At 37.6% G+C, this 288,358-nt stretch overlaps 1 protein-coding gene across 1 annotated transcript; it reads left to right on the top strand.

Moving 5' to 3' along the window:
* Window positions 1-105,443: 105,443 nt before the first annotated feature.
* PLCXD3 (phosphatidylinositol specific phospholipase C X domain containing 3) lies at window positions 105,444-268,598 on the top strand. Its single transcript, XM_063088258.1, has 3 exons — window positions 105,444-105,546; window positions 209,839-210,547; window positions 268,445-268,598. The coding sequence occupies exons 1-3, from the start codon at window positions 105,444-105,446 to the stop codon at window positions 268,596-268,598; spliced, it is 966 nt and encodes a 321-aa protein (XP_062944328.1).
* The last annotated feature ends 19,760 nt before the right edge of the window (window positions 268,599-288,358 follow it).

Raw genomic sequence — 288,358 nt, 5'->3', positions numbered from 1 at the left:
GTCTAATGTGAGGAATAACATGCTCCTCCTGCCTCCAATACTCATATCTGGTTGCATGCATTGATTTCCATGGGGGTCTAAGAAGTTTCTGGGCAGAGGATTTTGAAGAGAGATTCAGAGATGAACAGGCATGACTAATCAGTCGTGGTGGGAGTGAGACGGGTAATGAAAGCCAGCCTTCAGGACAAAAATAGAAAGAAGAGTCACCATAAAGGGGAAGAAGTCTGCCATGAGGAGAGAGTCTTAGCAACAGGACTTCAAGTCTGAGAGGCGTATTGGTTCTGGGTAGAAGATGTATAGCTGTTGCGTGACCCCATTTCAGCCAGCTATCCCATGCATGGATGTGCCCAGGGAGAAAATGGGTCAGTCCAGAGGGCCCTATTGTCACATTTCTCTCATAGAGTGCAACATAGAAGAAAACTATTCTCAGTTTCCAAGAGTTTCTGTGCCCAGAGTGAAAGGGCAGAGCTTTGGGTGAGGAAGGCAGTACCAGTCTTTCATGAAATGCTGAGTTTGGTTGGGGTGACTTGAAGAGACAGGGGTCAGTGGTCAGTGGAAGTGACATGACTTTCTTAAAGCAACACTTCTGAGGTGCTGTGGAGAATTATGGCTGTGGAGTCCTGCATGGGTTGGCTGTGAAAGTGCGACATCAGCAAATACACAGTGCTATTATCTCTATGGCAGTGGGAGCCAAGGGTTGCACTTTGACAGAGTAGGGACAGCATTTATGTCAATGGAGCAGCAGTGCCTAGGCTTGAATAACAGAAGAAGAAGGAGAATGGCAGCCGGGTGGTTTTATAGACACATGTACAATGTTTCTGCTAAGGCCGAAAACGAACACATGAGCAGCAAGGGGCTCGGAGCTAGCAAGATTTATGTAATTATGCTAATCGAGCAAAGATCACTTATTAATTCCACAAATGCATACTGAACACTTACTACATGCCTGACTGTGTTAAGCCCCAGATATAAGGACAATAACAAGGCATAGTCCCTGCCTTCAAGGAGCTTATAATCTAATAGGGTAGAGAGAAACCGCAAAAGGTAAGCTTCTCAACCCACTTAATAAGAATCGTTTTCTGTACCTGACATGATGTTGCAAACTATGCTGGTGAACATAGTACTTGCATGTGATTACAAACTAATGAGACCTGGACATTCAGCTTACACGTGCACTCTTAGGAGTTAGAACTTATTCAGTTTTTTCCCAGAGGACTTTAATACCGTAGTGCACAGTCTGCCCCTGTAGTCACCATCCTCTAGCTGGAGCTCCTAAAGCTGGGAGGGTACAGGACAGGTACCTGGGGGCAGAAACTCCTCTAATCATGACAACATGAGAAGTTGAAATCCAGATGGAAGATCCTACAAAATCCTGGGTGGAACTAGAACAAGGCACCAGGCTCATGGAGAAGCCAGTGGAAAATCATATGCATCTCTGTGAAGCAGACACATTGTGTCAACTTTGCCTCTGCCTTTCAGAACAGCTCTAAGCATCCCTTGCAGAACTGGGCAGCAGTGGCATCTGGAGCCTGGATATCCCAGAGGGAGAAGACAGTGAGAGGAATAAGTTGCTATTTCACATTTCTTGTCCAGATATCCAGTTTGATTTTTTTTTTAAGGGAGACTTCCATAGTGGATTATGGGAAACAAAGTCTTAAAACCTTAAAGAATTCATTTTTCCTATTTTTTGTATTATCATTAAGGAGAGGAATGGCCCTATGGAAACAATAAATGTCATTGAGTATCCAGATTGATTAAGAAATGAGCTGTCCACAACTGGGGACGGGGGTGTAGAACAGTGATGTGCTTCACACCTTTTGGCTCCTGCATGCAGGCTGGGATTGTGAGAGTACACAGGGAAATACTCTTATTCTGGAAATTTTAGGGTCTGGAGGAGTAAGAATTTCATCTGTGCTCTGTTAAGGGCCATTGAAAATTTTATATGCAAATGATAAATCAATTAAGATTTTTAGAAGGAATACTATTCCATGCAGAGAACTTAGGATTTGAAGTTCAAAGATGCTGGTTCATATGACCTTGGTCAAGTCCCTAACCTTTTTAGACTTCAGTTTCTATGATTATAAAACAACATTGGTCAAAATGGCAGTGCCCAGCATGCAGGGGTGCCTCTGAGGTGCAAGGCTTAAGATCGTTGCTCTTGAGAGCGAGCGAGTCTGCTGTGCTCCTGATTTTGAAACACCCTGGGTCTGGGTTTCCTGGGTCCTGGGCAAGCAGTGGCACCTGCAGAACACCACGTTAAAAGCAAAACCCTTTGTGTGACATATTGGTCTGTTGTCATGAATGTGACTCTACAGTCATAGATTATGTGTAATGAAATTCAGTATAGATTTTACTTAGGGCATCAGCAAATGAGTTGGGTCTAAGAGAAGCACATACTGCTGGTCCTCACTCTGTCATCTCGCAAAGCCTTCATTATGGAGAGAGATGACACTGGCTTTTCCAGATGCTTACCTGGTGGTCTTGACTGACTAATGGAGCCATGTTCATGTTGAATGACATCTGGTTTTAAAAGTTATTTATAAAGAAAGGATTATTGTAATCAAAACAGCCAGAGAGATTTTAAATGTCAGATGTACTGGGAATTATTCACCCAGGCTGAGGGACACTTCAAGAGGGATTAGAAATTTCTCTAAACACTTGTATGTGCTGAGCATATTTTTAATGTGTGTAAACAGTACTTTCAAATAGCATGTTATAAGCAAAACCCTTGAAACAAGCCCATTTTTTGGAAGTTATGAACATTGTAAGTGTAGAGGACTATGATACCACCAAAAACAAAACATTAATGAGCCCCAAAATTTAATGGGACAGCTTTAAGTCATGTAAAGAGCTTGGAAGTCTGAATTCCTGCCCTCTCAATAAGAAAAAAACCTGGGCTTCTGGTGAATATGGTGGAATAGATGGTCCCCAGCGTCACTCTCTTCCACAAATCAACCTATTTACAACTATTAAAAAGCAACGATTGCCAAGCTGGGGCCGCTAGAGCTCAGGGGAACGAAGGAGAAACCTGCGGAATGCATGAAGGCAGGAGAAGCCATGATGAGAGAAAGAAAGGATTGCTCCCACCGTTTCAAGCCCCGAATGCTTCAAGCCTGGAGCTGGTGAGCACATGGAAGAAGAGCTGGCAAAAGCCAGGATGAAGTTGCTTGGAGGCAGCAGGGGAGAAGAAGGCCTTGGTGGCCCTCAGGCCAGCAAGACAACTAACAGGGTTCCGATGGACCCACATAGGACTGAGGAGCCACAACAACTGAATAAAGGAGCCACTCAGAAGCCAGAGAGTCATTGCAAATGACCAGCACATGGCCTGTCCCATGGGAAGTGTTTGGAGTGCAAACAGTGGGGGTGACGGGCCCATCGAGGGAACACTGGGGCACAGCATGGACAGCTAATCTGCCCCCCAATCACCACAGGCCCACTCAGTGGAGACTGGTCAGGAATATAGAGTTGCACGGAGTGCAGTTTGCTGAAAAGACTCAGGTCCACACCAGAGTTTCCACACAAACCAGGTGCACCAGACCTCACAAGACCTGGGAATACATACAAGGTCAACAATTAAAACCTGAGCTGCACAAAAAGCCTTTCCCAGGGAATCAGCAGCAAAGCAGCAATTTAGCTCAACCACTGGGCTCAAGTGCTGGTCCCCACAGGAAGTTCCCCCATTTTAGAAGTAAGCAAAGGACAACAAATTAGTTCTAGTGCAGAGTTTAAGTGGTGGGAACAGCAAATAATCCAACACAGAACTGAAAGAAAAAAACAAAACACCCACAGATCAGAGAAGAAGTTTGATATTATCTACTAAAGGCCTCACATCACCAAACAACACCTATAAAACCTAGAAGGATTGGAAGCCCCCTGGGCTCCCAAGCCAGCGAATGGGGAAGTCCGGGAGCCTGAGCCATGCCCCCGACATCTGCAACCAACCCAGAGATGACCACTGAAATGCCACAGAAAGCACCCTGGGCTCCCAAGCTGGAGTGGTGGGGGGCCTCAGGCCTTGGTCACATCCCCCTGACACCTGCAGCTAACCCAGTGATGACCACTGAGCCTCTGCCCGAAACTTGCCAGGCTCCCGAGCCAGGGTGGTGGGGGACTGAGGGCTTCAGCCACACCCCCTGATATCTGCATCCAGCCCAGCAATGACTGAGCTGCTGCTGGAAGCCCCCTGGTTTCCCTGCAGGAATGAAGAGGGTGCCACAGGCCTCAACATTCCCCCCTCCTTCCTCCTTCTCCCACCCTATTCCCTTCCCCTTTCTCCTGTTCCTCTGCCCCCCAACTGCTCTGCAACATCTTAGAATGTAAAAAAAATTAATATTAATAAATAAATAAACTTAAACAAACAAACAACCAAAATTTAAAGACCAGTTATGATGATATCCACACTGATTAAACCACAGGGTTGCTGTGAGGATCAAATGAGATAACATCTGTGAAAATGTTTTGCAAATACAAATGCTAGTTTATTATTTTTGGGTATCTGGTGTTGCAGGGCATAGAAAATAAATGTAAAATATGGTCAGTTCCCCTAAAGAGCTTACAGTGTAGTTGAGGATAAGACTTACCCCAGAGAAAAATCAAGGCATTCAGATAACTCATTTCGGTGAGTGCCAGTATTAAGTAGGGGAGGCTTTATAAAAGTAGTGGGATAAAAGCAATGCTAAATGGGAATGCAATGAAGCCTTCATGAATTAGCAACAAACAATTGCGTGTTAATTTTAATATTTTTGTTTTGTTATTTCTTCTCTTCCTAGACCATGAACTCCTTCAGGACAGGTGTCTTATACAGCTAATTAGTTTTAACACCAATGCTTCGCATGTCTGTCACATATTAAATGTTCAGTAAGCAAATAGCAAATGACTGTCTAAATAAGAGAATGAATGAATGAATGACCTTAAGGAAAAGCCTAGTTTTCAGCAACAGCCATTGTCCTGGATCATGAGGCTTTGACAGTTTAAAAATTTGAATTATAACATAAATTCAGAAAGTGCACAAATGATTATTTTAACAGTTTGATGACTTTTACAAAGACAATCAGCACCCAGATCCAGAAACAGAAGACTGTCGGTCCCTGGAAGCACCCGTCACCTCCCTTCTGGTCAAAGGGTGTCCATTTTGACTGCTAACACCATGTCTTCTTTTTGCCTGCTTTTCACACACACACACACACACACACACACACACACACACACACACACACACACACACACACACACTTCTCTTAGTTACTCTTCTGTGTTGTGGCTTCTTTCAAATTGTGTTTATGAGCTTCATTCGTATTGCTGTGTGTAGTTGTAGTTAGTTCAGTCTCATTACTGAATGCTAGCAGTTTTCAAATGTTTTGGAGTAAGACTTCTTTTACACCCTTAAAAACTATTAAGGACCTCAAGAAACTTTTGTTTACGTGAATTATTGATATTTACTATATTAGAAACTAAAAAATAAATTTTAAGAATATTCATTAGTATATTTAAAATGACAATAATAAATTCAATTGTATATTAACTTAAATAACATTTTTACATGAACAATAGCCATGTTTCCAAAACAAAACTAATGTGAGATTAATGGCATCATTTTACATTTTTGCAAATCTCTCTAATGTCTAGTTTAATAGAAGACAGCTGAATTTTCAGACCTGCTTCTGCATTTGATGTGTTATGGTAATGCACATCACGTAGCCTCTGGAAAACTCCACTGTATGAACTCCATGTTAGAACAAGCGTGAAAAAGACGAATGAAATCATTTTAGGAGTATAGAATAGTTTGACATCATGGATCTCTGAAAGGTTCTTCAGAGGACTCCCACAGACGACTTGCCACAGGTTGAGAATCATTGTAGAATGCCACCACGGGAATATACTTATACATCCAACTGATGAAGGGCATTTGAATAGCTTCCAGTTTTGGGTTTTTATGAATTGTGCCGCTATGAACATTCTTATACATGCAACAAGTTTTTTTTTTTTTTTTTTTTTTAATGCCTCACTCTTAAATGAGAATGGACGGACAAGGACACAAGACAATTAGAAAAAGCCTCCAGCATAAAAAAGATGAAGTACAAAAAATTAAAAATAAGCTTAACTTAGAGGAAACAAATCATGCAGAGCAGAGACAAGAGAACATGAGAGAAGATGTAATGTTCATAAAAGAAGGACTGGATGCAGCATAAAGTAACATTTTGAGGATAAGTAAAAGCTCTTGGGAATTAAAACTATGACAAAAAGAATTTTTAAATGTTTCAGAAAATTGTGGGGGGCGGGGGAGAGATAGACTAGAATGTCAGTCCAGGAGGTCCAACATACGATCAGCAAGAATCCCAAAAGAGTGAAGAGAGAAAAACTGGGGAGAGGGAAATACTCAGATAAATGATCTGAGAAAAATTCTCCAAACTATTGGACACGAGTCTCCAGACTGGAGGTCTCACTGAGTGTCCAGCTCGATTTATGAGAAAAGACCCACACCAGGGCACATCAATTTAAACTTCAGATATTTGAAAGTAAAGGGAAAATTCTCAAATTCTCGTATAAAGAAAAATCAGAATAAAAACAAAGAAGCTAGAATTGAAATGGCATCAAAATTCTCAACAGCAACGTTGGATGCTTGAAGGTGATGGAGAATGCCTTCAAAATCTGAAACAAAGGTATTTTCTTTCTTTTTAAAATTTTTATTTTATTTTTTTTTTCATTGTACATGTGAGACAGCCAGATGCCAATAGCCAAGACAGTGGGGAAAAGGCCCTGAAGGCATTTCAGAAGTCTGGAAGGGCACCCCTCCCATCACAAACCTGGAGGCCTAGGAGGCCTGAGTTGTTCTGGAGGACAGAGCAGGGGCGTTGCTGCCCTCAGAAACTTGCTCCCTGCATCGCAGCTGCTCTGGCTGGAGCAGCCCTGGCTCAAGCAGCTCCCCAATGTGGCAGTGTTGGGAGCTGTTTGAGTCATGAGGACGGATCCTTGATGAATGGATTAATACTCTCCCAGGGAGGTAGGGAGTCATGAGTGAGTTCTTGCTCTATTAGTTCCTGAGAGAGAGCTCATCGTTTAAAAGGTGCCTGGAACCTCTCCCTGCCCTACTCTCTCTCTGTCTCTCTCTCTCTCTTTCTCCTGCCATGTGATCTGCTTGTACCTGCTGGCTGCCTTCCATTTTTTGCTGTGAGTGGAAGCAGCCTGAGGTCCATACCAGATGCAGCTGTCCAAGAATCATGAGCCAAATAAATCTCTTTTCTATATAAATTACCCAGTTTCAGGCATTCTGTTATAGCAACACAAAACAGACTAATGCAACATGTTTATAGGACAAAATTTGTTGATTCAATACATGCATGTATTGTATAATGATCTATTCAGAATAGTTAGCATGTCTATCTTTTATCATTTCTTTATGGTTATAACATTCAATATCCTCTTTTCTGGCTATCTCAAAATGTACAATATTATTAGTTATTGTCACCTGAGGGCACCAGAACTTATTCTTCCTACCTAACCATGACTTTGTAACTTTGTACCATCTACAACCTTTCCTTGGTCGCCTCTCCACCCTTCCTTTCCCTGCCTTTGGTAATCTCTATTCTACTCTATTTCTCTCTCTCCTCTCTTTTTGCATACATTCATACTGTGAGCAACGATTGTATTAGGGTGCTTAGTATACCCATCCCCTCAAAAGTTTGTTATTTCTTTGTGTTAGGGACATTCAACATCATCTTGACTAGCTATTCAAAGATACACAGTGCTTCGTTGTTAACTATAGTTTCCCTATATTACTATAGAACCCTAGAACCCATTCTTCTTGTCACTCTAATATTTTGTATCCACCGTCCACCCTCTCCCCCTCCCAACTTTTGCTCCCCCACACCAGTCTCTAGTAGTCACTATTCTACTTTCTACTTCTATGAGGTCAGATTTTTTAGCTTCCACGTATGAGTGAGAACATGGGGTATTTCTCTTTCTGTGCCCGGCTTATTTCACTTAACATAATTTTATCCAGGCTCATCCATGTTGCTGCAAATGGCAGAATTTCATTCTTTTTATGGCTGAGTAGTATTCCATTGTGTATACACACCACATGTTCTTTACCTGAATATTCGTGAATGGACATTTAAATTGGTTCCAACTCTGGGCTATTGTGAATAGAGCCAAAATAAATGTGGGAGTACAGGTGTCCCTTTGCCTTGTTGGTTTCTAGTCTTTTGGATATATACTCAGTAGCGGGACTGCTGGATCCTGTGGTAGTTCTATTTGCAGTTGTTTGAGGAACCTCCATACTGTTCTTCATAATGACTGTACTAATTTCCATTCCCACCAACAATGTATAAGAGTTCCCCTTTCTCTGTATCCTTGCCAACATTTGTTATTTTCTGTCTTTTTAATAATAGCCATTCTTACTGGGCTGACAAGATATCTCATTGTTTTGATTTGCATTTCTGTTATGATTAACAATGTTGAGCATTTTATCTTATGCCTGTTGGTCATTTGTATATCTTCTTTCTAAAGATGTCTATTCAGTTCCTTTGCCCATTTTAAAATTAGATTATTTGTTTTTTACTAATGAGTTGTTTGAGGTCTTTGTATATTCTGTATATTATACAAATCCTTGTTGGATGCATAGTTTGTAAATATTTTCTCCCATTTTGCAGGTTGCATTTTTGCTTTGTTGATTGTTTCTTTTGCTGTACAGAAGCTTTTTAGTTTAATATAATCCTATATGTTAATTTTTGCTTTTGTTCCCTGTGCTTCTGAAGTATTATTCATAAAGTCTTTGCCACGAAGTGTTTCCCCTATTTTTTCTTCTGGAAGTTTTATAGTTTAAGGTCTTACATTTAAGTCTTTAATCCGTTTTGAGTTGATTTTGGTATATGGTGAGAGACAGGGGTCTAGTTTTATTCTTCTGCATGTGGATCTCAAATTTCCCCAGCATATTTACTGAAGAGATTGTCCTATTCTCAATGTATGTTCTTAGTGCCTTTGTCAAAAAACAGTTGGCTATAGATAAGTGATTTATTTCTGAATTGTCTATTCCATTTCATTGGTCTTTTTGTTTGTTTTTGTGCCAGTACCATGCTGTTTTGATTACTATTGCTTTGTAGTATATTTTGAAGTCAGGAAGTGTGATACCCCCTGCTTTGTTCTTTTTACTCAGGATTGCTTTGGCTATTCAGGGTTTCTTGTGCCACATAAATTTTTGAATTGCTTTTTCTATTTCTGTGAAGTATGACATTGGTAGTTTGGTAGGGATTGCATTGGACCTGATCTGTAAATCACTTTGGGTAGTATGGCCATTTTGATGATATTGATTCTTTTGATCCATGAGCATGGGATGTCTTTCCATTCTTTTGTGTCTATAATTTCTTATTTTTTAAATTAAAAAGTAATTGATTAAACATTTGTGGGGTTCAGAGTTGAATATCAGTACCTGTGTACACTGGTGCTGATCAAATCAGGATAATTAGCATGTTCATTATTACAAAATGTAATCATTCCTTGTGTCCATTAACCAATTTCTTGCTAACCACCCCTCTTCCTCCTCTCCCACCTCTAGTACCCATAGTTCTTTTTAATGCATCTTTCTTTCTTTCTTTCAGCTCCTACTTGTGAATGGGGATATGTGGTATTTCTCTTTCTGTGCTTAGCTTGTTTCACTTAACATAATTTTCTCTAAGCTCATCCACATAGCTGTAAATGGCAGAATTTCATTTTTTTAATGGCTGAATAGTATTCCATTGTGTATATATACCACACATTCCTTATCCAGTCATTTGTTGATGGATATTTAGGTTGATTCCATGTCTTGGCTATTGTAAATAGAGCTGCTATAAACATGAGAGTGCAGATAACCCTTTAGCATGATGATTTCTATTCCTTTGGATATCTACCTAAAAGTGGGATTGCTGGATCGTATGGTAGATCTGTCTGTAGTCATTTTAGAAGCCTCCATACTATTTTCCATAATGGCTGTACTAATTAACATTCCCACCAACAGTGTGTATAGGTTCACTTTTCTTTGCATCTTCTCTAGCACTTGTTATTTTCTATCTTTCTTTAATGCTTTCAATCAGTGTTTTATAGTTTTTATTGTAGAGGTCTTTCACCTCCTTGGTTAAACTATTCCTAAGTATTTTTGTTGTTGTTGTTGCTATTGCAAATGGGATAGCTTCCTTGATTTCTTTTTCTGGGAGTTTGTTGTTGCCATGTAGAAATGCTACATGTTTTTGTTTTCCGATTTTGTATCCTGCAACTTTAGTAAATTTGTTTATCAGGAGTAGGAGATTTTTGGTAGAGTCTTTAGATTTCTCTCTATAAAAAATCACGTCACCTGCCAACAGGGACAACTTGACTTCTTCCCATCCAATTTGGATGCCCTTTATTTTTTTCTCTTGCCTAATTGCTCTGACTAGGACTACTAGTACTATGATAAATACAAGTGGTGAGAGTGGGCATACATGTCTTGTTCCAGTTCTTAGGGGAAAGCTTTCAGCTTTTCCATGTTCAGTATGATGTTGGCTATGGGCTTTTCATATATAGCTTTTATTGTATTAAGATACTTTCTATACCAACTTTGTTGAGAGTCTATGTCATGAAGCAATGTTGAATTTTATCAAATTAGTTTTCTGAATCTATCAAGATGATCATAAGTTTTTTTCCCCTTTCATTCTGTTGATGTATTGCATTCATTGATTTACATATGTTGAACCATACTTGCATTCCTGGAATAAATCACACTTAATCATGATGTATAATCTTTTTGATGTGCTGTTGGATTCATTTGCTAGTATTTTATTGAAGATTTTTGCATCTGTGTTCATAAAGGATATCAGCCTGTAGTTTTTGTTGTTGTTGTGTCCTCACCTGGATTGGGTATCAGAGCAATGCTGGCCTCATAGTATGAGTTTGGAAGAATCTATCCACTTCGACTTTCTGAAACTTATTATTGGTGTATCTAAGTTTTCTATCTATAATAGTCTCTGATGATCCTTTGTATTTCAGTGCTGTTGTGATGCCTCCATTTGCATTTCTGATTTTATTTATTTGGTTGGGTCTTTTCCCTTTTTTTCTTGGTTAGTCTGGTTAATGGCTCCTCAATAAAAGGTATTTTCTAACCTAGAATTTTACAGCCAATGAAGCATGATGATAGAGCTAGAACACTTTCAGGAATGTATGGATGCTTTTTAACAACTTTATCTGTAATGCACACTTTTTAAGGAAGTTACTAAAAAGGGGGGATGGAGATTAAGTTTAAAAAGAGACAGATATAGGATTTAGGAGATCTATCACTGAAGAATAGGAAAGGGAAATCCCACTGTGCATCATGATTTGAGAACAGCCAGTCCTGATTGGAAGAAAAGGATGGAGGACTATGGGATAGAGATCTTCAGGGAAAAAAAAATAAACTATTATCTAATACAAAGATATTGCTGAGTACTTGACAGATCTATTTGTTATTTACAGGTATGCAAAAGAATAAACCAATTAAGAAAAAAAGGAGGAAATTATTAGTTTAAGGAAAAATAAAACCTGTATGAAAGAGAAAATATAATCATAGTATTCTACCTGACTCAATAGGAAATGTATTGACATACTCAAAATAGTGTAAACATAGCATACTGATTTAACTGAAAGTTGTGATACAGTTACATTGGGAAAGCCAAAGGGGTGAGGTGGAGTTGCACTAAGATAGCATAAAATTTCTATTTACCATAACAGAAAGTAAACAGTTCCCATATAAATCTAGCAAATCAAGATATATCAGTATAAACATGTTATTTAGAAATATGAAGATAAATATGAAAATAAAGAGTTAAATAATTGAAAGAAATTGCCTGCATGGAATGAGATTATGAGATAGAGAAAGATGGAGGAGAGGGTTGCTGTATTTATTAATGTAAACCCAGTAATAATAATAGACCCTAATAGAGCACTTACCATATACCAGATAAAGTTCTGTCCTAGTTTGCTAGGGCTGCTGTGACAAATACGACAGAATGGATGGCTTAAATGACAGAAATTTATTTCTTCACAGTTGTGGAGGCTTGGAGTCCAAGATCAAAGTGTCGGCAGGATTGGTTTCTTCTGAGGGCCCCTCTCCTTGGCTTGTAGATGGCTGTCTTTGTCCAAGTCCTCACATGGTCTTTCCTGTGTATATCTGTGTCCTAATCTCCTTTTCTAATAAGGACATCAGCCATGTTGAATTAGGGTCCACCCATATAATCTCATTTTACCTTAATTACCTTAAATGCCCTATCTCCAAAAAGTAGCATTCTGAGGTACTGGGGGTTAAGATTTCAACATAAGAATTTTAGGAGACACAATTCAGCCCATATATGAAGCCTCATAAAATCTTGGGAAGTAGATGCCATCACATTTTTATTTTATAGATGGAAAGATGAAGGCATGAAGCAGTTAAAATAACTTTTGCAAGATCACAGAGCTAGAAATGGCTCAACAATGATTTAAATCAAACAGCCTAGTTCAGAGTCTGTGCTCTTCCAAAACTATACTGCCTCTACTATGTAATTTGTAAATCCTATGCATGTTACTTTAAAAAAAAATAGAAATTAATAAAAGTATAAGTAGGGTTTGTTTTAAAATTTTACTCAAGACCAGTTTTGGGACTAAAAAATTGCTCGTTAATCTCACGCTTTAAGGACAGTAGACCCTCAGCATCCTGAGGCAATTTCTTTTTTTCTCTTTTTATGTATTGTGGTAAAAAAACACATGATATGAGATCTACCCTCTTAACAAAATTTTAAGTGTACAGTACAGTATTGTTAATTCTAAACACAATGTTGTACAGGGCTGAGGCAATTTCTATCCGTGCCTTCCCCCGGTGTCAACTTTTAAAAAGATTTTTTTGGTTGTGATTTCTCTTGCAGATGGTTCTTTTGGGGCTTTTTTCTTTTTCGATAGCTGGTAGTACTGGGCTTCATGGATGATGCTTCGTTAGCGGGTCCATCCTGATTAGATTATGGGCGTCTAGTCTTCACACTGCCTTCTTTCTGCTCAGGGACAGTCCAGACAAGCGGTCACCATAGTTACCTTACATCCAAGTGGCTCTGAAGTGAGCTGTTCCGAAGGAAATTCTGAGCTGAAGCCAGAAGACTGGATTTGGGAAAGAATGGAAAGGGAAATTAAGAAAAAGAGAGGGAGTTGAGAAACTGTGGGAGGTGAAGAGGATGGGAAGTGAGCTGGGGTAAATGAAAAGAGGGGCAAAGATGGAAACTACGTGGGCCCACCTATAAGTCGAGAGAAAGTCCCCAGGAGTCTCTTAACTAAGTTCCACTCCCACTTTAGGGTTTCTGTGTTGTGTAATTTCTGTTAAATTTTAATTTACAGTTTTTTATTCCAACATTTCCATTAACTTGGGCCATTGATCATAACCTCCACCACCAACTTTTACAAAAAAATAATAATTATTGCTGCATTTTGACACATCCAGCATTTGACATGTGATTTATGTCTTATTCCTCTTGTCTAAAGAGGTAAAAAGAAGTAGAACTTGTAGCTTTTAATGACTCTGGGAATATTCTAACTTAATCCTTTAAATCTATTCCTTAGAAAATTATAGTCACAGAAGAGGAACAAAACCACTGACAGGAACTTAGAGGAACAAACACTGAACTCCAGAATGGCCTAAATACCTAAGTCTCTTCACCTCTTAGCTAACATCATCCATTAACATGCAAGGAAATTCAGAGGTTCTCTGGGTTATAGCTGCAGGTATAGAGATGCCAGATGGAACCATTTCAGCCTCTGTGGAAGCCAGGGAATAATGATTACTCCCTGTATTTTGTCGACTGAAGAGTCCTCAGGAGACATAGTTAAAATAATCAAAGCAAGATGGTTCTAGGGAGATGCTGCATGTGACCCCAATCCCCTTTGCCTGCTCCCTGCCCTCTTGCCCCAGTGTGTGGCCAACAAGCCTCAGATCCACATGGTGATTCACGGTGAATATGGATTTCAGGTATAAACAAATTTACTGCTGCATCACTGGTGCCCTAACTAGTGTGGGCTCCTCTACATCCATGACACTTTATTTTAGACACTGCCATGCATTTACATAGTCCACGGACTGAGTTTTTACTGCTGAAGTCCTCAGACACCAAAACTTTCTAGACAACATCTGCTATGCTCATAGCTGGTTCTGAATTGTTTCTCTGTCCTATGTGAGCTCTTTTCTTTAGTTACTTAATAATTCTATAGAGTGCTTGTGTAGTCTGTTTCTTATACTCTTTCTTTAGATCTTGATGACTGCCATATGCCTTCAGGTACTCTGAGCAAGCTTGTACCACCTAGGCCTTCCCAGATGAAAGCTGGCTTGTTAATTAGTGTGGCAGCACTGCCCTGCTCAGACCTTCCTGTTGTTCCTCATCGTATTGGAACAGGTTCCATAAGTGCCTTCAAATATGAGAAGACTTCTTATTTGCCTCTACTCTATCCCAATTCCGCACCAAATAAAATTATCTTAGTGGAACTCATCTAGTTGAGCAGCAAAGTGATGCTACCCTTATTCACTTACTCACGTGATCCAGACTTATTGTGTGTGTTTGTTTTTCAACTCAAAAACTTCCTGACCAGTAAGGGCTGTAGGGTAGAGAGCAGAATACAGAGAAGGTGCACTCCCAGCAGAGATGTGCTGCGGTGGATGGAACTGGCTCACAACAGTTGATTTTAAATATTCAGGAACTTTGCAAGCCAGTTGTTAAAGTTGGTGGTTAGCTTGAAATCAGCCACTGTGGGAATATTTACACCATGGAAATTGGGGAACAGTAAATCAGGACTTTTTCTTTCCCTGGAGAGATGGTTTACCAGCACACCCACTGAGTCCCAGACATAACGTGTGTCTGTTTGTGTGTGTTTATGAGAGCTTGGGTAAAAGAGGAGAAGTATGGAGGAATGTATACTCCTCTATTTCCCGGAGAATAAAGCTGTAAATAGGGCTTTCAAAAGTGCAAAATACTAGTAATGTAAACTCTGAAGCATAAGTTGCATTTTAATTGGTTCTCATAAGTTGTATACATTTCAAATTTTAATGAAATAAAAAAATTAAAAATATAACTGCTACATTCCAGTGAGCTGTGCTTTACCAAACATTATAGACAAAAATACCTAGGGTCTCCAAACCCAGTTTGCTTGGAATTGAGTTTAGATATAACAGCCATTGCTTGGTTGCTAATATGTTCTGCAAACACATTTGGCTATAATACAAATCTGCACAGGAGGACGTTGGAAGACATCTCCACTTTCTCTTGCCTAGTTAGAGACCCTATTGATGTGCTACTTTATCACACAAAAACAGGAATTTTTTCCTCAAAGGGATGGAGAAGATTTCCTGACTTCAAAGGAACATTAGTAACTAAAAACTCTCAACTCAAAAATATGTTCTCCAAAGTTTCTCTCCAGGGCCCAGTTGCAGTGGTTTGACTTAAGTGTTGATATTTTAAACGGGTTGCAATTTGAACTTCAGTCTTTCCATTGCTTTGTCATCATGGTAAAGATGCCTTTCAATTATCTTTCTCCCTGTGGCTTTTTGTACATCAGGACTCTCTAGAGATTTCGTGCTTATGCTTACAGTGTCCCACTGTGATTTCCTCAGTAACAGACAGCAGAAGACAAACTTACTCATCCAAACCATAACCTGATGCAAAATATTGCAATTAATAATCCATTGAATGCTTTAGTAACTACTTCCCGAAGTGTGAAAAAAATCTGTCCAGTTTGGTAATCTCCTAGGGACTCACAAATGCCAAGAGAAATTGCTGCTTGTCATAAACCACTCATGGACTATCAAGACAAAAGTAAAAATAAGTGTAATATCAAATGTAAATCTCGTGCACCAGTTCAAACTGTGCCCAGGACATAAATTTGAAAATAAACAAAAAGTTATTTCTGGATTTTCTAGAGGACAGCAATAAATAAATAAATAAAATGAATGTAAACATGAAGTAAGTCTTTCTACAGGACCTAAATATGTGCTTTCTCCCCCTCCTCTCTCTTTTGATTTGTTTACCTAAGATTTTACCTATTTTATTTTTTATTTCTTAAATAACTAGATCTTTCACTTATTGGTTAGTTCCATAATTTTCCTTATCCAATTCATTAATTTTTGCTGTTCCCTTTATTAATTTTTCTTTTTGCTTTATTTAGGGTTATTTTGTTTTTAAGTGCTTATTTTACCAATAGTAGTCTTTTTTCTTCATTTATATAATGATTTAGGGAAATAAATATAGCTTTAGTGGCATTCTTTGGTTCTGTTCTTGATGTTGTTATATTCTAGGTATTTTGTAATTTTAGTTTTGATTTTCTTTGACCTATAAAAAAAGCTTTAAATAACCAAATGGACAAGTTCCCATCCTTCGGTGGAAATTTTTAGCTTTAACTTGACAAAGTAATAATAACTGATGTGCATTCACTGTTTACTGTGGGCCAGGAACTATGCTCAATACTTTACATGCATTATTTCACTTAATCTTCAAGTCAAGCCTTTAAAAAAATTGCTATCATATACTTTATTATACATTTATCCTTTCTTCAGGATTAAAAATAGAGACTGAGGCTTAGAAATAAAGGACTTACTAGATCACAAACCTAGCAAGTTGCAGAGCCAAGATTGAAACCCAGCTATTCCAAGCCCAGAGCTGGGTTCTCGACCTAGTTGCAGGGTGAGAGTGTCTGTTGTCCTGATTCATTAGTTGTGGAGCTAACTAGCTTCTTAGTTGGAGGAACTCAACACTGATGCTTGGGCCAAGCATCTGCAAAATATATATGTAAGTTACATTCCAGATCAGCAGGGAGAAGGAATACTCTTTGAATCATTTTACCCAAATGATTCTCTGCTCAGATTTATTAATCACCATGAGCCTGTGATTACATGGTGCTTTGCCAAGTGCTACACAAAACTATCAACTGATATGGTCTTTATTTTGGAGCGTTGTGTCATCTGTATTTACACCTATTTGTAAATTTATTGTGGTAGTACTTAACTTGTGAAAAGGGCACTGATAAGTATTTTACAAGCATCTTATTTTGCAGTGGTGTTCAAACTTGGCCACACATCAGAATCACCCAGGGAACTTGAAAAAATCTCAATGACTAAACCTCATTCCAGACCAATTAAATCAGAAATCTTTGGATGTGGGACCTAGGCATCAGTTGGTACTTAAAAATTGTGATGTATTTTATAATAGCAGTATCTATACTTTTGTTTCTGAAAAACAAGTACTATCATTCAACTGTTCAATCAGCAAGTGTTTATTTTTAAGATAATTTTTCTCTCCTTCACCCAACATAAAATTAGTGTCCTCATTGTATAAACTTTCATAAAGACTAACAAAAAACCACAGACCATAAAAATATCAAATATCAAGTAATGGTTAAGTAAACTACAGTTATAGTCATTTTTTGAAGGTCCTCCTTATTTGGTCAATGTTGACCATATTATTACACAAGTTTACACCTATTTACCATGGCAAGTGCCAAAAGGGAAAGTATAGGAATCTATTGAAACATATAGCAGGAGAACTTCTTCCAGCCTGGCACAAAGGGTAGTTTTTCCTAAAAAATTAGTGTTTGAGTTGAAAACTGAGATTTGCAGAAAGAGGAAAGAGTAGAAATGAGTTAGGCAAAGGTATGGGAGAAAAGTTTATATATACAAAGGAAATAGCATGAGAAAAGGCCATGGGGTGGTGGAGCACAAAGTTCCTTCTACCACTAAAGACTAAGCTTTGTGAAGTGTATGGGGTGTGGGAGTCCATAGGGCCAGGCAGGGCCAATTCCTTTAGGCTTTATAAGGCATGTTAAAGATTTTGGTTTTTATCTTTTTTTGAATTAATAAAACAATATTTTATCAATCTAAAAAAAAAAAAAAAAACCCCAAAACCCACAACATAGTCCAGATAAAGATCAACCAAAGGAAATCTGTGTTAATTAATCTATATTAAATCTACATTAATGATATGTTAATATAAGACATAAATCAATTTTAAGGCAAAAAAGAATTGTTAGGATTTATTACAAAAGATTAATTCTGCCTTTTTCATTGTTTATAAATTCAAGCTTTTTTCTTTGAACCGTAATTGATTGTACATATTTGTGGGGTCCAGGGTTGAATATCAATACCTATGTGCAATACGTGATGCTCAATGGTCTTTATCTTAAGATCAATAGGAAACCACTAAAGGATTTTAGGCAAAGATGTGGAGTGATCAGAGTTGTACTTTGAGAAAATCTCTTTGCCATGTGGAGCATAGACTGGAATGGACAAAAGGAAAATGGGGAGACCAAATAAAAGAGAGTTGGTAGGTTATAGTATCTTAGACTGAGATAGGAGTTATGGAACTAGAGAGAATGGACAGAGTGGAATAGGACACATAAGATAATTAAGAGGTAGAATTGTCAGAATTTGGTGATGGAATATAAGAAGGGATTATGGAAGAGAGTGATGTTTATGACAACTCTCTGTTTTCTGACTTTTTTTTACTGGATATGAGGTGCTCTATTCCCTAACATAGGAAACAAGACTGAAGGACTGGATTACAGGAAAAAGCAGATAAATTCAGTTTTGGGTAGGTTGATTTTGAGGTGTCTTTAAGATGTTCAAATGGAAAAAAACACATAAAAAATTGGAGAGGTAAGCTAGGAGCTCATAAGAGAGGTTAGGGCTAGAGGTATAAATATGAACATCACTGGTTTATGGGTGCTAATCAGAGAAGGAAGTATAGAGTAAGAAGAGGCCAGGGCTGAGTTTTAAGGAATACTGATACTTAAAGCCAGCTCGAGGAGGCTGAGTTCACAATGGAAATGGAGGAGGCCTAGCTGAAGAGGTAGCAGGAAAGTTAGGAGGGTGTAATGTCAAGAAAGTTTAAAAAATAAAGTATGGATTTTTTTAAAAAAAGGAATGGTTGATAGTGCAACACTCTACTGGCAATCCACCTAAGATAAGGACTGAAAAGTGCCCACGTGTTTTAGCAATGTGGAAGAAGGTCAATGGCGACCTTAGTGAAAGCCGTTCTGATGGAGTGGGTATATGATCAGATTGGAGCGGTTTGAGGAGCAAGTAAGAAGAGGGGAAAGAGATGAGAGGGAAGCAAATTACTTTTAAAAGGTTGGCAGTAAGGGGGAAGAGAGAGAGTGATTATGGAAGGTTGTGTGGCTGAGGGGAGTATTATGATTTTGTTTTTTAAGGTGGGATAAACTTGAGGCTATTTGAAGATTCAGAATGAGATAGTTCTTGAGAAGGTAGGAGAAAATAGCATCTAAAAAAATGGAAAGGAACTGGCTTAGACAGGAGGAAGTACACCCTCTCTTTTACAATAAGATCAATTAGAAAAGTGTGACATTGCATATGGTAAGGTATATAAGTTTTGTAACAGAGTGTACAGGGTTTCTTGTCTGTGAATATTTATTTTCTGTAAAATAGCTGGCAAGGTTGTCTGCTGTAGGGTGTGGTTGTGGGTTGTGGGGTGTATATCAGAGTGTGTGTGTGTGTGTGTGTGTGTGTGTGTGTGAGTGCACATGTGTGTGTGTGCTTGTAGGTGTTTGTTGATGAGAGGGTCAGAGGTTTAAGGAGAGTGTAGGAATGTTGAAATATTAATTATGGAGAGTGGAAGATTGAGATGAATAGATAAAAACTGTAGAATTGCCAGGTAATATTGAGCCCAGTTGAAGTAAGTAACCATGAATTTATAAAAGTACAAATATACTTGCTTCATTTACTTATTAATTCAAAACATATTTACTGAGTGTTTAGAGAATATAGGGGAAAGCAACAAATTCTACACAAAAGTGGGAAATGCCATCAAAGATGGTAGAATAGATAGCCCCCAGCATCATTTTCCCCCACAAATGACCAATTTACAATTATTAAGAAGCAAAGATTACCAATCTGGGACTATAGGAGCACAGGGGAAGAGGAGGAGAGACCTGTAGAATTTGTGAAAGTGGGAGAAAAGCTGCAGCAAAAGGAAGAAGGAAACACTCTAATCACAAATGTTTCAAGTTCACAGTCCACCCCCAGGGAAGAATTTGGATTGTGGGAGGGAGGCTAGCCCACCAGGAAAATATTGGGATGCAGAGAGGGCAGCTGATCTGCCTTCTGATCTGTACAGTCCCACTCAGTGGAGACTAGTCAGGGTGATAGAATTGCAGGAGGCACAGTTTTCTAGAAAGACTCAGTTCTGGGCCAGAATTTCCACACACAGGTTATCTGACCTCACAAGACCTGGAAATGATTAAAGGGCCAACAATTAAAATCAAGCCCACTCAAAAAGCCTTCCCCAGGGGATCAGTAGCAAAGCAGCATTATAGCACAACCATAGAGCTCAAGTGCTGGTCCCCACAGGAAGTTCTCCCAATTTTGAAATTACCAAAGACAATAAATTAGTTCCAGTGCAGAGTTTATGTGGTGGGATTAGCTAAAAGTCCAGCACAGAACAGAGAAAACAACAACAACAACCCCCCCCCAGATCAAAGACAAAGCTCTGATATTAACCAATAAAGGTCTAACATGGCTAAAGAATACCTATAAAACCTAGCAGAGGTAGCAGTCTCCTTGTCTCCTCAAATGTACAGGCATCAATGTAAAGACACAAAGTTTGAGAAAGAACTGAGTAATATGACACCATCAAAGGAAACAAACAAAGCACCAGCAATGGACACTGTGAAACTATGGATTTATGAGATGTTTGACAGAGAACTCAGATAATCCTCTTAAGGATTTCAGGGAGTCACAAGAAAATATAGATAGAATATTAAATGATAACTGGAAAACAACCCAGGAGAAGAAAGAGAATCTTGACAAAGGAATTGAGTCAATTAAAAAAATAAGAAATAGAAACTTTAGAAATAAAGAGTACATTATCTGAACTGAAAAACCTGATAGAAAACTCCAACAGCAGACTTAATCTCACAGATGAAAGAATCAGTGAACTTGAAAACAGGACATGTGAAATTATCAAATTAGAGAAGCAAAAAGAAAAAAGAATAAGAAAAAGTGAAACAGAAATATAGCAAATATGGACTCCCTCAAGTGAAATAATCTCCGCATAATTGGCATACAGGAAGGAGAGTACAAAGGAAGAGATGTAGAGTGCATATTCAAGAAAATAATGACTGAAAATTTCCCAAGTATGGAGAAAGATGACAGCATCTAAGCACAAGAAGCTCAGAGGTTACTAGTCAGATTCAATCCAAGGAAGAACACTTGAAAGCACATCATAATCATATTACCATATACCAGAGTAAAGGAGAGAATACTGAAAGCAGCAAGAGAAAAGAAACATATAACATACAATGGAGCCCCAATATTTCTCCCACTGTATTTCCTAGTAGAAATCCTTGATGCCAGGGGAGGATGGGATGATATATTCAGAGTACTGAAGGAAAACGACTACCAGCCAAGAATTCTGTATCCAGCAAAAGCAACCTTCAAATATGAAGGGGAAATAAAATCTTTCCTGTACAAACAAAAGCTAAGGGAACTGATCAACACTAGATCTTATCACAAGAAATGCTAAAGGGAGTTCTTCGGTCTGAAAGAAGATGACATGAAGAAGTAGCAAGAAAACATTTGTAGGTACATAATTCATTATGAAAGTAAGTTCACAGACAACCTCAGAATACTCCAGTGTTGTAAAGGTGGTGAAAAAGTTGCTTACATCTTTAGTATGAAGACTGGTTGAAAAACCTAACAAGACACCAACATATACAACAACTGTGTAAGAGATAAGAAATATTAAAAGACGTAACTTGGAACAACTAATTGTCAATAAGTTGGGGGGAATGATATCAAAGCGTAGAGTTATCTTTGTTTTTTTTTCTTTTTTCTTACATATCAAAGTTAAGTTATTAGTCTAAAATAATCTGTTATAACTATAACATGTTTTTTATAAGTCTCATCATAACCATAAAACAAAAACTTAAAAGACATATTAAAAATTAGCAAGAAATCAAAATACACTGCTAGAGAGAACTACTCAACCACAAAGGAAGAGAGTAAGATTGGAAAAAAGGATCAACAAAAAAAAAAAAGAAAAAGAAAAAAGGAACAAAATGGCAATAGCAAGTCCCTATATACCAATAATAACTCTAAATGTAAATGGATTAAATGCCCCAATTAAAAGACACAGAATGGCTTAATGAATTATAAAGCAGGAACCAACAATATGCTGCCTAGCAGAAACTCACTTTACCTATAAAGATATATACCATCTGAAAGTGAAGGGAAATAAAAAGATATTTCATGCAAATGGGAACCAAAAAAGAGCAGGAGTAGCTATACATAAATCAGATAAAATAGACTTCAAGCCAAGGAAAGTAAAAAAAGATAAGGTAAGTTATTATATAATGATTATAGGAACAATTCAACAAGAGGATACAACATTCAAAGCAAACCCTATCCAAATACCAATGACATTCTTCACAAAAATGGAAAAAATGATCTTAAAATTTACATGGAATCACAAAGCACCCTGTATAGCTAAAGCAATCTTGAGCAAAAAAGAACAAAGTTGAAGGCATCACATTTCCTGACTTCAAAATATACAATAAAGTTATGGTAAACAAAACAGCATGGTACTGGCAGAAAAATAGAAAAATAGACCAATGGAATAGAATAGAGAGCCCAGAAGTAAACCCACACACTTACAGACAGCAGGTAGATATTCAAGAAAGGTGGCATGAATATACAGTGGGGAATGGATAGCCTCTTCAATAGATGATGCTGGGGAAACTAGGTATCCACATGCAGAAGATTGAAACTACACCCCTACCTCTTACCATACACAAAAATCAATAACGTGTTAACTCAAAATGGATTAAAGACCTAAATTTAAGACCTGAAACTATGAAACAATAGAAGAAAATATAGGAGAAACTCAGCACAAAATGGGAGTGGGCAGCACTTTTTTGAGCAAGACTCCAAAGGCAGAGACAATTAAAGCAAAACTATGCAAATGAGACTATATCAACCTAAAAAACTTCTGCACAGGAAGTGACACTATCAGCAAAGTAAAAAAACAACCTACAGAATGGGAGAAAGTGCTTGCAAACTACACATCAGACAAGGGGCTAATATCTAAAATATATAAGGAATTCAATCAACTCCACAGCAAAAAAAACAAACAAAGTTAAAAATGGGCAAAGGACCTGAATAGACATTTTTCAAAAGAAGACATACATATGGCCAACAAGCACATGAAAAAATTCTCCAAATCACTTATCATCAGAAAAATGCAAATTAAACCCACCACGAGACGCATCTCACCCCAGTTAGAATGGCTAGTATCAACAAGATAAAAAATAACAAGTGCCGGCAAGGGTGTAGAGAAAAGGGGACTCTCCTATATTGTTGGTGGGAATGTAAATTGATACAGCCATTGTGGAAAACAGCATGGAGGTTCCTCAGAGAACTAAAAATAGATCTACCTTAAGACCCAGCTATCCCACTACTGGTATATACATAAAGGAAATGAAATCAGTGTATCAAAAAGACATCCACACTCCCATGTTCATTGCAAAGCTATTCATAATAGCTAAGAGATGGAATCAACCTAAATGCCCATCAGTGGATGAGTGGATAAAAAACCTGTAATATATATATATATATATATATATATATATATATATATATATATATATATATATATATATACCCAATGAAATGCTAGTCAGCCATAAAAAAGAAATGATATACTATCACTTGTAGCAACCTGGATAGATAGCAGCATGGAAACCATCATGTTAAGTGAAGTATTTCAAGCACAGAGAGACAAATGCCACATGATCTCACTCATACGTGGAACCTCGGGGAAGGAATGTTTCTCATAGATGTAGCGAGTAGAATAATGGTTACCAGAGGTTGGGAGTGGGGAGAGGGTTAGGTGAGAAGAGAAGCAGTGGTCTAATAGGTACAAAACTATGCTGTCTGCCCTGAGTGAATCATTGTGCAGTATATGCATGTACTGAAACAGCAAACTGAACCCCACAAAGATAAACATAAATAATATTTTTTAAAACTCCACAAATCCTATTCATTATGAAGCCTACATTCCTATAGAGGAAGACAGGCATAGATCAAACGAATAAATGTATCCTATGTATTATGTTAGGTGGTGATAGGTGCTGTTTAAAAAATCATAGTCATGTGAAGATATCTGCTATATAGTGTAGTCAGGAAAGAAGACATTTGACCAGAGACCTGAATGAGATGAGGGAGTGAGTAGGTGTCTGGACGAAGAGTACTTCAGGTAAAGGAAACAGTAAATGCAAATACCCAGAGGCAGGAAGTTACTTGGCCTGTTGAATACTCAGCATGAGGTCACAGTGTCTGGAATGACACAAAGAAGCAATGAGGCCAGAGTAGAAACTGTGACCCAAATCGCAGAATTTTCTAGAGCATGGCGAGGCATTAACTTTTAAACAAAGTGAGATGAAAAGCCAATGGAGTTTTCTGAGCACAGAAAGGACATCACAGATCTTGCATGTTAGGACTTTTCTCTGGCAAAACTTAGCTGCTTAAGTGCATACTTGGAGAAAGAGCCGAAGTTGAGCTAGCAAGTACAAAGAAAAGACAGAAAAGTGTTGAGCATAGAGTTAATGAACTTGTTGACTCTGGAATTCAATTGGGTAAGGAAGGACATAAAGACAGGTAAAGACCAATGGATAAGGATGGGTAGAATTATCAATAAACTTGAGGCTCCATGAGGACAAAGAATGGTTGAATGAGTTAGCAAGAAGGAAAGGAGACTTTGGTCAGTGTTGGGGGGTTGGGGGTGTGTGTGTACCATTTTGTTATTTTAAAGACAGTGCAGATTCCATGCAATGCTAAGGTCCATGATGTAACCATGGAGAGCTTGGCTAAGTAAGAAGGTCAAGGAAAAGAAAGGCAAAGTGTTTGTTGAATTCAACATATTATATTTTAAAATGTAGTTATTGAATTTTTCCATGAACCGTACACTTAAAAAATGAATTCTAAGGAACACTGATAACCTTGGCAAGCATATTACTGTAAGTAGGGCAGAGCTCAGAGTCCTAGTAAGAATTGTTTAAAAAGACAGTTCTCTTAAGTTGCACTCTATTAAAGCAATGTCAATGAAGTAGATACATGTGGTGCTGGTGAAGTATGAGTGGGTGAGTAGGTAGGTGGGCTCGAGGGTTCTTGACACTGTTTAAGTGGCTCACAGCTGGAAAAGTTTGAGAATTGCTAAATTATCTTATCACACATGTTTAATAAATGAATCATTAAAACCACTTAGTGATTTGTACCTGGATGATTACTGAATCATCTACAGAACTTTTGCAAAATACAAGCATTTACTTCACACCTTGGATCTAATGTTTCATAATTTTTGAGGCATGAAGCCCATGTATGTTTGTATATTTATATAAAACTAAATGGATAATGTATAGCCAGAACTGAAAAACCGTTGGAATAGTGTTTAGTGGGCAGCTGTTGCTTTTGCCTGCTATATCCATGGCCTCTTTTTGTGGTCATGGCAACCTGACCCTGAGACATCATCCCTAATTCACACCTGGTCTAGGTGCTTTCAGTAGAACAGATGCTACTCTTGGCTCTTGAGAGAACAGGTTATCCAAGACTGGGTTATTTGAGAGAATTACTCTCTCTTCCTATATATAGACGATGGTTTAGTAATGACACAAGATGCACATCAAGGTCGTTTTTCCCAGTCAGAGTTAATTCCAGGACTCTACTCATAGAGATTGAGACATTCTTGTGTCTTCTGGATTTAGACCTGGGAGAATGTGAGCAGACCTGCTGTCAGGTGTCTCACCACCCTGAAGAAAGCCTGTGTGACAAGGAAACAACAGAGAGGAAAGCAGAGGCAGCATAAAGACAGACACTGGTCCTGCTCACAGTGCTTGCTCTGCTGGCCTCAGTCACTCCAAATGTTGGATTCCAGGACTCCATGTTCTTCATCTGCTTAAGTAATCTGAACTGAGTTTCCTGTCACTTGCAACTGAAGAGTTGATACCCACAGGGTGGAGTCCTGTCTGCAGTGGGGCTGAGGCTCTCCCTCTTTCCAGTAGTGTCCTCAGTCAGGGTCCTGTGGTTTCATCCTTTCAGGTAGTCTTTTTGCCACACTGGCTCAGGAAATTTACATTCTCAGAATCTGGCTCCCATGGCAGGGAGATGAGAAAATAGAATCAGATAAAGATGGAAAGAAAATTGATTCCATAAGACATTATGGTCTCTGGTAATACCTCAACATGCTTAGACAGCTCAGCTTCTATTTAGGCCTTGTTATCATGCCCAAAGAATTAAGGAGGAAGTGGCTTCAGTCAGAAAAAGCTATTTGGAATTGAGAATGTTAGAAGGAATTGACCAAAACACTATGTTCTGAACTCAGGTTTAAAATATGGCACAAGCTAGACGTATTAATCTAAGCAGTTTTCTGTGTTGGCATGTTTCTTAGATGGCTCTTCTTTATGTCTTTTCTCAATCGATGCCCAGTTTCATCAGGTCATTAATGGTCTCTGAAATGAAGTGCTAGGGCTTCATGTTGTCACAAGATGAGGAGTTGCTTTATTCCCTAGACCAATTTTGAAGAAATCAAGTTTTTGTTGGAATATTGAAAACTGTTATAATAGCTACCACATTGAGCTCCCTGCTTCTAGTCTTTTCTTGAGTGTTTAGCTCTGAAATATCAGAATGACCTGATTAGGAGACATGTTCAGTTTTAAGTGAGTCTCATGTATTCCAAGGGTAACTTAGTGGAAAAGTAGAATTATGCATCCTAGTTCAGCTATTGTCTTGCTATTCGTCAGGCAAATAGCTTTTCATTTCATTGGAATGTCAGCTGCTATAATTTTAGCACCTGTAGAAGAAATTGTTCTAACAATTTCTCTACCTGGACAGAACACTAACCAACATGTCATGGCACAAAGTCCAACTATGTCATAAATTGAAATGCTAGTCAGTGGATAAAATTTGAAAATGCGCTCCAGAAAAAGATTCTATATAATTAATGTCCTTTTATTTCTCTTGAAAACTGTATAATCTTATGACTTCTGGGGAGGTCATGCTTAACTGCTATTCTCAAGTGTCACAATCATTTTAAGATACTGCACAAATAGAATTTTGGCATCAGTTTTCTTCCATGAAACAATTTTCTCTAATAACCTGAAACTCCCTTTGAGCCACAATGTCTAACTTTCTTTAATATTAACATGAAACTCAATTTTAGCGAAAAGAAATAGCAAAGGACAGTTGACACTCATACAGAAAATTTGTATAACTTACATGCTTCTTTTTCTTCTTGTTCATTACCATTTGTAACCTGAAAGAAAAAAACAAGAGCTGGCCAGTTAGCTCAGTTGGTTGGAGTGTGATGCTGATAAGACCAAGGTCCAAGGTTCAATCCCTGTACTGACCAGCCAAAAATAAAGAAAAAAGTAAAAAACAGAAGCAACAATAACAAAAACAGTGAAATCTTGCTTATAGCAATACGGGAAGACTTATTCCTTTACTTGCTTAGTGCCAAATGTGCCCCAGTTAGGATGGTACTCAGCCCACTGGTGTGTGGAGACCGCTTTCATTTGTCACTGTCAATGGAGTCATACACAATAGCAGAGAATTCTGAGTATAGCTCAGCATGATGAAAACCTTCCTGGTTTATCCTTTGTCTGTGAGCAATGAGGCACTCTCAACTGAAAGCTCAAGGTTATTTCCTGCATTTAAACATTGAGTTCAGGGAAAGAATGAAGCTGTAATGCAACATTTGAAATACAAAATCCTGTCGACTATGTAATATTTTAAAATCCAGTCTCATCAACACTTACTAAGTATAATGATTCTAAACACACAAACACAAACACACACTCCCCTACAAAAGTATATCTTTAAGAAAGATAAATATCTCATGTTTAAACAAATTAGTTAGATAATTTCTCGTTTACCAGAGGCCCCATCTTGAGCCTAAACAGTGTTGTCTCTGGGCTTCAGGCATGTCTGACTTTACCTGGAGCTCTGTAGGAATGGACTTGCTAGGCATGCATTTGCGTAAAAGACGTTGGGGTCCCCTAGGAGAGTATCCATCCTAAGAAAAGGATTGGAGACTCAAAATATTATGAAAAGAACAATACATGAGGATTAGAGGGAAGGTCTGATTTGAGTACAAAACAGGGTCTCTCATCAAAATTATTATTATTTTAAAAAAAATTTTATTTTGTCTATATACATTGTGGTGGATTATTGTTGCCCCTTACCAAAACTTCCCTCCCTCCTCACTCTCCTCCCTCCCCCACAACAATGTCCTTTCTGTTTGCTTGTTGTATCAACTTCAAGTAATAGTAGTTGTTATATCTTCTCCCCCCCCGTTTTTTTTTTTTTGTGTGTGTGTGTGTGTGTGAATTTATATATTAATTTTGAGCTCCCACCAACAAGTGAGAACATGTGGTATTTCTCTTTCTGTGCCTGACTCGTTTCACTTAATATAATTCTCTCAAGGTCCATAAATGTTGTTGCAAATGGCAGTATTTCATTCGTTTTTATAGCTGAGTAGTATTCCATTTTGTAGATGTACCACATTTTCCGTATCCACTCATCCAATGATGGACATTTGGGCTGGTTCCAATTCTTGGCTATTGTAAAAAGTGCTGCAATGAACGTTGGGGAACATGTATACCTTTGACTTGATGATTTCCATTCCTCTGGGTATATTCCCAGCAGTGGGATATCTGGGTCATCTGGTAGATCTATCTGCAATTGTTTGAGGAACCTCCATACCATTTTCTATAGCGGCTGCACCATTTTGCAGTCCCACCGTCAATGTATGAGAGTTCCTTTTTCTCTGCAACCTTGCCAGCATTTATCGTTCAGAGTCTTTTGGATTTTAGCCATCCTAAGTGGGGTGAGATGGTATCTCAGTGTGGTTTTGATTTGCATTTCCCGGATGCTGAGTGATGTTGAGCATTTTTTCATATGTCTGTTGGCCATTTGTATATCTTCCTTAGAGAAATGCCTACTTAGCTCTTTTGCCCATTTTTTAATTGGGTTGTTTGTTTTTTTCTTGTAAAGTTGTTTGAGTTCCTTATATATTCGGTATATTAATCTTTTGTCAGATGTTTATTTTGCAAATATTTTCTCCCACTCTGTTGGTTGTCTTTTAACTCTGTTAATTGTTTCTTCTGCTGTGCAGAAGCTTTTTAGTTTGATATAATCCCATTTGTTTATTTTTCCTTTGGTTGCCTGTGCTTTTGGGGTCGTATTCATGAAGTCTGTGTCCAGTCCTATTTCCTGATGTGTTTTTCCTATGTTTGCTTTAAGAAGTTTTATTGTTTCAGGGTGTATATTTAAATCCTTAATCCATTTTGAGTTGATTTTAGTATACAGTGAGAGGTATGGATCTAGTTTCATTCTCCTGCATATGGATATCCAGTTATCCCAGCGCCATTTGCTGAAGAGGCAGTCCCTTCCCCAGTGAATAGGCTTGGTGCCTTTGTCAAAGATCAGATGGCAGTAAGTGTGTGGGTTGATTTCTGGATTCTCTATTCTATTCCATTGATCAGTGTGTCTGTTTTTATGCCAGTACCATACTGTTTTGGTTATTATAGCTTTGTAGTATAGCTTAAAGTCAGGTAGTGTTATGCCTCCAGCTTTATTTTTTTTTTTGCTCAGCATTGCTTTGGCTATGCATGGTCTTTTATTGTTCCATATAAATGTCTGGATAGTTTTTTCCACTTCTGAGAAAAATGTCTTTGGAATTTTGATGGGGATTGCATTGAATTTGTATATCACTTTGGGTAGTATGGACATTTTCACTATGTTGATTCTTCCAATCCAAGAGCATGGGATATCTTTCCATCTTCTTGTATCCTCTCTAATTTCTCTCAGCAGTGGTTTGTAGTTCTCATTATAGAGATTTTTCACCTCCTTGGTTAACTCAATTCCTAAGTATTTTATTTTTTTGGTGGCTATTGTAAATGGGCAGGCTTTCTGGATTTCTCTTTCTGCATGTTCACTATTGGAGAAAAGAAATGCTACTGATTTTTGTGTGTTGATTTTGTATCCTGCTACTGTGCTGAAATCATTTATCAATTCCAACAGTTTTTTTGTAGAGGTTTTAGGCTTTTCGATATATAGGATCATGTCATCTGCAAACAGGGACAGTTTGACTTCATCTTTTCCAATCTGGATGCCCTTTATTTCCTTCTCTTCTCTGATTGCTCTGGCTAGTACTTCCAACACTATGTTGAATAGGAGTGGTGAGAGTGGGCATCCTTGTCTAGTTCCTGTTCTTAAAGGAAAAGCTTACAGCTTTTCCCCATTCAGGATGATATTGGCAGTAGGTTTGACATATATGGCTTTAATTATGTTGAGATACTTTCCCTCTATACCTAGCTTATAGAGGGTCTTTGTCATGAATGAGTGCTGAACTTTATCAAATGCTTTTTCAGCATCTATAGAGATGATCATATGGTCCTTGTGTTTGAGTTTGTTAATATGGTGTATCACGTTTATTGATTTGCATATGTTGAACCAACCTTGCATCCCTGGGATGAATCCCACTTGATCGTGATGAATAATTTTACATATGTGTTGCTGTATTCTGTTTGCTAGTATTTTAGTGAGGATTTTTGCATCTATATTCATCAAGGATATTGGCCTGTAGTTTTCTTTTTTGGTTATATCTTTACCTGGTTTTGGTATCAGGATGATGTTTGCTTCATAGAATGAGTTTGGGAGATTTGCGTCCGTTTCAATCTTTTGGAATAGTTTGTAAAGAATCGGTGTCAATTCCTGTTTGAATGTTTGGTAAAATTCTGCTGTGAATCCATCTGGTCCTGGGCTTTTCTTTGTTGGGAGCCTTCTGATAACAGCTTCAATCTCCTTTATTGTTATTGGCTGTTCAAATTTTCTACGTCTTCACGGTTCAGTTTTGGGAGCTTGTGTGTTTCCAGAAATTTATCCATTTCCTCCAGATTTTCAAATTTGTTGGCGTATAGTTGTTTATAGTAGTCTCGAATGATTCCTTGTATTTCAGATGAATCAGTTGTAATATCGCCTTTTTCATTTCTAATTTTTGTTATTTGAGTCTTCTCTCTTCTTTTTTTTGTTAGCCATGCTAATGGTTTGTCAATTTTATTTATCTTTTCAAAAAACCAACTTTTTGATTCGTTGATCTTTTGAATTGCTTTTTGGTTTTCAATTTCATTCAGTTCTGCTCTGATCTTAATGATTTCTTTCCATCTGCTAACTTTAGGTTTGGATTGTTCTTGTTTTTCTAGTTCTTTAAGGTGAAGTGTTAGGTTGTTCACTTGCCATCTTTCTATTCTTCTGAAGTGAGCATTTAATGCAATAAATTTTCCCCTCAATACTGCTTTTGCAGTATCCCACAGGTTTTGGTATGATGTATCATTGTTTTCATTAGTTTCAATAAATTTTTTGATTTCCTGCTTGATTTCTTCTTGGACCCATATGTCATTAAGTAGAATGCTGTTTAATTTCCATGTGTTTGTATAGTTTCCAGAGTTTCGTTTGTTATTAATTTCTAGTTTTAATCCATTGTGGTCTGAGAAGATACATGGGATAATTCCAATTTTTTTGAATTTATTGAGATTTGATTTGTGACCTAATATGTGATCTATCCTGGAGAATGATCCATGTGTGCTGATGGGAAGAATGAATATTCTGAGGTTGTTGGATGGAATGTTCTGTAGATATCTGCCATGTTCAATTGGTCTAGAGTCTTGTTTAGATCTTGTGTTTCTCTACTGATTCTTTGCCTAGATGATCTGTCTAATATTGACAGTGGGGTGTTCAGGCCCCCTGCTATTATGGTATTAGTGTCTATTTCCTTCTTTAGGTCTAATAGAGTTTGTTTTATAAATCTGGCTGCTCCAACATTGGGTGCGTACATATTTATGATTGTTATGTCTTCTTGATGGATCAGTCCTTTTATCATTAAGTAGTGTCCCTCATTGTCTCTTTTTATGGTTTTTAGTTTAAAGTCTATTTTGTCAGATATAAGAATAGCTACTCCAGCTCGTTTTTCTTTTCTGTTTGCATGGTAAATCTTTTTCCATCCTTTCACTCTTAGTCTGTGTGAATCTTTATGGGTGAGGTGGGTCTCTTGTTGGCAGCATATAGTTGGGTCCTCCTTTTTGATCCAGTCAGCTAGTCTGTGTCTTTTGATTGGGGAATTTAAGCCTTTTACATTAAGAGTTGTTATTGAAAGGTGTTGATTTATTCCTAGCATTTTATTGGTTGCTTGGTTGTCTTAGGTGTCTTTTGTTCCTTGCTTTCTGGTTTACTGTTTGGTTTCTGTGTTTGATGGTTCCTTAGGTTGTAGATAGCATTTTTGTTTGTTTGTTTTCTCTTCATGAATGCCATTTTCATTATACTAGCGGGTTTAGATTTTTCTTGGGTTTTTATGGCAGTCGTAGTTATTTTTCAGTTTCCTTAGAATTATCGCTCGAAATTCCTTGTCAGTCATTTCAAGGGCTTCTTGTTCTATAGGATCTAGAGTTTGAGATTTATTAACTTTTGGTGGTGTACTTTCTTGATTTTTTGTATTTCTGGTATCTTTTTTTTGATGTTTATTCATTGTGGAAGGGGGTTTCACAGTCCACCAGTTTGAGACTATTGACTAACTAAGATGTTGCTGTGATTGCCAATTTCGTATGACTACCTCCGTGACTGCTCTGTTGGCCTCTAGTTCCTTGTGTGTGTGGTTGCCTCGGGTCTTGGGCCTTTCCGGGGAGCCACCTCTCTGGTTAGCTTGGACTCTGCTGGGCTGCTGGATCATGGGGCGGTACCGTAGGGTGTGTGGTCTCTGCTGAGCTTCTACTTCCCATGCAGGACTTCTCCCTGCTCCGTGCGCTCTGGCCCGGGCTGCTGGATCACGCAGTGGCGGCCCCACAGGGTGTGTGGTTTCTGGCAAATGACAACACCACTGCCTTGTACTTCCGGTGAGCTTCAGCATCCAAAATTATTCTCTCATCTGGATCTCCCATCCCCAAAGTGTTTGGACCCCAGTCTTCAAGTGAAGGACATTTTGGGTTTTGTAATCATCTCAGTGAGTTATCAAGAGATCATGAATCTAAGGGAGTATTACTTTGTAGCTTATGTTAAGAATTTAGCCCAAATGGGAGAAGACAACTTTATTTAGGATTACTGATGCTGAGTATTCAAATATAGAATAGACACAGTAATTTGAACTATTGTTTGAACCAGCTGCCTCTTGGAGTGACGTAGGACAAGGTCTCACTCCTCCAAGACATCAGTTGTATCTCAGCGGGAGTTGAAAGGAGAGGAATGGTGGATTTAATATGTATACATGAGAAACTGATCATCCAAAACACAGATACCACCAGGGTGTTCAAAATAGGTGGGGGATCCCATTGGCACAACTATGGACAGAAAAATTACTGTCTTGTGACTACAGTCGTGCACCTGCTTTCCTCCCAAGGCTGAAGCCTCCTGGGAAACATGCCTATCTTTTCACTTCAAAAAGATTCTTCACTTACAGAAAGATTCATCTCAGGATTATTTAGGACAATGAGAGTATGGTTGTCTTTACCTAAAGATTGAATTAGAAACAATTTTTCCAGGACATATCTCTTGTGAAGAATGAGGAACTTTCGTGTTTTTGATTGCCGTGGTAATCATCCATGGAAAATGAGATTGGAAACTAGTGATTTTTCCTTGAAGATTACTAAATTCAGTCAAAAGTAATTTTGCTAGAAATAAAGATGGACACACTCATGCCTCTTCTTTTCTTATATCTAAGAATGTACAGATAGCACCCTCCTGGATACCAGAGCATGAATAGAGCATCATTCCATAGTTTGTATAATGAAGATATCAATTGCAAATGGAAGAACTTTTTGTGGATAATTCAATAAAAATAGTGCACAAAAATAACTGTCCAATATTTATAATGTAAACTTCTTTATATATGTCCTTTCACAGAGATCTCAATTTCTGTTTGATATAATTTGGTAACTTTCTCACTATAAACTAAAGAGATTTTAGTGCTTCTTGTTAAACTAGAGATGATCACAAAATCTGATCAGAGTCATTTAAATTATCAATATGTTATTCTTGAAGTGGATTTTTATAGTCCTGTTTAGTACTTCCCATTTCATAAAAGTAAAAAGATAAAGATTTCAAATGGCTTAAAAGAATGAGAAAATAACTAAAAAGTGAGAAAACAGGCCTAGAAGATAGCAGAGGGTGGTATTTAGTCTTTTACTCATGTGTGTAGGGTTAAGTCTACCGTGTTGCTTATTGTTTCCCGTTTCCCTTATTTGTCCCATCCTCATTTCCTGCCTTCTTTTGGATTCATTTTACTTTATTAAGTTTATTGGATTTTTAGTTCTACCCCTTTGATTGTTTTTTATTAATTCCTCCAGAGATGACAATATACATCTTTATAATAGTTTACATTGCATGATGTCATTTAGCAAAGTAAGAATCTTAAAAAAGTATAACACGTTATCTCTCCTCCTGCACTTTGTGCTATAATGGTCACATATTTTACTTCTACAAATGTTATAAACTCCAAAATCTAAGCTGTTTTTTCCTTAAACAGTCATCTAAAAATTTGTGTGTGTATAGATATATATATTCCCAAATATTTAACTTTTTCTGTGCCTCTGAATTAATGATAATTACTTTGGGGTCCCAAAACACCAGTGTGATTCACTAGCCAAAGTGAGGGGTTACAATTCTTACTGACTTTTTTTGAATATGTGTCCTTTTATCTCTGACTAGTTTCAAGATTTTATCTTTTACCTTTTTTTTTAAACCTTTGGTTTTTCAGCACTTTAATTATGATGTTCCTTGGTGTGTTTCCTTTTTTGAATCTGTAGGTTAATATCAATCCTGGAAAATTCTCCAGCATAATCTATTCATGTATTTTGTTTGCTCCATTCTCTCTCTTTACTGTGTGTGTGTGTGTGTGTGTGTGTGTGTGCATGTGTGTGTGTGTGTGCGTGTGTGTGTGTGTGTGTGTGTGTATACAATATGTGTGTTCATCTGCTTAGATGTCTTTGACCACTTTAAATTTCTAGCTTAAAAGAATTCCCCCCTCCCTGTCCCCTGCTGGAGATCATACAGACAGAATGAATATGAGCACAGAATCTTGTGAGAGAAGTTTTGTATTTAAGGATTTTCAGAGAACATATTATCTCTATTTATTCAGCCCCAAGATAAAGATAGGCAAGTTTTTTTTTAACTCTTTTTCTGCACAGAGGGTTTATTTCTTGTTTATCTGATATAGATAATGTAAACCTTTAGCACTCCAATTTTATGTCTGTATCTCTTATTAGAATGTCCACCTCGAGTAGACCCTAGGCTTCGTTTCCTCTTCTCAGAGCTCTTATTATCCCTTAAAACAGAAGTGCAAGGTCTCCATGTCGCAGCAGATACTATCAGAGAGAAAGCTGGTTTTGACATGTGCCCACATCCCAGAGTTCCTACCTTTGGTTAATTCTTTGTCTTGCTAGCTAAATAACTTGTTTAAAACTCTTTTAAAGTACTTTCCTCAGCTTTTAAATTTGTTTTCATATATGTTTAGGACATACTGTTCAATCTCTGCCAGATGCCAGGTGAATGATGCTGAAAATCTCTGATCAAAACTGATCACAAAGCACATCATTTGCCATGAAGAATTGCATTTTGCAGAATCATTTTCTTTAGTCAAAAGATGGGCAATTTTTATTGTTCATGATATTATGGCTTAGCAGAGTAGATACTTTGAGAAAGTTTTTCCAACAGAGATTAAAAGAACCCTTTGACAAATTGTTACAGATAAGTATGTTATCTCTGTGTTTATCTGGCAAAAAAATGAACTTTTTCCTTTTTTCTCTTTAACTGATACATTTAGTCTTTACAGCAGTCCCTGTGTAAATGAGGTGGATATTTATTTTGTAAAAATGATAATTAAGAGCTGTTACCAATGTTAACACTGACCTTATTTAAGTCTTTTATATTTTGAAACTTGTTGACTACATATTTTTGTCTGTCATATTTTGGCTTTGTAACTAACTGAAGATCAGGGTTGTACAATGTAAATGTACAAATGATTATTTTATAGTTAGAGTGATGCATCTAGTAAATTCAGGCTCTTTAGTGTCCTCAATTTGTACCAGAGCATCTCAACAGTGAGCACCAGAATGAGTCTCAGAGGATCTGAATTTCAGTCTCTGATCTGCTATAGAACTAAATTACTTTACCTTTTCAGATCCCGACTGTGAAATATCAACATTGTGTTTTTCTTCTAAGAGAATATGTTTTTCATAAAAATAAAAGTTTCAATTACATTAAAATTTACATTTTCGTCTCTAACTTGAATAAGTAAAGAATTAATAGATTAAAAGAAGACAATAAACGTACCATAGAGAAAATAAAATTTTTGATATTTACTCAAGATTGTTTATCTGGAGTTTCTAATTAAAACAAATTTTTTACTGGCAAGCTGGTCTATACAGTCTTGATAGTTCTTATTTGCTGCTGAGGACAAGACAAAGGGTAATGTCTTTAAAGAAGAAAGTTTTGCAAACGGAATTTTATCAAACTAAAAAGCTTTGCATGGCAAAGGAAACATTCAACAGAGTGAAGAGACAACCTACAATATGGAAGAAAATACTTGCAAACTATGCATCTGACAAGTGGATAATATCTGGAATATACAAGGAACTCAAACAACTCAATAATAATAATAAGAAGAAGAAGAAGGAGGAGGAGGAGGAATAATCCAATTAAAAAATGAGCAAGGGAGTTGAATAGACATTTCTCAAAACAAGATATTCAAATGGTTAACAGGTATATGAAGAAATGTTCAAAATCATTAATCAACAGGGAAATGCAAATCAAAACCACACTGAGATATCATCTTACCCCAGTTAGACTGGTGATTTTTAAAAAGACAGAAAATAACAAATGCTGGTGAAGATGCAGAGAAAGGAAACCCCTTATATGTTGTTGGTGGGTCTGTAAATTAGTGCAGCCATTATGGAAAACAGTATGGATGTTCCTCAAACAACTATAGATACAACTACCACATGACCCAGCAATCTCACTACTGGGAATATACCCAAAGGAATGGAAATCATCATGTTGAAGAGATACCTGCACACCCATGTTTGTCACAGCTCTGTTCACAATAGCCAAGATATGGAACCAATGTAAATGTCCATCAACAGATGACTGGCTAAAAAAAAAGTGCTACATATTCACAATGGAATACTACTCAGCCAGAAAAAAGAATGAAATTCTGCCATTCACAGCAACATGAGCTTAGAGAAAGTTATGTTAAATGATTTAAACCAGACACAGAAAGAGAAATACTACATGTTCTCACTCATATGTGGGAGCTAAAAGAGAGAACAAAAGAAAATAAATAATAATAATAAGTTGAATTGTTAAAAGGAGAAAAAAGAACTGTGGATCTTCTAGAGGTGGGGAAGGGAAGGAGGAAAGAGAGATAGTGCAAAGCTAATCAATGGACATAAAATTACACCTAGATAGTAAAAATAAGTCCTACTGGTATACAGAAGACCCAAGAATCTATAATTAACAATGATTTACTGCATGTTACCAAATGACCAAATGACTAGAAGAGAGGAGATCAAATGTGCACATAACAAAGCAATAATTGTTTTGCAGTGATGAATTTACTAATTACCCTGAATAGATTATCACACACTGTACACATGTATTGAAATATAACTCTATACCCTGTAAATATGTACAATCAATATGTTTCAATAAAAAATTTTTTAAAAAGAAATATGGAAAAATAAAGGTAACACTTAAGATTTAAAAAAAAGAGAAGAAAGTTTTGGTTGACAATAATGGTGTTAATTCATATGGCAGAATTTTTTCAAGATCCTGCCAATTTCTAATGGCAAATGTAAAGTTGCCAAGAGAAAGGGAAATGAGTAGATACAGAAGGCATGGTTTTCAAGTATGTGGTAACACAAAGCTAAGGCAATTTGATACAGTGAATATTTAGCTCTGGATTCAAAAATATCTTTCTTGACTAATTATGAGCTAAATCCAACAACATGAAATTTATAGGCAATAAATGTAAATTACTATATTTAAGTTTTATAATTCAACCTAAGTATATTTTTTAGGAGAATTAAACCTGCAATGTTTGAGGCATAAAAAGAGGGATTTTAAGAGACAAAGTGATTTGCTTTCTAAAGACAATAATGGGACATGGTCTAATGGTCTAATAAAAGTGTGGGATTCAGATCGTGGATGTCCTGGTGTCTCTTTCCTTTGTAGAGTTGCTTTGGCTGATGTAGTCTTTTCTATTCTGCATGGTAAGTTATAAGAGGCTCATTTACTTCTCATAAGTAAAGTGAAACATGGTCCTGGGATTAGGCAAATGTGTCCCATTAAAATGATTAGAGAGTATTTAGCCTGGAAAAGCAATGAATTATATAAAAACTTATACTAATTGTCTATTATTTCTCATTTCTCTTGCATCTTATTATTGCTCAATTGTCACAGAAGTCAGTACTTTTTCCTTCCCTTTTTCCATCTATCCTAACTCCACTGGTCATTGCATCTGATCTCATGGCTTTAAATACCGTCTATATATTGGTGACTACCATATACATGTCTCCAGCCCCAGCCTCTCCCAGGTAGTCTAGAGTCTCATATTCAACTATTTACTTGACAGCTCCATGTGGATGCATAATAGATATTTCAAACATAATAGTAAAACTTTTCCGACTGTCCTAACTCTGTTCCCCCAACACCTGATTCTTATGTGTTCTTTTCCATCTAAGTCAGTGACAGCTTCATTTTTTATTTGCTTAGGTCAAAGCTATTGCAATCATGCTTGATTCCACTGCTTTCTCTGGTTATTGCAAAGGAGGCATGATGCATGACAGATGTGTGGGAGGAAGGTGGAGGACAGGCATAGACTGAGGAGGAGCTGGTCTCATCTCAGCACACCATAGGAAGCCTTAGAAAGGGTGTGTGCAGAGGAGACATTTGACAGTGAAGATTCATCATGAGGTGTGCCTTTCAAGAACAGCGTCTGTAGTTCTGGACATCTGCTGCTCTTGTCAGGTCTGTGGATGAGGAAGAGATAGGTAAGATGAAAGTTACATTCCAAAATGAGCAGCCTCTTCAGAAGAGGTTATTTTGAAATGTTTGAGAAGGTCTGACTCCATGAATGCACTCAAGTGTTGGCAACTGTGAGGCACACAGTGATGCCTGTTTTTCGTGGCACTAAGAACAAAGCTTTTAATGATGGTTTCACCCACAGTTCAAAAGGCAAAACCCAACATCCGTGACTGGTTAGCATTCTGTTATTGTGAAAGTAATTACACTATCCATGAAACACAATCATCTTCAGGATCTCTCTCTCAGAGGAAACACAATAATCGTCAGTTTCCCTATCTCAGAGGAAAAAGAACAAATTCTGCCTCTTTTGGTTCCACTTCCAGAGCAAAATTCAACATGGTTACTGTTCTGTAGGAAAAACAAAACTAAAAACAAAAACACACTGACAAGATGACCAAGATGAATACAAGGTAGCTCTGGATCTCATTGAATATAATTATTTTTAATTTTCCCTTTCACTTGCCTTTTGTATAAATACACTGTATTTTTAAAGCTGGTATTTAACCTACTATAATTATTCTTTGTTCCGTGCATAGAAAGATCATTCATTTCCCATTTACTGACAGTGCCCTTGTAAGGATATGCTATATATAATCAATGGAACAAAATTGGGGTTTTCATTTGCCCTGAGGTTTGGTATTTTGGCCTCACTGGGATACAGAATGTTCCAGAGTTTACTTGGGCCTAATATAAATGTGACTTTGGTTAAACCTCAAGCAAAGGAAGAGAGGTGCCATTTTTTTGTTACTTATTACAATAGGAGTGCTAAGCAGTTTGCATGTATTGCCTCACTAATCCTCAAGAAAAACCCTAAGTAGATATTATTGTTCCTCTTTTATAGATGAAGACAATGGGTTTCACAGAAGTTTAAATAATTTGCTTGAGGACACACAGCTAATAAGCAGCACAGTGCAGAATTTGAGCCTGTCATTTTACTTTACTTTGAAGCCCTTAGTTAAACTACACTGTGGTTCATTTTCAGTATTAATGCTTAAGAAATTACATAACAGCCTGATGAAAAGATGTAAAAAGTATAGGCCAAAATGACCTATATTTAAGTTTTGTAGTGATTAGGAATCATTTATTCAGAACTGGGAGACAGGCAGGCATTAATATTAGTTTCATGGCTATGAGACAACCAAAGCAGAGATTGGAGTGATGCATCCAGAAGGCAAGGAACACCAGGGATTGCCAACAACCACCAGAAACCAGTAGAGGTTTCCAGAGAGAGCACGGCACTGCCGACATCTTGATTTCAGAATTTTAGCCTTTAAAACAGAGGTGATAAATTTCTTTTGTTCTAAGCCACCAAGTTTGTGATAACTTGTTACATCAGCCCTAGGAAACTAATACAGTTTCCAATTTCAAAAAAAAAAAAAAAAAAAGTCATTAAAACATTTGTTTCTTTTGTGTGTGATTTCAACATATCTCTGCAAATAAGCCTCTTTATTTAATTTAAGTAACGATTTTCACTTCTACAGAAATGTCCTTGTGTTCTAATTTTCTTCTTGATATAAGGACACCCATCATTGCATGAGGGTCCCCCCTAATCCAGTATAACCTCATCTTAACATGATTCATCTGCAAAGGCCCTATTTCCATATGTCATATTCACAGATACCAGGGGTTAGGACTTGAGCATATGTCTCTGGGGAACACGATTCAACCAAGTATAGAAATTAAGTAGAAATGTTATACTATCAGTTATTTAAAAAATTCTGTGGTCTAGATCTCAAAGTATGAGTCTGCTCTTTTTTTTCTTTTCTTTTCTTTTTTTTTTTTTTGCCTATTTCCCTTAAGGCAGGTGTCCTCAACTCCCCCAGTTTTTATTACAAAACAAAAACAAAGAATCAGAGAAGCCATAGAACAAGAGCAGAGTATTAGCACTGGGAACCCAGAGTTTATTCAGGAAAACAGAAATCTCACCAGTTATTTTAACTAATTAATTAATTTTGGGGCAGCTGGCATGTACAGAGATTGAACCATGGACCTTGATGTCAGCAGCATGCTCTAACCAACTGAGCTAACCACTCAGGCCTTCACCAGTTATTTTAATACAGAGGGTTTAATATAGGGAAGTGGGAACTGAGAAGGCAAAAAAGCAGCACTGATATGACACAGATCTAGAAACTGCAGGAGGAACAAAGGCAAGTGGCCAGGACTGGTACTTGGGAAAGCGGCTTCACAGAGCGGGGGCCCAGGCTGCTGAGGTGATGGCCCTGGGCAGCCAGTGCTGTGTTTCTGAAGGGTACTGTGAGGATAGCTCTGTGAGTGTGGAAAAAATTGGAAACCAGAACCAACTGTTGAAAGGTTCAGAAAGAATTGCTACTGAGACGAGAAATCAGGCTAGAAGGAGTTTATTGGCACAGGAGGTGAGGCGGAGGCTTAGAGACAGAACATAGCCCAGCCTTCCCCCAGGGGTTGGGCTTATATTTCTTCTTATGGTGAGTTGTGTCGTTCTGACTGGCCATAGCTTATGTTAATGAGGAGTTAAATGAAATATCTAGTGGGAGTTATTGAGGCCTTAAGTTAATTAGGTGATTTTTAGGTTTACAATTATTGGTTCCCTTAGTATGTAAAGTAGGGTTTCAGAGGGGACCAGTGGCATGGAGTTCTGCTGTGGTTAGGAGTTCCTTTTTCTTATCATCTTTTGGGGAAGTCCCATAGGGTGGGAACTGCCTTTTTGAGTATTTTCGGGTGGCGCCATCTTAATTGGTCCTCCCCAAACCTAGTAACTGCCACTGCCCAGGTGAAGAGCTGTTGTTGAAGTGACACTGGCAGGACTAGCAGACACTCAGGAAGGAGCATGGCACTTTTCCCTCTGCCTGCCTTTAGTGTGCCCCCTTTGGGCAGAGCTGAGCTGGGAGCCATCTAGTAAAGGTGAGATGTGGCTGGAAGAGTCCCAGCCCCAGTATCATGAAGCAGAATGTGGAAAGTGGGGTTTGGAGCTTAAGAACCATCAGGTGCAAGTTTGCAGAGCCAGATTTTCAGATCTGAAGGATTAACACTGGAAGGTGATGGTAGTTGAGGGTGGGGAGGAGCAAATCAATGAGAACTAGAGAGAAATGTGCAGAGGAAGTGGGAAAGGGCAGAAAGACCTTCTCTTTTCAGTACCAGGAAGTATTATAGAATGGATGAAATTGGTTGATTTCATCCCACTCACATTAAATATTTTTATCAACAGTCCAGATGGGAATTTCCCCATGACTTGGGGCTGCTGCTGACCTTGTATCACTGTATAAATTCCACAAAAAGGGAACAACTAGCATCTATTATATGACACTGAGAGGAATAAAAAGTATGAACAGATGTATACTTAACTGATGTAGCAATCAATGCGTTAGGAATTCAGAGAACAAACAGACTACATCCTATATTGCAGTGTTTCTCAATCTTTTTTTTTTATTATCCCCCCAATCTAAGGAGACTTTCAGACAGTTTTTCCCCTAATTATTTCCTCCTCCCATGAAATCTTAATACCATAGATATTCTGTATATCTGTTTACACCTTGTGGCCCTTTGGAGATCCACAAATCATTGTAATATCTAAGATTTTCCCCCTCTATGCCTCCAAGGACAAATTTTCACCCCCATTGACAATTCATGCTATAGTGGTGTCTTATCCAGATCTTCTTCACTATCGGTGCACCTGTCTCCCAGCTTCTCTGAGAACTGCTTTAGGAGAATCCCTGGAGGATTGCCCTAGGCCAAAGGAAACTATCTTGAGTTTTACTCCACAGACTCCTACCAAAGCCAGTGGCCAATGACTCACTGACAGTGAAATACAAAATCCTGAGTCCCCATCCCCTCCTCAAGGAAGGGCCAACTCTGTGATGGAATTCATATTCCAGAGCTCCCTGGGGTAGCAAATGGAAGCTAATCTCTGACCAGGACTATACCTTCACTTACCTTTCCTCTCCTGTGATGTCCTGCTTCCCTAACTCCTTCTCTAGGGAGCACACACTCAATAAATCAGTTTTTCAAGAATCTCCATCTTAGGTGCCACATATGGAAACCTGACTTAAGACGCAGAGTAGTCAGTTGATGTTTCATGAAGAAGCTCCATCTTAAAGGAAGGGTGGAAGCTAGGTGAGGAAGGAGGAGTGAATGAAGTATGTTCATTTGTGGGCATCATGATGAGCAAAGATGTGGAAGGTTTTAGAGATAGTGAAAAGCCTAGCTTGGCTAAAGCAGAAGACTCAAGTCAAGGAGCAAATTCAAAAAATGGTTAAAAGGGCAGTCCAGGGCTATTTTTGAGAATGGCTATCCTATCTATTGCAGGAAGGTGAGGTAATTGGGAAGTTTTTTGAAGAAAACAAAATAATTCAATTTGCTAACTTCAGGAAATGATTTATTGCATGCCTGCTTTCTCACTTCAGTATGGGAAGGTCAGATAGACACACACATAAAGCAGTGCAAGGGCGATGCAGGGAAGTATAACAAAGTGCAAGATTGTGTGGTTCACCTGTGCTGGCCACAGCATCGTGGAGAAAGCAGTGACTGACATGGTTGGTAATTGCAGATCCCGAGTGACATAGCAGGGCAAAGTACAGTTATAACACAGCATTTAGAATTTGATACCCATTATATATAATTATAAATGACATTACCTCATTAAGGCAGCTGCACTGAAGTGGGATTAGGAGTAGATAAAAGGAGATAGCTATAGAGGACAACATTTTTAAAAGTTCTTTATCTTCAGAGAACTGACATTTCCAGAAAAGCAAGCCTGGAGTTTGTTAGTCGCGCTGCTTTTGAACAAATAAGCTTCCTGTTGAGTTTCATTCTCCTTTCTGACAGGAAAAACAAACTCTAGCATACAAATTAAGAATAAGTCAATGAGGAATCTTCGCTGAGGATCTTATGGCTAATGGCCCTAAGCATTTGAGGAAATGCGTCTGTTTAAGAGTGGTAGAGGACGAAAAGAGACTGGCGGGAATGAGGATGACCAAAGGACAGTGGATCAAGAGAAGGAGCTATAGGCTTCTTTCTATAAGGGATGAAGGGAAGGGGTGAAGGGAATACAAGATTAAAGAGGTAGAGAATCACAGTTGGTCACATGTTTTTAAATTCTCCTAGATGCAGATTCTGCAGTTCTTGTTGGTTCTACTTTCTCAGATGTGTCCCCATCTCTCCATGTTCACTGCCCTACTAGGATCACAATCTTCTTTCTCCTGGACTATTGTGACACTCTGCTACTGGCTCTCTCATTCTTGCCTTGTCACCCCCAACTCTACCCCAGTTCATTTCCCACTCTGCTGCCAGTGATCTTATTAAAATATTCATCCACTTATTTTACAAATATTTGTGAAACACCTATTATGAGCTAGGATCTCTTCTGGGTGCTGGGCAGATAATGACATGGCCTCTGCCTTCAGGTGTATAGTCTATAATGAACAGCTACAAACAACGATTAGGGCTTTGAAGGGAAAAGGAGGGAAGGTTGAGATCAGGGCTTGGTGCTGTTAGAGGGAGGGAAGGGTTGGGAGCCTAAAGGAAGGATCCTTGAGATAGCAATGTTTGCAGGTCATGTTAGAGGTTTTTGTTATTAGCTAAAAGCAATGGAAAGCCTTGTCAAGAGAAGGCTGTTGACAAGAGGAGATTTGAGTTTTGTAAAGACCACTCTGGCAGCAGAATGGAGAGAAGTTTGGAGAGTGCTAATCTGATTGAATTTCTTCCTTCTTTCCTTTCAAGAGATCCTTTCACCTTCAAGTTTAAAACTTGGTCCCTTAGCTGTGATTAAAGGCTCTTTGCAAACTGTCTCTGCCTCTCCCACCAGTTTCACCAGTCAATGCACCCTCTATCACAGTTTACACTTCTGATCCCAATCAGAATTACCTAGGGATATATAAAACATTCAGATTCCCAGGTCCCATCCCTAGAGATTTTGTTTCATTAGTCATAGTTTTGACTTGAAAATTAACAATTTAAACAGTGCTCCATGCTGACAGTCTAGAGCAGCGCTGTCCAAATAGAATTTTCTGTGACGAGGTAATCAATTGCTCCATCTGCTCTGTTCAATATGTCTGTTAGTCACAGGTAAGCTATTGAGTTCTTGAAATATGGCTAGTGAAACTGGAAAACTAAATTTTTATTGTAATTAATTTAAATAAGTTTAAATTAAATATCTACCTGTGGGTAGTGGGGACCAAATTGGACAGTTTGAGTTTAGGAACTAGTCTGAGATACTTCCTATACGATGGCTATACTCAATGTGCGGCTCCCTGCCTCGGGGTCTAGGCACAAGCTTCTCACTCCAGGGTCCAATTTCCCCTCGTCACTAGGGGAGCTTCCATGAGATTTATAGGTCTCTCCTCTGAGAGCCTCCCGTTCACACTTTCAGATCTGGATTAGACACCCCTTCTTTGATATCACAAACCTACGCCTCTTGGTATCTCCAACACCTTGAAGGCTGCCTGTATACAACACTCTGTACATGACTGTTGTGTAAATAAATAAATGAAAATTTCAAGAGGCAGACTCACTTAACTGGGTTAAGCATAAGTAAATATTGGTAATTAGAAGATGATGACTTTTATACTTAACTTTTCTGTACGAAATTCTACTTTTCTATATGAAATTTTCTATATGAAAACTGAACTCCAGAGAATTAAACTGTTCATGATCTTTAGTTGCTGATAAGGTCAATGCTAGTTCTCCAATCCATTTGTGGATCAGTTAACTTTGCAATGTTTGAGCAAGCAGCATGGTTTGAGGGTTAAGAAAACAAATTTTGGAGCCAGACTGCCTGGTTTGAAACACTGCTTCTGTCACTTACCAGATTTGTGACCTCAGGGAAGATTCTAAGTTACTTAAAATCTCTTATGCTCAGTTTCCTCATCTACAGAATGGGTTAATCATAGTACTTACCTCTCAGGGTTGCTAATGAGTTAATATTTGTAAAGGGCTAATGTGCTTAGGACAATACAGAGCACAGGTTAAAAAATTAAGTGTTTGTTAAATAAATTGAAAGCAAACTTGGCTTTTAAAAATATTTAATATCCCTAGTTAGTGATCTTTTTTCAATTTTTTTATTTAAATGTATCTATTATACATATTTATAGAGTACAGAGTTATATTTCAATACATGTATACAATGTATGATGATCAAATCAGGGTAATTAGCATATTAATCATTACAAAACTTAATCATTTCTTTGTGATGGGGACATTTGATCTCCTCCCTTCTAGCTATTTGATAACGTGCAGCAAATTATTGTTAATTATAGATGCCTAGCTCAACTAAGCACCAGCAGAACTTATTTTTCCTAACTAGCTGTATGTGTTCATTAACCAACCTCTTACTATCCCCATTCTCCTATCCCCTAGTAACCAGTCTTACTCTCTCCTTCCGAAAGTTCAACTTGTTGTTGTTTGGTTATTTTTCTTCTTTTTTCCCCCAATTTTATTTATATTTCTTTTTGTGGGGTACAGTGCGTGGTTTCAAAGCATGCATATACTGCACAATGATACACTTAGGGTAGACAGCATAGTTTTGGACACCATTAGTCCACCTATAAGTGAGAACATGTGGTATTTCTCTTCCTGTGCCGGGCTTATTTCACTTAACGTAATTTTCTCCAAGTTCATCCATGCTGCTGTGAATGCAGAATTCATTGGTTTTTATGTTAGTGATCTTGTATCTTGGTCAAAAGGGAAATTAGGAGAGAAGTGGTTGATAACATATCCCATCAATGTTCAGGCAACCACCCCTGCCTTCCAGGACCTAGTCAGGACAAAGGGGTGGCAGCAATATTAGCACCATGACAGGTTCATGAACTCCTCTCACAGTCATACAGAGGCTGGAGAGTATGAGGAACAGGGGAGAAGAACTAGTGAAAGGTAAAAATGGAACAGTCAAGATTTAAGTAAAATCTGGCGTGGTTTTGATAAAAAGGGCAAGCTTCTTGAAAAACTTATTTCAGATCTCTTACCACCTTTTCAATCTAAGCCTGAAGTGGATTTCGAAAATAGAATTTGAGCTTCTACTTCTTTCCCAAAAGACCGGTGTTAGGTATTTCTTGTTTTTTGTATACTTGAGTTATGACCCTTTCCCAATAGTACCCTGTGTTCTCCTCTGGGGAATTTCCTCCTTGCCCCTGCAGGCATTCTTGATGGGGAGAAAGTCAAGGTGCCCTGATCATCTCTGGGCATAGACCTAGATCCTACATGAAGTCATCAGACACTTTCTGCTAGGACTTTGAATTTTGAAGGAAATGGTACACAGTCTGGAAGTAACAGTTCAGCCATTCATAACCTTGATATCTGGGCTCCGTGGTTAAGAAGTTCCTGCAGATTAAGGCTCTGGGATTTGCCCTGGCTACTGACTTAGTTCTCTGTATTCTGACTTATTCATAATTTTAGCTAATAAATGCATTCCTACCAAATTCCATTTTCTGTTTACATTAGCCAAAGTTAGTTTTTAGTGTAAAGAATCTAAACTAATAGAACTCTATGTTCACTTAAGTCTTTATCTAATGAAATACATAGTGAAATTTGAAATTTTCCCTCAAAGTACTATGTTTTTGAATACTCTTAGTTGACTTCTGAAGTAGAAGAGGAATTTTCATTTTCAAGGTTGCAATATCAGGGTTTCTTGAGGCAAAGAGGAAAGTTAGGTATTTGGGGTATCAAGTAAGAAATAATGGACTCATAATAGAAATTATGTCCAAAAATTCAACCCTAGTTCAGGGATCAACAAACTTCTGAAAAGGCTGGAGGGTTAATATTTCAGGCTTTGAAGATGCTATAGTCTGAATGTTTATGTCCCTCCCCCCACCATGCACATGTTGAATCCTAAGCCCCAAGTCCATGGTATTAAGAGGTGGGGCCTTTGGGAAGTTATTATGTCATAAAAATTCTGCCCTCGTGAATGGGATTACTCCCCTTCTAAATGAGGCCCAAGGAACCTTGTTTGCCTTTTTTGCCTTGTAAGGACACAGCTAGAAGTTGCCTTCTATCAGGAGTAGGCCCTCACCAGACACTGAATTTGCTGGCATCTTGACCTTGGACTTCCCAGCTTCTAGAAGTGTGAGAAATAAATGTTTATTGTTTGCAAGCCCCCCAGTTTATGGTATTTTTGTTACAGCAGCCCAAACTGACTAAGACAGAGGGCCATACAGTATTTGTCATAACTCTTCAACTCTGCCATTGTAGTACAAAAGCAATGATAGACAATATGTAAATAAATGAACATGGCTCTTTTCCAATAAAAATCTATTTACAAATATAGGCAGCAGATAGGACTTGGCCCATAAACCACAGTTTGCTGACAACTGTCTTAGAACTGTGCTTTGTATGTATCAGGCATTCAGTAAATAATATTCATTGACTAGATAATGAAGAAGTGGTCAGTTTTTAGGTTTAGTATAGTTCCTGTCTAATGGTTTCTATTTTCTCTGAGTATTAGCAGTGTGAAGTCAACTATTCACAGTAAAATAGAGTTCATGCTTTGAGATCATTGGCAAAGTTCTGAAATAACTGAAGGTTAGGGACAATGTCTGATTCCAAACTCCAATTACCATACTTAGGAATAGTTTACTGGAAAGGAAAGAAAAGGGAATTAGCATCCATTACGAGCCTAAAGTGTTGACATATCTCAAGGTATGTGTGCTCTTTAGAACACTTGAATCAGAATTACCAGAGGTGTTTTTTAATAGATGTAGAGTCTCAGGCCCCTCCTTGACCTTTTGAATCAGAACCTCTGAAGCCATTGCTAATTTTGTCAAGCTCCTTAATTGATTCTTATGTAAATTAACATTTGAGAATCTATGGCTTAGTCATATCAGGAACTTCAAATGTGTTTTGTAGTCTTCACAACAACCTTATGAAATAGATATTAACCCCATTTTACAGATGGAGATATAGGAGCTTAGTGAGGCAAGGAGAATTGCCCTAAGTCATATAGACAATAAATGGAAGTACAAGATTTCACACCCACAATTGTCTGCATTAAAACTTACCCTTTCCCTTGATGCTATTTAGCCTCAAGCAGCAATAGCAAAAACAAAAGTATGAATTAAATTATAGTACATTATCTAATTGGCACCATCTGTGAAAAGATTTAAAATACTACTGAAGTTAAATTTGAAAATGGAAGATCTGAAGATAGACTATTTTGGACTGAGAATTAAGGAATACCATAGTGTGTAAGTTAAGGAGAAGCAGTCATATGCTACTGCTGAAGTCACCAGGATTGGAGGGTGGTGGGGATTCTTTTCGACGACCTTCCACAAAGGAGATATACTAGACATACTTTTTGGAGGCCCTTGCTGGAATCAACTTGATGCAAGCTCCTTTTTATATTTTTATTCTATTTTATTTATTTATTTTTCGGTAGCTGGCTGATAAGGGGATCCAAATCCTTGACCTTAGTGTTATCAGCACAGTATTGTAACCAACTGTGCTAACCCACTAGCTTTTTAAAAAAGTTTTGAATGTAAGCAGATAAACTTAAATTCACCCAAACTGTGAATGAGATCCAGGTTGGCTATTTATACAGTTACATTGTATCTAATTGGAATGTAATTTATTTAGTCCCACTGTGCTGGCCATTCCATTATTTTACAAGAGTGTGTATTACATAGACTGTGTTTCAGCCCAATTAAGGTTCACTTAACTACCAATTGTTTCCAGCTATGTACTACCAGCACTTTTAACTGGAAATTCTGTGCTAGCTCCTTGATACAGGCCATCCCTTGACCAGCAAGCGAGCCAGGAGCAGCACAGGCTTAGCTATGATTATTTCTCCATCCACTGAGGAGCCCTAAGACAGGGCTTGGCGAGATCCTGACCTGTGAAGGTGTAAGAAACTACTATATGGGGCCGAGCCTGTGGCGCACTCGGGAGGGTGCTGCGCTGGGAGCGCGGCAACGCTCCCAGCGGCTGCGGGTTCGGATCCTATATAGGAATGGCCGGTGCACTCACTGGCTGAGTGCCGGTCACGAAAAAAGAAAAAAAAAAAAAGAAACTACTATATGCTTCTCTTGGGGGCATATTTGGGATCCTCATGTTCTCCCAATGAACTGCCAACTTATGTGTGTCTCAAGTTGTACAAATTTGTTGCTTGGTTAATTGTATTCTAATGCCTAAAAGATTATCATTTTTGTCCACTATCTGGAAATACAAGCCAACTACGAGAATTCAAGCTCTGAAGTATGAGTAGAATAATGATCTATATTAACTCTGCAAGAAAAAGTACCTATTCTGAACTTATTAAAAGCACATTCAAAAACACACACATGCACAACAAGTAAAAATAAAAAGTACATTCATATCAAAAGTGTAAACTCAATTTTTAAAATTTAAGAAAATTTAAAAATAATTCTGATTATATGTAAATTTCGATTTATGGGATATTTTTTGAAAGTAACTTTTCTGTATGATGTAACTCTACTCTCCTGAAATGTTTGAAACATGCTGAATCAAACTTTAATTAAATATCCTTGTGTATGGCTGGATCAAAAGCACAATCAGTACTTTATAAACTGTATGTGAATTTTTCAACACAGATTTGAAAAATCATAGCCTGGCTTTTCCTTGACACCTTCTCACTCCTCATAAAACTGCTGGCAGTGGCTGTGTGCTCATTTAATACTGGTCTAGGCAAAGCATAGATGGAAAAAATCACATCTATTATTTTAAAAAAGGTCCATTATAATATGCTCCCAAATTATCCTCTACACCAAAGCTCAGCTCCTTTTAGCAGAAAATTGAGAAAGGACTAGACAGCCAAAATTATAGTGTTTACAAAGGACAACTTCATGAGCCAGAAAGAAACTGCCCTAAATTCCTGCCAATGGCAGGAAAGTATGCCTTTCTCCAAAGCCCAGCCATAAGGTTCCATCTGCCAGGTGATACTGCAGTACGAAGGAACAGATGATTCTGCGGTCTGCCCTGATTCTCTCTCTGCAGGGAGTCTAAGGTATAGAATGTAACAGGAGAAAAGGCTGAGAGCTTGAGTCCTGAAGAAAACCTGCCTGTCCAAAGATTCCGCAGCATCACTACCCTGCTGATAAATGTCCTCTGAAAGAAGTAAGAAATTTCAAAGTACCTTTATTAAGAGAACACACAAAAGAACTGCTGGAGTTCTAGGGAAGAGAAAAACTCTTGGCAGAAAACAAATCTGAGACTCCTCTTGAACTCTTATCCTCAAGAACATAGGCCCTCCTGTCTTATGAACATTCAACTTCGGATCATTCCATGTATAGGAACAGAGCCCACGGTAGGCAGAGGCAGTGGGACGGAGGGAGGTCTTTGCACTCAGTTAGAAAAAAATGAGCCAGCTCATAACAGGGGCCTGGAAACAACAGACCCCAGTCAAGTAGAGAAAGGAATATAGACCATTTTTAGCACCTTGTCAGTGATGTTTTGTAAGAAATAGCAGGAGTTAGCTAGTTAGTGTGACTGGGTACCATGCCATAAGACCTAGGGGTTAGGCCAGGACTCCAGATTCCAGGAGAATTGTGGGTAGAAAGATAAAATTCCCAGTCCTCAAAAAGCCAAAGTAGGGACCAGATTTGAGTAAACAACACAATAATCTTTCTAAGAGCAGGAAGAGTGTCATTCATTCTGGTGTCCCATTTCTAGTGCAGTGTCTGACAAATAGGGAGTGCAGTTGAAACTACTTGCTGCTCAACTTAGTCTTTCTTGCACATTGGCACCTTCTGGTTTTGTGGCATCACCCATTTCTGGTTTTACTTTAATTTCTTTTAGCCCCTTAAAAAGGTTTCTTTTGCCACACGTTGGGTATGTCTGTGTGACTATCTCACTGGAAGCTCAAGTTCAATGCGTCCCCCAAAGACTCACCCTTTTCTCCATACTTGAGCCTTCTCCTGTATTCCCTGACTCAGTGAATGGGACCATCGTCTTCCCCAAAATTTAAATCATGGACTTAGTGACAGCCTTTCCTCTTTCATCTCCCCCACCATCCACATCCAATCACCAAATCCAATTGATTTGTTGTTCTGAATAGCTTTCAAAAACACTGCCCACTTTGTTTTCTATGCTGACTGCCACTACCCTAGTCAGGTCACCATGATTTTCTACCTGTATCACTGCACAATCTGCTCAATACTCTCCTTGCTTCCAGCCTTGCTACTATCCAATGTATGCCCCTCATGGCAGCCAGGCAGATCTTTAAAAACCACAAATCTAGTCATGTATTTCCCTTCTCAAATCCTTCAATTCTCCATTATTCTTAGGTTTCCACATTCAGAATAGAGTCCTGATTTCTTGAAATGAGTTCAAGGCTGTCCTTGATTTGGCTCCTAATTAATTCTCCAGACTTCAGCTACTATCTCTTGCATACTCCACCACCTGCCAACTTTATTCTAGAGTCGGATTGACACGATGCTGCCTATGAAAATTTTAGTCCTTTGCACATGGCTCTCTTTGCCTTGAATCTTTCTCTCTGATACATGGAACTCTTGATACTTAGGTTGCTTGACCTACCTCTACTCAGAATAACATTTTGAGTTTTGGACTCTATTTTGACTTCCCCCCATCACCCCGTGCTCCATATCCCTTCCCATTTATTACCATCACCTCCCCAACCCCCAGTAAAGAGTAAAACTCCAGTTGTCTCACTTGACAGTGTGCCAAAGGCTTATGCTTGATTTTGTTCCCAGAATCCCACTCTTCGTATATTAGGATAATTTTAGTTAGAGACACACACACAACTAAATCTTGTTTAATCTAAAAGGGGAATGTATTGTTTTTTGTATCCAACAGAAGGAACGGTGGTGTTCTTTAGGGTAACTGGATGTGGGGAGTGGTCCACAGGATTATCTCCTGTTCTCTGGCATCTGCTTCTCTCATTCCTTTTTGCAACAAATGTGTCATGAAACAAAGCAACAGTGTTCAGGGCTTATATCCATTTAGGGGGGAACCAGAGAAAGAAGAAGGGTTTTCTCTCCTCTCATGATTTTCTGTGCCCCAACTGAAGCAATCATTGCAGGGTAAAGCACTGTGGTTGCTCTAGCCTGGACTCTCTGCCCAGCCCTGTGACCAGAGAGGGGTCTGTTACCAAGTAGGGGCTGTATTTGAACAAGGCCTCAGAGGCAGTGGTTATGAGGCAAGGAGATGCCCCAATTTGTATCTGCAACCCTCGCCTGATTCTGCGTCAGCTGGGGTTACCTGTCTGATGATCTGAGTAGGTGTGGGTGAGAGAGATTGTACAGTGCTGAGAAATGAACATGGGTGATAAGGAACAGAGTAATGCAGGAGCTCCCCATCTGAACTTGTGCCTGCATCTGGAGCAAATGGGGCAAAGAGGAAGAGCAGTGTATATTCTCCTCAGAGAGGCTCAGATCTTGACCACTGCAAAGGTGTGAATGTTAGTATTTCCCCCAGATTCATATGTTGAAATCCTAACTACCAAGATTGTTATGTGTTTGATTGTTGTTAGGAAGTGGGGCCTTTTGGGAGGCAGTCAGGCACTCTGAATTAGGCACTAATTTGAATTTGGCTGTAATCTGAATGGGTTAGTGCCCTTATAAAAGAGACCCCAGAGGGCTCATATGCTCCTTTCGCCATGTGAGGATGCAACAAGAAGGCACCATTTATGAACCAGGCAATGCGCCCTACCAGACATTGAATCTGCTAGAACCACGATCTTGGACTTCCCAGCTTCCAAAACTGTGAAAAATAAACTTCTATCGTTTATAAGCCACACAATTTATGGCATTTTGCTATAGCAACAGGAAAGGACTAAGACAACCCTGTGGCTATTTACAGATATTTGTTGAGAAACATCAAAAACAAGCATTTGAGGACTGGGAAAACTTGGGGTTGAGCTATTTGTTTGCTGGCACTAGCACAGTTATTTCCTACAAGTAATTCTGTTTTATTTGAATTGTGTTTGTTTACTTATGTTGTACCCAAAGGACAGGAGCTGGGCTTCGTTTTAGCTGTTAGCAGACTCAGAAAGGAGGACCCTGACCTAAAATAGAGTACAAATGAAGCTGAATGTATTTTTTTCTGCCAAAAGTAGCTAAAGAAATGAGAAGTTATTTTTAAAAAACTGTGTGAAATGATGAAGGGAAGGCAAACAGGTTAAAAAAATATTCTCTTCTTATAAGAAGGAAATGAAATATTTTGAGTGGATGGCCTAATTACCTTATTTGAGAATATCTTTTTAACTAATAAAATAAAATGAACATATTTAAGTCAATTAGGATTTGATAAGTTGCACAAAATGGTTTTAAAAACAAACACAAAGTTATTGCCACTAGCAATGAATTAGAATACTTCTATACTTTGTTGGATAATTTGCACATTGCATTACTAAATTGATTGTCTAGTATATCCTTGCCTACTCTACGGACTAAAGGTTAAGCATCTTCTCTGGTAAGATCATTGATTGTAGGAATCACCTGTTAAATCTTAAAGTAGTGCCATGTTTGCAAATGTTAAAGTAAATATTTAGATCTTGTTTCACTTACAGATTTTTCTAAACGTGAAGTAGCTTCTCTATTTCCTATCTTAATTTTGACTCTAAATCACATAAACAGAGTTTGAGGATTGAGATGGGAGAACATTCATTTTGTGAAAGCATTGCTGTATTTGCAGAAGATAAGGGTACTGTAGTTAGATGTTTCTCGCAAAACCTAGCCTGGTATTTATTGTGCACTTCTATATTTATGGCAAATTGAGTTTCCAAAGAAGTTTTCATTTTAGATATGTCATTCCAATGGGTGTGCTCATCCATATTAGACCACATGTCTGGGCTTAATGCTCAAGAAAAAGAACATGAACATTAAACTCGGGCAGCAAGAGCTGTGTAGATTTTACCAATTTTCCAATTTTCACTTGGAAAGCTTAGTTCAAATTGGCTGAAATGGGAAAGCCATCACACTGGGAAAAGTGACTTAAAGAACACCAAGAACATGTTCTAAAATGGGCACAACAGTTAGTTCCTAAGCCGCATCTAGAATTCAGCTTATTGAAATGCAGATTGGACTAGAGAAAAATCATTGCAAACAGCATTCTCAATGGGTGAGAAACTCACAAATCAGTCAGCATGAAACAGGCACAGGTTGAAAGTAATTTAAAATATCCATGAGTGTGCTGGATAATATGCCCATCTCAGAATAGACTCATGGAAACAGCTAACGAGAAGCAATAAGAAGACGAAAGGTTTGAGCTGCATATAAGGAGGCAGCCAATCTCTTGAGTTGTCCGGGGACAACTGGCGAGGTGTAAGTGCCATGATGCAAAGCCACATCATGAGATGGGTAGGTAGAAAAACTAGAAGCAGTGTCCCAAGAGGGTTCAGGGTAGCATTTGTCATCCTTTGCCCTTCCTTCTTCTCTTAGTTTAACTATAAAGGAGTATAGAAGGTTGAATAGTGTCTCATACCCCCCAAATTCATGTCCAACCAGAAACTCAGAATGTGACCTTATTTAGATTCGTGGTTTTTGCAGATGTAATTAGTTAAGGACTTTGAGATGAAATCATCCTGGATTTAGCTTGGCCCCTAAATCCAATGACTGGTATCCTTATAAAAAGAGAAGAAGATGCACATAGACATGGGGATAAAGATCATGTGGAGACAGAGGCAAAAATTGGAGTTATGCTGCCATACAGCAAGAAGCTCGAAGAGGAACAGAAGGATTCTTCCTGAGAGCCTTCAGGGAAAACGTGGCCAGGACCTCGATTTCAGACTTCTAGCCTCCAGAACTGGGATAGAATAAACTCCTGTTGCTTTAAGCCACCTCGTATGTAGTAATTTGTTACGGCATCTCTAGGAAACTAATATAAAGGGTAAGCAACTCTGTAGAACTGCCTGAGACAATGGCAAGTCCTCATTGGGCCACCGCATCCGACTGCATACAGGTAAACTTGTTCAGACTTCATTTGTCACTAGAGAGAAACCAAGAGCTGATAACCACCACATGGGCAGGGTGGACCTAGCCAAGTGAAAATCTCATTGCACTCATACGCAGACAGATTTTTAAAAATTGCATGTGGGGAGTGGTATATGGGAAGACATTAATATGCAAACTGTGTATCAATTTTGTAGCTGATAACTGGCTCCCAAGGGATCTGGCATACAGGTAAGTTTTGGTGGGAAATGTCTGATTCCCCCGAGTGTTGAGTGGGAGGATAAATTTGGCATCAGGAGTATCACTATAGCAAACCTGGTGCAGCAGAAACTGATAACAGCAGCTAGAAGCTCCCAAGTGAGGGTGGCTTTGAAAAAAGTACAGTGAAGGAACCCAATTCAGGTTTTAAGAAACATATAAAATGCTTAACAAAATGCCTCAATTATGATAAATATGACAGATACTTAATAAAAGTAAAATGCGCATTCTGGGTCCCTTCCCATATTGCCAAGGATGGATCAACATTGTAGAATTATGTTTTACGTATGAAATGCTACTGGCGCATACCTAAACAAGTCAAACTTAAACAGAAATTCTAATCTTTACTTGTCTTTCTCAGTGGAGAAGTTGCAATTACATATTTTATGGCAACTCTTTAAAAATTTCCCGTTTCTATTTCCTCTGCCTCAAAACTGAGAGTCTCTTGTTCTTGCACCCCAAAGGACTTTGTCATCCATGCTATCCAGTACCTATCATTTTAGTTCTAAGTCCAATGTTTTTTCTTTTGTCTATGTCGTCTGTGGCCCCATGACAAGATCTTGGCAATTCAAGTCACTCAATGTAATCAGGCCTCCAGGGAGTGCATTGCTTCCTTCTGTACTATTTTCTCATGAAACTACATATGGGGGAATTTCATCCTTTCTCTCCTTGAAGAAGAGGGAGAGAAGAAAATAATCAGGCAAAAACAATCAGGGAAAGACTGCAAACCTTTTCACATTAAATGTTTTTATTCAATTATATGCAATCTAATACAACTATATTTGACTTTTTAAAATTATATTTGACTTTATGGAATAGCACATTTCTCTTCTCATCTCATCTCGTTTAGATGAATATTGAACTTTCATTTGCAAACTATTAGCTAAGTTTACTTGATGCTGTATGGTAGTTGACATATGTGTGGAGCAGGAAACAAGACTAAAATGGAGAAAACTTGCTCATAGAAATATTGCCAAGAGAAAAATGGAGCTGTTGTTACATTTCCCTTTGCCCTAAAATGCTGTTGTTCTTGTACCTATTCAACTCCTTCTGATTCTTTAAGGCCCCTTTTCATATTGTACTTCTGCTGTGAACTCTTTTCTATCTCCCCCAGGGATACCTCTTTATCATTGTGACACCACAACACTTATTAAACAGTTATTTCTGCACTAATGCTTTTTAAGTTATTGATGTATCTGTCTGTGGGCTGCCATGGGCAAGGGCTTTTATTCTGAGAGTCAAGTATATACCTAGTAGGTATTCTCCAAATATTGAATACAGTTGGAGTATTTCTATATCCCAACTAGACTGAGTTTATCCATACTTTTCCATGCACTTTCAGCCATTTATAATGAAGGCAATTGGGCCTACCTAATTCCAGTAAAAATAATGACTTAAATAACTGATGATAGGTTTTGTCATTAGTGGGTTTTAACGTGTGGCCTTTGATTAAATAGTATGATTGAGGAAGTGTTCTTTGTGTGGCTGTTTAATTTTATGATCCAAATGACCAGTCCTTCATTATTTTAGTAGGGATACCTTAGTATCTGCCAGCTGTAAATAAGCAGCTTCTCCTCAGGAGACAAGAGGAGCTTAGAGGAGATGAGGAGACTGTAGAGACCATGAGAATAAACCTGAAATGCGGGACATGGAGAAAGCCACCAAACTCTGGCTTCTTTGCCCTCAGACCTCTACCTTTTCATCTCAAGGACTGCCCTCTTCCATGCTTAAAACAGTCATCTATGGACCAAGAGCTTATTTGAGTTGGCCTCCAAAGGTCTCTTTACTCCAGAGGCTCACTTTGTGTAAGGTCCATAATTAAAATTGGCTGAGATTTTTTTCCCTAGAAGACCATGAGGCACAGTAGGGCTTTACTGAAGAGGAGTGACAGAAATTGAGAAACTCCTCTTTGTGAACATGATGGAATGGACAGATACACACATTTTGAGACTAAAAACCATCCTTAGGACATATAGGAAACTGCCAAAAGGGAGAACTGTGTAGAAAATGGTTCTGCTTATTGCTGGCCAAAATGTTGGTTTGCTGTTAATGTACACAGTATGGACATGACAGTATCTTATTGGCAAACTTGTAAGTTTGCTTCGAACCATATTATCTTCTTTAACAAATACTTCCTAAGTTGCCTGCCACTCTGTTATTAGTTTGGATGAGGGCTACCCATTGGTGTGCAGGATTAAGTGGTACAATGTACTGGCCTCAGAGAGACACACCCTGACTGTCAACAGAGCAATTAACCTACAGGGGTGTGCTATGGATTGAATTGTGTCCACCCAAAGTTTAATGTGTTAGAAACTTAGCCCCCACTGTGACGGTGTTAAGAGGATGGGAAATCCTATTATGGTAATTGAAAGGTGGGGCCTTGAAAATGTGATTAGATTGTGAGGACCATGCACTAGTGAATAGATTAGTCCATTGTTGGTTTAATGGCGGGTCATGGGTACAGTTCTGAGGGCTTTAAAAGGAGAAGGACTGAGGAGTAAGCTCTCTCTGTGCTTCTGCCATCCGCCATGCAACATCTGCATCCCTGTAGAGTCACTACCAAAAGTAGACCCTCAACAGATTTGTTCTCTGGACTTTGGACTTGCCAGCCTCCAAAACTGTAAGCAATAGATATTGTTTCTTTGCAGATTACCCAGTTTCAAGTATTTCTGTTATGAGCAACAGAAATGGACTAATACAGTGTGTTTTTTCACCTAAAAAGATAATAATGGGTTGCTAAAATTTTGGTGTTCTCTGGATGACAGAGTAAAAGTGCAGCTGCTATATTACAGTCATAATGATAATAGCAATTATTGTTTCTAATAACAGCAGGAACCCCAGAAAGCTAAAAGAACTTTAAAAGTGAAATTTAGTGGAAGCTGAAATTGCTAGAAGAAAAATTAAGCACATTATCATTTGTCTCCCTTTTAATCCTCCTCTGGAGAAAGCAGGGGACAAACATTTCAGGTCAAACCTTTTTATCAACAGCAGTTGAACAGAATGTGCATCAAATGACTTCCCTACCTTCCCTATGAACTAGAAATCAGGGTGAAACTATTGTGGACATTTTATCCCTTCAGAGAACAAGGTCCTCTACCGCCTACTAAGAACTTTTGGAATCCACAGCTTTGCAGAAGAGATTAGCTTAAAAGAAAACATTGTTATCTGGCTTTACAGAGACTTTCAGCTTTGCTTTAAGTCATGTGGGTTTTTTCCTCCTAAAAAAATAAACACAAAATGCAGAAAAGCAGATACTTAGAAGGTCAGATGAGTTGCTAAAGGCAGAATATGTAGACTTTCTCAGTCTAACTTGCATATTTCCCCTAGGATCCTTTGTTAGCTTGTGGTATGGCTGGTAGGGTAGATATTGAACAGCAATTCAGCAGATGATGAATACTGTGAGTATAGGATACAATGGGACATACTGTGGAGGAAGCTATTCTATCCCAGAAGAAAACTTTCCTGATGAAATAATATGTATGAAGAAACCTGAATGATGAGTAGGAGTTAATATTCCAAGGGAGGGAACAAAGATGTGTGAAGTACAAGGCAAAGAAACTGAAAGAACACCATTTGCACAGAATGAGGGGAGAGAGGTGAGAAACAGTTTGAAGGGGTAAACAGACCTTGACAGGACTCTGAAGACATTCAAAGTATTTTGGACTTTGTTCTATGGTAATAGAAAATGACTGAAGGCTTTTGCTTAGAGAAATTATGGTGATATTTACATTTTGAAAAGATCATTGCAACTTATTGATGCAACCGATGATCATCAATGGATGCTGCAATGGTTTTATGTGGCAACTTGGCTAGGCAGGGGGGCCCAGTGGTTGGGTCAAAAACATCAGTCTAGATGTTGCTATGAAGGTACTTTTTTAAAAAAGATGTTATTAACATTTGAAATAGCAGTTTGAGAAAAGCAGATTATCCTGTATATATGGGTAGGCCTCATCCTATCAGTTAAAGGTGTTCAGAGCAAAGACTGAAGTTTCCCAAAGAAGGAATTCCCAAAGAAGGAATACCTCTCAAGGTCTTAAGAGCAAAGACTGAGGTTTCCCAGAGAAGGAATTCTTCTCAGTTTCCATCCTGCTGTCTTACAGAATTTGGATTGAGATCGCATCATCAGCTGTTACCTGAATTTCCATCCTGCTGGTCAACCCTACAGAGTTCACACTTGTCAGCACCCACAGTTGTGTGAGCCATTTCCTTAAAATCTCTCTCTCTCTCTTTCTTTATATGGATAAATCAATAGATTTAGCTATATCTGAAACTTACTTTGAAATAGTACAAATAAAAACATGAATATATAAAAAGTATATATAGGAAGAAAGAAAGAAATAACAGTCACAATAATTCGTTGAACTTCCAGAAGGAGAGAACAGAACTGTGGTTGCTAGAGGTCGGGACGGGAGGGTGTTAGCAAGAAGTTGGTTAATGGACACAAAGAATGATTATGTTTTGTAATGAGGAATATGCTAAGTATCCTGATTTAACCATCACACATTGCATACAGGTACTGATATTCAAATCTGTACCCTGCAAATATGTATAATCAATTATGTTGCAATAAAAAAAGAGTGAAATAAAACAAATATAACAAAATGTTACCAATTGTAGAAGTGGAAAGTATATGCATATTCTTTATTCATTATAAAACTTCTTTGAAGATTTTCACAATTTAAAGTTGGTAACATGTTAAGTATTTTGGAACAGAGAGAAGTAAAGAAAGCAAGAGTGGATGTGGGGCAGTCAGTAGGAGGTTATGGTAGTAGTTCAACAGAGATGTAGAGCTCAAACCAAGGAGAAGGAGAATTTGGTAAATTTGATCACTATGTAGGTAACGATGGATTAAACAGAATAGATTAGAGATGATCGTTTGGATTTGTGCCTGGCACCTGGTGAATTCACATCTTAGTGAATAAAAGAATGAATGTATGACATGGGATTAATGAAGAGGGATGAGTAAGAATGCCTTCCAGATTTTTCACTTGAGCAACTGGGTGCATAATAATACCATTAATGAACGTAAAAAAAACCCAGGAGAAATAACATGTTTTGGAAGGAAAATGATATGGACAGGTTGAGTTTGAGGTTTCTTATAGATCATCAAAGTGAAGCCATCAGGTCGGCAGTTATACAGAGCGCTCAGGAGCAAATGATGTTAAAGTGCTGGTCAATAAAGTAATTAAAGCAACTCGAGCAGAAAAAATTGCCCAGGAAGTTTATAGAGTAAGAGCTAAAGGAAAAAATGGTCCAGGATAAAGCCTTGAGGCACTCTCACATTTAAAGTATGGGTAGAGAAGGGCAGCTAGCCAAGAAGACTGAGGACGATTGACCAGAGAAGCTGGAGAAAAACTGAGAGAGCAGCAGTTAGGACGCCAAGAGAAGAATATTTTAGGAAGGAGGCAGTGGCCAACGCTGTCAAATGTTATTGGAAGATCAAGCAAGATGGGATTGAAAAGTGAATATACAGACCTGCAAGGATTTGTTGGCCTGAGAGAACGATACTGGGAGAGTGGTAAGGATAGACCAGACATTAGACTACGTAGACATTAGATAGGAGGGTTGCAAAGTTGAATGAGAAGTGAGGAAATGAAAAATGAGAATGTAAGAGAAGAGACATAGAGTAGGAGCTGGACGGAGGTATAGACAGAGGATGGAATTTATTTTTAAAGGTGGGAGACATTTGAGCATAGGTAAATGCAAATTAGAAAGAATAAGTTGTGGAGCAAAATTGCAGTTACAGAAGAGGGTGGGAATAGCTGTTAGAGCAAGGTCTCTGAGAAGACTGGAGATGCTGGGATCTGGAGCAGAGGTATGGGAGGCAGACCTCAGGTAGGAGAGGTGGATCCTCTGTTGCCACAAGAGACATGGAACAGAGTGTGGATGCAGATGCTTGTTTGTTGTATGAATTCTAGAGCAGGAAAATCAATGGCTTTTTGTCTGATGACTTTTATCTTCTCTGAAAAATAGGAAGCAAGGACATTTGCTGACAATATAAGGGGAGGCAAGAAGAAGTTTTATGACGAGTGAGAAGTTTGGGATAATCACTGCAGAAGGGAGATTGAGCTGCTCAGAGGAACAGCAGCATTTATGTGCAGTGTTAAAGGTTGAGTGAGATGGGAGACCCCAAACCTGGAGTTATATCACTATTTTTTTCTTAAATGGCTTTATTCCAGTTGTCTGGGTGAGGTACAGGAACAGCAGACGGTTGGATTCATTCACGTTTGAGGTTTCCAAGGCAGTATACAGGCAGGGTATGGGAGTTTAGGACACAGAAAAGGATGGTTGATATGTTGGTCTGAATTCTAAGCTTGAAAGGGAAGGATTTGAAGATAAGAGGAGGCTAAGGGATAGTAAGAAAATAGAGGTAACTGATGAAGTGAGTTCAATAATAAGTTGTAAAAAGAGATTTTGATCATGGATGAATTATTTTAACCACCTTGGTCTTCAAGTTTTTATTGGTGAAATGAGGGCATAGACTGAAAAACTTTCCAAGGTTCTTTCCAGCCCTAACAACTTATGTTTCTGAGTGTCTGGAAAAAGGTGAAGGACTTGGAGGGTGGATCCTATTAAGCATCAAGAGTATATAAAGGCCACAGAATATCATCAAATTGCATGGTCAGGAATGACAATCTCGGAGTGACTGTGTTCTTGAAGTGACTGCGTTCCTGTGAAAATCACCATAAATCCTGAAGTGCCCATGGGTGCTATTCCCATCTGAGCAAGAACAGGAGGAAACAGAAATCAAACTTTATTTTGCAGTTTTACCCATGGCTGGTCTTGCAACTGTCAAAGTTTTAGAGTCACTTTGAGTATATTTTTTTCAATTGACAGCTAATTTAAAATAGTTTCCTTTTAGGATTGTTCTTCTATGAAATTTTAGTAAAAGGGCTTGATGCTCCCAAATACCTTCTTGGACCTCCGTGATGACTGTGCCTGACATAAGGAGGTTGGAGAGAGCGCATACTTGGAATGGGGCAATAGCGGCCTGGGGACCAAGACATGAAGGTGGCCAGGGCTGTGGAAAGAAATGGTAGGATGGAGGTTAATAACACTGGCTACTGGTTGTGACTCCTACACAGGTTCAAGAGTCAATTTTTGTGAACGCTAATGTGAATCACAACAATAATAATGGAATCGTGGCCATTTATTGAAGACTTACTATGTCCCAGGCACCATGAAAACTCTTAATAATTTCATGTAATTCTCAAAACAATTTGATGGGGTAGTATTGTTTTTCCCATTTTTTTCAATTGTGGTTAAATATATGTAACATAAAATTTGCCATTTTTCATTTTTAAATGGCAGTAAGTACATTGACATCGCTGTGCACCCATCATCACAATCCATCTCCAGAACTTTTTCATCTTCCCAAACTGAAACTCTGTATTGATTAAACAATGACTCCCCATTACTCCTACCCCCGTTATTCCTATTTTAAAGATGGGACAGCTAAGTCTTGAAGGAAGTAAAGAATTTCTCCTAAGGACACAGAACTGGTATGTGCCCTTAAGTTTAGAGTCTGGCATTTGTGTGCTTACGTTGAAATTGGATTAGTTGGATTTCCAGGCACAATTGCTAGTCTATGCCTTAAGTTCCTGGATCTTTTGAAGAAGGATTGTGCTAAGAATATAAGTATGTCTGAGATCTGGAATACCACAGTCCCTTTTAGGACAGTTAACGTAGTACTCTCACAGTCCTGGTTATGGGTTTACTACATCACGGTCTTTCTTACTTATGATCAATGCTCTGGTTCTTTATAATTCTCTTTTACTTAAAACAAATAATGCCTTTTGATGACCACCAGGAAACTTTCTTGAATTACCTTGTGGGCTAAAATGGCTACTACAGAAGAATCTAGTAAAGTGTATTACTTAGCCCAAAACTATGAATTCCCCAGAAATTAGTAATCTATTGAACAATAATAGCCTGACCATCTTTTCTCCTACCCGTGAATGAACTGTGAAAAAAATTTAAAAAACAAACTGGAAAAATTGTACTACTTTTCCTTGTTTTTATTTTGCTTTTGCTATTTATGCCTTTCTATTTTCTCTCTCTTAATCTCTTTCTGTAAAGTGAAGCTTACCTACAGACTTTACGTACATCACGTGGCAGCACACCTTAATATGTTGCTTGGATACAGGTGTTTGGAAATATAGGAGCACAATTTATACTGAGTCTGTTGCTAAGGAAATGGGAAACTTTGGGATTTTCCTTTGGGAATAATGACTGCACACTGGAAAAATATATTAAGAGTTTTAGAAGAAGAAAAAGATGTAAGACATGGTTTAATTGTTTTTTTGTAATGGTAAGTTAAAATTTATGAGCTTCTGTAGTCTTTTTCTGTCTGTGGTATAAATATTGCTTCATGTGTCTTCTTCTGTAAGTTTGATCACATTACATGGCACGTAGGGGTGGTCAGTATATTGAGATATAAACACAAGCCATACTTGTAAAAATTTCATAAAACAGGCTATAAATAAGATCGTTGGTGCTTTTAGGGATAACACTTCAAGGATTTTAGTTCTAAAAACCTTCCTTTCATAATCAGAGCATGGGATTTGCAGGAGAAATTCTTTGTGTATGTCAACTCTACTGGAAAATCATCTCTAGGAAAAACAAACAAAAAGTTAACTTGTGGAATCTATTTTGTTTCTCCAGCTACAAAGAAACATTATGCTTGTCTAAGATTTTCTTTTTTCAATCCAAACACTGACAGGCTTCCTTAATATTATTGAGGCTGACAATGTGAGTGGTAAGTTTAGTACAGCAGGAAAAACTCTGCCTGCACAGGCTAGCTGATAGTTTCTTAATGTGTACATATCATTGTGTGCTGAAACATAGTTAGTTACTCATGAAAGTCAGAATGTTCTCTTCCAGTGTCTTTAACAAAGCTCAGCATTCTTCTTATAGCTCTTTGTCTTCTAAAAACTGCTGCACCCTGACTGTAGGAAGTACCTTGTCTCTGTACACAGAGCCCAAACAGTGCTAAAAAGGGAAGTAGAACATATGGTAATAAACTCTCTGAAGCTTTGATGCTGGGTTGTAATCAGCAACCAGGGTGAGAGAGGCACTGGCAACTGTGAGCTCCCCCCTAGGGCCTCATTAACAAGGCCAACTGTGCTGCAGTGGAGGAAAACAGTATTAAATATTTGAGGGAGAATGCAGCCTTTTAGGGCGAACCCTAGATTTTCCTTTGGTTGGAAAGTGGATAAAATGGAAGGAAAAGAAACTTCAAGAAGTTGGAAGGAAACCACTGTTCAAATGACCCTTTACCAAAATTGTCTTTGCTCATTTGGAAATAATATTGTGAGCTTTTGAAAACTTACTTTGGTTAAACTTTGCATGCAGAACACTGACCATAAAGGATGAAGATTTACTATTTGGTGACTCTTGGTTCTGACCATATGGTAATGGGAAGTCATTCTTTGCTTCAGCTTTCACATAAGTGGAATGGAGGTGAGAATGCTGGACACTGGTGGGGTCGTGCCTGGACAGAGCAGTATCAGGATCCTCCTGCCATCCCCTGAAGATCCTCCTCCATTCAAAGGCACTGATTTGCAGACATTTTTTCTGTGGGAATGAGAAGACCAAAGGGTGATTTTATGGACACTGCCAAGATAGGGTTTCTGTATTTCTTTCTTTCTTTTCTATTTTTTTTTTTTTTTTTTTGGTGACTGGCTGATACTGGTATCCAAACCCATGTCCTTCATGTTATAAGGGTACTCTCTAACCAGCTGAACTCCCTGGCCAGCCTCTGCATTCCATTTTAAATTTTAAAAGGCTACCTTGTATATAAGTTGGGCTGAGAGACACATGCATCAGTATATACTGTGTACATCTCACTACCTCCTATTCCTCCTTCTCATCTTCTTCTAACTTATTAAAATAATTTTAAAAAGTCTTGTTACCATATGCTAAATTTATTTCATCAAAATAAAGATGAAAAGATTCAATGTTATGCAATAGCCTTGGTTTTGCCAATTATTTTACTCACAGTAGCCTCTAGTTACCTATTTAGTATATTTACTCATCTATTTGTATTCAGAGTTTTTTTTATCCTTGCTGGTCATAACTGCATTTTACTTCATTGTCAACATGAGTGCCACTTCTTTTGCAGCTTTCTTTCGATAATAATAACAATAATTACTATTAACCAGAAGTTATCATTTATTCTGTTCTTGTTACACTCTTTAAATACAGCATCAGGCTGAGGGAGCCCCTTTGCCCCAAAGCAGGCAAGAGAGCACCCTCAGGGTCCTAGGAAGAAGCTAAGGGCAGCCCCCTCCACCCAGAAGCAGATGAGAGAGCATGCCCAGGGAATTAGGCAGGAGCCAAGGACAGCCCCTTCTGCCTGGAAGCAGGCAAGGAGCACACCGATAAAACCACTTCCGCATGGGTTGCCCACCACAGCAACTTCCACAACCATGGCTCCCACAAAAGTGGTGGATACCACAACAGTGGCCGCAGCCAAAATGCAGGGGGCCCACAAGAACCTCTACTGCATCCACACAAGGAGAGTCACTAGCAGAGAGTGGAAAAAGAAGAGGACATGTCTTTCCTCAAACCCCACTACAGAGTAATAGAAGAAGCAACTGCTCTATCAGATGACCAGACATCAATGGAGAGATACTAGAAACATAAAACCCAAGAAAATATGTCACCACTAAAAGAATACAGTAGTTCTCAAATACCAGACTCCATAGAGCAGGAAACCCTGAAATGACTGAAAAAGAATTCTGAGCAACAATATATACATTTTTATTTTTATTTTTTATTATTAACATATTCTTTATGCCCTTTACCCAATCTATCACTCCCCAAATGCTCTCCCTCCCGCCACCAACTCTAGTATTCTTATCTTTGTTCTTTCTTTCTGCAATGTATTGCCAAGTTCAATATATCGCCTTTCTTTCTTTCTTTCTTTTTCTTTCTTTCTTTCTTTCTTTCTTTCTTTCTTTCTTTCTTTCTTTCTTTCTTTCTTTCTTTCTTTCTTTCTTTCTTTCTTTCTTTTTCTTTCTTTCTTTTTCTTTCTTTCTTTCTTTCCTTCTTTCTTTCTCTTTCTCTCTCTCTCTCATTTATCTGTCTTTCTTTCTTTCCTTCTTTCTTAGCACCCAGTTATGAGTGAAAATATGCAGTACTTATCTTCCCTTGTCTGGCTTATTTCACTTAACATAATTTCCTCCAGACTCATCCATGTTGCTGCAAATGCAGAATTTAATTCTTTTTTATGGCTGAGTAGTATTTCATTGTGTATATACAGCACATTTTCCCTATCTAGTCATCCATCAATGGATGCTTAGGTTGGTTCCATATTTTGGCTTTTGTGAATAGAGCTATGATGAACATGAGAGTGCAGGTATCCATTTGACATGATAATTTTCATTCCTTTAGATATATACCAAGTAGTAGGATTGCTGGATCATATGGTAGTTCTATCAGTAGTTATTTGAAGACCCTCCATACTGTTTTCCATAATGGCTATGCTAACTTCAGTCCCACCAACAGTGTAGAAGAGTTTCCCTTTGTCTGCATCCTTACCAGCATTTGTCATTCCCAGTCTTTTTGATAATGGCCAGACTAACTGGAATGAGATGATATCTCAAAGTGGTTTTGATTTGCATTTCTCTGATGATTAGTAATGCTGAGCATTTTTTCATGTACCTGTTGGCCATTTGTATGTCTTCCTTTGAAAAATGTTTATTCATCTCCTTTGCCTTTTAAAAAATTGGATTATTTGTTTTTACTGTGGAGTTGTTTGAGTTCTTTATATATTCTGGATATTAATCCCTTGTCAGATGTATAGTTTGCCATTCTACCCAAAACGATCTACAGATTCAATGCAATCCCCATCCAAATACCAATGACATTCTTCACAGAAAAAGAAAAAGCAATCCTAATCATTCATATGGAACAACAAAAGACCCTAAATAGCCAAATCAATCCTGGCCAAAAAATAAAATAAATAAAGCTAGAGTCATAATGCTCCCTGACTTCAAATTATATTACAAAGCTATTGTAACCAAAAGTGCATGGTACTAGCATAAAATCAGAAACTCAGATCAATGGAACAGAATAGAAAACCCAGGAATCAACGCACATACATATAGCCAACTGATCTTTGACAAAGACAACAAGAACATACACTATGGAAAAGACCACCTCTTCAATATAGGGTGCTAGTAAAACTGGACTTTTATATTCAGAAGAATGAAATTGGACCTGTACCTCTCACCATATACCAAAATCAACTCAAAATGGATTAAAGACTTAAATATATGACCTGAAACCATAAAATTACTAAAGGAAATCATAGCAGAAACACTCCAGGAAGTAGGACTGGGAAAAAACTTTAATGAATAAGAACTTAAAAGCCCAAGCAACAAAAGAAAACATAAACAAATGGGATTATATCATACTAAAAAGCTTTGCATAGCAAAGGAAACAATCAACAGAGTGGAAAGACAACCTATGGAATGGGAGAAAATATTTGAACAATAATCTTAAGGAAACTCACTGAGTTATGGGAAGACTCAGTTAGACAACATAATGAAATGATAACAAAAATCCAAGATATGGAGAAAATTTACAAAGAGATTAATACCTTAGAAAAGAATGTAGCAGAACCCATGGAACTGAAAGATTCACTCAATGAAATAAAAACACAACTAGTGTTTAAGTACCAGGCTAGAACAAGCAGAAGAAAGTTCTGATCTTGAAGATAGTCTTTTCAAAATAAGGCAGACAAAAGAAAAAAAAAAAAAAAGGAAAAAATAATTTTATAAAATGAAGAAAATCTAAGAGAGTTAGCTGACAACCTTAAGCACACAAACATTCTAATCATGGGTGATCCAGAAGGGGAGGAGAAAGGAAAAGGCTTGGAAAGCCTATTCAACAAAATAATGATGGAAAACTTCCCAGTTATATGGAGAGTACAGACGTTCAGATCCAGGAGTCTCAAAGATCTCCAAACAGGATTCAATCCAAAAAAGATCCTCTCCAAGACACCTTATAGTCAAACTAGCAAAGCTCAAAGACAAAGAGAGAATCTTAAAAACAGCAAGAACAAAAGTAGCAGATCACCTATATGGGATCCCTTTTCAGACTAACAGCAAACTTCTCAACAGAAACTCTACAGCCAGAAGAAAACGGGTTGACATATTCAAAATGCTAAAAGCAAAACCTGCCAGCCAAGAATACTATACCTAGCAAGGTGATCCTTCAGAAATATGGGGAAAATAGTGTACTTTCCAGACAACCAAAAACTGCAGGTGTTCACCACATGACCAGCTCTACCAGATATAAACAAAATCAACTCAATATGGATTAAAGACTTAAATATAACACCTGAAACTGTAAAATTACTAGAAGAAAACATAGGAGAAAAGCTCCATGACATTGTCCTGGGCAACAATTTTTTTTTTTTTTAATATGATCCCAATAGCACAGGAAACAACCTTTTGCACAAGAAAGCAAACAATTAACAAAGTGAAGAGACAACTCACAGAACAGGAGAAAATATCTGCAAACCATACATATGGTAAGGGGTTAATATCCAAAATATACAAGTGACTCAACTAAATAGCAAAAAAACCAGCCTGATTAAAAAATGGCAAAGGACCTGAACAGACATTTCCCAAGAAAAGACATACAAATGTCCAATAGATACATAAAAACATTCTCAGCATCATTAATCATCATGGAAATACAAATTAAAACCACAATGCGATATCACCTCACACCTGTTAGAATGGCTTTTATCAAAAAGACAAAAGATAACAAGTAGTGGCAAATATGGAAAGAAAAGGTAATTCTTATAGATTGTTGGTGAAAATGTGAAGTAGTCTTTAGGGAAAATAGTATGGAACTTCCTCAAAAAACTGGAAAGAGGGCTACTATATAATTCAGTAATCCCACTACTGGATATATGAATATATCCAAAGGAATTGAAATCAGTATGTCAAGGGGATATCTGCACTCTCATGCTCATTACAGCAGCATTCACAGCAGAATTTAGGATTTTAGTTTCAAAGATGTCCTGTCAAAAATTCACTTGTCTTTATTTCTCCCTCCTAGTCAGTTTTAATAGCTTTTAACTTTTTTCACTGAACTCAAAGTATCTCAATAACAATATGTCCCAAAGGAAAATGTATTACGTTTGTAAACAATATTCTATGCCATATTGAATTCTGAAGCTACACATGTTAGAAATGCAATGCATATTGTACAGAAAATTCTTCAGAATGCTTTAGAGCATTTAGAATGACACCAAAAAGAAATGTCCAACACCCCAAAGATACCCTATATCTTGTCCCTGGTCTGTAAATCTAAATGGAAAATGTTAGGGGGAGATAAAGTGAGGGACAGAAAAAGTAAGAAAATGAGGACTCCTTGGGTAACATAGTATAATGTTGGGCGGGTAGGCTTTGGAGTTAGAACTGGATTTGAATTCTGATTCTGAGACTCAGTACCTGTGAGGATCACTAGCTACTAATCCTAAATTTCCTGGCAATAATGCCTACTTCAACATGTTGTTGTGGGCTGTAAATGAAATACACATGGAAAATAGCTTAATGCTTAGTAAATGGTACCCACTGTTGTTATGTCTCCCAACGCAATTGCTACCTGTGAGATTTATTTTAACATATTGTGAAAGAACATCTAGTGAGAGAAAGACTCAGCTCACTGCTGTAGAGCAGCTCAGAACCTCCTTTCAGGCAATAATCCGAGTATGCTTGTTGACAGTAACTATTATTGTAGGAAAGGAATCATTCACAGCTCTCCTGATTACTGTATCACTTCCCATCATCATCGTTTTCATCTTACTTGAATATAAATACATAATATAATGATCCTTTCACTGAAATAGCTTCTTTGATAATGAGATTTTTCAAAGTGCTTTTCAGTCATTCACTAATTAGGCAGATCCACCCTTTTTTCTAGAGCCTATCACTGAGAAACTTGAAGTGTTTGGGGGAATAGAAAATTTCCCCTGATTTTCTAGAAGAAACAGAGAAGCAGCCTCACAAATTTTAAAGCTTCATGTAGAGGAGGAGAAAGGTTATTCCCGGAGTTAAAATGATTACTGTGGCCTGGCTAATTTCGTTTCTTTGCAATTTCCCTTGAAAAACTCACTGAATGCCTGGATGACCAGGGCCCATGGTATGACAGTTAGTTCTCCCTGGAAACTTGCCCTCCCTACTTTAATTATCTTCCTCTTTAAGACCTGGTATCAGGAATTCTGATTCCTCAGCATTACATTCACCTCTCTTATTTCATACCATGGAAACAGTTATCCAGCTGAGCATTCAGTTTTCCCCTTAACTAGGTAGTACTGGCTATTTGATAACTGTGAATTTAAAACTACCTGGCTAAAGAAAATAACAACTTATAAATGAGACAGGAACTTGATTGTATCTGAGCTTTAGCTGGCAAAACAAAAAGGGAGATTGGCTCTCAACAATGAAGCATGTTTTAATTAAGAATTTTTGTTACATTAAACAAAATAATGCATAATGACAGCGTGAACCTGGAGATTGTACACTAGGTACTCACGCAGGCTCTCCTGCCGTGAGACTCTTATCAGAATCTGACCTTTGCCATTCTGGAAGATAAGAAAGAAAATGTGCTGTCTTTCTTGCCTTGCATAGTGGCTAAGAAACCAGGTTCTTTGAAATTGCAGAAAAAGTGTCCCTCTTCTGAAATATTTATTTTTAGAAAAGGAGTGTCAGATCATCGCTATGCCTTCTGCAGAGAATCTAAACTCCAAATTGTGGGGCATGCTCCTCACTTTGTTTAAGTCTCTACTCAATGCTTCCTCCTTTGTGGCACATATTATAAACTTCTCATTGCATTTTATGTATTTTTAGGGTATTTATTGTCTTTCTCCCCTACTGAAATGTGAATTTTATGAGAGGAGGGATGACAGATGGCTGCTGCTTCATCTCTTTGTAATGACTGTTGAGTGAAAGATGAATGACTTTGAAGGAGATGGTAGAAAAGCAGAGTTAAAGACACATGGCGTAAAATATTAAATGGACACAACTAGCTGGTCTGAGGGCAATTAGGCCCAGTTTCAAATAATTTCATGAAAATGTTACTCTTCTTGTAAGAGTCTAGTTTCTGTCACTGTGGTAATGAGAAACAGGAATTACAATCTACAAATATTCCTAAGAACCTCTTGAATGTAGCCAATAGTTTAACCTCTCTGCCAGTGACTTACCTCCTATTCTCAGCGTCCTTTTCTGTCACTCCAGGCATGAGAGAGAACAGTTGAGACAGGCGAACATCAGGGAGCAAGGGAGGCATGGGCACTGGGTGTGTTGGGGCTGGCGGGGGCTCGGGGTGAATGATAGGTGTGGAGCTTTCTCCATCCTCTTACTGTGGCTGGCAACAGCAACCTGATACTTCACCAAGCGAATCACTCTCCTGTTCTTTATGACCCCCCCCCTCCTTTCTCACTCCTAAACCTCCTTTGAAATTCCCTCCTTTACTTTTCTTCTTTTTCAGTATCTTCTTTTTCATCCTGCCTGTGTGAATGGGACAGTGGATAACTCAGGCTTCCTCTGGTAGAAGTGTAAGGTTTGGAGATTATGGAAAGGAAAATTTAACATTAGGTTCTCTTAGTTATTGGCTGAGGTGCCCAGGCTCTGTGGTTGAGGGGTTGGGTATAAATCATTCTTTTTTTCACTTTGATTTCCCAGTGAGTGTTAAGAATGAAAGGATGCATTTAAAATGCATTTTTTAAAAGTATATTTATGCTCTTCTTGTGTGTCTTCATTAAATATATATATATTGTTTTCTACTAGCTTTAGTGAAAAGTAGATGATGATGGTGGTGGTGGTGATGCTGATAGCTACCACTTTGAATATGAATGTTTGAGGCATAGTACTAAGTGATATAGATGTATTATTTATTTCACATTCTCAACAATAAAGGTAAGTATTAGTATTAGCTCCATTTTACAGAAAAGAAAAATAAAATTTAAGTTAAGGAAACTGCTTAAAATCAATAGCTAATAAAAAGCAAAGAGTGGTTCAACATATGAAAATCTACTAATGTAATACACCACATTAACAGAGTGAGGGGTAAAAAGTACATAATTATCTCAAGACATGTGGAAAAAGCATTTCACAAAATTGAACACCCTTCCATGATAAAAAAAAAACACTGAGCAAACTAGGAATAGAAGGAAACTGCTTTGAGATAACAAAGTCCATATATGAAAAACCCACAGTTAACATCATACTCAATTGTGAAAGGTTGAAAGATTTTCCTCTAAGATCAGGAACCAGACAAGGCTTTCCACTTTTACCATTTCTATTCAACATGGCACTGGATGCTGTAGCCAAAACAATTAACAAGAAAAATAAATAACAGACATCCAAATTGGAAAGAAAGAGATATAATTATCTCTGCTCACATGATCTTGTATGTAGAAAACCCTAAAGCATCTACACACACACACACACACACACACACACACACACACAAACACACACACCCTCTTAGAACTATTAAAATAATCAGCAAATTTGCAAGACACAAAATTAACACAAAACAATAAGTAGCATATCTTTGCACTAACAATGAACAATAGGAAAAGAAAATTGAGAAAACAACTTCATTTACAATAGCACCAAAAAATGAAAAAAAAAAAAATCTTAGGAGTAAAATTAGCCAAGGAGGCAAAGACTTGTACTCAAAAAGTAAAAAATGTTGCTAAAATGAAATTAAATGACATAAATAAATGGAAAATAATTCTGTTTTTGGATTAGAAGGTTTAATATTGTTAAGATGTCTATGCTACCCAAAGTGATCTATAGATTCACTGCAATCCTTATCAAAGTCCCAGTGATGTTTCTTGCAGAAGTAGAAAAATCCATTCTAAAATTTGTATGGAGTCTCCACAGACACTGCATAGACAAAACAATCTTGAAAGAGAACAAAGTTGGAGGTCTCACACTTCTGAGTTTAAACTTACTATAAAGCAACAATAATTAAAACAGTGTGGCACTGGCATAAAGACAGACATATATTCCAGTGGAATACAATAAGTAGCCAAGAAACAAACCATTGTGTATGTGGGCAAATAATTTTTGGTAAAGGTGCCAAGACCATCCAATGGGAGAAAGGACCATCTTTCAACAAACGGTGTTGGGAAAACTGGATGTCCACATACAAAAGAATAAAGGTGGACCTTTACTTTATTTCATATGCAAAAATAAACTCAAATTGGATCAAAGACCTAACTGTAAGAGATAAACTATAAAACTCTTAAAAGAAAACAGGAAAAAGCTCCACAACATTGGATTTGGCAATGATTACTTCTTGAATATGACATCAAAAGCACAGGCAACAAAAGAAAGAACAGATAAATTGGACTATATAAAAATTAAAAACTTGTGCACCAAAGGACACTATCAACTGAGTGAAAAGGCAAACCATGGTTGGAAGCAAGCCAGGGACCACAGCAGCCACAGGCAGCCTCCTTCCCAACTAGCAGATGGCAGGAAGTGTGCCCAGGGACCTCAGCAGCCATGAGCAGCTCCCACCACTGCCACAGACACCACCACCATACAAGTGGTCAGCCACAGCCACTGCCACAGCTACTTCTACCAGAAGGGCAGCTCAATGCCACAGTATCAGCCACCATCACTTTACAGGCATCCCACAGGCCACTTGATTGCATCAGCAGAAAGAAAGTTGCCAGTGGAGCCTGGGGAAAGAGGTGAGTGAGCATAGGCCCATGATGAAGTGGCTTAACCCACAGGCGGAAATATGCTGCCACATGCATTAGCACATCTGGGGGTAGGAGGTACGTGTACAGCCCACATGACTGCTATGACCTGGGGAGACACATGTGGAACTCCCCAAGAGTGCAGAAACCAGGATACCCAAATACAGTAAGAAAGAACATTTCCAATCACCACCAATTCATGCTCCAAATGGGGGAAAGAAGGACTCAGAGGAACCTCTGCTTGTAGGAAAGAGAAAAGAGAAACCCTGCCAAGGGTCACCTATTCAAACTTAGTAGATCCATTATACCTCATCACATGCAGCAGGGTCATTGGACACTAGAGAGGGTGCCAATAAGCCCAACCAGGGCCACCCATCCCAGCTGAAGGGCAACATAGCACCAAGACACTCCCAAGAACTTGAGAGCTCACCCACATCCCCAATGAACCTACACAGTATCACTAAGCTCAGCAAGAAATCTCTAAGTGCCCCAGTGCCTAGGCCATGGAGACGCTTATAATGCAACTCCAACACTGAATATGGCCAAAGTACACACATGGAGATTACACTACTGTGTTTTCCGAGAACCAATACTATAACACTCAATTGTCAATATAAAGCATATTTACAGGAAGAAGTCTCTCTCTTCAAAGCCCACTCCAGAAAAACAAAAGAAGCAACTGTTCTACTAGGTGACCAGACATCAATGTAGAGCTATTAGAAATATGAAAAACAAAACAAACAAACAAAAAACCGAAGAAAATATGACACCACCAAAGAAATATAATAATTCTCAAGTACCAGACCCTATAGAGTAAGAAACCCTTGAAATGACTGAAAAGGAATTCTGAGTAACAATATTAATAAACTCAATAAGATACAAGAAGTCTCAGCTAGACAACACAATGAAATGAGAAAAAGTATCCAGGATATGAAGGAGGAAATTTATAAAGAGATTAATACTTTAAAAAAAAGAAAGTAGCAGAACTCCTAGAAATGAAGCATTCATTCAGTGAAATAGAAAACACAACCAAAAGCTTAGCAGCAAGTTAGAGCAAGCAGAAGAAAGAATTTCTGATCTCAAGGATGGTCTTTTTGAAGTAACCCAGCTGGACCAAAGGAAAAAATAATTTAAAATACAAAGAAAATTAAAGAGAACTAGCAGACAAACTTAAATGCACAAACATACAAATCATAGGTTTTCTGGAAGGGGAGGAGAAAGGAAAAGGCATGGAAACCTATTCAATGAAATAATAGCAGAAAACTTCCCAGGTATAGGGAGAGACAAAGACCTTCAGATCCAGAACAAAATTCATGAAACTATACAAATACATGGAAATTAAACAACATGCTCCTGAACAACCTATGGATCCATGCAGAAATTAAACAGAAAATCAAAAAGTTTCTTGAAACTAATGAAAATAAAGACACATCATAACAAAACCTGTGGGATGCTGCAAAAGCAGTAGTAGGAGGGAATTTTATAGCAATAAATGCTTACCTCAAAAAAATAGAAATATTGCAACTAAACAACCTAATGCTATATACCTCGAAGAACTAGAAAAACAAGAAAAACCCAATCCCCCCAAATTAGTAGATGGACAGAAATGATTAAAATTAGAGGAGAATTAAATGAAACAGAGACCCCCAAAAATGATACGAAAGATCAGTGAAAGAAAAAGTTGTTTTGTTTTTTTTTAGAAGATAAACAAAATAAACAAACCATTAGCTAGGCTAACTATGAAAAGAAAATAGAAGGCCCAAAGGACAACAATTTGAAATGAAAAAGGGGACATTACAACAAATACTACAGAAATACAAAGAATCACTGGAGACTATTATAAACAACTATACACCAACAAATTTGACATTATTCTAGCTACCTCATATAAGGAAATGGATAAATTTCTGGACACACACAAACTACCAAGACTGAATTAAGAAGACATAGAAAACCCAAACAGATCAAAATCAAGCAACAAGATTTTTTTCATCTTCCCAAACTAAAGCTGAAACTCCATACCCATTCAACACTAAATCCCTATTCCCTGCTGCTGTAGATTTGATGCCCCACACAACCTCACTGAAGCTTAATCCCAGCTGTAACTGTTGAGGGTGGGAAATCCTATTATGGTAATTGAAAGGTGGGGCTTTGAAGAGGTGATAAGATTTTAGGACCATGCCCTAGTGAATGAATTAATAATGGTGGTCATGGGCATGGTTTGGAGGGCTTTAAAAAGAGAGTGCATGAGGAGCTATCGCTCTCTCTTCTCTGCCATTTCACAATGTGATACCTTGCCATTACCAAAGTCACCATGAAAGAAAGCCTTCACCGCATATGTTCCCAGACTTTGGACTTTCTGCCTATAAAATTGTAAGTGATAAATTTCATTTTCTTACAAATTACCCAGTTCCATGTATTTTGTTATAAGCAACAAAGACAGACGAAGATACCCTCTTCCTCCAGCCCTTAGCAACCACCATTCTCTATGATTTTAATTATTCTAGCTACCTCATATAAGTAGAACTTAAGAGTATTTGTATTTTTGTGACTAGTTTATTTCACTAAGTATAATGTCTTCAGGTTTCATTCATGGTATAGCATGTTTCTGAATTTCCTTCCTTTTTAAGGCAGAATAATATTCCGTTGTATGTATATACTGTATATACTTTATCTATTTATCCATGCATGGACACTTCCATTGCTTCCATCTTTTAACTACTGTGAATAATGCTGCTATGAAAATGAGTGTACAATGTAGCTTTATGTGGTCTAGCCCTGGTAAAGCCTGGACTTAACAGTATGAGACAATTCATAATTGGGGAATTGTAAAAGAGAAGTAAGAAAAAAAGGAGATCTCGGTGTAGTCCCTCCAGGACTGGAAGTTGTACCATCTCATACTTTCACAGGATAAGAAGATTAAAGATCTTCCTGTAGACCATTTCCAGACAGGGCTAAGACTCAGAAAAATAAATGACTATGAAGTACCAGGTAAGCTATGTCTACCAGATCAAATTTTGTTTCAGTTAAACTTAACCTCAGGTGTTGGCCCTCTGTAAACTTGTTTTGATGGTTTTGTGCTTTCTTTTTTTTTGTTAGTTATCTCTCCATCCCTTCTTTTCTTTCTTCTTTACTCCTTTTCATTCTTTTCTCCCATTCTTCCTTCCTAAGGTGTTGCACTTATTCTATATAGCTGCTCTGGTCTTTGGGGAGCCTACTCTGATATATACTCTCAAGTTGGGGGAGGCCACATCCATATCTAGCTGTCAAGATTTTCCCTACAGACAATAAAATGATAATATTAATATCATATATAACTCTATGAAAATAAGTCTGACAGATGAAATTGAAAAGTTTTTTAAAAAATCAACTTACCAAAAATAACACAGTAGAAGATCTAAACAGGCCTATATCTGCCCAATAAATTGAATCCATAATAAAAATCTCCACAAAGAAACTGCCAGACATAAATGGCTTTACTGGTTAATTTCTCCATAAATTAAGTAGAAAACAATACCATGTTTACACAGATTCTTTCAGAGAAAAAGAGAATACTTCCCACTTCACTTTGGCAGTTCAACATAACTTGATACTGAAACATGATAAGGGCATTATAGGACAAAAATGACATTTCTTTATCTCATAAACATGGACTCAAAATTTCTAAGCACATATTAGCAAATAGAATACAGAAATATGGAAATAGCATAACACCTCATGACCAAGTAATATTTATTTCAGGAATGTAATGATGGTTTAGTGTTTGAAAAGCAAGTAATCAGTATAGTTTCACAAATAGTTGTAAATTTTAAAAAGTCATATTCTCATCTCAATAGATGCAAAAAAGGCATTTGACAAAATTCAACCCCATTCATAATTTAAACAATAAAAAAAAAGCCACAGAAAGCTGCAAGGTGAACTTTCCCAATGTGATAAAAGGTAACTACAAAAACGTAGAGCCAACATCATATTTAATGGTGTAATATTTAATTCTTTCTCCTTAAGTTTGGGCGTAAGACAAGAATGTCTATTATTACCATGTATATTCAACATAATTCTTGAAGGTTTAGTCAGTAGAAAAAAAAATTATAAAAACATTAAAGAATGAAAGAAATAAAACTGCCTTTATTTACAAACAACAATTATGTACATAAAAAATTTAAAATAATTTTTAAATTTAGAAAAAATAATTTAGCAAATTTGCTGGATGGAAAGTCAATATAGATAAAGCACTTTATTTCTATATACAAGCCATAAAAAGCAAAAGAAAAGAAAATTAGAAAAATATGTTATTTAAAACAGCACCTAAATCCCATCTACCTAGGAATTAAACTTAAGAGCTATGTAAGACATCTATAATTAAAACTATAAAATGTTGCTGAAAGAAATTAAAGGAGACCTAAAGAAACAAAGTGACGTACCATGTTTGTGGATTTGAAGACTCAATATTTTTTAGATGTCATTTCCCCAAATGATCTGTAAATTTAATGCAACCTCAATCATAATTCTAGCAGGTTTTTGTGTAGAAATAGACAAGCTGATTCTGAAATTTATATGGAGATGAAAGTACCTAAAATAGCTTAGATAATATTGAAGGACAAAGCTGGAGGGCTTATACTGCCAGATTTCAATACTTACTATAAAGCTCCAGTAATCAAGACAATGTGGAACTATGCAAGGGCAGACAAATAGACCAGTGGGACAGAATTAAGACTCCAGAAACAGACTCACATATATAGAGTCTCCTGATTTAGGTAAAGGTACCACCACAGTTTAGTAGGGGAACGGGGTAGACTTTTCATTAAACTGCGCTGTAACATTAAATATTCACGTGGAGAAAAAATGAACCTTTCTCTTATGCTGCAGCATACACTAAAATTAATTTGAGACAAAGTATGGACTTATATGGGAAAGACAGAAAAATAAAACTTTAAGAAGAAAACATAGCAGTATCTTTATGACTTTAGAGAATTCATGGATTTCTTTGAAAAGGTACATAAAGCATTCACCATTAAAAAAAAAACAACCTTGATAAATTGGACAATGAAATCAGGACTTTTAATTAATCAGAAGATACCAATGGTTAGGAGAATAAAAAGATAGGCAGTATGCTGGGAGAAGATACTTATTAATTTATGTATCTGACAAAGGACTGGTATCCTGAATATATAAAGCGCTCATAATAATTAATAGGAGATAAATAAATCATGCAAATTTTTTAAAAATTTAAGCATTTTATAAATAGGATATCCAAATAACCAGTAAGCATATCAAAAGATAATTGATATTATTATTATTTATCAGGAAAATATAAATTAAAATCACAATAAAGTAACACTTTGCACTCACTAAAATGGCAAAAAGTTAAAGAGTTTACAGTATCAAGGCTTAATCTTACTCACTGCTGGTGGGAGTGTAAACTGGTACAGACATTTTAGAAAACTGACAGTGATGGTATGTACTAAACCTCTGTTCCATATAATTTAGGAATTATACTCTTAGTTATATATGGAATAGAAATGTATATGTGTATATGTTCACCCAAAGACCTCTACAAGAATGTCAATAGAATTTTTATTCATAACAGCTAAAAACAAGAAACAGACAAAGTGTTTGTCTACAGGAGAATGGATTTAAAAAGCCCTTGATGCATTTCTACAATGGAATACTAAAGGCAATAGAAAAAAATGAACTACTAATACAACAACTTGGGTAAAAATTAAAAGAATTATTCTCTAGGAAGCCAGACAAAAAGAATACTGTACATAGTTTTGATTTTATTTACATGAAGTTGAAAACAAGTAAAACTCATCTATTTATGGCAGAAGTAAGAATAATCTTTACCTTTGGGCGAGTTTTATTATTGGGGGGAAGCATGAGAGAAACTTTTTGGATACTGGTACTATTCCATGGCCTGATTCAGGTGGTGGTTAAATGGTTTATACATATTTAAAACACATCAAGCTGCACAGTCAAGAATAGTGCACTCTATGCACTTTACTGGATATACGTTTTACTTCAATTAAAAATTAAGCAAAATTAGAAATTAGATTTTAATGAAAGTAAATGGTTTCGGTTAAAAGACCATTATCAATCCGGATAAAATAATAAAAGATAAGCCAACCAGTGGACGAACACAGATTCCAAACTGTCACACCTCATGCAGATATGGGCAGACCACTAGCTTGCATCGCTTTTGCTCAAACAGTAAGCAGCATATACTGAACTCTGTGGAGGATTTAGATTCACTAGAGGTCAGCTAACCCCTGAGCAGCAGAAGCAACAGCCCTCCAGGCCTATGGAAGGCTCAGCTGATACCAAACAGACATTAATACTTCAAAGAGAGCAGAGTTGCAAGTAGCCTCAGGCAGCCCAGTTTGAACTCTGCAAGCCAGTAGCCTCTGGCAACTAGAAAGGAGCTTTCAGCATTTATCTTTTCTTTTTCCCACCAGTAGACCTCTGGAGGACTGACACAGGACATTTGACTTTTGTCCATTACCCACAAAAAAGCAGTCTCATTGTGTGCAGACCTTCTTTTTGATAATGGATTTTCAGGGAATGGTCATTAGACTACCATTAGGTAATCTGTTTAAGAATGTTGGAAAACTACTTGCAATTCATCCTGGTAGAACAATTTGTTCAAGAATTGAGAGTTGTAAACCTGATGGTTAGATTTCTTATCACACAGTCTAGTTTGGCTGTGTAAAATGAATGAAATTAACACCCAAAGAACCCTGTCTAAAACATTGCTTTCTGTCACCCTAAGTGTGTTTAGTGTGGATGCTGGCTCAGATGCTGAGCTGAACCAAGGACACCATCAGAAACTTCTAGTCTTTGGTATCATAATCTCTAATGACTAAAATAATAGCTCTGTTTGATGGTGGCTATCTCAGCCCCTATTTATCTCAAGCTATAAAAGGAGGCACATTAGTATTTGTGGTCACATATTGAACCATTGAAGCCTCATAGATTGCTTTCAAAAGCAAGTCAAAAAGTGCTTTTTAGGGACGAGGCGATTCAAAGAGCAATAGAGCATTCTAATTGTAGATCTTTACCTGGCACACATTTATATTTGTATGGGACTCCACAATTTCAACATGCATCTATACACATTGACACATTCGATTCTCAAAAATGTCTGTAAATAAGATACAGCCCATTCAATGCCACCCAGTCAGTAGAGGAGTTGTGACTAGAACTCAGATGTTTTAGTCACTACACTCCAATTCCTGTCTTTGGTGGGGCTGGATTTTCACAAGTAAAATCTGCTATTGTTGAGCTCTCAAATCTAGGAACTTGAACTAGCAAGTGTCTTTTCCCCCTTTTATGTCATACTAGCACAGAACTTTGTAACTTCCAACATCTACACAGAAAGTGTTTATTACACTAATTATGAGGTAGGTCATAGGAGGAACATGGATCAAATGGAGATCTTGTTTATTTTCCCAAATTATTAGACATCTGTGATCAAAACAGGGAGGTTGTAAAAAATATATATAAATAAAGCTTCACATTTTGACTTAGGTTTAGAGAGTGTCAGAAAAACTTTTATTAAATTATAGCTGCAATCTCAAATATGTGAGAAGTGACACTAATTTTTTTGTAAAGTGTAAAGTATAGGACCTAACTCTAAGAAAGAAAGAAATTAGGAAAAAAATAAGTTCTCTGTAAACTCAGCATCAGAGGTAATTAATAACAGATGTAATTCATGATCTATCACTATTTCCTACACTATTCATGTTATTTTTCTCCAATGCTTTTATTAGGACATAATTTACTTTCAGCCAAGTTTGTCTTTTTATTTGTCCTAAATTTACAGATTGGGAAATTGAGGCTGCTATGGTCTGAATGTTTGTGTACTCTCCAAATTCATATGTTGAAACCTAATCCCCAATGTGATGGTGTTAGGAGATAGGACTTTGGGGAAGTGATTAGGTCATGAGAGCAAAGCCGTCATAAATAGGATGAGTACCCTCATAAAAGAAGTGCCAGAGAGCCCTCCCTTCCCTTCCACCATGTGTGAACACAATGAGGAGGTGCCATGCATGAACCACAAAGCAGGCCCTAACCAGACACTGGATATGCCAGTGTCATGATCTTGGACTTCCCAGCCTCCAGATCTGTGAAAAATAAATTTCTGTTGTTTATAAGTCTGTAGTATTTCATTATAGCAGCCCAAATGGACTAAGACAGATGTAAATAATTTGGCCAAGTGGTAGAGCCATAGTTGAAAGCATGGATGTCAGACTACCCAACTTCTATCACTGCCCTGTTCACCCAGGGTATACACACTGTTGATATTTGGATATATAAATTAAAAGGATACCCTCATTTGCATAGATGGAGCTAAGAAAGGCCCTCAGTCATGAAAGTAGGACCTGCTGGAAATAGACGACAGCTCCCTGGTTATAAAACAAAGGTATTGCTCTTCTTTCTCTTTGACAACAACACAAACCCTTCCTCATCAATAATTTTATGCCTTAGCCCAGTGTGAGATTTTTCTCCCCTGTATGAATACTGTTCTGGTCTTATAGCAGAAATTTTTTTAGAGAACAGAATTTACAGAACTGTGGTGTACTTGTAGAAATGATTAATTCCACAGTTCTTTGATTCTAGCAGCAACTTGACCATAAAGTAAGGGATGCCTAGTTTTATCAATGGGCAAGCTATCCTGGATAGAAAAACCACAGAGGAAGAGGAGATAATCAATCTAACATGTAAAAATTTTCTTCATGTAGTGTCATCCAACTGTGTATATAGCAAGCATCATTATAATTTAACATGTTGGGAACACTCATATTGATTGAAAATTAGTCAATAAAAAATCTTCTTCGAAAGGATTTCTACTGTGAGGTCTGCTTTTGTTTCCTGAAGCTGCAGAGACCTGCTAAGAATTCATAGAACAGTATATTGCACAATACTTAATGAAGTGCTGTGAAGTATATATTAGTCCGTTTCCATTGCTTATAACAAAATACTTGGAACTGGGTAATTTACAAAGAAAATGAAATTTATTGTTTAGTTTCTGAGGCTGGGAAGTCCAAAGTCCATCTGGTGGTGGCGACAGAGACCCAGGGGTCTCACATTGCAAGATGGTGGAAGCAGAGAGAGCAGAGCAAGCAAGAGAGAGAGAAAGACGGACTCTCTTCTTTTAAAGTCCTTAGAACCATGCTCCTGACCACCATTTTTAATCCATTCACTGCAGCATGGTCCTACAATCCAATCACTTCTTCAAGGCTCCACCTTTCAGTTAGCGTAATAGGATTTCCCACCCTCTTAACAGTCATAGTGGAGGCTAAGTTCTAATACATAAAACTTGGGGAACACAATTCAAGCTCCAGTGAATTCTGGAGGTACATAATTCAATCCACTACAAAGTACTAAAGAGGCACAGTCCCTTGTCCATTAAAAAAATGCAGTAAATTTTTCTGAAAATTAGATTTATTTTCAGCTTTTTTTTTTTTTGGTGGCTGGCCAGAATAGGGATCTGAACCTGAGACTTTGGTGTTATAACGCTGCACTCTAACCAACTGGGCTAACTGACCAACCCTTGAAAATCAGATTTAATATCATGTATGTTTTTTTCTTAGAACCATAGATTACTTACATATTTTCATTAGGTCCTCAATAGGTTGACATGACAGAAATAATTAGATGAAAAATTATAGTTCCCAATTGGATAACAAGAGAAAAAGGAGATAGGGAGATTTATAACAAAAATAAAACTCAAAGGAATTTAAACTCATTTCATTTGCAATTAAAGTACACATTTAAGTCACTAGGTTATTCAGCCTTCACAGACTAGCTGAGCTAATTCATATGTATTTAATTAGCTCTACAGGGTGAAGTCCCCTGTTGTTGCCTTGTGAATATAATATTTATATTGATATTTATAAAACTCAAATATTGAAGGAGACTTAAGTGAATATGGTAAAGCCCATTCTCTCTTACACCCCAAATGGTCCCTATTCGGTTGCAAAATGTTGACACAACATTCAGCAAAACTTTACTTAGGGACTTCAGTGGTGGTGGGCAATGGATGGAGGGGGAGAAAAGGAAAATGAAGCAATATTCCTTCCTTTCGTTTTCTTGTTTGCGGGTGGTAGAGGGATGGGAGGGGTGAAGTGAAAGGGATGGGATCTAAAGAGTGTCCTTCTTTCATTTTGGTCATTGCTGAAAATAACATAGGAGGTACAATAGGAAATGTCATATTCTTTAAAAGGTACTGGTGATTGGCAAATCAGTCAACCCCTCAGTGATGTTTATCTAATGTATTTACTTTAATTTCTCTCATTTCCCCACTCCCTACACAGGCACTCCCTCCCCACCCCGTTGAATTTAAAGGTCATCACATGGCTTTTTATTTCTTTTCCCTTTAAGAACTGACTCAATTCTAGAGTTCTCCCAAGAATCGGCCAACACAAGCTACAGAACTCAGAGGATTAAGGGAATGTTTGTGCTCTCTCAACATCAAGGAACAACACTTTGGGTTTAGCAGCCAGACCTCTCCTGATAAAGAATTCATTAAAATCAAACTCTTTTCTCAAAAAAATTTTTCATTGAAACATGTTGATTGTATATATTTATGGGGTACAGAGTTGTATTTCAATACATGTATACATTGTGTAATGATCTATTCAGGGTAATTAGCCTATTCATCATTGTAAAACAATTTTTTTTTGTGATGAGCACATTTGATCTCTCTTCTAGTCATTTGGTTACAAGCAGTAACTATTGATTACACATTTCTCAGTTGACTGTACACCAATAAGGCTTATTTTTCCTACCTCGTAAGTTTGTGTCCATTTTTCATCCTCTCACTATTTCCCCTCCCCACTCCACCTTCCCACCTCTAGTGGTCATAGTTCTCTTTCCTTTTATCAGTTCAACTCATTATTATTATTTATTTGATTTTTGTTTGTTTATTTTGTTTTCTCCTCCTTTTTCTAGCTCCCACATATGAGTGAGAACATATGGTGTTTCTCTTTCTGTGCCTGGCTTATTTCACTTAACATAATTTTCTCCCAGCTCATCCATGTTGTTGCAAATGCCAGAATTTCATTCTTTTTTATGGCTGAGTAGTATTCCATTGTTTATATGTACCACCTTTTCTATTTTTTTATTGAAAAATAATTGAGTATACATATTTATAGGATACAGAGTTGACTGTTAGTATTTGTGTAAAATATGTGATGATCAAATCAGGATAGTTGGCACATTTGTCATTACAGAATATACTAATTCTTCATGTTCAACAACCAGTTTCTCCCAAGTCCTCTCCCCCCTCCTCCTCACTGCCCCACCATAACTACAGTTATGCTCTCTCCTTCTGAAAGTTCAAGGTATTATTATGTTTGTTGTTTCTTCTCTCTTTTTTTCTATTTCTTTATTTTTAAGCTCCAACTTATGAGTGAGGACATGGTATTTTCTCTTTTTGTGCCTGGCTTATTTCACTTAATATAATTTTCTCCAAGTTCATCCATGTTGCTGTGAATGGCAGAATTTCATTCTTTTTTACAGCACAGTATTATTCTATTGTGTATATATACCACATTTTCTTTATCCAATCTTCTGTTGATAGACATTTAGGTTGGTTCCATATCTTGGCTATTGTGAACAGAGCTGTGATAAACATGGGGTGCAGATATCCCTTTAACATGATGCTTTCCATTCCTTTGAGTATATATGTAGTAGTGGGATTGCTGGGTTATATAGGAATTCTATCTGTAGTTGTATGAGAAACCTCCACACTATTTTTCATAAAGGGTGTATTAATTTACAATCCCACCAACAGTGTACAAGTGTTCCCCTTTCTCTGCATCCTTGCCAGCATTTGTTATTTTCTGTCTTTTTAAAAATAGCCAGTCTAACTGGGGTGAGATGGTATCTCAATGAGGTTTTGGCTTGATTAGTGATGTTGAGCATTTTTTGTATATCTGTTGGCCATTTGTATGTCTTCTTTTGAGAAATGTTAATGGAGCCCCCTTGCCCATTTTTTAATTGGATTATTTGGATTTTTACTATTGAGTTTTACTTCCTTGTATGCTCTGGAAATTAGCACCTTGTTGGATGCACAGTTTGCAAATATTTTCTCCCAATCTGTAGTTTCTCTCTTCTCTCTGTTGATTGTTTACTTTGCTGTGCAGAAGATTTTCAGTTTGATAAAATCTCGTTTGTTTATTTTTGCTTTTGTTGCCTGTGCCATTGGGGTCTTATTCATAAAATCTTTGCCTAGACCTGTGTCTGGAGTGTTTCCCTTTGTGTTTTCTTCTAGAAGTTTTAGAGTCTCAGGTTTTATGTTTAAGTCTTTAACCCATTATGAGCTGTGCCAACCATCATGTTTCAGTAAATGTTAAAGAAAAAAATATTATTCTTCTCATTTTTGAGATCAATTGACCATATATTACTGGACTTATTTTGGGACTCTCTATTTTGTTCCATTGATCTATATGTTTGTTTTTAATCCAATACCATGCTGTTTTGATTGCTACAGATTTATATTGTATATTGAAATCAGATAATGTGATGCCTTCAGCTTTGTTCTTTTTGCTCAAGATTGCTTTGGCCATTCACCATTTTGATTTTATCATCAGATTTTAGTTGGCTTGTTTGCTAACTTCATTATTTAACTACTGCTGCATAAAAACAACTTCAAAACTTTCTAACCTAAAACAACTTCCTCTTAGTTCACCAAAGTGGATTAGCAATTTGATCTGGACTCATTTGTGTGGTTTTTCTTGTTTCAGCCGGACTCATTCATATGTTTGTGATCAGCAGCTAAGTCTGCAGCTCTAGACTGTCCTTGGCTCTGATGTTTCATCTCTTCTTTATATGATATCTCATTCTCCAGCAGACCATCTTGGGATTACTCACGTGGTATCTGGGTATGGTTTGAAGAGAGAGTTGGGAGTATGAATGATCTAGTCTGAGAACTAATACACCACCACCTCCACTGCATTCTGTTGACAAAATGACGTTCCAGCCCGGATTAAAAGGGGTGGATAATTGACCACCTCTTGATGGACGGTGGGAGAAAATATTGCAAAGGGCATAAATATGAAAAGGAGTTAAATGGCTATTTTTGCAATCTATTATATTTTCATAAAGGGAATCCACATTAGGTCAATTGTGAGTTTGTTCATTTTTATTGATGAGTAGTATCCCCTTGAATAAATTGTTGTAGTTTAGGTATTTTATTAGTTTCCTGGGGCTGCTGTAAAAAAGCACCACTAACTGGGTGGTTTGAAACAGCAGAATTTTTTTTTTATTTTGGGGGCTAGAATTCTGAAATCAAGGTGTTGGCAGGACGGTGCTCTCTCCATCAGCTGTAGGGGTGAATCCTTCCTTGCCTCTTCTAGCTTCTGGTGTTTGCCAACAATCTTTGGTATCCTGGGCCTTATAGGTTTATCATCATCTCAGTCACATGACTGTCTTTTATGTGTGTCTTCACATCATCTTTACTCTGGGGGTATCTGTCTTTGTGTCCAAATCTCTTCTTTTTATAAAGACACCAGTCATATTGGATTAGGGTCTATCCCTGTGACCCCATTTTAACTTGATTACCTTTGTAACAAGCCTATTTCTAAGAAAGGTCACATTCTGAGTTACCAGGGGTTAGGATTTCAACATATCTTCTTGGGAGGACGCAATTCAAACCATATTAGGGATACTATGAGTAAAGTTGCTACAAACATAGTTGTATGAGTGTTGTATGTATGAAATGTGAAATTAGAAGATAATATGAATCCTTCCATAAACACTTTGAAGACCCCTTGTATTATTTTCTTTGTGGTAATATACTTAATAATTTGGGGTTATATACCTTGGAGTGAGTGTATGAGATGTTGTATGTTTAACTTTATTGGAAGTTACCAAACAGTTTCACAAAGAGTTTGTATCATTTTGTACATTTATCAGAAATACATGAGAGTTTCAATGATTCCGCAACCTTGCTAATACTTAATATTGTCATTCTTTCTAATTTTAGCCATTTTATTAGGTGTGTACTGATATCTCATTTTGGCTTTAGTTTTCATTTATCTGATGACTAAGAATAATAAATATCTTTGCATGGTTTGACCAGTTGTATATTTTCTTTTGTGATGTATCTGCTCATTTTTTTTTTTTTTTTTAGCTTTTTTTGTTGTTGTTGGGGGGGTGTTGTTTACTTCTCTACCTTCAAATGTCATAATTCAATGCTATGCTGTATTAATTTCACATTGCTTCTGTAACAAATTACCACAAACTTACTGGCTTAAAACAACAAGAGAAGGAGACCAGAAGTCCAAAATGGGTCTTACTAATACCCAAGGTCTCGGCAGTGATGCATTCCTTCTGGAGGCTCCAGGAAGCCATCTATTTTCTTGCTTTTTCCAGCTTCTAGAGGCTGCCTGCATGCTTTGGCTCATGGCTCCTTCCTCCATCTTCAAAGTCAATGGTATAACACCTTTAAATTTCTCTCCCTTCCTCCCTCCCTCCTTTCCTTCCTCCCTTTCTTCCTCCCTCTCTTCCTATCCCTCGACTTCTGTCCTTACACCTCCTTCTCCGACTCTGAATCTCCTTCCTCCCTCTTGTAAGGACCCTTATAATTCCATTGAGTCAATGTAGGTGATTTAGGATAATCTTCCCATCTCAAGATCTTCAACTTATTTACATCTGCAAGGTCCTTTTTGTCATACAAGGTAACATACTCACAGGTTTCAAAGATTTGGATGTAGATACCTTTTGGGGACCTATTATTCTTTCTACCACACATGCCAATTACTAGGCTGTCTTTCCTTGGTGACAAATCGCTTTTCTCTGTCTCTGATATGAGATCATGGAACTCTGCAAACTACATTTCTGCTTTACTAGTTGGTTCCCTGTTAGGTTCTGCCAAATAGGGAGTACTAAAGCATACTGGAAGTCAGGAAGAGGAAGAAGGGATTTAATCCTGTCTGTTTAATTCGATGGTTGTATTGGCATTGCGCCAGCAATTGTCCTTCTCACTGGCAGAGAGGTGCAGATCCCAGCTTTTCTTTCACATTCCCAGAATGGTCACATTTCCAAGATGAGTCTCATTATTCTGAGGTACTCACACAACCTGGGCACTGCCTGCTTTTCAGAGGTTAGTAGAGGTGGATAGTTCATGGCATTAAGCACATTCACATTGTTGTGCAACCATCACCACCTACCATTTACAACACTTTTTCTTCCTGCACAACTAAAATTCTATATTCATTAAACACTAACTCCCCACCCCCACCTCTAGTCTCTGGCAACCTCCATTCAATTTACTGTCTTCATGGATTTTACTACTCTAGTCCCTCAAATGAGTAGAATCATACAGTATTTGTCCTTTGTGACTGGCTTATTTCTCTCAACTTAATGTTCTCAAAATTTCATCCATGCTGTAGGATGTCTCAGAATTTCCTTTCTTTTTTCTTTAATTTTATTTTATTAATATTATTTTTTTACATTCTGTGATTTTGTTGCAGAGCAGTTGGGAGGGAGGGGGAGAGGGGAAAGGGGAAGGAAATGGGATGGAAGAAGGAGGGAGGAGGAGGGGCGGGATTGAGGCCTGTGGTACCCCCCACAGGGATGACTGGGGGGCTTCCAGTGGTGGCTTGGTCACAGCTGGGCTGGGTGCAGATGTCAGGGGGGTGTGGTAAAAGCCCTCACCTCCCACCACCCCAGCGTGGGAACCCGGGGCCCTTCTTGCTGGGGCTTGGTGGTCATCACTGGGTTGGATGTGGGTATAGGGGGGCGTGGCCAAGGCCCTCGACCCCACACCACCCTGGCTCAAGAGAGCCCGGGGCACTTCCTGGGTGACTCAGTGGTTGTTGCTGGGGTGGTTGTGTGTGTCAGTGGGGTGTTGCTGAGGCCCTCAGCCCCCACCCTTGGGACTGGTTGTGGGTGTCAGGGGGCATGGCTGATGCCCCGGGCCCTATCCCCTTTCTGACTTGGTAGCCCAGGAGACTTCCAGTCCTTCTAGGTGTTATAGGTGTTCTTTGGTGACATGAGACCTTCACTAGTTACTATCAAACTTTGTCTCTTGTTGTGGGTACTTTGTTTTCTCTTTCAGTTCTTTGTTGGATTATTTGCTCTTCCCACCATTTAAAATCTGCCCTGGAACTAATTTGTTGTCCTTTGCTTACATCTAAAATGGGGGGACTTCCTGTGGGGACCAGTACTTGAGCTCTGTGATTGAGCTAAATTGCTGCTTTGCTGCTGATTCCCTGGAGAAGGCTTTTGGTGCAGCTCAGGTTTTAATGGTTGGCTCTATCAGTACTTCCGGATCTAGTGAAATCTGGTGCACCTGGGTTATGTAGAAACTCTGGTCTGAGCCTGAGTCTTTACATCAAGCTGTACCCCATGCAATTCTATATTCCTGACCAGTCTCCTCTGAATGGCCCTGAGCTAATTGGGGGACAGATCAACTGTCCTTGCTGTGCCCCAGTGTTCCCCCAATGGGCCCATTTCCCCCACTGCCTGTGTTCCAAACACTTCCCATGGGATGGGCCATGCTCTGGTCCCTTTCGATGACTCACTGGCTTCTGAGTGGCTCCTTTTGTTCAGTTGTTGTGGCTCCTCGCTCTTATGTGGGTCCACCAAAACCCTATTAGTGGTATTGCTGGCCTGGTGGCCACCAAGGCCCTCTTGTCCCCTGCCGCCACCAAGCAACTTCATCTGAAGGGCACAGCTGCAGGTTTTGCCAGCTCCTGCTTTGTCTGCTCAGCTGCTCCAGCCTGGAAGTGGCCAGGATTCAAAATGGTCTGAATGGTGTTTTCTTTCTCTCATCGTGGCTTCTCCCACCTTCGTGCACTTCATGCACCATAGGTCTCTCCTTCTCTTCCCCTGAGCTCTAGCATCTCCAACTTGGCTGTCTTTCCTTTTTTATAGTTGTAAATTGGTTGATTTATGGGAGAGAGTAACACTGGGGATCATCTATTTTGCCATTTTGACCACAAATTTCCTTTCTTTTTAAGGCTGGATAATATTCCATTATATGTGTAAACCACGTTTTGTTTATTCATTCATCTATTGATGGACACAGGTTACTTCCACCTTTTGACTATTGTAATACTCCTATGAACATGGATGTACAAATAGCTCTAAAAGATCTTGCTTTCAATTCTTTTGGGTATGTGCTCAGAAGTGAAATTGCTGAAATTGCTGGATCATGTGGTAAGTGTAATTTGGAATAAATGGCCATATTGTTTTTCATAGCAACTGTACAATTTTACGTTTTTGCTAGCAGTGTATGAGTTCCAATTTCCCCACATCCTCACCAATCCTTTTTTTTTTTTTGGTAGTAACCATCCTAATCCATGTGAGGTAATATCTCACTATGTTGCTGATTTACACTTTCGTAATGTCTAGTGCTGTTGGGCATCTTTTCATATGTTTGTTGGCCAATCAGTCACTCTTAAGCAGCAGGTGGCTAACTTTTTCTGTGAAGGGTGAAATTATAAATATTTTAGGCTTTGTGGGCCAGACGGCCTCTGTCATAACCACTGAACTCTGCCATTGTAGCAAATAGGCAGCCATGGACAATATTTAAATGATTGGGCACTGCTGTGTACCCAGATTCTTACTTCTCAGAGCCACTGCTCCAAACATCTGGGTTCTGATAACCCCAAATTAATGTCTTTGTTTCTTCGGCCCTAGGGCTGAAGCAGATTCTTGCAATAATTTTATATATATATATATATATATATATATATATATATTTATTTATTTATTTTAGTTCTCCAACATCTGTTTAACCATTTTCCTTTATTAAAATCTCTTGGTTGAAATACCTAGTGTACTTTTGTTTTCCTGATACATTTGCACTGTGATTAGTTATTCCACTCCCTCAATACATGGATGCAAAATTAAAGAGTGCTAATAGCCCAAGAAGAAATGGATAGGAATAGCTGTGAGTGAAGAGAAATTATATCAAGCCTGATTGGTGTTACTTTTTTGTTTTATGAAGGAAACATCATGGCATAGAAAGACAAGTTTATATTTCCAACAAAATTATTTTGCAGAAATATAAGGTAAAATTTTCTTCTTAATGTGGAGCAACCAAAATCAAAAAGATGTTCATTTTGCTTTTGATATTTTTAAAACAGAAAATCATTTAAAAGAATACAGGGGCTCACCAGTGGCTCACTTGGTAGTGTGGTGCTGATAACACCAAGGCCACAGGTTTGGATCCCTATATAGAAATGGCCGGTTAGCTCACTTGGGAGAGTGTGGTGCTGACAACACCAAGTCGAGGGTTAAGATCCCCTTACCGGTCATCTTTTAAAAAATAAATAAATAAATAAAGGGATACAATACAAGACTAGTAGAAAATGTAATCTAGCTTGAAGTTAAAACTATGACAAAACTGATTTAGTATGGCTAGGTTTAATTCAATATTTGTGTTCTTTTTAATATCAGTAGTTAGTAATCCATCCCAGTGAAGATCTTAGTAAAATTTTACATGTACACTGTGTGTGTGTGTGTGTGTGTGTGTGTGTGTGTGAGAGAGAGAGAGAGAGAGAGAGAGAGAGAGAGAGAGAGAGAGAGAGAGAGAGATTTATAAATTATACAGTTTGAAAGTCTTTAAACAAGGTGCCAGAAAAAAAAAATCCATTTGATTTCTAGATTTGTGTTATAGTGAAACAAAAGTTAAAATTTATGAACTCATAAATTATTACATGTTTGAACACCCTTTAGACTACACTCTTGCCAAACACAAATGCACTCAACATAAAATAATAATGTTTCAATCATAGAAATGTGATCTTAATCATATTTAATCTTGCTTTTTATTCTCTGACATTAATTAGCAACCCAGAGCCCCTTCTAAACCTCCATACCCAGTCTTTGAAGAAATTATACATCAGATAGGAATACTGTTTGTCTAGGAGTGCACTTCTCTTAATGGACTTAATATAATTATTTTTAAAATGTCCAGATTCTCATCCCCCTCTCCCTCCACCTGTTACCTAACTTCAATGGCATATACAGCTCTTTAAGGTCAATGGGACACTGGGAGGAGGTAAGGTAGTATAAATTTATCAGCAGTCAAAGCAATCAAGTACATACACATTAAAAACGCAACACCTTGGAGGTTGGATAGGAGAAATTGGGAAAACAGAGCCAGTCACACAGAAGGTTACCGTATATCTGCAGTTGGATTAAGATGAACAATGGTAGTTTAAAGGGAGAAATAATTCACAAAAGGAAAAGAAAATGAAGGGGGTGTGTTTGTGGTATGTGTGTGTGTATGGAATAGAAGGTAGGTAGCATTATTTTATTCCAATCTGATAAGGGACACAGAGAATGTAACAGAAATTCAGGTGAAGAGAAAGAGCTAGAGAGCTACCACACTTTTCTCACCTGCTGCTTCCTTGTGTCATTGCTTGTCCACCTATTGCACCCTCTTCCTCCAAGCATAGAGCCTCTGGGTTTTCACAGAGCTTTTCCATACCCTAGGAAAGGCTTGTTTACTAAGAACTTAATGGGGGCTTATGATGGGATTAGTTATGCTACTGTCTAATATGTTGACTGATCATAGAAATGACCTTAACAGTCTGAATTTTTGTGCAATATAAGGGATTTATAATGTGTGCTAGTTAGAAATGAACGAAGAGGTTCTGTAGGGAAAATATTAATTTAGATTTGAAGCTATAGAGGTAAACTAGACATACACAAACCTTGTCCTTAGAGTTTAAATTCTAAAGGAATAATGTCAAACTTAAAGTTATCTGGATTGGAAGGACGACTGAAAGAGGAACCAAATGTAAGAGCAAAACTCATCTGTAAATGAATTTCAGGCTTATGAACTAGATTCATGATTCAAAACTATGGGCAAAATTGTAACTGGCAACATTGGTGCTATGCCCTGCCTCCTCCATACCCTTCCGCCTGGTATCAAAGGATAATGAGCATGGGAAAAAAGTGAAATCATTGGAAAAATATATAATAAGGGATAAGAAGGGCTATGGTTGAAGCAGAAAGAATTGGGGATATTTAGTACATCAGCAAAAGAAATATCATTAGGACCTTTGCATTTCTTTGAAAACTAAACTGCAAGTTCAAGCCTAGAGAAGTATATACTAATGTCTCAATAGCTGTTACCCAATATTATTAGTGGGCCTGGTTTCTTCCCTGGTAGTGATTTTTCAGATGGCAGTGAGTTGGCTGATTAATTTCTATTTTAGTTATCATGATGAAGATATATTTTCTGATACTATTTTTAAAATATTTAAAATTATTTTTAGTATGCTATTTTCCACCCTTTTTTGGCCTGCCATATGTCCTTGTTAAAACAAAAATTTACTACTTGGGTCTGATTTCTGTTGAAATGATATATTCTGTCAAAATATCTAAATGAAAAAAGAAAAACTCAGACCTTACTGATATAGGCAAAATGACTGAATAATTGAATGAATCACCCCATTTTCATCTGCGTGTTTTGTTAGAGGGTAGCTTTAGGCAGTATCCATACAAAAGGAAGTAAAATGAAGAGAAACATGCTAATCAGTGTTATCAAATAAACAAGAGTCTAGGAGTGCCAAATTTGGTACTTTGATCCAAACTAATCAGTCAAATTTTCTACAATAATTGTATTTACTGAAAATTTTCCAAATTTCAATTATTCTGTTTTGTTGTAAAGAATGGTCAAAAAGTTCATAATTTATTTTACAGCCATTTCGTTTCACCCTTTATCATGTTTTTCCTCTAGTGTTTTTTCTCTCCTTAGCTTCCTTCTCCAGGACATTGCTTGCGGCAGAAATTACACAGGCTTGTGTATATGCTAATATTAAAATTTTTTAATATTTATCAGTGACAGATACTTAAGATTATCCTTTCTTGGTCTGAAATCATTGCATTACATGACTAATTAACTGACCTGCCAATATCTGTCTTATGCAAAATCTGTCTACACAATTTTTAAAGTGTTTATATTTTTTCCCATTACTATTAACAAATGTCCTACTGTCAAGTCACTTCATTAAAAAATTGCATATAAAAATGTGCTTTCTTCACATTAACTTATTATTCCCAACGCTATTTAGTATAATTTTTAAAAATGATTTTCGACTAGGTGAAGGTTTTCCAATCCCCTTTATAGACATTTTAATAAACTACAGTCATTTCAAGCCCACTCTTTTCTAGCATTGAATTTACCAACGCCTGTATCTCTTAGGGAAAAACCAAGAGCCACATCTCAGATTTGTTAATGTTTGTGAAAGAGAGCAACAGCAGCTTAAAAAATCAGAATAGTAGAAGTATTCTTTTTCAGTATCATTAATCAAAGTTAATAATGAGGTACATCTTTGTGGAAAATTATATGAACAATCATCATCTGTAAAGAATTCAAGTTTTATAATTACAAAAAGTGTATGATGATACTGGGTTGTAATTTCCTTACTATAAATTATTTTAAATAGAAAATAGCTTCCTTGTTACTAGCCGGTATATACCAGTATATTCTGTTGTTTGGCAGCTTGCAGGTGGCCACATTACTTAACCATAAATTTAAGTATTGCATTGTTCAATTTTCATGCAAAATCAATATTAGTCTTGTGACTTTTTGTGTCTGCAATCCAGCATTATTCACCTTGAGAAGTGTGTCAATTTTCAGTGCCCTGACCATGTGGGTTTTCTGCCAAACTCATTAATTTGGAAGTTTGATGCTTACTAATTTTTCTCTTTTAGGGATGTAACTCCATGACTTCCTCATCCCACAGTGATGTGTATGTGGAGATCTCCTCTTTGGGTGTATTTTTTCATCTGTCCTATTCTCTTCCACTGTGCTTCATAAGTTAAAATCACTCATCCAGGGAAATAAGGCATTGAGGCTTTTGCAGTATGCTTTTGGATGTGTCAGTTGCTATGTGATTTATGATAGATTTTGGCATTCATCTCTTCTGGGTCCACAATTGTCTTTGATGGGGCCAGGAGAGTTGCTCCTAAGCCATCTCTTATCAACAATAATTTGTTCTTATTTAATGTAGTGTAAATTTTGTAACATTTTCTGTAGTGTGTGCAAAGGCAAGTTTGTTTATAAGATCTTCATAGAAGCTTTCAAAGATACTTTGATTCCAAATACGGTAATTTAGCACTCAGAGCAAATATTAGATAATTATTAGATAGACTGAATTTCTATGTCTTAGAAATATGTCATTTCTCTATAACAGTAAAAAGATCTTTATATGTATTTACAAAGACATCTGCAAATGTATTCTTTGTGTATTGTCAAATGTTATTTTCAAGCTGAAGGCAGTAACTAAATTATTTTATTGCCTATATGGAAAAGGCAAACAATGTTATGTCTTATGTAAATGTGATACATGAGAAAAGAATTTAGCAGTCATATGGATTACTTGGTGTGTAGCAAGAAAAATGAGGTCTAGTTCCTAGGTTTGATTTTTAGAGATATTTGTGTTTTCTTTTGCTTTTTCTAAAAAGGGACTAACATTGTAATAAAAATATGCAAGCTTCAATCATTTTAAAAGAGAAAGGCTTTATTATTTAGAATAAATGCAATGATTACAATGGCACACATAAATACAAGAAAATTGACTATTTTTTCAACAATGTATGTGCATAGTAATTAAACAACCAGAGTGTGTAGTTTGAATTTAGGTTGGTCTATGTTTTTAAAGTTTTAATTTTACTTTTTACAACTTCCCTATGATAAAAGTTTTATTTCCTTATGTACAACTTGAGTTAAGTAAGAGAGGATTCAAAGCTTCACATTTATATTGTATCTAGGTTACCAATCTGTTGTTAGAAAAATTTCAGTCAGTTTATTCAAGCATTTAAAATCATTGGTGATTTTAAAAGTCTGAATTGACTGCTTGACTAAATTAATACATAGAAATATTATGGATTAAATGTTATTATATGTAAAATTTATTTCAAAATAGTCCAATTTGAACATGATGTCTTTGAAAAATAAATAAGAATTCCCCATGGATGATAATTATTGAGACTAAGTGATGGACACATGGAGGTTTATTGACTCTTCTCTCCACTTTGGGGTTTGAAATATTTCATGATAAAATATTTTAAAAGACTTGAAGCCAAAATCCATCCATGGCTGTGAAGCACAAAATGTTTAGTATTCATGGCCATAATAGTATAGTCACAGGCTTACAATAGCAGGACATGATAAACACATGTACAAAGCAAATTATAAATCTGTTTGTGTTCAGCACTAGAGTTGTGGACAGCTACTCAGAGCTTTTGTAGCGTAGCTTATGACTTATGTGGAAAATCCTTCACATTTCTGTGTTTACAAAAACAAATGCAGGATCTGAGCATTTTATTTTATTTTTTATGTTTTGTATTTTCATGTTTTTGAAAATGTAACTAATCTTTTTTAAAATATAATTTCCGTTATTGGATGAAGAAAAAATTAAATGCATTCTGCTTTGCTTTCTCCCACCCTGCTCTCACCCTTATAAACTCTTTGACAGGAGTAGTGTGGCCAAATATTACATTGTTAATTAACAAAAGCCAAGGCACTATAAATAACGTGGAATTAACAAATAAAGGAAATGTGGTAACATTTCTTTAATGCATGTTACATTTGAGCCATTGAGCATTAGGAGTAGATTCTATTTTTAAATTATTTGTTTATATCTTGAAAACAAACAAACAAAAAATCAGATTTAAGAATTAAGGGTTACATAAAATAGTAAAGAAAGGTTTAGTGCTGAATGAAGACGACTATCTAACGTGTAAAGTTATTCTTTTTCAGGTAAAGCTGTAGTCTTAAATGATGCTAGACTGATAGCCAGAAAAGTGAATAATCACAAATAGTCATGGTCTCTAATTATTTTTTGTTTTCCAGTGCTGAGCATTGCTCAAAGATCCCTGAACAGCCAGACACCTGTCCCGACTCTCACACAATGCTCATATTTCTGACACTCTTCCACAGGCTGATCTGCAGTTTTAGGACTAGGGCTAGACTGAGAGCTCATTATCTGACTTTTCTTCTCAATCTTTTTCTCTAAGGTGTTAGTGGTGTCCCACAGCATTACCTGTGCCTGCCAGACAGCCCTAGCTACACATGATTACCTTTGGAGTTTGCAAGAAGAGACTGGAAAGAAATGCAAATTGAGGAATTTACCCTGCAGCAGAAATTATCTTTGTTCTGTGTAGCTAAGAGACTATTGGAGAATGGTAGGAATATACAAAAGATTTTGCAGGGCATACTTGAGAAGAACACCCATGGGCTTGCACACACAGGCATATATTTTGCAATAAAGAAAAGGCAATTTACTTTATTTCATCAACTTACTCTTGCAATAATGTATAGGTAAAAAAATGTCATTGGTGGGAAAAACATTTCAAAGTTGCCAATGACATCTATCACTAGAATAAGACCCCCCCCCTCCCTTTTTTGGCAACTGGCCAGTACAGAGATCCAAACCCTTGACGTTGGTACTATAAGGCATTTCTCTAACCATGTGAGCCAACCGACCAGCCCCTAGATTAAAACTCTAGAACCTCAAGTAAATTAAACTAGGCTATGTGCTTCTACTTATTGATGAGAAAGAGCAAAATAGACCCTGGCATGTAGGAGCTCTCCTGGTTCTATCAGCTAGGCCTTGGTGTTCGCCTATTGAACTTAGGCATACTTCAAACTGTGACTTAGATGAATCAAAAAAAGAATATGAACCCTCTGTAATCATGCCTAAAGATAGTCAACACGTTGATATTGTCCATGCCAAAAATATGACCTATTATCCTCCTACTCTAATAATTAATTCTTGCTTCTTCACAAATTACATATTTAGCCCAAGTCTAGTCTTTCCTCTTCCTAGATAAGATTTATTATAATAGTCAATTATAGAATTACCCTTTCCCCACCTCCTGACAGCATCCAAATCAGAACAAAGCCCCACTTCCTTAAATCCTCCCCCAAATTATCTAACACAAGCCTAAATCCTATAAATTCTTTCTGACACTCTTTTACTGAGATGTCCCAGGCTTCCCATGATGTGCATTCTCCCTCACTGCAACAAGGAATAAAATCAATTTGTTCAGCCTCAGGTGTGCTCCTGATAGTCATTGTCTGGAGGATAAACTATTACTAAATGGTTACAATGGGAACATTATAATTGATAAAACAAGTATGGTCCTTCTATCCAACAGAGTCAATGGTCATTTGTTTTCATTGTAGTAAAATATTTATAACATAAGATTAACTATTTTTAAGTTCACAGTTGAGTGTCACTGAGTATATTCATGTTGTTGTGCAATGACCACCATTGTCTATCCATCTCCAGAAACTTCTCACGATCCTAAACTGAAACTCTATGCCCATGAAACAATAAACTCTCATTCTTCCCTGCCCAGCCCCTAATAACCACTATTCTACTTTCTGTTTTTATGAATTTGACTGTTTTTGATACCTCATATAAATGGAATCATACAATATTTATCCTTCTGTGTCTGGCTTATTTCACTTAGTATGTCTTCAAGTTTCATCTGCATTGTAGTGGGTTTAGAATTTCATTCCTCTTTAAGACTGAATAATATCCCATTGTATGTATAAACCATGTTTTGTTTATCCATTTGTCTGTGTATGGATATTTGGGTTGTTTCCTCTTTTTGGCAACCGTGAATAATGCTTCTATGAGCATTGATGTAAAATGTTTCTAAGTTTTTAGCAGTGATGAGTAGAGCAGCTCTAGGATTTTTCTGATTCTGAACCTGAAACAGTCTTCCTCTTTCTTTCCAGAATACGCTCCCCCACCTTCCCGCCCCAGTCCTTACACTCTGAGAAATCAAACATTTTGTAGTAATGATCCCTGGAAATCTAGAGGAGTATATCATGTTATTTCTGAGTGTTGCCACTGACTTTATCAAGATAGCAATAAAGATGAGAAGGATTAGGGGCAATAGTGTAAGGAGGCAAAACAATTCTGAGCCAATTTATCTTTCAAAACGTATTTTCAAAACTAGGGTGTAAATCCTTGGTGCTTTGCTACTTAGTGAAGTGCTAAAAATACGCATGCTAAGGGGGGGGGTGTTTGCCATTGAGGTGAGAAATGCAGCCAAGTCATTTATTAATTTGTACATTAAGCTATCATTTGCCACTTTATACCCGAAACATGAACTCAAAGAGTTCAGGGACTTAGTGCTCTATGTTTTCTCTCTAGGGCAGAGCATATAATAGACAATAAATATTTATGAAATAAGTGAGTAAAATAAATGATTAGAATGAACCTTTATTTTGTCTTAAGCACTGTGAGATGCATTATAGAGTATTGAATAATACCATCCCTGGCTACATAATAAGGTATGCTTTAAGACTAGCTAGGGAATTAGAAACACACTATAACGTGGCTACTAACAAACTCTAATGAGTGTGCAAAGGAAGGGAGAGTGCTTATTCTTAGGGATAGTAAGGAAAATTTCCAAAGAGGAGTTAGTTAGTATGGACAAGATTTTGACAGATGAAAGCATAAAGTACACTCCTTATGCATGAGCAAAGGCATAGCGCTAGCAAGAAGCATAAATATAAACTATAGTTTTTTGAGCTCCCATTCTGTTCAATAAACTTTAAATTCTTTATTTAAGCTTCATAGCATCTTCCCTTTCCCCACTTTCAGGAAGAAATAATAACTCTTTATACTTTAGATAAGAAAACCAACAAACACACAGTAATTAATTGAGAAAACCCGGATATGAATCCATGCCTTCAGATTTCATAGTCGGTGATTCCAGCCACTAAATTTTATTCAGTGAGTATTAATTAGCTTATTTTGGGCTGACATATAAAGTGTAGATATAGGGGAAAAGAAGAGGGGTAAAATGGAAAACTGCAGGGTTAAAATGATGGGGGAAGAAGGGGTTATCACTTTCTCTACTTTGAATTTAAGTACAAAAATCTTTTTGTACTTGAAATATGATAAAGTTCTTTGGATGGAATATCTAGGTAGGAGTTGTAAAGAATGGTAAAAAAGCATTAATTATAAATAGCTAATTTTTAAAAAATGTGCACGTTTTGTTTAAGTTTGGCTCTATAAATGTATATTTCTAAATACTGTGTTTTTTAATAATTTGGTTGAATCATTTTAAGAAGAGCTCCTCTTTCAAAGTATTATTCAACTAAAATGTGTTTAATGTGTTCTGGCCTATAAGAATTCTTGATTTTCAGAACATAGTTTAAAATCAATTTAGTTGAAAAAATAAAACATATATTTCTAACAATTGAGAAAGATTATAAACTAGTGAAAGAAAATACATAACAAAGAGCCATGCATTGTTATGGGTGGATATGTGCACCCATAAAAGGATACGAAGTAAGAAAATGTTCCAGATGAGTAGCAACATTTATGAGCTCTGCATACTGTAAATTTCATGAATAGTAGAGGATTACGTGAACAAGTTTTAATGGATGCATGAAGCCACTGCAATAACATTTTCCTCTTTCCATTTATGTTCAAAAAAGTCTGAGTCTTTTAGAAGTAGGCTACTATCAACACCACAATAAAAATCATTAGTATTTGCTCATCTGTGTTATTGAGATAAACATGTTGCTCTATACCTTGCGTTGTCTGCATAGATTAAAAATCTAAAATAAATACTTATGCTTATCCTCTTGCTATTTCCAGCATCTATATGTGTGAGAAAGAATCACAAAGGAAACAGAATTGCAGAAAAATAGAGTCAAAAGATGCCCTAGAGATTGTTAGCAACTTCTAGTTTAGTTTGCCAGTGGGTTTGATGGTTTATTTTGTGTGTCAAGTTGCCTAAGCTACAATGCCCAGTTGTTTGGTCAACTACTAGTTTAGCTATTGCCCTGAAGGTGTTTGTGGATGTGATTAACATTTACAATCATTTGACTTTGAATAAAGCAGATTACCTGCTATTATGTGGGTGAGCTACTTCCAATCAGTTGAAGGCCTTAAGAGCGAAGACTAAAGTTTCCTGGAGAAGAAACAATTCTGCCTTAAAACCGCAACATCAAAATCCTTCCTGAGTTCCTGGCCTGCTGTCCTGCCCAGAAAATTCAGAGTTGCCAGCTCTTACAATCATGTGAGCCAATTTCTTAAAATAAATCTCTTTCTCTCTATATATACAACTGTTTCTCTGAAGAACCCTGACTAATACACTGGCCAAACTGAAGCTTAGAGAAATTACATGATTTTCCTAATGTCATTTAGTAAATGGTAGCAGGGCTGGTGATAGAAAGATAGGGGAACTGGGTCATAAAATTGTCCAAAATATTGATTACAAGGCTGTGAAATAAATTCAGAACTATTGACTTTCAGCCCTGTCTTTTCTAGTGGATTGCATGCAGAGAATGATGATTTATGCTAAACCACTACATCAAAAACCTTGAAATTAAAGCAGATAAAACAGAGAAAGTACTGTTTGTTTGCTTTACCAAAAGGAAGTATATAGAACTTTACTCAACATTTAATGTGGTTTTATTTTTTAAAAAATGCTTTGTAATCTTTTAGGGACACATAAGTTCAACACATTTGAGTAGGGCATATTTTAAAGTGTATCTTGTTAAAGAACATTCCTTAAATTCAATAATTATTTTACTCTTTTGAAAAAGAATACTTTATGAGGATAGCAAAGACAAAAAGGTAAATACACATATCCTGTTATCTTAATAAACATATGTATATACTCTCTCCTGGAGGCTTTGCCATGAATCTCTGAGTTTTTATAACCATTTTAAAATGGAGACAACTAGGGCTGGCAGAGACTAGAGGATTTGCCCAATCTACTCAGAGGCAGAGCAGCTGACTTGGATCTGAACTTTTCTCGTTGCCTTGTAGTTGTGTGCTGAGAGCAACAGCATTAGTCAGAAGCGTGCTATTTGTAGGTCTATTGACCAGGAATCCTATAGTGAGATAAATTCTCATCGCAATTAAAAGAATATGTGGGTTTTATTGTATTAGCATAAATAATAAGATTCACTTCGGAAAAAAATCCCAAAAAACATCTTTCTCATCCCTAAAAATAAAACTATCATGTCCTCTTGGAGCTATAAATTGAATCTATGGGCAAATGGAAAATTTGGTAACAATGATAAGGCATTATCTCTCCTCTCTTTATCTTTCCTGTAGTGCTCTCCATTTGGTGGTGGATATTCCCTGGGCTCAGCAGCCTTGTACAAAATAAGCGAGGTTCTGGGTTTTCTTCATCTTCGTCAATGCTGTTTATCATTAAATGTGTTTACTAAACTAAAATGATTATGCTCATGTTTCACAGCTCTCTCTCCTACCTTGATTTCCTATTTCCCCAAACCAATAGCATTTCCTTTACAAAAAGAAGGATTTACACACCATTGGATGAAAGAACAGAAGTACATTTATTGAACCTGCATTCTCTGGGTTACAAAGGCCTGGCATATGTTCAGTCCATCTCTTATACATTCCTCCTTAGACCACTGCTGGTCTCATCACATTTGTTAGACTTCATCTCTCTCCTCTTTCTGATCTGAGAGCAGGTGGACCCAGTCAGTTCTTTGGAGGCTCAGTGAGTGATTTCTCTTGAGAGAGGCACATCTCTTTAGTTTGCCAAGGAATGAAAATCCAGACAATCACATAGATCACTTCCAATGGTGCCAAATACATTCCACCAAATGCTACTGTCAGTAATTACAGCATGTCACTGGGAGATGTGGTGATTTTTCTCAGGCTTCTGTTTTGCTCTGAGAGCCATGAAACTGACAGAGAGGACCTAGGCAGCTTTCTCCATAGGAATAACACAGATTTCTCATGATCTGGGAAATGATGGGACAAAGTGCTTCTTTACTTTGAAGTGTCTGGAGCAGGGTACCAAGGACAAGTAAGAACCACCTAAAACATACTGCCCTTCACTGACACCACACATATCAGTTATTCCAAAAATTAGGCCAAATGATAAGCAAAGACTACCATTTTGGTACGAGCAGGGCTGTGGCTGAAGAAAAACATGACCTCTTGTAGCTCACAAAAAGGAAAGCTCATTGGAAAGAATGGAAAGTCCTGAAAGCCAGCATGACAGTCTCCTCGTCAGGAGGTAATAACATCCCAAAGTCTACTAGGATTTTAGGTTCAACGGCAAGACTGCTTTTCACACAAACAGGACCAGGAAGTCACACCAAAGGACCAAGCAAGCCCATGGACAAGGCAGCTAATGAATCAAGTTAAAAAAAAAAATCAAAGAATAATAAGAAGAAGCCAAGGAAAGCTGCAGAATGGGGAAGAGAGGCAGAGAGATGCCTGGGAGGGCTGAGACGGAGGAGGGAGTCAGGGAGGGAGGGGGAGCGGAGGGAGCCGAGCGCGGACGTCAGGAACAAAAGCTTTGGCGGAGTCTGGCGAAGCACGAAGGGAGCATGGGGTGTTTTGAATAATTATTAAAATTAGCATGTGTCTGCGCCATCCTGTGGGTGTGGCGCAGAGCGGAGTGTAAACTCTAGCGGGGCTGGAGCAAACATTGGATTAGCAGCAGCAGCCTGCCAGCCTGCCAGCCTGCCCGGGGAGTGCTGGGACCAGCGCGCGGCACGCCGACCGGCACGATGGCCTCGTCTCAGGGGAAAAACGAGCTGAAATTCGCCGACTGGATGGCAGCTCTGCCGGAGAGCATTCACAGCATACCCCTCACCAATTTAGCCATCCCAGGTAGGCGCGCAGAGGCTGCGGGCTGGGCGCCGGGCGCCCGCTCCACCTGCCCCGCCCTGCTTTTATCTGCCACCAAGTGGTAACTTGCCACGATGCCCACGGGAGGGAAACTCGTCTTCGGGGGTGGGTCCCAGGCAAGGCGAGCATGTGCCTGGGAGCCTCGGGTTTCCCGGCATTTTCCAAACCTCTGTGGACCCTGGCGCCAGGAGTCAAGGTGACTGCTTTCCCCCCGGGCTTCTGAAGCAGGCTGTCTGCGCAGGGCTGGGGCAGGAGCAGGGGAGAAACTGGGCTCCAGGGTGGCGCCTCGTGTCCCCTTCCTCGTGCAGATTTGAGGAGTGGGGACGATTTCTAGGTTTGGGGGTGACCGTGCGCGGTGAGCGCGAGCTGGTGTCTCGGGGACTCGGCTCCGACGCGTGGACTTCAGAGTCCATCCCTGGCACGGAATTGAGAGGATTTACTAGATTCTAGGTTAGAACCTATCCGAGTCGTTAATATCCGTCCCCAGTCTCCTTTGAAGTGACAAAGCGCTGCGCGCAGGGTGATGAAAGTTCAGGACCCGCGGCCGCGTGATCGCTGCCCTTGACAGGGAGCTACAGGGGGCGAGGGCAGAGGGCACCGTTTCCCGGTCGGCGTCGGCGTGGACCGGGAGGGCCTGGTCGAGTGGCCGCCGTCCGGGGTCTGGTCCGAGTGCGTGTTAGCCACGTACAGCGCCCGGGTCAGGCAAAAAAGCCTTGCTGGCCGTGCTTTGGGGGCTCGGGACAGAAGCCAGGCAGGGGAACCTGCGTGAGCAGCGGAGGGCTGGGGTTAACAGGCAAATGGTAGGGAAAAGGTGATTGAGCCGGTGGGTGTCCAGACAGCGTGCAAGAAAGAAAGCTTTGGCAAAGCGAGGAAGAGCCTGGAGGGATCAAGAGGCTGCAGAATGGCGCGCGCGACTTGGACCAGAAGACTGGGCAGGTTTCCGGGGCGGGAGCGCACAGCGGCCCCTAGCTCAGGTATCCAGGAGAGAGGGTCGTTTCAGGACAGTTTACGACTACGGCAGCTGGGGACACGGCCATACTTCATTACCAATTTGGCTGTGGACTTGGGCTGAGGGAGCACACACCTGATTTTTCCAGGACGGGGCTGGAGGGCAAATTACTGATGTGGAGTCCGCTCCCTGCCCCAAACTGAGCTGGGTTATTAGGTTCAACCCTCTGGTCAACCTCCTCTTGATTTGCCCCATCCAGTGCCCACTCTCAGAAACTGGGGGAAAACACAATAAGGAAACAAACAAACAAACAAACCAAAAAACCCAAAAACAAAACCCCGAACCAGGAACAGAAACCAAAAAAGAAGGGTTCTCTTGAAAATCTTAAGAGGCTCCAACCAACAGTGCTGGAATTGGTCAGTAATTCAAATCAATGGTTGTTTTTCAAGTGGGTGTTTCGTAGCTAAGACAGACACAAGTTGCCCTAGGAATGCCCTTCACAGAAGGGTTGTCTCCTTTTACCCCTCAACAAATAGCTTCCCAAGAGCCCAGGGATCTCCAGGAAAAAAGACAACCCAGCTTCTCCACTCTGCACTGTCACTGCTCCCTGGGTGAACCTGGGGATTGGTCTTTTAAAGGAGACAGTAGAAGTCTACAACTTTGTTGGCAAAATTCGACTCTCACTTTCACAAGCATTCACATTCCTTCATTATGATTTAGTTTTTAGACAATTACTATCACATGATCTCACCTGTTTTTGTACAAGTAGAAGGTAAGAAGGGCAAGGACCATGAGGCCAGCCTTCTGATAGGTGACTCTAGAGATACACAGAGGTTAAAAGCCTGAGTTCACATATCTAGTTCTGAGGGACGGTTTGATACCATGTTTGAATCTACTTTAATTTCTGTAATACCTTACTTTCAAAAGCCATGTCATGAATGCCAGCTCACTTAATACTTCCAAAAACCCCATGAAGCAGGCAGCGTTGGTACTATTAACTTCATTTCACAGGTGTATAACTGAAGTTCAGTGAAGGCAAATGGCCTATCAGTTCGGTGATCTGACCCCTGAACTGGACCTTAGGGAAGATCTCCTAGGAATTTTGGAGGGAAGAGCTTTGAGATTTGTATCTGGATGATTCAGCAGCAACAAGTGCTAACCGGGGTGAAAAGAAAAGGAAGTAGGCATTATTTGGAACAGGTAGATTTTCCATTTCTCTCCCTGGAACAAAGTGAAAATCTGAGTTCAGAAACTTTGATATTCTGGTGATTTTAGAGTAGAGGCATAAAGAGGACTGCATTGGAGTGTGTATCAGTTTGTTTCTGTTGTTTATAAAAGAATACCTGGAACTGGGCAATTTATAAAGAAATATAATTTATTTATTTCTTACAGTTTTGGAGGCTGGGAAGTCTAAAGTCCAGGGAACAACTGTGGTGAGAGCCCTTTCTTGGTGGTGACTCTCTATAGCAATACAGCGTATCACATGGCAAATAGGCTGAGCAAGAGAGAGCTAAGCTTCTCATTTGCTCTCCTTATGAAGCCGTTATAGCCCATTAAGCCATCAATGGATTAATTCATTCATGAGGGTACAGTCCTCACAATCAAATCACTTCCTAAATGCCCCACCTTTCAATTATCATCATAGGATTTCCCACCTTCCTACACATGAACCTTTGGGAGGCATATTTGACCTACAACAAGACACCAAAGGATTTTCCATTGCTTTCTAACCTCTTTTAGAATTATACTCAAAATGGATCCCCTGCGAAGCCTTCCATTCTCATCTCAATACTTCTGAGCAAAAAGGAAACAAACATGACGTATTTCACTAAATCTATTCTCCTAAATATCCCCATGATTCTGTAAAGTAGGTTTGGTAGATCCATAAATAGAAAACCAGGTTTAAAATGGGTTTAGTACCTTTCTGCATTTCTCAACACTGAGAATTTTTGGAAGAAAAAAAGACATTTCAAACTTTTGATAGTCAGAGAAGACTAATTGGAGGCTATTAAACACTAATGGAATAATTGCCTTAAAATCATGCTAATAGCTTCCTGGCTGCTACGTGTTTACTTGGCCAGTTGCTACAGCTTGAATTAAGTAATTATCTCCACCATTTAAAACCACTCCTGGTGTACCGCACAAGTGTTTCTGTGGAGAACTGCTGCTCGGTCCTCCTCAAAGCTTCGGGTTTTCTTAGGTGAAGCAATTGGGGAGTAAAGAGCTGCCTAATTATGAGGTCACCTGCTTGGGGCAGCAGACCCAGATTACCAGCGGCTAGAGCAAAGAACAAGCTGCAGGTGTGTGACATTCCCCACCAGGAGCCCAGTTCTGGCGTCTCTAAATATTTCTCAAGGGTCTATGTCTTGAATGCTTTCAGAACCAAATCTCTCAGTGGCTGTTTTGCATTTAAATGGCCTAATGATTTGATCTTGACTGGACTGAGAAATTGTCAGTAATTGGTATTAATAGTTTTACTTTCAATTTATTTTTCAAAGGAATAGTACTGCTAGAGAATGTTGACAGTTACTTAAATTTCAGTCTTGTGTATCATCAGTCCTTTCTCTCTCTGATAACACCAAACTAAATTTTTATTTATACATATTCATTTTACAATGGCATTTTGGATTATGAATGATGCTTTCTCTCACCACAAGAAGTTAAGAGATTATAAACAGGGGCTATCCCACCAGCTCAGTTGATTAGATTGTAGTGTTTTAACACCAAGTTCAAGGGTTCAGATCCCTGCACCAGCCAGCCCCCGCCCCCCCAAAAAAGATAAACAGAGATAGAAATAGGAAAACAAAGTATAAAATTTAGGTAAAGGTGAGTCTGATGAATATTTGGCATCTTTGAAGCAGAGTTCTAACTCTATGATGCTGGTGGCTCCAGAACCATAGTAAAGAGATCCATTATGAGAACAAGTAAGATTAGTAATCTGGGTCTGCGACAGGGAGTCACTCTGTCCAAAATTTAAAAGATAGGAAAGTGTTTAGCTCATGGGAGGAGTCTGCTGTGCATTTCTGATTTGTGACCAAAATCTTCTTTACATAGCGTGGCAAACTGATCATGCAATAATGAAAGATTGGCCAGAATGCTGTGGGACTGCAACCTCAGAGAGAATCTGTTTTCTTAAACAGGGAACTGTTGATTGTACATCAGATAAGGAGTACAGAAATGCTTTATAAAGCAATGATTGTACCTTTGGTTTTTGTTTATTTCCTTTAGAAAATGCTAAAACCAATGTAAAAGAACAGTTTCACTTAGGGAAACAAGGTGTTAATACAGCTGATTTCCATGTTCTTGTGTCTGCTTTTATTAGTTTTGCATTTCTTCTCTCGTAGTGATCCCTTCTCGTTGTTGCCAGCGTTCCTGGAGCCAACCGTATTCTTCTTCTTCTGTAATTTACTATTTCTATTCTTAGAGAAGACAATCTATAGAATGAATCTGGGGCTAGGTCTAATTGTACAAAATTCTGAAAAATAAAATCAGATTTTTTTCTATCTTTTTAGTCAGGATAGTGATACAGAAGCTAATCTTCGAAGGCAACCAAAACACAACAAAACTGTTTAAGATGAACATTCCTCTTGTATTGTCTCTCCAATTACCAGCTTTGTTTTCGATTTAACTAAAAAGGAAAAACTGAAGAATACCTGAAACATAATTTGTTCTACTAGGACTTTTCTTGATGACTTGAATCCCCCCAAATTATTAATTAATGTAAGGTGATATAATGCTATTTAACCATTTACAAAGTGTTTTTCTGTGCACACATGTGCTTTTCACAAGTTCTATCAGTGTTCTTCTAAGGTCTTGCTACTCAGAGTTGGTCCAGGGACAGCAGCATCGGCATACCGGGGAGCTGGGTAGAAATGCAGCACCTCAGACCCCACCCCTCAGATTTATTTAATCACAATCTACATTTTAACAAAATCCCTAGGTGATTTATATACCCGTTTAAAATTTGAGAAACACTTCCGTAGTGTATCTTTCAGGGGGACCTTTATGTAAGTGGCAGAGCCAAATTTAAATATACATTTTTCTCTAAGCTCTTTCTATTGGGCCATGCAGTCATCTATGATTGTTCAAATTTACAGTCAGGCTTAAAGCTAGAACCCCATGTTTGACTTAAGGCTAATGGCCCAGGTTGGGAACATTTCTGATAACTGATGTTACAGTTCATCGGGCACCTTGAGCAATAAATGTGATTTAATTGCTATTTAAGTGTTTGAATTAAGTCACTGTGACAAATGTAAAACCTTTCCACTCATTTCCTTAATGTCCTGTTGCTCATTGATACTGGCTATCAACAGCACTTAAAATCAGTCCATTTGGTGATGCTGGTGGTCACTAATGCCAATTTAGGAAACATCCCTATATTGGTTCTTTGTGCATTTGGACTCATTCTTTGTTGGGCACAGGCTAGATACTTTCAAGTTGATTCAATTTATCTATAAGCTAGAACTTTACAATATTGCTTTTGAGTAAATGTGGCATCACCAATGCAAAATGTGGTAAGAATCGATATCAGAAAGCCATGAAAAGTAAAAGTAAACAGTAAATTGGTTTTTGATAGAAAGAAAATGATCAATCTTGTTTGTCCTTGCAAGCCACACCTTATTTATTTTAAGCATCATTTACATGGGATAGAAACATGCATAAATGTGGTTATAATTCATTTCAATCTCAGTTGTTTGACATAATAAATGATCTGAAATAGTTAAGCTACACACACAGAGAGAGAAAGCCCTCAAATTGCTAATATATGTTAAACATTCATACACTTTTCTTACATGAAAATTTCTCATACCCTTCCTTAGAGTTTATTTTCTCTTATTTAATTTGAACACCACCCAATCAAAATAGAAAATTACAAAAAGAGGAAGACTGTTGAGTGCCATATATCAGCAATAATAACAGGGAACATTTGCGAGGGAAGACTAATCAATGAAGACACACCAACACAAAAGGTAGTGTTTTCTAAACCCTACCAGCCCCAAAGCAAAATCAGAGTCATAATAATGACTGTCAGTTCCAACTCATCCCCAAATACCTACTTAATGCATTTCCAAATAGTTCTAGAAATCTCTAGATGGATTCTTAAGTACAGTCTATAAGCCAATCCTTTAGGCTGGATTGATAAGCTAGTCTTTTGGGCTACCACATGGTTTCTGTTCTTTTCCTTTTCTGTTTTGGGAAAGTTTTGGGAAGTTGTCACCTTTGCTGCTTTGATTTATGGAAGAGCTTTGCTTCCATAGTTTTATGCCCAAAACATCACTGTCCCTGCTAGTCCCACCAGAGCCTGTGCTATGTCTGCAAAGGCCCAGCACTGGGGATGTTAATGTCTAACAAGGGTCAAAGACTCCCAGAGCTGGGTCCCACATTGTGGGAGCCACTGATGTCAACTTCTACTACTGCTGACTCTGCCACCATTGCAGCTGAAGCCATGAGTGCCAGCACTGCCAAATCTCTCCATCTTTTGCCTGGTTTATGTTGATTCTTTTGTTGTTGCCCCGCTTGACCTGGATTCTTGAGGGCTGAGCAGTGTACAATATGTGGGATAGATTTTGTTTTATACTCCATACTATTCTCAGTGTTAGTTCACTCTCTCTGTGTGTGCATATGTATTGACTTTCTCTTAGCATAACTTCTTTTTCAGGAAGCTCCCTTGTTTCTCCTTTAAGTAGACCTCTGGTGGGAGTTGTCTAATTATTCCTTCTAGATAGGTCTAAAGTACGAATATAGCTGGGGTCCGTAGTTTTCCCGTTGAGCAGCCTGGGATAATGTGAGAATAGAACCAAATAATCCAGCATACCTAAAGTAATCCCTAACGGCTCCAAAGTATTAAAGCACATTAGTAGAGTAATTGGTGTTAACAAGAAAAGGTTAAAAATACACACACACACACACACACACACACACACACATTTTAATTTTTGTTGCTTAAAGGGGTAAGCACTCTTTCCTGGAAAATTTACCTATTACCTACCACCAGTGAAGATGCTTCTCACCCACAAGCATTGGTTTTTGGAAACCAGGGAACATGCCACCGTAATGGGCTGTCAAAGAACTCTTAGACAAAGTTATGGGATATAATGTCCTCAGAAACCTTAAATATCTTCTTGTCTCTTTCGATCTGGGTAGGGTTAGGACCAATCTCAGAAGACTCGGGACCTGAAAAGTATCTAAATCATATATTCTAGAAGGAAGGGAAAAGTAAGAGAAAAACTTACCATGTTTTTTAGTCAGAATTCTGCTGCTAGAAGCTTTCTACAGAACCATATGCTTTTATTGTGCTCTATTAAGAGAGGAAGATAGGTTAGGAAGAGAGGGGCAGAAGGAGATGGTTAAACATTCTTGAGAAGCAGCCAGGATTAGTCACCTCCGGAGATCAGGTACTGAAACAGATGGTCCATGGATCTGTGAGATGTGCTCTTGTTATGTTCCTATATTTCATTACACATCTTGGGAGTGGACAGCTGTGACAACACTCTGTCTTAAATACTAGCTAATATTGTGTTTTACATAGGAGATGTAAATTCTTCCTGTGAGTTAATTTTTGTGAAGCAGTCATGTTTATCCTTACTCAATTTGTTCTTCAAAGATATAACAACTGCAATTACTTGAAGTTGATATGACAAGCAAACAGAAAGGACATTGTTGGGGGGGAGGGAGGAGAAGGAGGAGGGAGGCAGGTTTTGGTAAGGGGCAATAATAATCAACCACAATGTATATCGACAAAATAAAATTAAAAAAAAAATTTGTTCTTCAATTTGCTTGGAGAATTTTTATTTCATTAAGGAAACTGGACTCCGATGAATGGTAATCTTAGTTGCCTGCTAAGCTTTCCAGGAGGTCCCCTCTGGCTTCCTGGATGGTGGAGGGGAAGACGCATTTGAAGGGGTCCTAATGGGTGAATGGGAACTTATCTCAGTGCATGTCTCAGGCCATACGACTTTGATGCCATGTGGAGGAGGAGGAAGAGAGAGGAGCAGGATGACCAGAGCTGCCTCAGTACAGAATTAGCCCTAATCACACTCCTGCCATGACCTGCCCTGGGACTTGCTCAAGAAAAAAGGTGGTCAGCAAGATGTAAAGATCCTGCCTTGAATGTTGCTAGAGAGGAAGGCTGCAGAACATGAAGTTCTGTTTAGTCTTCATTACCCCCTCATCTCATGTCCTCATTTCACGTCACATCAGGTCAAATTCCTTGGTCCAGCATTGAGTGGCACCCTTAGAGATGCCTTTAATTCTCTAGTCTCACTTGTTCCAGTTCTACTTACCTGGAAAACTCCAGCTCAGTTAAACTCAACTTTCCACCTATTCAGATCCCAGAAAACTTCGGTGGATAAACATTGTCAAAGAAAAATACAAGGGGCTGGCCCGTGGCTCACTTGGGATAGTGTGGTGCTGACAACACCAAATCAAGCGTTAAGATCCCCTTACCTGTCATCTTTCAAAAAAAAGAAAGAAAGAAAAGAAAGAGAGAAAATACACAGCCTGGGTATCTGGACTCACTAGAAATTTCTAACCATGAATTTTAAATGGGCATTCAATACTGCCAGAGAGTCTTACTGCACTTCCATAGCAAATTCATTTTCTTATTCTCTGAGATGACAATTTCAAACCTCTTGCTTCTCAAATCAGTACCTCCTTCCTACCTCATCTAAACTGATTACCTCACCTCTTATTTTACAGAGAAAATAAATGTGAACAGACAAGAACTTCCTCACTTTTCTACCACGGAACCCACCTATGTACTTGCATCTATTTCTATATACTCTGCATTTCCTTTAAATAAGAGGAAGACATGGACCTGCTCCTACCTAAGTCCAGCTTCTCCACTTGTGTTCTGGATCCCATCCACTCAAATCTCTTCAAAGTGTACTTTTGAATTTATTCGCTCTCTCTCATTCCTGCACTGTCACTTTTCTCTACCTCTACAGGATCACCTGCCTCTCTATCTACTGGACTTTTTCTCTGACACTTGTAAAAATATCCTGTCTGTCTTTGGGTTGTTATTTCTCTTTCTCTCCCTAGGCCGTGATAATCTCATTGTTCTGTCACCATTGCACTAAAATTATTCTTACTGATGATCTATATTTTGGCAAAGCTAATGGTTAATTCTCTATCATCTTATTTGACCTTTCAAAAGCATTTAATGTGGTTTCCCACACCCCCTTTATGAAACATGTTCTTTCTTTGGCTTCTTACCCCACTTTATTTACTTATTTTTTATTGTGATAAAAACACATAGCATGAGATTTACCCCATTAACAAAATTTTAAGTGTACAGTACAGTATTTTTAGCTGTAAGTACAGCAGATCCCTAGAGCATTTTCATCTAGGATAGGCTGGGTCCCTTCAGCACTCCTGTACAGGAAAGACTGTCTCTCAGGAAGCTTCCCCTCAACTCAGAACATTGACCGTACTATCTTATCTTCCTTTCCCTTCCTGGGGAGAAGCTGAGAGCTGGGAGTTTCCTCCCAATTGCATGGCTTTATGCTAGAGGGAGGGACCATGGCAAGAAGGTGCCACCAGTCTTCCTACTAGCTCTGAAGTGGCTGGTTGCACACTCACCTGGGTTGCAGGAGCCTCTCAATTGGTTTGGTTTCTGCATTTCTCATAAAGGAAATTGGTTCATGTGTTGTTGACCAGGTGTCTCCCTGGGAGAAGGAGAGTCTGGAGCTTCTTACTTAGCCATCGTGCTGACGTCACTCCTAACTGCACTTGCCTTTTTTGTCCTACTTTGCTGTCTGCTTCCTAGGTCCTCTTTGTGAGCTAGGTCTCATTTTCTTGACATCTAAAGAAATCTTGGAGTACCCAGGGCTCCAGACTTGATTTTTTTTTTTCCCCCATAACTACACTTTTACTTTAGGTCAAAATATCTAATTCAATGATTTGAAATAACATCAATATGCTGAGACTCCAAAGTTTATACTTTAGTCCAGACCTCTCTGCTGAATTCTATTTTCATATATGCCACTGCCTTCCCATCACATGCATTCAAACGCTACAGAAATCTGAAACTTAACAGGACCTAAAAAGAACTATTAATATCATCATCCATTGCCAAGTCTCATCGAGCTTTCCCCATCTCAGTACTTTTCATCACTACCCATCAGTTTCTTAAGCCTAAAACCTTATAATGATTCTTCAATTTTCTTTTTGACTCTATTCTTGAAACCACCCCATCACTACATCCTGTTGGATCTTTCTCCAAAATACAACCTAAATTCTTCTACTTCTCACTACTTCCACTGTTACAGCCTTCGTCTAGTCACTGTTATCTTCCACATGAATCTCTCTAACCATTTCCCTGCCCTCACTTTTGCCCCTCACCACAGAGTATCTTTCAGAAGTGCAGATCACGTACACCATTTGCTTATACAAAACCCTGCACAGTAACTTACTAAACTTACCGGTCTCTATCTTTCTGAACTCAGCTCTTTCCACCCTTTTCTGACTCACTAATCCCAGCCATTCTTTCTGGCCTGCATACCCTACAGGATTCTTCTTGTTTTAGAGATTTGCTTGGACTCTTCCTCCAGATCATCACCAGGCTGCCTTCTCCTCCGACTAGTCTCTAGTGTGACACCGTCTCCGCAGGAGACATTCCCTGAACACACTAGCCAATGCAGTCCTACTCCATCTTCATCATTTTTCTAACAATTACTTGATTTGTATTCTTCATAGAGCTTATAAATTATTTAGTGCTTATGCATAACTACTTTATTTATTTATATATTTGTTGTCTGCCAAATGAGTAGAATATAAGCTTCTCCAGAGCAGGACCTTGTCTGAATCTTTTCTGGTGTCCAGAATTTATCTGACCTATGTCCCTTAGTGTGCAATAAATATTTGTTGCCTATCAAATGACAAAGCCAGTACGGAGGTACTCTAACCTTGCACAAAGGCTTCTGTTCTGTTGATTTGAAAACAAGACAACCCAAAGAAATTAGTAAAATCAGATCCATTATTCAAAGTTCTTCAAGAAATCCTAACTGAAAACAAGTTAATATGAGCAAAGAGATAATCTTGTTAAACTTCCATAAAGACTATATTGGGGTGCAATATTTTTAAATGATACACGTGATAATTGAGCAAAATAAAATAAGAATTTGTTTTACACAAAATCAAATTTAGCCATTGTGACACTACATGCTCAACCAATTTTTTTATTATAATTTCTATATTTATATACTTCATGATTATTGATCATAATGAAGACTTTGAAGAAATATGAGATTGGATTTTGCCTTTAGAAGAAAAACTATGCTATCTTTAATACTGCTTTGGTTTTTAAGTTTACATTCTAATAATCTGTACATTGGTAATTCAAGTATGATCTGTACAGTGACTTATTTAACCAAAATATTGTAATAATATGCAGCCCCATAATTATTTTGAATAATGCTTTTATTATTTTATTGGCCTCTATAAAGGAAAGTGGGAGATTCTATTAAAATTTTTCTATTAAAATGTGACAAAAGTATACATGATATCCACAAAGCAAAAAACAACAACAACAACAACAACAAAAAACAAACAAACAAAAAAACCCAAACAAAAGATGATCCGTCTAAAAAACAAATATAATAGATTAAAAATGCCACATACAAAAGATGTAAAAGCTGACATATAATTCTAAAAATGTGTCAGCAGGGCTGAAGTCAAGAAAAAGCTAAGACAAACAAGACAATATCGACATCTCTTTTTGCTGTGCTTGGGATAGAAGTAGTAGAAGGAAAGGCCAAAACATTGCTTGATAGTTAGTGTAAAATTAACAGGTAATAAAGAAAAAGAAGCACTACCTAATTCAGGCAGAAGAGGCATAGTTTAAAAATGCAGACCCTGGTTTCAGATACCTGGTTTTGAAGCCCAGCTTTGCCATCTATTAGCTCTGTGACCTAGGGAAAATTACTTAGTTTCTTTGAGCCTCAGTTTCCTCAACTAAAAAGTAGGGATAAAAATGGTACTTCCTAGGCTGTTATGAGTACTACATAGAAATAGTACTTCATAGGTTGTTTAAGGATTAAATGAGGATCTATGTAAGGTGCCTAAGAGTACCTGGCATACAGGATGCTATGAACTTATTTATGATTTTCAACCAGGATGAATAATCTTCAGAAGAAAGGTGAAAAGATAGTAAGAAAAAATATTTTCAACTGTGTGCAAGTTTTATCGCCAAGGTAATATATATGCCCAGGTACTAAGAAAAAGCTGGTAAAATGTTACAGAACCAAAACAGTTATTTCTAGATAATGTGAAAACTGAGGTATAAAGATATATAAATGTCACAATTTTTAAATTGTGGGAAAATGGATCCCAGCAACTGTACATGGTAATACATGAATGGCTTGCGAATAATTAAGAAAGGAAGTGATGGTGGCCTACATCCTGCGTAAGCGGTCACCTCGTGTGTGAAAAGCGAAGCACCTCGGAGATGCAAGACCCTAGACTGCAGTCCTGGATCTGCAGCCAGCTTCTCATATTCCCGGGCAAGTCACTTAGCTCACTGGGTCTCTGGTGTTCTATCTATAAAACTGATTGGGGTTAATGTCTTGGAAAACTTGGTTTAAACCATGGCCCTAATACTTACCAGTTAGCTCAAGGGAGCTACTAAAAATCCACTCAGGTGTAATTTCCTCATCTCTAAAATGGAGAAAATAAGGCACCAACCTCATATCCTTTGTTGTGAGGGTTCAATAGGATAATACATGTAGTATACCTATTGCAGAGTATTGGTCAATAAATATAGCTCTTTTTATCATTATGTCATATCTAATTAACTTCATTTACTTTGCTAACAAGGACTCTGGTAGGGCCTGCCTGGTTCTCTGCCTCTCTAAGGTCTTTTTTTTTCCTCGTCTCCCCTCAGTTGAAGACTCTTGACTTTTCTCTCCTCCCTTTTGAGGCTCAGCTCTGCTTTAGGCCTCCAGAAGCAGTCCAACCATAGACAAGGGAATGCGAAGAGGGATGTTTCAACAGGTAACTTCTTGTATCCTGCTCTCAGCTTCTCTGCAGAAAGATTCACTGTTGTGGGAGGGGAGACATGAGTAACTCAGAGAGGGGAATGGAATCTTCCCATTGGTGGAGATGTAAGCGAGGCAGACGTAGTGACAAGTGATTGGGAGAATATCTGTATCCAAAGATACTGGACAGTGACCAGCAATAGTTTTGGTCCAGCAGAGGAAACAGGGTTTAATAAGTGGAAAGAGATTATAGAAAATCCAAAAGCAGATTTCCCAGAAATACAGGGAAACTTCAGCCAGATTGGACTTCCTGATATGATATTTACTTGTCCAAGTGTAAGCTTTGTGCAAGCTTACATGACTGGACTTTTCTCTCTCAGATTAAGTTCTTCAACCCCAGACTAGAACCATATGCCTGTGAGAAGGGTTCCATGTGATTCTTTCTACCCAGTCTCAGAGTGTCTTGTGTCTGACTGAGCTCTCTCTCACTGTGATTTATGGGAAAACTCCCAATTGTTGCAAGGCTGATTGATACCTTAAGTAAAAGACCTAAATTCTAAAAAGATTTAGAGATTTAAAGATAAATTGGAATTATTCTAATGAGCTTTAACAAAAAATTCTGAAATATCAGAAAATGAACTATTAAGAGCAAGTTGGCAGAAACATGACTTAACTATAGTTTGTGAGAAAAAGACCTAGGACATGTAGTCAGCTAGGGGCTGTGCGTAAGTTAGTAGTATGACATGGTAGTAAAAATGTGAATGCATACTGGGCTGCAATGTGTTAGCCCTGCTGACCCTGTACTGGGGGAGCCTATCTGTAACATGGTGCTCAGTTCTGGGCTTCACATTTCCACAGACACATGGAGCAGCTGCAGGGTGGTGTGGAGGGGTGGGGCTGAGGGGCTGGAGATGAAGGATTAGGATTGTGGGGGAGGACTTTACCAGGTTCTGGTAAGCCATATTGGATAAGAATATAGCCATCTCTCTTCAAGTGCATGATGGGAGGGGGTGTCTCGAGTTCTAAATTAAAGCAGCCAAAGAATAGAATTTAAAAGGATGAAGATTTTGGCAAACTGACAAGAAGAGAATAACCTTTTTCTTTATTTCCCCCCACCTTTACGATTTTTATTTATTTGTTTTCTCTCTCTCTCTCTCTCTTTTTTTAATTGATTGTACATATTTGTGGGGTACAACATTGAATATTCATACTCGTGTGCAATATGTGATGCTCAAATCAGGATAATTAGAATATTTAACATTACACAATGTAATCATTTTTTGTGGCACTTTACCAGTTTCTCATTAACCGAGAATCACCTTTTATCAATGTATCTTTAAGTTGTGAACTCATCCTCTCTAGGAGAAGCATCTAAAGGGAAGGTGGATGGCTGTCTCCCAAACTTCTGCAGTGACACAAGATTTAAGCTGATGACCTGTAAGGCCTTTTTGGCTCTAAGATATTGTGTGATTTGGGATATATTACTTAGCCCCTTTGAACATTTGTTTTCTCATCTGAAAATAGGGGTAGGAGTAGTATCTATCTTCGTAAGTTGGTTGTGTGAATTAAATGGAATAATTAGTGTTAAACATTTAGCACAGTGCCTGACACCTAATAAGTTCTCAATGAATAAGTTATGAGTATATAAAGTAACCTAGTGAATTCTTGACAGACTGAATAAATCAAATCTAACCAATCCCTGTTTCTATCTTACCTGTACTCTATCTATAGAGGACTTTCAGTCTTTACCTTCCTTCCTTTTTTTTTCTTTCTTTCACATCTCTTTCTGGTGCAATACCACAGGCAGGTTTCACTTTTATGATGACTTAATATCAAGTACCCATTGTATGTGGCAAAGCTGCTGGCCCTGGTACTTAATTTTAAACTTGGGCTGTGGAAAACGTGATCAATGAGCATGTTTGGACTAGGACGGAGTCTGGCTGTGGAGATGTGGGAACTAAAGTTTAGATAATGCCTCTTTTCTTTTCTTTCTTTCTTTCTTTTCTTTTCTTTTCCTTTTTTTTTTTTTTTTTTTTTTGCTGGCTGGTACAGGGATCTGAAGCCTTGACCTTGGTGTTATAACACAGTGCTCTAACCAACTGAGCTAAGCAGCCAGCCCCTGAGAATGCTTTTTTTCTTGATAATGACTGTGCTAGGATAGTTACAAGCAAACAACTCCCTAATCCTTAATACTTTCATTTCTTATGAGGTTTTATTTATTGTTTAATTGCCTAGAAAGATTTAGCAATTTCCTAGCAGGCAGGATATGAAGTGAAAATTGAATACAGCAGGAACAAATTTCAATTTAGGACCTGAATGTTATTTCCAAGGCTACTGGATTAAGCACAATATTTTAGCATGTCAGTAGGTAGGATTTATTTTTCTCCTTTGTCAATGTAACGACTGAGACTGACCTCCTGTGACAGAAGATACGCAGACACCAGGCTATACTCATTCTCCTACCTATCCACAGTTTGGGATCTCCTGGCCACTCCTGAAATCAATATTCTAGAATGACCCTCAGGGCCTGACTATGGGCAAAGTTCTTAAGTGAGAAAACATCAACCCTGAGATCAAAATTTTATGAACAATGTGTTTCTCCCAAAAGCCAGCTTACCCTTCAGACATTTTCTGAGGGGTCTTCAAAAGATTCATGGAAAGATTTGTATTGTCTTTTAACTTCATTTTTTTCATGAACTTTTTGAAGTACCCTCATATATTAATTAACAATTTATCCAAGGGCCATTTAAACATTTTAATAGGGCATATAATATTTGGTAACAGTATTTGCTTATTAAATGTTGATAAGGTGAAAGATAGGAAAGAGAAAAAACTGCTGGACTTGAAGCCTAGAAGTGTAAGAACAAACTCTTTGCAAAAAGTTGCTCAAAAATAAAGGTGTGTGACTCATGCAGACAATAACTTAAACACAGCTCATCTACTTTGGTCTTAATTGTCCAACAAATGTGTGTGCATATATTTTAGAATACTGTTGTGTGTGTGCGTGTGTGTGTTCTGGGATCTTACATCAAACAGTTTGTTAGCATCCAGAATCTACCAAGTCAGACTGCTTAAGCACTGAAAATCATACCTACAGAATCAACATCCCATCCCTCAACGTGCATATTAAAATGGACATTACCTTTTTGGGGTCATAACTGGCAGTCTGGACTCCTAATGTGGAGCGAGTAAGTTAATGCCTTTGTACTTCTGTTTTCCCACCTACTAGATATATCAATAATTGCATTCTCAGAAGGAGAGGATCCTATATTAATGCATTTGGAGACTTTAAAAATATGTATGATAATACAAAGATAAATAAAATTAGACCATTTAATTCTGTGGTTTTTTTTGTGGTGCTGATAGTATTTTGAATAGGAGAGGGCAAAAAATGACAATTCAAAATCTAAATACTTACACAGGGCTGTTAATATACATAGTAAAATAATGTGAATTTCTACTTCCAAAATACATCATCTGATTCAGCAATCATTTTTTAAGATTTAAATGATTTTATATATATATATATTAATTGTTTATTTTTAATAATTATAAAATATAAATAATTGTAAAATAAACATGTTAATCATGTTTAAGTATGCAATTCAGTGGAATTAAGTACATTCACATTATTGTGCGGCCATAACTACCATCTATCTACAGAACATTTTTTTCACCGTGCAAAACTGAAACTCTGTACCCATTAGAAAATAATGGGTACCTTAACACTACTTCTGAAATAATTTTATCTGTTGCCTATAAAGCACATTATATGTTACAAAGATATAGCATATATTTTCTTATTTGTGTATCAATAGTCTTTTAAGAAAGATGAGGACTCGAGGCCCAGGGACGCTCATTATCTTGCTAACTCTCAGTCCTCTAGTTAAGTGGAAACCCAGAACTTGAATTCAGGTCAAGTGTTCCTGCTGCTAAATCCTATAGGTAACACAAAACTAACTCACTGATTTGCCAAGTGACTGGGATGTTTTTTCTTTGATTGTGCTAAACTTACTGTAAACTTTATATTTGCTTTCCAGGTTCTCTTTTAATCTAAGTATTTGAGATCCGTGTTTTTATCTGAAGAGATTGTATTGGGTTCACTTTAAATGAGATTCTTAATGCTTTAAATGATATATATGTAGAAACTGATCTTAAAATGAACTTGTCCAGTGGGTGAATCTTGAGAATGTTATGCTAAGTGAAATAAACCAGTCACAAAAAGACAAATACTATATTATTTCACTCAAATGAGCTATCTAAAGTGATTAAATTCATAGAAACAGGAAGTAGAATGGTGGTTTCCAGGGGAGGGGGAGATGGGGAGTTGTTTAATGGGTACAGTTTCAGTTTTACAGGATGAAAAAATGTTGTGGAGATTGCTCATACAACAGTGTAAATATACTTCACACTACTGAACTGTGCACTTAAAAATGGTTAAAATGACAAGTTTTATGTTGTATGTGTGTGGCTTTTGTTTGTTTTGGTTTGTTTACCACAATTGAAGAAAAAAAGAAAAGAACTTTCCCAGTCAGATTGAGTTTTATAATTTTTTGACATAAACACCTGGAGATTTGCCCTGCAGGTATCTGCAGTGTTCATAATTCTTTGAGGCTCTTTAGCTTTGCTCCCTGCAACGAGGCTCATGACCTTGTTTTTTCATCTTCTTATTTCATTCATGATTTCACTGATTGAAGATGGCCAAATCACATTATGTTCTTAGGTCTCTTTTTCTTTCATGTGATATCAGACTAATGTACTTTGTCCTCTTAAGTATCCTGCTGGTAAGGGTTAATGAAATAATACATGGGAAGCAAAATCCTTAATATCGAATACACCTTCCTAAGTTTGTAAACATGTTAGGATTCACATTGCCCAGAGATATCCCCCAAGGACAATTTCTCTTCTTGGGTGGAATCAGTGGCACCGTAATACAACTTGGATTCAGGACAGGATTCATTCATTCAGAAATTATACACTAAATACTAAATATGTTCCGGGCTGTGGTAGGGGCTGGAAATGGAGGTAAACCAGATTAGGCATTTCCATTCCAGTGGCAGGAAGGAGACTGTTAATAACTACAGTGAAGAAGATCCATTGGAAGAATTCATGTAAGCCAGAAGAATCATGTTGATTCTGAAGAATCACACTGATTTTTTTCTTTTATTATTATTATTATTATTAGCATATTCATTATTATAAATCATGATTTTTATTTACTGAAATATCTGAGTTCCAGGTCAAAACAGTACTCTCAGAGGACTTTACTTTTCATTTTTACTTTAAAATTTAGAACGTGGCACAATGATTGGGAGACCATCATATGCCCTCACCCCATAAACACTCTGGTCATTATCCACATGGCTTGGGCTCTGAATATCCAATTAAATATTGAAAACTTCAGTCTTTATTTTTGATCATCTCTAACACCCAGATGAAGACCTGACCTCTTTGTATGCTCTCTCCCTGCACTTCTTGCCAGAAGGTGGGAGAAAAAAGGGAGCCTGGGCTGTGGTGCTCATCCAGAGGGCAGAGCAGGGCCCCAGAAAGTTCACTCCCTTCGTTTAACCTTGTTCCACACACGGGTTCATTTCCTCTTACAGACTTCTTCCAGGCCTGGTGACAGTTGCTTGCAATCATTTTTCTATTTACCTGCATTCCCAATTTCAGATTCTGACCTGGATAATATCAGAAAAAAGCATCTCTGCTTCTGACTGGCACTTTCAGAACTGTCAGTCTAGTTGGAGAACACTTGCTGAGTTTTAGGGTCACCCTGCACCCTAGGAGTCCAAAGGAAGTTGTTTCAGAGAGGATGAAAAGACGGGTTGTTTTTGCTCCATAGGTGTGATTCCAAAAGTATAATCTGACTCATCTTCATCAGGCTGGAAAGCTCTCACACAGGCAGAGTCCAGTTTTGGGAGAACCAGCTAAATGTATGATAGCATTATATTCATAGGAAGAGATTGTAGTAATAGCTACCATTTGTCAAGGGCTGGCCTTCTGACAGTCACTTACATATATTATCTCTAATTCTAGTAACAACTCTGTACAGTCAATGCTATTCCCATTATACAGATGTGCAAACAGAAATTAAATACTCCAGCCCAGAGAGGTATTAAGAATGATGGAGACAGACAGAAAGCTGTCAAGTTTCCAAGTCCAAGCTTTTTTTCTAAAGTTAGGTCTTCATTATTTTTTCAGAATTCCCCTCATTGACAATTATAAATTATATTTTTCCATGTTGTTTTAATTTAAGTAGTTAAGTACATAGATTTGAGCCCTTTTAGAAACTTAATATTTGTGAATTTTAATGTTTTAACTTTTCCATTTATGCCATAATTTTAAAAATGAATCTAGATATCTTTTAAATCCTTAAACAAGTAAAAGATAAATCTAGAGGTACTGAATTTCAGGAAGAGTGGGATTAAAAGTTTGCTTTGTGCCTTAAACCCTGAATTGTGTTTTTTCTCTGTACCCTACTATCCCTGGCTGCAAATGTCATCATACTATTTTCTGTTAGATGAGAAAAAAGCAAATGTTATAAATTTAAAAAGTTTGATGCAGCTACATAAGCATCACAAGTTCCTAAGTGGAACTTGAAATCCCCATGTTATATTCAAAAGGACATTGCTGTGCTATGAAGCTCAGCGAGCCTCTCAATTGGTGATGCATTGGTCCTTGACCCTGGGGGATGGCATTTTGATTTGATTGCTTTTTTATCAAGAATTTAGAACCTTTACCAGAATAGGCTTTCGGAGGATTTTTCTTGGCTAATATTTGGGCAAAAATCATTTTTATTCCTTCTGAAGGGAGTATTTTTCATCAGAATTCAGAAAAGAACATGGCAAAACTTCAGCTTACTTCCCTCTAAAATGGTTTGGTTTCTTTATAATATTTGCTAACAGTCATAGTAAATGCACTTTCCCAAACTATATGACAATGTTTTAATAGAAAATAAAATGAAAGAAATAAGTTCTGCTGATTTTTTTCTCCATTAAAAAAAAGTAGCAAATGGAACAAACATTTAACGATCACTTTCTATATTCTAGGGAGCATGTTAGGTGCTTTGACAAATATTGGCTAACATTTATATGTAATGAATCCATGGGGTCATTTTGTAAGTTAAGTTAAAGAATGTATCTGTTTAAGATGATACCATGATTGATTTCAACTATTTCGAACAAAATTTTTTTTAAAGGTTATGTTTTTTCTCTCTCTCTCTCTCTCTCTCTCTCTCTTTTTCTAAGAGAGAGAGTACTAAGAACCAATACAATTTAATCTCTTTTTATGGCACAGGATTATTATTGTTAGCCTATTGAACTATATACCATACAGAGCTATTGACATAGGTGTTTATCCACACACTAACTAGACCAGACTTCCATGTTTTAAAGTTTTTGTGTTTGACTGTTATAGCTGTTTTTTTTTTAATTGTGGTAAAATATACACAACATAAAATTTACCACTTTAAACTTTTTTAAATGTATAGTTCTGTGGGCACTAAGTACATTCACATTGTTTTACAACCATCACCATCATCCATCTCCAGAACTTTTTTATCTTCCCAAACTGAAACTCTACCAGTTAAGTATTAACTCCTCATTCCTCTCTCTCCCCAGCCCATAGCAACCACTCTTCTTTCTGTCTCTAAGAATTTGATTAGGTGCCTCATATAAGTGGAGTCACATAATAATTTGCTTTTTGTGACTGGCTTATTTCACTTAGCGTAATGTCGTAGCATGTGTCAGAATTTCTTTCCCTTTAAAGACTGAATAATATTGTATTGTAAATATATACCACATTTCATTTGCCTATTCACCTGTTGATGGACACTTGGGTTGATTTCACCTTTTGGCTATTGTGAATAATGCTGCTATGAACGCAGGTGTACATATATCTATTCAAGTCCTTGTTTTCTCTTCTTTTTGGTACATTCCTACAAGTGGAATGAGTGAATCATATACTAATTCTATCTAATTTTTAAGCAATCTGATTATTATGGTTTTGATCATCCTTTTCATGCTGTTATTTCTTTGTAGTTAGTGTGCCTGCCTTCAGCAAACTCTCCCTATCTAGTTATACCTTTTTATATTTTGTTGTTTATTTTCTTCTGGCTGGAGAGTGATTTAGCTAAGTTGATTATAATTGTGCTTAGAACAGAAGCAAATATGCTCTGAGTAAGGCTCCAAGGGATGTTTAATTAAGTAAAGTACTTCAGCTTTAGCAAATATATTTTATGACCTATTTTAATCACTGAAAGGTCTCTTTATTTTATATACTTTCAACTTATTGATGGTGTTTTAGATAATTAAGATTATAGGAATGGTGACTTCTAGAAAAGTAAGATATTACGGTTATTTCAATTAAGATTTCTTAATCTAGATGTTAACTGTGCATGATTATACGAGTATGTTCTGGTAATAGATGAAACATTTGATGATATCCATGGCAGAAACTGTTTTTGAAAACTTATGAATTATTATTATTTATAGGTGCTTATTGTTTATCTATGTCAGGCCCTAAGCACAGTTTTGGATTAGATTAGTGTGTAAATGTACTGAGTGAGTCTAAATCTCAGCCATAAAATGCAAATATAAGCCTTTATGAAGCTGCAAAAACCAAAAACAAAAGAAAACCGTAATTTAATGGTGATACAAAAGGCTTTAATGATAGCCAACAATTTTATTCAAAATAAATAAGTACCAATAAGCAACAAGATCACATGGACAGGGGATTTAACAATCAGTTTGTTATAGTTATTAAATTTCAGATCTTTAGCCATGGTATATGCAAGGCACCCCGAGATAACTTCTTGATGGTCTGGTCTTTATCCTCAGATTTTTGAAGACTTACCATCACTACTACAGCATTTCAGAAAACTGCCTCCCCGACTCTGCCTTTTCTAAGCAAGCCAAACTACCCAGACAGCATGAGGCTCCTCAAACCCCAACCTGAGATTTATATTTATCTTAGATTTTCTTCATTTCCACTTGTGCTCTAGGTCTTTGTTTCTGTACGAGGTCTATTTGACTTCTGAGCCATTTTCCTTTGTCTCTCATTTCCACCTGCTTCTTACATTTCATGACAGAAGAAAAATATAGTCCTCTGCAAAATAAAATAAGAAGATTTAACTACATTGGAAATTTCATAAAAACCAAGACTAAAATGGAAAAAGCTTTCTCCTCCTGAAATGGAAAAGCTAGTTTATTGAGGATTAGTAGTAGGAAATCAGTGTATCTTCCCTCCATCCTTCTCTCCCTTCCTTTCATTTCAATGGCTATTTACCTTATAAAATTTATTAGACACTGCTAGGTTCTATGCCTACAAAAAATGAATAAGATAGTCTCTGCCCTTAAGTAGTTCATAGTTTCCTAAAGGAAGCACATATGTTAAAAAGTAATGATCATATAACATGATAAGAACCACCAAAATAGAAATCTACCTAGCCTCTCTGTGATATATAGGCAGCAGGGGGAGTGGCAAGAAATATTTACCAGAGGAGACAATGCTGAGATAGAGCGGCAAAGAATTAATTTTCTTGGTGAAAAAGGGAGCCCAGAGCAATTCCAAACAGAAGGGTTAATATGGGCAGAAAGCATCAAGGTGCCAAATAATATGGTACATTCAAGGAATGGATAGTTGCTTGACACAAGGCAGCTGATTAGAAGATGAGACAGAACAGTGGATAAGAGCTAGAAGAGAACAAGACAGCTTCAGCTGGAGCTTGAGAAAGAAACTTCCTTGCATCTATGGTAAGGGAGCAATTCTAAGGTAATATATAAAATGTCACATGGTCAAAAGAACTGCCAAATAAGACTTCATATTAGAAGTCTAAAGAATCCTATGCTGTTGCATCCCTTGGTCTTTGGAACTGGGACCACTCGGGCCTCACCTTATGGGGTATCCTGCTCCGTGCACTACATCCCAGACTGTCTCTGGGTAATGGGGATATACATAGGTATATGAGTATCTCCAAGCTTTCCCAATGGCTCAGTTACTTAACATTAGTTTAGCTTCATTTCCCTGCTAGAGTAAAGGGACTTTGGATTAACTTCTCAGTCTAACTGATATTCTCTCTCTAACTTTTTAGACAGGGTACAATATTGTGTCCTGAGCCCAGGCTTCATGTTCAGTCATAATTTTAACGGTGGCCTAAAGATAGCACTCTGTTTCTAAATAGATAGAGATACTTTTGGAAAAAGTGGCTTATAGGCACATGGGCTTCTTAATACAGAATTTTAGAGTTAGACCAGCTTACTCTCAGGAATTCATATTGTCACCACGTGGCACAAGGGGAGCATAACACTCTGGGGTAGGGCAAAATGTCCATCAGGAAGAGGAGACTGCTAAATGTGACAAAGTCATTCCTCTACCTCTTATGGGAAGGATTGAAGAAGTAGGCAAAGAGAAGGCATGGGCGTCAGAATTGAGGAAGGAGTTTTCTCCCCTAAAACTCTCTCTGTTCATGTTTCTACAGCTCTTGGGTTTTGTGTTTCCCTGTAATCCTCCAAAGGACCCAGGTTCTGCCCTGAGTCGTAGTTCTCCTGGTTGGCCCTGCATCCAGTTAGGCAGCAGAATACTGCCTCCACATCTGCTCTTACTTCCTGCCTCCTATTTAAACTTCCCCTAATTGACTTCTGGGTTTGTCTCAGCTCCATAAACTGTCAATTGTTTATGATGGGTCTCTTCATTGAATCTTTTTAAGCTCCTACTCCTTTAGAAAGCAGCTTATACTTTGTGTGATTCATCATTGTGCAAAAATGCTTCCTTTGACTAGTTATTTAAATTTTCTGGTACTTACTTTTCTTGTCTTTAACATTTGGGTGTTGGTCTGGAAGATCCCTGGGCTCTTGGAGGCTATCTTGTCCTATGAGTCTACAGTAGAGTGAAATATTGGCCCCAGTTCTTCATCCCTTCATGTATCCATTTGATATCACTTCAACATGAGGATAGGATGTGTCCCTACCCCTTGACCCTGGAATTGGGCATGTGATTTGCTAAGAACAGGGCAGAAGACACAGTATGCCAGTTCCGAGCCTAATTCTTAAAGATGCCTCCCTGTTGCACTCTGCCATTGTTATGAGAGTAGCTTTCCTTTGGTAGCCTGCTTGTCCCAAGAGGATGAGAGATACGTGGAGCAGAGCACTCATGCCATTGCTGCCTGAAGTCCAGCCTTCCCAGCCACCTCCAATTTGTGAACAGGAAGTACACTCTTATTGTTGTGTGCCACTGAGATTTTGAAGTTGTTATGCAGCATTATTGTGGGAATACTTAACTGTTAAAGCCTCCATGAGTATAGTGTTTTGCACATGGTAGACTCAATAAATATTAGTTGAATTATTCTATTATTGGGAATTGTTTTATTATACTTATTTTTGCATGAAGTACAATGGTCAAAATGAAATGTCCCCTGAATTGTAGGTGTTATTAATCAGAAACCAGTGACTAGGGGTTCCTAAAATGATTCTGTAAGAGAGGATGGAGTTGTAGTTAGCCATTGCTATACTTCGTCATGCTTTTCATAAGTCCACTTACCCTGCAACCACCTCCCACCCCAAACCTAGTCAGTACATGTCTGTCATCAATCCTTAGAGACTCCATTCCTCTCAAGCTCCTGTCAGAATGTTCTCGAGTGACTCTGTAATTTTCCCAGCTATTTGCATTGGGCCATTCTGACCTAGATCATTTGGGGAAGGAAAGAGAGGCTGCTAAATAGATGAAGGCTTTTAATGAGCCTCTTTTCACTGGAGTCTTTACAAATTAGGTCAGTTGCAATCTGATAAAAGCAGGGGATAGTCTGCAGTGGATAAGTAGGAAATTGCACTGAGATATAGGACAGCCTCTTCAAAATGACTTCTAATGCCTAGATGAGTTGGTTCTTTTTTTTTTTTTTTTTTTTTTTTTTTTACCTTAAGCAAGCTGCAATGCCGAAAAATAGAGTTTGGAAATTACTATGTGCAGTGGATTGAATTATGTCCCCCCAAAACTCAATGAAGCTTGAATTGTGTCCCCAAGTTTTATGTAATAGCAACTTGGCCCCCAATGTGATTGTTAAGAAGGTGGGAAATTCTATTACAGTAATTGAAAGGTGGGGCTTTGAAGAGATGATTAGATTGTAGAACCATGCAACAGTGAATGGATTAAAAATGGTGGACAGGGGCATGGTTTGGAGGGCTTTAAAAGGGGAGCACGAAGAGTCTGTCTGTCTTTCTCTGCTTCCATCATCTTGCAATGTGAGACCCCTGTGTCGCTGTTGCCACCACCAGGCGGACTTTGGATTTCCCAGCATCAGAAATTGTAAGCAACAAATTTAGTTTTGTTTATAAATCACCCAGTTCCAGGCATTTTGTTATAAGCAACAGAAATAGACTGAAACACAATGGCACAAGGGGGATGGATCTTAGGGATCATGAAGGGGACAGCATGATTCTGGGTACTATTTCAGATCAAGGATCTCAGAAAATATGTACCTGATTCTTTGATGTGGCCTTCAATGAGAAGCCAGGCAAATGCCATAGGACTATTAGCACAAGGGTGCTGGCAATCAGAGAAGGTAAGAAGTTGGCTCAAGTTCTCCGAACCACTAAGTGACAGATCTAGGAATTGGATCTAAGTCTTCTGATTCCAGAATCCTGGTTACTTTCTATTAAACCATGCTAATAAAATCTGTTTTTGTTTTTAATTTTTATTGATCATCTACAATAAGCTCTGCAAATACTAAGAGATGAATGGATTACTGGATATTACAGAAACTACAATTACTACTAGTAGCAAGTAGCATTTCTTAAGCTCTTACTTTGAACTAAATTATTTCTGTTATTTCATTTAATTTTCATAATGATATCTTTAGGGTAATAATATTATTACCATTTTTCATATGAGAAAACTGAGGTTCAGACAAAAGAGGTGATTTTTTTCCAAGTTCACAAGACCACAAATATATAACATGGGCTATGGCTTTTAGGAGATTAAGGGAGTTTTCTTAGGATCACAGAGCCAGCTAGAAAAATGATATGTAGGAGGTGAAAACAGCATAAGTGGCACACGGTTGGGTAGGAAAGGAAGGCCTTGAACATGAAGGGTCGACAGGAAGGGTTTCATGTTTCTTCTGTAAAGGGCCTTGAAGGCTATGTGGTTTCTGTCGCATGAAAGCAGCCATAGAAATACGTAAACTATTGGGCGTGGATGTGTTCTGGTAAAACATTGTATTTGGACACTCAAATTTTAATTTCTCATAGTTTTAATGTGTCACAAAAAACTATTCTTCTGTGCCTTTTTACCCCCCCCCCCAAGCCATTTAAAAATATACAACCATTCTTAGCATGAAGGCTGTACAAAAACAGGTAGCAGGCTAAATTTGGCCGATGGTCTATAGTTTGCTAACTTTTGATCTAGTGTCTGACAGTACATTACATATATAATATATATTTACATGGGCTATATATTTGCAGCAGAAAATGAGAACATTGTCATTGACAATATAACAGTGAAATCCATGGAAACTATATTTTGTAATGATCTCAAAAGTAGTGGATCATTAAGGTGTTAAGTGATGTTATGTCCCGCCCCCCCCGAATCATTTTTGACCCTTACTGACAGCCTTAATAAGAACTTTGGGATTTCTTTAATCTTTCTGTCCTTCAGTTTTCTCCTCTGTGAAACATGGATAATAAGAATATTCATGGTGCAGGGGTTCCCATGATCAACCTCAGGTGCACCCATTCGCTAGGAGGAATCACAGGTCTCAGCATATGGCCAGACTCACAGCTCAAATTTACTGCAGGGAAAGGCTACAAAACAAAATTAGTAAAGGGAAAAGGCATGTGAGGCAAATTCTGGGGGATCCAGGTACAAGTTTCCAGCTGTCTTCTCCCAATCACACAGGACGTGTTTAATCCCCTATGTTGCCAACCAGGGAACATAGGGTTTTTGTTGGGAGTTAATCAGGTAGGCAATTTCTGCTTCACATGTGTCAAATTCCAGACACTCAGTGGTAAGCAGATGTTCCACATAAACCACTTTGTTTGTACAAATGGTTAAGGCACAGGAAGCTACTTTGATCAATTCTGGGAGTGGTGTGAATTCTCCTTAAATCCAAGTTCCTAGATGCCAGCCAAGGGTGAACCTTCTAAGTAGACCTTTCTAAGTATAGCACTCAGGCCTGCTGTTCACTTTTTTCTGAACATTCTCCCCAAGTGGTGAGGATTAAATGTGACAATGTACAGATGGTACCCAACTTATGATAGCTCAATGATTTTTCAGCTTTATAATGGGGCCAAAGCAATATGTATTCAGTATGCTTCTTGATGCAACCCACTCAATATGTAACCCCATAATTGTAAACTGAGGAACATCTGTATGGTACTTTCATAATGCTTGGCAGAAAATGAGCCTCCACAACTGCACATTTTACTCTCAGGAGACTAACCAGGAGGCAAGAAGTGCATAAAGAGAAATCTCACAGGGTCTCAGATATGGCACATTCTTTTGTGGATATATATGTGTATGATGAATCATTATACACATATCACCACACAGAAGATCGTCATTAATTTCACCTGTCAAGCTGTAGCAATGAAAATTATGGACTTCCCTGTTATCTCTTGAGTGTTATGACTTATTGGCCAAACAGTGAGGTCCACACACCACAGACAATGTCATCACGAGATTTAGGATTCCCCTGCGAGTGGAGGATACTCATTTTCATGGACTCCTGAGGGTTTGCAGATTTGTTTGAAATTAACAAAGAGGAATGGACTTTTTGTAAGTTTCCACTGAGGTGGGGGGGGGGTACATCCAAGTCATTGTAAAAAGTAATTGAGGAAGTTACCTCCATGGACTGCTTCACTCTATCTTTCTCTATACTAAGGAAGCCTGAATACGGAATAGCTCTACAACCAGTCACTGCATTGCTCACAGGTGGCACCAAGGAAGGATGATAAATATGCTATCAGTAGTATGGGGGAGCAAGTCATTACTTTGTTTTGTGCTGTAGAAATCCTAGCAGTTGTAAATTGATTCATTAAGGGCCCAAGATGTCAGAGTTTCTCTTTTATTCTTTTGAGATACTGTTAATCCTCAATTATCTGCCAATGGATTTTCCACTTTGTGGTTAATTTAGATGCTAATTTTTAACACTAGGCAAGGTCTCACCAGCCATCTAGAATACTTTTCTTCACATGCAGATTTTTCTAGGCATTAAAAATGCTTTAGAAGGTAAGATATTTAAAAATAAATCTTCTACATAAAATATCACATAAAATGTTAAGGATAGACAGGAGAGGCTTATAGTTTAAGTTATTATTTTGGATTATCCACAAATTTGATGTGGATATTTGAGTCAACCATGAGTTTTTTCTAAAAGCATGTGTTCTCTAGAAAAAGCAAAAGATGATTATTCTGTTATTTATATGGAGTAAAACAATTATCCTTTTATAATAGAGATGCAACTTCAGGTTTTTATCAGTATCTACGAGTGGGTTTTCTTTTGTTGGTCAGCTAATGAGTCCCCTGAGTGTTGAGTAATTGAGACCAAACCAAAGATCATCAACTCTCTAATAATCCAGCACCTTGCTGACAAATACTATAACCTCCAAATATCATCACTGTTAAAAAGCAGAGCCTTAAATCACTGCAGTGTCATCTCTGAACTAGAACAACATGGCCAGCCTATCCTGGGATGATACCTCATGTTATTTTATTATATAGAAATTATGGTCTAGTTTAATTATTTTCTTCTTAAATGCCTTCTTTAATAATTCAAGGACTTTTTAAAAATATCCACTTGGATGAAAACCCAATAACATAGCCATTTCCAATTCTATCACTTACATTTTAGTATAGTTTTATGCTTCTTCATCACTTTAAATCTCTTGCTGAGTTTGGTAGCCAGGAAATCTAAAGTTATGAGACAAAGAATATAGTAAGAGAATGAAGGAAATAAATGGTTTACCCCATTCTTAGGACATACTCTACTTAACCAATAGTCCAGAAAGCAGGCAAAGTACATGAGAATGTAGTCATTAATGTAATGCTTACAGAGTTAACTGCCTGTTCCTGAAATTTGTGGGATGGAAGAAGCATCAAAGCTTGAAAATCAAGACACAAATGCCTCAACAAAGAATCTTCTGTAATCAGATGGGGTATCCTTTATGCCATAGACCTGCTTGTACCATTCAATGTGAAACTTCAAATTGTGAACTAATTACATTTGGCAACTTACATTTTAAGTGGGAAATATATTCAGATTTAAATTTGGTGGCATTGTTCTAAAATTGAGCCAGGTGCTTGAAGTCTTGGTTGTGAAGGCTAGGACAGAAGGAGATGTGATAATCATTAAACTCGCAGCTGGATGAAGAGAACAATGAGAAGTAACCAGACACAAAGTGAAAGGGGCGGTGCCCTTGGTATGTGAGCAAACACACTACATTTTGGTTTTGCTTACAAATATTTCTAGATGTAGTAATTGGAAAGAACATCTTGGGATTGGACAATAAACCATATTGGTGTATAATGTGGGGTCTAAAATGAGAGATTAAATCCAGTGGGCAAGTAGAAGCTCAACTGCAACATCAAAACGTTGGATAGTGAAATCAGGAGTGGTTTTTATTTACCTATGAAGATAAGCGTAATGAAATGTTCTTACTTTTCATTAGACTCACCTGTAGACTCACCTGTAAAGCTGTAGCAATGAAAAATTCAATAAAATGCTTATTTTGTTACAATTTATATGGGTTTGTTTCAGGTGTTCACTTAAGTCATCCTATCAAAATGTGACATTAGGTTAGCTGTCATTCTCAACACAAACATACTTTAAGACTGACTTTTACCTAGAAAGTCCACTTTTGGAAATTTGTCCAACTGAGAAGCTTATATCTTTGCAAAGTGAATATATGTATTAAGATATTTCAGAACTGTTTGCAGTAGTAAAACAGCTGGAAACAACCTAATATCTCCCAGTAGGTGTCTGTTTAAATAATTTATGGTACAGTGAAATACTCTGCCAGCATTAGCAAAAATACTGACAGCTCTACATGTCTGTGGGGGAATGATCTTTACAGTCTTTTAAGTGAAAACTACCATGCAGAAAGCTGTATTATGTGCAACCATTTGTATGCAAATATATTTTAATGCTTGTACATAAATATACATGCTCTAAATGCATAGAACATCTTTCAAAGGATACACAGTAATTGATAATAATCTGCCTTTTATTATGTATTTATTAAGAATATTCATGAGATACAAAGCTTATTGTCCCCCATCCTGCCCATGATGTGAGGGCCAGATTCATACTGGGGACATACCCATTACCAGAAATTACTTTTGTACCCTTTGTCCCCTCCCAATTATCCCTCAACCTCCCTCCCCCTCCCCGTCTTCCTTCCATTCCAATTTGTAGCTGTAGGAATGTTCCTTCCCTCTGTTGGACCATGGCACTACTGTGGTCTTTCTTTCCTTCCTTCCTTTCTCTCTTAGGTCCCACATATGAGTGAGCACATGAGGTATTTATCCCTCTGTGCTTTGCTTGTTTCACTCAACATAAGCTTCTCCAGGTTCATCCATGTTGTTGCAAATGGGAGTATTTCATTCTTTTTTATGGCAGAGTAGTATTCCATAGTGTATATATACCACAGTTTCCTTATCCAGTCATCTATTGATGGACATTTAGGTTGGTTTCATATCTTGGCTATTGTAAACAGAGCTGCAATAAACATGGGAGTGCAGGTATCTCTTCAACATGATAATTTCCATTCCTCTGGATATGGAAGAGGGATTGCTGGATCATATGGAAGATCCATCTGTAGTTGTTTGAGAAACCTCCATAATAATCTGCCTCTTGAGAGGTGGAAAGTTTCTGGAGACCAGGGATATAAGGGAGGTTTAATTTCACCATATATACCATTTTATATCTTTTGAATTTTGTAAATATTATCTATTCAAAACCTTATTTTCAAAAATTCACCTGCTTAGAAAGAATAAATGGATTTGTCATCTGTTCTCCAGAATACTTTGTTCATCCTCCTGTAATAACATTTATCAAACTGTAATTTTCCATCCACTGACCCTCACTCTGATCCTTGACTATATATCTCCACTTTCTGTGTTATATTCAGAATTGAGCCCAGTTCTATAGTGAGGTCTCTTCTCCCGGTTGCAATAGTTCCTAAGTAAAATCTGTTTTTACCACTTTAACTATTGCTCAGCTCTGGTTTGCTTTGATAGGGGGTACTTGGGATGAAGTTATTAATTCTTGGCATTCACAGTAAGCTGATCAGGTTGCAAGTGTGTCTGTAATTGAGATAGACACCTCTCCAGGCTGTTTGGTGGAAGATTTTTGTTTTTTGGTTTTTTCCTCAGAAGCTCCTCAGGTTATCCAGAAAAGAATATTCTAGTCTTTTGCCTGTTCAGACTTCTGGCATTGGAGGAACTAGGCCAGCAAGAGAGCTGGCATTTTTACTATTTGGCGGTATTTGCTCACCTTCAGTTTCCATGGTATACATGCTCCTTGTGCATCAATTTCTCCTTAAGTTTGAGGGGAGGAATTCTTGCCTAGTTGTATGGATGGTGAAAGAGACTTGTGGATCTAAGTGCTTTGCATCATAGACTTTGACTTGTGTTCCCCTCATTTTCAGCTTGCCTCCTCATTGCATCTTTCATGATACTTGGTGCTACTATTTCCTATGCTTTTTCAAGGTTCTGTGGAATGATTGTCTTTCTTTTCATCAATATCCTTGTCTTCAGGCCTTTCAGTTTCTGCTTCTTTTGCTCTTCTAAGTCATTTATTATTATTTGTTCATCTACTTTCTGTTTTCCAGATATTCATTGACATCTCTGTTTCCTTCTACATTCATTCTCATTATTCTTACAATTTTTAAAACCTCTCTCTCTCTCTCTCTCTCTCTCTGTGTCTGGGAATGGAATAGATATAAACATCCATGTTTAATCTGCCATCCTAAACTTATTCTACATTATGTGTTTTTGTATGATACTTTAGATGGAAAAATTATTGAGCAGAGAGGCTGGTCTGGATCACACCAAAGAGGCTTTTGTTGAGTTCTTTCTAAATTAGCTCTTATCAGCCCATTCTTGCTTTTGGCCCCATCATTCTCATTCTCCATCTCACCCCAAAGAGGCAAGGTGTTTAAGAAGGTAGAGACTGTGGGTAAGCTCTGCCGGTGCCTAAGATCTTTCATTTGGGTAAAAGAATATGGTAGATGAATTTATGACTAACACCACCAAGAAAAGTAATGAAAACATCACCAGCATGTTATGATACAGAAAGAACATTCTCTTGCCAACCTGATATATAAGTATGGCATATATGGAAATACACCTTATTTTTTCTCAATCATTTCATTGATGGTTTCCTTAAAAATAATTACTGTGAAGGATCATAAAAAACTACTATGAGCAATTGTATGCCAACAAACTGGATAACCTAGAAAAAATGGAAAAATTCCTAGACACACACAACTTACCAGGCTGAATTATGAAGAAATAGAAAATCTGAATAGACCAATAATGAGTAAGGAGATTTAATCAGTAATGAAGTTTCCCGCCAAAGAAAAGCTCAGGACTAGAGGGCTTCACTGCTGAATTCTACCAAACATTTTAAGGAGAACTAATACCAATTTTTCTCAAATTCTTCCAAAATATTAAAGTAGAAGGAATACTTCCAAACCCATTCTACAAGACTGGCATTACTCTGATACCAAAGCCAGACAAGGACACTAAAAGGAAAGAAAATTATAGGCCACTATCCCTGATGAACGTAGATGCAAAAATTCTCCCCAAACTTTTAGCAAACTGAATTTAAGAACACATTAAAAGAATCATCCACCATGATCAAGTGGGATTTATCTCTGGATGGTTTGACATAAGCAAATCAATAAATATAACACCACAACATTAAAAAAATAAAAGCTAAAAATAATATGATTATCTCAAAATGCAGATAAAGCGTTTGACAAAATTCAACATCCTTTCATGATAAAAACTCTTAACAGATTAGGTATAGAGGGAATATACTGCAACACAATAAAGGAGCTATTTTGTTGTTCTCAACAAGCCTGTAGCTAACGTTGTTCTCAACAGTGAAAAGCTGAAGGCTTTTCCTCTAAGATCAGGGACAAGACAAGGATTCCCACTCTCACCACTTCTTTTCAACATAGTCCTGTAAGTCCTTGCCAGAACAATTAGGCAAGAGAAAGAAATAAAAGGCATCCTAATAGGAAAGGAAGATGTGAAATTGTCTCCATGAGCTAACAACATGATCTTATATACAGAAAACTCTAAAGACTCCACCAAAAAACTGTTAGTACTGATAAATGAATTCAATAAAGTTGTAGGACACAAACTCAACATACAAAAATCAGTAGACCACTATACACTTATAAGAAACTATCCTAAAAGGAATTAAGAAAACAAACCAGTTTACAATAGCAAGAAAATACACACACACACACACACACACACACACACACACACACACACACACACTTTGGTGTCAATTTAACCAAGGAAGTAAAAGACCTGTATACAGAAAACAATATAACACTTATGATAGAAATTGAACAAAACACAAATAAATGGAAAGATACCCTGTGTTCATGAACTGGAAGAAACAATGTTCTGAAAATGTCCATACTACCCAAAGCAATCTACAGATTCAATGCAATCGTTACCAAAATTTCACTGCTGGATATATACCCAAAGGAATGTTAATCATCATGCCAAAGGGATACCTGAACACCCACATTTATCACAGCTCTACTTAACAATAGCTGAGTTGGAACCAACCTAAATGTCCATTGACAGATGACTGGATAAGGAAAATATGGTATATATACACAATGGAATACAACTGTGCTATAAAAAAGAAAAATGAAATTTTGCTATTCACAGCAACATGGATGAACTTAGAAAAAGTTATGTTAAGTGAAATAAACCAGGCACACAAAGAGAAATACTGCATGTCCTAACTCATAAGTGGGACCTAAAAAAAATGAACAAATGAAAAAAGAAACATAGTACAATTAAAATAATTCATTGAACTTTCAAAAGGAGAGAACAGAGCTGAAGATACCAGAGGAGGTGGGGGGGCTAATGAGAAATTGGCAAAGGGCCACAAAAAATGATTGCATTGTGTAATGATAAACATAGTAATTATCTTGATTTGAGCATCACATATTGCACACAGGTGTTGATATTCAAAGCTGTACCCTGCAACTATGTACAATCAATTGTGTTTCAATAAAAAAAATTCCAATGTCATTTTTCACAGAAAGGGAAAAAAATAATTCTTAAATTTGAATGGAACCACAGAAGCCCTGAATAGCCAAAGCAATCCTGAGCAAAAAGAACAAAGCTGGAGGCATTACATTTCCCTGATTTCAAAACATATTATAAAGCAATTGTAATCAAAACAGTATGGTATTGGCATAAAAATAGACACATAGACCAATGGAACAGAATAGAGAACCCAGAAATAAATCCATGAATTTACAGCCAACTTATTTTCAACAAAGTTGCCAAGAACACACAAAGTAGAAAGGAGAGTCTCTTCAATAAGTGGTGTTGGGAAAAATGTATAACCACATGCAAAAGAAAGAAATTAGATGCTTATCTTTCACCAAATATAAAAATCAATTTCAAATTAATTAAAGACTTAAATCTAAGACCTGATATTATGAATCTACTAGAAGACAACATAGGAGAAAAGCTCCATGACATTGATCTGAGAAGTGATTTTTTTGGATATAATCCCAAAAGCATAGGCCACAAAAGCAAAAACATGCAAATAAGATGGCATCATACTAAAAAGTTTCTGCACAGAAAAGGAAACAATAAACAAAGTGAAGAGACAACCCACAGAATAGAAGAAAACGTTTGCAATCCATATGTATAGTAAGATATTAATATACAGACTATATAAAGAATTGAACTCAATAGCAACAACAGCAACAAAAAACCCCTAATTTAAAAACATGCAAAAGACCTGAAAAGACATTTCTCAGAAGAAGACATACAAATGGCCAACAGGTACACGAAAAAATGTTCAACATCACTAATCATTTGAGAAATGCAAATTAAAACTGCAATGAGATATCACCTTACACCCGTTAGAATGGCTTTTATCAAAAAGATGAAAGATAAGTGTTGGAGAGGATGCAGAGAAGAGAGACTTCTTATACATTGTCAGTGGGAATGTAAACTAATATAGCCATTATAAAAAACTGTATGGAAGCTCCTCAAAAACTAAAAATAGAACTACATATGACCTGGTAATCCCACTTCTGGGTATATATCCAAAGGAACTGACATCAATATATTGACGAGATATCTGCACTCTCATGCTTATTGCAGCTTTGTTCAGAATAGCTGCAATATGGAATCTGTGTAAGTGTCCATCAACAGATGAACTGATAAAGAAAATGTGGTATGTATTCATAATGGAATACTATTCAACCTTAAGAAAGGGGCAAATCCTGATGTTTGCACCAACATGGATAAATCTGAAGGACATTATGCTAAGTGAAATAAGCCAGGCACAGAAAGACAAGCACTGCATGATCTTACTTGCATGTGGAATCTAGTAAAGTTGATCTTATTAAAGTAGAGAATAGAGCAATGGTTACCAGAAGTTAGGGGTGGGGATCTATTTCACAGCAGGGTAACTATAGTCAATAATGATGTATTATGTATTTCAGAATAAAATGAGATTAAATTTCAGATGTCTCACCATAAAAAATGATAGGTAAGTGAGGTGACAGATATGCTAATTAGCTTGATTTAATCTTGCCACATTTGTATACATGTATCCAAAACATCACATTTTACACTATAAATGTGCACAATAATGATCTATCAATCAAAAATAATTTTAACAAAAAATTTTAAAAATAGTAAAGTAAAAGAAACTGAAAATAATTACTGCTGTGTTATAAATACTTGCTTTTAAAAAATAATACATTCGATTTTTCTTCCCATGTTGCTAGCTTCAATCCTTAACTTTATATGGATTTTTAGATTTCCTTTTCTGTCCAGTGCTCAATTTTCTACACATTCAAAAATATTTTTGATGAGATTAAAAACAATTTTTGACCCTTAAGATCTGTTTTTATTGTGCACTTATATAGTATTTTAAGATGAAATTTTTATTAGAATTTTAATCTATTTGGAGATTACAACACTTCAGGAGATTGGAAATGAGGTATGAAAAAGAGCAATGCTTTATTCGAGTGTTGGTTATTGAGATCTAGAAAGATGAAAGAAAAGGGTTTCCTTTGTGTTTGAACAGGGATGAAATGAGAAAATGAAAAAAAGACTTAATTAGGTAGTTTTTTTTTTCTTATTCAAGATCTGATTTCATGGGTTAGGAAAATTTAAGGCTTAAAAACTCAGTCAATTTCATAGTAGAGGTATATTTGCAAACTGAATTGAGAGGAAAGGTCTTTTGAGGTTAGTGAGAAGCATCAATATGGGAGCTGAGACAGCAGCTTTTACCTCAGGCTATTTCAGAAGTCAAGAGCAGAGCTAAGAATAGATGTTCATAATGGTCAGTCCAGTTTTCAGACCACAGACACATGCTCTCTGGTCTCCACGCCTGCTTAGAGCATCATCCCAGAATATGCAGGGGTTGGATATCTCTAAAGAGACTCTGAGTCACTTCCCTACTCAACCTTTTTTTTTTTTTTTTTTTTTTTTTAATCTCCCTGGTTCATTATTGGATTGAAAGCAAAGCTAAAAAGGACCAAGGAAAGACTTCTGATTTAAGAGAGTGAATTTACAATTGAGCCAAATCCTCTCCTATCTGCTCCAAACTCATGAAAAATACTGGGCAAAAATTTATAAAGATTAATGCATAATTATTTGTAAGTCTAGAAAATGTAAATCTCTGGAGACCAAGTAGAAAAACAAAACAAAACAAAAGAATAAGAACCCATGGGGAAAAGTAGGAACTAGAGTTTAGAGACAAAATGGTATTTTTTTTTTCTATTAATAACACATTATATTACCAAATTGCTTTCATCATAGGCTATTACACTGTTTTTGATACTTTTAATTTTAGGTTCCTCAGCTTTCCTTGCACAGAAGCAATACCTCACCATTATATAAACAATCCTAATTTGTACTTTAATTTTAATAAATTACATAATACAGAATCCTGAAGATTTATGTCCAAAATTTGAGTCACAAACGGCAATTGATTTTCTAACATTAGAATTCTTTTTTTTTTTTTTAATTTTATTTTGTCGATATACATTGTGGCTGATTATTGCTCCCCATCACCAAAACCTCCCTCCCTCCTCCCTCCCCCCCAACAATGTCCTTTCTGTTTGCTTGTCGTATCAACTTCAAGTAATTGTGGTTGTTATATCTTCTTCCCCACCCCCCCCGTTTTTTTTTTTTTTTGTGTGTGTGTGTGTGTGTGTGTGAATTTATATATTAATTTTTAGCTCCCACCAATAAGTGAGAACATGTGGTATTTCTCTTTCTGTGCCTGACTTGTTTCACTTAATATAATTCTCTCAAGGTCTATCCATGTTGTTGCAAATGGCAGTATTTCATTCGTTTTTATAGCTGAGTAGTATTCCATTGTGTGGATGTACCACATTTTCCGTATCCACTCATCTGATGATGGACATTTGGGCTGGTTCCAACTCTTGGCTATTGTAAAGAGTGCTGCGATGAACATTGGGGAACAGGTATATGTTCGACTTGATGATTTCCATTCCTCTGGGTATATTCCCAACAGTGGGATAGCTGGGTCGTATGGTAGATCTATCTGCAATTGTTTGAGGAACCTCCATACCATTTTCCATAGAGGCTGCACCAGACAAAATGGTATTTTTAAGCTGAATTTCTCTAACAGGGCCTGAGTGCTGGAAACGACACAGCAAATGTTGGAATCCATGAAACTACTATGGTTTTCCACAGAGGGTGACCTCACAATCCAGAAACCCGGAATCCCTGAGAAAATCAAAACAATGGATAACTCTCTAGTACTGGTCCCCTGGTAACCCGACGAAGATAAAATGTCAGCTATGTCTTTAGGCAGAATTGCTTATGATAAAATGACCCTGGATTTCTTAACTGAAGCTAGACTAGAAACAATTTTATATGCCTGATGTGGACATCATAGCTATGGGCTTTTCTGAATAGGGTGAGTATTATAACTGTGTATGCCCCTTACAGCAGTATGACAACTACTGCTTAGACTAAACATCCTGCCAGAACTAGCCTGAGTGCACATGTAACCTTGAGCTCCCTCAGGATGCTAGAAGAGGTTTCCATATAGATGGTTCTTCAAGACCATGGGTAGAATAAAGTTGTAGATTATGAGGTACCTGCTTCGTGAGTGGATGTGATACCTAAATTAGAATTGAGTCTGTCAAAGGAAAACATAAAACTATATGACTAAATTATCCCAACTTGATTTCTGAGTCATACCTGTGATAGGCGTGTGGGCTGAAGTGTTGGCATAGAATCCGATTGGGTTCTGACACGATACTGCATTGGTCTGCTCCTGTGATTTGGGAGCAGGATAAGCTGCTTCCTTCTCCCATGTCCAAGTAGTTGTGGGGACTCGTTATCTGGGGTTACCATCCTTTCTCTCTCTCTCAATTGTCTTCTCACCTTAGCATCTGAAAGATGATCTGACAGCTCTGAAATACTGTAAAAAGAAGGCTGACAGAAGAAATATCAGTGTAGGTTAACAAGTGAGGCAGTGATGATAAATGCTCCTGTAACTCAGTGCCTTAGAAAGAAAGAGATGACCATGGTTTGGCAGCACACTTTATGGAAGGAGGAAAATAAATTCCCAAGTATATGTGAAACAGATTGCAGAGACACAATGGGGAGTTATTACTTCAAAAAGTTTTTTTTATTATTCTTCCTCCCCCCTCCAAAACCAAAACAAAACAAAACAAAAAACAAAAAGAAAAAAAAAAAAGAAATTACTTCAGTCATATGTTACACTGTTCCTATAAACTTCTTTAACTCAAGATTCTCTTCCCTTCATTCCCAGTGCATAAAATGTTAATGCACCCCTTTTGGTTTTGTCCGCTGAGTCAGTTTATGGCTTATATAAAAAAGTCTGTTCTAATACCTCAGAGGAATATTTTAGATTAGTTTATTTACCAATAAACCAGTATGATACCAAAATGTATTCTATAATTTGATTATTCATTTCATTCTTTAGAACTAGTGCAGCCAACTTTTGGTCTTTTCAGAAAATAACAAATCAATTGTTACAGGACAAAGATTCAGTACTACTGAGAATATTCTAAATGTTTTTGCTGATAAAATACAAAAAATTAACTTTAGGCCAAATTTGGAAACCAGAATTTGTCATAAATTTATTTATGTAAAAACATACTTAATTTCCTGCTCACCAAGGATGCAATGACACTAAAGTTGAAGTCATATGTCAACTGATTGTTTTTTTCAGTGTGCCAAGCACTCTGCTCTAAATATTGATGAGCTGTGATAAACCCTGGAAATTTCCATGCTGGGTTTTTGACAGCTTTCACTCTAAAGTTTCTTCAACTTTAAAATAGTAAATCTGATAATGCATGTATACTTACAGAAGATAAGGAATACATTTGTATTAACTGCACACACCAAAATTAGATCATACATCTGAGCACCTCTATTCACCCATGTTTTGAATGGTTTAAGTACAGTTCAGCAGGAGCAAGGGTGAAGTACATTAAAATTTAGCCAACACTGTTGAGAATTAACAGCATGGTCACCTGTGTGGTAGGCACTGGAGAGCTAGAAATGAAAATTCTCTGCCTCTGAAAGGTTTGCAACACAAGTGGGAAGACAAAACAGACATAAAAGCACATCTTAGAGGAGAACGATTACCATTATGTTGTGTTCTGGATACACATACCTTTGTTGGAAAACATAGTTTAATGAAGTCTTCTAAACTGTAGTTCCTTTTCTCTCTGTAATGCATAGGTAAGCTCTTTGTTACATATAATCTTGACCAGGGGTTGTTTCTTGGTGCTATGTCATGAACTCTAGCATTATCTCCTTGCAGGATTTGTGTTCATCTATCTAATCATTCTTCCTTCCCTTCTCCTCCACGACATCTTAGGCCAATGATAGGCACAGAATAGATGCGCAGTAAGTACTTATCTGTTGCTTGATTATATACGTAAAGGAGGTAAGCCTTAAGTTGGGTACAAAAGAAAGTTGGCAAGAAGAAGAATGAAGCTGCAGGTAGACTGATAGTGTCAACGGAAGATATTGGCAGAGAAAGAACAGCGGTAGACTGAGAAATCACCGTAGGGAGGTGTCTCTGATGGAAATGAGTGGAATGTGTTACGAAGCAGCAAGACATAGGCCGACTACCCAGGCGGTCGTCTTGAAGCCAGGGCTCTGAAATTTTGTTATTGACCTAACAGATATGGTGTTTTAGGAATATTAACTTGACATGAATACACTAATGGGACTTAAGTAGAGTGATGCTGCTGTGACATGTCCCATACCTTTCATTTATATGAATTTACCGTTCTTTGAAAATTAGCGAGATGAGGCTGGACTTGTAATGTAGTATTTATTCACTGTGGCATTATTTTTGGTCCCAGGTTGTGTTGATTGACTTTCACTTCCATTTGCAGCAATGGAATCTAACTGAATGGCTTTTAATTAAAAAAGCTACTCTGCCACATTTTTTACATTTCCACATCCCTGAAATCCTGGAAAATATTTTTTTTTCCTTTTTTTTTTTTTAGTCTGAATGTCATTTACATGGGAAGAATCAAGACATGAAATCCTCCTACCCTGTTCAAACAGGAAAGTGGTTGCAATATATTTTTGCCATTTGTCTTCTTAAGGTATATGCACTCTACAGCCTTGAACCTGGGTAAAGAGCATCAGAAAGAGAAGGAAATGTGTAATCGATAACAACTTCTTCCATCTAGACATTTGAAAGAGTACTTAGCATTTAAGGGAATTAGTCTTCTTAGAAAAAATAAGGTAGAAAGAAAAAAAAATCAAGCCATACTCTGAATATTTAAACAAAAGATACTTTTTGTAAGGAAATAAGTTAGAGGAACATATACTTTTAAAAACATATAAGTATATGTTTTAAATTGAAAATGTACAACTGCAATATAGCATATATTGCATATGTTTGCCTAACAGCACCCAATATTTCTGTGTACATTATTTTACAAGGTCTGATAGGGACTTTTTCCTGTAGCTCCTAAAATAAATGAAAATCATTTAAAATAGGTAGTTTTGAGTGTTTTCCTTCTGAATCCTTGTTTTTTACTTCATCCCATTTCTCTTGCTTTGGCTTTCTGTGAACTTACATTGCTACGAAAACCATTCAGATTTCTAGGGAAATTCAGACTTAGTAAGAAATGGCCTGACTCTCTGCCCTTGACACTTGCCTTCAATCCACTACTTTGTCTACCACTTGATCCCAGAGCTTAGCACAGTGCCTGGCACAGGGTCGGTATTCAATTAATACTTATTATTTTATTGAATGAAAATTATTAAACTTCCTTATTTTTGCCCCAACTTCCCTTGTCACTGACAAACTTTCACTCATTGACATAAATGGCTTTTGACATCTCTTATTCGTCCTGGCCACATTTCTCCCTCTCTCATACTCCCAGAATTATATTTTTCATCACTTCTGGTTTTATTTTCAACATTTTTGTTTCCATTTCTAATCTTTCATTTCCCCTGGAGGTTCTCAGGCTGTTCCCTCTGTCCTTGATTCTTTCTATATTCAGTTCTTTAATTATTGAATCACTAAAGCTTCAGATATTTGAGTCATTTTTGAATCTATGTTTTAAAGTATTATGCTGACCAGCCCCTACCCTCTCCAGCCTAGCTCATTGTCATCACTATTGATATGATCTGTAATGGGGAGCAGGGAAAACAATGTACACATTTTGGTTCCAGTGACAACTGCCATTCAGCCTCTCTCTTTTAAATCACTGTTGCATCTCAAGCACATTCTTTATAATGATGGTTGATTCTCCCCGAAATTAAACTTGTGCTTCTCTTTTCTCTTTTCCCTCCATATCCACACAGTTTTCATTTGCATCCATCAACAAGCAGGCCTACGTTTCTGTGGTCTGTGACTGTTTTCTTTCTCAGAACTCCAGGACATCATTTTTGGGTAGAGCAAGCTGAACCACAATGCTGTACAGACGATGGAGAGACCCAGGCTTCCTGCATTTTCTCAGTACTCTTCTCCCTCCATTGTCACATTCCCATGGGTGACCTGTTCTGTTATGAGCCTTCATGTGCCTCGTTCTCAGCAGTAAGAACCTTAGTCCCATGGGAATGTTCCAAAACAAAAACAGGTAAAAGAGGTTTATGTGAAATACTTTAAAGGGCACCATTTTGAATATAGTCACACTTTTCTGGAAGCAAAGGTCACTTGAATACAACCAGCATGAGTATGAATATCATCTCTGTATTATATCTGAGGCAGTGGTCATAGGCACAAGTTCCTTGGGAGTGGGCCATGCTCCCACAGGTAGACCATGCTGGGAAGGGATGCACTCCTGGGTTCCAATCAACTGAGAGGAGACTGGAAACTCCCTTGACCTGCTGTCTGTTTCTTTGAGTCATCCGCCATTTTCAAGGTACCTGAGCTTCATGTAGATAGCTGACTATATCTACCAGAATCACTTATATTTGTAAATATTTCCCTCTATCATTAGTAGGCTATTGTCACAGTTATACTTAATTTTATTATCATTTAAAAAGAAAAGCATAGAGTTCTCAGACATAAGTTCATTTTATATCAGCAGTTTTCTGATATAAGGACATGGGTGGATACCGGGGCATGTGAATGTCAACAGCTCCTTAAGTTGGTTATTCAGTGAATTTGAATTATATATTTCAAGCATTAACATTAGCTTGAATTTTTCTCATGTTTATAAAATGGCAAAAACATTCCCAAAATGTATTTTTGCAGAAAACTCTTATGCCCCATTGATCTATATAAGCTAAGTATGTGCATTTTCCCTCTAGTGTTGATGTATTCTCATAAGACACCATCCCTCTAAAAAGAGGAAGAAGACAATAGGAAAGTTATCTTAATTGTCTCAGTTCACTTGGGCTGCTATAACAAAATATCATGAACTGAGTGGCTTCTAAACAACAGAAATTTATTTCTCACAGTTCTAGAGGATGGAGAATCCATGATCCAAGTGCTGGTGGATTTGGTGTCTAGAAAGGGCCTGCTTCCTGGTTAATAGATGTTGTGTCCTCATATGGTAGAAGAGGCAGTAAATCTCTCTCTCTAGGGCCTCTTCTATAAGGGCACTAAGCTCCACCCTCATGACTTAACACTTTCCGAAGGTCCCACCTCCAGATAACTTCATCTTGGGGATTAGGTTTCAATATATGAATTTGGTGGTGAGTGGGGCGAGGACAACACAAACATTCAGTCTGTAGCATTAATAAATGGGTAACTCCAGAGTCTGAAAACATGTATTCTTTTTTTCCAACATGAATGGCTATATTATTTTTTGTTTGTCCTTATAAATGTTTTTTCATCCTGAAATTATCTCCTTTAAAAAAAATTAGCCATTGCATATACATATTTCATACTTAGCAGCACTAAGAATGTTTTGGAACTATAAGTTTTAATGCAGTATGGTGGATATTTGTTTTTATTTGCTAAGTGGTTGTACAAAGATTATAAACGGAATTCAGGTAGCTTTCACAGAACTAGATAGAATCCAGGATGCCAAAGAAATTCCAGAATTCCTGAGGGTAATAAACAACTGTCTATTATCCATCTAAATGGATAAATCCCACACTTCCTTCAGATCTCTTCTTAAATGTCACTTTCGTTATGATGTCTACCCTGATTACCCTGTTTAAAATTGAGCCACTCTCCCTTACCATTACCAATCCTATTTATTCCAGTCTACATAGCTTCGGAAGTGTACAGTGGGATTTGAATCGCTACTTTCCTGATTTCAGACCCCATCTACCACTATATCCTACTACCTAGTTACCTAGGAATAATGAACTGGGCAGTAGCAGTTGTAACACCTTATCTTTTAAATCTTTTTAGTTTGCAGCAAATTTTCACCTGCATTATCACGTGGGACAACATCTATATGTGTTTCTATTTCTCTCAGAACTTGCATTGCCATACTTGAAAATGTGGCAGGAGCAATGCAGTCTTCTGAAATTTACTCTTGGGCATATTACAGGATTGATAATGGCCCAAAAGCCTTTTGAGAATCTGTTAGAAACAAATATTCTAAAAATATGAGCAGATCTTTAAGAACAGGTATTGTATCTTTTCAGAATACATGCATTGGCCCTCACGTGGTAGGATTATACCCTTTCATACTTATTTTCATTTTCTGGAGTCTGTGTTTCTTCTCATCACTTTGCATAGGTTACACCTAACTTTTCTCCTTCCTATTTCCTTTTCCCATCAGAGTTGATGTGTTTCCTTTCTCTTCAGTTGTTGGATTCTCCAGTGCTGTTCAGCTATTGCCTCTGAGGTTAAGGCTTGTTTCTTTACCCTATTCACCCTCTAGCCTGCCATCTGATCTCACTCTTCTTCCTCTAGGACAGCTTGAGCATCCTTCTCTGATGTCAATTAAACTTGTCAGTCATATTTAGGCTAAAAAATGATGGTTTAGTCTGTTGAGACTTGGAAGAGAAAGAGTAAAGTCAAAGGAAAAATAAAGAAATGAAAGACCTTCATCACTGCATGGCTTTCTTCCCTCTGGGTGTGTCTCTGTGTCTTACCATGGCCTTCTTCTAAGGTTATACTATGGTCTGAATATCACGTTCCCCCCAAATTTATATGTTGAAACCTAATCACCAAGGTGATGGTACTAGAAGGTGGGGTCTTTGGGAGGTGATTAGGTCATTAGGGTTCTGCCTTCATGAATGAGTTTAGTGCCTTTATAAAAGAGTCCCCAGAAAGCTAGTTATTCCTTTCTACCATGTAAGGACATAGCTGGAAAGTGTCATCTATGAACCAGAAAGCTGGCTCTCACCAGATACCAAATCTCACAGCATCTGGATCTTAGGCTTCCCATCCTCTAGAACTATGAAAAAATAAATTTTTGTTGTTTAAAAGCTACCCTGTTTATGATATTTTGTTATAGCATCCTGAGCAGACTAAGACAGGACACCAGTCATTGCATCTAGGGTCTATCCTAATCCAGTGTGACTTCCTCTTAACTCATTACATCTGCAAAGACCCTTTTTCCAAATAAGTCAACATTCTGAGGTTCTGAATGGACATGAATTTTGGGGAGGACACTAGCCCAGTACATCTTGTGATCTGTTTTAACTTTCAAAGGAGTGCTGGTACTAGATGGTGTTCTTATATGTGATTTAGCAGGTTCCTGGGAAGTTCAAACCCAGCCCAATAAAGGTATTTTTTTCTTGTTAACAGAAATAACTTGTACAGAGTTAGATGTTTGGAAAAGGGAAATATAGAAGCCTAAAAGGTCATGGTAATTTCTTTGGCTGGATATTAAAAAGGAAATAATTAAACCATGGTCCCACATGTTATAACTGAATCTTCTCATCACCAACATCAGCACATAGAGTAAAGTCAGGGAAATGTCATGCTGGTCTCAAGAATACCAAGGATTAGCTGAGTGACTCCAAGAAATTCACTGGCTATACCCCTCTGGGAGAAATGAGTGGGCCAAAAATTTCTTGTGCATGAACTTATTCTGTTGTCCAAGTATTGGAGTTTGGGGTTATACAACCCTGTGCAGAAAAAGCTCCTATGTTTTGCTCAGGAAATATATTTAGCACCTACCACATGCTAGTTGCTATGCTAGCCTCTCTATAAAACATAAGTAACTCATTTACTTCTCAAAACAACCCTGTAAGAGATTAGTCCCATTTTATAGATGAGGCAAACATATTAAGAATGCTGCATAACATGCCCAAAGCAAATAGTGCTAACAAGTCTTGAAACAGGATTTAAAGGATTTAAACTTACATCTGTCCATGCTTGTACCATAAAACAGAAGCAAAACACAGTGGAGAAACTCCAAGTGAATGGACAAATGAGGGCCTGTGAAAGAATAAAGATATGGAGGAAACCAGTGCCCATGTGGTTGGAAATAGAAGATAGAAAATAGGTAGTGAGCATAGTAGCAAAACATCTAGCCAGGGGTCTGTGACACTTGTATTAGCTCTTTGTCACAATTCCTAGACTCTCTGGCAGAAAATGGAAATGGCACATATGTGGAATCTAAAAAAGTGGAACTCATGGAAGGAGAGAGTAGAATGGTGGTTACCAGGGCCTGGGGGTTGGGGTGGGATTGGAGAGATGTTGGTCGAAGCATACAAAATTTCAGTTAGACAGGAAGAGTAAGTTCAAGAGATCTGTTGTACAACATGGTGACTCTAGTTAATAAAAATGTATTACATTCTTGAAAAGTACTAAGAGTAGCTTTTAAGTGTTCTCATCACACACACAAAGATAAGTATGTGAGATAATACATATGTTAATTAGCCTGATTTAGCCATTCCACAATGTCTACATATTTCAAACCTCATGTCGTGCACAATAAATTTATAAAATTTTTATTTGTTCATTAAAAGTAAATAAAGAAAAATAAGAAAAAAAGAAAATGGATTAGCACATAGTTATTGAGACTGGAGTTAGCCATGGGAGCCTCAGAATATAAAGGCTTTAACATTTCTGATGCTAGCTGGGTTTGCCAGCACTATTCAGGGAAATCATTAACCATTGCTGCTCAGGTAAAACATGTCTCTGCCTACACTGACCTTGACCGTAGACTATACAGAGATGCGGGGGCAAGGAGAGCAGCTTGAGTGTGCAACACTGCTTTTGTGTCTGCTTTTATGACTTTTAATTTGGAAGTCATATTTAACACTATTTTTGTCATTTGTTGTGTTTTCTGTGGAGTCTACAGCTTGTCTCCTAAACAGCAAGTACACAGGTCTCTTGTACTGATTTTCACTGCTCCGGGGAAATCATTACCTCCTCATTTTAGGTGCTGCCCTGGATGAAAAACTTACAGCCTCTGTTTACAAAGTTTAGGCCATTTCAAATATACCTTTCATATTTGATGAAAATCTAACCAGTTTCACTTCATGTATATAGATTTTTGTTAAATCATTTCCCCTTTGCTCTTCCTTAGTGTTTAGTAAATTTCTGCACTTACGAAATCCTGATAGCACAGAACTAAAGAGAGTGAAAGAAAGGTAGTCTGGTCCAAACTCGGACAAGTGATTTAACAGGAGACAATGTCAGCAGGGAGGAGCACAGTAAGAGAAACGAAAACGCCAGAAACAAAATAAGAGCTCCTCAGCCTGCTTTTCCCTTTGAGCTCCCCACTTCTGGCACCAAAACATTGGGGTTCTTGGTTTTATTTCAGTAAGGAAAGGAAAGCCATCTCCTTGGCCGACAGTGTGGCAATCCAAATATCGCTGTTTCTCGACATGGTCATGAAAATTGGCTTCATCCGAGAGCTGGGTAAATATCATACTCCCAGGGTCAGGCAGGCCTTGGGAAGCCTCCACTCCAGCAAGAAAATGCTATTTTATCTTACTGTTCAGTGAATCAATTGATTATATTGTTTAAAGAAAATTGCTACCTGACAGCTCAAGAGTATAGTGACAAATGTGAAAAAAAAAAGGAAGAACCCCTTGGAAAGCCAGTTCTTAGGGTACATTCTCTGTCCAATGTCTTTCATTAGGTGAGTTCATCAAGTCCTTTAGTGATACCAAGAATTAGGGGTTGATGCCCAATGGGAAATAAAGACAGCTCAGATCTACCATACAAAACAATCACTCTGTTTCCCTTTGGAGTGTTTCTCAAACGTCCTTGGCAAAGCAGTGCTTTTCTTCTCTGCAAAAGTGTTTCAGTATACCACCTTTATTATCACAGTTGTTTACACCCATCTTTTCTGCCAATGTGACCTGTTGACATCAGGGCAGCTTTGTGCTCACTTTTGCAATAATAGGCACTTAAATATCTATCCAATTGAATTATAAATAGAATCCCACCATCTCCCTCCTCAAGAGGAGATCTTTTATAACATTCTCCAAAGATCATCATATAGCAACTATTCTACACATTTATGGTAGCAGGGAATTCACTGGCTTAAGAACCTTTCTACATAAATATCTCAGTGCCAAAAAAATAATAAAAAAATTTAGATGTGCATTTCTGCTTTTCACTGGGATGTCTCAGGATACCTTGTGGTTTGTGGAACCCTTGAGCCTTCAGTATCTTATGAAGAGTCTATTCTAGAGTAAAACCTCTGTTCAATGTACACCAAAAGAATGCCGTTTTCCAAGATTCTACTTATTTCATCAGGAATCTGCTCCTGACATGGAGCCCTCCTCTAGACCAGATATAAAGACACAGCACTGCACTCCAGTGTCTTATTAATTTGGCATAGAGATTGCAGGAGGCTCCAACTCCAGCTTTGCTGATCAGTCTTTTCTTCTTCCTCTTCCTTTTTTCTACTTTTATCTTTCCCACTGTCTGTGCTGGAACCCATCTCCTTTTTCTTTCTCCTCCTCTCTGTTCATCTCTATCTGTGGATTTCATTGAATAAAGAGGAGAGAATGAGTTGATGTCACTTCTCTCTACATACTTCATGGATGAGAATCTGTATGCAGCCATCAGAGGTAGCCCAAGGACTTAAGAGACCTGCATTTAGAAAATATGCCGCTGATAAGGAACTTCTAGATAAAATATCAAGTGTTCTGGGAAGATGAGAGTAAAATGGGAAAACAGTTTATTTGCTTCTTTCTTTGCTGCTGAAGTCAGGTAGGTCTTTCGGAGAAACTTTCAACCTGCTTCTATCAGTGTTGTCAGTCCTGTAAATTATGTGCGACTTGCCAGGAGCTCTCCTGACAGCCACCTTTCCCAGGCACTGCCATAGAGCTTCATCTTTAAACTACTGAAGAGTAGACGGTTAAATTTTAATTCTCTGCCAATTGAAACTTGCTAATTAAAATTCCATGTCCTTTATCTTGGAAACCTTTGAAAAATGGAGTATAGAAGCTTGTCTAGAGAGAATATAACTACCACCTGGTTGGAAGCTTTTGTGTCTAAGGTGCTATAAATGTTAATTTCCTATCAATTCAGACTTGCAAGAAAATCAGCAGGTTTTCTGCTTTCCTTGCATCAGTCTTTTATTCCGCATCTTCCCAGCCCTGTCTTCTGTCCTTACTTCACCAAGCCCCTCAACATCTTGACCTTAGAGAAATCAAGCTAAAACCAACGGCAGCTTTGAAGATGCAAGAAAGGATGGAGCTTCCTAGGACAGAGTCACTTTCTTTTCTTTTGGTTTGTTTCAATGGTATTATATCGGTATGTAGATGTATTCACTATATTGATGCTCTCTTGCATACTCCCCCAAAGAAAGCCATTGACGTCTCCTTTAGAATTAAAATAATAAAAGTATTTGGTGTCGATACCATTTCTCTGATAGAGGAAGCACTAAGCAGTGTCTTCAATACTTGTGTCTTAAGATACATGGCCCTGCTCATGTTCCTTTGGCGTTCCTCATTTCTGTACCCACCAGTGGCTTTTTAATGTAAGTCCCTACAGTGGAGAAGCAGGGTAGTGGGAAGAGTTTAACCAGTAACGAAAGGAAATTGGTAGATAAATATCCCAGCCTCCTCAATCCCCAGTTGAGACAGCTCTGAAGCATGCTGTACAGTATAACGTAGATGTTCCCAGTGGAATAGAGCCCCAGTTCTCACAATGGAATCCTGCTTATTAGCGCAGCTTGCACTAGCTTCCTTCTCTTTCCTGTCTCACTTCCTCACTCTCCTATGGTGCTTTTGGAATCACCTCTCGGATAAAGTACCTGCAGCAAATTCTTAGTCTCAGGGTCTGCTTTTGGGTAATCCAAACTAAGTTTCACACAGAGAGAATGCATCTTAATTTCTAAACATGAAAATCTATGGTGTCATTGATAATAGTAGAAAAATTAGTATATAATTTAGAAAATTAAAGTTACCTTGAAATTTGACCAGGGCCTGTGCTCTAAGATGTACCCTAAAATTCCTGCTTTTCAATCTCAGCACAATCTTGTTTAGTCACTCATTAATTTTTTTTTTCTGAGCTGTGATATAAAAGGCATTAATGCAAATTGCTATGAGGATATCAGTAACTATAATATCTTTTTCTATTTATAAGAATATTGGAGTGCACTTTTGAAGAGAATGAGAACATTTATAAAAAGTTAAATGGTAATAGATAAAATAATATGCAGGAATGCCAAGCAGTAAATGATAAAATGTAACATGAGAATAGAAAGAATATACCATAGTAATTCAGAGGGAAAGACACTGACATAGAGAATCCTGGAAAATACCATGGGTAAGGATCCCTGTTGGAGGTAGAGGAAGTTTTGCAGATGCAGAAAGGAGAAAGTGTGCATGTGTGGCATTCGAGTTTGGCTGAAATGGGAGATCCTTTTAGGGGAGTCCTGAAGTTAAAAATATGTAGGTGCACTATCCTTAGGTTAAGAAGAACCTTAATATCAGGGTCAGGAGTTTGAGAGAGGAATAGTACTTTTCTTTTTGTTTTTGTTGTTGTTGTTGTTGTTGCTTTTGTTGTTGTTGTTGTTAAACAAGGTGATAGTATTCATTCATTCTCTCATTCATCCATTCATTAAACCCACACTGAGTTTCTGCTCTATTCAAAGGCATACACTGGGTTTTGTTACCTGGTGAAAGAAGAGGAAGAGAAAGGAGAAAAGTAGGACTCAGAGCTTGGATGAATGATTTAAAAGTTAGGAAAATTAGAAAGGAGAATTAAGATTGGTTTTAGACAAATTATGTATTTACTTATTCACTAACTTTTCCTGAAAGAATTAAGGAAGGCCACAGGGAACCCATATACCAGTCTTATATGGTTTTACAATGTGAGAGGTCCTGCAGACTTATCTCACTCTCTGATTCTATCCATTTTCTCAATTACATTTGGAAAACCTTATTGGCACTAATTCCTAAGGCATTTTTCAGAGGATTACAGCATTGGCTAGTGGTCGCTTTGACATGTGGGAAGTAAGAAGGCTCCAGCCAAAGTAAATCTGCCCTGAGCTTGACCTCAGACCTCTCTTGTTCAAAGGCAGGTGGTTTTATCTTCTTTCTCGGCTCGTTGAAGTCAATAGCATTCTGGTTTGGATCAGCTCTTCAGGCTCCAGGAGAGATGGGAGAAATGGGCTGCAGGTGCTGGTCAAGAGAACCTTGTCAGATGCCTTGATTTCCAAAAATCTTTGATATTTGCTTTGTTCCAGGAGATCTGGGAAAATATCTGTATAGTCGATGTTCCAACTCTTTATGGCTTTTTAAGAGCTGCTATGAAGCTTTTAGTTACAGCTGCACCAGGGCCTGAGGATAGGCTTCTCTCTTTCCTCCTTCTTTGTCCCCCATAATTTTGGTGTGTGAATGATTAGTGGTATTTGTACTATTATGTTGCATGTCAACCAACAGCTAGAATACTTCTGAATCTGTATTTAATTTATTCACAGCACAGTGTGCAGCCAGATGATGATGGCAAGTTAATGGGCTTTGCTTTAATGAGATAACTGTTTGCCTCCCAGGTTTGGAGGTTTATGCTGGTTTTATTTGTCAGCCTTACCTAAGCGGATATAAGAAGAAATTGTAGCTTTATGCTAACATATTATCAGACCCATTTGCAGAAAGAGACAGATGTTATTGCCTCCTCCTCCTGCTGCTGTGTTCTTTGGGCCATTTCAAGTTTTATTTTCCGTTCTAATCCTGGCAGTTAAATGCAACATCCCCTTGGGCTCACCCATGTGGTTTAGATGGAGAGGCTTTTCAGGTTGCATATATTCCATGGATTTGCATCTTAATTCAAATATGCTGTTATCAAACAGGGTCTGGATTCTGTCCTCCTGTACAGCACCCCTACCCCACACCTTTCCTCTCTCTTTCTCTCTCTCTCTTTTAATCCAGCAGGATTTAGGATCCTGAAAATAATATGACATGAAAACTTAACACCTCCCAAAGAAAGAGAAATAGACAAGATGCTTGGCTTAAATATTTTGACCTTGTCTCTTTTATCTCAAATTATTTTTCCTCCATTCACTTCAATTACCACTGAGTCTTTAACCCTGGCTAAGAACCACCTCTTCCCCAGTCTGCCTTTCTGGTAACTTATTAATGCTTAACAATGAAAAGAAAGGGGCAACAGCTCTATTAACATAACCAAATTGATTCCTAATCAGACATGAACCAGTAACTGGGCAAGAGTTTTTATAAGTACTAAAGGTTAATAAACCATTCTCCAGCCCATTTCTTAAACCAGCGTTCATGAGGTTTTCTGACCTCCACCCTCAGACATATAGGCATTGCATAAGAGCTTTTGGCATGGGTGGCATGTAGGTGGAAGTTATTTCTGAACATCAATAGCTTTTTCAACTATTGAACAATTATTATATCACCTCTACAGGTAGCCCCAGTTAGGTTCAGAATAAAGCAATTATATAGTTAATTTAAGCATTTATCTGGGAAACTGGCTTCCAAATTAAAAAGCTTGTTCAGTTGGAACTAGTATTTATTCATTTCATGGGGATTTTTACACAGGTTCCATTTGCTAGTATGAAATACCCACGTGAATCTTTTTTTCCTTCTTTCTGAAATTGACTAGTTGAGTCAGATCACAGCCAAATCAATTTTAGAATGAACAGCCAGCTGGATAGAAGCCATACTTTCCATTACTGGTTAATTGCTTTGGTATGAATGTGATTGGCTAATCTACCCTCCAAAGCCAAGAAGGCTTTAAAACATCCTGTGGATGGTAATTCACTCGTAGGAAAGAACCAAATAATGGCACTTCCTACCCCCACCCTGCAATAATTATTCTGTTCTGAATTGTAATTTCACCTTCTTCCTTCTACCCCAAATATACTTTGTCTTGCATTTTTACTTTTTGTAGACCTTATTTCATTGATCTCTTTTGCAATGAAGATGCTGATAACATGTTTTAAAGAGGAAGTTGAGGAAATCTTTTCCCCTTGGTTTTCAAGGCTTGCTTCCTAGTGAGGAGAATGTGTGGCGTCGTTGTCCTATTTCCTTAGAAGGAGACCCGAAGATTTGAAAAATTCTTTACCTTCTGAATGTCCCACTTGTTGAAATGCTGTCATTCATTCCAGGGTGATAATAGTTTTTCTTTGACTTACTGCATAAGAGGTAGGATAATAAGGATGTGCCAATTGGCATAATTCCTGTTTTGGGAGCCAGTATGATCTGACTTATGCAACCTTCTTTAATGAGAGAATCCGAACACTGGACATAATAAATCGGTACTTGAAAATAGTCTGTCACCAGGAATTACTCTCTGCAATGCAATAAACTAGCTTTGTTAATGAATTCAGTTGGCAGGAGCCACAAAGTCACAAATCAACATTGACCTTCCCCTGTTGACTGTGCTCAGCACTTTAACATAAAGAAACAGGTTTCTCTTCAAGACCGTGGACTTAGATTTTATTCAATGGAGAATTTTCTTTTCGAGCTGTCCAGAGAGAACATGTTATATACTTACACATTGTTACTAGCTGTCTATGTTGACAAAAGCATATGGAGTAAGCCCTTCTTTGCACTTCAAGAATATGAACCAATTATTTCTCTTCCCCAATTTTTCTTTTTTAAACTAGAATACCTAAAAGTACTCTAATAATTAATTGCCAAAATTAATAATCACACTAATAGCAAACCATTATGTAGAGGTTACTATTTACTACCATAATCAAAAGACTTCCAGGTGCTAATAAAATGACTTTTTTTTTTTTAAATTTTATTTTGTCGATATACATTGTGGCTGATTATTGCTCCCCATCACCAAAACCTCCCTCCCTTCTCCCTCCCCCCCTCCACCCCAACAATGTCCTTTCTGTTTGCTTGTCGTATCAACTTCAAATAATTGTGGTTGTTATATCTTCTTCCCCCCCCCGCCGGTTTGTGTGTGTGTGTGTGTGTGTGTGTGTGTGTGTGTGTGTGTGTGTGTGTGTGTGAATTTATATATTAATTTTTAGCTCCCACCAATAAGTGAGAACATGTGGTATTTCTCTTTCTGTGCCTGACTTGTTTCACTTAATATAATTCTCTCAAGGTCCATCCATGTTGTTGCAAATGGCAGTATTTCATTCGTTTTTATAGCTGAGTAGTATTCCATTGTGTAGATGTACCACATTTTCCGTATCCACTCATCTGATGATGGGCATTTGGGCTGGTTCCAACTCTTGGCTATTGTAAAGAGTGCTGCGATGAACATTGGGGAACAGGTATACCTTCGACTTGATGATTTCCATTCCTCTGGGTATATTCCCAACAGTGGGATAGCTGGGTCGTATGGTAGATCTATCTGCAATTGTTTGAGGAACCTCCATACCATTTTCCATAGAGGCTGCACCATTTTGCAGTCCCACCAACAATGTATGAGAGTTCCTTTTTCTCCGCAGCCTCGCCAGCATTTATCGTTCATAGTCTTTTGGATTTTAGCCATCCTAACTGGGGTTAGATGGTATCTCAATAACTTTGATACAGCTTTGCAGTGAGTAACTTGCTTGTGTCTCTTTGCTTTGATGCACAAACAGTAGTTGATGGTCTTTAGCCTATGGTACCTATTTAAAATGGAATTGGTGATTCAATAATTCATTTTTATTAATATCATTATCTGTAGCTATGAAACTGCTGCTTAAAACATGTCCTGTTTTATTAACTCATGTATTATTAGCATTCCAGAATGTATTGAAGCTTCACTAGTATTATAAGACATTAGCCATTTAAGCAATGAGGACAAAATAAGAATTGGGCTATATTTGAGCAGGAGGAATTTAGTTCAATTACACATAAATGGGCTACTCTTGGCAGACAAAGTTGATGTTATTGCCCAGGTGGAAAATATTGGCTGATGCTGTCCTAGAAGCACTAAATGAGCCCCTCTAACCCAAACCAAAAATGTGACTCCATCTGTTTCTTTTGGTACCTGAAGTGCAATCATTAGATGGATTTCTTTCCTTTGATTCTAACTTTGCCATCTTTGAAGAGAATTGGTTACAACATCAATACTCCTAAGAAAGGTTGAGAAACCCTAACCTGAGGGAGAAACCCACAGTTGGACTAGGGGACATAATATTTAAAATACCAGACAAATAACCAAATGACTGTTTATGAGAAATCTGGTTGCCACCACTGTTCACCTCTAATTAAGGCCCCCAATTATAGGGTGAAACTTTGTTAAAGATGCTGGCCTAGAAATGAGTAACAAAACTTGAGAAGAAAGTGTATTTGCTGACTGATTTGCATGTCACTAATTTTCCCATTTAAAATAATACTTAGAATAATTTAATTAGAAAAAAAGCAGATTCCAACCCTTTATCATCAAAATAGCTCAGGAAAAGTATCTAGACAGAACAGGATGAAAAGTAAAATGAAAAGATACAAACTAGTACACATGGATTCTCAGATGAATTTGTTATTTTTAGCACAATCACGGGCTGTCCTTATACGTAAGTATAAGTGCTTATACCTAAGTCTGGTCTGCCTGTGTTTCACCCAGACTGCCCTGAAATGTTTGTCAAACAAGGTAATCATTTTGTTTTGTCAATACCTCCCAAGTTTCCTTAAAGGGAAGATTTGGTTCAGATTTCCTCCCTCAGACTGCAGCCTTCTCAGCATTCTTGTAAAAGGTCAGCATGCTTTTTTCACCCTCCATGCTATGCCTCTCCTAAGAATAGCAATAATGATAAAAATCTATTAAATGTTTACAGGTCCTAGGTCCTCTGGTGACTGATCATTTATATATATATATGTGTATACACACACACATACATATATACACACATATGTATGTATATGTATATAATATATAATAATCATATGCTATATATAAAATATGTGTTTATATATAAACATATATATATAACTTATATATTTATCATATTATTATATTATTATTACATTATATGTATATATATAAATGGACCAATATTAATGTGTGAGGATCCCTGTATCTTTTTTTCCCCCTCCAGTTTATATACAATAATGAGAATTTTGTCTTTACTGACTTTGTTTTTTGTGACATGTATAGGCTGAAGTAAGGGGTAAAGGGAAGGACTAACATAAACCATGACAAGTTGGTTGAGTCATGTTGGAAAATATATAGAAGGTAAGAAAAGAGGAATACAATTATGTTTGATTTGAGGTGTTTGAGTGAGGGAAGGGGATTTAGGGGCAGCTAATGAGATAGGGAAAGGAGACTTTCTGAAGTTTTCCTCTGCACAGTGAATAAAACTCTCCTTAGACATTGTTTTACCACCACAACTCGATTTTTTAACCTCACTTAGTTTGATTATTTTTGGATTTTGGAAAAGTGTTACTTCTCAGTGTGACTCTATGCTCAAGCAAACCATGAAACACCTCAAAGATATACTGTATGTGGTTTACACATTTGTTATCTCATTTTATCCTCATAATGTCCCTCTGAGGTTGCCCTTTGTATTCTTCCCACTTTACAGATGACAAAACTGTGGCTTAGATATGTGGTGACTTGGACGGGTTGGCAGTAGCCTGATCTCAATCTATATTTATTATCATTTTAATGTGTATCATGATATATACACCAACACACCAGAACATATTTAAAAACTTATTTGGCATTGGACTTTCAGAAGCAGAGAACAGACCTATAGTTACTAGAGATGGGAAAGGGGAGGGGGAAGGGGGTTAGGGAGTAATTGGGTAAAGGACACAAAGAGCAATTATGATTTATAATGATGAACATTCTAATAATATTGATTTGATCATCACATACCGTACACAAATACTGATAGTCACCTCTGTACCTCATAAATACGTATAAATAAAAAATAAATTTATTTGGCACTGGAAACTGTCCAATGAACTTGGAAGGTTGTAGCTAGTCATACAATGTGCCTACTTAGTGTATTCACTTTCCTGTCAGGTAACATCTGTCTGATTTAGAAAGGGAATTCAATATTATCATGGAATAGAGAAGGCTTAATTCTTTTAATAGTAATTATCTTTTTTCTATAAATGGAATGATTTAGATTTCAACATGATCATCTCAGTAAGAGTCTGGAATCTTTTCCCTATCTGCATAATGTTCTTTAATGGACATCAATGATTGGGTTGATTAAGGGGAGAATCTAAAATGGTTTGCTATTCAAAATCTAAATTTTGCTTTCACAAACACAGTAAGAGTTTTTAAAAAGAATAATTTAATCCCAGATTTTAAGACTCCACAACAGTTAGTCTTCATATAGACTTAAACTTTTTTTCTGATTGTTTAGAGGTGATCAAAGCAAGCATCTGTAGCCTATGTGTGGAGACACTCTGGGTCTTTGCAATTACAGCATGAGTCATATCATTCTTTTCATTTTACAGGCAGGGAACATAAAATACAAGGAGGTGAGATAATCTCTTCATGTTCACTTGGCAAAATTGAGATTGTCCCCAACACTATGTCTGGACTTTTCCTACAGGTCACATATAAGACATGCAGAGAGACAAATGAATTATGGAACTACTTTAAAAGCACACAGTGAGGTCTGGAATATATAAAGCTATGTAGAGAAATGGTGGTGCCAGTGGGAAAATGGTGATGCTCTGGGGAAGTCCTTGGATCCACCGAGAGCTCCTTCCTGGAGAGAGGTTGCTCCAGGAGAATGCTCACAGAAGCAGGTGAGGAACTTCTCTTGGCTATAAGAGAAACTGGCTTCCCATGGGAATAAGGACAAGGGTGAAAATCTGAGCAGAAGTGAAGTGTTCCAACACATTTGTTCTATTTCCTGTGAGAAATAATGATCTTGTAAACTGTGGCAGAGAGGATGCCTTGTCTCTGAGAGAGTCACAACATATTTAGCATTGACATTGCATGACTGAGTTTTCTAAACCAATTCTGTTCTGCGTCTTGGCTAATGCTCTTCCTTTTTGTGAGGTATTCACTCCCTTTTCACCACAACTCTCTTCAAAACTTTATTTTTCAGGTTTTTTATCTTTTCAGATACCAAAAGTCCAGTTGAACTATCTTAAAAACCAAATGACTGGATGAATGAATGAACAAATGGACAGGATTTAGTGGCAAGATGTAGGAATAGTTCACAAAGTTAAAGGAAGGGCTGCAGGAACCAGGCAGCTCTGATGCTGTAGGCCTGGAGCACCACTCAGACTGCCTGTTTTTGTCTCTGCATCTCCTTGTACATTGACTCTCAGGGTCACCCCTAGGCAGCCCATTCTGATGGCCCAATCTCATGCTATTCCATGAAAGAAATATCACACTGGGCAGAAAGAGCATGAAACCAGGGCCTGAGCATGGGTCTTTGGGATGGTCATGTAGTCACAAAACCTGGAGTTCTTCAGAGCATCTGGTCATCCCTATGTGAAGAGATAAAGGGCCTAAGAGCAACCCAAAGAGGAGGAACCGGAGCCCAGGACACATGGACTTAGGGTCCACCCTGATGGCCCTGCCAGACCCAGCTGGCCCCAGATACCAAAGGGGGCTTAAATATGTCAAGGAAGTCACCCCAAAGCACAGGGTCCCCTGAGACACATAGCCAGGGACAGTGGCTCTGCTTACTCAAGACCATTGGCCTCTACCTCTTAAACTAGTTTGTTCTGTGAGTTTGGATCCATGGCTTCTAGATGCATTTCTTCCCAGTCTCCCTGAAAGGGAAAAATCTCTCCTCCTCAGCTTCAGTTCTAAAAATTCTGGGGAACATCCTGCCTGCCTTAGGTTAAGTCACATGTCCACTTCTTGGAATAATCAAAGTGGCTGGGGGGTGAGGTATTCTTTGGCTTAGCTTGGGTTCTGTCATTTACCTGTGAGGTGGTGAGGGAAAGGAGTAATATTGTTACCATGTGGAATGAGCAGTTTTTCAAAATGAAGAGAGTGATGTTACCAGAAGGGTCCAGATTAGAATCAGAATCATGACAGTTAACACCTATAGAGAATTTACTATATTCCACACACTCCTCTGTGTATTTATATATTGAAATCATTATAACAACTGTATAAGGTAGATATTATTTCCTCTGTTTTATAGATTAGTAAATTAAGGCATGAAACATTATGTGATTTGCTCAAGACTATATAGCTAATAAGTGGTGAAGCTAGGACCTGAATCCATGTTGTCTGGCTCCTGAGTCCAGAGACTTAATCACTGTACTCTACTCTTCTCTGTAAATGGCCATCATACAAGCCAATCCCATATCCCACCTGTCTTTGACTCCTTCCCCTTCTAGCCTTCCTCCAGTTGATTTTTTCTTTCTACTTAAAATTCACAGTCACTGACATCCAACTTAACATGAGTTACTATTGTTTTTCACTCTAGATTCTCCAGATTCTGCCTGCCCAACTAGCTTGAGCAAATGTATAAAAAATAGAGACAATGTTATATGGTTCTTTTGCATCTCTGGAGAATCTAGTATTTGATAAGCAACCAAGTATTGACATAAACAAGTCAACAGAATCTTGAGATACTTAAGGGTTTAGAAATTATAGTTAAGTATATGGGAGAGTATCAATTTAGGACTGAGTTTCATTGCATATAATGGGAAAAGAATCCAAGTAATGGTAGCTTAAACAAGATACATTTTTGCTTCTCTCACTTAAAAGACATCTGGAAGAAGTTAGTCTGGGATGGAAATGGTAGCTGTGTAATATCTCCAGGGACCCAGGCTCCTCTCTTTGTGTTTTGCCATCCTTAGTACATTGAGTCCATCCTCAAGGCCACCTTTTGGTTAGGTATTACACCTGCATTCCAGACAACAGGTAAGAGAAGGGGCACTCTTCAATGGGAAGACTTCTTTTAAAGAGACTTACTGAAAGTCCCAAACAATACTTTAGATTATATCTCACTGAATGGATATTTACATATGGCCACTCCTAGCTGCAAGGGTGACTGGGAAATGTAGTCTTTTATTCAGCATATTAATATGCTCACCTAAAAATCACAGTTCTAGTACTAAGTCTGAAAGGGAGAGTAGACAAGTGGTAAGCTTTGCACAGAGAGAAATGAAAATAATCTCTGTAGGTTTTTTCTTAGCAACTTCTTATTTTTCGTGGACAAATTTTCCATTCATGATCCATGCAAGAAATTAAAATGTGCTCTGGGTGGCTCACAGGAGGTGCAGCGAACATGGAAAGCAGCCTGGTCTCTTTTCTATGGAAATAGAATATCAGGAAGTATCCCTGGGCACCATCATTAATCACAAAAAATGATTTTTTCATTTGCTTAGATTGCTGAAGACAGGGGCTCTCCTGCATTAAAACAAACCTTGACATTTACCTTGATAAATGTATTTTTTATAGTTATAGGAATAAAAACGTGTAAAGCTTTGCTTTTTTTTTTTGTCTCTTTTCCAAAAAGAGAAACATTTGGCTGTGACTGATCACTTAGATTTTTTATGCTCTGATTTTAGTTGATATAGATAGCTTGTAACCTTCCTTTTCTAATGGTAGGGTCAGTACTAAATAATAAGTTCTAAAGGACACTGCCCAGGTTAACAGCCTTGGATATTTCTAGTGGAAAGACTGTCACATGTGTTAGCATGCTACTCTTATTGCCTTTTCATCATTAATTAAGGTAAATTGATTAAGCTGCTGAAATAAGAAGCCCAACAATACTTAGACTTAAAAGCGAGCAATTTAATTTCCCTCTCATTTTAAAATCTGATGTGAATGTTCTAGGTTGGTGGCTGCTCTGCTCCACATAGTCAGTTATTCAAGTAATCATTCACTTAGTAATGATTTCTCTAGTGGTGACCTTTCCAGTCAACTTAAGGTAAGAACAAACAGAAGCCCAGGGCTAGTGATTTCTTCCAAACAAATGAGGAAGAAATTATATACATTACTTTTCTCACATTCTGAAGATAAGCACTACATGTGGCTGCAAGAGAGGCTGTATTTATCACGCACTGATGAAGAGTAGTCTCCCTGCTTCCATTTTCTGCACCTCATAATAAAGTCTCTACTAATAGCAAACAGGTCTTTTGAAAAAGTAAATTAGATCAGATTACTCTTCTGATCCAATCTCTCCAATGGCTGCTTCTAACACTTGAATAAAGTCCAAACTTTTTGTTGATATCTACCAGACATGGCATCCGTCTAGCCTACGATTCTTCTTCACCCCACCTTCTCCATTCTTACACCAGTTGGGTTCAGCCTTTTTGTATTTCTTGAAATTGCCAAGCTCTCTCCTACTTAAAGTTTGTGAATTTGCTGTGTCATGGGTCTGGAACGGAGTACCCTGAGATACATTGCTGCTCCTTTTTCTTCATTCCAGTTTCTCCTCAAGTGTCACCTCTATAAGAAGGTCTTCCCTAACCCCTTCCCACTACCTCCAGTCACAGTCACAAGACTATGTCATTATGATCTTCTGAAATACTTAATATTTTCTGAAGTTGCCTTCTTTTATGCATTTACTTACTAAGAGTGTTTATTTGCTAGTTGTCTATCATGACTTATTTGAATGAAAGATCATTGTAGCCAGAGCCTTTGTCTGACTGGTTCATTGCTTTTTCTGAATCCATTGCCCTTTCCAGTGGGTCTGATGTCTCAGTGTTCAATATTACTATTAGTTTTATGTATGGTGTTTTGTACTATATTTAGAGTTTAAGCTCCACAAAGACAGGGGTTATGTCTTCTGGTTTACTTGTATCTTTAAATTCCAACTAGGATGAGTATATTAAATGAAAGATAAAAGTGAAGAAAATAAATAGTTTTTAAAGAGAAAATGAGCATGCGAGCTAACATTTCGATCATACCTGCAGATTTTACTTCACTCCCCTTTCTGTGAACAGGTTTGCCTATGTGATACTTAAAAGAGATTTCAGAAAGAATTGAGGGAACACTTTCTTTCAAGGTTATATCTTTCTCATGACTATACTAAGTATCCAAAAGTTCAGAATCCATGAAATAAAATGACAACTTTAGTTGAATTCTATAAATGAATTAATTTGGTTTTCAATACTTTAAGTTCGGTTTTGAGAAATCTGTTCTGAAGTACGTTTATCTCTTTTGTCCAGTAGCCGAGGAACATGTGAAGTAGTTTTCTGCTTTTGCAAGCTCTGGATTTGGCCTTCTCTTGCTGTGCACCTGCTAAGTGTTTAGTAAATGGAGGTTTTGTTGCACTGAGAGACTTTATGGCTACTTATTTATCATGGTGGGTAGTATTGCAAGGCTGCAACTGTTGGAATTTCTTAGTAGAATAGTAGAATGCTATTATAAAGAGGTGCCTAACAAGAACTTTTCAAATAATTTAGTAATAGTAATAGCTAACATTTATTGAACATATTAAGTTGCAAACTCTGCACTAATCTTGTGGGCATAATTTCACTATTTCAACAGCCTCTGCTTGGAAATGAGACAACTGAGGCTTAGAGATGTTAAGTAACATGCAAATGGTCAGACAACTAGTAAGAGGTGAAGCCAGGATCTGAACCCAACTCAGTCTTATAACAAATCCCATTTTCTCAAGTGATGCAAATTGCCTTGTGTTAGTATTTACAGGGTTGGTGTTCAGTGATACATATCAGGAAGTGCTATACTATGATTGCTAAGGTACGTTTCAGGGTTGACATTTATGAGTCTAATCAGGTATAATATTCAAAACATGTTTTGGTCATCTAGTCAGAATAGATGCCTAACCAAGCCAAGTGGATGTGGCTGGTACGTCATACCTGGTGTGTGCTTCCTGAATATCAGTCCGATCCCAACCACTCTTTCAATAATTGCCCCTTCCACAGAGGATATACCAAAAACCACCCCAACCACTGTGTTAGCATTTATTGGTATCCACAGGTCAGGGCAGGCTGTCAAGTGCAGACACAACATCTAGCAGGTGTCATAGAGTGACTTAAAAGGCCATGTGGCCACAAAAGGTTCTGTCTAGGATGATGCTGGTGAGCCCTGCTTCATCATGGGAGAAAGAATCCTTTCTCTACTAAACCCTCAAAAAGAACCTCAACATCTCTAACTAGTCTTCATAATTCTTATTTTCCAAACTTTATCCAATGTTTTGAAACTTATTTTGCAATAGAAACATTATTTTTACCGAGAAACACCTATTAATTCTCAGAATTAGTGTTTTGGGAAGTTCTATCTAAAATGCCTTTCCCTCCTGTCCTCCCCCACCCCCTTACACATCCATGTCTCTTTTTCACACATAAGGAAATTCAGAGTCAGAGAGGCCAGGTGACTTTTCCACAATTACTGAGGGCAAGAGCTGAGACTCTAGCTCAAAATCTTTACCATCAGCCCAGTGCTTTTCCCAGTACAACGCTCTGCTGCACACCACGGCTGACCAGTGTCCGTGTGAGTGGCACCCAATGAACCACAACTCTCAGATGAAAAAAACACACATTCATCTTGGGTTTCAAAGGCATGTGACATTTTTTGCACACTCTTACTTCCCCAAGGATGTTTATCAGAAGATTACTTATAATAGCCAAACCTTAGAAAGTAATATTCATCAACATGGGATTAGTTATATAAATTGTGGTAAAACCATACAGTGGCATCTACCATCATCATAAAAATTATAACAGAATCGTGCACGTATTAAGCTTGATATGTCCAAGACATATCCCAAAGTGATAAATGCAGGATATGAAATAGTATTCTCAGTGTGATTCCATTTAAAATCTTATGTGCCTTTGTCTGTACATGTGGATACAAAGTGTGTTTCTGCAGAGTAAAATAGCTAAAATAGCCAAAATACCAATAAACAATTTCTTTGGATTGTAGCATTATATGTAATTTCTTATTTTCTTCATATGCTTTTTATACTGCTGAAAACTTTTTATGAGTATGTATTAACATTAAAATTAAGGGGAAAAAACTGAATCAGTTTTCACTTTGAACAACAAAATATTACACCCCTTTCCCTCCCTGTCTATGAATTCCAAACCTACCTTCTCCACAGTACCTGCTAAGGCCAGTTCCTGGCATGTGTAGGAGCCCTCTGGAGACAATCCGTAGTTGCATCAGGCTTATATTACCCAGTTCCTGTTATTCTGTTTCCTGCTTTCCTACACAATGCCTGCCCCTTCTTTCAGCATATTATCTCCATCCATCAAAATTCTGTCCATCTTTCATTCCAGGCTTCATACCTGGATAACTCAGACTCTTGATGCCCTTGAAATTATCCATTGGTTGTGTTCGTATTCTGTTTATAAAAGATTTTCTATCACCAGCTTGGACACAGGATGTCTATGTCCATTGTGTCCTACAAAAGTCATGCAGCTGAGGGAATGAGTGGGGAATAAAATCCAGGCTGATTTCTGGTTACTACACTGGGGTCCCTGACCTCCTTAACTAGTCAGATCCTTCTGTTGTTAGCCATTGGCCCAGTTGCAGTTACATTCGGCCCTCCATACCCGCTGGTTCTGCATCCATGGATTCAACCTACCACGGACAGAAAATATTTAAAAGAATAAAAAAAAAAAAAAAACCAATATAAAAAATAATAAAAATTTAAAAATATGTAGTATAACAACTATTAACATAGTGTTTACATTGTATTATGTATTATAAGTAATCTAGAGATGATTTAAAGTATATGGGAGCATATACGTAGGTTATATAAAATACCATGACATTTTAAATTAGGGACCTGAGCATCTGAGGATTTTGGTATCCATGGTGGTCCTGGGCCTAATCCCCCAGGGATACTGAGGGAAAACTGTATACATTATCAATTCTCATCTCATTTTCCAATGAGGAGAGGGAGCAGGTCTGCTTTTGGGGATACCATCGTATCCCCAGCACCTAGTACAGTGTCTGGCACATAGAAGGTACTCAATGAATATGCTCATCAAATGAATTAAGAAATGAACGAGAGGTCAAGTGACTTGCCTAAAATCACACACAGAAATCAAACCCAAAGTACTTTGTAATAGGGCAACTTGGGCAGCAGCCACCAGAGTGAATGGAAGTACACAAAGATACACAGACGTTCTTGTACATAAAGGTTTGCAGCTTTTGGCGAGTAGCCCCCAGGATCTCTGTCAGCTGCTGTGTGAGCATCCCCTGCTGGTTCCCCGCAGCGGGCTAGGAGTAAAGGGCTCCAGGCTGCTGCTGAACATGTCTGCAATGCCTGTGCCACCTCTGCTGAAACGCCCCATCCCAGTGGCTCGCATCAGCTCTCATCACATCACATCACATCACAGCCACACAAGTGACCCATTCTTTTCCCTTCCCACTCCCAGGATTTTGATGGAAGGAGATTGGAGGAAGGGGAAAAATCATATCACCTCAAGGAAGAGGAGTCAACTTATATTTTTGTTTCTGTGTATTTAGAGTATCAATTCACGAGGTTTTAATGTATTAATTGATACTGCAGCAATTTTCTCCCCCTACTGAGAGGGCACTGATTAGACCAACTGAGATGAGTGAGGCTACATTCACACCACTTTAATTGTTCTTAGAATGAGTGTTTTATTTCCCGACTTCTACTGTCATCTTTGTAAGTCTTTAACACAGGAAACACTTTGGTACCAAGAGCCCAGGTCTTGTTTCTCCTGTACCCGAGCAAACATGAAAAAAATCTATAAAATTGTTCTCAGAGGTTACTGAGAGATTAATCTGGCTGCTTCCATCTTGTGACTGGGGAAAGGGGTGTTTTGGCAATGATGGAGTGGGATACTTTACAACAGGGAGGTTTGGGGGAGCCAATGTCTGTCCATTTTTTTGTTTTGTTTTGTTTTTTCTTCAGCACTTCCTAGGTCCCTGATGAATAGGAAAAAGGGGTAAGGGGGAAATACCTAAGTATCAATTAATGGACACTGACCACATTTCAGATTAGGTGCATTAGGTACTTATTATCATATAATCTTCAAACAGGAAATGAGATTGTGTGATTCTTTGCACTTCAGGTGTGGGCTCAGAGAAGCTAAGGTTTTCCCAAGGTTACCCTCCTGGTAAGTAGCAGAATCTAAACTTTCATCCTGGTCTGACCCCAGCAGATGAGTGGCTACAGGGAGGAAGGCTGCCGGTGCCCTGCGTGTTGCACCTGAGCTCCTCTTCAATGGTGCGGAGAGCTGGCCTCTGCACGGGCTGACTGAACAGAGCTCCAGGTGTGCAACATTCTGACCGCATCCTCAGCCCCAGCTTGCTGCCCCGGGCCCTTGAGAATGAGGTCAAGTTCCTTGTGACATAAGACAATGGTTCTGGGCAAAAAAACAAAACAAAAAAAACCAACAGCTCTGGCAAGATGAAGTGAGATGTGGATGAACAGAATAGGATGAAATTTTGTCTTTTTACAGGAAAAGAAAGGATCTATCAGTCAATTCTGTAAACAGGTCATTTCAATGAAAATATCAAAAAAAAAAAACCAGTACAGCCTGGCTAACTATTTGAGGCAAAAGAACTGATGGACTATATATTTTTTTCTTTTCCTGTAAGTTGCGTTATTGTATCAAAATATCCAGAACCTTCTAGCACTTATTTATTTACTCTGCAAATATCTATTATGCACTGATGGTGGCAGGTTCTGCTGTGCACTCAGGCCTCACAAACGTGGTACCTTCTCTCTTGAATCTCGGCTCTCTTACTTGCTTTTTCTGGCAGGTTGTACTTTGGTAAAGATAGTTTTAAGGTAATTTCTGGAGAAGCAAACATTGAAGAAACAGCATGCAGTTTATCACTGAAACTTTTAAGACCCTGTCAAATAAATAAGGAATAAACAACCTCAATTTAGTACATCTTCCCCCTTACCTCCTGTTCTATTCCCTTCTTAATTTCCTTTATCTTTTGAATAAATCCATGCTGGACAACAGAAGAACAGCAGTAGCCAAAGAAATTAGAGGTTTTTTTTAGCTTTTATAAACTTATCTGAATTTTCCAATTGGAATATTTAGAAAGAAGCTCCTCTACTTTTAGCACAAATATGAACATTACAATTTGTGTATTAAATTTATTTTTAGTTTGAATTATATTGTAGAGGGAGGGAGAAGTGTGATATTTTTCAGGCTGGGGGACTTCTAAAAGGCTTAGTCTGCTCTGGATGGTAAAGTCAATTTAAGGAACTTCACAGCATCCAAGGGCAGGGAGCCGGGGAAAGTTTGCGGGCAGACACTGGGTAGCTGGGAGTAGGCCCTTTGTCTCCCAGACAGAGGATCTCTCACCTCTCTCTGCTTGATCTTCTGTGTCCTCCATTCTCTTCTCATCCCCAACTAGCATCTCCTGCTTGGTCCTCAAGCTGCTTAAGTTGCCACATAGCTGGCGTGGGCTCTTCTATAGACAGCGAACCTCACAGGCCTAGCACCCATAAGTGGTAGGAGAGTGGCTTGAAATTAGAAGGAATTACAATACTATTCCCCTGCTAAATTTCTATAGTGTCATCTAAATTCTGAAATTTAATGCTTCTCACCTTCAAAAGCTTTTCGAGATTCATAAGTAATAGCTCAGCAAGACAGCCAAGTCAATGAGACCTCCCTCTGTGGGTTTTAACGTAAAATATTCCATATTTATTCTGAAAACAAACAAAAAAGATAATTAGATTTTGTTCTGCTACTTTTCTTTTTGAGTGAAGAACAAAAAGGTGAAATATAGGCAACCAGCCATTTAACGTAATATTTAGTGATTATTTTCACTTCCAATTCAGGTATAATTTCTAGAAACTCTCTATTAGATTATCTACTTTGGCATGACATTTTAGGATCAATTTATCATGAAAGTGATTGTGTTATGTGAATAAATTTGTAACCTAGTATAAAAGTCACCACTAAGCAATCTGTGAGAATTTTTAAATCTAAATATCATGCATTTTGTGTATTTAGTGTGCCTTTTTCCTTTACAAACTCTTAGCACAGTCTCTAACATGTACTCAGAGGAGTGTCCGTAAAAAAAAATCTTCTTATTCCTATTTGAAACAAAGAATAGGACAGCAGTTACATCTGTAAACATTTTCAATTAAACAAAAATTTAAGTAATAATAACCCAACATATAGTGCTTTAAATTCAAATCATCATTAGTGACAGATGAAACCCCTATTTTTTTTTTTTCTTAATTTGTAAAGTTTATTGAGAACCAAATGTGAGAATCAGCCCAGGAATCACCATCTGGCAGAGTTAGAGAAGTGCTCTGAAGTCTTTTTACAAATGACAAAGGTTTTATTTTTTTATTATTATTATTAATTTTGTATATTGTTTATTTATTTATTTATTTATTTTTTTACTACAGGATTATTTTTTTTTTTTTCATGAAACCCCTATTTGGATATAGATTGATGATTTCAGTCCAGAGAATTGGCATAGATCTTCTCTAATTAATATTTTGTGCATCTTCTGCGTTGACTCTTGCCCATCATATAATGAGCTTCTCAGTAGAATTTCTTTCTTGCATGTTTCCAAGTGAAGACAATTTTGTCAAATACCCATTAAAGGACAACCAATTGGTTAGCCCAAAGCTGGGGAAAAATAGCTGTTCCTACAGCCAGTTTAGATAAGCAGCAGATGAGGACGTTTTGATGGGCTGTGGGTATAGAGGTCCGAGGTGCCCAATTTTCCTGTCATTCATTCTAATTTTTCTATTTTCTTTACACTTGGAAGTAACTTTTTAAGGATGATTTTGTAATGTAAATAGTTCATTTTTACAAAAATCTTTTGGATAATTCATGTACTTAAATTAGGCCAGCCCCAAGTGTTACTCTGACCCTCTTGAAGGTGTCCAGGAAAGAAGCTAAGGATGAACACTCAACAAAAATGTGAGTCATTTTCATCAACACTCAGTACACACCTGGTCAGAGAATTCTCTTCTGGGCCCTTTAAGTTAATTCTGGACAGGTGAAGGCCCAAGCAGAGAGTCAAGTGAAACCCCAACCACACTTGTGAAGCATTTTGGGTCTTTCCTAAATATTTCCTGCCTCATTAAGCCCCGATATCAGAAGAAGATATGGAAATTTTTGCTGCTTCAAGCTGTAGCTATTTTCAATAAATTGAATTAGTGCTGTTTCAGTATTTAACCCTGGAAAACTACAGACAGACAGTGCTTTATTATTTTACTACTTTGGTTTTATAATCTTATCCTATCAGAGTTTCAAGCAACTATTCAATTCACTTTAATTCAACAAACATTTCTTGGGGTCATTCCTCTGTCATGGAAAGCACATTAATTAAATGTAGTTATTTATTTTATTTACAAACAGTTATATAGCTTTTGCTATATGTTAAGAACTGTGAAAAGTGCTTTACAAATATAACTCAATTAATAACAACCCTATGAGATAAATACTATTACTAGTCCTATGATATAAGTGAGGCAGCTAAAGTACAGAGAGGTTAAGTCACTTGTAAGTTTTCACTTGGTAATATCCCATTTTTGTTTTGGTGATTGACAATATGCCTAATGTGATAGAATGAATGATTTCCCCTTGGAGGGTTGAGTACTCCCAAAGTTTGGTCTGCTTGGGTTCAATCTGGGTAGTGTAGACATTGAGAGATGTTCTAGGAAGCTGGAGTAATTCAGCATTTCTCCAAGGTAGGTGCCTTCTCTTCCAGTTTCTCTAAGTCAGTCTGAAGTCTGACTATTCTAGTGTCGGAAAATAGTCTGAACTCAGGGAATTTTTGAAGTATTGTATGGATAAAACTGGCAGTTGTTTTATCCTATACCATTTATTTTATTGTGACACCAGTTTTTTAAAAGTACCTTTCTCACCATCTGTTTGTTTTCTTAATAACACATGAAGCTTCTATAAAGCATTTTCATTGTATACAAAAATGCACTAAATGTTATGGAGTGGAAGGAAGGAGGATGAGGGGATTGATTTTAAAAACTGAACAGTTTCTGGAAAAATATTAGACTAGATTAGGTTGAAGACAATTGTGCTAAAACACAGCATTAGTTTGCTCAGGCTGCCATGACAAAGTATCACAGACTGACTGGCTCAAAAAACAGAAATTTATTTTCTCACAGTTCTGGAAGCTGGAAGTCCAAAATTAAGGTGATAGCCAGTTTGGTTTCTTCGGAGGTTTATCTCCGTGGCATGTGGACGGCCACCTTCTCATGTGTCTTCACGTGGTCTTTTCTCTGTGCACACGCACCCTGGTGTCTTTTTGTATGTCCAAATTTTCCCTTTTTATACGGACACCAGTCAGATTGGATTAGGGCCCATACTAAAGGCCTCATTTTAACTTAATCACCTTTTAAAAGATCTTATCTCCAAACACAGTCACATTCTGAGGTACTGGGGGTTAGGGCTTCAACATATAGTTTTTAGGGACACAATTCAGCACATAATAAATCATTAGGAATGGTGTTTAAAATATAATATTTTAAATACAGGTCTGACCTTATAAGAAAGATACAGAAATTCCTTTATGCCAGAGGCAGAAAGTGATCTGAAAGCCAAAAGAACTGGGTTCCATGTAAGCCATGGTGGGTTGGGGTACAAGGTTTGTGCAGAGGGATAAAGCTTAAGTTTTAATGTCTTCACAGGGATAGAATACAAGTTGACTATCACAAAAAGTTCCCACAGAAAGTGGAAAATAGGAACTGAGACCCTTGACTAAAGTTGGGAACCCTGAACCACTACCCTAAGAAAAGAGGGACTAAATGTTCTTACCATTTGGTTTGGGAAAAATGCAAGGAGTTTGTTTCTGTTCTGGTTTTGAATAAATTAAAAAGAAATGTTTCCCATGTGCCTTCAGTGGTGTTGGAGCCCAAATTTAAACTTTTTAAGTGGTGCTTCAAACCTGAGCCTGGGAAATTAACATAAAGTTGTTCCCATGTGAATGATACTTGTGGGATGAATAGAAGAAAATGCCCAACTGGGAACAACAAACACTTCAACAACCCAGATTCCCCTAGGAAGGGGAGTCAAAATTCCCTTAGGGAAAACAATACTTTCTTAAAATGACTTCCCAATAAAAAGTTCCAAAACTTACACGGAAATGACCTCACATGGAGGATTAGCAACCACAAAACTTGAGTTAACAGAGAATTATCTGAATGACACATCCACATAAGTACTATAAAATTATTAAAGAGATTAAAATATGGTTTAGAAGCCAAAAGGAAAGAGTAAAGAGTCACTTAAAAGAACAAGGAAAACAAAAAATATATAAAAAATAAAACCTATATATAGAGATATTCTTCACTGAACTTAAAATGCAACAGATTGGGTAAATAGAAGATTAGACACAGCTGAAGAAGTTTAATGAACTAGAAAACAGAGCCAGAAATATTAACCAGCGTGTAACAACAAGGAAAGGGATTGCAATGGAAATGAGAGGCCAATAGTCATGGAGGATAGAATGAAAAAATCCAAAGTGCAGCTAATAGGATTTCCAAAAGAAGAAATAGAGAGTGTCGTGGATTGAATTATGTCCCCCCCCAAACTCACTGAAGCTTGAATTGTGTCCCTCAAGTTTGATGTATTAGAAGCTTTATCCCCATTGTAACTATGGGGGTAGGATATCCTATTATGGTGATTGAAAGGTGAGGCCTTGAGGAGACAATTGGGTTGTAAGACCGTGCTGTTGTGAATGGATTAAAAATGGTGGTCATGGGCATGGTTTGGGGGGCTTTAGAGAAAGAGTGAATGAGGAGGCTGGTCTCTGCTCTCTGTCTCTCTGCTTCCACCGTCACGCAATGTGAGACTCCAAGGTGGCTGTTGCCACCACCAAGACACTCACCAGATGTGTTCCCAGAACTTTGGACTTCCTAGCCTCCAAAACTGTAAGCAAATAATTTTTGTTTTCATTATAAAATACCCAGTTCTGTGTATTGTGTTATAAGCAGCAGAAATGGACTAATACAGAGAGAATAAGGAATGTGTGATATTCAAAGCAACTGTGGTGGAGAATTTTCCAGATTTGATTAACAACATGAATCCTGTATTAGTCTGTCTCTGTTGCTTATAACAAAATACCTGGAACTGGGTGACTTGTAAGAAAATGAAATTTATTGCTTACAGTTTCAGGGGATGGATGTCCAGAGTCCATGGAACACATCTGGTGAAGGCCTTCTTTGGTGGTGACTTCAGTGATGGCAGAGTATCACATTGCAAAATTGTGGAACAGAGAGAGCAGAGAGTATCCTCTTCATTCACTCTCTTTTTAAAGCCCTCAGAACCACTCCCATGACCACCATTTTTAATCCATTCATTATACCATGGTCCTGTAATCTAATCACCTCTTCATGGTCCCACCTTCAATTACCATAATAGGATTTCCCACCCTCTGAACACTGTCATGGTGGGGATCAAGTTTTGAGGGAAGGGACACTCAATCCAAGACAAATCCTTATATTGAATAAATCCCGTAGGTCCTGAGAAGGAAAACAAAAAATAAATCCACATGGAAATATATTGTATTGTAATTGCAAAACAGCAAAGACAAAGGTTTTAATGGCAACAAGAGAGGAAAGACTGATATTTTATAAAGAATAAAATCAATCAGCAGAAATCTCAAAATATTAGTGATCAGAAAAGAATGAAATATACTTTCAAAATATTGATACCAATAATAGTTTTTCTAGAATTCTCTATTCAGATAAATTATTATTCAAAGCAAACAAAATAAAGACATTTTCAGAGAAACAAAAACTACGAGAACTGATCATTCAAAGACCCTCATAAAGTAAGTTACCGTAAAAAGGAGAAAACTTTAAGGAGGATTGGGATGCAAGATGAAATAGTGAACAAAGAAATGAGTAAATACATATGTAAGTCTAAATGAACATGAACATGAGACTTAGTAACAATGATAACTCATTTAGGAAGAGGATTAAAAGCACAGTAGAACTAAAATTCTAGAAATAATAACATGTAAAATGGAAAGAGATAATTAATTTTCTAATATCATATTTTTCCAGAGGAGAGCAGAAACATTCATGTTAGACTGGCAAGTTAAGTATGTTTATTAAAATTTGAAGGATAGAGACTAAAATAGAAATAGAAAATATAATTTCCAAATCAGTAGTAGAAAAAGAGGGAAATAAAGCAAATATAATTAATACAGAAGAAGGCAGAAAAGAATAAAATAAGATAGAAAATATATAGCAGTTGGAAGGCACAAATAAGATGGTAAGAATATATTCAAATTTATTGATACAATAAATATAAACAAATTCAAAGACAACTAAGAAACAACCCCATTTAAAAATGAGCTTTAAATCTTAACGCACAGCTCTCCAAAGAAGATATACAGCTTGTAAATAAGCATATGGAAAGCTGCCCCACATCATATGTCACCAGGGAAATGTGAATTAAAACAACGATAGGATACCACTACACACCTATTAGAATGGCCAAAATCCAGAACACTGATTACACCAAATGCTGCTGAAGATGTGGAGCAACAGAAACTCTCATGTGATGCTGGTAGGAATGCAAAATGGTACAGCCACTTTGGAAGACAATTTGGGAGTTTCTTATTAAATTAAACATACTCTTACTGTGTGATCCAGCAATCATGCTCCTTGGTATTTACCCAAAGAAACTGAAAATTTAAGTATACACAAACACCTTCACATGTATATTTATTGCAGCTTTATTTGTAATTGCCCAAACTTGGAAGTGGCCAAGATGTCCTTTACTAGGTGAATGGAAAAACTGTGGTATATCCTGACAATGGAATATTTTTCAGTGCTAAAAAGAAATGAGCTATCGAGTGATGAAAAGACATGATTAGAGGCATACTAAGTGAAAAAAACTCATTCCGAAAAGTCTACATTCTGAAGGATTCCAACTATACAATATTCTGGAAGAGGCAAAAATATGGAGACAGTAAAAAGATCAGTGGTTGCCAGAGACTCGTGGGGGGAAAGAAATGAATAGGTGGAGCACAGAATATTTTTAGGACAGTGGAACTACTCTGTATAATGCCATAATCGTGGACACATGTCATTATATATTTATTCAAACTCATAGAGTGTTCAACACCAAAAGCAAACCCTAATGTAAACTATGGTTTTTGGGTGATGATGATGTATCAGTGTAGGTTCTCAGTTGTAACAAAATCTCACTCTGGTGGGGGATGTTGATGATGGAGTAGGCTATGCATGTGTCAGGGGAGGGAGAAGATGGGAAATGTCTATAGTCCCTGCTCTATTTTGCTATGAACCTAAAACTACTCTAAATATAAATTCTATAAAGAAAAAAGACATTCAATGAATCCTGCTTTTATGATCTCCGTGAGAGATACGCCTGAGACATAAAGACACAGAAAAGTTGAAAGTACAATTATGGAAAAGATATAAGAAGGTACTTCAAAAAGTTAATGGAGGGATCTGTATTATCTTTTAATTCCATTTTTCCATGAACTTTTTTGATGTACCCTTGTACTAAGTAAATACTAACAAAAGAAAGTTGGTGTGGCTATATTCGTTATCACACAAATTGGATTGTGAGGCAAAAGGCATTATTATGAGATGAAGATGGTTACTATACAATGATTTAAAAAAACAATTCACCAGGAAGCTATAACAACCCCAAAGCTGTATACACCTATCAAAATAGCTCCAAAATATATAAAGTAAACACTTGTTGCATTTCAATAACTAAATCTACAATTTTAGTTAAGGAATATTTGCAGCATAATTCTCATATTATGTGCTAGATCATGCAGTTAGAAAATTAGTAAGGGTACTTGTGATTTAACAAGACAATAAACAAGTTTGATATATAGAAAGTAAGATTGTGCTCCCCCAAATTAAAGATACGAATTCTTTTCAAGCACACTTACTACATATTATTATATTAACTACGTATTAGATCACATAGCAAGTCCCAATAAATACCAAGTTATATGTATTATACACACCAAAGTTCTTATTTGCGATTCAAAAAAATTAGAAATGAATAACCAAATAATTGGAAAATTTAAATTATGGACTTTAAAAAATTAAAACTGTTCCTGGGGCAAAGAGATACTGGACAGTAAAAGTAGATATCAGAACTTGTGTAATGAAGCTAAACTGGTCCTTAGAGTGACACTCACAGCTTTTTATAGATATATCAGAAAAGAAAAAATTATGAACTAAATCACCTAACCCAAGAGGTTAGAAAAATAAAAAGAAATTAAACATATCTTGGCTATTGTGAATAATTGCTGGGAGCCGGGGGAGGCGGAAATGAGGAGATGTTGGTCAAAGGGTACAAAACTTGAGCTTTGCAAGATGAATAAGTTCTGGGAATCTAAAGTACAGCAATGTGACTATAGTTAACAGTACTGTATTGTATACTTGAATTTTCTAAAAGGGTAGATCTTAAGCATTCTCACCATAAAGAAAAACAAACAAACAAAAAAGAAAGCAAAGAAAAAAAATGTTAACTATGTGAGCTGATGGATGTGTTAATTATCTTGACCATGGTAATTATTTCACAATGTATACACATATCAAGACATCAAGTTGTACATCTTAAATATAAACAATTTTTATTTGTCAATAACTTTTCAATAAAGATGGGATAAAATCAAAACCAAATAAAGGAGGGAAAATATAATAACAACAGAAACTGATCATGTACAAATCAGAGAATATTAGTCAACAAAATCAAAATGTATTTCTTCTAATAAAGTTGATTAATCTGTAGAAAAATTGATCAAGAAAATAGAGAATGTAAAAATAAGTAATTCTAGAAATAAAGAGAAGAATGTAACTGTTGGTGCAATAGAATTTTAAGAGAATTCCATGAACTACTTTATGCCAATACACTTGAAAAACTTAATGTTTTAGAAAAATAGAACCTACTGAAAATTACTCAATTAGAAATATAAAATCTGAAAGGTTTATAATGATTAAACATAAAAAACAAGTCATTAAAAAACTTATCCTAACTGACAAATACAACATTTAAACCAGACTGTGTTCCAAGCATAATCTACCAAACCATCAGAAATACAGAATATGCATTTGACAAAATTCAACATCCATTCATATTTTTTTTTAAAAAATTAATACTTGTTGGCAAACTAAGAAGAGAGATTCATTAATCTGATAAAATATGTCTACCAAATACCTAACCCTAGCATCCTATTTAACAATGAAAAAACTATCGCTTTAAATTTAGAAACAAGGTGAAGATTCCCACTATTATTACTGCTATCTAGCAGTCTGGAGAACCAGCTAGTATATTAAGAAAAGAAAACATGCACACACATACTGGAAAAAAAGAAATAAAACTTTTAAAAACAAACCAAGCTATGAGATACCTGAAAATAGATCTAACAAAAAGAACTTATGGATAAAAATACAAAGCTTTACCGAAGGACACAAAAGAAGATCTAAATAAATAAGGAGAACTATGATGTTGGAAGGTGGGAAGAGTCAATATCATAAAAATGACAACTCTCCCAAAAGCATTCTATCAATAAATACAAACCCAATCAAATTTTCAATAAGGTTTTTACTAGGTCTGACTAATATATTCTCAAATATATTTACTCAAAAGAGTGAAACTCCATGATCAACAAAGGCAATTTTGACCGAGAAAGGAGAGGAAGGGTAAGACACATCCTACCCAGATATGCAAAGACAGCAGTTGATAAATTTCCCAAGGCCACAGAGCCCACTAAAAGTCAAAGCTAGGATTAAACCTTGGTTCATATTGCTGCCAAGTTCACACTTGTATCTCCACATCATTGTCCTCAAGGAGATTTAAGACATATTTCGGAGTCATTTCTGGGATTGATAAAATGAGGAAAGTGTGTGTAAAAGAACAATCAGGGATAAGAAAGCTACTTAAAGGAAAGGGCAAGCTGATTAATTTGTCCCATAAATAATAATATATATTTTCTACTATCTATAAAGATACAGAATAAGGATTAAAAAATACAATAAGCATGTTAAAATGAATACATATATAAGTAACTTATAAAGCAAGGTTGATGCCTTTCTTAAGCATTAGAAAAAATATATGTATTTGGAAGAATCCAGGTTGATTATCCTTTTATGAGTGATACTGAGAATTCTAGTAAATGTATGAAGAAAAGCATGTCATTACATCAAACTGTTATTAATGGGTAACTAGAACATGAGATCTCACTGCTTTGCACCTAATAAAGTTCTTTGGGACACCTGGGTTGACTTGAGTCTGAATATATTTTTAAATCAACTGAAATTAGAATGTACATGTATTTGAGCTTTTTGTTCAACTAGATTCTACCAACTACTCTTTTTTTTAAGGATCTACTAAATATCCAACAATATAATACTCTATAGATCATTATATGAAACATAATTCATAGACCCTACCTACCCTCAAATTCTTTATATTTTAATTAGAGAAATATGGTCCAGAACACAAGTAAAAAGGCTTTCAGGATTGAGCAATGTGGAATTAATAAGTTATATAAAAGAGATGCACAAACAGAAATGTAAGTGGGGAAGAATTTAACACACTCTATTTTGGTGGTTGGAGTCCTAAAATTAAGCATATTTTTCCATTTTTATGTTACAGGAAAACAAATTCTCTAGGGATTCAGAGATCAGAAGTTCTCTGAAGGGTGTTCTCCTTTCCTTGGGAGAGTAGAAGGGTATCAGAAGTCTACTAGGTGGGTAAGATTCAACCAAAAGAACACAGGGAATACAAGGAAAAATTATTTCTGCATATTAATAATGGGCAGTAAGATTTTACTACCTGTAACTTCACATAATGGAGTTACTGGCCCATGACTGCAGAGAAAAGCTGCCTGAAAGAGTTAGCATAGCGACAGTAACCAACAACTTGCAGGTAATGCAGAGGGGATGTGACAAAATTAGGGGGTGGGGGAAAGACTAAAAATGCCCAAACAATGTCACTTTGTATTTGTGTCCCATGTCCTGGCTTATTGTCTGCAATTATCCTGCTGTGCAGAGATAAATTCTTTCCCAGAGCATTGGAGGTGCTGCTTGCCATGGAGGAGAAGGAATCAGATTGCTAAGCATGACAAGTTTGCCAGAAGCCCAGCCTGAGAGATGTAACCTGTTTTCCAGCTAGCAGGGGAAGGGGTTTGTAGTTAGACACTGAGAGTTTAACTCCTCTGCATCTTTTCTTGTTACTACTTATATTTCTGGGAAAAAAAACGTGATTGTAATAATCTTGTTTCATGTAGCATCTGAAATTGGCTGTTTCGGAGGAATGAAGAACATTGCATTTGTGCCAGTAGATCATTGGGTTGTTGTCTTGCTTGGACTGGGATCTCCATAATAACTGTATGACTAAAGGATTTCCGGGCTGAGGAAGAGTTAAACAGACATAATAGATTCATTTTAAATAAGTCCAATTTAGTGACATACGTAAGTTTTCTATTCCCTTTTGTATATCTCCTCTAGTTAACATATGTATATCCACAAATTCTTTCTTGTTACGTCAGTAGGAATTAGGTGTAAAAGCAGTCAATCTAAAGACTCATAGATGAGATACTTGATACATGTGCAATCACGATCTTTGTTTTTATTCATAAGTTATACTCCATATATTTTTTAAAAAGATTTGAAGCATATTACAGCAACAACAGCACATTTGACCCAGAATAATTAAAATTAAAAAATAAAAAGAGATAAGTAATATGGGAAAGAGAAAAAAGGAAATACCATGGACCTCTAAGATGGAAATAGCTACTGAAAGAACTGGCTATGAAAGTTCAGAGAAATAATTTTTTAACAATAATCATAATCATCATATTTAATTATTTCTCATTTAAGCACTAAGTGCTTTTATGTATTATTTCATTGAATTCACAACAGCCTGTTGAGTGAATTGGTCTATGGTATTTTCCCCATTTTCCAGCTAAAGCAAATCAGGCACAAAGAGAATAAGTAATTTAACCTGTTGTCACATAACTAAGAAGTGGAACTGGGCAATCTAATTCTAGAATTCATGTAATTCTCTCCAGTACTGCCACTGATGTGGAATAATTCAGTGGACAATAGGATTATATTATTCTACAGAAAATAAGAGGATTTTGCCTTCTAATCTCTGGAGGAACAATCTCAGTATTTTAGTTTTTAATTGCTTCATGTTGAACAGAGAGCAAAAATGGTATCTACTGTTTTCCCCAAACTCCTACCATGTCTTGTCATCACGGAGATTTGCCTGACTTGCCATATGACAAGTTGTCTTCTATTGGAAAGAAAATATCACATCCTAGGAAACTTCTTAAATCTTCCCTTAGCTCTTTAAATCTTTCTGTGTATGTGCATGTATTCCCTACTTTCTTATTTCTCTTGTTGTTGTTTTTTAAATAAAAATAATGTGCTCACTACGAGATTTTGTAAAATGCAGAAAAATACAAAGAAAATTAGTTTCTTGATTCTAATATTCCAGGAAATTATTCTAAATAATGAATGCATTGTATAGTATTCTTTGTGATGTCCTTTTAATTATCACAAAACCTTGCAATCACTGATGTTAGGGAGCATTGTCTGACTCAGGAGAGATTTGTGGCTATGAAATCTTGAGTAGACTGTGGGTCCCAGTACAGTGGTGTTTACAACTGATTTACCACAACTAGTTATAGATTTCTTTGTTCCTTCTTCTACTCCCACCGCTTCACTTGACTAGCCTTTAAAAATAAGTAAATAAATACAATCTTGCTCTCTTGCTGCTGGCTACATTCTTCTGTTTTCTCTCTGGAGACCGCATCAGAGGGCATTTTACCTCAAAATCATTCCGTCTTCTTCCGACCCTCTGATTCTGCCAAACTTCTGACTCTCATATTTCTAGTCTACACAGAGTGAAAAGAGGGAACTAATAATAACAGATAATAAAACCCACTATCTATCAATCAAGGGCTGTGACCTCAGTCACTCCTCCGAGATGGCAGAACAGCCTCTTTATTACCAGCTGCTCAGCCTTGGCCTCTCTTCTGACCCCGACTGCTTTCCATTTTACAAGGTGACTTTGTGATGAACAGTGTAACCTTTGGGGATGTAATGGTTTATCATTCCCTTGCGAATCATAGGAAATGACAAAATATTTGGGGATCATATTTTTCTAAAAACTGGTGGATGATTTAATGTTACTGTTGGGATAACAAATGGTTAAGATAGTTTATGAGTAAATGTGTTTTCATTTGGTAGCTGGGGTAGAAGGTGTGGGGAGGCTTGTGGCAGGAAGAAGAGATGAGAGCAAGAAGCCATATTGCTTCCACTTTGAGAAACCTGAATCTGTTTTAGTTCATAAACTGGAAGACTTGCAAGTGAGGTTATGTACTATTCACCTTAATGTTTGGCTCAGTGTCTAGGATATTAAGAGACACATCTCAAATATTAAGTAAAGTTTACAAAAGAAAATAATATTACTGTAATATGTTTTTTTGTTTTCAGTTTCTACGTTTGTAAAAAACCTTAAGGGCTCTTTCTACTTTCTATCCCTCTGATCCCTGTGTATCACCAGAATTCCTTAGAATTTTCCACCCAACTACTTCTAATGGCTGTGTATGAAGAGCAGACTCCAAATGGGCTGGTCTGTGTGTTATTCAAAGAAGCTTGCCACAAGAGAGAAAAGTCTTTGAAGCCTCCTGTTTTATATTAAAAACAAAAGCAAAAACAAATTTTGCCCTCTTCTTCTTAGTGTGTGTGTGTGAGTGTGTTTTAGACAAAAATAATCTCTTCCGCCTTTAAATATCAGATAAAATTGGTGTTCTAGAAATATATGCCATGCATATTGCATTGGTTTCTAGGACACTACACTGCCATGTATCCATATGACAATTTGAAAAGAATATCTCAAGCCATCCTGGACAATTTTTTTCCCTAATGATGAAGAGGTAATTTCATTTGTTGTTAGATTATTTGATAGGGTATTTCAGACACCTTAATATGCCATTTGAATTCTGAAAACTAATACATAGATAATTTCATAGTGTTAGTAAGTAGTGAAATGAAACAATGTCTGAGGATGATTTCTTTTCCTTAGCCCATACATCTTAATCTTCAAGAATGTGTTCAGTCTGCTTAGTCAATCCAACACATGCACCAGAGCAGGACCTGCAATAGTCAAGTCTCCGAGGCTGCCCTCCCTGTCTGTCCATGGTCACCTTGCCCAAGTATCTCCAGCTCCTTAAAAAAGTCCCATCTGTGCAGCACAGATCTGTGCAATGGCTTGATGACTTTGTGTCAGCCCTCTCCTAATTATCAGGGAAAAGGTTGGTAACCTCATTTGCAACAATTAGCCGCTAATCAGAGAGCAGTTAATATTAATGTGTTATTCTGTTTCAGGATTTTTTTTTCCATCTAGCGAGATTTCTCCAAGGATTTCTCAGAAGCTGATTGCCTTCTCCTGTTGATTCTTCAGTCACTGCCTTGGTCTTCTTGCCTTGCTGGGTCGAACAAGAGGCAAGGGAGTGCTTTTCCATAGTCCAACCAAACAACACCCTTATCCTCTCTTTCGTGGTATTTAGTCACTGTCATCATCTGCTTCTGGATCCTAGATCCTGGGGTAGGAAGGAGGATGCTGACCCAGGAATTCAGTTGGGGCTCCTGAGAAGACATGCTCCATCACTTTATCCACCCAGCTGCCATGGGGAAACTGTCTTTTGTAATGCAGTCTTCAGCAACGGTGCATCCTTCAGGATAGTGGCTGTCCTAAGGGGTGGAAATGTGTATTCATTTCTGAGTTCCTGAGACCTTTACGTAGCTCACAATGGGTAATAATAATAATTGTCATGTGTAGAGAGTCCTACAGTTTACAAAGTGCTGTTTCACTGTTTCACTTGACTATGGTAACAGCTGAGCAGAGGATGTCTACAGAGGAATAAAAGGTACCTTAGTGTTAGCCACAGATTTGAGGAGAAGGAAAGAGAGACATACTAGATTAGCCTGTGATGTCCCCACCATTGTTCTTGTCATGGTCATAAGTGTCAGTATTCTCAAGCTGATAATTGGTCCTTGTTCATATTAGATTAATTGGTATCTCATCCCTGCTCACAAGCTTTTCATCACACAAAAGGTGAACTCATCTTTTACACACTGGAGGTGTGCTGCAGTGGAGGTTTAGGAGAGCTGCCTTCAAGCCCCCCCAGACATATGCATGTTCTCTTGTCTTCTGGAGTTTAGTTCCACATCTGACTGGGGCAGGGCTCTTAGGCATGGGCAAAAGAACATGATCGTTTTTAAACTTTTCAACTCAACAGATAATCTTCTATGAAAAGACACTTCACAGAGTTAACTCTCAAATTCTGAAAACTAGAGTGTCTCTTTTAAATGAGACCAGATTCATCTTTGGCTATGGTTCCACACTTCACACAGTGTCCAGCCTGCCATATGCGAGGTTGTGTCACTGTTTAGCAAAAGAAGATAGTGAGTGGATCTTGTTGTTTGGAACATTCCACACACTTGGCCCTGGGCACTACACTGGGTTCCCATCTGCTTCTGAGTACAACTCTTGGACCTGATTCCAATCCCGAAAGTAGCAGATGGTCTGAGACCCACCCCACTGGGCCCTGACTCAACATTAGGTGCTCAGGCTTTCCTTCTTTTGGAGCTTTCATTAAGTCAGACTCAACTCACTTCATTGGATATTTTTGGGGAAGTCTGAGAATGAAGTTCTTGTTGAAAGTGGACTTGAAGTTAGGAGACTCTAATCCCACTGAAGCTATATGTCCTACATAACATCTCTTTTTTCTCTAGATCTCTCCACTCTCCTTTACTTTTCTTTAGGTTCCAGAAGCTGATTATTATGGAATTTCTTAATGGGCTTATTTTTTCTCAGGCTTACAATTGGGTTTGACCAATGGAGTATCCCAAGTAGACATAGGAAAGTGAGGTCAGGTTATTTATTACTCCTGATCCCTCTCTGTGAGCCTATTTGGGGATTGCTGAATCCTTTCACTGAAGGTCCTTGTTTCTCTCAAGGCTTTCATTATAGCCTTTCATTCTCCTTCCAGTTTCTGGTAACACTCCTTATTTTTTGCTGCCTGGGATCAGTAACAGTTCACTTGTTACTAGCCTTGAGGACATGACTTTATAATCCGTGGTTTACCTACACCCCATCCACTTGAATTATCCTATTTAGATTGTGCCATCTGCTTTCTGCTAATACTCTGATAGATACACTGTGTGATATTGGGCAAGTCACTTTGTAGGAGCAGTTATCTCAAATCTAATATGAGAGTTTTTGAATGGATATTAGTATACCTTCCCACTCTAAGTTTGCTTGGCAATGTGGGAAGTGTAAATTAAACCTCTTCTTTGGGAGCTTTGGATCTCATTGAAGAGATTATCTATTTGTGAAATGCAAAATAGGACTAAGTATTCAAGTGATTAAGATGCATAATAAGTGCTCTAAAAATTCAGAAATGGGCACAGTCAGTGTGAACTGAATGATCAAAGGAAACATACAAATCTGCCAGTAAATTCCACCCCAACATCAGAGAACCACTTGTTGATGAATTTTCTAATCTAGTTGCATGTTGTATTCAAGGCTGTACCAAAGCAGATGGCCTGTCTTGAAGCTATTCCAAAGAGCCCACACAGTATTGGTCAATCTTAGATAAGGTCTCCTGGAAATGATTTACTCTTACTCTTGGGACTGAACTCAGCCATATGTCACAATAAAATATAAAACTTCTAGGATTTCTTGAATTAAAACATTCTTTTAAAACACATGTATAAAAAGAAGAGGATTAGCAGTTGAGAGGCTGGAATTCTAATCTTACCTATCATTAATTAACTATACCTTAAATGTTTTTTAATGTGAAAATAATCTCTATTTTTTATTTTATTTTTTATAGGCTACTTTTTATGTTTTCTTTCGGAGATATTAGAGACATACACAACAATATAAGAATGATATGATATCCACCCTCATCTCCACCATACAGGTTAAGAAATAAAATATTCCCAATGCAATTAAAGTCCACAGTATATCCTTTCCCAATTGGATATTCTCTTTTCCCATCAAAGAAAATGCCTACTTCCTCTCTCGCCCTACTCACCTCAATCTAGAGCCAAGGCCAAGATATACAGAATGCTTTGCCCTTTGTGGTGGGGAAGTCTCACTTTCACTGGGCTTATGATATAGCATAGGACTATAGTATAGGGCCTTAGGTTTCTGTGAATATTGCTTACTCAGGCCCAAGCCTTAATCCTGTGTATCTAAAAACCTAAAGCCTTTGGTTTCTGTATCAGTAAATGTCCTCAGGACACCTAAGGCTTCAGGGCTGGCTTACTCCACAGGATTCTATCTGCTCCTTGGATTGGTTTTAACCCTTGGAAATTTTCCTTATTTTCTCACTAGCTCAGCTATGCAATTTTTAAAATAAAATATTTAAAAAATATATTTGTATGTATTTGTCTTGTGGCAGGAGATTTAAAAAAAAATAGTTTACCATATTGTAAAGTTCAGAAATCAGACACTTTTCATTATACTAAGAATCCGAGACTAATTATGCTGGAAGTCTGAAAACCCTTCTCCCACCTCATAAGGACAATAATCATTGCCTAAATTAGCTATAAAAATAGAAAAAATTGTGTATAGTAAAGAAGCTAATTCAATTAACCCAAATCTGCTGCATTTCAAATACATTGACTGTTAGAAATGTATAATGGAAAAGTGAAATAACAATCTCTTTGATAGAATTTGCCAGAACTTTTTATTTAAAGTTTCTTAAAGGTGGGGATTATTCTTTTGAAAACATTCAGAAGTTTATCGGGTTTGAGTTTATCAGAACCAGAGCTCGTCATGCTTTTGTTTACCTCTCTCACAGTGTTTAGCAAGTTGCCTTTTGCACTGCACGTGTACAATACACATTTGCTCATTTGATTTGAATTGACTCTTCTGAGTTCAGGGCAGAAACAAAATGGTCCTGGTATTTCCTTTTGCTTTCTTGGCCTGACGCTGAAATTGAGCCAGCTCACAGCAATCTCTTCCTTACCTTCCACAGAGTTTGTGACTTTCATGATCTAATCTTGGGATCATTCATTTGCAAAGTATTTGCTTGTCTTGTATAAAAATAAATAACTTATAACTAGGCAATCTTGTAATTTGCAATCTTGTGTGGCTGAGTGTTAACTCCCACATTAAACATAAACTCTAATAAGTGTAATACAATAAATGGCAGGGTTTATTATTGTCATTATATGCCATATCAACCTGGGATCATGAGAAAATGACAGTGCCATGGGAGATAATTCCAGCATTCATTATTTCTTTTTTTCCTGAAGGGACACGAGCTGAGTAAGAACATGGAGTGCATATTTGACTGCAATTTAAATCCAGTCTGAACAGTTCCTACCATCAGACAACACAAATAGTCTGGTATAATAAGTCTTTTCAAAAAAAAAAAAAAAAGAAGAAGAAGAAGGAATTGCCTTAACGAATAAAACAATTGTTTGAGATGTGTCTGTGTCTATGTGTCTTTAAATAGAGTGTCACCAAATCCAGATAATATCAAGGCCTTTCAGCAATTAGAGGGATCTTTTAAGTAAGATCTTGAGAGACTAGATGTAAGAAGGAAGGACAAGCAAAAAAGAAGACAATATAATAGAGATGTGAGACATCAAGGCTGAGACAAGAAATGACTGTGCTCTGTGGCGGAGCAGACTGGAAAAGGTATATAATTGGAAGAGGGTCATTATCAGGACTGAGTGGCAAAGGAGCCCATTGCCACTGTAAATTTTTCACTCACAGCTCCCATTTCTTCTGCAGCCAGCTTCTAATGTCCTTTACTTCTCTTAAGGTAGTTACATAACTCTGAGAGGAGACAGGAAGAAGTAATAAAGTGGAAGAGGAGAAAGAGTGTGTTAAGTAAAGTGGAACTAGAGTTTCTGAGAATTTATTATTAAAAAATAGAAAGAGGTTTATGTAAATATAATTTATATGATAGGAAACTTAGAAAAGCATACTAATAGAGGAATTGTTAAAGTATTTATTAGTGTATATAGCATAATGCAATCATTAAGCAATGTTTGCAGACTGCAACACTATGGAAAAACATCGATAACATACAGTAGTCCAATGTGTTTGATATATAGATATTTGTGTGCGTGTGTATCTATGATTAATACTCTATATAACCAACACTATTGCAAAAGTAATGCTTTATAACAAGCATTTACTTTGGGATGAATGATTTGGGAATGTATGTTTGTATGTCATGTAAGATTTAGGAAACAAAATGTCATGTAACATCAAGGTGATGTTATTCAGAATCTTCTTATGGTAGGTCCAATTATGGTACCTATGTTCTAGTTTTCAGAAATCAGTTTGTATGTGTATTAATTTGCTTTCAGGGCTTATAACAGAATACCTGAAACTGGGTAATTCATAAAAAACCAAAATTTATTTCTTACAGATTTGGAAGCTGGGAAGTCCCAGGTTGAGGGGCACATCTGGTGAGGGCCTTCTTTGTGGGAACTATACAGAGTCCTGTGGCCACCCAGGGTATCACATAGTGAGGGCTGAGCAAAAGCATTTTCACATGCTTTCTTCCTCTCTTTATAAAGCCCCCAGTCTACTTCCTGACAACTCATTAAGCCATTAATTCATGAATGGATTAATTCATTCATGAGGACAGACTCCTCATGATCCAATTATCTCCCAAAGGCCCTACTATTCAAATACTATAGGTGGATTTCCCACCCTTTTAACACTGTTAAAATGGAGATCAAGCTTCATGGAGTTTGGAGTGGGGGGAGACATTCAGCCACAGCAGTATGTATGCAACAGTTCTACAGACATTGCTTATTATCCCAGTTCTGTTATGAGTTTGGAAAGCAAGAGAAAGTACATTGTCTCTACATATTCAGTCCCAAATCCCAAGGCTGGAGGAAGCGAAAGGGAGATTGGAAGGAAGAGCAAAGTCTCAAATGCTTCTTTGATAAGAAAAGACCCAGCTGTTGGCAAGAAGTGGTGTTTTATGAGGGCATCATAGAATCAAAGGCTTGTATTTCAAGGATATGTTCTTTTTGTAGAACAAATAAGATTAAGAATAATGTTGTGTTATTTCAGATTTTTATCATTCATGAAAGGAAAACAAATAGTACCAGACATGCAAGAACAAAGCTAAGTAGTTGGGCTTCAGAGAGGACTTCTGGCTCTCATATCTAAGAGAATTTAATAGTTGGACTGTTTATTTGCCATGTTTCACGTTTGTTTTCTCCTTAGAGAGAAAACACAGTAGAGTTTGTTTCTTTCAGAATAGTTGGTTTTAGTGATATAGATTTGGATTTATCTAATCTACACCCTCTCCCCAGACCATTTATTCTGTCTGCCCATGTAACCAGAGATGTTCCTGTGGTTACAGATATTCAAGGCTGCCCCAGAGTCTAGGATCTGCCACTATAGGAGACTCCAGTGGAAAAACCAGGGTGAAGGAGATGGCATTACAAAGATATCAGCATCTTACAGAATTAGCTCCTGAAGAGGATAGGGAAGACTGGGCTGACTGTGGCAACCACCTCTCTCTTCTCAGCTATGCTTTCTTTCCCTTATGATACATGGTTCCTATATATGACACTGATTCTTCTTTGCTTCTCTTTCTATGGCTGCTGTTGATTCTCAGTTTTGTACCTGTCACAAGGATAAAACCACCGGGGGAAGAGATGGTTCTAGAGGAAGCTGCTCTAAATGTGAGACCCCTCCAGGTAGCCTGGGTAGAGGAAAAACTGTTAGTTCTGGCTCTGGATGTCAGAGGAACATACACTCATAGTAAGAATCTAGAACAGCATGTGCACAAGGAACAGAGCCTTCCAGAATTGCTGGGGCTTGGCACTGCTGCATCCGGTACAGGAAAGGACACTCATGTTCCAGAGAATCAAAAAGAGAGAGGATTATAGAGTACATTTGCCAATCCTAAAGTACTCCAGAGGCTGTGGCAGTATTTTCTTTGAGTAGTTCTAAGAATTTATGACAGTGATGGTGTTTGTAATGTCTCACTGCAACTCTTATTCTTTTATTTATTTAGCCTATTTGGTGAGAACCTACAATGTGCCAAGCACTAAGTGCTCAGTGTTAACAATAATTACACTGAGAAATAATAATTCATAGTGATAATAAAAGCTAATACTTCTTGAGTATTTTCTATATGGTCCATGTTTAGTGCTTATCATATATTTTATAATCTTTATAAGTAGATAGTATTATGAGTCCCATTTACAGTTAAGGATATCGAGGTTTAAAGAGATGGAAAGATTATTTCATAAACACATATTTATTGGGCATCTTTTATGTGCCAATTGCTGTGCCTTTTGGTAGGGATACAATAATGAGCTAGATAGATTCAGTTCTTATTCTCTGGAATTTAAATTCTAGTAGTGGGAGATAGACAATAAGCAAATAAGCAATTAAATAAAATGAAACTTAATGCTAGTGATAAATGCTATGAAGAAAATACAACTTGATCATGTAATGGAGACTGACAGGCAGCAGGGGAGGGTTGGATGAGTTAGATAATTTAAGGTTTATTTAAGAAGATGGCATTTAAGCTGAGACTTGCATGAAAAGTTGCCATCCATACACAACAGTGGCAGAGTATTGCAGGCAGCAGGAATAGCAAGTGCTGGGGCTATGCTGGAATGAGCTTAGTGTATCAGATAAGCAGAGAGAAGCCTGGTATGGCTGGAGCCCAGCCAGCAAGGTGAGGTGCTCCACCTTAAGTGGCCTTAGGACCCTGGCTAAAGCCTCCTAAAGACTCTGGGGAGTTGAATTTCTTCCACATCACAGAGCATCTTTGGGGGCACTGAATGTGGGAAGAACCAGACAGTTTGCTGAACAGAACAGATTTTCTTTTATTTTCTTGTAGATAAAGTGCCTCTCTTTCTCAGGTCAAGACTGTCTTATCCTTCTTGGATTATCCAGGCTCTTTGGAGGCTGAGACAAAACTAAATGCCACAAGTAATCGGGTTTTCTTCTGGTTCTTTCCCAAAATGCTCACCAGTAGACATGTCCCTTTTGAATCCTCTGGGCAGTGCTAAGATAGCCAATGCCAATACTGGTGATAAAAATATGCCATTTTCTTCCTCATCTTTGCTATATTTTTTTCATGGACTCCCCCTCCCCCATCTTTTTTATTATTTGGTCATCCTTGATTCATCCTTCTTGCTGACTCACTGTGTCTGGAAGCGTTACCATTATGAATCTGGAAATATAGACATGTGAAAGATAGTGCAGCTTGGTGGCCTCATGGGGAAGAGGAATCAGGCTTACTTGTACTCAGATATGCTACACTTTGTTCTTATGGCCATAGACTTGTGTTTGACTTATTAATTAAGGTGTGCAGGTTGATTTCCAGAGTTCTTATGAGTATTGGTCAATAAAAGAACTCAGAAAGGTAATCAAAATAAATGCTTTATTAATACATAAAAAAATAAGTTCATACTATTTTCTTTGTAACACAGCAAAGTATTCAACCAACAACTCACAACAAGGGTATTATGACATCTCCCTATACTTGGAAGGTCCTCATATAACCATAATTCAGATCACATAAGTAAAAGTGTATGTGCCAACATGTATGTGTGTGTGTCTGTGTATTTATGCATGTGTATATGCCTCTGTGTGTGGGGGGGTGGTAGTCAGAGACTGCAAGAGGAGAAGCACAGGAAACTCAGGATTCAGGGGAGAAAGCAGTGTAATGAGCAGCTGATGAGCAAAAAGATGCTTGTATTACCTTAATAGCTTGGTATGCAAAGTGTAGTCCTTGAAACAACAGCATTGATAATACCTGGGTATCTTTAAATTATTTTTCTGGCAGTTCTATTCATAATCTTTAAAAAGAAATTTATATGAAAAGGAGCTTTAATAGTGTTACTAGGGGTGGCAATTGCAGCAGGCTCTCTTTTCTGCCCCTCAACTGGAATACTGCTACTATTAAATGACTCACTGTCAGCTCACCTATCGGTTTAAGGAAACCACTCAGCAAATTCATAGAAATTGTGATCAATATTGAGCTTTTCTACTCCTGGGTATCATCAGTGTAATAGGGCTTCTCACAGTTAGCATCTGGAATCCTGGATCAAAAGATTTCAGTCAGGAAACCAAGCTCCTTGACTTCAGCTTGATGTCATGAAGATGTGCTGAGGGAAGAGGCTTTACACAATGTGAAAGATACAGATTTACCCAAAGAGAAACCACAGCATGGCTATTTTGATTTTTCCTTTACAGAAGTTTTAACTCAGTGTTCCATGAGATATGCCAGGATAATTTAATATTTCAAAAATATATTTCCTATACAATTATTATGTCAAATGAGGTATACGTATTAAGTTACAAGTGTGTGGTTTTTAATTATCTGTTCAATTCTAGAAGTGCTTTGGTTTGTGATACACGTTGTACATTATCTCTGATGACACAAAATCTCTCACATTGTCCGCAAAGACACCATCACAACTGACCAGTTTCATCAATGGGATAAGCAAAAATTAATGAGATTAATTGTAGATTGTCAGGTAAGAACCAAGTGATTTTGAATTTTTTTTTTCTATCAGATTGAGCATCATATAGTCACAATTGGAGAGAACTGATTGCCTTTCAAACCAAGTAAAAGCGATCTGAGAATTAATATTGCTTTCATAATCTGTGTATTTTCTCTCCTCCGTTACACTTAGAAACCAAGAGTAGATTTATTTATTTTAAGTACTGTCAGGAATGGGGCAGAACGTATGCCCCGGCAAGGAGGACCATGTACTGAGGTCAGAGTCCTATGTGCCAGAATCCACACAAAGGCTCATGTTTAGGGATTTCGTACAAGGTAACAGGGAGTGGAGCCAGCTAATTAGTACTCTGGAGACAGTGGTATCGAAGGAATACTGACAGACAGACAGATTCAGCAGATGACCAGGTTCTAGCTATCAGTTAAGCACTTAATGATGGGACTTCAGTCTTCTGAGGAGTGGTCGGGCTTATAAAAGCAAATAGTTCTTTTAGAGGAGTTGAATACTAGATAAATTACCAAATCAAAAGTCCTGTTAATTAAAATGGGACACAAAGCAAGAGGAACTTGTTAATGAATGCCAGCATATTGGGCTAGAATCAATTATATGTCTTTTTCCTAAAATTAAATCATTCTAGAGGCTGAAGAGAGGTAATGCCTGTAGAAGAAGGTTGAATGGTAGCAGTTGGGATGAAGGGAAAGATGTAGAGATTTAAATCAAAGCAATACCTAAATGTTGTTTTAGTGGCCCCCACAGGAAACCAGGCCACTGGCAATGGAATGGAAAAGAAGAGAGGAGATCTGAGAGCAGATTTGGAGAGAAAGGATTTGTACCTCTGCACAGTATGTACCTTGACACAGTACCACTCAAAGACTGAGTGTGAGGTTTGAGGGGCGAGGAAGAGTGGGAGATGAACTCAAGGATGAGATGAAGGTTGATGAGAGAATGAAATATGATAGTGAACACATGAGAAGGACAAGGTTTGAAGGTAGGATACTAAGGTCTTTTGGGGACACTTAAGTTTAAGGTATCCATGGAACTATGAAATTTAGTTGCCTGGTAGGTACCCAGAGGTCTGGAATGCAGGTCAAATTAGATAATATCTGGTTTTGATGTATCTACAGAAAAGCAAAAGAGGCTAAAGAAATGGATGATATCACCTAAGGAAAAAATATGGAGCACGTTGAGGTCTTTATCAGCTTTGGATAACACCTTCCTTTAGGAGTTGGGGGAGCAATAGCCGGCAGTGAAGGAGACTGAGAAGGGATAATTAGAGAAATATCAGGAAACTAGGAAGGAGCCATATCCCTAAAGCCAAAGGAGGAAAATATTTTGAGAAGGAAGTACAGCAGTATTAAATGTTCCAGAAAGACTGAGCAGGATTCATTCATTTATTCAACAGCATTAACTAACTGCCTACCAAGCTCTGTGTTAGGAGTTAAGAATGAGGTCAAAGAAGTGACTGGTAGGTTTCTTTTAGTAGCCATCAGTGATACTTCAGAGTTTTTTATATGAGTTGCAACAGTGATAACTTCATCACAGTGGGTCAAAGATAGAACCAAAGTTGGGGAAGAGAGAGTCAAACTTTGTAGACTAATCTTCTGAGAATGTGAGTGGAAGAGGGTCAATGATAGCCTACTCTGTAAAAATAATTATTAGTGGAAGTAGTTATTTCACTTTTGTAGCATATCCCATGTGAAAAATTCTTACTTATTGACTCAAATCAAATATTTTCATATTAATAAAGCTGGATGCAGTAGTAGGCATAGGGAATTATAAAGCATAGGGCTTTTCCTTTAAGGAATCTTACAATTCAGCTTAAAATCAAGTGCATATATATGGGGACTGCAGGTGGAGAGTAAGATATAAAGACAGAAAAAAATTCAATGAACATGCCAAGTGTTAGTAACAGCACCCAATAACAATTACTACTTGATGAGGGGGAGCTCAGACCAGATGATCTATGAACTCTGGGGAAGGAAAGACAACCCTGAGTGAAAAAAGCCTTCATTCATCGCATAGGAGAAAATATGTGGGATCATGAGAGAAGACTAGAATTAGTCTGTTATGAGGGTAAGCCTCACTTCAGAACTTCCATCCCTTTCCCATGGAAAGAGGAAATAGTGTCAACTGCCTTTCTTCCACCCTAGAAAAGGACCTTAAAAAACAAATCTACCCTTTCAGATCCTCACCAAGCAGCCTTATTTGGTTCACAGACGGAAGGTACACATGCTTCTCCACTACCCTGGTGTTTGCCTTATTATCATAACAGGTACCAAGTTCTCATATATGCAGGGAAATTGTCACCAGAAAGCATTCTGCCAAATAACAAGGAAAGAACAGATAAGGAGAGGCAAACATGATGCACCACACACAGGGTGTCACAAGCAAGCTCAGTGCTCTGCTGAGGCAAGGCGAGGAGCAATCCTTATTTTATCAGAGCCTGAATTCTCAGGTCAGAATATAAATATTGGAATTAAACATTCATCGGCACATCAAACCTTAATACACTGGGTCTTTTTGTTTTAAGGTTCACAGATGAAACTGACTTGATACATTTTCTTTGATGCTTATTAAACTCATAATTTTTTAAAATTAAACTATGGTCAAACCAAGAGACCAACCAGAAGTTCATCCCAAAGAGCTTTTATAAATAATAGAGGAAAGATACTGAGTGGAGGAGCGTTAGTACTTAGCATACAAGGGTATTTCAAAAAGTTCATGGAAAGATTTGTATTATCTTTCAATTCTATTTTTTCATGAACTGTTAGAAGTATTCTCATATATCACATATTGATTTTATTAATATGACAGAATGTAAATCTTTAGATGCTGTTTAAAGCAAATGAAATTAATATATAAATTCACACACACACACACACACACACACACACACAGACACACACACACACACACACAAACCGGGGGGTGGGGTGGAAGAAGATATAACAACCACAATTATTTGAAGTTGATACGACAAGCAAACAGAAAGGACATTGTTGGGGGGGAGGGGGGGGAGGGAGAAGGGAGGGAGGTTTTGGTGATGGGGAGCAAAATCAGCCACAATGTATATCGACGAAATAAAATTTAAAAAAAAAAGAAAAGAAAAAAAAGAAAATACGAGTGTACTTCAACAAGATTGTGGGAAAATAGGATTAAAAGATAAAGCAAATCTTTCCATGAACTTTTTGAAGAACCTTTGTACATTATTTGTCTTTATAAGGTACACCCTAAAGAACTTTTATTCATGCCTAAATAATCTTCAGAAATAAATGATACTTTGGAAGTGAAAAAAATAAATAAATAAATAAAAAATAAAGCAACATGAAATGGGGTAATTTGGTTGTTCTACATTTGCAACATCTTAGACAAGTGGTGGATAAGACACTTGTTTTCAATAAGTACTTACAAACCTCAGTCCTGCAACTTAAATCACTTTGATGATTAAGTTTTCAATAAGTACTTACAAACCTCAGTCCTGCAACTTAAATCACTTTGATGGCTGAGCTTGCACAGCCATCCCAATCTGTATTTGTCTAGGTGATGTTTTTCTTAGACTCATGTGAATAGATGTTTGTGACTAGTTATATCCCATAAGAAAATAACAGTAATTTAAGTTTCATAGTCCTTTCATGGTACTTTCACGAACATGGTTTAACTTTTTCTTTATAAGAATCCTACAAACTAGGTATAAAAAGTATTTCAATTTGTCAAATTAGAAAACCAAAGCCAGAAGTGTTAATGATCTCATGATCTCCCAGTATTAAACTATGAGTTACTGACTGAGTTTTAATTTGAGCCTAGTCTCCCAACCCCTCCTTCAATGCTGCTTTCAGTGCACTGCATTGCCTAATGTATTTTAATTTAAGGTCAATTTAAATGAGTTATTTTCTTGGACAATCCGTCTTGGAAGTTTATACATTTTGAAACCTGACACTATGTACCCTTTTTCTTTGTCGAACAACCATATATGGTCACTGATTTTTATAAAGAAAAGTTAAATTTTAAACATGTTCTATTTTATTTAGGCTTTTAGACAACCATTTAAAAATTCTTTTCTATTAACATTGTTTTTAGTTTGAAAAGAATTTCTAACATGATATTTAAAATTCTCATAAAAATGTATATTATAACGTACTCATGAAGTAAACATTCTTAGTAAAGTCAAAAGTAGAGGGTCTAGCTAAGCAAAAGTTAAGATGGAATACTAAGACTCATTCAGCTAATGAAAGAAAGAAAGAGAGAGAGAGAGAGAGAGAGAGAGAGAGAGAGAGAGAAAGAGAGAGAGAGAGAGAGAGAGAAAGAAAGAAAGAAAGAAAGAAAGAAAGAAAGAAAGAAAGAAAGAAAGAAAGAAAGAAAGAAAGAAAGAAAGAAAGAAAGAAAGAAAGAAAGACAAGAATGCAGGACAGATAGGAAAAATAGTAAATACATAGCAAAATGGCATATTTACCTAACCATTATCAATAAGAACTTAACCTTAATGGCAAATAATACAATTCAAAGGCAGACCTTGTCAGACTGAATATAAAACTAAGTCCCAATGATTTATTGTTTACAAGAAATCCACTTTAACTATAAAGACACAAATATGTTAAAAGTGAAAAGACAAAAAATGGTATATTGTATTAATATCCAGGACAAGGGATAATACCAGGATCAAGAGGAACATTTCACATTAAAGATATTAATGCATCAAGACACAAAATTATAAATGCTTATAAATCCAATAACAGAGTTTCAAAATATTTGAAGCAAGAACTTATAGGACAAAGAAAATTGAATAAACCTGCAATTGTAATTAGAGATTTCAAAACTCATTTTCAGTAATTAATAAAACAGACAGAAAATTAAGAATGACGTGGAAGACTTGAACGACATTATCAACAAAATTGATCTAATTAACTTTTATGCAACAATCTACAGTTGGGTAGATATGGGGTAACAGTAGAATAAAAATTATTTTCAAGTGCACATGGAAAATTCACCAAATAAAATAAAATAACTCTCAATAAGTTGAAAAGTATTGAAATTGTAGAGAGCATGTTCTCTGATAAAAATGAAGATAAATTAAAAATAATAAGAAAAGCTATCTGGAAAATCTATAAATATTTGGATAATAACACATTTATTAGTTACACAGGGGTCAAAGCATAAACCACAGGGAAAATTATAAATAATTTTAATTAAATGAAAATAAAAACACAAAATAGCAAAATTTCTAGGATGTATCTAAAGCAGTACTGAGGAAAAGGTAGACATTAAATGCTTCTATTAGAAAATAATAAGGCCTAAAAACTAATGATCTAAATTTCAACCTTAAAAAACAAAAAAAGGAGAGTAAATTAAATCAAAAGTAATTTGAAATAAGAAAATAATATATAAAAAGTAGAAGTCAATAAAATAGAAAATAAACAGCAGGAAAGAAACAATAAAACAAAACTAGTTTCTAGAAAAGGTCTATAAAATTAAGCACCTTTAGTTGGGCTTATGATAAAAAAAGAAAAAAGAAAACATTTACTAACATTAAGAATGAAAGAGGAGCATTATTACTACAGATCCTACAAATGTTAAAAGAGTAATAACAGAATATTGTGAACAACTTTATGCAAATAAATTCTACAACTCAGAAAAAACAGACATGTTTTTTTGAAAGGCAATTAACACCAAATGTGAATCAAGAGTAAATAGCCTTGTTTTATTACAGAAATTAAATTCATTATTAAAAACCTCACGATAAAATTCCAAGCCTAGATGTTTCAGCAGTTTATTTAATTCAACATTTAAGGAAAAAATAATACATGTCCTACACAAACTCTTCCAGAAAGACAGGGGAAGTGTACTATTCAAAATCATTTGATGAACCTGGTATTATATAGATATCAAAACCAAAGAAAAGAAAAGTACAGGCTAGTATCTTTCAGAAATATATATATGTATATGTGTGTATTTATATGTGTATATGTGTATATGTATAATGCATAGATACATACAAGCATATATTATATATAGATTTTTGAGCATGTGGTGTTTGAACAACTGAATTTCCCTTTGTCCTTTTGATCCTTATCTTATGCCATGTAAAAAAAATTAACTCAAAATGGATTGTGGATCCAGACAGAAAAGCTAAAACTATAAAGTTTCTAAAAGAAAATATAAAAAAGAAATTGCAACTTGGAGATAGGCAAATATTTCTTAGAACATGAAAAACACAAACCATAAAAGAAAAAACAAATAGATTTGACCAAAATTAAAAACTTTTGCTCTATAAAAGACACCGTTAAGAAAATAAAAGCAAGTCACTAGAAGAAACAAGATATTTGTATCCAGAAGAGCTCTGAGAATGCAATAATTAGAAGACAACCAAATTAAAAAATGAGCAAAAAATTTGAACAAACTCCTCCAAAAAAAGGATAACCAAATTTCAAATAAGCACACAAAGCACACAGAAAGATTCTTAACATCTTTATTTGTTAGGGATTTGGAAATTAAAACCACCATGAGATACCAATATGCATCCACTCAAATGACTAATATTAAAAAGACTGGCATTACTAAGTGTTGGCACACCGTGGAGTAACTGAAACTCTCATATATTGCTGGAGGAAGTATAAAATGAGAAAATCTCTCTAGGAAATTTGGAAGTTTCTTACAATGTAAAACATATACTTACTATTTATCCCAGCAATTCTGCTCCTAGGACTTAACACAAAGGAAATAAAAGGCTATATCCCATAAAAAATGTACAGAGAGGAACATCTTTGTTCATAATAACTAACAACGGAAATAACTCAAATGCTCGAAAACAAATGGATAGTTAAACTAATGGTGATGTATACAAATGATGGAATGCTATTTAGCAATAAAAAGCGAAAAACTACTGAAACATGCAACATAGGATGAATCTCAAAATCAATACTCTAAGCTAAGGAAAAGAAGCCAGACTGAAAAGAATACATACCGTATATCCCAGTTACATGTAATCTTAGAGAAGTCAAAGCTAATTTAGAATGATATAAAGTAGATTAGTGGTTGCCTGGATCTGAGGGTGGATGTGGGGAAATTTGCTACAAAGAGTCACAAGAGATGACCCTTGTCATGGAAATGTCCTATATGTTGATTGTGGTGGTAGTTACAAGGAAAAATATGTTTACCAAAACTCATTGAATTGTGCACTTAAAATAAGTGATTTTTTTGTATATACATTATTCCTCACTAAAATTAATCAAAAAGGGTAGGGCTCCAAGTTAAAAAAAAAAATGAAGTGAAATGAAAGTTACCATGTAATATTTATAATATGGATATGTTTTAAATATTTAGAAAATTTAAAAGAAAGACAGATAAATTCATCAAGAATACTGTACTGACTGTGACTTCCTTTCCAATGGAAGATCTTTAACCTTTTGAAGTTTCTCATGGTTATCGTTATCAACATCAACAGCAGATATGGTGTTGAATGACAGATTAGTCACTGACTGGTGACTATTTTGACAGCTGGAAGTACAGGGGAACCTTAGCAGTAGCTGGGCATGTTTGTCTATCTGCGCAGAGGCTCTTCTAACATTGGAAAGTTTGATTTAATTGCAAAGAACAGAGTATCATTTACCTTGTGCTTTGTAAATTAACGTTTGTTACTCAGAAATTAATTATAACACAACAAACTCATAGCAAAAGTAGAGGTATCAGTTTTAGTTTTCTTGTTTACTTATTTAAATTATCTTTAGTCTGAATATTTTCTATTAAAAAAAAATTTTAAACTACATCTCTATTGTGTGAGTGCGTGGATAATGAAACTATACCATTCTCAAATCTACTTAACTAGCCATGATATCACAGCAAATTGCAATACAGTGCAGTATGATCAAATGAATGAGGGCACAGTCCAGGCTGGTGGAGTTCGCACCATTCTCTAAAGTACTTTGAGTATTTAATATGGTATTCAGCTATTCTGGGAGTGACAGTGGCAGTACATATGTAAAACTTTGTTAAAGCTTAATTTTTCTTATTTTAAGATAAATTTATAAATAAAAATGAAAGTTCCTAATATTTTCCTTCCATATCCAAATGGATTGTCTTTACCCTCCAATGCCTAATCTTAAGTGCCCTGAGCAGAGCTGATGTTCAGTAAATATTCATATCTGTTGAAAGAATGAGGGAATGTTAACTGGTATAAGAATTTATCCTTTTGGGTCTATGCCTAATCTTCCTAATTAAACTATGAGTCTCTGGAGGGCTAGGACTGTATCTAATTTTGTTTCTTTTTTCTGACTAGTCTGCAGTGAGAAATTAAGACAGAGTCAACCAGATGTAGATGTTCCCATTCTGTACTGTGTTTACATGGCTCCCAAGAGCCCTTTATTATTTAACCCAAAGAGCAAGGCTTCTTTTGCACTTAATGTAGTTTTTAAAAATTATTTGCATAAGTCCATTGATAATTATCACACAGTCTCCTCTCTACTCCATGCTACCCAATACTTCCTAAAAAATGTTGCCAAACTGTGCAGTAATTGTTTATCTATGTATATCACACATCAAGTTGTAAATTCATGAGGGTGGGAACAATGCTCGTCTTATGCTCAGTAATAATATAATAATATAGTAATAGCACTTATAGCAAGTGCTTGATAATTGTTTGAGTGAACCAATGATGAATGAGTAAAAAATATCAGAAAACCTTCTTTCCATGAGGTGGACCTCTTTACTCGAAGCAAATATTTGCAAAAGAGAATTAGATCTAATTTTCCACACAGAGAAGCTAATTGACTTCCAATTATTGGGGGCTTTTAATCAGAATGATGTAAATTACCCTAAGTTACTGTATCCCTTCACACATAAAATCTAAACACAACAAAATACATATTGTGTCAACTACACTGTACTACTTGTGTGACACTACAAGTACAGATGATCTTAAGTTGTGTTTAATCAGTTAATAATCGTAGCTTACCAAATGTATTAGTTTTCTATTTTTGCATAAAAACTATCACAAATATAAAACCATGCAAAGTAATTATCTCACAGTTTCTGTGAATCAGGAGTATGGGTATTAGTTAGCTGGGTTCTCTGTTTAGGATCTCACCAGGCTGAAATCAAAGTGTTCAAGACTGAAATCTGTTTTGAGGCTAAGGTTCCTTTTGCAAGCTTGCTGGCTGTTGGCAGAATGTGGTTCCTTGAGTTGAAGGACGGAGGCCCTCAGCTCCTAGAGGCTGCTGAGTGTTCGCTATGTTGGGAGAAAAACTTTTCCTCTTCCATCTTGGGACTAGTGATTGGGGACCTACGTCATAACTGACATTAGACAGAGTAACAGAAGAAAAAACAAGGTGCATACACACATACATGATGTACATGTGGGAGTGCTCTGTGATAAGTAATTTGCTGAATAACCAGAAATAAAAGGCTTACATACTACCCTTAACAAAAGGAAGAGGGGTAGATTTTAATAGAAAAGTATGGCAGGCGGGTTCTATTGGGCTTTTTGATGCTAATAGGCAGCTGAATTTGCATGTCCAGTGCTAAGGGTCAGTCTTTTATCAATCAGGAAACTCCCTGGGAGGAGAGTCAACAGAAGCTATATTTTCAGCAGGCTCTGCTTAAGTTTGGATAGCATTTTCTGTGGCTGCTCATTGTTTGGATGTTTTCAGTTTAAAGTAATTTTTGTACCACTTTGGTGAGCTGTTAATCCCTTCAACTGCCATTTGGCCCTCACTACAACACTGCACTGTTTCTTCAAGACCGGCAGGAGAACATCTGCTGCTGCTTGTCGTCTCTTTTAAAGGCTTACTTGCTTAGGTCCGGTCCACTCAGAAAAATCTCTTTGATTAACTCAAAGCTGAAGGATTAGGTATCTTAATTACATCTTTTAAAAAATCTCATTTCCGTGTAATGTAACACAATCACAAAAACAATATCCCATCATAGTCTCCACACTCAAGGGGAGGGATTTATTCAGGGCATATCCACCAAGAGACAGAAGTCTTGGGGTCCAAATTAGAATTCTTCCCACCACACCACATGATGGAATGAGAAGCTGTTTAAGTCCGGGGCTAGCAGAAACCATAAAAATGTGATGATTACATATATTCTTTGCACTGCTGAGTTAATAAGATGGTTTCTATGTGCAAGTTGGGTAGACCAGATGACATCTAAGATCATCCATAACAGTACACAGAAGGGAGCAGCTCCATTTGTGTATTTATGAAGATTTTTTAAACCAACTTTCTTTCATTCTTTCTTTCTCTTACCTGAAGCACAGTTTTCAAGCATAGAATGGTGCATATAAAACTTAATTGATTTAATTTCTCTTCATTAAAATTCCTAGTTCTCATATTAGGAAGTTGGGTCTGTAGACCACAAATCCTTTCATTAATCCCAAGGAGTTGTTATGGCTTGTATTAGTTAACTATTATTACTGTGTAACAAATTACTCCACAACTCAGTGGCTTAAAACAGCACAGAGTTTCTATGGGCTTCTACGGGTCAGGAATCCAAGCATGGCTTAACTGGGTCCTCTGCCTCAGTCTCAATCTCAAAAGGCTGCAATCAAGGTCCTATTGAGACAGGATCTGCTTCTAAGCTTTCTCAGTGGTTGTTGACAGGATTCAGTTCCTTGAAGCTGTTGGGCTAAAGGCCTCAGTTCCTAGCTGGCTATTGGCTGGGGGTCACTCCCAGGTTTTTGCTACACGAGCCTCTCCAACATGGCTGTTTGCTCATCAAAGCACGAGAGAAAGTAGCAAAACACAAGTCATAATCTTATATAACCTAATCTCAGAAGTGGCATCCCATCATGTCTGTCTTATTTAATTCATTAGAAGCAAGTGTGGGTTCAGCCCACACTCAGGGAGAGGGGTATGAATGCCAGGATGACAGGGATTGTTAAGGGCTGTCTTGGAAGTGTGCCTATCATGCTGCCTGAAGGAGAGGACAATTTATCAGACTGAGGAGAAACGAATAAAACTGGCTGTTTCCATGAAATGAAAGAAAATAGCCTCTTTCATTACATTTACTTATTCGGAGCCAGAGCAGATGAGCTTGATGGGACTGATAAATTCAGAATCTGAGGAGCAACCTTAAGTATCAGGTCCAAGGTATGAGTTTGAGGCTGTAGATGAGAAGGAATCCCTGGTTTTAAAAAGACACAGGATTAGGCCAGACTTTTCCTCTCAGTTATTGAAAGGTCATAAAGTAATGTTGTATTTTTGTTTTAAGTTAAAACAAAACAGTCTTGATTATTGATTATATTTAAAAATTATTTGTGTAGCTAATTTTATAACTGAATTGTAAATGAGTATTATATATGGACCGCCTTTTGGAAGGCAATTCTTTGTTGCACTATAGAACATCTAATTACATTGCAAAAAGTATCCTTTTTTTTTTTTTGCTATCAATAAAGAAAACAGTTAATGATGTTACTGTAAATATCAAGAAGGCAACAATAAAAGAGATAAAATTTCTTTTTTGTCTTCGAAAGTGCTTTCCATGCAGAGTGAAGCACTTGCCTTGTTGTACTGAATGCACTATTGTAGAATGTTCTTGGTCAAAGAGATGCTCTTGAACGATAAGACTAGGCTTTACAATCAAAGACTAGAAGGAATCACGCAATCCTCTTTCTTTTGGGATACCACTGTGTCACTTACCAATTCTGTCTTTCCAGAATACCATTCAAGACACTTAAAAAAAGACTGTTCTGTGGATGGTAGTGTTTAGTGCATTTTGTATGTTGTATAGTGATTTCAGACCTTTTGTTTTCTTAAAATCAGCCGCTATTTAGCCTAATTCTTAGCATTGTTTTGTCCTTCACGCCACTACTTTTTTGTGCATGCTTTTTGTGATCTGTGTTAAAAAATCTGCATTGCCAACATTGCAGCTCAAACTTAAAACTTGTTATTCAAATAAATATTTAATTTTTTAAAAAAATAAGTTAAAACAAATATGAAACAATGGTTTAGTGAAAATGTTGAAATTGGAAGAGAGGTACTATTCCAATGAAATTAAAAGTCATCAAAATATTCCTTTTATGGCCAACATTAGATCATATGTTTTCTCCCAAGATGCATGGGTAGTATTTCGTATCAATTGATTTAATTCTCCTTTCCAAATAATGTTTACGGTATGCAGCACCCACAGCGCACCATTCCACGCTGGGTGTGGAACAAATATTGGCGGAGGCGCCTTTGGTTTCTTCTTCTGTTTGTTTATTTTATTTTTATATTCACCATTTCCTTCTTTTAACCTTAATAATATGCTTTTTTGGAAGGTCAACAAATAACATAATCTAGAAATTATAATGTCCTTTCACAAGATTTTCAAAATATTGGCCTCTTTTATTTTCTTTCTTATCGGCCACATAATCTCATGGTGGATTCATGAAACTAAAGCCATATTGAAAACAAAGAACCACTCATTTCTAGAAAAAGAAATATAATAACATTTGATTCCCTTTCTGCTGCTTGCAATGATGTCTGCTACTCAATTACTGAAGTAACATGTTAGTTTCACGTGCCTGGAAACTAACTTTTTTGACTCTTTTTTTCGGGGGGAGTTGATTACCTATTTTAATCTTAGATCATTTAATTACAATTCTTAAACTCATTCTTTAATTTTTTTCTGTAAACACATTTCTCTGTGTATAGTGAGCTACAGACACATTTGTTTAGCTTTTTATGTAAATTAGCAGTCCACTGAACAACTAATAAATCAATATGTAGCCATTTAAATGCCTATCAAAATTTTCCAATGCTTATTCAGAAAGTGTTGACATTTTCTTCTCATACTATCTACTAAAGATAAATAGATCTTACAATTATCAGATCATATTAAACATGACATTTCTGTATATTTGGGTTACATTTCATTGTTTAAAAAAATCTAATAATTCTAAGGAGTTATCTGTTCTAAATGTAAAAGCTTATGAATTTCAAGATACCGAAGTATTTTGCAAAGTTATTTTCTCTAACAACCTCCATGGTGTCTGAAGTCTGTGTTCTTGTGATTCCTATGGGCTGTTAAAGCTAGATTGAGAGGTATAGATATGCACACAGACATAGACGTAGCTATCGATGGATATAGAAATAGAATATAGACATAGATAAATAATAGTCACTGAAAAGACTGTTTCAAATAATTTATCAGACAAAGGCACTGAGGGGATGAATAGATAAACTTAGAGGTATGTGTGTTTATGTATACGTATGTGTGTGTGAGTTTTGGGGTGGAGGAATGAAAGAACTAGAAAAGTTGTGCCTCAGGGACCTAAATTAGTAGTGGAGCCTCAAGGTGTACTCGGGGGAAGCCTGAGTAATAGATGGGAAATGATGCTGCTGGGAGGAGGTCATGAAAGAGGGACAGGGTGTCAGAATTTGAGGTACATCTTCCCCTTGTAATGTGTGAAGCATCCAGGATACTTGGACTCATCTAACTTCTCAGTTGTCCAACTACAAGGTCAAAAATGAAATTAAATGTATCAGCATTGTACTGTCCTCTTGTCTTATTTCTCTTTTCCTCTGCCCCTTTGGACTCTTATTCACTTCAAAGTATATGAGGTAACAATTCATGTTATCTATGATTGTTTCCCTGTGAAAACAAATCCCTGGCTTCTTTACTCACCGAGGCAAGCCCTGTAGGCTGAAAATCAACCCACAATGAAAGGAAAGGGTAGGATGGTATTTGGGAACTGGTGAGTCCCCATAAATCCCACTTTAGGAACAATCACTTGTGCCTCTGTGTGGAAAGCCGATCTTAGTGAGTGCATTAACTTCTTGGTTCACAGAAGTAGATGACGATTTGAATTTTAAAATATTGATTGTTAGGAAATTTTCTTATTATTTTACAATTAATTTGATCTAGTGACATGTCTCATGTCCTATACTAGGTTATAGAAAGGACCATCCTAAGACATGAGTATCAATTAGATACATATTGCTTAGTATTTCCTTTGGCTCATTTGAAGAAGTATGAGCATCGCAAGAGGGAAAGAGGTTGGGAAGGACAAAGGACTGGCAATTAACCACATTATGCTTTGTTGTTCTCCTAGGGTCTCATGATTCCTTCAGCTTCTACATTGATGAAGCCTCTCCAGTAGGTCCCGAACAGCCAGAAACTGTCCAGAATTTTGTCTCTGTGTTTGGAACTGTGGCCAAAAAGCTGATGCGGAAATGGTTAGCTACTCAAACAATGAACTTTACTGGTCAGCTAGGAGCTGGAATCCGTTATTTTGATCTTCGAATTTCCACCAAGCCCAGAGACCCCGACAATGAACTCTACTTTGCTCATGGTCTGTTCAGTGCCAAAGTCAATGAAGGCCTAGAGGAGATCAATGCATTTCTCACAGATCACCATAAGGAGGTAGTGTTCTTGGACTTCAACCATTTTTATGGGATGCAGAAATATCACCATGAAAAACTGGTCCAAATGCTGAAAGACATCTATGGAAACAAAATGTGCCCAGCAATTTTTGCCCAGGAAGTTAGTTTAAAGTACCTGTGGGAGAAGGACTATCAAGTGCTGGTCTTCTACCATAGTCCAGTGGCTCTGGAAGTGCCCTTTCTCTGGCCTGGCCAGATGATGCCGGCACCTTGGGCCAACACCACAGACCCTGAAAAACTGATCCAGTTTCTTCAGGCATCCATCACTGAGAGAAGAAAGAAGGGCTCATTTTTTATATCTCAGGTGGTGCTGACCCCCAAAGCCAGCACTGTGGTCAAAGGGGTTGCAAGTGGACTCCGAGAAACAATCACAGAAAGGTAAGTGTCCTTAACGTATCAGGGAAAAAGTTTAAATAATTCAACTCAAATTCTTAGACCTAGTAAATGATGGGCTAAAATTCATACCTATGTGTATTAGTTTCCTAAGACTGCCATAACAAAGTACCACAAACTGGGTGTCTTAAAACAGTAGAAATGTGTTATCTCATAGTTCTGAAGGCTAGAAATCTGAAATCAAGGTGTCAGCAGAGCTGGTTCCTTCTGCAGACTCTGAGGAAGAATCTGTTCTATGCCCCTCTCCTAGTGTCTGGTCATGGCTGATGACCCTCAGTGCTCCTCTGCTTGTAGGTGCATCACTCCACGTCTGCTTCCTTCTTGGCTTCTTCTTGTCTGTCTCTGTCATCTCCTTTTCTCATGAGAACACCAGTTATGTTGGATTAGAGCCTGCCCTAATGACCTCATCTTAACTTGATTACTTCTGCAAAGACCTTATTTCCAAATAAGGTCACATTCACAGGAACCGGGAGTTAAGACTTTAACATAACCTTTTGTGGGACACAGATCAACGCAAAACACCATGTATTTTGATTCCAAGTCTAGTTCTCTTTTTATAGTACTCTTTTTCACAGCTGTGTCATGATTTATAGATTATAAAGTCCTTTCTCTACTGTTTGCAAAGTCTTTTTACATATCTAACTCCATTTGATCTGTGTAACAACCCTAGGAAGTACATATTGTCTTTCAGACCAAAAGAAAAAAATGAGGTTCAGAAAAGTGAAATGTTTTACCCTTTGACACTGTCCCTTTGACAGTGAATGATGAAACAGACACTCAATTCCATTCTCAAGTTATATCCTATGCCCTTTACACTACATAACACTTCCTTGTAAGGAAGCCTTACCCTGCTTGCAGGAGTGGGCATTCTATTGTTCAAACTCAGCCAAACATGTAGAGTGGTGGTTACTTGTGAGGTATAAATTTGAGCAATCACCAAAGATCTCTGTTGCTATTTCCCATAAGTGTGATGTAACATGCTGAATTGTACATATTATTTATTATTTTGAGTTAAATTATTAAACAATGCACACATCATCAGAAGAGAGAACAAAAATCCTTTTCAGACCTTTTATTTTTATCTTTAATTGATATTTTTAATTGTGGTAAGGAGACAGAGCATGAATGTTTTGTTTAGACTCAAAGTCTCTGTGGGGAAAGACAAGAAAATCGGGAGAAAAGATTTGGAGGTGGCCAGCCGATCATTAGGAATATAGTCCAACTCACTTAAGAGTTATTGGCATTTTTCGGTAGGGAAGCCACAGGCCAATGTGGTGGAAGGGTTCCTTCACACAAAATTATAACTTCCTTCTGTTATTCAGATATTAGCTGGGATCTCCCTTGTTCCTTAAGATTTAAGTAAGATTTCCACACTTCATTGCGTACCCTATGGTACTGCTGGATTACACTACTTTATGGGTCAATTGTCCTATCAGTCTGTCCCTGTTTCATTCTGAGACATGAAACTTGCTTCATGCTCAGTTTCCACAATGGTTTTTAGATTTTATTAAAGATCTGAGAAGACAGAGAGGTTTTATAATCATAATAATTCAAGAATTTAGAATAGAATTCTAGACTTCTCTGTAATTACAATTCTTCTACCCTGGGAACTTCTCATGAGGACATACACCCCACTTTTCACCTCAGCCTCACATCCTCTGAATCCTCTTCTCCTCCTCCTTTTCTTCTTTCATCTCTTTTCTTCCCCTACCCTCAGATTACCTTGGGGATTATTATGCCTAAGTACTCACCTCTCTCCAGTCTTCCTAAGTCTAAACTCAGCTAGTCCCATCAAACTATTCATCCAAACAAGAATGTTTTTTTTATTTATTAGCTCCACTTTCTACAAATGTTCATTGTTCTGAATAACAATTTACCCCCAGTCTCACAAATTTGGAAAATGAGGCAGTTATGTACACGTAACAATGTGTTGTTTTCAACTTTATCCCAGCGAGCCCTTAAATGTTGAGGAATCCCCGAGAGCCCCCTAGAGGTGGGGAGAGGCAGGAAGAGCCTGGGACCAGCTGACTCCAACTCCTTCAGCTCTCTCTATACCTTGAATGAAGTTTCATTCAACGTGAAGCCTCTTTGGCTTCCCCATTCTGCTGTATAGTTCTATGCTTAAAAGAACACCTACCCATATTACATGCCTGCTTTGCATTTTGGTCAAGAATCAGACCCTGAGGGACCAGCCTTTGAAGAAGGCAAGAAGAATCCACTCAAAGAGTAAATGGTTTTCATTTTTCTCTCTTAAGGCATTTGATGTACTTTAGGCATTTTCAAGTCAGAGTTAAACTGTGTTTGTTATTCATGCTCTAGTACACCACTATTACAGTAGAATTTGTGAGAAAAAAATCAAATAAGTTAAGAAATTGCTTAAAATTATATTCTACACAACTCTTCCACAAGATTCCCAATGTACATTAGCATACAAAAGGCGCTAACAAGTATTTTAGTGAAGAATCATGTTTAATTTTAACTAATACAGTGTTTTCCAAGCACTTAATGTTTTTTTTCAGACAATTCTTATTAACAGCCCATGGCATTAATTTTGAGAAACTGTCCTCAACCATCTGTTCTAATTCAGAACTTCTCTCTTGTCTCTGGCTTATATATCTGGAATAGTAGAGCTATATCACTGAAAAGAGAAAGAGAAGTGGGAGTGGGGGAAAAGATTTAAAAAGTAGAAATGAAGATCCTTTGGGTAGAATCAACATTTTCCTCTCTAAGATTATGTAAATTACTTGTAAATGATTTGCAAATATGTCTGAACCTTGCCATTATACTTTTCTATAAGCATTCTCCAGTGGAGTTTAGTCTCAGAAGTACTAGAAAGACCTCCTTTTAACCATTTGCAGAGCTGTAAGAAGGGTCTTCAAAAAGTTCATGAAAAGATTTGTATTATCTTTTCTATTTTTCCATGAATGTTCTGAGCATGGTGCTAATACGAAGTTCGGGGTTTTTTGTTTTGTTTTGTTTTTACATATTCCAATCTTCTCAATGGAGCCTGTAATGGAAAAGGTCATGGTCAACCCTGGGTCCTGCCTTGCAAAGCAATTTACTTACCTCCACAACAGGCAGTGAAGGAGCACTTGACTCCCCCAGAACTTGTTGGCTTTCTCTTCTTACCAAGTGATAAAGCCTAGCCTATGAAGTGGACTGATTCTGCCACTCTCCTCTTGGCTTTCCTGCCAAAGACATTCATTCAGAAAGTTTCACGTTGGCATTGGAAGATGTAATGAGCTCTCCTGTGCCACCTACGAAAATGTCACCAGGCAATTTGTAAGACCTCTCTGGACCTTCAGCAGTTTCATATGCAAAATATGAAGTTTGAAATATATTATCTCCAAGATCCATTCTAATTCTAAAAATCTGACAATTCTAAGATTTGACTGCATTTGACTAGTCAGTTTCTGTATAATTTTTTAAAATAATGTCTAATCTTTGGGTTAACAAAACTCTGAGTGCATGCATTTAGAAAACAGTGTTTGAAGTTGTGGTTGGCTTTCAGGGAAACTAAATTCGGCCTGGATTTAGGTACAGTAGCTTTCAATCTGGCCACTGGTTCCAAAAACTGCAGATGTGTTTTCTACATTTTAGCAATGCCAACAGACACAGATTTTTATTTCTTAAAGACCTATTTTAAATTTATTTTTCAAACACCAACTTTTGCACCTCACCCCCACGGAATTCACACTTTCTTAAAAAGAAGGTGTGCAACTTGAGTCAAGTCCTTCTCTACATTGTGGAAGTTTATTAAATTATAGGTTTCTTTAGTTAAAAAAAAATGCAGTCATACCACCTGTCAGAATTTTTAAGAAGCAGTGCATCTTTGCAAGTAAACTGATGCTGAATTAAGTTAGACAAAGTTTATACAGGCCAACAATTTAGCAAATGATAATGATAATAGCAATAATATTTATTGTTTAATAATTTATTAAATAGTAGTTTACTATAATATTTATAATATTATTATAAGCTATTTTTAAGTGCTCTCCATCTGTTAGATACTATGCTAATTGCTTTATATGAATTGCTTGATTTCATATTCATGAAACCTCTCAAATGGAGGTATGATTGCGATCCCATCTTAAAAATAAAGGAACTGGGCCTTAGAGGTGTTAAGAGACTTACCTGAATAACACTATTAAGGTGGATTCAGGATTTAAGTTCAGATTGCTCCATTTGGTCACTTATTCAAAACAAATATGTTTGGATACCTATTCTGTTCTTCGAGTGTGTGACCTCAGATATGGAGTCTTAAAACCACTACACCATACTATTTTCCGGTTATTTGTGAGAGTCCAAAGAGGTGACTGCAACTTTCTTTTCATCTCTCTCTTTTTTTTTTTTTTTGTCCTTTTTTGTGACCACGCTCAGCCAGTGAGCAAACTGGCCATCCCTATATAGGATTTGAACCCGCGGCGGGAGCACTGCTGTGCTCCCAGCGCCGCACCCTCCTGAGTGAGCCACGGGGTCGGCCCTCTTTTCATCTCTTTAAATGACAATATCTAGACCAAATTTGGCAGTACTGTACATTCAGGTGGACTAGGCTCAAATTAGTATTTACCTGCTCCTATGAGTAGGGCTCTGCATTAAATGCCATGAGGCATGCTAAAATTGGTAAGATGCCATTGTTCCCATCAAGCATCCAGTAGGTTTGAAAAGACAAGAACATGCATGACCTAAATACAAATTGGAGAAAAACAGAATTAAATATCAAGGCCTATCATGATTTCTAAATCATCATAGGATATTTAGATACCTGGAAGAGATACATAAGAGAGAGATGCCTGGAAAGATTTTGGTTGGCTTTGAAGAAAGATAGCATTGTGACAGGTAGAGATGGGTAGCAGTGACTTCCCAGGCTGATGATATAGCAAGAGCAAAGCATGGAGGTGAGAAATCTTGAGGACAAGAGAAGTCAGGGTTGGCCAGAACAGAGTGACATGCAAAGGAACATAAGAGATGATTGTAGAAAAAGCAGAGGGGAAGATTATGGGACTCTCGGTTTAACAAGATATGTATTACAAAGATATTGAAGGGGACAAATCAGAACTAGGGCTTGGGGGATGAAACTGACCCAATTACTCAGGTTGAATAAGGAAGGGAGTGATTGAAGATGAAGCTACCAGTTTGAAGGGGAAAACAAAGTAGAATGACAGCAAGTGGGTGGGAAGAGAGACAAGTAAAAGATGCTGACACAGTGTGACTTCAGCCCTACTGACAGCACTGTGCCTTTGAATACTGGGGACACCATTCAAAGTGTCATTCTATAGGAATGGCATCTCTTGGATTTGGATAATGTGCAGCCCTGCCCTCTTAGTCACGTGATCATAGTCGTTGCCCTGAGTGTAAGGTGGAATTTTCAGAATGCTGTTGTTAGCATGCACCAATATTACCTAGCTGGGGAAAAGAAGGCAGCTACAGTTGATGAACCCGCATTATTGGCCAGGCACTGTGCTAATTATATGAAATGTATCCATTTAATCCTCCCGGCAGCCTTACAAGGTAGGTATTATTAAAGAGGTAGAAAATTGAGGCTGAGATATGTCTAGTACCTTACTCAAAAATCTCATATTAAATTTATCCCATAACTAATAAGCAAAGATTATTATATGGATCTGTTTGACTCCAAGTCCCATGCTTATTCTTGCAAATTATGTAAAATTAACATTGCTTAGCACTGGGTGTATGTAATACATTCTCTGTCATCTTGGAAGGCAGAGTCAGGTCTAGGGGTTTGGGAAAGTAGTTATGCTGGAAACGGGGTGGGCAAAGCTATGAGAACAGAAGGTCTGGAATGCGTGACTTTGCCTCAAGGAAGCAAACTCCGGTAGGACGCTGGCATGGAGATCCCTGAGGAAGCACTGAGATAGAATAAAAGGCAGGAAAAGAGCTGAGAGGTCACTGGGTTCAGTCCTTCTTGCCCAGTGCCTGCTGCCCATCTGACCATTTTCATTCAGTAAGGAAGCTGAGGCCCAGAGGAATGCTAAGCGGTTGCCCAAGGTCACAGAACTTTCTGGCAGCAGAGATGGGGTTAAAATCCAGGTCTTCTGGATCCCAGGCAGAGTTCTTTCTTCTACTCCTCAGGAAGGAATGAGACCTGAGGATGGACAGGAAGGCCAGGGAGAGCCAGAGAGCATCAGGTTGTAGGACCAACATGCAAGGACAAGCTGGCTTTCAGTCTGCACTGCACTCAATGCAATATTGCCCTGGAGCTTTGACTGGGGAGGTTAGAGGTAAGGCCTTAGGCCTGTGCTATGGATTTTCTGCTGGGCTTACCTTCCCTAGGCTCTCTCTCTCTGGATCATAAAATCAATAGATTCTCTTTTTTTATGTCCTATGGTACCACACCCCATCTCACAACCCTCCTGCTTCCCAATTTATCCTTTCATTGCCTGGACCCAGGAGGTGTGTGTCTAGTCTCTTGGAAGTTATTCAGCTCCAGTTCCAGTCATCTTAGCAGCTTTGGGGAACCACAAAAAGCCTCACTGAGAGGCTAAGACTCAATCATTCAGAGTCAGCTCTAGAGTGACATGAGAGATCACTGGTCTCCATGAAGAGCAGCTCTCTGCTCCACTCTCCCACCCTAGGCCATGCCCCCAGAGAGGTCAGCACACCAGCAGAGCATTGATATGGATATTCTACTTAATAGAAGGGGAAAGCTATTTCTTCAGTCTACATATGACTAAGGAGAAAAAAAATATCAAGAAGACTGTGGAAAGCCAGCATTAGAATAATCATTTATAAGAAACTTTCCTCATAAGATTCACTTCTTCAATATATGTGTGTTTGAATACATATAACATGAGGGTACTTGAAAAAAGTTCATGGAAAAATAGAATTGACTGATAATACGAATCTTTCCATGAACTTCTGAAGTACTCTCATGTGTGTGCGTCTTTTGCTTTTGTATAACAGGTGCTATTTCCAATTTGCAATTCAAGAAACTGAATGAAGGTCAGAAAGTCCAAATAATTTGTCCAGGTGGTACTGTGAACCAGTGCTGAGATCAATTCAGAATCTAGGTCTTTTGAACCACTAGAAAGAGGAGACTGGCTTATAAATAAAAAGATCACTTCAGACAGCAACTCTTTTCCCAGCCCAGGGCTTGACAAGCTGGACATGCTTATGGAGACTTTGTTAAAATTCATATTCGTGGTGCCACCTCTAGAGATTCTGATTCAATAGTCTGTGACTCAAAGTTTTTTCATTTTTAGTAGACTCCAGTTAGCGTCACTCTGAGTGACACTGCTGATGTCTGCAGACAAGCTGCACCTCAGCCATCCTCACCAACAGATTAAGTTGATTTTCATAAATCTGGAGAGAGTCAGTCCCAAGATTTATCACTGTCCTCCACAGGCTCAGTTAGTTCTTCCTTTAATCCAAGCTATGACTCCTCTACCCACTAGGCCTGCCAGATTTAAGTTTGTATTTGCTTGTTCTCTCAGGTAGTGCTGCCTATCAGTGATTTCCGAAAAATAGCCTCTGCAATTGGCATCTTCTTTCCTGTGTCACTTAGCTTGATCCTAGATTGTTGTGCTGATAAGCACAGCCAAAGCCTCCTGTGAGGGATTCTTTGTTCCTATGAGCTAAAAAGCACATTCCCATAGAAGAAGCTTTACTAACTTCCAAACTCAGTGTCTTCCACCCAAACATTATAGCATTTTGCCTCCAAGCTGCCTTCCCAAGGCTGATTTCAAACAGGGAGGAAGAGGAGGAGGAAGAGGAAGATCCTGTAAAATGTGCAACACTGAGGCTGTATAACAGAGCGATGTCAGCCTGGGTCCTCTGGGGAATGACAGGACAGAGGGCGGACTGTAACTCTCACTGTTTTAACAACTTTTGACCCAAGAAATTTGGGAACAGGACTGCACATAAAGCTATCTTTCTCCTTTGTCCTGCTGATATCGTAACACCAAAGTACAGTCATATACAGTCAGGCACCTTTCATTATATGTTTCAGAGGAGTCCAAGCTGTTGGGAAGTCAGATATCCATGATATCCATTCAGTGTCTGGTGAGTGAGTGAGTGTGTGTGTGTGTGTGTGTGTGTGTGTGTGTGTGTGCGCGCGCAAAAGAGAGAGAAAGAAAGAGAGAATACATAGACCTTTCTAAAAGGGGATGGCAGAAGATAGAGATTCACCCATCTTAGTAAACCTCTCTGGATCTCAGAGTTGTCTTTATGTGGAATTGCTGGACAGATTCAGTTTAATGTCTAAAAGGAAATAGCCTAGTATATAGCTAGTATATATATCTAGCACTCACAAAAAAACTGAGAGGAGGTAGGTTAATTGGAGGTAGAATAAAGAGGAGAGTGTCCAGGCAGCAGAAATAGTCAGGTGATAACAATAGTTTGGGTAGTTCGGTCAGCAACTGAGAGGATAGGGAGATTTGTGTGGGATCTGAAATGACCCATGACAGGAGTTATCAGTAGATGAGTAACAGCTGTCTGATTCAAGAAGTAAAATGGACCAGATCTGGACATCTGAGGCCGCATCCTGAGGCTGCGAGAAGGAGGCCTTCAGGCCAGCTCTTCCCTCTGCTCTCTGCAGGCAGCCTTTCAGAGTGTGGCACATGTCCATTCAGCCGAATACTCATCCAAAGAGCAATAGATCCACTCTGGAGAGAACATTTTATTTGAAACTGGGAGGAAAGAGAGGGCATGCATGTTCTGTGATTGCCCTTTAGCCAGAGATCTGCAGGAACAAATGCATATGCTGGGTTATGACTTGCTCCAGTGAGAAAGAACACACACCATGGGGAGCCATGAGACATCACAGTAAGAGCAGATTGGAAGGACTCATAGGATTGGGGTTCAGATCAGATAATTTGGGGGATGGTCTAAGGAAACAGGGTTCTCTCTAGATCAGATGCTGTCAGAAAGAAAGGGCAATTGTGTGACTGGGTATCTCAATAAGTGTCATCTATAGAAAAAGAGCAAGATTAAACTGTAATTGGCAATGAAGACACAGTCACTCATTTTAGTCAAGTGAGGTAGATGTTTGGATATTTTGGGGTGACATGGTGATCTTGTTTTATGCTTAAACAAAATTATGAAATAGACTTTTTTATCTTACTTTATCATGATCTCAGAGTGACCTTGTCTGAGGTTGGTATTCTGTTCTGGGAGATTGTTTATGTCCAAAGGGAGAATAGCACAGCCTAGTTGTAAGTGCCAGCCCAGCTTCCATTATCAGGGGCTGCTTCATTTCTTTCGTCTTCTCTTGCCCCTTTTCAGTGCAATGTGAAAAAAGAAATATCACTTATTGCCATTTGGTTTGAAAGTCTCTTGTGTGTTAGACTTTCCACATGCTTTTTCTTTGTTGTTCTTATTCTCGTTGCAACAGTTGAGACTGTGTCTATGATACCCTAAAGAGTCAGTGATACCCTAGCCCAGGGATTTCTTACTAAAAATGCAAAATCTTCAAATTGAGCCATATTGACAATTGATTTGATGTTCTTTCTCTATAATCTTCAGTTTCTTCTTATATCATTGAACAACTGGTTGGAATCTCCCAAGTGGTAGAGAATGAAGGGGTTGGCAGTGGGAAAGAATTGTGAGAACACAGCTATTTCTAAAAAGAAGTACTGATTCTTTAGGATTTGTGAGCATTTCCATTTCTTTTCCAAGGTTTTACAACTCATTCAGAGCACAAAGAAACCAAAGATGGAATGGCAAACTGTCGTGTTTTCAACTTAATTGTTTTGTTGCCCTTTTTGGCAGAAGTAGGCATATTTTTCTTAGGCTTATTTGAATGGATGCCCCTGAAGGCTTGTGATCCAGATGTTTGGGTTGAGTGCACTTGGTAGACACAGCTCTGGGTGACTGATCTACTGATTACCAAGGGTGACTTTTTCAGAGATCATTTAGTACATTTGCTAAACTGAGTGAAGTAATATAAGCCAAATCCTCTTGGACAAAAGATAAAAGGGCAAGAAGTTGCTTTAAGTGTACCCCACCTAACCAAATTGTGACATAAATCTCAAATAGCTAACACCACTCCAGGCAATGACATTTCAGCTTTTAAGTTATCACAATTAGTTGATAAAATGTTTTCTTCCACAATATTTTCAATATAACAACAGCAATAAAAAGCTGAGAATATGAAATTTTCTCAGACTATCTGACCTTGGAGGATTTTAGAAGAAAATATGGCATGCATCATCTGCAGACACTAATATTTGGCTTCATCACAAATCTTCTGGCCCTTGCTCTGTATGTCTGGAATTGTACTCTATTGCTAATTAACTTATTTTAAAGTACTAAAACTAATTCGACAAGAATAGCTACAGACCTGATTGTCATAAATTTTTTTGCAGAAATCACAAGAATAGCTTGAATTTCTGTTTTAAGATATTCCTTGCTCCCACCCCCTCATCACTTATTTCCCTGTGCCTCAGCTGTTAAAAGAAAAAAAGCTTACAAGTTGTTTCTGGGGCTGTGACATCCTATCTGGAAGGAGTGGTATGTGGCAGTTAGATTGTAATGTGTGATTTCATTAGTGAATGCTAAAAGCACAGGCTGCCCTTTAGAAATGTATGTGAGATCTGGCTGATATAAATCAGAGCAAATTCACCATGTCGCTGTTGCTTGTCTGAATACTAAACAGAAAATCTGTTGCCTGTATTATTTAGCTTAGGTTCAAAAATGAACCAGTCAGGAAAGTAAATAACACAGTAACGCTATCAAAAATTATTCATTAATATGGATCTTTCAGTTTTTGTGGCTCGCTTTCGAAGGGTTTAATTTAGGTTGCCTATTTTTCCAAATAAAATACTTGTAGTAAGTAGTTTGTAATGAATAGATTGGAGGGAAACTTGATCAAATGCATAGTTCAGCCTAAGTTCAATCTGTTAACACAGACCATATGTAGATTCAGAAGAGACATGATGGATCTACTGTTAAGTGATCTGGAAACTTAGTTTTATTCTTGTCTCATTTTTACATTTACCGATTAGTGGTTAAAGAGTTACTTAATGAATTTGACTCTATTGCCATTCACAATCAGAGCAGACTTCACAGGCATTCTACATGGACTTGTGTGTCAGAAGGAGAATTTTGCAGCCCTGCATGTACACACAACTCATTGTTGCTGTATGCTTCCACTTCAGCACTTCACCCATGTGTCCACAGGCCAAGTGGCCCCAAATACGATGTGGCTGAGGCCTCTTGCTTCTGACGAAAATGGAGAGGCTCTTTAAAGCCAGGAACCCTGAGCAGTGACATTTCAATGCCTCCATGCTATGGACTGTGTTTCAATGGTCCATCATTTCCTACTCCAGCCCGCAGAGAGTAGTCAGCTCTAGATTGCAAATGTATAGTGTGTTTGTGCATACATGTGTGTGTGTATTTTGAAAGGGAAGAAAGAGAACTAATGAAAGTAAGTATTAACCTAGTTTTTTCTACACTTCAGTGAGAGTACGTTGCTATCCTCCTGTTCATGAGGAAAGAAGAGTTTCACATGCAGTATGTCCTGACCTCCCAATAGAGGATAGAGATGCTGGTCCCATGAAGGTGCTCAGACAGCTGATATAGTACTTTCTCACCTATGTTCCTGATTGTCCTAGGACACATGTTTTCTTCCTTTTAGCTTGTTCTGGATCTCGTATTTTCTTTTAGTGTTTTTCTTAAGGAATTTCTCTAGAAGTGTAGTTGTAAAAATTTTGTTTTGTTGTATTTCCAACATTGCGTGATTTATCTCTGCGCTGTTTGGGGGCTTTTGTCTTCTAAGAGTCTTGTTAAAAACTCAGATAAAACTTATATATGGTGGGATGAAGAGGGGAAGAAAGTAATACAACCACTTGGTGACTAGAATAGTATTCATGCTATGACTTTAGAGAATTTTAATTTATCTTTTTTGAAGTAGGAATAATTTTTTCCCAGGGTTCCAGCACTCTTCAGATTACCCAAGGACAGAGACAAGAATTTATCCATTAACTGAGTAGGCCAGAAACAACGAACAAGAATATGTTAGGATCGTGCTGTGGGCTTGGAGTGGGGACAGGAGAGGCATGATGTAGTGTCTTACAAAATTGTGCCTTGTGGTCCTTGTCCTTGGGTTACAGGATAGTCTCCTTGGAGTGTGAGATTTAAATGAGACACAATTAGGGAATGGTACAAGACATAGTTTGCAACTGAGCACTAAAATTTTGATCTGTAGATGATGTATGCCATAGGGGTTTAAAGGAAGGGAAGATGACAGAAATTACTTCTCCAATATCTTAGGACAATAGTACACTGACCTTTCCTGCCCTTTACCTATCTTCAAAACATAATTTTGTGCTAAAATATCAGGTGCACATCTATTTTGTCTACTCAAATATGATCTGTTTTTGTGGGTTGTCTAATCACTGACCTTTGAAAATGATAAAAAGCATCTTTCCTATGGTGGAAAATTGTGCTTGGTTTGGGGAACATTTCCAGATAATAAGGTTCAGACTAGGCCAGCGAGCAAGAGTTCTATGGAGGTTTGAAAGACCCAGCCACAGACATGCAACACTTTGTGTGCCTGTTGGTGCTAGTGACAGCTGTATATGTGAGAGAGGAACATGAAATCATGATGTGAAAGGGGTTTCTTTCAACCATGGAATTCAGTAAATTCCCTGAGAAAATTTGATAAGTTCATGCTACATCTTTTATTTTAAAAATTCAAAATGGAAAAATGTACTTTTAGACTTGACATTTTGTCCTGCAGAGTTTATTTACCAAGTCACAGTTTATATGCTTGATTATCAAAAGTACACATCAAATGAAGTATGTTCCTTCTCTCATTGAATTAACTTGACAACAGGGGAGCCACTGTGGAGACTTCTGAAAGATAGCTGAGGAGCAACCTTTTGACAAGTTTGGTTGGCCTTTGCATTGTTTTTTCCTCTCTTCCTTCTCAGTTTTGCAGTGAGAAAGGACAATTTTATAGCAATTTGGCAAAACGATAGTGCAGAAAGTCCCAGCTGTTCCTGCCCCAGCTGTTTCTGAGATCTAATAATGTAGGGTGAGAATAGCACATATCCCTAAAGAGCACACACATTTTAAGTTGCTTTAATTTTCCTGTCTATTAGACCTTTAAGATGTCAAGTGCATCTCCAGGCAACCTCGATGACAATTCAGCATCCTTTGGTGAAGGAGCCTAAGGCAAAGGGGGATTTTCAAGTGGCAAAATATCATGGAAACATTTTTATTCTTTCATTACCAAAGAAAAATGCGCGTGTGCCTGTATTTTTGCTTATGGAAACACGAAGACACAGGGGTATTAAAACTCATCGTAGTGAAGGATACCAAAGAGACTGTGAGTCAGAATTCTTACCTAGAACAAGGTTCACCAGCCTCAGCAAGATTGATGTTTTGGACAAGGTGATTCTTTGTTGTGGGAAGTTGTCTTGTGTAATGTTCAGCAGCAGCAGCCCTGGCCACTACACACTAGATGCCAGTAGCACCTTTCCCCAGTCATGACAGTCAAAAATGTCTCCAGGCATTACCAAATGCCACCTTCCCTCAGGAGGGTACAAAATTGCCCGTGGTTGAAAACCTCTGGCCTAGAGCTGCCACTACATGAAAGATCTTGTGACAGTCACTTACTTTTCCTGGAGCTCAATTTTTTTTACATAATAAACATATGATATCAACTGCCCAGCAATTAGGGAAACATGAAATAGTTATTTGGCTTTTTTTTCTGTTTAAACAAGCATGACAAAATTTATATATTTTTAGTGTCTGCAGACACCTTTATATTAGTCACCTTGGAAATTTGCTGCTCTAACCAAGTGATGCTGAACATTTTTACAAATAATTTTAGTAAGGGGTATATCTTTATCCTTTCAAGGTGAATTGGTTTTTAAAACAACCTAAACTCATTCAGAGCCAAGTTTTGTAAATAAGGTGGGCAAGCAAAGCCAATGAATGCTGTTCAGAGTCAAAGTCTGAGTGGAACAATAATGAGATCAATTCTTCTTTTGTGCCTCATGAATAGATCCTGAAGTCTGTTTCAATAGAGGAGTCATAAAAAGATTTTGAGTCATCCTGTCATCAATGGCATAAGTGAACAATCATCTCTATGGGTAACCGTGCCGAATGATCGCTCACTGTCAGCATGTATGTTTTGGGGTGTTAGTTATAAAGAACATCCCACTACTTTAGAGTCATAGAATATGATAATAATAGAGAAAATATTCTGGGTTCTTAAAAAAATACCCTTTAAAAATATATTTATTATTATTATATTACTTAGATCAAACAATAGATATTTACAGAACTTTTACTGAGTCAGTGCAAGTACCTATATTTCAAAATGATTAAGATGTAGTCCCTGTCCTCAAGCTGGTTACTTTCTAGTGGGAGAGATAGATTCATGAACAGTTTATTTCAACATAAGTGTGGTAAGTGCTAAGACAAATCGGAATCAGCTGTTCAGCTGGTTTCTCAACCCCGCACTGCCATGTACTAACTAACTGTATAAACTGGAAGAAATCACTTAATTTTATCTGGCTTCAGTTTCCTGGTCTGTAAAATAAAGGCATTAACACTCCTTTGTCCTTTCTTCTATCATCAATACTCTGATTCTATGGTCACAATGACCATTTCTATGAACATATTAAATACAATGTTTTATAAAGGAAATTTGATCATATGATATCTAAATATACTTTCACTTGAATCATTACCAAAACAGGAAGGGATACCCAATGAGACGTTCATGAATACCAACTGTTGAGAGATCTGACTTGTTATACTGACAGTTCATTATTAAAGGCTAACCATAAACAAAATGAATTATCTTTACTTTCTTCTTCCTGGACCATGCAGAGTTATAATGAGCTAGAGGTGGCCTTGGTTGACCAGAAGCTGCCATGTCATAGGAAAATAGCAAGCAGTGGAAAGTAAAGTAAAATGTGTACGTTGAAAACTCATAAATCCATTGTAATTCAAATTATTGCATTGTTATATAAAAAACCAAATGAAACCTAGGCTAAAATTTGTATGACTTTGAGGATGTCAGTTTCTGACTTCAACATTTTCAACTGTAATATAAAGAGATTGGAGTTGGAAATAATGCATTTTGAATGATACAGTAGATGCATTATATATGTTCTCGATTTAGTCCTCTTAACAACTGAATGATGCATCTTATATGTGGAAAAAATGAGGCTTGGCAAAGTTAGCCAACTCACCCAACCTCACACAGCATCTATGGCGGAGCTGAGATGTAAACACGTCTGTCTGATTTTAGAGTCCGTGCATTTTTTTTACCCCCTACATATCACTCCACTTTTTGAGTTGTCTCTGATAAAGATGTGAAATTATATGATTCTTTTCACAAGTAACTCAAAGCAGTAATATGAAAGTACAACATATTTGCTAACAACTTCAAAATGAAAGAGAAGGAAATGTTTATGTCTACTACCAAATTCAGGGATTTGAAACAACAACTTAAAAGTCCTGTCAGATGAGTAGCTTTTCACAAGATGCGAAAATGGCTTCCAAGGAGTGTCATTGATTCTTATCCAGAATATTTCTAAATTTCAAAAATTGGGGGATGGGGAAAAGGCCATCCAATTTTCAGGTTATCTCTTTGGTCAGTGTACTAACTGACATGCTCACGTAAAAGTAAGTGTGCTGTTCTGTTTGGAGAGCAGCTGCCTCCATCTCCAGTTTTTAATCTTGACAATGCAAGAGTTTGTGTATTAAAATTGTAATAATTAGTTCAATATTAAAATAGTCAAGTGCAATATGCATTTTAACTGTATTACTTCTGTATCATGTAGATGTTTTTTAGTATGGTTAATTGTATGTAGAGCTATAGATTAACTGATAGCTTTGAGATGTGACTTCTAGCAGAGTGCCAAAGCAGGCAGTCTATTCATTTATTCATCCCCTTACTTATCTTTCATCCTGAGTGACTGAGATAGGCTCTCTCTTGTTCATTCCATTAGGCATCTCCTTTTTGTCTCCAGTACAGTTTAAGTAGCCCAAAGCATTCACTCAGGACACAGAGCTGGGCTTGTCCTGACTCCGCCACTTGCTGTTGTGTGTTCTTAGGCAAGTTCCTTAAACTCTCCGAGCCTCAGTTCCTCCTCTGTAAAGTAGAGATAAAAATACATGTGTCTCAGGGCTATTGTTAAGCATAAAGCAATAATCATATCAGGTGTTTAACTGTGCCCTCTGGCACATAGCAAGTGATCAATAAATGTTGGCTTTCCTTATTATTAGCAACACATTTTTGTAAGAACCTTCACTGGTACTCGGCTAAATTAAAAGAGTAAATATCTTCTTTGAGAACCTAATTTCCTAGGAAGAGATTCCATTATTGGGAATAATTAAGTTTACTTTAAATAGAACCCTTTTGCAATGTAGCTTATTACAATGATTTGGAGTTTTCGATAGATGTGGGCATACGTAACAATGCTATGCACTAATTGTCAGATGTTATATGGCCATTGCGACACATATCTTGTGGTTTGGTTTTTCTCTCACACTAATATAACAGATTTCTACTTTATTATTATTTTTATTTGGTTATGATGATTTTTAGAACTAAGCTTAAATCTTTACAGTGATTCTGTTATTCTATGTATTACCAGTGAGATGTTAGAATCTACACATGCTCAAGCTCATGTAGATTCTGCAGTGGGCCTGGATCCCAACGTTGTTTTGGTATCAGATCAGATTTGAGAACCACTGATTGACTATATCTTGAGCTCCTTGAAGACAGAAAGCACCACCTCTTCAGTTTCGTGTCCTCTAAAATGGCTCTCATAACCTGCTAGTACTTTCTGAGAAGTTTTTGAGATCAGATATCATAGGAGATAATAAAAGAGAAATTGAGTTACATATTCCAAACAGAAATCAAGTCAGCATGTTTAAAGAAGTAAGAATTAATATCTGACAAATTCATAATTGGCCAGTGCCATCTTAATTGCCATCTTAAAATATGACAACAACAATTTTTAAATTGATAGCACCATTTTTTCTTTTTATAATATAATTTTTTTTTCTAAAATTCAATCTCTAGTATTTTTCTGACAGCTGTATTGCTTTATGCCAAGGAGCAGACTAGCCACAATTACAAAATAGTTTAAATACCTGTCCTTCAGGGAGCTGTTTACAGGTTGTAATAGCTGGATAAAGTAGACAAGGCACTGTTTCCAAGAAAGACGTGTTGGTGTCATTAATCACATTTTCATTATTTAAATGCATCAACCAACCCAGAAGATTCTGTTGCAAGTAAGCATATGTCCATCTCAGGGTTAGGTCAAGCGTGACTGCACACACATGGCTGCTATTTTAGTATATGTGCTGCCGAAGCGAGCACATGGCTGCTATTTTAATACTAAAAATGGTTCGTTAAGTTGCTTCTAGGATCTCTGTTATACTTGGTGACAACTTGGTGTCAACTTGGTGTGACTGTAATTGTGCAGCTAATGCCAGCAGCTAATGTTGGACCCCTGGGATGTGTGAGTTCTCCACACCCCCACGTGGCCCTTCCTGTTTGCCACATAGCTTGAAATAACAACATGCAACTCTCCAGATGGTAGGGCCTAGTGAGTCTTTCCCACTTTGGGCTTCATCAGCAGAGAGCTAGACTCCTGCCTCTGGGAGTCACTTTGCCAAGAGGTTTTGCTGAGGGCTTATAGATTGTGTTTCAGTAAACATTAATAGCAGAAAGGTTTGTTCAGACATGATATTCTGTAAATTGGATTATATGTAAACTGGATTAAAATGAGAGGCCATTTTCAATTTTATAAACAGAGGTCCACATAGTTTGGAAATTGTTGATACTCCCAAAAGGAAGATCAATGTTTGTATCAATGAAGGGACACTTAAAAGGAGTGACCCAAAAGTCAGCTAATAGTAATCACATTTGACAATTGATGGAGCCCATGCTCTTAGATCTGTACATAGGAAATGACTTACCCAAAGTCACCTTGCTAATTTTTACTTAGAATCAAAATCACCTGTAATCACATTCAGTTTTTTTCCCAACACAAAGCCAACTCTTAGTAGTAACAGTCACCATTGTAGTAAATTTCTCAGGGACATCAAGATGCTCAGGTTTTGTTTTTGGAGAAGTGACTGAATAGCAAAGATAAATGGCCTGGTTGTACAAACAACTATTTCATATGAGTTAAAATTGAAGCCAAAGGAAGCCATTTGTCATCCAAAATAAATAGATATACTAGTGGGAAAATAAATAATCTCTGATGTGTGTGAGCAGAAGTTATTTTCTTTTTCTAATATCATCCGCACCTGTCCCAAACTTTAGCTTGACCAATACTACCCCATGTCCACTCTCCAGAGAACCAGAATTATGTCTTAATGTCTTACATTCAACCCACTTTTGTGACTGTGGCGGCTTGGATAGGGTAGAAGACATTACTGGGTGAATAAAAGCAAAGTAAAGATGCGTATTTCCTTTAAATGTATATAGTGTTTGTCAAAGAATTATAGAAAAATTTCTAGGCGTAGTCTTCCAGCTCCCTTAGCTGATACTGAGGTCCTCTCCAGGAGTGGCAGGGAAAGGGTTTGGATAGAACATAAATGGGCATTGACAGTTGATGGCAGACTGAGTACAAAAAAGGTGGGCGGGAGCTTCAAGTTTAAGCAGGAGCATGGAGATTGGAGTCGATGTTGATCATGGTTGATTATGGTTTTATTATTTTAGGCAAGTGCTTTATTTCCTAGAAAGATAATTATGCAAGAAGAGAAGTGTTCTAGAATGTATTGTCCCTGTTTTGGTTATTCTATATACCATGTGATTCTTTGTAACTCTGCTCATTTTAAAATATGATCTCCATAGACAGAAGAATCATTTACATCATACAGTACAGTTGTTGGAGCTGTCATACACAGAACCCCATGTGTATTTTCTCTTTGTCATAGGTCTGAGGGACTGCCTGCTTCTACACTCTTGACTGAGTGCCAGGGGAGGATAGGGATGGGGGTACAGTGAGGTTTGCCTTGGGATAAACATGGAGGCAGTTGGGGTATCAGAAGCTTGGTGTGTATCTGTCTGTATTCTGATGTGAGTTTTTTCTGTAGTCATAAAGAACTTCATATACCTGGAGCTAAGAGAAAGTGCACAGTGCATTCAGGAACCTGCAAATGGTTCTGTATGCCGAAACAAAGGATTTGGGATGAGAGCAAGATATCAATCTAGAGAAAGAAAAAGGTCGCATATTATGAAGGGCCTTCCTTGTATTTCATGCTAAGAAATTCAAGGGTGTTCCTGATAAATGTGGGAACTAACCTGAGGGATTTTATGCAGAGAATTAGCCATAATATGATCAGATTTGGATTGAGACAAATCACTCTCTATATTAGAGGAAATGGATTAAGTGAGACAATACCACAGGCAGAGAGACCAGAGAGGAGTTACTAGACCAAAATCCCCCAAAGAACAGAGACTTTGTCTATTTTTGCTCCCCAGGATCTAGGTATGTAATAGGTAGTCAATATATGTTTGTTGATGAATGAGGCTGTGGAAGTAATTTAGATACTGTATGATGATGGACTAAACTGGGGTGTTGCAGTAGGATTTTTAAAAAATGGATGGAGATTCTAAATATGTTAGTGAGGAATTCCAGTCAAGATGGTGGATTAGACAGTCCCTGGCATCACTCTCTCCCACAAATAAACTAATTTACCACTATTAAAAAGCAATGACAGCCAAGGTGCCGCCACTAGAGCTCAGGAGAAGAGGAGGAGAGACCTACGGAGTGCATGAAGTCCAGAGAAGCCATGATAAGAGAAAGAAAAAACCTCTCTGACCATTTCGAGCTCTGGCTGCTTCCAGGCTGGAGCTGCTGAGCACATGAAGCAGGAGCTGGAAAAATTCACAAAAAGTGCCCTTTGGATAAAGCTGCTTGGAGGTGGCAGGAGAGAAGAGGTCCATGGTGGTCCCCAGGCCAGCAAGACCATTAATAGGGTTCCCGTGGACCCACATAGGAATGAGGGGCCACAACAACTGAAAAAAAGTAGCCACTCAGAGGCTGGTGAGTCATTCAAGGGACTGGAGCATGTCCCATCCCATGGGAAGTGTTTGTAGCACGGGGGTTGGGGAGACAGGCCCACTGGGAGAACAAAGGGACACAGCAAGGATAGCTGATCTGCCCCTCAGTCAGTGTAGGACTACTCAGAGGAGACTGGTCAGGAATATAGAATTGCATGGGGTGCAGTTTGGTGAAAAGACTCAGGCCCAGACCAGTTTTTCTATACAACCCAGGTGCATTTGATTTCACTAAACCCAGAAGTTCTATGAATTCACCCATTAAAATCTGAGCTGCACAAAAAGCCTTCCATAGGGAATCAACAGCAAAGCAGCAATTTAGCTCAACCGCAGAGCTCAAGTACTTGTCCCCACAGGAAGTTCCCCCACTTTAGAAGTAAGCAAAGGACAACAAATTAATTCCAGCACAGAATTTAATTTGTGGGAATAGCAAATAATCCAACACAGAACTGAAAGAAAAAACAGAATACCCACAACCAGAGAAAAAGTTGAATATTAACTAGTAAAGGTCTCATTTCACCAAAGAACACCTATAACACCTAGAAGGACCAGAAGTCCCCTGGGCTACCAAACCAGAAAGGGGGGACAACCAGGCACCCTGCCAGCACCACGGGGCCCAACTGGGGTCCTCAGGTATGGAGTCAGGGACCAGACCCCCCCCTCCCAGGCACACTGCCATTGCCACCACCAACTAGGTAAGGAGTATGCCAAGAACATCACCTCCATGTGGGTGGCCCACCAGAGCCACCACAATAACCATGGCTGCCGCAAAAGTGGCTAGATGCCACAATCACCACACAGATGGTCTGCCAGTCACTGAAGTGTATTGACACAAGGAAAATCACCAGCAGAGGTGAAGAAAAGAAGACTATGTCTGTCTCCACAAAGCTCATTCCAGAGTGACAGAAGCAGCATCTTCTCTATAATATTGGGGGACCTGAACACACCTCTCAGCATTGGACAGATCATCTAGGCAACAAATCAACAGAGAAACCATTACTCTTTCAGAAGGAGAGAAGAAATCTAGGGTTATCAGTGGTGGGGGGGGGAGGTAGAGGAGGATGGGGAGGGTTTGGACAAGGAGCATAAAGAATAAGTACGATTTGTAACAATATGCGTGCTAGTAATATGGATTTCATCAACATATCTCAATGTTGAACCCCCAAAATATGTATAATCAATTTGATTCAATAAAATTAAAACAAAAAAAAAATGAAAGAAAAACAAAAAAAAAACCCAAAATACTTGAGTTTTTCGGGAATAACAGGGAATTTCAAACTGGGATGCATGTCCTAAGATGAATCATAGGCATATGCAAGAAAAAAATAATAAGTAAATATGTTAGTGAGGCAGAATGTACAATAGTTGAACAATTGACTTGTTACAGAGAGGGAAGTGGGAAAGAGTTAGAGGAATAAAAATAAAAACAGATTTCTGGCTTCGGTCATATGTGATGTCATTTACTAAGGTTGGAAACGCTGGATGTGGAGCGGATTGAGGGAGGGAAGATGAGAGTTTGCTTTCAATATGTGGACTTTGAGAGTTTGTTGGACATTCAGGACATTATGATCCTAATGATAGTATGACAGCCTGGATGGAAGAGTTTGGTTCCCTAAAGTCTGGAGAGAGGCCTGGGCTACAAAAGTAGTTTGGGAGGTTATTATCATACAGGTCGGAATTAAAGGTGTGGGAATAATTCAAAGAGGGAGTGAGAATCCAAAAAGAAGTGGATAGAACTCTGACAATCACCAACCTTTCTGGCTTGAGCAAAAGAAAAGTTGTTTCAGAAACACTGAGGAGGAGCCAAAGGTTGGAAGAAAATAGAGAAAGGCTAGAAGGATTATGTGTTCTCAGAAGACAGAGGAGGGTATTACAAGACGAAGGGGCACATATTCTAAACACTAAAGAAAAAAAGATTAAAAAAAACCCCAAAATTATCCTCCTCTGGAGAAGTTCAAATTCTAGTGAGAGAGGATACAAGTAGGTAATTCAGAGCCATTGATACCACGATAGAGAAAGTGTTGCTGGAACCCAGAGGAAAAAGTGTCTCTACCAATCCCTCCATGCCTACATCCCCAATTAGAACAAACTCAAAAGTACAGGAATCCTGAACAATTGCTTACCTACTGAGTGGTTTCGTAACACAGAATAATTCTATATTTTACCTGATAATCTGTTTATTATCTGTCTCCCTTCAATAAAATCGAAGCTTCAAAAAGACATGGAGTTTTGTCTGTTTTGCTCACTCTTATGTCTCCAGTACCTGGAACAATGCCGGGCATATAGTAGATGTCAATAAATGCTTGTTGACTGAATAAAATGCCAATCATACATCTGAACCAGATGTGCATTGACCTCTGACCATATCCTAGGAAAGCTTACTTATATAAAACTCCCAATATAATTTCATTTTCTTGTATTTGGCTCTTTCTCTTAAAAGATGAGTGCTCAAAATATTGGTTTTGACTGAGCATTCCAGTATGCAGTACTGTAGTGAACCAAGAGTTCATTGCATCATGAGGATTATTCAGTGCCTCTAGTAAACCATCTTAGCCATGATATGCACTGTCTTTAAATCAGATGAGAAAATCTGCATATTTACTTGCTCTTTAAAATTTTTCACTAAAAGAATTGTCCTAAAGATAAGTCCAACTCTGGGAAGTATTCTACAGCAGTGATGACACAGTGGGCTTTTCTTCAAATTAACTCCATTTATTTAGAACTCTCCTAAAAATTTACCTGAAACTTAAAAAAGAAAAAAATTCTTGGGGTCCAAAGAGAATAATCTGTTAAAACACCATTTTTCTCATTTTAAGCTCTCTGAACAAAGCATTTTCAGCTGTCAAGAATTATTCAGTTATATTTACTTTACTTGGATATCCAGTTTTTACTTGAATAACTCAAAGACATCTGGGTCTTAAAAATTTCAGACTCTACTAGTACAGAATTCTGAATAGAGAAAAGCAGTTTGTGAAATGGATTGCTACCTTAATTCCAACCAAGTACATTAAGAAAAACAGACAGAGATGTAAGGCTGGTCTAATAATCATTCATGTATTTCTCAAGCACCTGCTTTTGCCAGAACTTGCTAGATGTTATAGACTGATTTAAAGTTAAAAATGATACTGTCCCTGCCCTTATGAACCCAGAAGTTTCCAGATAAACTTCACAGAGAAAGTAATTTTTGGTCTGAGAATTAAAATTAGTACAAATTTGCCAGGTTAACCTGGGAAAAAAGAACTGTTGAAGCAGAGGAATACTATATGCAAGTCAAAGGAGCTATGCGATAGGTAAAGATGTTCATGTTCAAGGTGCACAAGGTGTTCATTGGGTCTGAAACCTAAGTTCATATGAGAGAGGGCCAAATGGAGTAACCAAAAGTTTAACAGAGGTCAGGTGGTGGGATCCTTTGTGTGCTGAGCCTTTCAGTTCTTAAAGGAGACACATTTCTTTATTTCATCATTTCAAATATGTGCATAGGGAGAGTATATCCATGGCTGTGACCAGTTTTATCATTAGCCAAGTTCATTAATTAAAATTCTGACGATCTGGCCATTGTTGGTAATGGACCACGTCTGACCTCTTTAGCCCACATAAGTAAAGCCTGCAGTAGATGAATAAGATAAAAATGACTTAGTTCTGAAATAAAATAGTGGCCATAAAACTTAATATTCACCTTGCCAGAATATTGCAATCATTTTGCTCCTCTTTTTCAAGTGTTTCCTCAAAAAAATACATGGCATAGTTCTCATGTATTTCAAAGCAGAGAAAGAAAGCATGGAAGTTGAGCGATATGAATTAACTGAAAAATTATATGAGCTAGACTTAACGTCTTAAGACTGAGATCTGTTGGGTCCTTCTAGAGTGCAACCAGTAGTGGTACTGTCATTAACACTGTGCATTCACTGAGTGCATGAATAAGCAATCTGCTCCTCTAGCACGAGCAAAAGCCACGGAATTTGAGAACTGTAAGGGATCTTAATTGCTCTGCTTATACTAACTTTATTTTAAAGGTATGAAAACTAAGGCCACATGCCAAAGGGAAATTTAGTACAGTTGGACCTAAAATTCAGGGCCTTGGGCTCTCAATGTAATGGCTCCTTTCCACTATAGTTGTTTGAACTGTCCGTTCTTCTGAGAGCCCAAAGTAGGGAGTGAAGTGAGAGCCTCACATCCTTTGTATGCACTGAAGTCTACCGTGTGCTCAGAACCAGTGCCAGGTCCTGGAACATAATGGTGGACAAAAGGAAACAGGATCCCTACTACACTGAAGCTCACACTCCAATGGGAATAGACACTAGTGTGATGCTAATAAAGTCTCACTGATGTGAGATGATAAGCTGTGGGGAGTAGTAAGTGGAAAAGGTGTATGGTCCAATGAAAGCACATATCAGAGGGACCTAGCGAGTCAGGGTATTTTCCATCCAAGAAATCCAAAGGTTAGAATAAGTTTGCCTCAAAAAAAGTATCTGTTCTGAGAACTTGAGGTTTTTTGATAGTTTATGAAACATATCATCACCTAATGTAATACTTTGTATAATCCTTGCCACAAACAATATTATAAAGTATGGTTTGGTGAATTTTGCCCACTGTGAGAGCAGAAATCAATTCTTTGCAGAGCTTTTCACTTAAGCTGGTGATAAAGGCATAAAGCTGTCAAAGATAGATATGAAATGAGCTTATGTTACCAGTCCCAAATTCCACAAATAAGTAAAAAACAAACAACAAAGACCTGAAAAGGAATTTAACAAATTTTATTAGTCATGCAATGTGTTTATCAGACTTTAAGAGGCAATTTTCTAGGAAAAATAATATTGTTTATACTTGTCCTACTTCATAGAACTCTTTGGGACTTTTATCACACTAAATGTTCTATATTGGACCTCCGTAAAATTTTTCCCGACCTTGTCTTTAGACAGAATTGCACCTGATTTTTCTGATTCATGTTATATGCCCAGATCACCCCTATTACATTTCTTTAAGCATGATTTAAGAAACATGAAACTTGTATCTAATTATCCATTCTCCCATGCCTTAAAAGAGTCTTTCTAATGGAATGCATCCTAAGCTCCAAGAGGAAAGAATCCTGTGAAAATTCATAGTATCCTCTGCATGATGGAGATAGGGCCTAATACCCTAAGATTATTTTCCCTACTCTTATAGCTTCACATAGAGAGAAAGAAAAAAATTGAGAAAAAGAGTGAGTGAAGAGAGTCAGAGAGAGACCGGTTGGTGCAGTAGAAATGGGGTCAGATGTTGCAAACTGTAGCAAACAGAGCTTTCTCAGTACCTACTCATGAGCTTTGCTATAGATTGGTTGAAATGAAATATGCCTCATTGATTTTCAATGAGTAAACACAGAGGAGAGACTAAAAGAAAAAAGCATTGAGCTCTTAAAGAGAGGAGAGGGGAGGAGACCTAAATCAGGAGTAGAGTGTTTCAAACCCAGTCATTTCTAGGACTTTCTCTGTGGAAATGACCTTGAGTATCTTGAAGCAGGAGTACCCAAGCAACATGCTGCAAAATTGCACACTGAGCTGCCAAATTCTGATCAATGTGTAGAATTTATTTAGGCTTTGTTTTAAAAATAAAGAAAGAAGACTATCCCTGATGTTTACTAATAATCAACATGAATAAGAGAAGACATAGCAGATAGCCCAGAGAATAATTTGGCTTTCCAAGTTCCTTGGTAGCTTGAAGTTAAAAATGCTCTTTTTGGAATGACTTAAAAACTTGAGCAAGAGGGAGACATGCAGATTATGGTATCTTGTAACACAGGAGATACCGGAAACTTCTGGCATGGAGGTATGAATAGGGTCTTCATCAATTTAATCCATTATGGAGTTATCCGCAGACGGATACTATCTCAGCTAAGCAAATTGGGCAATGTGGTGAAAAGATGAATGTATTTATCTGCAACAAAATGTTACAGAGCACTAAGAAAAAAAAAAAAAAAAAACCCTGCATTTTTACTGGAACATTCCAGAACTTTGCCTTGGAAGTTTATGGGTACAGTCAGAGCAGTGAGCAGAGTAACCACCGTGCTAAAGGACAACAAAGGGACTAGTGCTCTATTACCACAGGATAATTTATAAACACTGTGAGACATCATTGTGTTGTAATAATCACTGACTTACTTAGTGCTTTTTTGAATCTTTAAATTTCCTCAAGTGTATATCAAAAAATTCCAGCATTTTGAAGTGTTATTTAAACTGCCAGTGTATGAGAACCAATGCTTTAAACTCTTGGGCCATTGCATATGGGAAAAGTGGGGGATGCTTTTGACAACCCCTAACCTCCAACTGCACACCCTATGTGAAGTGGGATGTGCTCCAATTGCTGCGGTTGAAAGGAATGTTGATTTCTCAGGGATAATGCCCTTCTAACAACACAGTGTGTGACAGAATTTAGTACAACAAAAGTTTAAAGAACTCCATACTCTTTTCCCAACAAGAGCATTTGATCATATCTGAATTTAAGAGAAGTTATTCCCCTGAGATTGACAGCCTTCCTTAGGAGCTGTTTGATGATCAAAGTGACATTTTTCATCCTGAACTTCTGATTGCTTCTTTGTTCCTAAAGCCATGTTTAACATGCTAACAGCCTCTAATAAGCCTAGCTGTCCTTTCAGAAATAAATCTTGGTTTAGAAATAAAAGAATAAACATTAGGACAATTTTCTAACTATTTAAACAATGACTGGATAGAACTAGGGGTCTTCACCTTGCATATGTGGAACTGGTAACTCCTAAGTATCTGGAATCTTTCTAATACTTTTGTACGAACAGTCATTACCTATTGATGGATATTGTCAATAAATCATAGAAAAGATGAGTAAATTGCATTGCAATCTTCTAGAAATTTTGAATAATATGTTTTAGGTCCAGCCACTGTATAACTGGAGCAAATACTTGGATGTGTGATTATTATTTGACCTTGTTAGATCCTACTACTTTTCACTACCCATGACAGACTTTCCAGAGCTCAGTATTTCTATATTTTCTCTGAAAGTGATGGCTTGGTCTCATACCCAGGTAGTTTAAAAGTCTCCCTTTTTCTGTGCCAAGCACTCATAGCACAACTGCAGGTCTTGATTTCCCGCAATGCCTTTTTACTTAGTGAACCTGCATTTTAGAGACTGCCAAACACCTAATGTATTAGATATCATATCTGGCCCAATGCTGTTGGGATCTAAAACAAAACAAAACAAAACAAAACAAAACAAAAGTACTAGTAATTTCCTCTATTTGTAAGTTGTCATTTAATATGTTGATGTTGGAATTTCTGGGGGAAAAAAAATCTGTTTTTAAAGTTGGAAGACCTTTTGTCATATTTGCAAAAGCCACTTTGTCTTGTTAATTAACTAGTTAAGCTAGAGTACCACATATTGACATTGCAAAAAACTACCAGGAATTGCTGGATTTTTTCAGTTTCCCACAACAACTCAAAAGCCTACTCTCATTCTTGTGATATAAAGATTTAAAAAAATGAGTTCCTGACAGGAATCCTCAGCTGTACTGTGATTACTTCTTTTAGTACTCCTACCTTTCCCTATTTACTGACTTACCTGTATTTTAAGATGATGGCACATTGGGGTCCATTTAGAACCTCTATTAGACCATAATATCACATAAGCAATCATGCCTTTGTTTTGAGAATAGCATCCAGAGCAGTTACTTGTGTAACTCATTTAGGAAATGGGGCTAATACTATTAACTTGTCTCACAAAGTGAGAAACACTTTACAATAGAGAATCAGATGAAGAGTTAAATAATCATTTGGGAAACAGTATTTGTTTCTCCAAATACCCGCTAGGGCTGCCAGAGAACATCTCTAAAAAATCTCCACTGAACTATTTTTACTTAGTGGTTTGGAGAAGCACGAAGTAGTTATTGGCAGGATTGGTCATCGGCCCCTAATAAGTAAGTTTATAACAGAAATTCTGATTTAGGTACTACCAGGAGAGTGCAGAAACAAAGAGGAAGAGTGATAAGGCCAGCCAAGTTTCACTTTTTTTCATGGCTCAGTTACCTGTTTGGAGACTATATTGTTTTTTTCCTCTCCTAGTCTTTTCTTTCCTGCCCCCTGTTTGGGGATTCTTCGAGTAATAGAGCCTCCACTTGATCGAGTGTTAGAGTACGGAAAGACTGGACCAATTGGAACTCAGGGCAAAAGTGTTATAGAGAAAACAGTACAGCTAAAGGCCAGGATGAGCTTGAATTGGTTTTCCATGTCTTCCACTATTATTTGTCATAATCAGGAACAACTAGTAAGCTACATCAAGCTGGGAGAAAGACTGGCACAGCAATAAGTTGTTGCAGGGCAGTGTGATAAGCAACTAATACAAGAGCATTGGGCCAGATGTGATGTGAAATACATTAGGTGCTTGGCAGTCTTTAAAATGTAGGTTCACAAGGTGATGGGGTGCTGTAAGAGTTCAGAAGAGAGATAAATTGTTTTGCCTTGGAATTGAGAGGTTAATAAAGACCTATGAAACTGAAAAGTGTCCAGAATAGACCAAATCTATTAGATGGCAACCTTCGCCACTCTAATGGGCCAGAGATCATTTTAATAGATGAAACATTTTTTTTCTAACTCATTTTACCTGTGCTGAGGCATCTCTCTAACATTTGAATCTGGAAAGTTGTAAGATATTCATTTATTAAAACAACAAGATAGCACTACTTTAGAATGGCTAAAATCCAAAACACTGACAACACCAAATGTTCCACCAAATATGGAGCAATGGGAATTCTCACTCATTCCTCTTGGGAATGAATGCAAAATGGAACAGCTATTTTGGAAGACAGTTTGGTAGTTTCTTACAAAGCTAAACCTAGGCTTACCATATGATCCAGCAATCACATTCTTAGGTATTTACCAAAATGAGTTGAAAACTTATGTCCACACAAAAACTTGCACATGGATGTTTATAGCAGCTTTATGCATAATTGCCAAAACTTGGAAGCAACCAAGATGTCCTTCAGAAGCTGAAGGATAAACAAACTGTTACAGCCATACAATGGAATATTATTCAATGATAAAAATAAATGAGCCACGAAAAGGAATGAGGAAACTTAAATGTGCATTGATAAGTAAAAGAAGCCATTCTGAAAAGGCTGCATAATGTATAATTTCAAATATAAGATATTTTGGAAAAGGCAAAATTAGAGACACAGTCTGATAGTGGTGATGGTTGTATAACAGTGTGAATGTGTTCAATGCCACCAAAGTGTGCACTTAAAAGTGGTTAAAATGGTAAATTTTATGTGATGTGTACTTTACCACAACAAACACACACAACACACACAAAACTATAGATACAGTAAAAGATCAGTGGCTGCTAGGGATCTAATGGGAGAGAGGGATGAACAGTCGGAGCACAGCGCATTTTTAGGACAGTGAAACGATGATACTGTAATGGTGTTTTCAGAACATTATGCATTTGTCAAAACCCACAGAACCGTACAACACAGAGCGAACCCTAATGTAAACTGTGGACTTCAGTTAATAATAATGTATCACTATTGGTTTATCAGTTTTAACAAATGTACCACACTAATGCAAGATGCTAATAATAAGAGAAACTGGGGGTGGGTTAGGAAGTGAGGGTTGCATGCAGGTACTCTCTGTATTTCTCATGTAATTTTTCTGTAAACTTAAAACTTCTCTAAAAAATAAAAGTCTATTTTAAAATATCCATTTGGATAGAGGCAAATAAGTATAGAGTAAAAATAAATATGGAGTTGGCCACGAATTAAAGTCAGAATCTATAAAAGTTAATGGCCTTATCAATCTGAATATATGTGAAAAAAGTTTGGAGTAAAGGATGAAACATGGTAGGTAATTGGAAATTTACCAAGATAGTTGGCTGTATTCATAAAAGTTATCTCTTTCATTTGCCAGTGGCTTGAGGTGAATGACAGATTGTGTTCAGAAAACAATTATTGCCTCATAAATATTCACATTCTCTGTACTCTTTTATCATATTGCTATTCCAGTTATTGCCTTAGTGCATCAGAGTAAATAACATTAGATAAACCAGACCCAGAGTGGTATGGACAAGACGGATGCACTCTGGACAGAATGTTAGCATAATGGGTTCCAATTTCATCTGTGCCACTGAGTAAGGAATGCAGGGACAAGCTACTCACCCTATCTCTTTATTGGTTTCCACATCTATCCAATAACAGAGTTAGCTAGATACTCTCTGAACTCCTTTCTTGCTCTCAAGTTCTTCTTTTGGCTTGTCTGGTTAGATTTAGCCAAAGAATAATTTGGAGAATCTCAAAGAAAGCCTATTCCTGCAGAGATCATTTCATTTTGAGACAAATCTAATACTGACTTACCTTATCAATAATTATTTGGACTTTTAAAAGGAAAATACCCAAATCAGTGTCCTGACTACCCTGATTAGGTCAAAGGCATTCTATTACATGATCTTATAGAACCATTTGGCTTCCTTTTATATTTTACGCCACAGTTTGTAATTACACTCTTATTTTTGTGATTACTTTGTTACTGTCTATGCATGTACACACACCACCAGTCTGTAAGTTATGTGAGGGCAGGGAGTGATCTGATTTTATCCATATTAACTCCCCAGTACCCACTGTACAAAGTGGGCAATACATTTGTTCTGAATGAATGAATAATTCAATATATTAGTTTAATGCAACACTAATGTAATTTTTAATTACATGAAGTAAAAGAGAATTAAGATTTTTAAAAGATGGCTTACTCAGTATAAATTAGGAAACTTTTTCTAAAGGGTTGCAGATTTGAGCTGAAAATTTTCCAACAGAAATGTAAGAATCATAATTTTTAGTAATCAATGGTAATACCTTACACATAAGTTATCTTCCATTAATTAATGTGTTTATTTCTTATCTAAAATAATTTCTAAGCAAACTAGTGAATTAAAACAAAGTTATAAGAACAAATTAATGTAAACTATTCTGAATATAAAACTTATAACAAAAATAACTATTTCCTTAAGTGACGAATGGAAATGGATGTTTCATTCTAGATTTTAATATTCCTTTAATGGAAGAGTTGATTATTTGAAGTCTAGATTTTCATTTTGCTGTGGAAAAAGAAACCAAAAAATGTAAAAAGTTCTACCTTGTATTTGATAAGAGCTGAAGAAATCTGAAACCTTAATTGTTGTGTCTACTCTTCCTAAAAATAGGTTGTGTTTCTGGAATGTTGACTTGTTGCTTAGTCTTTTGGCCAAATACGTCAATAAAATATTGAATGGACTATCTTTTGTCATCTTTATCCTGTGTTCATGGAGATGATTCTAAATGCCAGCTTAATGCTTGCCCTTTATGACCAATTTATTATTCATGTTTTAGAAGTCTGTCTGAAGTCATTTCTTTTAAACATTCCCATTAATTCAAAACAGCAATTTAGAAAGATTATTTCTTCAGTCCAAGGTAATGTTTTACAGCAAATGGAGAATCATAGACGCCATTTAAAGCTTACAGCAAATACAAGATGGTAAAAGGAAAGAAAGAGGAAGGAACGAAGGAAGGAAGGAAAGAAGGAAGGAAGGAAGGAAGGAAGGAAGGAAGGAAAGAAAAAAGAAAGAAATACAGCTTTTTGTTATTTAACTGAAATTGAAATAGATTTCTGAGGTGTGAAGAATTTTTCTTCTCAGACAAATCATCCAGTTCAGCTTAAGCAAGTAAATAACACAATTCATGGGAATGTTTGCCTTCTGTATAGCAAATGTAATGCCTGGGCCTTCGAAAAAAATGTTTTAATGTGACTATGACCTGACATGGAACAACATTTTTATTAAGATTAGAAAAATATCAAAATTTACTACTAGCTGATGCCATTCTTTATTTTCCTCAGGTTTAAGCTTATTGGAATTTCATTGTGACAAAAAAATGTTCTCAGTCTGGACATCATGTTATGGTTTAAAATTTTTTTAATCCAAAACTCAGGATGTAGATACAAAATTTAGTGATTTTTGTGGTAGTACAATGGAAAACTACCTGTTGGGGTTAGAATTTTTGACTGACTTTGAAGCTGAACTGACCATTTATTTTAGCCAAAAGGAAGACAATTTGTGTATAAACAAACTTAATTTTCCTTTTGCCTAATAGTATTTCATTTTCAAAATATTCATTGGATACATGGATATATTTTATTTTAGCTTTGGATTTTTTTTCTGTTTACATAAAAAGATTTTTTCAGTAAAACAACTACATTATAAGTAAACATAGAATCTTCAGATGGCAAATTTTTGGATTCCATTTGAAGAGGAAAGCATGCTTTTAATATCTTTAGTTTAATTTCTTGTTATCATTGGTCCTCATGACCCCATATACCTAGAAGCCCAGTAGGTGGGTAAGGACCCAGGGCAAGAAAAGGTGGAACAGCCTGAGTTTAGCTCTGAGGATCCTACACCCGTGTGAAATTGTAGCTGCTTTGACAGCACAGGTGTGTTGATGATAAGTTAATCATAATTAAACTTTCACATTCTGCTAATGAAAAGAAAACCTGTGCTCAGTCTGTACTCACAGTCAGGTAAGAACAGATTTTTTGAAGCTGCTGATTTTCCAGTTTTGAGAATATGCAGCCTTCTGGGACTCATTGATTATTCTTGCTTTTGCGTAGACATTACCCATCTTAGATTAAAAAACAAAAAAAAGAGGCACTGTTGATCATGTTTTCCTATAGCACAAACAAGGATTTTCAGCTTATTGAAATAAGTACATTACAAAATATTATATATTTTGAATTTTGAAATGAATCAGATCCTCCTCTTCTATTGATTTACTTTTATATTTATACTGCATTTGGGGAGTTTGTTTCTGTTTTGAAATTTTCTCTATAACAGTTATATTGACTCAATATATTAATATACTACACTGAGATAAAGAAGAGATCTTAAAGCTGGTAATAGAATATCCACGTTAAGTTTACAAAGTATTCTGGACATCTTATTTTAGTTTGGAAAGTACTCAGCTGCACAATTTTGTTTGTCCAAGAAGATGCAGTTTGTGAACCTTCATCTGAATCATCAAACTGCCTTTTGGCTTCAGTTTCCTTGGGGTCTAAACTTTCCATACCATTGTTGATAAGTTTGGTGAATAGAGTCAATAAAACATAATTACAGAACATATGGTGAAACCTGTACTACTTCCTGAGTATATGTTCGTGTTATCTGGTTTAAACTAGAAACTTTAGTGTCTCATTTTCACATACTCTTCTGGGCTCAACCTTCAACACCTAGAACAGTTCCCCCATTGCCTAACACAGTGCCTGGCATACAATAGCCATTTGGTTTAACTGGATTGAATGAAAACTATGACATCATTAGCTGGAGGGATTACAGAGTGGGATCTCTGCTTGAGCTGATATTATCATGGTCGATCAATGAAAGGATATATGGAATACCTCATGGGGAACAGTGCACTCAAAATCATATCTACATGATATACAAAATCATATCTAAAAAGAACAGATTCCTTCTTGGTTACCTGTATTTATTCTTAAATAAACAGATGAGAAGGCAGGAGCTCACCAGAACTCAGCTGCATGATCAGGTCTCATTTATTACAACTACTGGAACAAAGCCTTCTTGTGGATGGTGGAATCTCTAAATTGAGGGACAGTTGTGGGCTTATATCTCAAGCAAGAAAACATGGCTAAGAAGGTGCTCCTTTGCAGCCCAGTTGAGTTGTTCCACACCTAAGCAGCATATTGAAATATCAGTTTATATCCTATAGGTATATAGTAACTAATTGACTTCACCTTCATTTTATGCACAGATTATTTGAGATTAGCAACATGGGGGAGAATCCAAGAAATGTAAAAAGAAAGAATGATAGAAACTCTCATTTCTACCATGACTTTGACTATTTTCCCACCATTCTTTATAGCTTTTTATAAAGTAAGAGGAATTATGTATAGGCCAGATAAGATGAGTAAACAAACATCACAAACCCAGTGGGAATCCAATCCATTTACAAATGAAAAGTTCAGCTGAGGCACGAGAGAATTTCAGGTTTATACAATCACAAATAGGATGGGGAGGCCCCAGACAGGCAGGCAGGAGACATGACCAGTCACACACCCAGCCCCCAGCCCTGCCAGCACAGATGGCAAGACCCCACACCACCACCACAAGGCTGCACACAGCTTCCACGGAGGTGGTCTACAGCAGCCACTGCCACAGCTACTACTGTTGTGAGGATGGTTTGCTGCCTTAGTAACATCCATGACTACCATGCAGTGGGCTCACCACGTATTTGACTTCACTGACACAAAGAGAGTCACTGGAGGAGCCTAGAAAAAGAAGTCTTTCCACTCAAAGTTCACTCCAAAGAAACTAAGAATCAACTGATCTCCCAGATGACCAGAAATCAATGCAGAGATACTAGAAATATGAAAAAATCATTAAGTATGACACTGCCAATGGAATTAAGTAATCTGAAGTACCAGACCCTACAGAACAGAAAACCCTTGAGATGACTGAAAAGTCATTTCAAGTAACTATCTTAAGGAAATTCAATGAGATAAGAGAGGACCCTGTAGGACAACACAATGAAATGAGAAAAAAATATCCAGGACATGAAATTTACAAGAGATTAGTACCTTAAAAAGAATGTAGCAGAACTCGTAGAATTGAAAGATGAATTCAGTGAAGTAGAAAACACAATCAAAGCTTAAGCAGCAGTTTAAACAAGTGGAAGAAAGAATTTCCAAACCTGAAGATGGTCTTTATGAAATGACCTAGGCAGACAAAAAAATAAAGGAAAAAAGAATTTAAGAAAATAAAGAATATCTAAGAGAGCTACCATACAACCTTAAGTGCACAAATATCTGAATCATGGTTTTTCCAGAAACGGAGGAGAAAGGTAAAGACATTAAAAATCTATCCAATAAAATAATTTCAGAAAACTTCCCAGGTATAAGAAGAAACACAGATCTTCAAACAAATCCTCAAACAGATTCAAACCAAAAACATCCTCTCCAAGACACATTACAGTAAAACTGGAAAAACCCAAAGACAAGGAGAGAATTCTAAAAACAGCAAGAGAAAAGTGTCAAGTCACTTGTAAGGGAACCCCAATCAGACTAACAGCAGACTTCCCAACTGAAACTCTACAGGAGAGAAAAAAAAAATGGGGTGACATATTCAAAATACTAAAAGAAAAAAACTTCCAGCCAAGAATATTATCCCCAGCAAGGCTGTCTTTCAAAAATGAGAAGAAATAGTGTATTTCCCAGACAAATAACTACTGTGGGAATTCATCACCACACAGCCAGCTCTGCAAGAAATTCTCAAGGTGGTCCTGCATCTGGAATCCAAAAAACAATAATCACTACCACAAATACAAAAGTAAGAATAAGACCCACTAGTACACAAATACAAATGAAAAAAATAAAAGAAACTAAATCTTACCACCTAAAAATTAAACCTCACAAACATCAAAGACCAATAATCAAAGGAGAAGAAAGGAACCAAATGATAATTAAAATATCTAAACAAAAAGCCATAAAATTCCAGTAATAAATAAATACCTCTCAATAACAACCTTAAATGTAAATGGATTAAACTCCCCACTCAAAAGACACAGACTAATGGATTGGATCAAAAAGCAAGACCCAACTATATGCTGTCTTCAAGAGACTCATCTCACTGGTAAAGATGCACACAGACTAACAGTGAAGGGATGGAAAAAGATATATCATGCAAGTGGAAACCAAAAGTGAGCAGGAATAGCTATTCTTATATCAGATAAAAGGCTTTAAACCAAAATAAATAAATAAATAAAAAGAGACAAAGAAGGCCACTATATAATGATAAAGGAATCTAGCCAGCAAGAAGACATAACAATCATAAATATATATGCACCCAACACTGGAGCACAAGGATATATAAAGCAAACACTATTAGACCTAAAGAAACAGATAGACCCCAATATAATGATAGTGGAGGACCTGAACACCTCCCCCACATCATTGGACAGATTATGCAGACAACAAATCAATAGAGAAACACAGGATTTAAACTATGCTTTCAATCAATTGGACCTGGCAGATATCTACATGATTTAAAGTACACTTTAGACCAATTGGATCTGGCATCCAATAACTGCAGAATACACATTCTTCTCATCAGCACCCAGAACATTCTACGATAGAGACCAACCACATGTTATATCATGTTAGCCCTTGAAAAGGATGCTGTACTACAATATTTTCAGAACAGTGTTCTGTAAGACATTAGGTCCACCAGATGTCCATTGGTGGCTTATGTGTGTTTACACATGCGTGCATGTTACTAGGGGTAGTAGTGGTGATAGGGCTGTTCCCAGGTCAAATAAGTTTGGGAAACACCAGTTTAAAAACAGAGAAATAAATCCTTAACCTCAGGACATCTTAATGTCCTTAAAAAGCAGGCTTAATATGAGGGTACTTCAAAAAGTTTGTGGAAAGATTGTATTATCTTTTAGTTCTATTTTTCCACAAACTTTTGAAGTAACTTTGTATGCTATTATGTGTATTGTCAACATCAAAGAGGCTTCAACATTCCCTAAACTTATTTGGACAAGAAAAACTTTTGTTTGAGGAATGTCTTTTAATATTTCATGAAGCATTGTTTTATGGAATTCAGTTTAGGAAACATTTTTGTAGAGAACGTGGCCACTGTTTATAAATGTCTTAAGGATATTTTCAAACCTAATATTCTCTGACATTTTTCTAAATGTGACAAGGAGGAAATATATAAGAAAGAGGGAGGATGTATTACCAGATAAGACACACGGCACCTATGTGGTTTGACAATATTTATTGTACCTAGGAACTTTTCATGTTGCCCAAAATGCTAAAGTGGCTGAACAATTTAAAAAGTGTGATCTCCCAAAGATATAACCAAAAGATAACATGATGAAAAACACTCTTCTAACTCTAATTAATTGACTTAAAATGTTGCTCCCTACTGGTACCATTAAAAGACTCTGACTTTGTTAAGACCACTGTCAGGAGGAAATTATAAGATTAATAGCATAATGAATATTATTTTCTTGCAGAATAGATGACATATTCCTCTATCCTTTGCACCTGCAGTTGTCACTGATTAAAGGGAAAAAGGCCAAAGAAATCACCCCTTATAATTGCACATGATTACAGGGGCCCACGGACACACACTAACACATTAGCACTTGGGATATTGTGATCAAATTAAATTCGACTTGTGTTCATTCTGCCTGTTCACATTTCTCTAAGGAATGTGAAATTTCTGAATTTGGCCCTTTTTAAAATTTAACAACTAATTAGGATGCTATAATCACATTCATTTTTGAAAGGACATGACAGGGACATGGAGTAGCACGGAGTACTATGCACAAAAGTCTGTGACAATGTCATCAATATCCCTTAGCTTCTGCTGGGCAGTTTGGACTGGAAAATTCTCCCATCAGAGTAACGATGAAAAACATTTCTTTTAGAGGTAGGTTTAGATTTTCTGAGACTTTCATACATTATTCACAGCCTAATTGTATCCGGAGGGAAATCCTGGCAGAAGACTGAGGTAAGACTCTGTGGTCACACCTATAAGCAGTCTAGTTTCGGCAGCCTTTCTGCTTTGCCAGAGGAAGCGGAGGTGCACACGTGAGTCTCTACAGCACACTGCACTAAGCATAAATGCAATTTCTCTCAGGTCACCCCCCAAAAACACCCTTAAACCAGCTGACAACCTACCCTGGTTGTATTTGGAAAATAAAAATGTGGTTTTAATTTCTGTACCTCATTAAGTTTGTCAGGGGCAACTCTTGATTCCTACTATGGGTAAAGGAGAGATTTTATGATCACAGAATTTCCTGCCATCTAAATTGGAGACTCACAGGTTGAGATTCCTAGAAAACAGACTCTAAGATGTTGAGATTTTTGTGCAGAGGTTTATTCCAGAGTTATCTTTGGATCCACACCTATGGGATAGTGAAGAAAACAGGACTGCACAGAGGGAGAAATTGGGCTGTAATGCAGTTAGAACAAAGGCCTCAGCCAAGCCTACAGGAAGTTCTGGAGCTGGGGTGGGCCTTCACAGATGTCCTACCTTGAGGCAAGTGCTTTTATACACCCTTCCCCCAGAGACAAGGCATTAGACACAGGTTATCCCCAGGGAGGGGTATGACCTTGAGTTAGGTGGTTGTCTTTGGTGGAGGGCAATTCTTGGACAGAAACTCAGCTGGGAACTGCCAGCCAACAACACTCCCAGCAGCTGAGAGAATGAGTGTCCTCTGTCTGGAAGGGAGGATCTGAGTGGCTCATCATAGCAGTCACTGCGCACCTGAGAACAGACTAACTTTTTAATAGAGTAGTTGTCTTAATGTTACCCCAAACTAGAAAAATGAAGGTGACTGCATTCGTTTGCTGTCTACTGTGTGCTAGGCACTTTAACCATTAACACTAATAATGGAGTAGCGACTAACCTTCGTTGAGTTCTTATCTCTCAGGTATTGTGCTAATTTTATATGCATGTTATTTTATTTAATCTTCACAATTCTCAATTCACTCTTATTATTCTCTTACGTGAGTGAAGAAACTGAAGCTAGAATAGTTAAGTGACTTGTCTAAAGTAACACAAGCATACATGAGAGAGCCAGGATTTGAACTCAGACATCTACTCCAAAGTCCTCTCTTAACTTCCATGCCGTACCATCTATCTATATTGTATTGTATTGTTTCATTCTTACAAAAAGACTATGAAGTATATACCATTATCATCCCCATTTTACAATGAGAAAAATACGTATCAGGGAGGCTAAGCAATCTTTTGGAGGTAACATGTTATTATAATTCAAATCGGGCTCTGTCTGATTCCAAAGCTCTTGCTCTTTTGCTCCTTTACCAATAATAGAGTATACATTAAAACTTGATAAATATTCACTTATGAGTCCTTGGAGAATAGGTTTTATTTAGCCTCATGAATTTGTGAGACTCCATGGAATATTTCTTTTGGAATTGGATTATGTGCCAGTAGAGGCCAGCAGCTAGCTCATTAGGCCAAAAGAGACTTTCTGGACATCTTCATTTTCCAATGTTTCTATGAAAGGCTATTCAGAGCAATTAAGCGTTTTCTGTTTGTAATAGTTCAGGTAATTCTGGAATTAGCTCCATAGTCAAGGCAAGGGAACGTGTCTGATTCGTCCCTGTATCTGCCCCAGCAACTGCCATGTAATGAGTACTCAATAAACATTTGTTGACTTATGAGCAAATATATGAATGCCATGGAATGCTGTCATTCCCAGCATTTCACCATGAAGGAACTCTACCACTTTCTTCCCTCACAAAGCCCTTTTCCTCTTTTTTTTTTTTTTTTTAGTTTTTTATTTTATTATTATTATTTTTTTTTTTAAATTTTATTTTGTCGATACACATTGTGGCTGATTATTGCTCCCCATCACCAAAACCTCCCTCCCTTCTCCCTCCCCCCTCCCCCCCAACAATGTCCTTTCTGTTTGCTTGTAGTATCAACTTCAAATAATTGTGGTTGTTATATCTTCTCCCCCCCCCCCCGGTTTTTGTGTGTGTGTGTGTGTGTGTGTGTGTGTGTGTGTGTGTGTGTGTGTGTGTGTGAATTTATATATTAATTTTTAGCTCCCACCAATAAGTGAGAACATGTGGTATTTCTCTTTCTGTGCCTGACTTGTTTCACTTAATATAATTCTCTCAAGGTCCATCCATGTTGTTGCAAATGGCAGTATTTCATTCGTTTTTATAGCTGAGTAGTATTCCATTGTGTAGATGTACCACATTTTCCGTATCCACTCATCTGATGATGGGCATTTGGGCTGGTTCCAACTCTTGGCTATTGTAAAGAGAGCTGCGATAAACATTGGGGAACAGATATACCTTCGACTTGATGATTTCCATTCCTCTGGGTATATTCCCAACAGTGGGATAGCTGGGTCGTATGGTAGATCTATCTGCAATTGTTTGAGGAACCTCCATACCATTTTCCATAGAGGCTGCACCATTTTGCAGTCCCACCAACAATGTATGAGAGTTCCTTTTTCTCCGCAGCCTCGTCAGCATTTATCGTTCATAGTCTTTTGGATTTTAGCCATCCTGACTGTGGTTAGATGGTATCTCAATGTGGTTTTGATCTGCATTTCCCGGATGCTGAGTGATGTTGAGCATTTTTTCATATGTCTGTTGGCCATTTGTATATCTTCCTTAGAGAAATGCCTTCTTAGCTCTTTTGCCCATTTTTTAATTGGGTTGCTTGTTTTCTTCTTGTAAAGTTGTTTGAGTTCCTTATATATTCTGGATATTAATCCTTTGTCAGATGTATATTTTGCAAATATTTTCTCCCACTCTGTTGGTTGTCTTTTAACTCTTTTAATTGTTTCTTTTGCTGTGCAGAAGCTTTTTAGTTTGATATAATCCCATTTGTTTATTTTTCCTTTGGTTGCCCGTGCTTTTGGGGTCGTATTCATGAAGTCTGTGCCTAGTCCTATTTCCTGAAGTGTTTCTCCTATGTTTTCTTTAAGAAGTTTTATTGTCTCAGGTGTATATTTAAATCCTTAATCCATTTTGAGTTGATTTTAGTATACGGCGAGAGGTATGGATCTAGTTTCATTCTCCTGCATATCAATATCCAGTTATCCCAGCACCACTTGCTGAAGAGGCAGTCCCTTCCCCAGTGAATAGGCTTGGTGCCTTTGTCAAAGATCAGATGGCAGTAAGTGTGTGGGTTGATTTCTGGATTCTCTATTCTATTCCATTGGTAAGTGTGTCTGTTTTTATGCCAGTACCATACGGTTTTGGTTATTATAGCTTTGTAGTATAGCTTAAAGTCAGGTAGTGTTATGCCTCCAGCTTTATTTTTTTTGCTCAGCATTGCTTTGGCTATGCGTGGTCTTTTATTGATCCATATAAATGACTGGATAGTTTTTTCCATTTCTGAGAAAAATGTCTTTGGAATTTTGATGGGGATTGCATTGAATTTGTATATCACTTTGGGTAGTATGCACATTTTCACTATGTTGATTCTTCCAACCCAAGAGCATGGGATATCTTTCCATCTTCTTGTATCCTCTCTAATTTCTCTCAGCAGTGGTTTGTAGTTCTCATTATAGAGATTTTTCACCTCCTTGGTTAACTCAATTCCTAAGTATTTTATTTTTTTCGTGGCTATTGTAAATGGGCAGGCTTTCTTGATTTCTCTTTCTGCATGTTCACTATTGGAGAAAAGAAATGCTACTGATTTTTGTGTGTTGATTTTGTATCCTGCTACTGTGCTGAAATCATTTATCAATTCCAACAGTTTTTTTGTAGAGGTTTTAGGCTGTTCGATATATAGGATCATGTCATCTGCAAAAAGGGACAGTTTGACTTCATCTTTTCCAATCTGGATGCCCTTTATTTCCTTCTCTTCTCTGATTGCTCTGGCTAGTACTTCCAACACTATGTTGAATAGGAGTGGTGAGAGTGGGCATCCTTGTCTAGTTCCTGTTCTTAAAGGAAAAGCTTTCAGCTTTTCCCCATTCAGGATGATATTGGCAGTGGGTTTGGCATATATGGCTTTAATTATGTTGAGATACTTTCCCTCTATACCTAACTTATAGAGGGTCTTTGTCATGAATGAGTGCTGAACTTTATCAAATGCTTTTTCAGCATCTATAGAGATGATCATATGGTCCTTGTGTTTGAGTTTGTTAATATGGTGTATCACGTTTATTGATTTGCATATGTTGAACCAACCTTGCATCCCTGGGATGAATCCCACTTGATCGTGATGAATAATTTTACGTATGTGTTGCTGTATTCTGTTTGCTAGTATTTTAGTGAGGATTTTTTCATCTATATTCATCAAGGATATTGGCCTGTAGTTTTCTTTTTTGGTTATATCTTTACCTGGTTTTGGTATCAGGATGATGTTTGCTTCATAGAATGAGTTTGGGAGATTTGCGTCCGTTTCAATCTTTTGGAATAGTTTGTAAAGAATCGGTGTCAATTCCTCTTTGAATGTTTGGTAAAATTCTGCTGTGAATCCATCTGGTCCTGGGCTTTTCTTTGTTGGGAGCCTTCTGATAACAGCTTCAATCTCCTTTATTGTTATTGGTCTGTTCAAATTTTCTACGTCTTCACGGTTCAGTTTTGGGAGCTTGTGTGTGTCCAGAAATTTATCCATTTCCTCCAGATTTTCAAATTTGTTGGCGTATAGTTGTTTATAGTAGTCTCGAATGATTCCTTGTATTTCAGATGAATCAGTTGTAATATCGCCTTTTTCATTTCTAATTTTTGTTATTTGAGTCTTCTCTCTTCTTTTTTTTGTTAGCCATGCTAATGGTTTGTCAATTTTATTTATCTTTTCAAAAAACCAACTTTTTGATTCGTTGATCTTTTGAATTGCTTTTTGGTTTTCAATTTCATTCAGTTCTGCTCTGATCTTAATGATTTCTTTCCGTCTGCTAACTTTAGGTTTGGATTGTTCTTGTTTTTCTTGTTCTTTAAGGGGAAGTGTTAGGTTGTTCACTTGCCATCTTTCTGTTCTTCTGAAGTGAGCATTTAATGCAATAAATTATCCCCTCAATACTGCTTTTGCAGTATCCCACAGGTTTTGGTATGATGTATCATTTTTTTCATTAGTTTCAATAAATTTTTTGATTTCCTGCTTGATTTCTTCTTGGACCCATATGTCATTAAGTAGAATGCTGTTTAATTTCCATGTGTTTGTATAGTTTCCAGAGTTTTGTTTGTTATTAATTTCTAGTTTTAATCCATTGTGGTCTGAGAAGATACATGGGATAATTCCAATTTTTTTGAATTTATTGAGACTTGATTTGTGACCTAATATGTGATCTATCCTGGAGAATGATCCATGTGCTGATGAGAAGAATGAATATTCTGAGGTTGTTGGGTGGAATGTTCTGTAGATATCTGCCAATTCCAATTGGTCTAGAGTCTTGTTTAGATCTTGTGTTTCTCTACTGATTCTTTGCCTAGATGATCTGTCTAATATTGACAGTGGGGTGTTCAGGTCCCCTGCTATTATGGTATTGGTGTCTATTTCCTTCTTTAGGTCTAATAGAGTTTGTTTTATAAATCTGGCTGCTCCAACATTGGGTGCGTACATATTTATGATTGTTATGTCTTCTTGATGGATCAGTCCTTTTATCATTAAGTAGTGTCCCTCATTGTCTCTTTTTATGGTTTTTAGTTTAAAGTCTATTTTGTCAGATATAAGAATAGCCACTCCAGCTTGTTTTTCTTTTCTGTTTGCATGGTAAATCTTTTTCCATCCTTTCACTCTTAGTCTGTGTGAATCTTTATGGGTGAGGTGGGCCTCTTGTAGGCAGCATATAGTTGGGTCCTCCTTTTTGATCCAGTCAGCCAGTCTGTGTCTTTTAATTGGGGAATTTAAGCCTTTTACATTAAGAGTTGTTATTGAAAGGTGTTGATTTTTTCCTCGCATTTTATTGGTTGTTTGGTTGTCTTAGGTGTCTTTTGTTCCTTGCTTTCTGATTTACTGTTTGGTTTCTGTGTTTGTAGGTTCTTTAGTTTGTAGATAGTGTTTTTGTTAGCTTGTTTTCTCTTCATGAATGCCATTTTTATTATACTAGTGGGTTTAGATTTTTCTTGGGTTTTTATGGCAGTGGTAGTTATTTTTCAGGAACCAAACCCAGTACTCCCTTGAGGATTTCTTGTAAGGGTGGTCATGTGGTAGTGAACTCCCGCAGTTTTTGTTTGTCTGAGAAATATACTATTTGCCCCTCATTTCGGAAGGATAGCCTTGCAGGGTAGCGTATTCTTGGCTGGCAATCTTTGTCTTTTAGTATTTTGAAAATATCATCCCATTCCTTTCTAGCTTTTAGGGTTTGTGATGAAAAGTCTGATGTTAACCTGATTGGGGCTCCCTTATAGGTGATTTGACGCTTCTCTCTTGCAGCTTTTAAGATTCTCTCTTTGTCTCTGAGTTTTGCCAATTTGACTATGACATGTCTTGGAGAAGGTCTTTTTGGGTTGAATACGTTTGGAGATCGTTGAGCTTCCTGGATCTGAAGATCTGTGATTTTTCCTATACCTGGGAAGTTTTCTGCCACTATTTTGTTGAATATGTTTTCAATGCAATCTCCATTTTCCTCCCCTTCTGGAATACCCATGACTCGGATATTTGAGCGCTTGAGGTTGTCTGATATCTCTCTCAGATTTTCTTCCATGTCCTTGATTCTTTTTTCTTTCTTTTTGTCTGCTTGTGTTATTTCAAACAGCCCATCTTCAAGTTCAGAGGTTCTCTCTTCAACTTCGACAAGCCTGCTGGTTAAACTCTCCGTTGTGTTTTTTATTTCGCTGAATAACTTCTTCAGTTCAGCAAGATCTGCTACATTTTTTTTCAGGACATTGATTTCCTTGTACATTTCCTCTTTCAGATCCTGTATACTTTTCCTCGTTTCATCATGATGTCTAGCTGAGTTTTTTTGTATCTTATTCAGTTTCCTTAGAATTATCACTCGAAATTCCTTGTCAGTTATTTCAAGGGCTTCTTGTTCTATAGGATCTAGAGTTTGAGATTTATTAACTTTTGGTGGTGTACTTTCTTGATTTTTTTATTTCTGGTATCTTTTTTTTGGTGTTTATTCATTGTGGCAGGGGGTTTCACAGTCCACCGTTTTGAGACTAATGACTAACTAGGATGTTGCTGTGGTTGCCAATTTGGTATGGCTCACTCCGTGACTGCTCAGTGGGCCTCTAGTGCCTTGTGTATGTGGTTGCCTCAGGTCTTGGGCTTCTCCGGGGATCCACCTTTCTGGTCAGCTTGGACTCTGCTGGGCTGGTGGATCACGTACCACAGGGTGTGTGATCTCTGTTGAGCTTTCACTTCCTGTGCAGGACTTCTCCCTGTTCCGTGTGCTCTGGCCCAGGCTGTTAGATCGTGCAGTGGCGACCCCACCGGGTGTGTGGTTTCTGTCGAGTCTCCGCCTCCCTGGCCGCACGTCTCCCCACTCTGTGCGCACTGTGCTGGGCTGGGGCGTGTCTTCTGCACCCCTCGTCTATCAGCTGGGCCTTCAAGACCCTGCTCGGCACCACCTCGCCCAGGAAGTCTACCAGGTTTCTGCTAGGCACAGACGACTGGTCTCTCTGGGTGCCTTTGTAGCACTATGTAGATCTTTCTTGGGTCTTGTTCACCTTTGTATCCCCCCGGTATAAACCGAATCTAGCGCCCGCCTGCAGCCTGCTCTCCGGCAGGTTCAAGCGGACCTGGGAACTCTCCTACCACACTATTCCCAACCAGAAATTCGTTAGGCTTTTTTCCAAACTGGTGGCCGCAGAGATGGTATCTGCCTCCCAGTAACAGGGAGTTTACCGGGTCCGGAGTCCAGGGTGTGGTGGAGTGACAGTCGGCCCGCCTGTACTTCCTTGCCCTCCCAACACTGGCCGGGGACGCCCCCCGCCACCAGCCCCGCCAGAGAACCGCGGAGGGAGTGGGAGGCGAGGCCGGCCCGCAGGCTCCGGAAAGCCCCGCGCCAGGCCAAGCAAGTGGGAGGGCTCAGTGATGGCCGAACCGGGCGGAGCTGCTAGCACCTGGGAAAATGGAGGCAGCCCCGGGGCCGTGAGTGGCCTGGTGGTGCAGGCAGGAGCCAGGTGGGCATCCGCCCCCCGAACAGAGCTGTGCCAGGGGTCACTCACAGTGCTGTGCCAGGTCGGGCGCTCACTCTCTGTCTCTGGTTTGCCGCCTTCCCCGTTCTCGGCCGCTGCCGCCTCGGGCTGTTCAGTCGCGGCGCAGCTCGGGCGCTCCCAGGAATCTTCTTTAATGTCGGCCTGAAACCGCGAATCCTGAATAGGGCAGCTGGCCGCCTTCAGCGCGGCCCCGGCCTCCGGGATCCTGGCTGCATCCACAGCAGCCCTGGCACCGAGTTCCCTGTTTTGAGACTCGCTTTTGCAGCTAAGAAACAGTTCTTTTCCTGCTCCACACTTCAAAGCTGTTGCCTGTAAATGAGGCAGCCTCTCCTGCCGGGGGGCAAAGTGGCAGTCACCCCCACAACCGGCCAGCAGCAGCAGTCCTCCCTTAAGAGATGGCGAGAGGAAGGTCCACAAGTTTCCCGGCTGCCTGAGGCCCAGTGGCAGCCTTTTACACCTCAGCTACTCCGCGCCAGCCGCCACAGCCACCGCCATCTTGAAAAAGCCCCTTTTCCTCTTAATAAATGTATATTTTACAAGAAATACTTTATTTCCCATTGTTAACATTAAAGGCATATAGAATCCACTAGAACTTTGGATAAGCAATGAATAGTCTAAAACTGAATTGATGAGATGATCCTGCACACAGTAAAGAAAAGTGGCATTTTAGTTGACTTGTGTGACCATAGATCATGGGTAACTGATTTTTGTCGTGGCTTTCAACATTACTACCTCTGATTTTCCTAGGTCCAGGACCTCTGAGTTGGCAGCAACTGAGAGCTAAGGGATAAATCCCCATAGTCATTGAGATGTTTGTTCCAAGCAAAATCAGAAATGTAAGAACTTCCTTTCAGCACAAGTTCAGCAGCAGCTCTAGCGAATGGAAATCTTTCTAAAGAGGAGAAAGGAAGGACAGGTGCTAGCAGACGGGAACTGTATGCTTTGAGCAAGGTAAATCGCTCCTGAGCTTTAAGTACCCAAATTCACCAAGCATTTGCACAAAGTGAGGGGCTATTTGGTACTGAGAAAGACACTATGAAGTGAGAACACTTGATCCCACACAGAAGTGATCATTATATTGAGACTCTACACTTGAAAGAAAACCCATTGTTTGTCTCCTGGCAATCTAAATCTTATTAATATACAAAAGGGTCTCTTTGTTTAGCATTTGCAAAGCTTTCTTTCTTCCTTGTTCGCTTGGAAAATTGGCAGACAGAATCATCCCTGCACACCAGGAGGCCCCCACCAGAGTGCTGGCTGTGCTCACGTTGTCTCCTTGCAGGGCTTGTGACTCATTCTCAAACACTGGCTTGGAGCAAACTATGAGCCTGAAGACACAGTACATTTTATGAGCTCTAAACACCATTTTTCTTGTAGTTTATATGATCTTATTTTAATTGAAAATGGATTTTTAACAGTTTTCCTAGCCACAACAAAAAGGGCTGCTGTTGCCATCCCCAAAGGAAGTGGATGACATCTTTTGCTTTGATTTGACTGTGTTACTTTTTGTTAAACAAACACTGCGTGAGAGTAAGATGAGATATGTCCCATGTACTTCTGAGGACTTGGAATGTTTCCCTTGGAAAACTGAAAGCAGCTAGAGTAATTAGGATGAGTGCGAGGCTTGGTCAGTCCCTGTGCCCCGAGATTTCTGGTGTGACAGCAGCTCTTGTGTCATTATCATGTGGCAGTCAAGGCTGTCAAGGCTGCAGTCTGAGTGTGGCTTAGTAGCTTTGAACAACCCTGGACTGCATGTGAATAACACTATCATAGATATCATCACCTGGATGTGTGGGTGTGTGTGGCTGTGATCCTTTAGTAACCCTACCTAATAATAGGTATTGTTATTCCTAATTTTGCCACTGGGGTAAATGAGACTCAAAGGATTTGCATAATGTGTGCAAGATTAGAAATAAAACACATTACTCTAGTCATGACCAGAACTCAAGTTCTCTTTTGACACCAATCCAGTTGATGTGACAGTTTTTGTTTGGTGGTTTTTTAAACAAATCTCTGTCTCCTCTGCTACACTGTATATACCAGGAGAACAAGTGCTGTGTTTCTGGCCACCATTGTGTTCACAGCTCATAGAATAATATGAGGAGTCTTCAAAAAGTTAATGAAAACATGCGTATTATCTTTCAATTCCATTTTTCCATGAACTTTTTGAACTGTCCTTGTATTGCTGGACAAATGTCCTTATCAAGCTGCAAATGGAGTTTGAATTTGATTTGAGCAGAGAATTTGGGAAAGTCAGGGAGAGGGGAGTTTCTTCCTTCTGCAGCCACAGGAGAAAAATTCAGGTTAATGATATGTTTAGTCATGCCTTTAATTATTTTCTGTTTTACACCCAAACAGTTGCAGTAATTTAGTTCTGAAAGTACATACCACAAGACACAGAAAGGGTTAGGAGGACTTTAGCACTATTCAAGAAAGCCCAGGTCACCTGAAATCTCCAGAAGTGCTTGTTAGGACATTATTTTGCAGATAATTTATTTGGCTTAATTCTTTCTCTGAGTGACATTTAGGAGAAAAAAAAATTTTTTTTTAAATAAGCTATTTTCATTAGGCATAAATTAGATATACCTCTTCCTAAACAGAAATAGGTTTAGCCAAAAGTGATAAGCCTTTAGGGTCCCTATGATTGACAAGATAATGCCTGTCAACCTGAGGTTATTTTTGAAGTCCCACCATTGTTTAAACCCATAGATGCACTGGCCTTGTCTTTTATCACCGTATGCTTCAGTGCATGAAATGCCAACCTTTTGGGCAAGCGTTTCTTCTCCTTTTTTCTTTCTTTTTGCATTTTTAAGCTGAATTTCCAAACTTTCAGAAATGGCCAGATTGACAGAAAATCACATTTTAAAAGCTGTCAGGCTTGATTTTAATTAGTTGGTCTAGGGCGACTCAGTTGCTCAGGGGAAGAAAGACCTGTGATTATTATTTTAAACTTTGCAAATTGATAAAGCTTCCATTTCTCAGGAGAGGCTGAGTGGGACAGGCAGTAACAAGGCACTGACATTTTCTTTCTTTTTTTTTTTCATTTTTAAAGATAATTTATTATACATACATGTGGGGTACCAAGTTGATTTTTAATAGTTGTGTACACTGTGTGATGGTTAGATCAGGAGAGTTAACTTATTCACATTACAATATGAAATCATTCTTTGTGTCCATTGACCAATTCCTCATTAACCAACCTCCCTCCCACCCCTTCCCTTTTCCACCTCTAGTAACCATGGTTCTTTCCTCTCTTTCTAAAAGTTCAATGTATTGCTGTGATTGTAGTTTCTTTCTTTCTCTCTCTCTGTCTCTCTTTGTTGTTTATTTGTTTACTTATGGATTCTGCTTCTGCTTATAAGTGAGAACATGCAGTATTTCTCTTTCTTTACCTGTGTTGTTTCAGTTAATATAATTTTCTCCAGGCTCATCCATGTTGCTGCAAATGGCAAAATTTCATTCTTTTTTATGGCTGAGTAGTATTCCATTGTGTATATATACCACAATTTCCTTATCCAGTCACCCACCAATGGACATTTAGACTGGTTCTATTACCTGGCTATTGTAAATAAAGCTGCAATAAACATGGGAGTGCAGGTATCGCTTTGACCCGATGATTTCCAGTCCTCTGGATATATCCCCAGTAGTGGGATTGCTGGATCATATGGTAGTTCTACCTGTAGTTGTTTGAGGAACCTTCATACTGTTCTCCATAATGGCTGTACTAATTTACAGTCCCACCAACAGTGCACGGTTCCCCTTTCTCCACATCCTCTCTAGCAATTGTTATTCTCTGTCTTTTTTTATAAGAGCCCACCTGACTGGGGTGAGATGATATCTCAGAATGGTCTTGATTTGCATTTTCTTGATGATTAATGATGTTGAGCATTTTTTTCATATACCTGTTGGCCATTTGTATGTCCTCCTTTGAGAAATGTCTATTCAGCTCCTTTGCCCATTTTTTAATTGGATTATTTGTTTTTTTACTGTGTAGTTGTTTGAGCTCTTTGTATATTCTGGAAATTAATCCCTTGTCAGATGAGTAGTTTGCAAGTGTTTTCTCCTATTCTGTAGGTTGTCTTTTCACTCTGTTGATTATTTCCTTTGCTGTACAGAAGCATTTTGATTCTACATAATCCCATTTGTTTATTTTTTCTTTTGTTGTCTGTGCTTTTGGGGTCTTATTCAAAGTCTCTGCCCTTTGCTACATCTTGGAGTATTTCTCCTGTGTTTTCTTCTAAGAGTTTTATATTTTCAGGTCTTATATTTAAGTCTTTAATCCATTTTGAGTTGATTTTGGTATATGGTGAGAAGTACAGGTCAAGTTTCATTCTTCTACATATGGATATCCAGTTTTCCCATAACTATGTATTGAATAGGTTCTTCTTTCCCCAATTTATGTTCTTGGACAAGGCACTGACATTTCCATAGTAATCTTTATCCCCAGCGCTTCAGAGAATTCTGTAAAAATTAATAAATTGATTTTGGAAATTATATTTCATTCAATAAAAGAGCCACTTTATTGAAAATTAAATGCATTCAATAAAATTTACTAAAAGACACAACCGTTCTATTATCTATAACTGTTTATCCATAACTAAAATACAACAGGTTAGAGGAATTATAGAAGTAGCATATACAATATGCATTTGTTTGTGGCAAAAAAACAAACGAACAAAAAAACCCCTACATTTTACATTTTGTAATGGCGAATACACCAACTCTCCTGTTTTGATCATCACATATTGTACACAAATACTGATAGTTAACTCTGTACCCTACAAATATGTATAATCAATTATGTTTCAATAAAAAATTAAAAATAAATATAGGGAAATTTAGCATAAAAAAATGCATTTGTTGTATAAGTATTATACACACACATACACACCCTTGAATGTAAGTTTGACATGGATTCATGATAAATTTCCAATAAATTTAATGCTAAATTTAAATTTAATACATAATCATTTGTGATAAATAATTATATAGTAATTAATAATTGTAATTACTAATTAATTTAAAATAAATAAATAGATTAAAGAAATTTGGTTAATTAAATTTAATCCTAATAAACTTTATTCTTACGAAGATGGTGACTACTGCTTTGATTCTCATTAACATGGAATCTCATGACACTATATGTATAACACAGAAAAAAAATCATTTACAAATTGACTGGTCAACTTGAAAATTTGCAGATAAACCTGCCAAGTACAGAAAAGTTAAAATTCTTCAAGTCAGTTAAAAAGAAAAATCACAACACTTTTATTCAGCAAAACAGCAGTGAGTTCACAAACTAAAATCTGTGGCAGTGGCCATAGTGACGAAAACTGAGTATCATTTTCACGAATTATGTTACTGCACACACTTCTGTCCTAAAAGTAAATATCTTGTTTCTCAAAGTAAAAACTGTTCATTTATTTAATTAATATTTATTGAGTCTTAGTCTATGCACTAAGCATTGGGCGTATACAAAAGTGAGAAAGCAGACAGTCCTTGTCCTCGAAGAGCTTGCAGTCTAGCTGGGGAGATAGCCATTGATGAAACACATAATTATAATTAAAATTCTGACCAGTGTTTTGAAGAAGTGACATTTAATATCTCATTTGAAAAATGAGTGAGTTGGCTGAATGAAGGGGCAAAGATGGTAAGGCATTCTTGCTAAAACAAAATAGAATGAGGGATAGCAACAGAAACCCCAGAAAGCTCCCGAAGGAAAATTAAGCTGATCAAGATGAACAAGACTGACGATGTGGCTAGAACTCATTGAAGGGGAGAGTGACAAGAGATGCAACTGGAGGAACCACTAGTAGCCATTGTCCAGGGCCTCAGAGACCAGTTACAATTTTTTTATCTTTATCCTAAAAGCACTGGGATGTAACCAAAGTATTCTATGTAGGAGACACAGGAATTAATAAGTGAAGGTCAGCACAGTAAGATTTGTTGAATTCAATAGTAAAACCTACAAAAGAACTTCTCAGCACTTCCAGCTCCTAAATCTTTTCCTTTAACTCTTTTCAAAACCAATTTGCAAAGCTAGTACATCAGAAGACCTCTGCCTTCCACATCTCTCCCCTCCTATTGCTTCCCTGTAGGAGGGAGGTTTTCTGATTCCTGTAGACTTCCCAGTTTTTCTTCTACGAAGCCTGCCATCTGCTTAAAGATCCTTTTCTTCAGGAGACCTTAACATTCCAGAGAAGGGCTGTGGGGCTTCATACACCAGGTTCAGCACCTGCTCTTTTACCAACTTAATTTAGAATCTGTGATGAGAAAAGCCTACTCAGATGTTTGCCACAACTACGTGCCCAGGAAAAAAGCTCTTCCAGAGACACTTTCCCAGAAGCCTATGACCAGTCTTGTATGAAAGCACCAGGGCATTGCCTTTGGAATTATGAAAGTTGGAAAGAAATCCTACAGGCTCATTTTTACATAACAACTGTGTTGTGCCTGGGTGTTGGTCCCCAGCTCTCAGAATCCCCTGCTGCTGTTTTTCTTTGAGACTCTGCAGCCTCCACAGCAGGGAACTGCACAGGCTGTCACTCAGTGCATATTCAATACGATACCACTACAGAGAGACAAGCACTCTTCTAAGCACTTTATATGTACTGATTTAATCCTCATTATTATGCCCATTTTACAGATGGTAAAACTGAGGCTTAGAGCAGTGACTAACCTGCTTATGATAAACAATGGAGCTGAGATGTGAATAGAAACAGTCTTGTCCTCAAAATGACAGCAGTGCTACGATATTTTTAAAAATTTTATTTATCTTGAAACGATTCTTCTGGTAGTCGGTGAGGTCTTATAAATAAACAGAGTCTAAATCCACGCTATAAATTCAGAATCCAATGAAAAGAGAGATAAAAAAGGAGGGGGCATTTATAAGACATCATTACAGTATTTGTATAATTACAGTTTTCTAATCAAAGTAGACCATTCTATAAAAAGATGCTAAAAGATTAATATACAAATTCAAAGAGAATTTAATAATCTCTTTGGGTTATATAACTCCACTTAGAAATGTTTTTCTTCATGATACTAGTGAGTGCTATGCAAATTTCCACTGTTTTTCTTGGCTAAAAAGAAAAGAACAGCTCATATAAATGGATAAAGGCTTTTTAGGATCTCCTCGTATTCTGAGAAGTTTCAAAGGGAGGCAAGGAGCTCTTTATTTATATGTAAAGAGAATACAAGTTTTAATGTCATTTGTCTCTGGATGGAATTAATATTACACTCCTCTTTGCATGGGGAAAAAATCTTTAATTGGATAAAATCAATGGCAAACTGTTAACTGCTATTAAGAATGAAGCTCAGACTCCACAGTGTGTCAAAGGAGGGCCTTAACCATCTGTTCTCCTCAACTCCAGTACTTCTCCGGCATCTCCATTGGCCCCTCCTCTCTTGTCACCTTGTCCTTCCTGATTGGATCGTCCTCTCCATGCCCATATGCTTTGCATGTGCTGTTCCCTTTTCTTGAGATGCATTCTTTTGCCTTCTTGGGAATGTCTTCCCTTCCCTTCTTAACCTAAAGAGTACCTAGTCATGACCAAATTCAAATGTTTTGTTTTATGAAGTGTTCCTTAAATTCCTTATTAATTTCTCTTAAGTAAAATGAATTATTTTACATACTATGCTACCATAGAATCCTAGGCCCACTTTTATTGTACCAACAGTTGAATTTAACAAATGTGTTGTTTTCCTTTTGGGTTCCAGGGATTATAGTAAGTACAGGGGACATATTGATGACTAGGATATGATTTTTGTTCTTTTGAGAAGTGTGCAGGCACTGTTAGAAATAGGCATTAAAATGGATAATCTCAATGCTGTGTGCTACGGATGCTCACAGAACTATGCTTAGGGAGTATAAAGTGTAAAAAAAGGGCTCTTCACCCAGGTTTGGATGGGAGGGATCGAGATCATCCCTGGGCCAAATCTTGAAGGTAGGCAGAAATTAGCCAGGCCAAGATGGATATTGAAGCAAGGAATGGTTTTACTTATATCACGGAAATTGTTAACACTGGTGGTATTTTATTATCACCAAAGCAGACTTTAAAGTTCACTCAGCCTATCTGTCCAACACTAAGTATTGTCGGGAACTTGCCAATTAGCTATAAATTATACATTCTCACTGGCAATATTACCCTCAAGGAGGCAAAAATTAGTTTGGGGGAGAGCAAATAAAAAATTTATTCTTTTAATATATAAAGCACAGGTATACAAACTGTATAAGCACAGATATATAAACAGATATGAAATCCATCTGTGGTATTAAAATTTCATGGAGGAGAATGGGAGTAGGGAAAAATACTCAGAAAGACTCCTTGGGGGGCAATAATCAAAAAAGGTTAAGAAATACTACTCTCAACGATTGTTGTAACTACAGTAGCATTTGTTAGTTTTAATCCAGTACAGTGAGTCTTTTTGTTTAACATAATTCTACTTAAGACTATCTGAGAATTTGAGATTCAATTTGGCATTATTGCTTGTTTTGTCTTTGGTAACATATTGACTTTTGGAAAGCATGTCTAAACAGAGAATAGAACTATCCCCGTGACTCAGAGGAATGATATTTTAGATGTATACTCATATTTCATCTAAGGACTACAAATTATCCCAAAAGAATATTTCATCAATTCTCAAAGCAATCAATTTTATACAGAAACAGAAAAGAGCACTCTTGTGTTCTCCTAACCTCTCTCCATGGGGATTGTTCGAAATTCAGACCCAGGAATTTCAATCTCAGAGTGGTAGATTGCATCTGAAGTACATTTCTGGATGGCCATGGTTCTAAGATGGGTATTTGGTTGCTCAGGAACCTCCCGCACCCTAGTATGCGAGGGATCTGGTGAACAAGCTACTCAGTTAAGATGAACACAGAATCAGTACTGGCCCCGGCATCATGCTTACCTATTCTGCCTCTCATCTCTCAATGTCTGTTAAAAAATCATTCTTCCTGGGAAATGCACTAGTGTGATACTCTTTCCAAAGAGTGTCTGCCTTTTCTAAAGTGCAAAGATGATGCTGCATTCACAACAGAACTAGTTCAACTGCTCTAGCAAGTCCAGAAAGGAAAGTAATGGAATTCAAATGTGAGTGGCTGCACACACATTGCCCCTCAGCTGTCTTTCTAATGAACTTGAACACACTTGTGACTATGTTCTGGGGATCCACACTTTTCCTTTTAAGATAGATTTCTCTTCTGAACTGTTGTAGACCAAATTTCCCCACCTGCCATTCTATCCTGAAGGCATTAGGTCTTTTAGATGTTGCTTTGCCTCCCACGGATTTGTCACCCCTTTTCCCCTGGGTGATAGAGCTGCCAAAGATTACTCAAAGCCCATCTCTTCTGAGCAGTGAGAAGCCCCCAAAAGGGGTTAATCTCCCAGAGCCCTCCAGAACAAGGCGTTCATTTCATTTGGGAAACTAACCACGAATTGAGGTTCTCTTCTCACATTTATTCTCCAGACCAGGAAGTTACAGGAAGACAGCATAGGTGGGGTTTTTGCTAAGTATAGTTAACAAGTTTAACAATAGGCATTCCATAATGCAATTTTCAAGAAATGAAGTTGATCCACTAACAAAAGCTTGATCTTACAAAACACTCTCTTCTTACAGCAATTTCCAAGTATCTTTACATATCAATCAGTAGCCTGTCTGTCTTTGAGCCAGCAACCTTGCTGTGTTACAATTCTTTATCTTACAACAGAGACTATATAGCCTGGGGAAAATTTCCTGTCCTTTGCAAGGTCAATATCTGAAACTGAGAGGCTTTGGAAAATGAGGCCCTGTGAAGTACATTTGCTTTATGCATACTCCAGATTTAGAGCCATGTTATGTACTTTTAGAAGCAACAGGATCCTCCTTTATCTGTGTCTAACAGGAAAATATATATGCTGAAGAATATGGATTAGATTAATGTAGCCCAAGGCAGTTGACCCAGTTTTTCCTGGATGGGTTGAGTTTGTTTAGACTAGATACACTTTCTGAGATCTGGAGGAATTCACATACACTGCATTCCATTCTTCTACCTCACTCAACTCTTCTAGGTTTCCAAAAGGAGCATGGCTTCCTTCTTTCTTTGATTTTCATGACTGTCAACTCCAGATTTTCCTCCTACTTCTACACCTACTTCTTTCTCTTTTATCCAATCCACTTTTCTGTCTTCCATTAAATGCTGCTAATCTTCAAATTTTCTCTTCTTTTCTCCCTCCACAAAATCTTTCCAGGTGATCTTATCCACTCTCATAGCTCCAACTATTCTCTATATGTGATGGCTCCTGGCCAGCTCTATGTCCTGATTAACAGACCTGTACTTAACTGCCACTTGAGAGTTCAGCTCATGTGTCCCAGAGTCACCTCAAAATCCACATGTCTCAGACTGGACTTATCACCTTTGCTGGAAAACCGTTGCTCCTACCTTTCCAAGGTTAGTGAATGATGCCAGAAGACCACTAGAATCTAGGCATAATGCATGGCCTCTTTCTCCCTTTCGCCTCCATCCAGTGCCACATCTGATGTCATTTTATCTTCTCTATCCCCTTCAAATATATCCACTGCCATGACTGCAACTCAAGTTCCCACTGTCTCTGGTCTGGATTATTTCAACGGTCCCCTAATTGTTATTCCTGCCCCTCATCTTGCCCTCTCCCATTAATTTATCTACAGTAAAGGGAAACTAATCTCTTTAAATCATGAATCTAATCATATTATTCCCCTGGTTCATAGCTTTCAGTTGTTGTACATTCTCAAGGCTCCCTATCCTCTGGTTCTTTCTTCTCTGCCCAACATCTTTCAAGATTTAAATTTTGTTATACAGCTTCTTCAAGGTTCTTAAACTTATTGTTCTCTCCTCTCCCTCTCTCGCCCTCCCTCTCCATGTTATCCAGGAATTTAATGTTCACCATGTTTCCCTCACACATCCTTTATTAACACATTATCATCTTTCTGGCCCCATCTACTTATCCCGCTTATGATGGCAACCTCCCTCCCTGCCCTGCTCAAGTCACAGCAGGTTTTGCTCCAATGTGCTGTCATGAGATACTACACCTCACCATTATTATCACCTGTACTTGTCTGTCTGCATCCTGTGTTTCTGTCAATGAATGAAGAAATGCTTTCCTCTGCCTGAAAATACATAATTCATCCTACATCCCCCATTACTCCCCTGCCCAGCGAAACCTTCCTAGTTTGTCCACATTGAGCTCAAGGAGCTTTCTTCTGACTCCCAGGCTGAGCCGGATGCTCATGGTAATGAATGAGCTCTCATGGTGACAATCCAGTCACACTACTCCTCTGCTCAAGATCCTTGCAAAGGCCTACAATGCCCTCCAGGATGAGCCCCCATTTCCTTGCAATCCCTCTGACTTCCTTTTTTGCTACTCTTTCCTTCCTTTCTCCGACCTTAGGCATGCCATTCTTTTAGGCAGTAGCTGGAATGCATTCTGTAGATATCCACATGACTAACTCTCTCGTCTCCTTCACTCCTTTGCACAAATGTCTCCTTATCCATGAGGCCTACTGATACCCCTGTTTTAAGTTGCCGCCTGCACCACTCCTCCCACCTGCCCTCTCCTAATCCTCCTTTCTTTCCTCAATTTTTCCTTGTTCCCCTCTATCAAACTACTTAATTTACTTATGATCATTATCTGTTGTCTGTCTCTCCTTATGAGAATGTAAGCTCCTCAATGGCAGATATTTTTATCAGTTTTGTTCACTCAAATTTTTCAAGTGCCTACAAGTTCACCACCAAACCGTGAACTTTTTGAAGGCAGGGATTTTTGTGGTTGTGCCTATTTATAGTATCTTAGCACATTTCCTGAAAGTAGCGGGGTCATAATAAGTGCTTTTTAAGTGCACATATCCATCTCACCAGTACATAGCTTTGCAGGGCTTGCCACTGAACCATGCTACACCATGCCAAACCAGAAGACAAGTGCAAGGATGTTGTTTTCTTAGTGGAGATGCTTCATTATAAACTGTCCCAGTTTCTGAGATCTCCATAGATGAAGAGTCCAATATGGACCAATATAGGCAATATTTCTCCTGCGGGGTTTCCCTAAAGGTTAAGAATTCACCATTGTTCATCTGGCCTTTCTCCTCCACCTGTACCTAAACTTGGGACATTTGTTTTAATAAGTTAGAAGACTAAAGGGAAGCCTGAGAATTGCAAAGCTTGAAAAGGAATACCTTGCCTGCTGTGACTTCTCTTTTTGTTTCCTTTCACAGGGCTCTTCCTGCCATGATGCAGTGGGTGCGCATGCAGAAGCCAGGAGAGAGTGGCATCAACATTGTCACTGCCGATTTTGTAGAACTTGGTGACTTTATCAGCACCGTCATAAAGCTCAACTATGTCTTCGATGAAGGAGAAGCCAACACTTGATAGAACCGATTGGAGTGTCCATGAATAAGCTAGAGAAGACTCATTGTATTAGGCATATTATCCATAAACACTCTGATCTTCCTATTCCACCAAGTCTGAAGGGATTAGGGCTGGTAGTGGGTGGGAAAAGTGGGAAAACCATTTCTTCAGTGATTATAACCATACTCTGCATTACTATAAACATTTCATTTCTCATCTGCTGAGCAAAACCTACTTCTAGTGTTAGGTATAAAAAAAGACTAGTGAATTTCATTTTTCAAAATTAGTCTTTGTATCGTACAACCCATGAGTGTCTACTTGGTTGTGTTTTCTAATTTCATCCTAGGGCTACTCCTCTGTCTGTATCCTCTAACCTTTCCACTCACTCTCTTGCTTGCTCTTTTTAATCAGATGCTGTATGGGACTGAAAACATTTAAATGCCCAACATGATGTGTATTACGTTGTTGTACTAAAATTTATTTGTTTTGTGGGATTTGGTGTAATATTCTGTAGTCATCTGCAATTGGGCAATCATAGCTAACTTTAGATAATAGAAAATATGCATCAAATCAGTTTCCCTGCATTTGGTAATATTGGAGGCCATAATCAGTGATTTTTGTGTTATATGAAAATAATAGTGCTTCACAGTATTTCTATTTAAGGCAGCTGTAAACATAGAGTAAAAACTTTTTGGAAGAACTATGAGTGCCCACTCTATAGTGGAAAATGGCAGAGTGGGAGGCGATGGCTGCTACTTCAGCAATCTCTTAAATCATATTGCCCACAAATGCCCAGTAAATGATAAACTATAACAAGTGTGTTAAAATCTGAAACTCTGAAAAGAATGCTTACAAACACCTTCCTAACAATTCTCTTGATTAAAAAAAAAAAAGGAAAGAAAAAAAGACTGTGCAAGCTTTCCTACCAAATTGGGGTTTACGAGCATGTCATTCTAAATCCCAGATATGAGAAGCATTTTTCAAGAAGCTTCAAGTTTTTGACTTGAAGGGAGGAAAGAGGAAGAGGAGCAGAAAGAGTTAAAGCAATATTTTTGAAAGCGTATCCACGAAATCAAAAGGACCCATGAAATATGTTTGGGACATTCTTAAGATAGTGTGGTCTGAGCAGACAAGTTTAAAATTGGCACAGATTCATCATCACTTCTGGGTTCCATCCTCTCCTGGGGCAAGATTAAGGCAGAGGCAAAAGTTTCGCATGAAGGTTCCACAGCCCAACATTTGATAATCCAGGTCTACAGGAAAGAGCAGTGGTAACATAGCTTATCACTGCTTCCTTCTTGGCATCTTTGTGATATTTGACAACTCTAAAATAGTCTTAAAAAGAGCACAATAACCCTTATTTATGTGCCTCATGGAATATTGTGAGGCATTTATAAAAATGTGTAAAATTTGCTGAAATTCTTATAATGATGAATTATTATATCTTTATATTTAGAAATAATCACACCTCAATAGTTTCCTGAGACAATGCAGTCCATGCCACCAAGGGTCATAGAGAAATAAAAGCATGCTCTCAGTTTTTAATTAATTTAAATGTAGGACATGTGGGTTAATCTCTTAGCCCTACATAAGGGAACTGATTTCAAGGATATATGTCGAGATCACAAATACAACCATGAGTTGATTTCAAGGTTAAAAATACTCATTATCAGAAGATAGTACTTATCAGCAACTGCAGGGAGAGAATAGAAATTGTTTATACTGAAGACAATGTTCATGAGGAGTGTGTAGTTACCTGTGGTAGCCCGAGTAGCCTTCATATACACATAACAGATGTGTTTATACATTCCAGTGGTGTGTACATATCTTGCCATGTGCAATATACCAACATATACCCACTCCTGTGCAGGCAGGCAGATATAAATATATACAAACACACACAGATATGGACAGATACAATGCATGTCTTCTTTTCAAATGAAGACACTGTTAATATTAAATCATTTAATTTTAGAGCTGAAACCCTTAACAATGTGTGAAAAAGAGTGATAAAACCATTGAAATTAGAGTGGCTGATCACGTGAAAATATTTCTGTAAAAATATTTTAGCTTGGGATTTAATTATTTACAAAATATAGTTCTTTTCTTCTTTTCACATTCCCTTCCCTTGCAGTCTTGTTGTCTTTCTATCACTTTTACCTGCTCTTTATGTGCAACTGAATATAAATCCTTTTTGAAGGATGATGGATTACTGAAATTTATGTCCCATAAATTTGCTTTTTGGGCAGATTTTCTGTCCAACTGACTATTCATTATTCATCCCTCAGGAGGATCTCTAGCCAAGCACACTTGCAATGACAAAAGGGTTTAATTTATAAATATGATAGAAAACAGGTCTTTTAGCATACTAATGAAAAATAAATAAAATATAGAGGTAACTATGTTGTATTTCTTGAACTTAGATGCTTTCTTATAATATTCACTTAGAATTAACCTTGTCATATATGTGTCATTTGGGTGCTGGATAAAACAAACATGATGAAGCATTAGACTAATTGCGTAGTTTCTTAACTGGGGAAAGCTTCTTATTGTTATTAACGATATGCACACAGAAACTTAAACAAAGGGTACTTTCAAGCCAATGTTACGGTTGCCATGTGGACATACAGAATCTCTGTAGCTGGCACTGAGAGCAAATGGACTTGCCTTAATTTCTAAAGGAGGGGAGAGGTAGAAGTGAACTAGGAGTCCCCCAGCTAGAGGGAGAGTTCACTAGGAGGGATTCCTTGGAAAGGGAAATGGAGAGAAGTTGCCTATGGCTGTCTTCTGTCCATTAGCCCTGCCCTGGAGCACACTTAGAGAGCAGGCTGTGGGCCTCGAAGGGGGTTAGAAACGGTGATGGAGTCAGAGCTTTCCCTCGCCTATGCTCCTTTGTCTTAGCTGGGCATTGTCTTTCCAGACAGTTAGGAGCACAAAGGGCTACAAATAGGCCCCAAGATGGTAGTAGATACATCTTGGTGCACTTTTTGTTTTGCTTGTTTCTCAAGACTCTATGTCGCAAGTCCTGCGAGGCAAAAAACAGAAATAAAATCCAACTTTTACTCAATCTACAGCAGGAAATCAAATGAGTAAGTGAGATGAGAGAAAATACATAAAGAGCATCATTTTTAAGTTTGCTTTCCTGTCTGTAATTCTGAAGGACCAATATGATGAAGACTTCTCCTGCCATTATCATTTATGTCTCCCTTATTACTACACAATCACGTGAATGCAGAGAATGAGGAGGCATCTTTTAAAAGCCTTAGGATATTTTATATGATGACCTTGATATTCACTTTCAGCCATAATGGGAAAACTCACGTTTCATGGAGCGCCACCTAATAGTGAATGTATTAGAGCATTATGTGTTTGGCATGTATACACCTGTGTGTGTACACACATGCAAATGCACACACACACACACACACACACACACACATGCACACTCAGCATGCACATTTCACACATGCATTTTATCCAAGTTGAAACTGCATTCTAATTAACCTTATTTTAATGCCATTTCAACTCTTAAAATCAATATCTGCTATGTTAGTAGGCATAAGTACAATTCAATTTTTTAAATATTTAAGAGGAAAAAAATCACTACAAAACTAATGAAAAATGAGACCATCAGAAATAGGAACAGCCTGGTAGTAACAGTCTAACAACATTGTCAACTCTACTTCAAGCTAGAGAATCTAAGATGGAATTGAATATAAATTAAAACATACATATATCTTCATTTCAAGTTAAGTTCTTTGAGGTTCTGACATGGTTTTAGTCAGGGTTACCTGTTCAGGTTCTCTCCTGGTGGGATTCCAGATCAAAAAGTTGGAAGTCTCAGGAAATGCACATTTTTATGAGTTTTTCAGTTCTCCAGTCTTGCAGATCCAATGACACAATCTTCTAATCTTTGGTCACTTAACCAAACAGAAGTTCCATAGGCAGAGTGTTCACATTTTGAATTGCTAATGGAAAATAATACACAGTGTCCCTCAGGATGTGCTAAATAAGATTTTTAAAAGCATTTTATTTTACAGCACTTTAGTCTTTTCAACTAGAGTTCAGTGACACCATGGTGTAAATGCTATATTTGCCATAACTTACTGGTGGCTCCTGTGTTACATACAGTTTTAAATAATGCTCTAAATTGTTTGTTTTCCCAATGACAATGATAACGTGTTCTGTAAAATTTGTAAAACTTGTTGATTGAATCTCTTGAAAATTGTGTGAATTTTTATTTCACTTGTGATACTATTTCGTAGGTATTAGTTCTAACTGTATATCTGTATGAGTCAAATGTATGTGATTGTATGTGGTATGTGTGTGTAACTATATTGTGTATCTTATCAAAAATCAAACTTATCCTAAAGAAAAAGGGCACATTATGATCAGCCTTAATTCGTTGCCATTTTGTTTTTATTGTGGTTAAAATTTGGATAGAAAATTTAAACGGAAATTATGTTTTTGTTAAAGATGGCTTTTAAAGAACATCTTATAAGGAATATGCTTTAGAAATTATCTGAGTTCCCACAAGCAAATTGTTCAGCTTGTGGAGCCTCCCATGCTTTTCAAAATTACCAAACATTAATGAAGTTATTAATATCATCATCCTACAAATAGTCAAAATGTACATTTATTTCTATCAGCAACAGAACCAATGCACCCCTAAAGTTGTTCTTCCCATCATAGAACCCATTTTGTTTTAGTGATAAGTTGTACATGAACAATTATTTCTCTAAACCATTGCTTTTTAAAAATTGGATCTTCTCAAGTAAGATGAACCACTTTGGCACCATGAGAGTTATTAAAAGGCCCATAAATGTTAGATGGTTCCACTATGGTTCCCTTTTCAAAAAATAGGCATGCAACACTCATACATTTTTTTGTATGTCCTATATGTAGTCCAGCAATAGAAAACTCATGACTAATTCAAGGATCTACATGTGTTCATACTCAAAGCAAAAACACTATAATCTTTGGGTTTGGGATCTGGGTGTGGATTATTAATTAACCTTCTTATTTCTTTTCCTTCTTCATCCTCAATTATTTCTTTTCAATATTTAGAGTTGTTGAGTAAAATACAGGACACTCAGGGAATTTCAAATTTTAAATAAATGATGAATTTTTTTAAAGTGTATGTGTTTCCCATATATTTCATCAGATATACTGAAAAAAATTGTTGTTTATCTGAAATTCAAATTTAATTGAGTATGTCCTGTATTTTTTCCCCCTAAATCCGTCAATCCTATCCCTACTGCCTATCTTTTCCAGCTGGGCTACCTGTAAGATCTACCTTCCTCCATACCTCTATGTTAAGATTCCTCATGAAAATCTGCAGTCCTAATATTCTTCATGAAGGAAAATATTGGTCCATTCCAAGTCCCACAAATGCTTTATGTAGGACCAACTCAAGTATAGATGGAATAATCAAGCAAGTATCTTCATAAGATCAATGTAGCCACATTCAAAATTTCTCTTCACTGGCCTGTTGTAAGACTCAGAGTCTCCCCACTAATCCCTTAAGTAACATTTTCATTTAATTGGGACAACCAAAAACATACCTACACATTAAAAAAGATCCTGCATAGTGGATGCACTGACTTAGTATCAGGACCTTTTTTAAAATTCAATTTTTTTTTTCTTTCTGAAAGGTAACAAACTACTCCATTACTTTTACTGCTAACACCTTACCACAATTTTTATAAGGTTAGAACTGGTCACCAATGGAATTGTAGAAAATTTGACATAGGAAAGAACTCTCTTCATTGCAGGAAGAAGAGATAAGAAGAGTCTGAGGTATAGACACAGCCCTGTTGGTCCCTCCTCAGAACATTGAGGTAGAGCTGGACAGAAGGTGGTGAACATGTGAACCCTGGCATGAAACTAGCACTGACAGACAGACTCACCAAAGCAAATTATAATGACCAGCACATATTTTTTATTTTTTAGAAAATGAAAACCCAAGAGGCCCCAGAATAAGAACAGTGAGATCTAAGGCTGGTTTCTAGAATGGTTTGCAGAGAACAGAACCATGTTGGAATTCCTAAAATAGAGCATTCAAATACTGTTGTTTCCAACAGTGAATCCTTGACAGTCGAAATGTGGATGGAATTTTGAAACATTTTTGGTAGCTACCTCCTTTCTTGAAATTCCTATAAATGGTACAGGAAATCCCAAATCCTTCAACAGAACGTCTCGCGACCCCTGCCTGCATACATTTGTGTTGATTTGCTTCATTTCTGGAGAACGGGAATTTGCAGAGCTGGTGATATTTCCTTTATTAAACACCAGAAATTCACCAGAGGAAGACAGATATGTGCCTTCTCTTTTTAGGATCTGGTCATTGATACTTTAATAAATGTGGTATAAAGAAAATCTCTACAGTCTGTGTAGCAAATGTGAATTTTTTTGATAAGATTGTGTTCTTAAAGTAAAAAAAAAAGTTTCTTTGTATTCAGTGAAATGCCTAATAAAGTCCTGGTACCAGTTATCTTTATTTATTTTTTTCATTTCATATTCATCAGTCCTTTCACTATAAGCCCCAAACAGGAGTCCTTAAACAGGACATGACTCAGAGTATCAAAAAATATAATTCTTTTTTAAAAATATAAATCATCATATTAGGATTTCCTCTATGAAGAAATATATTCTTCACCAATGAAGGAAATGACATAAGTGATTTGATTATGTCAATGTTAGGTATCTCCAGTGGCCAATACACATAGCTTCTGATATTGTTGATGGATCTTGGACGTGACTGGCGCCATTTTACACACACACAGCACAAAATGGCTGCCAGCCTTTCCCTTATGAGAAACCTCGTGGTGTCTGAGAAATAGAAACTCCTCCACACCCAACCAAACCCCTCCCTGATATGTCAGCCTTCCTTACAGTCTATATAAGCCCTCCCACCCCAACTCCAGTTGCTGCTCTCCATTTTGAGCACAGCCTGGCAGATTCCTTTCCTTTAATAAAGCTTGATTGGTACCCGGCGTTTTGGCTCACTTTCTTTCAGTTATCACAAAGAAGACGAATATCAACATAGCACCATATTAATATAGTATACTAACATGATAAAACACCATCTCAAAATTAAAAACTTAGGGTGAAAGCATGACCTCGCTGAGCCTCCACTGGACCTATCGCATGAGACATTGTTTCAGAAGTGGAGCAGTGTATCTCACTGGATAGACCTTACTTATCCAGATTCAAATAATATTTTACAACAAAATTTAAGCAATGTAATAGTATTATAAAGACAGTCCAGCAAATAAATATGGTTCAAGACTACCTCTGGCATTGAACTTGGATATAAGTCCCCCAAAAGGCTCTGCTTGTTACGTACACTAGTAGGTTCATGACAATTAGAAAATTTCTGCTTATAAATCTGTAATGATTTCTACAATTAAGAAATAGCATATGTCTGCAAATAATACTTCACTTCACTATATCTGTGTCCTTAACCTAATGTTGCTAGAGCTTCGTCAGAGCTGTTATTCATTTATTCCATCCTTCAACAAACATTTGCCTGCTATGTGGCAGCCTTGCTGCTAAAAACTACAAAACATTTCTAAAAAGTTCCTTGAGAAAATGGATAAAGTACATATTTCTTGTTAGTTTCTCACTAAACCTAAAAGGTGGCACTATTTTGTCCCCTAAACAAGCAAAAGAAACCATTATCAATGACATTTTCAAAATAATATCCCCAGATAGTAAAATTGTTTGAACACAGTTAGTCCTGAGAACCTGAGAAGAAAGGGACAATTTCCAAAATAAGTATAATTGGAAAATGGGTTGGTTATGGCCACAGGTAATGAAGAGTGGCTTCCCGTTCTTTCCCTGACAAACTGTGCCGCTATGTCCAGGGCCCTCTTTGCAAGCCTGGCTTACGCTTTTTACCTGTAACTCTAAAGGAGCCAAGGCAGGGGCTTCATTCTTCTTCCTCCCCTCACCCCTAGGCTTCAGATGAAGCTGATTTTGCACCACAGGAGAGGCTGAGGGCACTGCTGAGATGTCAACAAGTGGATTTCAACATTTCAGGTAAGCAAACCACATACAGTAAAGAAGTACCACCTTCACAAAGGGCAAAAATGGTGATGCTTCCTAGATCAAAGGAATAAAAACATCATCTGGAGTTGAAGAAGATATTTCTTTTTAGATGGAAGGAAATATTGTAGCATGATAGGAGGTTTCAATGTTGGCTCTCAACATGTGGTTCAATACACAAGAGATCTTCAAAAATTTCATGGAAGAATTCATAGAATCCTTTTATTCAGTTTTTCCTTGAACTTTTTGAAGTACCCTGGTATGTCCTTATATATAAACCATAATCCAATGTGGTTCAATATCTGGTCCAATATAAGCCATAATCATGACTGCACAGGAATTAGGCAGCAAGAAGTAAACCTGCATGTAATGGGGCACCTGATACCATATTCATCCTTTAGTACTGTGGATAGCAGTATTCCTGGAAAAGTCTGGAGCTACTAGGCACAGGTGAACCACACTAAAACCATATAAATTCTAGAAAGTGGGATTTAGTGCCATAAGTGACGGGGGTGGGGGGGGTGAAGAACGCCAATGCTGGCAATTCTTGAAGCACTTCTTGGCAGAACTCTTTCTGCCATTCATGGAAGTTGATCTCCTGGGCTTTTACTGAGAAATAATTAAGAAAAAATCTTTTTCCTCAGTACAGCTGCTCAGCTATTATTAAATTGTATTCTTTCATTCTGAAAAATAAAAACATGCCTGTAGACTAGTTTCCATATCGGGATGGGGAATAAGGCAGAAAATATTAATTTAGAACCAATAATATTTTTCTCACTGGACTGTAAAAATATCCATCTTTGATTTAAACATTGCAGGTAAGAGGAACACCTTAGCTGTTTTTGTATTCCCAGGGCGTGACAGGTATTAAAACATGTTTGGAAACAATAAAATGAAATTGTGGCTGGTTGTGACCCAATCAAATGGCAAACGAGTGCTCAAAAGGACCATGCGCTTGCTGAGTATTGTTGGTGATGATGAGGGTTCAAAAAGTGTAAGGTAGTATCCTTCACCGCCTTTTTTCCTTGGAGATACCGAGAACATGAGAATTTTAGGGGAAAATATATCCCACAGTGTTTTCTCCGAGTGTAGAAAGACTCCGTCTCTTAGCTGTAAAGTCAACTCTAAATCTTTGTGAGGAATATTCACCCAGGGGAACTTGGCATATGATGCATTATTCAATAAGCTGAGAAGGAATAGGGGAGGATATTACACCTTGAGCTTCAATAAAATTTCTTGTTAAATTTTCCCGTCCCTCATCTGCTTGTAGATACAAGTATAGTTGCATGCATTTTAACTAAAATCCCACAGACTACTGCTCCCACACAAGACCCTGCTCACATCCCTTTTGGAAAACTCTTCCATTCTGCACACTTTTCCTGAGCCCCCAGAATTTTCTGTGCATTTAATAGAAACTCCATGGCTTCTGGCTACTGGTGGCTGCTATTTTCTCATCTTGATGCCCATTGCAGTTTCTGGTCTCTGCCCCTTCTCTGCCAGGCCCAGCAATAAGCCCAGTTGGCACTGCTTATTCCCAGCTGGGTATCACTATAAAGGTAGAGCCCTCAGATACCAAAGGTAAGTAGTCTGTGGCCAAGTTACAGTAGGTGAGAAAATGCTTCTCCTGTCTTTATGTTACATTCTAATAGAGGGGCTCAAATATAAAGCTCTAGGGTCTTGATAATTACCCAAGACTGGGGGGAAAACTCCTTTCATTTTTAGATACAATTCTCTTTTTCTGTCTCTCTCCCTCTCATCTATGGGCTGGAGTCAGAAATGGATTCCAATGACAGCTACCATGCTGTCACAAAGTCACCACTCCCCTCTGAGTACCAAGGCTTTCTTCTTGGTCAAATTTATCTTCCTGGCTTCTTCTTCTCTCAAGACATTATCCTAGTAGGTTCCTTGATTCTTATACAAATATATCTCTGAAAGACCCATCCTCCCAATTCTGTTATTTAGACTCATCCTAAGACTCCAGGTACATGTGGTCTAAAAGGACCAGAAGCTCCTGCCAGAAGTCATGTCCATACAGATGGGCAAATGACAAAACTGAGTAGAGGACTTTGTGTTTGGGTTCCAGCTCTTCCTTAGTAGGATTCTTCCTGCCCTTGTTCACCTCAAGCAAAACTTACTCTCTCGCAAACAATTTGATGAGCTCATTCACAATGAAATATTAATGTGGTTTAAAACAGTAGTTTTTTCAAATGTTTCTTACTTTAAACAAGTGTTAAAGTGAAACTCACAAAGCAATAAATATATTACAGGATGGCTTTCCTAAGGGAAAGGCCAATGGCTTTGTGTCTCTCTTCCCTGCCTCCAAGTTTTCCTGAGGGGCCCTAAGGAAACTAGGACTCTCCTTGGGATCTCCAGAACAGTACTTCTTAAACTTTTTTCTACATACAATTAACGTGGGTATCTTAATTACATGCAGATTCTAATTCAGCGAGTCAGGGATAGGTTCCCAAATCTGCCTTTCTACTGAGCTCCCAATGACACTAATGTCACTGCTGCAGGCATTCCACTTTGAGTAGCTATGCTGCGGAGCTCAACTTTAAAAGAACTGTTCAGCTCAAACAAACCTTATTTCAAAGTTTCAATTTTTTCATAAGATGTACACTAGAGATGAATAAATGACCAGACCTTTAATTATAAAACCAATTTGAGTGGAGGAATTATCATAGAAAACAGAGCTATAATAATTAAAACCCTTTTATTTCCCAAGTCTAGTCAACCTAAAACCTCCAGTAACTACTTGCAGTCTGATAAAATCAGGTTTATTTATCCATCACAATGAGACCACAAAGAAGACGAAACATGGGTCATCTCACCAAAGGAAAACATAAGTTGTTAAAGGATAGGATACTGTGCAAGAGAACAGTTTAGATGAAATTTAAACAAAACAGTATTTCGATAGACTTGAAGCAAATCAGGGCTGTATAAATCGGTCAACATCAGGTCTGAACTGCAAAGTGAACTCAGAGTCGTGTTTCTTTTGACCATACAAAGTGAAGGTAGCTGTGGAATGTTGTGTGCAGAAACTCCTCATCTGAAGCTCTACTCCTGCACTGTGAATTGAGGCTACTTCTTTGTGTCAAAGTGATTTAAATACTGAACGCAAGAGTGGGACATTTTATTCTTACTGACAGAATTTGAAACAACTATACTCACTCAAGAAAGGGCTTATTGTGACATCTTGGAGTTGCAGGTGTCCTTGTGAGAGAATGTTTTCATCTACCTTTGCAGAACTGGCTTTATTTAGGTCCGTCTATTATTCCAATATGATAAATGGCCATGCAGATTTTACTTTCTCAGTCCAAGCTAATTTTAACCCACTCAGTTTGTAAGTGACAGAAACCCAACTCAAATTAATTTAAGCTGAAAAGGGAGGGGATACTTTTCAAACTAATTGGAATTGAAAGAGAAGAAGCTTTGGGGATAACTGGAACTGGGATCTCAATATCATCAGGGCTTGATTTTTCTCTCTCAGTTTTATTTTCCTCTGCATTGACTATATTTAAATAGGGTCTTTCCAAACTGAGTTAAGGTGACCAAAGATGCTTTTCTCCAATAGACTCATTTTAGAAACAGAATTGAGTCTTATTGGTCTGATTCGAGCCTGAAGCCAATTTCACAGACTAGCACTGATTGGCCAGTCTTGTCCCAGCCCCACCCCTATCAGTGGACTGAGAATGGGAAGTGGTGGTTTACAATGAAGATCGAAAGCCTGCTTCTATAAGATGTGAGAAGATGCTCTAGTTGGGCACAGATAGCAGATGTCCTCTATAGGGATTTCCCAGCATCTCTGAAATCACACCAGGTAGCTGGGCATTGCCTTCAGTTACTCATCAGGTTGACCTCGATTGCTTTGACCTCAGTTCTGAATCTCAGAGGAGATGAGAAGTAAAAACTAACATTAAGTGAATCTTTAACTTTTTTCCTTAGGGTTTTTTTTTTCTTTGAAATTATTTCCAACTTACAGATAAGTTACAAAAATATTAGAGAAAACTTCCCTGTATACTTTCCATGGAGTCATTTCTAATTAACATTTTTTCAATGTTAAATTCTTATCATCTGGAAAACAGTGTGCTTTTAAAGTAGTATTCATATTTCAGTAGCAAATTTTCTTATTATTAAGATGTCACAATTGAAAACTTCAGAAATCTATATCCCCACAGTCATTCATATAATACAATAGGTATTCATTCAAAATTCACATTATGCTAAAGCACCACAGAGAATATAAAAATAAAGCAAATGGTTCATATAAAAAGGGAGTGAAAGGAAAATTCCTAAGATATATAATATGCGGGAGGATTTTAAATGTGCTGTTTAGTGTGAATGAGATGTGGGCTAGATTTCTTACTTTGGGGAAGTTACAAGCAATTCTTCTGAGACCATTTTCAGAAAAAGGTGCTAATGTAGTCAAATTAATGGTTCCACAATGGGAGAAAATTACAGCCCTGATAGCCTGAAATCATTTCTCCCTAATCAATACTAATTGCAGGAGATCCAGAAGTCATCAGCTCAGTTCTTGGGGGTCACTGTTGAAATCATTGGCTGAAAAAAATCTACCTCAGACCTGAGATAAGGCATTTCTGAATTAGGGAAGTTAATGAAGTATAGAGCAGGGTGTGTGTGTGTGTGTGTGTGTGTGTGTGTGTGTGTGTGTGTGTGTGTGTGTGTGTGTGTGTGTGTGTTAATGTTTAGGAGCTCCACAGGATTTTCAACAACATTTCCTCTTAAAAAGTATCTTTTAATTTAATTTAAATGTTCCCCTCTAATAAGGTCCTCCATGAGACTACATTTCCAAATTTTGGCTGTCATTTCAGCAGCTGCAATTTTTCATGACATTGCAAGAAGACAAAGGCCTTCTAAATCAAAAATATATCATATAAAAATAAGTTTGTTAACTATCATTGAAAAATATCATAAGATGATCAGCAGCCCTATGAGCACAAGAGTGATTTTTCTTTTATTTACTAGTGAATTCCCAATACGTAGTACAATGACTATGTATCAGTTTTTTCTGGGGCTGCCATAACAAACTGGAAGGCTTAAAACAACAAAAATTTATTCCCTCACAGTCCTGGAGGCTGGAAGTGTAAAATCAAGGTGTCAGAAGGGCTGGTTACTTCTGGAGGTTCTAAGGAAAAGACCATCCCATGCTTCTCTCCAAACTTGTGGTGGCTGTAGGCAATTGTCACCATTTTTTGGCTTGTTGACAAATCACTGAAATCTCTGCCTCCATTGTCACATTGCCTTCTCCATATTTCTTTCTTCATACTCTCCTTACAAGGGATTGGATTTAGGGCCATCTCAAATCCAATATGACTTCATCTCAACTAATGGCATCTGCAAAGATCCTATTTCCACACCAAGTCACCCTCTGAGATTCTGCGTGGGCATGGATTTGGAGAGGGGGCACAATATCACACTGAAACTTGGTACATATCTTAAAGAAATGCTGGAATAGCCACCTTGTATTACAAAATAATATCAATGTATCATCCATCTTTCTTTTGACAGATCCCTTTCCAGTTCAGTGGGCTCGTTGTTCAGTGAACTTAATATAAATTTAAAATATGTAAAATAAAATTCAAACCCCTAGTATATAAAAACTCATTTGGAACATTTTTTTCTTATAATGCTGACAATGTAACAAAGAAATACAAGACCTGGACACCAGAAACAGCATTACACATTTTATGTAACTTTTAAAAATGTTTTGACATATTCTGTTCAGATAGCGTGTCTTTCTCCTACAAGTTCTCCCTCATTACATTTTTTTCTAGACTTCTTCTCAGGTTGAATGACTACATAATAAATAATCTTTTTATCATTTTTTTGAAATGTTGCATTTCCGGAGATATGACAGAATGAGCCCTGTGTTAACAAATTTACAGAGTGACATTCAGATAGAAGGGGCTTGTTTCCTATAGATACTAATAGACTCTTGTGTATATCAGGAACAAAAAAGGGACTGAAAACACACAGTAATTTGAACAGAGCAAGTTTAATATATAATTATTAACTATAACGGGGTATTTGCTAGCATAAAGTAAGGAGAACTAGAACTGTAAAGAATTTAGGAATAGCATAAATAAGGCGCAGAATCTCTCTGAACCTACTCCGGTTTTGGCAGCTGCCAGATTCTTGAGTCATTCTTTGCACAATTAAACTCTGTTAAACTAAAGCAAAGACAAAAACAAAACAAAACAAAGCAAGAAATAGAGTAGTCCCTACCCCTAGGACTGAGATGGAGCATCCAAAGAAGAGGTTCTCCCAGGGCTGAGACCCACACTCCACTGGGGAGGGCTGAGCTGTGGCTGGCCGGATGTCAGAAAAGTTGCTGAAATGCTGTGCCATTGGGACTTGATGGCAATCTACCCTCTGAATAAAGCTAGTGAGAGGGAGATGTCATGCCTCCGAATTCACTGCACAAGTGGCTTCAAGGAAAACCATGCTCAGGGATGTGCCCCTCCAGGGATGCTCTGCTGCAAAGCTGTCTAAGGTGGTCCTGGGGTACACTGCTAGCCAGTGAGCACTTCTGAGCACTATGCGCAGCAGGAGCTGGGCATTGAGAAACCCAGCGCTAGAGAAACTGTGCTGCAGGAGCCTGGCAGAGGAACAAACTGGGACCAGGAAGAAAATGACACTTTCTTCCTCTCATTCCTCTCCGATGTCCTCCATGGTAAAGTTTAACCATATGCCAGATGACAAAGGAAAACTGTCTTAAGGGCCCAGCTATATTTCCACAAGGCAGGCAATGAAATATGGATTTGGAGCTGAGGCGATACATTGGTAAGTAGCACATCTCATCACAATTTCCTTAGTTTACAACCTGAGATCAATTTTCTCTCCATTGCCTAAGGACATATTCAAGACCACTACAACACTAATTTTTATGGGGATGAGAGTTTCTTTAAACTATGTAAGTGCAAAAGGAATACCATAATACTGGAGGCCAAATATGTCAATCTTATATGTTCTATTTGCACAACGCTTCAACACAGTGACCTTCAATGCTTAGCCTATTACAATGCTTTTTATCTTCAATATGAATATAACTGAAGTCATAATTACATAGAATTATTATTTTTAATTAAAAAGTGTTATCAGCATTATATCTACTTTAAATTATTTTTTTCTTACCTCATGTTTTTCTTACCCTTTAAGATTACATTGTTCTTTATTAATAAATATTAACACTAGAAAGATATAACCCGTATTGAAATCTTTTATGTACATGTGCTTTCTTTTAATCATCTCATTTATTTGTCAAATATTTACCCTTTGAGCTTGAATTTGAGCTTGAGTATTATCATCTCTATTTTACAAATAAAGAAACCAAGACTTAGACAAGTTCAATAACTTGTCCAAGTCCATACAAGCTAATAAATGGTTGAACAAGGATATAGAGACAAGTATATCCAGATCAATGACTTGTCAGTTTCCCATAATGTCCCCTGAAAAAAATAATACCAGTTTTATCATTGCTACTGACTATCTGGCTCCCGTTCCCTTCAACCATAATTGCAAAGAACATTACTCCTTCTTGAAGAATTGGAACAGATAAAGCAGATCAATAATGATTATTTTTTAATAACATACATCATAATTTATGATGTTCCTCATGTATGCTTATAGGATCTAGCTTTAATCATTTTTTTCCATTTCATCTTCTTGTCTCCACATTCCATTTTGCTCAGAACCTGGTGTTCATAAGCTTTCTTCTGTTATCACTGTCTGACTCACAGGGATCCACTATTAACATCCAGGAGAGGGCAGAACAAAGAATAAACTAGTTGCCACCCTAGTGATTATGTCCATAGAGAATTAATGGAGCAGATCAATAAAGGAAATTACTAAAAGACAACTTAGAAGAATAAAAAACTATGCAAAAAATTGTTGTGCTGATCTGTGGACTTTAATGAATCTTCTCATTCAATAATTTGCTTTAGGGTGCACCTAGAAAATACTCCACCCTATCTTTTAATACATAAAATATTTGATTATTTGACAAGATAAACACATGATCTATGCATTGATTATAATGTTCTATATACCTAATTCAAAGTGTATCATGAAAGCTCCCATCCAATTTCAAAATTTATGAATAATTCACTAACCATTTATTTAATGAATGTATACTATGTGCTAGGCTGGGGATACAACCATGAATGGAGCACAAAATCACAGCTCTCCTAGACCTTAAATTCAAGCAAGGGAGATTGGCAATAAACAAAATAAATAAGTAGTTTTACAGCATAGTAGATGGTGATATGGAGAAAATAAAGCAGAGAAAGGAGATAGGGATTATTTAGGGGATTACCATTTTAAAAGGGAGGCTGAGGAAAGGTCTCACTGAGAAGGTGGCATTTGAGCAAAAACACTTTTGTTCAAAGGTAGAGTGAGCCATACCAACGTCTGGAGAAGAACACTCTGAGCAGAGTTTATCATTTGTCTCTTATGTGCCTCTGAGATCCTCATGGCCTTGGTGTCTTGTTCCAGGTCTGCATGGGCTCTGATTAATTTCATTTGTTTCCTTCTACCCCAAAACTTTCTGTTGAGTCAACTGCAGACCCTCATGCACCTAAACCCATACATGTGCAAGTTGGAAGTGCATGAGACTTAATGTCCATGAGGATAAACTTCAACAAATGCAGAGGAGAATCATTTGGGTAAATTCTTCTTCCTTTATGTTCTTCAGGAACACCAAAGGGTGCTCAAGGGTGCAGTCCAGTGAACTGAACAACTAATTGCACTAACTGGAATCTAGCTCAAAAACGTGTCCTTGACTTGGTTCCCCTTTCTTCCCCATGTCACTCTTCTTGTCCTTCTCACCTGTTCTCTGGGATTGGACTTCCTGAAAACATCACACAAGCTATATGCCTCTGTTTCAGGGTAGCACAAGCTATGACACAAGAGGAAAAAGCAGTGCAAGTGGATGCTGGATTGACACACTAAGGAACAGCAAAAAGGCCATTGTGGTAAGACCAATTGGAGCAAGGGGAAGAATAAAAGAATATTGTCAGAAAGGTATGAAGGACCAATCTTGTAAGGCCTTATAAACATTAAAAGAACTCTGACTTTGGTTCTGATTGAGATGAGAAGCTATTGACATATGAATTGCAATGTAACAGGATGACTCCAGGTACTGTGTTAACAAGAGACTGAAGTGAAACAAGGATAGAAAAGGAAAACCAGTTAGGAGCTTTCTGTAACAATTCTGGTAAGAGATGATGATGGTTTAAGCCAGTAACAGCAAGAGTGAAAAGATATGGTGGATCCTGGTTATATTTTGAAAGTAAATTGATCAGAACTTTCTTTGTGGAGTGAAAAAAAAAGAAGCAAAGATGACTCTAAGGAAAACTTGATTCAATATGAGCTAAAAGGGGTAAGACAGGGAAAGCTTAGGTTAAGGTTAGAGGTCTGTTTTTGGACATGCTGAGCTCAGTGTACCACGAAACTCCAAGTGGAGATATCAGGAAAGCAGTTGCATAGACGTCTGGATTTCAAGGAAACGTCCAGTTTGCTCATCACTAAAATGTGGTCAAGATTTAAAGCCATGAGACTGAATGAGACTACCAAGGAAATGAGTGTAACTAGAGAAAGAAGAGGACCAGGCACTGAGCCCCAGGACCCTCCAACATTAAATTGAGGGAGATAGAGAGAAATCAACAAAGAAGGCTGAGGTATGGTCAAAGAAGATGATGAAAAGCAGAAGAGAGTTGGTCTTGGAAGTCCAGGAAAGGAAGCATTTCAAAAAGAAAAGAGAATAAAATGAAAGAAAAGAAAAGAAACAAGTGATTTATGGTGTCAAATACTGCTGAAAGGACAAATTATATGAGACCTGGGAATTTGACCTTTGGATTTAGCAACCGGAAATCATTCTCCACAAGAGTATTTTTTATTGGAACAAGAGAAACAAACATGATTTGAGTGGGTTTAGGAAAGAAAGGGAGAGGAGGAACTAGAGGTAGTGAGTATATACCATACTTTTGAGGTGGTTTTCTATAGAGGAGAACAAAGAAATGGAGTGATAAAAAGTGGGGCAAAGAGAGGTTTTATTCAAAATTGTTAAAATATTACCTCATAAGAAGATGAGTGGAAATAATCCAGCAGGAAGGAAACTGATGATGCAAGGAAGGTGTATTTCTGGGGTAATATCCCTAAGAATATGAGGAGCATGAACTCTGATGGACAATTGAAGAGGTTGTCCTTACTAGGAATGCAGAAACCTCGTCTACAGCAAGAAGGAAAGCAGAATATAAGGACGTGCATGCTGGTTGGTGGGTAGACATGGTGTGGGAACTTGTGGAGCTCTTCTGATTACCACAGTTCACTCAGTGAAATAAAGCAAATTTATCAGCCGAGAGCAAGGATTAGTAAATAGGTGCTGAAAGTATGAAGAGAAGGGAGAGGACATTAAAAAATCATCTATTATTTTCTGTTTTCTGTGTTTCTTTTATTCTAAGACATCTACCTCCATCTCACCTACCCCAATTACCCATGATAAATGGTAACCTCAGTAGAAGAATTCAGGGAGGGGTATCATAGTGAGCAGAACCCTGTGAGGCAAAGGACTCTACCCAGTCAATTCCATTATGTTCTATGGGACCACTTGGAATGGGGCCAAAAGTGGGCTCTGTTTCTATCACTTAAACTCTTTGTAGCACCAATTTATCCATCTTCATGTCCAATCCCAGCAGCCCAATAGATGCCAGATAAGTTCTGGGAGTGGGATGTGGGGTGGAGCTTCTTTTCTTACTTGGAATGCCTGCCTGAGAAAAAAATGAATCAATTTGCTCTGGTAGGCATCCAGAGGATTCTGGATATTGAGATGGTGAACCATACGTTCAAAGGTATCTTCCTTCCCTTCAGGCATCTATTAGATAAGCCTACATTAGAATTTCCATGTCCCAGGAAATTCTAAGAAATGAGCAAAAGTTGCTTTCCTTCCTCTCCCACTCCTTGCATTTGGCTATTTATTCTTCATTGTATCCTTTCTCAGATACATAGTCAGACTCTCTTCTGCACATACATAAAAAGGACAAAAAACTTACCTGAAAAGTATTCAATTTTATAAATAAAGAAACTGAAGTTCAGAGATTTTAAATGACTTATACAAGTTTACATTCCTAATGAGCAAAAGATGGTTTTAATCTGGGTACTTTCACTACAGACCCCATGACCTTTTCAATAGGCTACATTATAATTACCCATCTTTTTCTCTGCTATTTACCTCCCTCCGCCATGCAATTACATCCCTATATTGCCCCAGTAAGATTCTGGAACTCAGCTAACTTGAGCTCACGATATCCAACTTAGAAATTTATCAACTGTGAACATATAGCATGTTGAAGAAAGATTCTAAACTCTTCAATCAGTGGAAACAAACACTTCATCAGTAAAAATAGCGAAATACACTTACCAACAACGTAGGAGAGTTCCCCTCTCTCTACATTCTCACCAGCATTTGTTATTCTCTGTCTTTTTTTATTATAGCCTGTCTAACTGGGGTGAGATGATATCTCAACGTGCTTTTAATTTGTATTTCCCTGATGATTAGTGATGTTGAGCATTTTTTAAGTACCTGTTGGCCATTTGTATTGCCTTCCTTTGAAAAATGTCTATTCTGCTCCTTTGTCTATTTTTTAATTGGGTTATTTGTTATTTTTACTGTGTAGTCATTTGAGTTCCTTGCATATTCTGTATATTAGTCCCTT

This window comes from Cynocephalus volans, chromosome 2, assembly GCF_027409185.1.
Source record: "Cynocephalus volans isolate mCynVol1 chromosome 2, mCynVol1.pri, whole genome shotgun sequence".
NCBI classification, from domain to species: domain Eukaryota; kingdom Metazoa; phylum Chordata; class Mammalia; order Dermoptera; family Cynocephalidae; genus Cynocephalus; species Cynocephalus volans.
This window is presented reverse-complemented; position numbering and strand designations above follow the sequence as displayed.

What these genes read in the sequence shown, in the direction of transcription:
- PLCXD3 (XM_063088258.1), top strand. Translation starts at nt 105,444, where the DNA reads ATGGCCTCGTCTCAGGGGAAAAACGAGCTGAAATTCGCCGACTGGATG. An exon ending in CACCAATTTAGCCATCCCAG is followed by an intron (nt 105,547 to 209,838) that starts GTAGGCGCGCAG and finishes TTGTTCTCCTAG; the next exon opens with GGTCTCATGATTCCTTCAGC. An exon ending in CGAGAAACAATCACAGAAAG is followed by an intron (nt 210,548 to 268,444) that starts GTAAGTGTCCTT and finishes TTCCTTTCACAG; the next exon opens with GGCTCTTCCTGCCATGATGC.